The sequence below is a fragment of the Tamandua tetradactyla genome, chromosome 15, assembly GCF_023851605.1.
Source record: "Tamandua tetradactyla isolate mTamTet1 chromosome 15, mTamTet1.pri, whole genome shotgun sequence".
In the NCBI taxonomy this organism is placed as follows: Eukaryota; Metazoa; Chordata; class Mammalia; order Pilosa; family Myrmecophagidae; genus Tamandua; species Tamandua tetradactyla.
Window position 1 is genome coordinate 44,932,493 of NC_135341.1, and position 243,793 is coordinate 45,176,285.

At 43.9% G+C, this 243,793-nt stretch overlaps 2 protein-coding genes and 1 pseudogene across 9 annotated transcripts; 1 reads left to right on the forward strand and 2 right to left on the reverse strand.

Moving 5' to 3' along the window:
- Positions 1 to 96,427: 96,427 nt before the first annotated feature.
- Positions 96,428 to 101,864, forward strand: CCK (cholecystokinin). The gene is made up of 3 exons (XM_077130397.1): positions 96,428 to 96,471; positions 97,475 to 97,690; positions 101,462 to 101,864. The coding sequence occupies exons 2-3, from the start codon at positions 97,477 to 97,479 to the stop codon at positions 101,593 to 101,595; spliced, it is 348 nt and encodes a 115-aa protein (XP_076986512.1). The 5' UTR covers positions 96,428 to 96,471; positions 97,475 to 97,476; the 3' UTR covers positions 101,596 to 101,864.
- A 15,772-nt stretch (positions 101,865 to 117,636) lies between these two features.
- TRAK1 (trafficking kinesin protein 1) lies at positions 117,637 to 243,520 on the reverse strand. 8 transcript variants are annotated; one of them, XM_077129699.1, is made up of 16 exons: positions 241,948 to 243,520; positions 200,683 to 200,877; positions 158,207 to 158,283; positions 151,983 to 152,099; positions 149,409 to 149,509; positions 148,422 to 148,530; positions 146,549 to 146,627; positions 145,349 to 145,479; positions 144,630 to 144,704; positions 143,839 to 143,976; positions 139,945 to 140,021; positions 138,484 to 138,720; positions 137,232 to 137,548; positions 130,295 to 130,513; positions 123,165 to 123,267; positions 117,641 to 120,486 (listed from the first exon to the last, which is right to left on the reverse strand). In XM_077129699.1, the coding sequence occupies exons 1-16, from the start codon at positions 242,036 to 242,038 to the stop codon at positions 119,709 to 119,711; spliced, it is 2,844 nt and encodes a 947-aa protein (XP_076985814.1). In that variant the 5' UTR covers positions 242,039 to 243,520; the 3' UTR covers positions 117,641 to 119,708. The 8 variants fall into 8 exon arrangements, with proteins under 8 accessions (XP_076985819.1, XP_076985818.1, XP_076985816.1 ...); XM_077129698.1 differs by having other exon boundaries at positions 117,643 to 120,486; positions 130,157 to 130,513; positions 241,948 to 243,519; XM_077129705.1 differs by lacking the exon at positions 117,641 to 120,486 and adding an exon at positions 122,310 to 122,397 and having other exon boundaries at positions 241,948 to 243,505.
- On the reverse strand, positions 158,207 to 175,037 carry LOC143657377 (tripartite motif-containing protein 59-like; annotated as a pseudogene).
- Positions 243,521 to 243,793: the final 273 nt, after the last annotated feature.

Below are 243,793 nucleotides of genomic sequence, written 5' to 3' on the forward strand. Positions count from 1 at the left end.
CATGTAAGCTCAGACAGTAAACCCCTTAACTCCCCAAAATTTTTGGAACCTTGAGTAAGGAGTCAGTGTGGGACCTGATTGCAAGTCAGAAGGAAAGTTCACTAATTTCAAGCTACTTGAAAATTTACATGGGTAGGGCTGTTCTGAGTAGTAGGAATAATGAGAGTTCCTGTTTCTGGAGAGCTGTGCTATGGCCCTCATGAGCATTAGCTCATTTAATCCTCCCAGCGATCCTATGAGCAAAGTGCTGGTGTATTTCCCAATTGGCTGAGTGGCAAATTCGATAAGTCTACGTGTTCTGCTTAATTATTTAGTTTTAATTGACCAGTTTTCATCTTGTCTTTATAACAGCATTTTGAAAGAACACTCAACATGTTTTGCTCCCGTTTTCTTCTGCTGGAACCTAAGGGTGGAGAGAAGGGAGACTGAGGGAAAGCTTACTGTAATATATTCTTTAATAAGGAGAATTCTTATGAGCATATTATTCATGCATGTTTTCTTATTCATAAGAATTTATAAGAATCTTCATATTAAAGAACATATTCTCATAACTGTATTCTCCTTATGCCCTAATCCGGCCTGCTCCTCTTTGGTCCCCTGTTCCCCCAACTCCTCCCCTCTGCCTCCCCCTCTCTTTGCCCTTCCATAGCAAATTGCAGTAGCACAGACCCGAACAGGTCCATGATAGGACTCCATAAAATCCTATCATGGAGGTAAAATGAAACCTGGTCAATGAAAACAGAATACTTAAAAGCATCACTTTATTTGGTGACTTGCTCACTTGACAGACTGTCTCTCATTGTTTTAGGGGAACTGGCTATTTGGCTTGACCTTGGGCAACTTGTCTTTAGGTAAAGTGACATGAAGTCATTTTCCAGATGAAGAACGGAGGCTAGAGAAGGTGGGAGAGTTACCTGAGGTCACAATAGCCAAGGTTGGATCCATGATTTAAAAAATTGAAGTCAGCCTGAAATTGAGTTGGTCTTTCTGTGTCATTGGGCAGTATAAGAGCACAAGAGAGAGGATAGACTAAAATCCAGGATTTTGGTGGTAGTATCTGAACTGTATACACTATATGTAGTATATACATGTATGCTGCCATATTTAAAAGACTAATCAGGAGAAGTTGATTTTCAAGCATCAAAAACTCAAATACCTGCAGAGGCCAGGAAGAGATAAAAATAATTGACAGAGTAAAAGACTTAGAACAATCTAATTTACCTTAAGAAAAATAGTGCAAAATGTGATGCTACATGGCTCCTGTCACTTGGCATCAGTGACAGGGAGACAATAGAGGCGGGTGGGGATTGTGGTGAACTGAAGGGGAAGTTGTCAAACAGTGTTGGCGATCCTGATTTTTCAAAAAGAGCTGGAAATCTTGATTTTGATATCAAATCTTCTAATTGTTAATGGAGCTTCAAATTAATTTTACACGGGTGGGCCACAGTGGCTCAGCAGGCAAGAATTCTTGCCTGCCATGCCAGAGGACCCGGGTTCCATTCCAGGTGCCTGCCCATGTAAAAAAAAAAAGAAAAAAAAATTAATTTTACACACTGTGTAATCCTATCTAAGCAAATCTACATGCTGGACCAGATCTATAAATTTTCAACCCTGGCAATTGGCTAGCTTGAAACCATCACCAAATCCAAAAGTTGAGTCAAAAGCATGGGGGTTCCATGACAGTGGGGGTGAGGTCTGGTAAATTCTAGCTATGATGAAGATAGATAAATCATGAAATGGCCTCAATAATTAAAAGTACAACATTTTATCACCAAGAATAAATCAATTTCAAATATATCACCCAGCACGTGGCCCTTTTATACAGGGTCACAAAGTGAGGCATTTCAACTGTAGGCTTTAGAAAGAAAGAAACTGAGAAATCTGGTGCTGAATTTCAGCTCCATCACTTACCTCTTGTGTAACCTTGCAAATCAGTTAATCTCTTGGTGCCTTTGTTTCCTCATCAGCAAGTTATTAAAAAATAATAATTCCCATCACAGTGAATTATTGTGATGTTTCAATATAATAAAACATGAAAAGCAAGATGACCAGCAGATGGGAGGTGCTCAAGAAGTGGTATTTGCTAAAATTGCAGTAATGATCATTTCAGTACATCCATTTATAAACACACACACACACCCTCCTCCACTCCCACATTAGGATTGAAGCTACACTGCTGGTACTAAGTGCTAGGTATGGGTAAGACATGTGGTAGAGGGGCCCTTGTATTCAGAAAAGAGTGAGAAGGTCTCTCAACAGAGTCCCAAGTTGCTCTAATGATGCCCACACCGAGAAAGTCGCCAGAGGTGCCCACACTCCTACTTGTCTGAGGGCTCCAACAAACTGCTTAGGTTGGTACACCTCCACCTCTTAACCCAAGCTGACCTGCTACATACTGTGTTTGGGGATTCCAGAACAAATCATGACAGGTATTCAGGATCTGTCATGTTATTCTAGAATCACCCACCAACTCCTTACTTTTGGGTTCTGTGTCCTTATTTCAGCCCAATCTCACCCTTTGGACCTGATATGGCAGATCTGGCTTCTCCAGATGAGCTTCAGTCCTTCATAGCAGATGCTGTGGTGGCCCTACCTAACCATTCCTGTGCACATGGGCTCCATGATATTCAATTCCCTGTCACTGCGACCTGCTGCCCCAAGGCTTTCTCTGGCTGCCCAAGCCCGCTGAATTGGTGCAAGGAGCAGGCAGTATTGGGACGTTAAGTCTCGTCCCCCATCAACCAATAACAGGTGGGTGTTGGTTGATAAATACCCACTCTTCCTTACCTTCTGGTGGGGGGAAACTCTGAGGTGTGCTCCACTTGATCTACCAGAGATCCCGAATGAGACTGAGCTCCAGTTTCCCACAGGAGCAACCTGTATATTAAATCACCTTGAATTGTTTGGCTGCCTTCCCTTCCCCACTCTCATACTGGTGTTCCTACAATCACCTCCCGAATAAACTTGTATCTGATACCTTGTCCCAGGGTCTGCTTCTGGGGGATCCCATTCTGGGATGGTTCACTTTCTTATTGTATGTGGAAATTGATCATCTTCACTAACCTCTTTTATGTGTCAAGCCCAGTATTCACCCAACATCGACTATTTGAGATGGGTGCTGTCATTACACTCACTTTACAAATATGAAAACAGAGGCAACAGAGCCAGCAAGTGGCAGAGCCATGGTTTGAACTCAAATCTTTTTGGCCCCAAAAGTCCTGCCTGCCCCATCACATAACACTCCATCCTGGGCTTCTCCCCTGTCTGGTCAATCTCTGGCTACCAGGACAGAAGTAGATGCAGCTGACCGGTTACAGTGAAATCAATTATCAGCACAAGTAAAGAGCAGAAAATTGCAATTCAGGAACCGAGTGTACTGAGACAGCTTGCTCCAGCCCACAGAGACAGCCAGGGCTATTATTTTGAGAATCTTCATGGGCATGGAATAGCAGCCTTTGTGGCTGTGGAGGTTGGCACAGGCCTGGTGATGCCCTCCCTATCAACATTGTGTGGGAAAACCCAGTGGGAAAACCTGGCTTGGAGGATCTCTGGTCTGCTTTTCCTTGAAACTTTCAACTCCTTGCAATCTGGAGGCCTGGCTTTTAATCCCCATTCTTCCCTCTATTATCTGTGTGAATTTGGACTTCTCTGTACTGGGTCTCAGTTTCATGGATTGCATGTACCAAACCTGTGGATGGAGGCCAACATAGCCCCATCGACTGCTGCAAGAAGGGCCAAGTGAATTTTAATGGCTGGGTGCTTCCTTGGGGGGTTTCAAATAATGTTTGGCCTATGACTGACCCCAGACCCAATCTCATCCTTGGATAGGTTAAGCAGTATGATAGCCATGTCCCATCTCAGGATCAAAAAAACACATCATTGACCAGAAATATATTTCTACTATGTCTTATTCTGACCCAAGGTTCTAGAAGAGATAGCCATGTGTTCATTCCTGCATTGAATTAGCTAGCAACCCTTTATGGTACACCTGATGGAGATAGTTCACTATGGATCATTTACATCTACAGAAGTAGATAATACAGGGCCCTTGATCCCAAGGGTCTGGGAATGCTCCTGGAAAGTTCTTAAGAGGGATGTGTGACTGAAAAGGACTTGGACTCTCTGTCTCCTTAAAATAATGGCCTCACTGAGCTCCATTCAACTATAGGAATAAACCATAAGTGGCTCTTTAGAGGAAGGTAAGCACCATCAGAGGAGGGGTGATTGCTTCCAGTATTGCAGAGAGAGGAGAACCCCAGGGGAGAATCAGGAAAGGCTTCATAGAGGAGGTAACATTTGAGAGGAACCTTGAAGGGTGCACAGGACTTCAGCAGCTGGAGATGGGGAAAGGACGTTTTAGGCAAAACAAATGTGTGCAAAATCTCCCAGGCAGGGACAGGGGAAACCTGTTTGGGAGACCAGTTTTTTTCAATTGGGTAGAGCAGAGTCTACCTGAAGAGAAATGAAGAGAGGGGAAAAAGGCTGGAAATGAGTGCTCTGATTATGTGAGGAGACTCCTGAATTCAAGGGGTAGTTATTCTATTTTAGGGGGTTGGTAGACAAGCTCTACCTGTTAGGATTCTGAATTGTAAACAACAGAAATGAATTATGACCCATTTTAGCAAAGAGAGGGATTGATTAGAAGTATATGATAAAGCACACAGAATTGAAAGAAAAAACTACCAACCAGGCCTCAGAAAACACAGGAACCAGGACATCCAAAGGGAAATAGTTGTGGGGAGTAATGAACAGTGTATTAGTCAGGTGTTGCTGCAATCAAACTGCTTAATGAACATTCCCCAAATCTCAATGACTTGAGATTTCATTTTTCTTGTTCATGGATCTGGGGGTTGGCTACTCCAGGCTAAACTAAGTTCAGATCTGCAGTACCTGTCTCCTCATGCTCCTTGGATCGCTGGCTACATGGGGTTTATCTTCTTGTAGCGGAGAGCTGAAGAGCAAGAGAACAAGAGGAAAACATTGAAGGCCTCTGTTTCTCATGTCCGGTAACCTCCCATTGTCTAGGGCAAGTCCCATGGAGAAAGAGAAGGAATGATAGAAAAGAAGGGGGGAATCCGTGAGAATGGAGGAGGGGCTATTTCAAAGAAAGATGCCTGACTTACTAAATAGGGCAAGTTTTGACAGTGGAATTACAATATTTGAAACCTGCCAGCCAGGGCTCCCCACTCCATGTCAGTGTTACCCCAGCTTTTCCCTGTTGCTGGCTACGCAGCACTCCCCTCCGATGGAAGCAAAAGCCCCTGGGTGGGTCCTCACAGGGTGGGAACCCTTCAAATGGTTTTACAAATCCTTCCTCAGACCCAGACTTCAAAGCTGATCTCCCAGAGAGCAGTCTTCTTGGGTGAGGACTTTCGTACCGAGCCACTCCCCTTCATTACTGACCACCAGGATCCAGGAGAGTGAACCGCCCATCTCAGATCACCCCTGGGTTGAGGAGCCAGGGATTTAGAACCTCCTTTCCAGGTGCATGTTTAAAGCACACTGCTTCTCATCACCTCTCAGGATGAGGAGCCAAGATTCCAAAGGTTGACTTTGATGCCCACTTCCCCCAGCCATGCATCTGGGGTTCTGCGAGCTTGGGCTCCCCCTGGGAGGACAGACTGCCTATTGCATCGCATCAGGTTTTGTTCCTTTGGCTGCTCTCTAGTTCAAAGCTAAAACTTTTCATTCCAACTGGTGATTTTCCTCTCCTGGCCTGGGCTGAGACTTGTTTCTATTAGCAGAGCCCTGGTTGCTAGGTGACACCCTCACTCCTGGTTCTGGAGACAGCCAAGGCAGAACTGAACCAAAGAGATCTGAAGCTTCCTCTTTAAAGATAAAATATGAAAACTAAAACAGGAAATAAAACCCCAAACTAATTGGCGAGTTATATAACAACCAGACACAGTTCTAATGTCCTCCCCACCACTCTGCCTAGCCCAATGAGATAAATTTGAATGTATTTTTCAAAACAGGAGGAAAAAAAAAGAAGGAAGTGGAATTGGTAAATATAGTTGGCTCTCTTTTGATTAGGAGAGGAAACTTCTAATTACATCGCTTTTCTAAGCCCCATCAATCAGATCTACACCTTCATTAGCCTCTGAGTCATTAGCCAAACTTAAAACAATTAGATCAGCAGAGAACTGCAGCCATCAGCATTTCTGACAGCTGCATGGGGGATCTAAACTTTTCATTGAAATTGGATGGAGACTCTTGCAAATCAATTAGAAATAGACAAACATTCCAAGTGAAAAATGACCGAAGAATGTGAATAGGTAATTCACAAAAGAACCACAAATAGCCAATGAAAAAAATTCCAAACCCATTAGCATCTGAGGAAATATGTTAAAACAATAACAAGAAAGAATTTTTTTTTTTTTTTTTTTTTTACATGGGCAGGCACCGGTAATCGAACCCGGGTCCTCAGGCTTGGCAGGCGAGCATTCTTACCTGCTGAACCACCGTGGCCCGCCCAGAAAGAATTTTTTATAAATGATAATACACAGGATGGGGGAAATATACAGTGAATCTGCTATTTTGATATGCTGTTGGTTGGTGAGCAGTTAAAGAGTTTTTCTGGAAAGTAATTTGGCCACATATTGAGTCTTAAAAATAGACACACCTTTTGGCCCAGCAATGTGTTACCATTATTTATGAAGAGATTCATTCAGGATTATTTTTAAAAAGAGATACATTTTTAAAACTGCCTATCCAGCAGTAGGATATTAAGTTTAAAAATTATTTGATTTCTATGCAAAAGTATTCTCAAGATTGTGAAAGGAAAAAAGTAGGTTACAAAATTGCACATACATTAAGAGGACATTTTTATTAAACAAAAAAAAGGAAAAATTGAGCAGCTGTGTATCCCAGGACCTGAGTTGCAGAACTGGTTGGGCACTCCAGAAGGCATTCAAAGGTACCCCCATTCTGCAGACAAGCTTAATTATGCATCAAAAAAAAAAAAAGCCCTTGGTATACTGCCTTGGGAAAGCTGGACTTCCTGTGGCCATCTTGTTCTTTAGAAATACAAGGTGGCTTAGCTGCCTCCTCCCCAACCTACCTGCTTTCCCTCCTCCCCAACACAGGTGCCCCAGTCTTTGCTCAGGCTGTCACCTCTGTCGGGAGCTCCCCTCCCCATCTTTTTTTTTTTTTTTAAACTTTTTTTGTTGTTGTTGAAAACTGTTTTTTTTTTTAAAACATGGGTAGGCACTGGGAATTGAACCCGGGTCTCTGGCATGGCAGGCAAGAACTCTGCCACTGAGCCACCGTTGCCCACCCGAAAAATGATTTTTTTTTTAGTTCTTTGTTAGCATGGAACAACACATTTTTGTTACCTTAATAATTTTCTTTTGTATGTCTTAGATTTTTCTTGGTTAGAGAGAATATTAGACTTTACTTAGAAGAATAGTAAGGTTTCTTTAAATTGTATTGATCAAAATTTCCAAAAATATGGGCGGGCCACGGTGGCTCAGCAGGCAAGAATGCTTGCCTGCCATGCCAGAGGACCTGGGTTCTGTTCCCGGTGCCTGCCCATGTAAAAAAAAAAGAAAAAAAAAAAAGATTTCCAAAAATAAAAAAAGGTATTTATATAATAGGTAGAGGGGTAAGAGTCTCTTTCATCTAATACTGTTGCCTTCAGAGGTGGCACTGGTAGCTCAGATGAAGGAAGTAGTTCTATAAGAGGAAGTTTCTTATTGTATCAGAAGTTCACAGTTTTGCCCGTTTTGAGTATCAGGGGCCCAGGAAGTAGAAAGCGTACTCAGAATTGGAAAGTCGCAGATTGTTATGGATCCCAATACATTTCAGTGGGAAAATCCTTAAGATAGAATATCCACAGTACCAGTAGCGATAGAAAATGGAGTCTTAGTGTCAAAGTGATACAGCTGGAGAACCGGCCCCACGGGCAGTGCTGTGTGACTCGGCAGCATTCTGCGAAGACTGATGCACCAGCAGTGAGTGAACCAGGCTGTGCTGCGGTTTTCCCTCCCCGCCTTCTGCCTGGCTATTCTCCTGCCCCATTCCACACTTCCTGTGCCCCCTCCCAAATCTAGCTTGGAGTAGGGGGCTGCCTCTGTGTTCCCATCCTCCCCACCCTGTAATAGTTTCCTATTGCTGCTGTGACAAATTACCACAAACTTAGTAGCTTAAAAAGCACAAGTTTATTATTTCACATTCCTATATATGCCAGAAATCTGAACTGAATTTCCCTGGGTTAGCCTGAAGGTGTCAGCCGGGCTGTGCCTCTTCTGGAGGCTCAGGGGGAATATCTGTCTTCTGGCTCTTTCAGCCTCCAGAGGCTGCCTGCATTTCTGGGCCGGTGGCTCACGTCCCTTCAGAAAGGTCGAAAGTAAAAGAACATATTGAGATGCACTGCCTCGAAACTAAGTGAAAGAAAGCTGTGCTGCTATAGTGATCACAAGCGAAGTATACTTTAAGGTAAAGAGTATTACTAGAGTTAAAGAGAGAGAATTTGTAATGATAGAATTAATTGGCTTCAAAGCCAACAATGGCCATCCAAGTCTTTCTCACATTGCATCACTGATATTGTCTGTCCTGCCTCCCTCTTTCTTTATAAAGACCCTTTTGATTACACTAGGTTCGCCTGGATAATCAGGAAGCTCTCCCTATTTTAAAGTCAGCTGCCTAGCAACTTTAATTCCCCTTTGCCGCATACCATAATGTGTTCACAGGTTCTGAGGATGGGGATGTGGACACCTATGGTGGCCACTGTTCTGTCTACCACACCCCTATGATAACCTGTGCTTTCCTATACTGAAATGCTCCAGTTTTGCCCCCTCCCCAGCCCGCACACCCAGACTGTGTGCTTCCTGGGGGCAAAAGCGGTGTGAATTTCATCCTGCTTTCCTTAGTCCCTTACATTCAGTGGGTGCTTAAATGCTTGCTGATCTGAACATCTGCTTCATGGGACTGGGGACATGTGCCACATCAGAGTTTTAACATTTGGTTTTATTACATTCCTTGGGAAGACAGTTGAACCCTCAGCTTACCCAACCCTAGTCAGAGGGTTAGGGGCTCTGGAAGGGGTTCAGGTGGGCAGCTGGCTGTCCCCTCAGAGTCTGCAGAGGGCAACTTTTAGGGTTACTGAGGCAATCGGGGCTTCAGCCCTCAGCTGAGTGAAGAAATGTCTACTACTCTGAGAGTGAACAGCTAAATAGAAATAGAAACCCACGACACAGTGAGTTGAGGCCAGGAGGCCGTTATATACACACTCAAGCCGTGTACAACATGCCATTGTCCATTCGCTTGTTGACTCAGCAAATGATGATTAAGCACCTGCTGTAAACATAGCCCTGCACTGGGACCTAGAAACAAGATCGGTGGGGGATGTCTGAGTCCCACAGGAGGGACAGACTCATGCACAGTCCCTGTGGCTGCTGGGATGGAAGCATGAACGATGCCCTCAGGGCACCATGGCTGGGGGAGCAGGGAGAGACCAGAAGGAGGAAGTGGTCAGCTTGGCTGATGGGTATTGGAGAGTGACATTTGATTCGAGCTGCCACGAAGGAGGAAGCAGAGAAGGGTCCCGGCGGTGGGAACAGCATGAGCAAAGTCATGGAGTGTGCGGCGTATTGAGGAGAGAGAGACCCAGAGCAGCAATGGCAGAGCTTCTGCCTGGGGTTCGCCATTCACCCCCTACTCACGAGGTGTGTCCAGGTGAGAGAGACTGTCCCAGGCCTGCTTAGCGCTCACTGCTCTGCTCGCCAAGTCAGGGCAATCTCCAGCATCCAAGGCTGGAGTCTTACAAGGTGGATTTGAAAAGGACTAGACACACATAGACACACATGAGGGCCCCCAGTTCAGCAGCACTTCCTCAGGTCCTGAGGCAAGCCTCCGGGGAAGCTGCCAGGGCTCTGGCATTCTTCCTTTTCACTGTCCCTCCCAGTGTGGACAAGCAGGGCCCTTGACCAAGGGGCTTGGGAATGGAGTAGGCTGCTAAATCTCCTTCCCTAATCCCTCTGTTCAACTTTCCCACAACACAGCCCTCCCCCAGGTGCACGGCACAGAACAGCCTCCGAAAGAGTGGATTTTTAAAAAACATAAGTGGAATGAAATCTTTCTAGCTGATATGGGTGAGGAGTGGGGTGGGTAGATGGGAAGAGTAGGGTGAGATTTCTATTTCTTAGTTTGCTTATTAGTTTTTAAAGTAACTTTTTCATTATTTCAACCCATAGATCATATAGATTGTAAAAAATCAGAAGCTATCAACAAGTAGAAATAGAAAACCTAAAACATTGCATTTCTATCACTTAAAGATTACTATTGTAACTCTGGTCTAGAGCACACTCTTTGTGATGGATTAAATTATTGGTCCTCTGTAGTAGTAGTGTATATTCACACCTGTCATGATCTCATCGTGGTTGGACTAAACCACCCTGCTCTTTGATTTCAGGTTTGTTTATATGACTTGCTTTGGCCAATGGGAGGTTGGCAGATGCAATGCAAGTAGAGGCTTGAATTGTGCTCACATGGTTGGTCTCATCCACTTGCACTCTCCCCTTTGGCCAAGAGGAGGACATGCCCCAGTTAAGTGCTGGTTCCAAGGAGGATGGGAGACCCATGAAGTAAACCTGGGCTCAACCTGCAGCCCAGACAAGCCCAGGCTACCCACCTGGAACTCTAGCTCATCTACAGATGAGAGAACAAGAACTAGATTATTATTATTGCTTGCCATTGAAATTTTGGAATTATGTCATCACACAGTATTATTGTGTCAATAGATGGCTGATATATGCTTCAAGAAAGTTTCCTATACATGTTTTTTTAAGAAAATTAAAATCATACCATATGATTTTGTAAGCCTATTTATTTATTAAACATACTCACATACAAATACAAACATTCTTAACATATGATCATTCCATTCTTGATATATAATCAATAATTCATTGTATATTCATCATGCTGATCATTTCTTAGAACATTTACATTAATTCAGAAAAGGAAATAAAAAGAAAACAGAAAAAAATATCATACATACTATATCCCTTACCCCTTCCTTTCGTTGATCACTAGCATTTCAATCTACTAAATTTATTTTAACATTTGCTCCTCCATCATTTATTTATTTATTTTTAATCCATATGTTTTACTCATCTGTCGATAAGGTAGATAAAAGGAGCATCAGACACAAGGTTTTCACAATCCCACAGTCACATTGTGGAAGCTTTATCATTATACAATCATCTTCAAGAAACATGGTTACAGGAACACAGCTCTACATTTTCAGGCAGTTCCCTCCAGCCTCTTCATTACATCTTAACTAAAAAGGTGATATCTATTTAATGCATAAGAATAACCTCCAGGATAACCTCTTGACTCTGTTTGGAATCTCTCAGCCATTGACACTTTATTTTGTCTCATTTAGCTCTTCCCTCTTTTTGGTCAGAAGGTTTTCTCAATCCCTTGATGTTGAGTCCCAGCTCATTCTAGGATTTCTGTCCCAACGTTGCCAGGAAGGTCCGCACCCATGGGAGTCATGTTCCATGTAGAGAGGGGGAGGGCAGTGAGTTTGCTTCTGTTGACTGAGAGAGAGAGAGGCCACATCTGAGCAACAACAGAGATTCACTTGGGGGGGACTCTAAGGCCTAATTTTAAGTAGGCTTAGGTTATCCTTTGCAGGGTTAAGTTTCATATGAACAAAGCACAAGATTGGGGTCTCAGCCTATTGCTTTGGTTGTCCCCACTGCTTGTGAGAATATCAAGAATTCTCCACTTGGGGAAGTTGAATTTTCCCCCTTTCTCGCCATTCCCTCAAGGGGACTTTGCAAATACTTTTTTATTCACTGTGCAAATCACTCCGGGATTTATCAAGGCATTGCTCTGGACAAACCTACAAAATCTCATGCCCTATTCAAGGTTCCATTTACTGTGGTGTTCAATTAAGCTGTCCACATAAGTTATATTAGGAAATGCATTAGTCAAAATGTAAATTTTGTACCAAATAAACATTTTTTGGTAAGCTGCTTTTTACATGTGTGTGATTTTGCAGTCTTACAGAAATTGACTGCAAAATATTCTTGACAGCTGATTTGTCCAACTTAGTTTCCAACCAAGGATTTTACATTGTCTGGTTATAACCTTAAATCTCTTTTAGTCTAGCACTGTCCCCTTTTGTATGACTTTGGCATGTTAAAATTTATTATTTTTGGTTATAGCCCATCAGGATTGATGCTATATGCTTCATAGTGCACCACTTTGGAAGACTAACATCTGGATGACCCTCTATCAAACTTTCACATAGATGCCAAGGCAAGGCCAAGGCAAGGCCTGGCTGATTTTACCAGTGAGGATACAATGAACCACTTTTAGATTTAGGTAGTTCATTACTTACCTAAACAGTGAAAAGAAGAAGTCAAAGTTGCTGGTTCTCATGATAGTTGCCCACATGCCAAAAAGGATGACTCCAAAACAGGACAGGCCGAATGACTATGCTGCAAGTTGTGAAATGCTTCATTCATAAAGATCCCTACACAGGCTGCAGCTAAGTGGTGTATAGTCTGCAACTCTATTCTGAGGCGGGAATGGGGATGTGGAATGGAGCACAAAGTCCTATCCTTTGTCCAAATCCGGGAGGCCATGAGAAACTCTTTCATGACAGGCTCCCAGGGGAGGTAGGCAGGTGAGTGGGTGCTGGCCTGAGGGCAGCTCCTTGTACACATCCCATCCTCTTATGTACTGGGAGGACCCCTAGGCTGTCTGCTGAGGGTCAGGTTAGCTGTGGTTCAAGTCTTTGGCTGTGTGGGCGCAGGCAGGGTGCCCATGGCACCATGCTGGGGCTGTCCCCTTATGCTTTTCAAATGGTCCTTGTTTGACTGTTGGGTGAGGATGATGATGGTCTGAAGCCTCCACTGAAATGATGTGCAAGATGGTCCTGGGGCACTTATGAATGTCCCATTTCCTATCAACCATTCACTCGGTGACTGAAACAGCAATAAGGCTTGCCTAAATCAGTCATGTTAATAGAATTGGCAAAGTGATGTGTTTCCATCTGTCATTCCTGCTACATCTGCTAGCTCATATTCTCCTGTGATGTAGAGCTTTCCCCCGGCAACCAGGGCTATTTGGTTCTTCTGAAATAAAGTTCCTAGTAAAAATGTGGGATAAGTGCTAGATTTTTCACAACTGCATTTTTCAACTTTTTTTATAACGATTTCCAAATGTACAGAAAATTTGAAAGAATGGTACTAGCAATATTCCTATGATTGCCACTTAGATTTAACAACTGTCCACTTTGACTATATTTGCTTTGTCTCTAGGTGAATTTATTTTATTTTTGCTGAAAGTAAATTGCAGATATGATGCCACTTCACATCACTCAACTACTTCAGATTTTTCCTTCTTGCTACTCCAAAACACTGGAGGCTAGAGGAAATACCCATATAGTGATTCAGCAGTTATACTTTTTGTTAAATCCTATTTTCTCAGTTATAACTCCTCCTTCTCCTTTTAAAAAAAAATATTTTTATTGAAAAATATCCACACACATACAGACCAACCATATTACACAATGGTTCATAATATCATCACATAGTTGTGTATTTATCACCATGATCATTTTTAGAACATTTGCATCACTCCAGAAAAAGAAATAAAAATAAAAAAAAGAACTCATACATCCCATACCCTTTACCCCTCCTTCTCATTGACCCACAATATGTAAATCTACTCAATTTTTACCCTTTGTCTCCCCCCTATTATTTATTTATTTATTGTATCCTCTTTCTTCCTATCTGTCCGTACCCTGGATATAAGAAGCATCAGACACAAGGTTTTCACAATCACACAGTTACACTGTAAAAGCTACATAGTTTTTCAGTCTTCTTCAAGAATCAAGGCTACTGGAGCACAGTTTAACAGTTTCAGGTACTTCCCTGAGCCACTGCAATACACCATAAACTAAAAAGGTTTATCTACATAATGCATAAGAATAACCTCCAGGAAAACCTCTCAACTCTATTTGAAATCTTTCAGCCACTGAGTCTTTATTTTGTCTCATTTCTCTCTTTCTCATTTTGGTCAAGAAGGCTTTCTCAATCCCATGATGCTGGGTCCTGGCTCATCCTTGGGAGTCAAGTCCCACTTTCCAGGAAGATTTACACCCTGGGAGTCATGTCCCACATAGTGGGGAAGGCAGTGAGTTCACCTGCTGAGTTGGCTTAGAGAGAGAGGCCACATCTGAACAACAAAGAGGGTCTCTGGGGGTGACTTTTAGGCATAATTATAAGTAGGCTTAGCCTATCCTTATGGCATTGATTTTTGAAGAGATTAGGGTAGTTGTCTGGGAGAATGTTTCACATCCTGGATTAGTCTGATTGCTTCTTTGTGGCTCATTTGTTCTTCTATGTCCCTGGATGTCCTGTAGATTCAAATTATGTTCAAATGCTTGATTGCATTCAAGCTAAACATTTTTGGCCTTCATGGGTAATGCCCTATCCTTTATTTTGCATCTTTTGGGGTGACATATAACGTCAGGTTGCCCCAATGTAAGAAATGTTACATTTCATCACTCAGTGAAGTTCCTGATTATCAGATCTCCCGTGGTACAAGTACATTTTTCCTCTGTGAATAGTAAGTAATTTGTGGAGCGATTCTTTGGCGCTGTGTGAATATGTATTCTCCAGCAGTCTTATATCTAACAGTTTAAGCATCCAAGTATAATTGTTGCCTGAACTGATTATTACATTGGGAATTGAGAAATGGTCTATCAGCCCTTCTGTTTCTATTGGCTGAGCTTTTCCAGTAGGGAAGAACTTTCCCTCACCAATTGAGGCTGAACTATAGTTTCATATATATATAAAACAGGTTGAATATCTTTCTTGATGTTTAAATATCAACTTTTAGAATAAGGACTTGATATAATAGTTATCTCCAAGGGTGGCAATTAACCATTTTCCTCTCTCTTTTAAAAGTCATTACTATGGACTCATGAGTTTTTAAAATTTATTCAATGTTTTGTAATGAATTGCAGTCATTCTTTTTGCTAGTCAAATTGTTCCAAATTTGACCAGCGGGAGTCCCTTCCAATTGGCTTCTGTGTCATTTTGACATGCCCCTAGCACCCATCATGATCCTCATTGCTTAAAATTCTTTTAATCTATTCCTATTACAAAGCATTTAACAATGCACAATTATGCAGAATAAAATATGAAATCCTTTACCCCTGCTTGACTCTCTCTATGCCTCCCTCCCAACCCCTTTCCAGAATTAATCACTGGAAACAGCAGGGGACATATCAGTACATTCCCCCATGGAGGCTGAGCAGGTGCAAAAATGAAAAGAGAAATCTCTATGTGCTAATATGAGGTGATTACCAAGACATACTGTTAAATGGGAAAACGTCAAGATGCAGAACAGGGAATGCAAGGTGTTAGTTTTTGTAAGAGGAATTTGGAGAAGAATGGATATGCCTACATATGTATATCACAAACAAATATACATTTGCTTTTTTTTTAAAAAGGAAACATTGGAAAGATAAACTAAAAATTAATAAAATGGTTGCCCACAGTGGGTGGGGTGGGGAATGTGATGGAGGAATAGGAATAGAAATAAGCTGTATATAGTTTCTCAATATAATTTTATATAATTTTGACTTTAGCTACATAAAACTTTTACATATTCACAAAATCACATTAAACGAAAAAGAAAAAAGGCAAATCTTAAAATGGAAAACAAATTAGGCCAAAGGAACCTAAAGTGCACATCACATTACCTAGTCATACAGAGAAAGAACTTTTTGTTCATTGTATTTGATGTGGTTCTCTTGCTGTACATCCTTTGTGGGTTACATTGCAAAAGCAAAAAGAAACACAAGGAAATATTCAACTTTTATTTATTAGTAATAATAATATTGGTGTTTTAATTTTGAAACAATTTAAGTATGTTGTAGGATAAAGCAAGTAAGTAAATATTTGAAACTATTTTATGCATATTATAGAATAAAGCAAAGAAATAAATATATTCTAAAATTATTGAGAACCAAAAATTGGAGGCAAAGAGAAAAGAGATTTAAATACCAAATAAGACAGATTTAAAAGAAAACTGGTATGTTAAATTTGAATTGGAATTCTGCCCACTGAAAAGGTCTGGAAGCAATAATATTCCGGTAGCAAGGAGCATATCAAGAGCTTAGGTCTTGACTTTTAAATACCATTCTCCTCTGTGCTGGTGTGAAAGGATTAGGCAAAAGGCCTTGAAAGGAACAGAGAAGGTCTCATGGAGGAGACAGGGGGGTTCTAAGGAATGAGGGTCTGGAATGTGGAAGTGGAGAAGGCATAAGGATGGCTGGTAGAGACATAGAGCGAGGTGGGTACCGGTGGCTTACGGGAAGGGCATATGGGCCTAGAGGGTAAACTAGGACCAGATTAGGCTGGACTTTGATTTTTCAGGGAAATAGGTTTGGTTTTCCCCATTCCTCCCAAGCAAGTAGGCTACCGGGAAGGGCATATGGGCCTAGAGGGTAAGCTGGGACCAGATTAGGCTGGACTTTGATTTTTCAGGGAAATAGGTTTGGTTTTCCCCATTCCTCCCAAGCAAGTAGGCTACCGGGAAGGGCATATGGGCCTAGAGGGTAAGCTGGGACCAGATTAGGCTGGACTTTGATTTTTCAGGGAAATAGGTTTGGTTTTCCCCATTCCTCCCAAGCGAGTAGGCTACTGCCTAGAAGAGGTATGGTTTCCCAGGCAGGGCTGGGCCCCATAGACTGGGAATGAGTCTGGTCCACCGGCTGTTGGGAGATGGGCCAAGGCAGAGACTTCTCTGCCATTCTCTGCCTACAAAAGCCAGCTCCAGGTGCCACATTCCTGAAAGTGGGAGGAGGGCAGGCAGGCACAGATTATAGCTGAGCTATAAGCAACTGTTGGGCACACGGCTTAGGGCCTGGAATGAAACTAGAAGACCATCAACTTACATAATCTATTAAAAAGCTAATTGTCCGACTGACACTTTTTTTGTGTGTAGTCATCAAAAAGAAGCATAATGAGCATAAAAACAAAGGAATCTTTTATTTTTCATTCACGCCTTAATCATCATTCCAATTCCTTGGCCAGCTCATGTAATTACGGGCCCTTGGCACAGAACTGAAGTTGGCTTCCCAGAAGACATTGAGTTCACATCTCTGTTCTGCCAGAAAGTCATCCCAGTTCCTATTAGGAGCTTCTGGAATTAAGAATGCTTCTTCTTTCTGTGATGCCTTTTGAGCACACAGAATGGATATTTTAGAACCCCAAGAAACAAAGACTCAGGAAAGGGCTCCCTCTCCCTCTCCTTACACAATAGTAGGGGTTGGGGGAGAAATAATTTTTTTTTTTTTAAGTGCATGGCCCAGGAATCGAACCTCGGTCTCCAGCATGAAAGGTGAGCATTCTACCACTGAACCACCTGTATATGCATAAAGTAATTTTGTGGTGGAAAAAATGTGATGCTGTAGTGAAGTCCATGGGTCTTAGGCAACCAAAAATGGCAACTGTCCCTGCAGGTCTGCAGAGCAGTGCAAGATGCTCTTACAATAAAGCTGGAGTACTCTGGGGCCTTGCTAAGAGGTCCACTCATGAGCGGAGATGGAGAAATGGGCAGAAAGGAGATTTTGGCAGTCCCCAGAGCCACTGATAAAACCACCTCTAGGCAGAGCTGTCAGTGTTTGCTCAAATTCCCTTGGACAGCCTTGCCATTTCTGGACACCATGTTAGCTTGACTCCCAACAGCATCTTTGTTGAATAATGACCCTTTCAAAATGCACTTTGCCCGCAGAGGGTGGAAATGGTGGTTGAGAAGAACCAGGGAATTAAAATCTCTCCAGATGAGTGCTTACAATGACTGACAGGTGCTGGGTCCTATTTCCCAGAGTATATGCTCAGGCTTAAGCTCCAAATGTCCACTGTCAAAGCTGGCTTAATAGTGCATTCTTATTTATTTATTTCCCTTGCCTTCATCTATCCATGCTCCTGCTACCTCCCAAATAAACTACTTGTACTCAATCACTTGTCCCAGGGTCTGCTTCCAGAGGGGCTCAAACTAAGACCTATTGTACAAGACTTGCTGTGAGCAGCTCCACCCATAAACCATCATTCATTTGATTCATCCACGCCCCTCTGTGTCCTTGCTCACTGGGCAGCCTTTTGAACCTGGCTGCAGGTTTTCCAACTGTGTTCTGCCTTGGTGCCTCAAGTTGGAGATTGGAGGTGCCTCCAGGTGCCAATCTATGAGGAAGGGAGTAAGTGGTTCTGGGAACCCCACACTCTACAACAAACTGTCTGGTTCTGATATAATCTGTTTTATAGATGGATTTAATTTGAAGAAAAAGTTCTGTTTCTACTGCTGAAGAAAAAAAGATGACAACCACTAAATTAGGAAAAGAGAGGCCAACACTCACCCCAAAGTGGGAATCTGCACTTGAAGAGCTGGTGTCCTCAGGACTTGAGCTTACAAGGATATACCTTGCCAGTTCACCCAGGCTGTTGGGTGTCCCCATGTAGGGCCTTATGGGAGATGTCTGTGGCCTCACCCCTCAGCTGCCACCCTGGCATACAATACCTGCCTTCCCTTCCTGCTGCCTGAGGAAAGAATGTGGTCCATTGTCATGTATACCCTCAGAAGAGAACCCTGATAAAACTTGTCTTCCTTCTTGTAACTCCAGTCTAAGCTTGCTGCTCCCACATCTTCCCGCATACGTTCCTTCCAATCCAATTAAATGGAACTATTCACTTTTCCTGATTTGCAGTGACACTTTCCTTATATAGTAATAGCCCCCCAAAGATATCCAAATCCTGATCCCTGGAACCTTGGAATATGTTACCTGACATGGCAAAAGGAACTTCTCGGGTGTGATTGTGTTAAGGATCTTAAAATGGTGAGAGCATCCTGGTTATCCAGGTGGACCCAGTAAATGAAAGAGGGAGGATGCAGGAGGGTCAGAGTCTGAGGCATGTGATGTGAAAAAAACTTGACAGCCATTGCTGGCTTTGAAGATGGAAGGGACATATGAGCCATTAGCTTCTGACTACAGCAGCTGTCAGAAACTAATACAGTATTTTTGCTTTATGCTGTTCCCTCTGCCTAGGATACCCTCCCTGTCCCTACCCGATCTTCACATGTCCTCCTAATTTCTCAGTGCCCAGCTCAAACACCATGTCTTGCCATGAAATGTCACTTGTTCCTGCCTCTCCTCTAGTTGTCACCTACTCCTTGGGAATTTCTCAACATAATTCCTAGCTCTTATCATCCCAGACTCCAAGGCTGCACTACTGTCTTTCAAACACTCTAATTGATAGGAACAGGTTTTTTCCTTTAGCAGAATTGGTGCAAACAGATATTTTCAAGAATTTTATTAAAAATGAAGGTGCAAATGGAATCATCTTCCAAAACACAAACATGAGAAAAATTAGTCATGTTCCAAGGTACAGTCTTTTGATCCTAAACATCAATAGAAATAGCAAAATACTGCCTTGGTGCTGGGATTTCCAGCTTGAAACAGCCCTGTAGGCACTGTCCTGGCTTCCTGCCTGACTCTATCAGTGACTTCTAGACAATAGCTTGCTGGTCTTGGAGCCACCTTATCCTTTCTAAGGGCTCCCCCACTTGTGGGGTCCCAACTCCTAGACTCCATTCATTCACTTAATACCAGTCTGCTGCCTTGGGAAGGGCACTCATGATATTTTCAATGGATTCATTCTCAGTGGAGAATGAAAATGGTTATTTTTAATTATGCTTAGGAAACTGGTGTAAACCAGGATTGCCCTGGGTAAACCAGGACCTCTGGTCACCCTGGCAACTCTGAGAAGTCTGCCTCTTCCTGGTTCAGGTATTTTGAGGATCCACCTGAATGCAGTCAAAGCTGGAATCCTCCTCTCCTCCTGTCCATGTCCTAAGGTTGACAAAGGGAGCAACTCCCTAACTTCAGGGTAATCACCCCAGATGCTAATAAAAGGGTCAAATTAAGTGGAGGACCAAGAAGTGCTCTATGAAAAAAATGTAAGTCTGAAGGAGCTGGTTTACATAAAAGTCAGCAACTTTGGATCTTTAGGACAGAACTTTTCAGGATCTTTAACATTCTAATATGGATTATGATGCTCCAAGAAGAACATATCATTTGCCATGTGTGCTGGTTTGAAAGGATTATGCACTCTAGAAAAGCCATGTTTTAATCTTGATCCATCTTGTGGAGGCAGCCATTTCTTTTACTCCCTATTCAGCACTGTAGGTTGGAAGCTTGATTAGATTACCTCCATGGAGATGTGACTCACCCAATTGTGTGTGTTAATCTCTGATTAGATGTGACTCGACCCATTCCGCGTGGGTCTTGATTAGTTTATTGGGATCCTTTAAGAGAGGAAACATTTTGGAGAGAGCCACAGAGCCACAAGAATCACAAGAGCCCACACAGCCAGAGACCTTTGGAGATGAAGAAGGACAATGCCTCGGGGAGCTTCGTGAAACAAGAAGCCTGGAGAAAAACCTAGAAGACATCGCCATGTTCACCATGTGCATTTCCAGTTGAGAGAGAAACCCTGAACTTCATCAGCCTTTCTTGGGTGAAAGTAACCTCTTGTTGGTGCCTTAATTTGGACATTTTTATAGACTTGCTTTAATTGGGACATTTTCACAGCCTTAGAACAGTAAACTTGCAACTTAGTAAATCCCCCTTTTTAAAACCCATTCTGTTTCTGGTATATCACATTCCAGTAGCTAGCAAACTAGAACACCATGTTTCCCAACTTTATTTTCCTGTTCAGTCCCACTTAGAACATGTGTGGCTGCCTTCCAGGAATCACATATAGTTCCTTGAAGTATAGTTTGAAGCAGATCTGAAGTGTCAGAGTGGCTGGCATGCTCCAATTGGTAAAATTCCAGTTCCCCTTCATTCTGGAAGGTTCCAGGGATAGGTGAGAAGTCCTTGGTATCCAGCAAGCCATCCTTCTCTAGACCTGATAGGAAAGCAAGGGAAAAGGAGGCCTGGGACATCTGCAGGAGAGGAAGCAGGGAGGGTGTTCTCAGGCATAAGTTGAGCACCATATTTGAACCAGGGACACTCTAAGCAGAGTTGGGCAGGGTTCTTTGCCTCCTGCCCTGAGTGATGGTTGCTTTAGAAGGTGCTTTATCTTTTGCTGATAAACCCACGGGATTGTAGACAATGAGGCAATAACATTGGTAGGGGTTATTCCTGCCTTCAGCTTCACCTTTGCACTTGAGGTCCTAAAGATAAGCCTGGCTCTTATCACAGATTTATTTTTATGGTTTTCTAAGCCCAGGACAACAGCTGTTTATAGGTAGCGGTCGATCTGAGTGTTGATTTTACTTTGGAGGAGCCAAAGTCCCTGCTTTCAGCGCATATACAATCTTCATTCATAATGCATGAAACTGGAGACACATAACAAAGCATACAACAATGGCCTGTGGGAGTTGATTATCCATCCAGGAAAAATGAAGAACATTTTCTCTTGCTAGAGTTAGCATTTATCATCACCCTGTTTCTGTCATCATCTTGGGCTTTCATTCCTATGCAATTTTATGTCTTTCAACACTTCATGATTAGAAATGAATCAACCTCATATCACCGGTGAAGAGTCCACACCCAAGGAGCCAGCGGATGGGGCACCTGGGGTGGTGGGGAGAGAACCGGCCAGGAACTCAGAAGGTCCATGCCTGATTCCAGTTTTCTGCCCTTTAATACCTCTGGGTCTCAGGTTTTATTTATTTATTTTAAAATTTGCAATGTAAGATATTTGGATAGATCATAATAATCAAATGTCTAGTACATCATTTGTGTCAAATGTAGTGGTATCAAAGTTTACCAACCAAGATTCAATATGCATAAAATGTAATTTTCCTTGTGTGATATATATCTCAAATTATATGAATATAATTAGACCACATCTTGCTTTGGAGCCATTTCCCTCTAAGGGCAGAGACTCATTCACCAATTAAATGTAGCTCTGCCTTTTCTAACTTGGAAATACTCAGTTATTTCCAAGCTCAACTTCCTATCTGGGATGGTGATGCTCACCTCTCAAGGAGTCTCCCCACCCTTCGTCCTACCCAAGGAAACTCTGAATGCAGGAGAAAGCACGTTAATTTTTTTGACAGAGAGGAAGGTCTCTGTCAAAGGTCTTCTGAATCCCTGCCAACTTCCCCACCCCTGCTGCTGTCACTGGTTTCCCCTGCACATGTGTCTAATAAAGTAGGGCTGCTCATTCCTGGTCTTTGGGCACAGACCAGGGTTTGATGCTGATGGCCATGATCCTTGCCCTTGGCCCCTGGTCAGGAGGTCCCAACATAAAGAGGCTTCTTTGGTCCAGCTCCAGGCCTCTCTGCACATAATGTACTCTCTTGGTGGCACCCATGGCATGAGAACAGCCAAGAGCTCTATGCTAGGTCCGTCTAGCAGGGCACGTCCCTCCACCACTGTTGCTCGAACTCTGTGTTGGATCCCAACATCTGGACTTCCTATTTTCTTGCCTCCCCCTAACCCTGAGTCAATACCTAAGGAGGTGGGAGATCCTAGATCCTGTTTTAGAGCCCCAGGTAGTATCTGAACTTCCATCTCATCACCTTCAAATCTCCCTCTGTCAGCGTCCTCTCCTCAGCTCCACAATCATCTCTTGACACTTTTATGCTGAGAATAAAACTTGATGTGCATAGACCTCCAAGCCTCAATACATAAAGGCATTTAGTCCAGAGAGGTATTCTAGGTCCAGAGTCCCTTTATAAAATGGAAATAAATTATGCAACAGGTGAGGAGGTGGGCAAGAGGGAAAAGAGACAGAAAATACAACCCTTTGGATTCTGACTTCTTGGGTATAGGCTCAGACATGGTCAGAAGGACTAAGGAAGAAAGAACTAGCAATGGGACAGAATATACTATATGTAGCTGTAGAGATCATATTCCCTACCTGTCTGCTTTGTCCACCTAATAGGCTGACCCAAACCCAAGGTCAGAGAGCCATCCTTCCAGTCTCCAGAGGCCATTGCTAGCATACTGCAGAACCAGACCTGCCTCCTCTCTCCAGCCCATCCTCCTAGCCTACCTTCCTTATAAACAGATTGGATTGTATGGAACATTTCAAAACAGAAAAGTAAGAGCCATAAATTCACAACTGGATGGGGTTAGAGGGGCTAGAAGTCAGCTTTAGAAGCACACTAGACAAGTCCCATAAGATGCTTGAAGAAAGTAGAACTGGGCAGGTTTAAACCTACTTAGCCTAGAAAGCAGGAACTAACTTTGAAAATGTAGAGTAAATGACAAGACCCCTAAAACAAGACTTTTCCAATTGAGCGATGCTAAGTTAAAAGCAAAGCTCTATGAGGCAGATTCCATGTGCTGAAGCAGTGATCTAACAGCTGGTGACAGGGGGTAGATGGAATTCTGGTAGGGCTGAGGCTTCCTTTCGATCCTCATAAACATCTTCTCCACTGATACAAATTGTCATGTCTTACCAATGCTGCTGCCCCAAATTGTGTGAGCTAACCCACCAGAACCTCCATTATTAGCTATTGACACTGCTGGCTCAGTTTTCCAGATCTTTCAAAATGCAACATTTTAGACATAAACTGAATTAAATTTTGTACCCAGAAAGGCTAATCCTTAGAAAGAATTAAAATATGTCATTAATTGGGGAGGTAAAAGGAACCACCAAGAGGAGAGAAGTGGAAGTGAGACAATGAAGGAAAGGCATCTGCTGCAGTTTGAAACTGTTATGTACCCCAGAAAAGACCATGTTCTTTTAATTCATTCCTGTGGGTACAGACCTGTTGCAGGTGGGACCTTTTGATTAGGTTATTTCTACTGAGATGTAACCTGCCTCATTCAGGATGGGTGTGGATCCTCTTTGCTGGAGTTCTTTACAAGATGATAAAATACATAAAAAAGTAAAAAAGACACAAAATCAAGAGACACTCATAGAGAAGAGGGCCACAGAAACTGAGAGACTGAGCCACTGAGTCAGAAGCTGAAAGCAACAAAACCCAGGAGAGAAGAACCAGCAGACATCGCCATGTGCCTTGCCATGTGACAGATGAGCCCCAGATGCCAGCCGCCTTTCTTCAGAGCCCAGGTACTATCCTCTTGATGCCTTAATTTTGACATTTTCACAGTCTTAGAACTGTAAATTTGTAAAATTATAAATACTCATTGTAAAAGCCAAACCACTCTGGTATATTGCATTCTGGCAGCTTTAGCAAACCAAAACAGTAGCCATATAAGTAACTGGAGCTTATGTGCCATTTTTGTAGATGCAGGTGTTTTGTCTTCTCTACACCCAGGCCTTCTTTGGCCAGTTGCTTACTAATACGCATTCTTCCTTACTGGGGATGGCCATATGCCCAGGGTAAAAACTATAGTTGCCAAGCTCCTTTGTAATGACAGACACCATGTGACACAGTTTTGGCCAATGAGACCTAAGTAGAAGTCTGCTAGGGACTTCCGGGAAAGTGGTGCTTTCCATATATAGGTGCCATCTTTCTCCTTCTGGACTAGAAAGGAGAGAGGCAGCCATTTTGTGGTTGAGGGAGAAAGGCCTACAGAATTACAAATATTTTATTTCTGATAACCTTGAGATGTAAACACTACCACCACATTACTTGAGAGAAGTGAGTTCCAATCTTGTCTATGCTATTTTCATTTTGGCTTTCTGCCACCTGAGGCCAAGCCTACTTTATTTCTAGGACACTTTTCTTCTGGACAACAGCCGATTTTTCTTTGGAAAGCCATCCCTTCCCATTTTCAGTAATGGAGGTCAGGTAAATGTGATCCCAACTTAAGGTTGCAGGAGTAGACACATGAGCAGGCCTTTCCAGTTAGGAAACAGGGATTAACTCAGGTGTATGACACAACCTGGGCTAGTAGATGTCCTCCATGGGTCTGTTGTAGGAATTATTAAGAAAAACAGTCCTTCCAACCATTAAGAAAATAACTGAAAAGAATGGTTAAAATTTTTAAAGAAATTAAAATGTTACTCTAAAAAATATTCACTTAATGCAAAAGAAAGCAATAAAGGAAGGACAGAAGGATACAAACATGAGACATAGAAATTGAAAGCTAAAATGGCAGAGATAACACCAATGGTATCAATAATAACATTAAGTAATCCAATCAAAAGGCAGAGATTATCGGGCTGGAAAATAAAACAAGATCCAACTCTATGCTCTCTATAGGAGACACAGTTTGGATTCAAAGATACAAACATATTAAAATTTAAAGGATGGAAAAGGTTTATTATGCAAACAGCAAACAGCAACCACAACATAGCTGGACTATACTGACCTCAGACAAAAAGTCAGACAGCACCATCATACAAAATCAGTAAAAAAAAAAAAAAAGATAAATGGGACATTTTATAACAATAAAAGGGCCAATACATCAGAAAAATACAACAATTATAAACATATATGTACCTAACAACAGAACCCCAAAATACATGAAATAAAAACTAAAAATTTAAGGAAGAAATAGACAAGTCAGCAGTAGTAGTTGGAGATTTCAATACCCACTTTCAATAATGGATAGAATAATTAGATTGAAGCCCAACAAGGAAATACAAAACTTGAACTACATTATAAACCCATTAGATCTAACACATATCTATAGAACACTCCAACCAAACAGCAGAATATACATTCTTCTCAAGTGCACAGGAACATTCTCCAGGATAGACCATATATTAGGCTATTAAAAAGTCTCAATGTTTTTAAAATGATTGCTATAATACAAAATACATTATCCAACCACAATGGAATGAAATTAGAAATTGATAAAAGAAGGAAATTGGGGAAATTCACAAATTGTGAAAACTAAACCACACACTCCTAAAGAGCAAAGGTCAAATAAAAAATCACAAGGGAAACTACAAAACATAGAAATTATAAAATATTAGCTAGTAGAAATTTTGAAATGAATGAAAATGATGGTATATTGTTCTAAAACTGGGATGCAGCTAAAGCACTACTTAGAGAGAAATTTATAAGTTGTAGCTGCCTATACTAAAAGAGAAGGCAGGGCAGTGCAATGGTGGCTTACTGGCAGAATTCTCACCTGCCATGCTGGAGACCCGGGTTCGATTCCCAGAGCCTTCCCATGCCAAAAAGAGATAGAGAGAGAGAGAGAGAGAGACGGCAAATCTCAAACTAATAATCTAATGGTCCACTTAAAGAAATTAGGAAGAATAAGAGCAAAACAAACTCAAAGCAAGCAGAACTAAGGAAGTAATGAAGAATAGAGTGGAAATAAATGAAATAGAGAATGGAAAAGCAATGGAGAAAATCAATAAAACAAAAAACCTGGTTCTTTGAGAAATCAACAAAATTGATAAACTTTTCTAGAATGACCAAAAAGAAGAAGACTAAAATTAGTAAAATCAGGAATGAAATAGGGTACATGACTACTGAACTTTTTCTAGCAATAAAAAGGGTTATAGGGAAATACTATGAGCAATTGAATGTGAACAAATTATATAACCTAGACGAAATGAAAAATTCTTTAAAAAACACAAAGAAGTAATAGATTCAAGAAGAAACAGAAAATCTAAATAGAACAATATCATGTAAAGAGTTTGAATTAGTAATCAAAAGATGACCCACAAAGAAAAGCCCACACTAGATGGCTTTCCTGATGAATTCTTCCAAATGTTTAAAGAAGAATTAATACCAACTCTTCATAAAGTCTTCAGAAAATACGAGGAAGGGAACACTTCCCCACATATTCTATGAAGCTATTATTACCTTGATACCAAAGTCAGACAAAGACATCATGTGTATGCACGCATACATACACAACCAAAGACCAATATTCCTTATGAATATAGATGCAAAAGCTCAATAAAATACTATCAAACTGAATCCAGCAACACATAAGAAGAGTTATAAAGTATGATTAAGTGGTACTTATCCCAGGAATGAAAGGTTGGTTCAAGATATCAAAATCAACCAATATAATATACCATATCAATAGAATAAAGAATAAAACCATATGACCATTTCAAGAGATGCAGAAAAAGCACTTTACAAAATCCAGCATCCTTGAATAATAGGAACACTTGGCAAACTAGATGTGTCGGTTTAAAAAGGTTTATGTACGATAGAAAAGCCATGTTTTAATCCTAATCAGCCTTGTGGGAGCAACAATTTCTTCTAATCCCTGTTCAGTACTGTATATTGGAAATTTTAATTAGCTTGTCTCCATGGAGATGTGACGCAATCCGTGTGGGTATTAAACTTGATAGATGGAGACATGTCTCCACCCATTCTGGGTGGGTCTTGACTGGTTTTACTGGAATCCTTTAAAAGAAGAAGCACTTTGGAAAAAGCAAGAGAACAACAAGAGAGAAAGCCACAAAGCAGAGAGTCCACCAGCCAGTGACTTTTGGAGATGAAGAAGGAAAACACCTCCCGACAAGCTGGAGAGGAAGCTAGCAGATGACACCGTGTTTACCATGTGTCCTTCCAGCTGAGAGAGAAACCCTGACCACGTTCCCCATGTGTCTTTCCACTTGAGAGAGAAACCCTGAACTTCATTGGCCTTCTTGAATCAAGGTCTCTCCCTGGATGCCTTAGATTGGACATTTCTATAGACTTGCTTTAATTGGGACATTTCCACAGACTAAAAACTATTAATTTGCAATTTATTTAATTCCCCTTTTAAAAAGCCATTCCGTTTTTGGTATATTGCATTCCGGTAGTTAGCAAACTAGAACACCAAGAATAGATAAGAATGTATTCTATTAAATGGTATCCACAATATACAACAAACATACTTAATGGTGAAAGACTGAAAGTTTTTCCCTGCAGAGCAGGAACAAGACAAGGCTGTCACTGTCACCACTTCTATTAGCACTGTACTGAAGGCCCTAGCCAGGGCAATTAGGCAAGAAGAAGAAATAAAAGGCATCCAGATTAGGGCGGGCCGCGGTGGCTCAGCGGGCAGGGTGCTTGCCTGCTATGCCGGGGGGCCTCGGTTCGATTCCCGGCCCCAGCCCATGTAACAAAAACGGAGAAACAGAATACAATAAAACAAGAAAATGTTTAAGGATGTTTCCCTTTCTTCTATCCTTCCTTCCTTCTCTCTGTCTTTCCTTTAAAAAAAAAAAAAAAAAAAAAAAGGCATCCAGATTGGAAAATATGTAAGCCAGGGTTCTCCAGAGAAACAGAACAGATTAGACATTATATATATATATATATATGGAAATATTAAGAGATTTATTATAGGAGTCAAACATAGAACCTTGGGGCCATATTTAACTACTTATAAATGAAGCCAACATGAAAGAAAACAAAATAAATGAGGTGGAGAAAGGTTCCTGCAGATATTATTTGAACACCTAGATTCAGCCATGTCTGAAGCCATATCCTCCTGGAATTTTTGGTTATGCAGAGCAATTAATTTTCTTGTTTTGTTTAAATGATTTTGTGTTGGGTTGTGTCTTAGTTTGCTAAAGCTGCCAGAATACAACACATCAGAGATGGATCAGCTTTTAATAAGGGGATTTATTTAGTTAAATATTTATAGTTTTTCAGAGGAAAGGCAGTTAACTTTCATCTGAGGCTCTCTGTTACAGGGAAGGCACAGGGCAATGTCTGCTGGCCTTCTCATCTGGCTTCTGGTTTCTGACAACCTTCCCAGGGGCACTTTCTTTCTACATCTCCAAATGTCTGGGCTGAGCTGCGGTACTGAGATGAGGTGTGCTGAGCTGCTGAGCTCTCTTCTGACCTCTCTCTTTAAGCCTCCAGCTAATTAAGTTAAACATCACTCATTGTGCAAGGAAGGCACTCCCCTTAGCTGACTGCAGATGGAATCAGCCATAGATGAGTTTCACATGCTAATGATCGAAGACCATAGCGACAGAATGGTCGCTGGCCATCACCTGGCCAAGTTGACGCCTCAACCTATCACAGCGTTGCTATCACTTTTACAACTGAAAATATCCCTTACTTGTATAGTAACATGGGAAGACCTGGTTTTGCAGGGCTTAATTTACCTTGGTTCCAAATCCAACTCTACTTCCAGAAATTTCTCATTAGCTACATAAGCCCCGTATGGGTAAGGAGTCCCCATTCTGACAAGCTGTTCTATCCTGAGAAAATTCTCTATTGAGGCGGCTCCTCACCCAGGGCTGAGCAGGGCTGGAAGCCCAGTGTCCTGGGACTCAGAGCCACAGACTGCCCTGTGATACAGGCTGTTGCATAGTGTGGGTGGCTACTCTCATTTTCATCTCTTCTTACTTGAAAATGTCTCAGACACTCATATAAAAAGTGTAAAGTGAGTGAATTCATTAAAGCCACAAAACATTTGTTATGCAACACCCAGTTAGTTTCTGAAAAAGCAATGCGAAATTTATTCAAGTTCTTCAATTTAGCAAAAGCAAGCTAACGAATATAAATTACTAAAATGGAATATACATAAGACATTATCTGGTTCACGGGCTTTTATTTCACAAACCGAGTTAATTTAAAAAGGAATATATTTTCCTCGCTGTTCATTTGAAGTTTTTCTTTGTGGGACAGCCATCTGATTGGCTGTCAGGGGTCATGGATTGGCCACACAATGACCCTCAGCAATCGCATTTTCTTAGTCAAGCCCTAATACCCTTGCCTTTTTAAAACATACTTTTAAGAAGATTTGAAGTTGTAATTTTAAACTTTCCAGTTTGGGCTTATCAGGAAATGAGGATCTGAGGTGAATGTAGGGCTGCAGATGGTCAGGCAGCAGGGAAGCTCAGAAAGGAGGACAAAACAGAGAGAAAGGGAGAGATGTCCCAGGTCTAGGGGCAAGAAGAGGAGTTAAGGGGGTGGAGGTGGGGGACACTAAATCAGTTAGGCCCGGCATCCCGCCATTAGCCAAAAAGCTTGGATGAAGAACAAAAAGCCAGAGACCTGGATATAGGAACAGGCCAGCAGAGGTCAGCAAGGGGACCAGAGGGCCTTGGAACCAAGTAGAGCTCAAGTACAGCAGGAAGTTACTCAGCAATCTCCACCCTTTGGCTAATGGCCTCTTATCACATGCCTTCCTGGCTAGGTGGAGAGTAAGGGGGCAGTTCCTACCTGTACTCTCTTTGCCTCTTGTAGGTCTCTCTTCCCACCTGGACCGGGCCTCAGACCTAGCCCTTGTGTACCCTCATATTAGGCTCTGCATGTCCTCTGGCTTCAGACTTAGTGCTGGAACTCGGAAGGTGGACCCTCCAGTTCCGCCATGCTGCCGGACAGAGCTCCGCCCTCCGCCAAAACTCTGCCCAGTGCTAGGATCCTGAAACCCACTGCTTCTCCCAGCCTTGCCGGCCCCTGCCCACTCCTCCACTCCATGCCACCTTTGCTTCTGCCAGATGGACCTGCTCATTCTCTCAAGCCCACCTGGCATTTGTTCCACCTGGGTCCTCTCTATCTGCCAGAGCTGGTCCCAGTCTCCAGGCACAATTCCCAATGACCTCCTCCAAGCCCGCCCCAGCTAGAGGGAGCGCTCACACTCTGCACCGACCTCCTCCTTTAGCCCCTGATTGCCCATGAGTGTTAGTCATCTGAAGTCAAAAGTGTCTTGCCTCTTGTCTAGAGTGCAACGTCCCTGGAATCACATCCCTTACATTTGCTTCCTCCACAGTCTTTACACAGTACCGGGTGCCCATGTTGCTAATGCCCAATAAAATGTTTCTATTGAGTGAATGAGGCCACTGGGTAGGTTTACTTTTCAACTTGTTTCCCAGGCTGATGGCAGGAGGTTTTTACTAACAAGCAAATCTAAATAGTGTTGGTTTTATACTTCAGTGTTTAGGATTGCTTTTTGGGCTGTTAGTAAAAACAAAACCCAAGGGTGCCTTTTAAGCAAAGGATGTTTAAAGTCCACAACACAAAAATAATGAATACCCTGGAGGGATCTTGAAGTCAGGGCTGGAATTTCAAATTTGTTGTAATTACTTTCCTTCCAGCTTCAGAGTTATGAAAGCAGCTCAGAATTTCCTTAAATGTAATAAACAAACTCATGGAAGAGACTAAGGGACTGTCCCTGGGCTACAGTAGAATGGGAGGGCATATATAAATGAGGACGTGACCCCTAGCTGGGGAGTTGGGGCATGGGGAGTTACTTAGCAGCAAAGGGCTTCTTCTGGACCAGGAAAAAAAAGAGAATATAGAAGGAAATACAATACTTGTATGTGTAGAAAAACATCAATTATTAGAGTAAACATAAGCAATATTTGATATTAGATAATTATTGAGAATTTTTAGGTGTTAGATTAGTTTTCTAAGGCTGCTGTACAGTTTACCCCAACCTGGGCGGCTTAAGAGAACAGAAATTTATTGTCTCACAGTTTTGGAGTTGAGGCGGTATCGGCAGGGCCACGTGCCTTCCCTAGACTCCAGGGGGGGATTCATTCCTCGCCTTTTCCTTGTCCTGTGGCAGCATCACTCCAATATCCACCTCATCTTTACCTGGCCATCTTCTCCCTGCATCGCTGTCTCTGTGTCCACGTTTCCCTTTTGTAAGGACACCAGTCATGTTGGGTTTGGGGTCCACCCTAGTCCAGTACGACCTCATCTTATCGTGACTTTATCTGCAAAGATCCATTTCCAAATAAGGTCTCATTCACAGGCACCTGCAGTTAGGCTCTGAACTTATCTTTACGGGGGGTACAATTCTATCCACAATAGGCATGACAAAGAGCCTGTGGTTATGCTTCTAATAAAAGAGTCCTTACACCACCGGCAAATGAAATCAAGAATTCTTTGGTGCTGACCTCTACTCTTATTCTCTACAGGGCCAGGAACCAGGAAGAGAGAAGCCACAGTGGTGGGAATGGATGTCCACTGCTCCTTCTTAGAGGAGCTGGGGAAGGCAGGACCGTACAGCATTCTTAGAACATCTACTACTCTTCGTGTGCAATTCTGCTGCTTCACGCAGCTCCCTATCGGTTTGCATATAAATTCAGCCTCTTTCCACTAAAGCAAAAATGTGTCATTTTCAAGCTCCTACCCGCAATGCATTTAACCTTCTTATTAAAGCTTGTTTAAAGATGTCTTCCTCTGATAAAGTGGCAATTATAAAGTATATGTGTTTTTCCTCAAGGATCATTCAACATCTTCCAATCTTGGGATTGATTTAGTTTCTGAGGACTATGGACTTGAATTTTTTCCAAATGGTGACAAGTCATTGTTATTACAATTGATTATAGACAAAGTAAGAGGAATGGGATACAAGTATCCCATGATTCCCTAGGATCCTTCTTTTCAGTCTTAGGATTATTAATGAGAAATAGTCCAGATCCTAGTTTTGCAGCTTCCTTATCTCTGGTCTGGAAACCCAAAGGACATCCTGGACACATCTTATCAATGTTGCCTGATTGCTTGATTATATTAAAAAATACATTTCATTTTTTGTTTTTGTTTTTTTTTTGCATGGGCAGGCACCAGGAATTGAACCCAGGTCTCTGGCATGGCAGGTGAGAATTCTGCCACTGAGCCATCATTGCACTACCCCAAAATACATCTCTTTGATGAAGAAAACCATATGCATCATCTGAAGTCTCCTCCAAATCCCCAGTCTTTTCATTTATTATATGTTTCTGAGTTATTTTCTAAGTGGTTGCCTTGGGGATTACAATTAACATTTTAATTTATAACAACCATGTTCAGATTAATGCCAATTTAATTTCAATATTTTACAAAGAGTTTGTCTCCTTATGACTCCATTTTTCTCCTTTCTTTGTGCCATTATTTTCATACATCTTTATACATTGTATGCCCACCTACGGATTTATGATTATTGCCTTATGCAGTTGTCTTTTAAACTGAATGGAAGAAAAAGATAGTTATAGGCAAAAGGTACATTTATTCTCCTTTTAGAGTTACCTATTATATTAGCTAGGGTTCTCTAGAGAAACAGAATCAGAAGGAGATATCCGTAGATAAGAAATTTATAGAAGTGTCTCACATAACTACGGGAGTATAAAGTCCAAGGTCTGTAGGGAGGCCACAAGCTGGTAACTCCAATGAGGTCCACAACAAATTTCAGGAGAGGCTGGCTGGAAACCACGGGAATAGAAGGGTCCAAATCTGTAGGGCAGGCTGTGAAGCTGGCGACTCCAAGATGGGTCTGGACAGACTCCGCAGGAGAGGCTCACCGGCTGAAGCAGGAAGAGTGACTGTCTCTTCTGAGTCCTCCTTAAAAGCCTTCCACCGATCAGATTGTGTCACTCATTGCAGAAGACACTCCCCTTAGTTGATTACAAACACAATCGGCTGTGGATAATGTTAGGTTGGGGGAACGGGGAAGGGCACTGCAACTGGAGCTGTGGAGGCTGTGTCGCCCCTCCCAACCTGACTTCTGGAACTAATGAACGACCCCTTCTGACGTCACCTAACCTCCATCCTTAAAAGTTGCCCTGCCAAAGCCTGCGTGCGCACTCACCTCCCTCCATCTTGGGTTTGGTGAGTTCTGCCCAGGAGCGCAGAAATAACCCCCCCCCCACTTTAAATTACCTGGTCTACCTTTCTTCTTTCTCACCCTTTCTCCTCCTAAACCTTTCATCTGGTGCCGAAACCCAGGAGAGGAGCGCGGGTGTTGCCTGCCTGGCCAGAGGCGCCCCGGCTTCCTCTCTCCTCCTTCCTCCACATAGCCAGTGACAAGGGATTCCTCGGTCCATTGCTGCATCCACCACAGATTAGGTAAATCCCTTCCCTCCTAGCCCTGCTGTCGGGTCTCACCGTTCCAAGAGCCTGTCCGTTAAATACTCTCTGAAAATTGTGAATTCACGTCAGGTTCTCTTTTGAGGGCTGAGGTGAATGGGGATGCCTGCAAGCCTCACTCCCTTCCCGGGACTTGAAAATTTGTGGGGATGCCCTGCTTCTCGTTTCCCTCCCAAATTCAGGTCCAGGACCTGAAAGGGCCTCAAACCAGAGTGAGACGTCCCCTGGGGACACGAGCCCCTGCTCATAAGAGGTCCGAGGACTCTCTCAGGGCATTGGGACTCCGACACCCCCTGGGCCAGTCCTTTCTCCTTTGAGACCCATCAGTATGGGCAATAGGTCCTTTCTCATTGGCCTGAGGATGGGACTTTCAATTTTAATATCCTTACGAACCTCCGCAACTTTTGCCAGAGGAACGACAAATGGGCCAAAATTCCTTATGTCCAGGCTTTTTTCCTTCTGAGCTCCCACCCATCCCTTTGTATCCCTCTCCTCCCTCCAGTGGCACCACAATCACCATCTTGCCTTTCCCTCCCCATTTCTGCTTCGGCGACATCTCAGTCACCATCTTCTCCTTCTCTTCCTCCTTCTGTTCTGGTGACGTCCCAGCCGCCATCTTGCCTTTCCCTCCCCTCTTCTGGTTTGGTGGCATCTCAGTCACCATCTTATCCTTCTCTTCCTCCTGTTCCGATGACGTCCCAGCCGCCGTCTTGCCCTCCTCTCTCCCCGTCCGTGCCAGCAGCACTCCCGCTGCCATCTTGCCTTTCTCTTCCTCCTTCTCCAACTATCCAACTACCTATACTAAAGAATTCCAGTATCTAGCTAACGCTTAGGACCTCACCTGGCATGACATTCATGTGATCTGCTCTTCTTCCCTAACTGCAGATGAAATGGACCACATTTTCAATGCAGCCAGGGCTCATGCTAACCAGGTGCATATAACCGACCACACCATGCTGGTAGGGGCCGAGGCTGTGCCAGACCAAGAGCCAGGGTGGGAATATCAGGTTGATACTTCAGCAAGGAGGAACGGGAGGACTAAACGGGACAAAATGCTTACATGCCTCATAGTAGGCATGTGGAAAGCTTCACATAAAGTAGTAAACTTCCATAAGCTAAGGGAAATTGCCCAGGGTCCTGATGAAAACCCGGCCGCTTTTCTACACCGGCTCACAGAAGCCCTCTCCCAATATACCCGCCTAGATCCTGACTCGGAGGCTGGTAAAACTGTTTTAGCCACACACTTTATATCCCAATTGGCTCCAGATATAAGGCGTAAACTTAGAAAAATTGAGGATGGTCCTCAGACGCCTATCCGTGACCTGGTAAACACAGCCTTTAAAATTTTTAATACTCATGATGAACTAGAGAGGGCAGAAAAGGAATCCCGGGACTGCCAAAAGGCAAATTTACAAACCCAATCCCTGATTGCGGCTCTGCAGCTCACTTCAATGGAGAAGAAGCTGGCTACGACTAATCCACCACCAGGAAAGTGCTTCAAATGTGGCCTCAATGGACACTGGTCCTGCCAGTGCCCCAATCCTCGACTGCCCAAGGGACCATGCCTTCTCTGTGGTACAAAGGGACATTGGAAAAGTGACTGCCCCTCAGTGCCTGGCTGTGGAGGGGCCGTCCTTCCAACCCCTAACCCAGAGCTAGCAGTCCTGGGCCTGGCCACTGACAACTGACGATGCCCGGCCTAGTGACCCCAATCACCCTCGTCGAGCCCAGGGTAACAATCAAGGTAACAGGTAAGTCCACCTCCTTTTTAGTGGACACAGGGGCTACCTTTTCTGTCCTCCCCTCTAACTCAGGTCAACTCCTTCCTTCCCAGGTCAGGGTTATAGGCACAGATGGCCGTCCTTCGTGCCCCTTAACTACTGGACCGCTTACATGTTTAATAGAAGGGTGCCCCATTATACATTCTTTCTTAGTAATGCCTTCTTGCCCCAGACCGCTAATGGGGTGAGATCTTCTTGCCAAATTAGGAGCCTCACAACACTGGATAAAAAACCCGAAAACAAAACTGCACAGCAAGTGCCGGACTAACGTCACTATCCACAACCCCACCCACGCCCCCAAAGGACAATATTTCTGCTGTAATGGAACTCTTACCAAGTGCCTTAACTCCACTGCCCCAGGACCATGCTTCCTGGTAACTATTGTTCCTCAATTGACCCTCCATGGGGAGTCTGAACTAACTTGGCTACTGCCCTCTCCTCGCTCAAAAAGGGCTGCCTTTCTTCCTATCCTAGTAGGCATCAGCCTAACCGCTTCAGTCGCAGCCTCCGCCACAGCAGGAGGGGCGCTGGGACACAATATTTTAACCTCTCAAAACTTTGAAACGCGACTACAGGTAGCCCTGGGATCGACATCAGAATCCCTCTCCTCTCTACAATGCCAACTCACCTCACTAGCCCAGGTAACTCTTCAAAATGGACGGGCCTTAGACCTGCTGACAGCCGAAAAAGGAGGAATGTGTATATTCCTACAAGAGGAATGCTGCTATTACGTCAACAAGTCAGGTCTGGTGGAACAAAATATTCAAACCCTAAACAAACTAAGAGATGATCTCTACCACAGAAAACAAGGAACCAACTCTGCCTTAAGCTGGTTTTCTTCTCCTCTGGTGACATGGCTCCTCCTGCCACTAGGACCAGTTATCCTAATCTGTCTCTTTTCTCCCTGCCTCCTCAGCTTCCTTCAGGAACGCATGAAGGAACTATCCCGGGTAGCAGTCAACCAAATGCCCCTGAATCATTATCATCACCTGCCTTCCTCACCAGATTCCTACAGCCAGCCTCCCTACTCCCCTGGCCATGACAGTTCCGGCCTATAGCCCCACACCATCCCATTACAGCAGGAAGTAGCCAGAAAGATCTCGGCGCCCTATTATCACAAAAGGCTGGTATGTTAGGTCGGGAGAACAGGGAAGGGCACTGCAACTGGACCTGCAGAGGCTGTGTCACCCCTCCCAACCTGACTTCTGGAACTAATGCACTGCCCCTTCCGGACGTCACCTGACCTCCATCCTTAAAAGCTGCCCATGCCAAAGCCCGCGTGCGTGCTCACCTCCCTCAATCTTGGGTTTGGTGAGTTCTGCCCAGGAGTGCAGAAATAACCCCCTCCCCCCCACTTTAAATTTCCTGGTGTACTTTCTTCTTTCTCACCCTTTCATCTCCTAAATCTTTCAGATAAAGCTGACAGAATCATGATTTAAGTCCATGAAATGTCCTCATAGCAACAAACAGGCCAGCTCTTGCCCAACCAAACGACCAGGCATCACCTGGCCAAGTTGACACATGAACCTGACCATGACACTATGTAGTTACCTTTTCTGATACTCTTCATTTCTTCATGTGAATTTGAGTTTCTGGCTGATGTCCATTCATTACATATCAAAGGGCTCCCTTTAATATTTTTTGTAAGCCAGATCTACTAGCAACGAATTTTCTCAGGTCTTTTATTTTTTAATTTGGGATTGTCAGCCTAATTTTTTAAAGGATAGTTTTGCTGGTTGATGTTTATTTTTTCTTTCAGCGCTTTGAATATGCCATCCCATTGCCTTTGGATGTATATGGATTGCGATGAGAAGTCAGCTGTTAATTTGATTGAGGATCTTGTAGTAGGTGATAGGTGTCTTCTCTCTTCTCTTCCTGCTTCAAGATTCTTTGTTTTTGTCTTTTGACAGTTTGATTATGATGTATTTCTCCATGGATCTCTTTGAGTTTATCTTACTAGTTGTTCATTGATCTTCTTAGATGTGTGGATCAATGTTTTCTCATCAAATTTGGAAAGTTTTCCACTATTTTTCTTTCAAGTACTCTTTCTGTCCCTTTCATGTTTTCTTCTCCTTCTGGGACTCCTATTATGCATATATTGGTATGCTTGGTGGTGTCCAATGGGTCTATGAAGCTTTGCTCATTTTTCTCTATTCTTTTTTCTTTCTGTTTTTAGACTGGATACTTTAAATTGACCTCTATTTGAGTAGGCTGACTTTTTTTAAACCTACCCAAATCTGCAGTAAGGCCCTGCAATAAAACTTTCCTTTCCGTTGTTGTGTTTTCAACTCCAGAATTTTTCTTTGATTCCTTTTTATACTTTTTATTTCTTTAGTGATATTATCTATTTAGTGAGACATCCTTTTTTATACTTTTCTTTAGCTTTTTCAATGTAGTTTTCTCTAGTTCTTCAAACATTTAAAATAGCTGATTTAAGTTCTTTGTGACTTTTTAAAAATTCCAGTGACTTTTCTGAACTAATTCTTTATATACAGTCTGTATTCTTTGTTATGTGTGGCCTTGGAAGGCTCTGCATGCTTAGTTTATGGGCAGAGATGATTGGATAGAAACCCCCTTAGACGCCTGGAACCAGTAACTGTTCTGGTCTTTGCTGAGGAGCTCTGTGTGCATATTGGGGTACACCCTCACTGTTCAGTCAAGCTGTTTGCGTCTTTGCCTTAGCCTTCACTTCCCACTTGTGCAGAGCTTCAGTGCTAGCCAGTGAGAACTTAGGGCCATCACAGGTCTTTCCTGATGATGTGCACAGCCCTGGGCACACCGTGATCTTCTACATTCCCAGGAATATGTCAGAGTTTTTAAAAGCCCCCTACAGACATCTCATGTTCCAGCTTTTTTTTTTTTTAAGCTTTTGGGTTAACCTATTGTGTGTTATCTACTGCTCAGGCAACTCTACAACAATTGTTTCTGGCTGTTTATGACAGATGCTCCTAGGGAAAAGGCTATTCACACTGAGTGAGCTCTGAGTCAGGTAAAATAAAGACAGCCTAGTGTGTGTGGTCTCCCACAAAGCCACCAGAGAGGTCACATACAGACAATTCTCTGGGAATGGGGATTTGAAGGAGCTGCTTCCTCCACAGGCTTCCCTGCTACACGTTTTCACAGTGATTGCGGAGTGGTGGTTTTCAAGACTACTGGTCAGGTGACACTCTCCCTAAAAGGCCTCCCAGCCCCGTGGCAGCAACCTGGGGCACCCTGAGATCAAGCCCCCCAAATCTCTTCCAGCCAATGAAGTTGTGACTCTCTTTCTTCTCACCTTTTCCCTATTTTCCTTAGAGGAGTGGCTGGAAGCAGTCAGGCACAGAGCCCAGCACAGTGAGCAAAGAAAATGTTTGTGTTCATGATAAATTCAAGCCTAATTATACCTCTTGGAGCCAGTAGAAGTCATGAGATAGTGACATCAAGATAGAATTTATTCATCCTGATGCTAGCCATGGGGTACTTATTTTCTATACCTCTATAAGGCTTTTGATAGACAGCAGCTGCTTGCATCACTCCATAAAATTATAAAATATAAAGGATATTGTGATAATTCTTTGGGCTGATTTTTAAGTAGTATCTGGTCTAGGAGAATGCTTTTCCCCTAGTTAGTGCAATATCCAGCAAATGCAATGGTCAGCTTAGCAGAAATTCTCAAAGTATGTTTATCTACTCAGACATCAGGGATAGTATATTTTGCTACCATTTAAAGGTAATTATTTGTAATGTGTTTATTAAGGAAATGGCTTTAAAATTTCTGACCCAATTTAGGAGTGATAACTCCTAAGTTTCAGCCACATTGACTGACTGGGATATAGAAAGAAGTTCATGATTTCTTGGCCCACATGAAATGGGGAAAACTCAAAGTAAGTTTTCCAATCATCAAGGCAGAACCCAGATACATCTTTTCCAACACAAGAGCCAGCTTTCTAAGGGCAAGTGAGTAGTCAGATGAGATGAACACAGAAAATTGAAAAGTAGAAACTAGCTAGTCCTTTTGTTTAAAGGACAGAGAATAAGTAATTGAGGTTCTCTGGCCTGAAAGCAAGTTCAGAAGGTCAATTTCAGTGACTTTCAACCCTGTTCTTTTAGGTTAAACCATGTGAAACTCCTGATATTTGATAGTTTTGACCTAAAAAATTAATCTATTTCATACTTTAGGACCAATATCATAGCCACACCTAGAACTTGGCATTACCTGCAACTGTTTTAACTCTAAAGCCTTAAACTCCCTGATTTCAGCCTCTTACCCTAAACCTCTCACTTCCTCGATTCTATCACAAATCGATATCTGAAGTCCAGACTGATTTGCAGATCTTCAGACCCACAGAGCACAAAGCCTGCAGGGCATCTCCACAAAGAACTCCCATAACTACCTCAGGCGGATTACACAAACATGTTCACAAGTTCTTTGAAACTTCTTCCTTTAAGAGATGGAGTCTAATTTCCCTCCCTGGAGGATGACGGAACTTAATGGCTCCCTTCCAATGAACAGAATAAAACAGAAGTAGCAGTATACAACTTTGGAGACTAGGTCATTAAAAATATATTGAAGCTTCTGTATTGGTCTCTCTCTTCTCCCCCTAACTCTCTTTTCCTTTTCCCCTCCATCTCTCTCATCACTCACTCTGGAGGAATCCAGCTTCTCTATGGAGAAGCCCAAGGACTGAACCAACCACCATGAGACCAGCCATCTTGGAAGGGCTTCTCCAGCTCCAGTCTAGCCTTCAGAACCTCCCTGGCTGACATTCTGACTGCAGCTTCATGAGAGACCCTGAGACTGAATCACTGAGCTAAGCATCTTCCAAATTCCTGGCCCACAGGAAATGTGAGATGACACATATTTGTTACTTTAAGCCAGTACTTTTTGAGGTAATTCATCCTGCTGCAGTGTAACTAATACATCCAGAAACAAGAAGTGCAAAGCTTAATTCACCATTGTATTAGTTTCCTAAGGCTGCTGTAACAAAATATCAGAAACCTGATGGCTTAAAACAACAGAAGTTTATTCTCTCGTAGTTCTACATACTGGAAGGCTGAAATCAAGGTGTCAGCAGGGATATGCTCCCTCCTAAGACTCTAGAGGAGGAACCTTCCTTGCCTAATCCAGATTCTGGTGACTCCGGGGGTCCCTTGGCTTATGAAGGCATAACTTCAATCTCATGACCTTCTTCCCTGTGTCTCCGTATATCTGTGTCCCTTTCTCATAAGGACACCAGTCACTGGATTTAGGCCCCACCCTAAATCCGGGATGACTTCATCATGGCATACTTAACTAATTACACCTGTAGAGACCCAATTTCCAAATAAGGTCACATTTTGAATTTAGTAGGGACACTGTTCAATCCACCATAAACATCTTCTGCCTCAAACTTGCTCTGTCTCCTGTGTCCCACACCTCAATCAATGGCTTCCATTTCAACCCAATCAGCCATTCATGATTCCAGAGATTTTTTAGACCCTTCCCTTTTATTCATCCTACATATTTGGCAGCCACTGAGTTTTATAGACTCTACCTCTTAACCATAGGCAGACTGAAGTGAACAGATAAGGCTATGCCCACACAGCCTTCCTCACATCTAAAGAAGGCTGACATCTTTAAAGGGATTAAAAAAAAAGAATCGACAAAATGGAAGCCTACACTCATAGAAATGAAGTTAATGGAACTAACAGAATAGACTCTGGGATAATTCATATCCTCAGAGGGGTGAAAGGATATTACATCCATAAAAAGGATCAGGCACACATCTGAGAAATTATTAATTTTACTCTCTGCATGTTTAAAACCTAGCGGATGTATACTTATGAATGAAGTTTACGCTGTTACAAAAAGAAGCAAAGTCGTGAGGCATGCAACGATGTGAATGAACGTGTGGGACATTTGGTGAGACAAAATAAGCCAGAAACAAAAGAACAAGAATGGTATGGTCACCTTTTAGAAAATGCTCATAAGAAAACAGAGGCCTATATTGTAAGCTTTTAGAGCAGACACATTAATCACAGAGTGGTGATTATTATCTCTGGATTTTGAGAGGCTGTTTTATATATATAACCTGATAATAGAGATAAGAATAAAGCTGCAAAGGTGGTGTTAAAGTAATTCAGAACATAGGGATAAGGAAGACAGTGTCTATATTTTAGAACCACACATACTCTTTGAGGTCAATTGAAGAAAAGTTTATTTGGGCTGGAGCTGAAATTTTCTGTAGTGCATAATCTAATTCAGCCTATCTGCATATTCATTTGAATAACTGAAACACAGGAAGCACAGAATAAGAAAGAGGTCTTTTAATCTTGTATAGATTATTGTAATGCCTGGATACATCCTAAAGTATATTAAGCAGATAATCAAAAAGTATTGGCAAAGTCCCCTGAGGGAGGGGAGAAAGAATATGGAATGATTAAACCTTACCATCAGGGAATCCCCTGATACTATGTCAAACTTTAGGGACACCCAAATCAATAGGCCATGCCCTCAATCATGAGGCTCACTCTTGTGAAGCTTATGTAGGTAGTGGAGAAGCTTAAACTACTTATAGGAATGCCTAACAGTTACTTCTAGAGGACCTCTTTTGATGCTCAGATGTGGCCTCAGTCTCTCTAAGCCCAACTCTGCAAGTGAAATCATTGCCCTTTTTCCTACCAGGGACATGACATCCAGGGGTGAAAGTCTCCCTGGTGACATGGGAGATGGCTCACAGGGATAAATCCAGACCTGGCACTGTGAGATCAACAATTCCAACATGACCAAAAGTGGGGAAAGAAGTGTAATTAATAAAGTAGCAGTGGCAGAGAGAGTTCAAATAGAGTCAAGAGGCTACTCTGGGGGTTGCTCTTATACAAGCTTCAGTTCGACCTTGCTACCTATCATAACCTGCCAACCCCCAACCAGGACCATTCCAGCCAATCCTAAAGAATACCTAGGGCAATTTATAAGAGTCCACAAGGGCTCCATGCACTAGAGTAACTTTCCAGAAATCTACAACCACCAGATGGGTCCCTGGTCCAGACAATTTGAGAAACCTAACCCAACCTCTCCAGAACATCAGATAGTTCCATTTCCCTACCCCATATTAGTGACAGACCCTTCCATTATCAAAAATTTAGAATGGCCATAGCCCAAACACCCCTAAAGAGAGGTATGGAAAGCTCAAAGGTGATGGAGGAGTTATATACAGAAGATAGGATTTAACAAATGAATATGAATGTTGAATCATTAAATTGATATCTCTTTTAGTGTCCGGTATTTTAGAGCAGCTAGAAGGGAAAACCTAAAATTGTGAAATTGTAACCCACGTCAAACAATGAAATGTGTTCTACAACTAATTGTGGTGTTGTACTTTGAAATTTATAGCTTTTTTTAATATAAGCTATTTTTTCACAAAGAAAAGAAGGAAAAAGTTGATTGCGATGATAAAGAAATATTTAAGCCCTCTAGCCTCCTATATTCTTGAGCAGCTAGAAGGAAAAATAGGAGAGGATCACATGGTAGCCCACGACAAACTCTGGGATCTGTCCTGTAACCACTTGTTGAATAGTGCTTTGAAAGCTATTGGTTTTTTATTTCTTTGCTTTGTATATATGTTATACTATACAAAAAAAAAAAAGTTAAAAGAAAAGCAAAAAAAAAAAAAAATACATTGTAGACGGACTGAGTAGCAGAATGTACCCAGTTGAACAGTAAAGTAGAAAGTTGTAAGATCAAGAAAAGGAATTCTTTGAGATCTCAAAAATTAAAAAAAAATTATTAAAAACATGAAGGAAAATTTCCAAGACAAGGTTCTAACCTTACTTCATCGAAGTTTAAAAGAGAGAACAGAAATAAAAGAGGAGAAATACTCAAAATAATAATGGAAGAAAATCTCTAAGTCCTGAATCCTCAATCTGGAAAACACCTCACTCAGATAGCGAAATTTTAGAACATCAAGGATAAAGAAAAAAATGCTTAAAAGCTTCCAGGAAGAGGGGATAGGAAACAGATTATCTATAAGAAAATGAGGATAATTCTTTGTTGGGGACTGTCCGTGCATTGCAGATGTTTAACAGCATCTGGGTCTCTACCCACCAGATGCCCAGAGCACTCTCCCAGTGGAGAAAATCAGAAATATCCCCAAACATTACTAAAAGTCTCCTGGCCATATACCTCCCCTGAAGCAATGAGTATCAAGCTGACTTAAATGGGAAGAAGAGAATGCAAATAGAAGAGAGAGCACATGCATGCTAATGCATCATTTTGGGAATCCTTTGTTTTCTTCCTGCCTGCCTGTGGCTGCTCCCTGCTGAGGCTGGCAGCCTGGGGGATGGAATTTGTTGATTGATTAAAGTTCCCTGGAGCTGAGAATAAGGGTAATCCCTTCCCATCGATTTGAATAAGAAGGAAAGAGGTGTGGTTTTCCAAAGTGAGTGTTAAGGAAAGGGAGAGAAGAGGATTAGGGCAGCAGCAACCACGGGCAATCTTCCATGACCTCTCTCCATCCTATGATGATTGGGTGTTTCTCCTCTCTGCTTTCCTCTATTGCTACAGACCACATTCTACTGCAATGTCTGGCTTAATTCTTCCCTTCCTTTTGAGACAGGGAGCTCCTGAGCTGTATTTGTTCTTTTGCACATCCTAAGCCTCTGAAAGATGGTTAGTAAAGGTTGAATGAGTAATTCTTTGGAACACTGTGGGCCACTTGTACCTGCTTCTAGTGTCTGGTATGCCATGGGCCTGGATTGTGGATGGCACCGAACTGTGCTGTTTGACAAAATTAGAATCAATGGATTAGAAGTTATGAGTCAAATCAAGCAATATGAAGTTAAATGTTCATAAATATAAAGAAATGCTCTTGGATTGCAAACTTCAGCTGGAATAGAAGTGATGTGACTAAACTGCAACACAAATAAGGAAGACGTAAGGATTTTAGTTGTTTCCAAACTCAATATAAGTCAATAATATGTTAAGTAATCTGATATAAGGCTGCTTTAGGAGAAATTTTCCATACAGAAAAAAGGAAGTGACAGACTTCCATTGCGCACTGAGCCCAGGCCATACCTTTCCTGGAGTGTGCTGTCCAGCTCCATGTATCATAACCCCTGAGACACAATGACCAAACAGAACAACTTCAGACAAAATTACTCAGGAAGGTGGTTGCACCTCACAACCTTATCTTGTCTTTGCAACAAAAGATGCTGGGTCTAGTGGATATTAGTGCAGAAAAGATGAACATACATAAAATTAACTCACATCATACACAAAAAATTAACTAAAATGGTTCATAGACCTAGATGTAAAATCTTGTGGAGAGCCGCCACCCGGGTCAGGCCTAGTGGACGCGCTGCAGCCTGCTCTAGAGCTCCCCCCGCCCATCGAGTGAGCCAAGATGGCGCCCACATCCTGCTTCCGCGTATGACACACACGCCCACCAACCCGATCTACCAATCACCCTCTTAGACGCGGCAACAATCTATTGGGCTTGAATTATGTATATAAGGTATTGCCCGGACGAGGCGGGGGCGACGACCCACAAGGAGCCGTGCCTGACGGCCGCACAGAGGTCGCTCCCCCGCGGGATGTATTCACCCGGTCGGGGAAAGTTATAGATAATGCAAGCTTGGACCCAGTAAAGATTTGTGCTTACAACTGCTGCGTATTCTGGACTCGTTTTCTACCGCCATGACCGGTTTGTCTGCGTCTCTTTCTCTCTCCCCCTTTTCTTGTCGTACCCTCCGCCGGCCGGGGGCCCGACGTTGAGCGAGGAGACACGGACAAGTGGTGGCCCGTACGGGGAACCTCCCTTTGCATCCGCGAGCTGATGAGGACGTGCCTCCGGAGTCTGTGGTTGTCTTTCCGCGCCTGATCATCGCGGAGAGGTAAGTACTTTTTCTTTACGTGGAAACTAAGGGCCGCGGGTTTTCAGGCAGCCCCGGTGACTCGGGAGAGCTCCCCGAGTGGTTAAGAGACAGCGCCGACTGCAATCATGGGGCAGTCCGAAAGCTCACCCCTGTTAGCTCCGCTAATGACCCTCTTGAAACAGCGGGGCCTCTCAGTTAAGAAAAGTTCTCTCCTAAGGTTCCTTGATGATGTTACAGTTTTTGCCCCCTGGTTCGCCCAGACTGGGAGCCTTAGTTTGCCCTCCTGGATAAAGCTTGGCCACGACATAGACCGAGCGCGCCGGACGGGCCTATGTCTGGACCCAATCCTAGTTCCCGTTTGGGAAACTGTTCGCGCTTGTCTTGAGGCAGAGGCTGCCACGGGCCTCGGCCCGTCCCTCGTCCTGCAGCAGGCACGGGGCGCGCTTCGGGAAACTCAATCAGTTTTGTCTGCGGATGGCTCCTGTAAAGGGGAGCCGCCAATCCGTGAACGGCCAGAGTCCAGCGATAGTTCGGACACCTCTGACTCTGAGTCGGATGATGATCAGAATGAGGGTGTGGACGAACCTCCGCTGATCGATTGGGAGAGGCCCCCTGCCTCACCCACGCAGCCCTCTGCCCCGCCAATGAGTACGCGGCGGTTTTCGGCGAGTGGTCACGGCGATCCCGCCAAAAAACCTCACCGAGGGCTCCCCCTGGTGGCCGAATCAGGCTGCACTGGCCCGCCCTTGCACAGCCCAGAGTTCCCTGGAAGCTGGGTAGGGGAGGGGCAGCCACAGCTGTATCCCCCACCTGCGTACGCAGGCCCTCAGGACTCCATCTCATTAAGCAGTGGTAAAAGGCATTTCTGGAAATGGACCCCTTCATTTACCTTTAGACCTTTCGAAGTTCTAGGCGGATACCAGCCGCTTAAATCAGAACCAGACTCAGAAATGTATCCGGTTATTATCAATCCCCAAGGTGGTAATCAGCATGAATCCTATGATTATAAAGTTCTGAGGGAATTGAGGCAAGCCGTCCATCAATATGGCCCCAATGCTCCTTTTACGTTAAATTTAGTTGAAAATCTTGCCACCCTAAACCACACGCCCGCAGATATATACCAGCTAGCCCGTGCTTGTTTGCCACCGGGTCGGTATATAGACTGGAAGGCCTGGTTTGAAGAGCTAGCTGAAGAGCAGGCCGCGAAAAACGCCGCGGTTAGACGTGGCGCCTGGAATGCGGACATGCTCCTAGGGAAAGGGCCCCACTCCCAAAATCAAACAGGGTTCCCTATAGAAGTCTATGGGCAGATCTTCCGCTGCTTCATAGGCGCCTGGAAGAAATTAACGAGCCAGGGAGAAGCTCAAGCATCTCTCAGTAACATACACCAGGGCCCCACTGAACCATTTGTCGAGTTCGTAGCTAGGATGCAAAACACAGCAGAAAGGATTTTCACCGACCCAGGGATAGCAGAAACTGTAGTCAAACAAATGATATTTGAACAATGCAACAAAGACTGCAAGGTAATCCTAGTGCAGAACAAGGGTAAAAGCCTAACCGATTGGGTTCGTTTATGCAGGGACGCTGGCAGCCCACTAACTAGTACAACTCTAGCTGCCATGTTGGCTAGCTCACTGCGAGTAAATGCAGAACAAGCTAAGAACGCAGGAGCGAGGCAGAAAGGATGTTTCCAATGTGGAAAACCAGGACACATTAAAAGAAATTGTCCTAATATGAGCCAGCTAACCCACACTCAACAGGTGGCCAAGCTCTGTGGCCGTTGCCGTAAGGGACCCCATCGCGCGGAGGACTGTAGATCAGCCTTCGATGCAAACGGCAAGCGCCTCTCTGGCCGCCCGGAGCAGGCGCCAAAAAACGGGCAGAGGGGGTCCGCCTTTCCGGTGGACCCCCTTGCTGGCAATACAATGATGCAACACCAGTCCAAGTCCGTGCCTCCCATGAGTCAGCAGGACTGGACCTCTGTGCCACCTCCACACTCATACTGACCCCATCTGAAGGAGTTCGGTTGGTAGAAACCTCCTTTAAAGGACCTCTGCCACCAGGCACTGTGGGGCTCCTGTTAGGAAGAGCGTCCACAACCCTGAAAGGATTGGCAGTTGTGCCAGGTGTTATCAACCCTAACTCCACAAACACTGTCCAGATCATGGTTCAATCTATGCGAGGCACCCTGGTTATTGAAGAGGGTGATAAAATAGCACAACTTTTACTCCTTCCCAGCTTACACGCGCTCCTTCCGAGCAAAAACAGGAGGAAAACGGAAAAGGAACAAAAATCTACCGAGGGGATTTTTGAAGGCCTTCATATGTCTTTAGAGCACCGACCCATGCTGACTATTAAAGTGCAAGGCAGGCCCCTTTTGGGCCTGCTAGATACCGGGGCTGATAGGTCAATCATAAGACAGCAAGAATGGCCCTCTGCCTGGCCAACGTGCAGGGCAGAAGAAACCCTTAACGGCATAGGTCAAGTCTCGACACCCATGTTGAGCGCAACTGCCCTTCATTGGGCTGATGATGAAGGACACCAAGGCAGTTTCCAACCATATGTATTACCCCTGCCCGTATCCTTATGGGGGAGAGACGTCCTTACCCAAATGGACGTCACCTTAACTAGTAACTGCTCCCCAACCTCAAAACATCTGTTGAAAGGGATGGGATACGTCCCTGGCAAGGGTTTAGGAGCCTCACTACAAGGGCGCACAGTGCCTGTACAAACTGTGTCCAACCCCGACAAACGAGGTCTGGGTTTTTCCTAGGGGCCACTGAGGGGAATTTCCCACTCACGCCTATACGATTGCGGTGGAAAACCGAAACTCCAGTTTGGGTGCCTCAGTGGCCCCTACCAAAGGAAAAACTCTCAGCACTACACCATCTCGTCACAGAGCAATTAGAAAAAGGTCACATTATCCCTTCCACATCACCTTGGAACACCCCTGTGTTTGTTATAAAGAAGAAATCGGGCAAATGGAGATTGTTACAAGATTTGAGAGCCATCAACAACTGCATAGAGTCCTTAGGGCCTGTTCAAATGGGGTTGCCCCTTCTTTCAGCCCTGCCAAAACACTGGCCCATTTTTATACTAGATCTCAAAGACTGTTTCTTTTCCATTCCCCTTCACCCCGAAGACACTAAAAGGTTTGCCTTTACCGTGCCCTCTATTAACCAAGAGGAGCCCTGTCTACGTTTCGAGTGGACAGTTTTACCTCAAGGCATGATTAATAGCCCCACTATGTGCCAGCTGTACGTTACCACAACGCTGGCTAGCACTCGACAGCAGTTCCCACAAGTAAAAATTATCCATTATATGGACGACATTCTACTAGCCTATAAAGACATGGAACTTCTTAAAACAGCTCTCTCACACCTAGTCCTGACGCTTAAAAAGGCATGCCTAGAAGTAGCCCCGGAGAAGATTCAAATAGCAGAAGTCAGCACATTCCTGGGAGCAAAGATTATGCCTAGTCAAGTCTCCCCCCAAAAAATGACCCTCAGACTAGATGGCATACGCACCCTCAATGATCTACAGAAACTTGTGGGAGACATCAATTGGGTTCGTCCGTATCTAAAAATACCCAACGCGAGCCTGATGCCTCTATTCGATTTACTAAAAGGAAATCCAGACATAAATTCATCCCGGTGCCTCTCTCCGGAGGCGAGACAAGCACTCGGTCAGGTAGAACAAGCGCTCAGTAGCACTGCTTTAACAAGAATAGACCCCCAAAAACCTCTTGAAGCTTGTCTGCTGCCAACCATACTACAGCCCACAGCAGTGTTATGGCAACAAGGGCCATTACTTTGGATCCATCCTGGAATCTCCCCAAAGAAAAGTTTAGAGCATTACCCTACGGCACTCGCAGATTTAGCATTGGAAGCAATCAAAAGGGCTGTGCAGCATTTTGGCCAACAACCTAAAGATCTCAGGGTACCTTACACCGCCCAACAACTTGAGGTGCTTACTGGGTGCATAGATCAATGGGCCATTCTTCGATGTACCTTCCAAGGAAATATTAACAACCAGTTCCCAAAAGATCCCCTCTTACAATTTATCACCCGGCACCCGGTAATTTTTCCCAAAGTAACCTCGCCCAAGCCCCTGGTAGGCGCAATCACCGTGTATACGGATGGTTCTAGCACTGGTGCAGGAGCATACTGGGTAGAAGGGCGTACCCCAAAAACAGTACTCTTTCAGCCACAGAGGCCTCAATGGGTTGAATTACAAGTCGTCATCGCAATCCTAAAAGAGTTTGACGACCCCCTGAATATTATATCCGACTCCAATTATGTCGTGAATTCTGTGGCGGTCTTAGAAACGGTAGGCATGATAAAATATTCCTCCCCAGTAAGACCGTTCTTTATCGAGCTTCAGGAAACTATACATGCCCGACAGTGTCCCTTTTACATAACCCACATTAGAGCTCATACAGGCTTGCCAGGCCCTATGGCACAGGGAAATAACATAGTAGATATGGCCACGCGACAGCCACACATTTTCCCAGCGCTGACACCCCATCAGCAAGCTCAAGAGTTTCACGCTAAGTTTCACATCAATGCAGGCACTCTAGCCAAGCGATTCAACATACCGCGCGCAGCTGCTAGAGATATAGTCAGAGCCTGCCAAAATTGCACAGAGTCAAGAGTGCTTCCTTCAATCGGAGTCAACCCTAGAGGCCTCATTCCGGGAGACATCTGGCAAATGGATGTCACTCACCATTCAGAGTATGGTAAGGCCAAATATCTACATGTGTCAATAGACACATGCTCTCAAGTTATGTTTGCCTCCGCTGAAACAGGAGAAAAGGTCCATCAAGTTATTGCTCACTGCCTTGCCGCCTGGGCGGCATGGGGCAAGCCAAAAATATTGAAAACAGATAACGGACCTGCTTATACCAGTAAAACCTTTCAAAAATTTTGTGAAACTATGGAAGTGCAGTTAAAGCATGGTATCCCTTACAATCCCCAAGGGCAAGGTATCATAGAGAGAGCACACAGATCTCTCAAAGAATTGCTTAAAAAACAAAAGGAAGGAATAGGCCACGGCCTATCCCCAAAAGCCCAACTGTCAGTAGCCTTGTTTACATATAATTTCTTAAATGAAAACTCACAAGGAATGACACCTGCCCTCCAGCATACCACTCCAAACCCATCACATAGAGGTTTGGTCCGATGGAAAGATGTCCTGTCAGGACTGTGGCAAGGCCCTGACCCGGTGCTCAGCTGGGCCAGAGGCTCTGTTTGTGTCTTTCCCCAGGAACCAGGACGCCAGCCGGTGTGGATTCCGGAGAGACTGGTGAGAACCGTGACACCGCCCGGGGGCGCCGAGAAACTGCTGCCCGACAAGTCAGCAAGTTTTCGACCTGAACCATCAGGCCCGGTCTCCAGCCCTACTGATGATGGCGACGACCGAAAAGATGACAACAACAGTGCAAGTGACCCTCCGACCGAGTAGAAGAGAAACTAGCTTTAACCCCACTTTTCCCACTACGAGCTTCCTTCTAACTTACCTTTGCCTTCTCAGTCCATTTTCCGCTGGGTCTCCCGCCTCTCCTCAACTCTTCACTCGTGCTCCCTCCTTAAGCCTCCATTATCTGCCTTTAACTAACAACATTTCATGTATGTCCTTTAATGAGTCTTTCCCCCTTACCGACGACACGTTGATCCTCTCGTTTGCCAATCGCGCTACGCGTCACCACTATGTTGGCTATGTCACTTGCCCCTGATGCCCCTGGCGACACCCGCACCGTAGCCCTGTCCTCCCCCCCACTGCGTGGCCCGTCACGGCCACTCAAGGCGGGACGCTCGAAAGTAAGGTCTGCCGCAAAGCCCATGACTGTATCCCGGGTATAAGTGGCGGCACCAGAAGTCATAATTTTGGTCGAAAGAGGGTCTCTAGGCAAAGTCGCGGTCCTGGCCAGACTAGACTTAAGCCATTGCACAGAGACACCTACGACACTCTCGACTCTGGTTGCCGCTCTCCTGCCCCCCTCATAACCCAGTTGCGAGGCGAAGCACTGCAGGGAGGGTCACGTGGTTTCCGGTTCACGGGCCCTCCGGTCTCTATATGAGGAGGCATTCTGGTTGGTGCCTAGCAAGCCTAGTCCAGACTTCCCAAAGCACCAAAACATGTAGTGGGCCGTTCCGGCCCACGGGAGCTCACTCATCAATGGAGACACCGGGTCAAAATAAGTAAAAAAGGGGGAGATGTGGAGAGCCGCCACCCGGGTCAGGCCTAGTGGACGCGCTGCAGCCTGCTCTAGAGCTCCCCCCGCCCATCGAGTGAGCCAAGATGGCGCCCACATCCTGCTTCCGCGTATGACACACACGCCCACCAACCCGATCTACCAATCACCCTCTTAGACGCGGCAACAACCTATTGGGCTTGAATTATGTATATAAGGTATTGCCCGGACGAGGCGGGGGCGACGACCCACAAGGAGCCGTGCCTGACGGCCGCACAGAGATCGCTCCCCCGCGGGATGTATTCACCCGGTCGGGGAAAGTTATAGATAATGCAAGCTTGGACCCAGTAAAGATTTGTGCTTACAACTGCTGCGTATTCTGGACTCGTTTTCTACCGCCAGGACCGGTTTGTCTGCGTCTCTTTCTCTCTCCCCCTTTTCTTGTCGTACCCTCCGCCGGCCGGGGGCCCGACGTTGAGCGAGGAGACACGGACAAAATCTAAAACATAAACTTCTAGAAGAAAGAATAAGAGAAAATTTCTGTAATCTTAAGGTTAGTTTCAAAGTTTTCTTAGACAGAACATGAAAAAAAAACATGAACAAAAAGAAAATAAATAAGCAGTATTTCAATAAAATAGAAAACTTTTGCTCATTGAAAGTCACCATTAATAAAACAAAAATGTAAGCCACAGACTGGGAAGAAATATTTGCAGAAAATATATAAGATAAAGGATTTGTATCCAGAATATAAAAAGAACTCTTCAACTCAATAATAAGAAATCAAGCAGCACAATAAAAAAAAAAAAGGATTTGAACAGATACCTCATGAGAAAAGAAATGAAGGGCCAATAAACCCATAAATACATGTTCAACATCATTAGTCATTAGGGAAATGCAAATTGAAACCACAATGCAATATTACTATACACTTACTAGAATGACAAAAATGAAAAAGACTGACCATACCAAGTACTAGCAAGCATTTGGAGGAACTGGAACTCTCATGCACTGCTGGTGGGAATGCTAAATGATATAATCACTTTGGGAAACAGTATGGCAGTTCCTTTAAACATTTAATATACACTGGCCATATCACCTAGCCATTCTATTACTCAATTTTCACTCAGAGAAACGAAAACATATGTCCATAAAAAAATTTGTACGCAAATATTAGTAACTTTTTTGTAATGGGAAAAATAAAAACAACAAAATCCTGGAAACAACCTAAATGCCCATCATGAACTGAAAGGACAAATAATTATGATACATTCATACAGCAGAAAACTACTCAGCAAAAAAAAGGGACAAACTGTGGTCCCGTGCAATAATGCAAATGAATCTCAAAATCATGCTACTTGAAAGAAGCCAAACCAAAAAAATTGTGCCGTATCATTCCATTTTTATACAATTTTTATTTTATATATAAAAATTACATACATTTGCATACACATCTACATTCTAGAAAATGCAAACTAATCCATAGTGTCAGAAATCAGAACAGTGGCTGGCTGGGGAAAGGGATATCGGGGGGCTAGATTACAAGTGGACACACTGAAACTTTCAGCAGTGATGGAAATATCTTCAGCATGGTTGTAAACTGATCAGATTGTTTTCTTAGATGCCATTTAGTGTACTTCAATCATATCTCAGTGAAATGGGCAGAGGGAGGAATCTTTTCTTGAGGAACATAAACCAACCTTAGATGTTGCTGGAACTGGTATTGAAAAGTTCTAGGGTCGTTGAGCCAAAAGATTAGAAGACTCAAGGCAAACAGAGGAAAAGCTGAAGTAAGGCAATAGCTGGAAGGCCTGGTGGCTACACTGTGTATTGAAGTTCTTGGATAGAAGAAAGGTAGGGCCGGGAGAGTACTGCCCTGCTGCAAAAGGGGTGTTTTCTTACGTAGGAGAAGATCCTGAGATGAAGCACCATCTGCTGTACTATCACCAAATGCAGGAGAGAAATTCAAGGAAGGCTCCCCATGTGGATTCTGGTCCAGGAAGAACCAACTGGAATTTGTTTTCTGAGCTTCATCTTACAGTGCTACATTTTCAGCCACCAGAGTAGGATTTTCTCAGCCAATTTCATGGTTGGGAGGACATACGAGTGGAGAGGGTTGGCCAAACCAAATGTTAAAGTCTGACACGTGAAAAAAAAATTTTTTTTAAAGGGCAGTGCAATGGTGGTTCAGGAGGCAGAATTCTCGCCTGCCGTGCCGGAGACCCAGGTTCAATTTCCAGTGCCTGCCATGCAAAAAAAAAATTGAAGTGTGACACATACTGTGGCAGGGCCACTTGACCTTCTTGAAATGGCAGAGCCCAGGAGGGTTCCTTCATCAGCCTTCAGCTGAGCACTCACCTTCTCAGCTTCCCCTTCCTGAGTTCACATACCAGGACATTGTGCTGCTGTCTCCTTCTCTAACAAATCTAAGGCACAGTTTTAAGAATTAGAACTGCAACATGATTATTGTCATCTCTGGTGACTAACAACCATGGTATTTATTGAATAGCTTACTATGAATAAGATGGGAAAATTAGACACAAAACTATTTCATGTCCCCTAGGGCACTAAAACCGTAACCTTTGGGCTGAACATTTCTACCAGACATAAAGCATTGGCAACTTCTCAGTCTTCCAGAAATTAACAACTCATTAACTTGTTGAGGCACTCCTGACTATTTACTTTATACTTTAAATGTAATAACTCTTTCTATCTTCAAAAGCACCTATGAGAAAAGAAGTAATATTATTATCCTTATTTTCACAGGAGGGAATGAGGCACCCAAAACCTGGAGATAAGGCAAACAAGCAAACAAAAAAACATGACCATTATAACATAGCCTTTCAATGTCATACTAAGAACAAGCCTCTTAAGTGTCACAGAATTCTCTAGAGCTCTCTTTAATTATTTAGTATAAGTATTTGTATTAGTTTGCTAATGTTGCTAGGAAGCAATATACTAAAATTGGGATGACTTTTAAAAAGGGAATTTAATATGTTACAAGTTTACAGTTTTAAGGCTATGAAAATGTCAAAATTAAGGCACCAACAACAGGTTACCTTTACTTAAGAAAGGCTGATGCTGTTCGGAATACCTGTCAGCTGAGAAGGCACATGGATGGCATCTGCTGGTCCTTTAAGAGGGGAAAGAGAGAGAGAGAAAGAAAGAGAGACAGAGATTAGAAAGAAAATGCCTGGGAGAAGCTAAGAGAGAAAGCAAACACCTCAGGAGAAGCCAGAAGGACCCACAGGAGCTAAGAGAGCCATTTTGAAACCCAAATCCAAGACAGGAGAACCAGTGAATGTTTCCATGTGCCTTTCCATTTGACAGAGGAACCCCAGATGGCACCAGTCTTTCCTCAGAGAAGGTATCTTCCTCTTGATACCTTAATTTGGATATTTTCATGGTCTTAGAACTATAAATTGTAACCTAATAAATCTCCTTTGTAAAAGCCAATACATCTGTGGCATATTGCATTCCAGCAGCTTTAGCAAACTCCAATGCCATGCTAATTAGATTTAATAGCAATTAGGTTTTTTTAATGGAGTGTCAAGAAGAGAGGTGTTGGACATGAGAAGCTAATTGATTCATCTTTATTAATTTCTATATCATGCAGGTTAGCAGAATGTTAGACAAATGTAGGAAACATTATTGGTCAAAGCAAACATATTAGAACCAAACCAAAGGTGTAGGTGATTGGTTAAATGAATTTTTGATGGAATTCCTTGAGTGCCCTGGGAAGGTATTCAAGGTTCTTTGTGCCTGCCACAGAGGCAGCCCCCAAATAATTACTGAATAAGTGAATACATTGCTAAGTGAGAAAAAAGGAGTGAACAATACTTGGAACATAGTTCCACTTACTGTTTTTAAAAATAATATATGTGTACAAAGGTCTGTATTTTTCATATCTGTATAAGGACAAAATATCTGGAAGACTATGTACCTAACTCTACCGTGATTCCTTCTGGAACCTGGGATTGGGAAAAACAAATCCAGTTCTAGAAGGGTAAGTGCTCAAGGGATATGAAATGAAAAAAGCAAGATATGAAACTTCCCATCAACATAATCAGACTTTTATAAAGTTGATTCATTTTTAAAGGTAAAAAGAATATGCAAAAAATTTAGAGCAGTCAACTTTTTGTTGGTAGAGGTTATCACTGACTGTTGTTTCCTTCTTTAAGCTTTTCCGTATTTTCCAAAATGTCTACAATAAAGAGTTATTATTTTCAGTGCCCGGCTGTTTCTTTTCTGTTGCTTCTCCTTCACCATGACAAGAAAATGCCCTTCCTGTGCCATGTACCCACCCCACAGCTCATAGGGAACCTCTACACATGAGCACCCCACAAACCAATCATTGGGGAACACTCTTCAGACCTTAATGACTAAGTCCCAAAAAGCAACCAAAGGCCATTGGAATTGCTAGTGTACTGCCGAATCTCTAAACCTTACATCAGACGACTTGGGTCCTGGCCTGTGTCCAGGAAAAGCTGTAACCTTCTCCCGAGCAAGGGCCACTGTGTCAACGGCAGCCACACCCCTCTGCCAGGAGCCTTCCACCTAGGACCTAGAGTCACCTCTTTTGGTCCCTGGACACCAGATGGGCCCTGATTTCTGCATTTTTTAAAGACTCCCAGATGAGGCGGGCCACTGTGGCTCAGCAGGCCGAATTCTCGCCTACCATGCTGGAGACGCGGGTTCAATCCCCGGTGCCTGCCCATGCCAAAAAAAGAAAAGAAAAGAAAAAGACTCCCAGATGATTCTCGTCTATGCTGGATTTTGAGAAACACTCTTCTAAACCCTGTTATTTTCCAAATTCAATTGGAATGATCAAAAAATATATTAAAACATATACTATGGCACCACCAGAAGCTGACGAAGAGGACTGCTCATTGCCAGATACATTCAGGAATAGTGTCAGGATGTAGTGAAATGAGCCTGAGCCACGTGGTGGGTTGATGTACATCCGTCACAAGCGAGAGCAGTGCCCTTGGGCAGACAACCATGGGGACCCAGTGCCCAGCTGGACCCACCGGCAGGCCTTGCTTTCCAAGCCTGGGGAGTGGAGGAAGAGTGCACAGGCCATGGGAGCACTTGGTTGGCAGCCACTTTCAAGAAATAGAAGGGACTTTCTAAAAATGAAATTACTGTCTATTCCTAGTTCAAGAGTTTTTACTTTTCTTTCTGGAATGAGTGTTGAATTTGATAAAATATTTTTCCCCTCACCTACTGAAATGTTCATATGCTTTTCTTCTCCAATGTGTTAAAGTGATATATCATAAACTTCCTAAATTATGAACATATGAGTGATTTTTGCATAGCTGGTATGAAACTTGTTTTAAATATGTTGCTGGATTTTATTTGCCTTTTGTTATTTGCACAGTTTTCATCTTTGTAAGTACAGAGTTAGACCCACAGTTTTCTTTCTTTCCTTCTTCCATCCTCCCTCTCTACCTCTCTCTCTCTCTCCCTTTCATTTCTTTAGTACTTTTTGACTTTTCCTAACTTTGGCGTCAGGGATATGCTAAACGTGCAGAATATATTGGAAAGCTTTCCACATTTTCCCATATTAAGTAGTGTGGGAATTTTCAGTTCCTTAACAATCTGGGAGAACTTTGCAGAAGAATTTACTGGGCCTGGTGATATTTTGGTGCTGATTTTAGATCATCTTTTCAATTTCCTCTATGTTTATTGGTTTCTTTAAATTTCCTACCTTTTTTGTCAACTTTGGTCATTCAATTCCTAGAAAAATCATGTTTTGTCCTTTGACTTTCAAATTTATTATTATAAAGTTTTTCAATATTTCTAAACTATACAGTATTTAAATTTACAGTACCTTTTTTCATTTCTAATATTGTTAGTGTCTTTTCTCATTTTATCATGATAAACTTGTTTCAAGTTTGTCAATTTTATTGGCGTCTCCCTCCAAAAAAAAATAGTGAACCTCATAAAAACCTCTTATGGGTTTTATTTTTGTTTCATTAGTTTCTGTTTTTGTATTTATTATTTACTTACTTTGGGGGATTATTTTAATGTTATTTTCTTGGCTTTTGAGTTGAAAACTTTATTTATTTTTTAAATGTCTCATTTTCTAATAAATGCATTAAAGCCATAATTTTTTTTAGTGTGGTTTTGGCTGCCTCTCACAGATTTTTTTTTTTCACGTGGGCAGGCGCCAGGAATCGAACCCAGGTCTCCAGCATGGCAGGCAAGAATTCTGCCACTGAGCCACTGTCACACTGCCCTCCCACAGATTTTTATATATAGTCTCTCTTGTTATTCATTATTCATTTCTAATTAATCTATAGCTTCCGTTTGATTTTTTTCCTGTAACTCAAGAAACTTGGAGGACAATTTCTATTCCATTGGAATTAATTGGTTGTGGGGATTTTAGATTTAGTATTTCTTTTTTTGCTGTCATTTGCTGATTACTAAATTTGTTAATGGAGTTGTTGTTACTTTATATAATGAGTTGAAATTTGCTTTTCAGACCTGACGTGTTTGTTTTTCATGTGAGTGTTCCACATTTGTTTAGAGAGAATGTGTCTTCTCTGATGTTGGTTGCAGAGTTCTTTATATAGCTGTTAGATCAAGCCTGATTACTGTGCTATTCAAATCCTTTAAAGCCTTACTTATTATTTGTCTATTTCTGAGAGGTGTGTTAGTGTCTGTATCCCTTAGTTATTGCTGCAAAGCAAACCACCTCGAAAATCACAGGCTAAAAACATCAGCCCTGTATTATCACTTATGTTTCCTGTGGTCAACTAGGGTTTGTCCTGGGCTCAGCTGGGTGCCTCCGCTCCAGGCTGGGCCTGCTGGAGAGGCTGGGTGGCCCTGCTCCTAACCGCAGGTCGGTGGGTCCACTGCAGTGCTATGGCTCCGGCCATGATTGTTGGGTTGACTTTGCTCTTCACTGCAAGTCCATGGATTGGCTCCCCTGTAAATAACACAGCATTGCTAGCTGCCTTGCTCCTCCAGCATTCATGAGAACGTGCACCCGTGTCAAAAATTCTGCTCTGAGCCTCTCAGAGGCTCAGGTCTAATCCTCTCCAGGTCTGTGTAGTAGGTTGAATAGTGGCCCCAAAAGACATGTCCAAGTCCTAACCCCTGGTACCTATGAAGGTAATATTTGGAAATAGTGTCTTTGCAGGTGTGATTAAGTGACGGAACTTGAGGTGAGATCATCCTAGACTTGAGCTGGGCCCTACATCCATTTATAAGAGACAGAAAAGCAGAAGACACAAAGACACACAGAGGAGGGGCCCATGTTAAGACAGAGGCAGGGACTCGAGTGATGCATCTAAAATCCATGGAGCACCAAGAATTGCCTACAGCCACCAAAAGCCAGAGAGAGGCATGGAATGGAGTCTCCCTCAGAACCTCCTGAAGGAACCTGCCCTGCTGACACCTTGATTCTGAAATGCTAGCCTCCAGATCGGTGAGGGAATAAACTTTTGTTGTTTTTAAGTTTGGTAATTTGTTGTAGCAGCACTTAGACGCTAAGACAGTCTGCTCTCACACATGGTCCATAGGTCTTGCTGACACATAGTAAGCAAGTTCCAGAAATTCACTTGAGATGCAGGCAGTCTTCCTCATCCAGGCTCTGCTGGGATCTGACTTGAAGTATTGGCTGCAGGCAATGAGGAGTGGTGGGAGCAAGCCTTGAAGGGAATTAGTGTGTTTTTGTGAGGTACATTTTCAGGTGAGGCTAGCACATGGCCTCCAGGCTAGGAAAGACTGCTCTTCTCCAGCAGAGAAGGGTAGAGACCACTTTTGCCAGACAGAAGGATTCAGGGGTGTTTGGGGGTTTAAGGTCATTGGGTTCAGCTACCAAGTTGTCCCCAACCCAAGTCTCAAGACCTCACCCTTTCACTGTTAGCCACCTCATTTAGTCTCTTCTGCAGCTCTGCCACCCTAATCAGATTCTGGATCTTAAATTCATCACGATATGACCTGTGAATGCACTACTTAGGGGCCTCTTAAAAGCTGCCAAATAGATGCTAGAAGTCAAGATAATGATTACTTTGGGGAAAAACAGAGAGACAGTGATTGGGAGCAAGCACAAAAGGGCTTTGGGGATGCTGGTAGTTTTGTATCTATTGATCTGAGGGAGTGGTTAGGGTTGGTTTACTTTGTAAAAATTCATTAAGCTCTATACTTATGCTTTGTGTACCTTCTCATGGGTAAAGTGCAATTCAGTAAAAATTTTACTTGTAAAGTGTTTAAAGATATAAAATAAACATTGACCAAAAAAAAAAAAAAAAAAAACAAAAAGAAAAAGAACAAAAAAACCCAAAAAAGTTGGCATGGAGACCCTTGGGCTCCAAGGATATCTTAAGTTGGGAGTTGGTTGCCTTGAGCCAGTCATTCTCTTTTATTTAGTATCTGGAGCTATCATTAACAGCCAGGCCACTCCAAATTCATTTTAATTAGTGCTATTTCCATGGCAACAAAGTGAAACTACTACCCAGTCTCCCAGGACATTTCCCTCAAATAGCACCTCCTCCAGGGTAACCACAGATGAAAATGAAGTGACTACGGTGCTGCCGCCTTCCGAGGGTGTTACCTTCTCACTTCCAGCAGCTGCGGGGGTCTCCACGGTTTTCAGCCAGGCGAGCAACCCAGCTCCCATCCTGAGGTTCTCTTGTTTCCTACCAATTGTCTTACCCTGAAGGCTTTCAAAATCACCCTGAGGCAGGGATTAAAGTTCTAGCCCTTTATTAGGGAGAGGCAAACCCGGAAGAGCGGAGAAGAAAATGGGAGGAGCGAATCGAGGGAGAAGGAGGAGGCGATGCGGTGCGAGGCAATGCCTTCCTACTCAGGCCACGGCTTCACAACACGCTGCAAAGAGCCGGAGCAGGTCTGTAGCTGACAACTTTTACAAACCACTTCAGTTCTTCTTGGCCTCATTTCTTACTCCAGCAAGTTCTATAACAACAGTTCTATGCATAGCCCAGCCAGTTTCACACAGGTGTCACCTAGCAGAGTCTTTCCTTGGACCTGCACCATGTCTCTCTCACCTCCTGCCTCAGGGCTACTCAGACACCCAGGAACCAACTCAGCACTCGTGCATGTGCAGCCTGGAAATGCCCAGGGGATAAATGTGCTGCGTTATTACCCAGATGGGCAATTCAGAGATATGTCTCCATAGAAGTCCTTAGAAGCCCCACATCATGGAGCACCAGTCTTCCAGAGTGGTGCCATCTTGACAACACATCTTTGCATCAGTTCTGTTTCTTTCCTCCTCCTCTGTTTTTCTGTCTCTCTCTTCCACTCCTGCTCTGGCATCGCTTACCCTCATCTCTGGTCCTGCATTAGGGGAAAGCAACTAAACAAAACTGCTCAGAAAGTATGTTTGCCCAGCATGCATGACTTTTCTAGAAGGGATGCAAGGAGGAACTACACCATAAAGTAGTCCAGAGGAGAGAGAAAGGAGCATTTATTTGCCATTTCTCACTGGTCACACTTTACCCTGCAAGGAAATAATTCCCCTGGACTTCAGGGTTGTGTCATCAGGCCCTTTGGTCAACCATGCAGGAAATTTGATCCCATGTCCCGTGGGGTGGGGTGCTGATGGAAAGAGAGAGAAAAAGGAAGTCATAGAGAGGGAGAGAGAGAGAAGGGGGTGGCTTGAGGCAATCTAGTAAGGCACAGTTATTTAGGGTCCCAGATGAGGGAGAGAAAGTCAGCAAGGTGGATTTGGGAATAGTCAGAATACAGGAGGCCCTGGGAGCCATGGGTGAGGATGAGGTCACAGAGAGAGGGAGCAGAAAAGAATCCAGCAGGTCCAATATCCTTGGACCCAAAAAGAGAAGTCAAGAGGGGAGACTAGGAATGACAATCTAGAAGGATATTCTGTGACAGAAGCCAAAGGGGAGAGGGTCTTAAGGATGAGGGGAAGAGTGGGTAAAATATTATGAAGAGGCCAAGCAGAATGAAGACTGAGGAAAAGTCTTTCCTGCATGGCAATTAGGAAGTCCATCTGTGGCTCCTGTGAAAAATCAGCTCCAGGACTGTGGGCACGTAAGGTAGGCTGCAGTGGGTGGAGGAGTAAATGGGAAGTGTGAAAGTGGTGCCGGCTTCCACGGATACTCTTAGAGGAATTTAGGAAAGTTGGCAAGAAGGGAAGAGTAAAGGAGCTAGCGTTTACTAGTGGAGCACTGGGCACGGGGCCAGGGGCTTCCACGCTTGTCCCCGCTGATGGGGCCCACGGCGGCGAGAAAGGGGTCAGTCATCCATGAGTGGAGAGAAGAGGAAACAGGCTCAGCAAAGACGCAAGACGGGTGAAGACTGAGGCTGGAATTTGCACCCAGAACTGCCTGCCTCTGGTTCTCCTGCTATACCATCAGCTGGAGAGAGAAGCAAAGTAGGGGAAGGGCGTTTTAGGCTGGAGTTTGTGTGCAGTCGGAGGAGAAGGAACCAGTAGAGCAGAAGGGCTGGAAGGCACGAGAGGGAAGAGAAATGGACGGAGGCTGCCCCGGAGAGGTGGGAGCTGGTGGGGTCATGCCACAGCTGAGTCATCTCATGAAAAATTCAACAAATAAGGAAACCCATGCAAACATTTTTATGTCTGTCTTGGGCTTCCCTTTATTTTCACATCTCTAAGTTAACAGCTAAGCATTAGACTCCCAGAAATTAGGTCACATTTTTCACTAAAATAGCATGGGGCCTGGGGAAGTGCAGGCAGGTGGGTGCAGGAAGCCTGTTATTCACAGGCCTCAGGCCTAAAATATTTCTCTCCAGGGATGCAAATGTTACATAATGAGCAAGAAGTGCCTGCACTGCTATGCACTTGACAAAAAAAAAAGAAAAGGAAAGGAAAGAAAAAGAAAAGTAAAAGAAACATTTTTTTCCTAAATTTTTTAGTTTTTTACATTGAAATAATTACTGATTCATAGGAAGTAAAATAAAAATTTTTAAACGGGATTATTTTGTTTGTCTGGCCAATTGGCAAAAATTTTAAATATTATTGATATCTAATGTTTGCAAGGATGCAGGGACAATTTGGGGAGGACAGTTGGTTTGTATCCTTAAAATTAAATACCCACATGTGCTTTGACCCAGTCATTCCAAGTACAGGAAAGCTATTCACACATCTGCACAAAGAGGCTAAATATGATTTCTATTTTGCTGTACCAAATTTTTCATTTTTATGGAGTCCCATATATGACTCTTTCCTCCTGCAGCATCAATATTTTGGGTTCTGTTTAAGAAAGGTCTCCCTCACTCTAACATTTATGAATAAATATTGTTCTGATTTCATTTTTACATTTACATTCTGTGTCATCTGGAATTTTTTTTGGTGTAAAGTATGAGGTTTTCCTTTTCTATACACTTAGACAATTGTCTTACGATATTCGTTAGATGGTCCCTTTTCCCTCCGTGCTTTAGAAGGCTACACATCCGACCCAGGAGGCAGAGAAGCTGAAGGGGGAGATCTGGTGGGAGCTGGAGGAACTGTGGGCCCCGCTGCGGCCCTGCGCCCACCCAGTGAGCCGGCGGATCATATGTCATCTATCCCAGCAGATCCATGACAACACGTGTGAGCCACAGCCCTGCCCCTGCCCTGCATCGGCCTCCCCAGTGAAAAGGGGCATGGCTGTCCCTTCACTTCCACCCTCCACATTTTGGGCAAAATGTCTCTCGTTTTGGCTCATGTTAACCTGCAATTATGCAGAAAAGGGTTTGAGCAGGAGACGGGTGAGGTCTGGCACGGTTTTGAAGGCTCATCGTGCTGCTATGGCATAGCAATCCAAGTGAGACATAATTGTGTCTCGGGTCAGGGAGCAGTGGGAAGTGGACATGTGTCTAAAGTACAAATCAAAGCACTTGTTGATGCACTGCATGCAGTTAGTGAGGAGAAGAGAGGTGAAGGGTGACGCCAAGGTTTTTGGCTTAAGCAATCAGGACAGGTCACCATTAGCTGAAATGGGGACACTGAAGGACAGCCTAGTTTCAAGGGAGTCAAGAATTGGGTTTTGGTTCTGAGGTGCCTACCATGGCCCCAGGCAGCAATGTCATAATTCCAGACTTGGAGATAAATGCAGTTATCCATGATTATTGGGCCTGGGGATGCAGCGTGTGTCTCATGCGTGGGTAGAAGGATGCACACAGACATTTGGGTGGTCTGAAAGGGGGGCTGTAACAGACAATGCTATTGACCACCAAGACCCGGCCTCCTCCTCTTCCTCTAATAAGGGAGCACTCAGTTTTAGTTGGGCTCGGGGTTTCTCAACTGGAGCTGATAATTTCCAGTCTTCCTTGCAGCTTTCTGCAAACGGATGACAGAACTTTTAGCTAATGTGATGATGACAAAATATAAGTCATCTGAGGTCATACCCTTAAAAGGGATGGGTGGCATTTCCTTGGCCCATTACGCCTTTGAACTCTTTGGGAGGCAGATGTGACGGTAAGAGCTGGAGTAGCCATCTCATCATAAAAATGGAAGCCACATGTTGACAATAATGAACAACTTAAAACATACCAGAAATGAGAGAGAATACCACAATAACCCCTCATACATCCATCAGTTAGATTTAGCATTTGTTAACATTTTGCCATATTTTTCTCATCTTTTTTTTTGGCTGAAGTATTTTCAGAAAAATGGCATTTTATCCCTAAATTCTTCAGTATGCATCTCTAAAAAATAGTGTATTTTCCTATGTGATCAAAATACCATTGTCACAATTAACAAAATTTTAACAATTTCTCATCTGTTATCTAATACTCATTCCATATTCAGATTTCCCCAACTATCCTCCAAATGCCTTTTAGTTAGTTTTTGGAACAGGATCCAATCAAGGTCCACCCATTGCATTTATTTTTATGTCTTTTAAATTTCTTTTAATCTAGAATAGCGCCCCTCTCCCGTTTTTTGCTCTTTCATGACAATGACCTATTGAAAGGGCTTGACCAGTTGTTATATAGAATGTCTCATCTTCTGGAGGCCGAAAGTTATTTCTAAGACTTCCTTAGATTCCAGCTAAAATTTTGGGCAAAAGTATGTTTTTGATAACTTCAAATTGCATAAGAAGGCACATAAAGTCTGCCCCATATTAGAGATGCTAAGATTGTACATTGATTTTAAAAACCACTTTAATAGGCAACATAAAATATATAAGAAGGGTAATAAAGATGTTGATATTCTTTAATACAATATTCTAATTCTTGGAATTATGCTTTCAGAAAATAATGTATCCAAAGGAAAGAAATATTATTCATGAAGGTTTTAGGCACTCACCTCTTTTAAGAAAAATCTGGAGACAATATGAATATTGAACAGTAGCAATTCTGGCTCATTCATTCCTTTCTTCAGTAAACATATACTCAGCCCTTACATTGGGCTAAGTATTAGGGACACAAGGACAAATATGACATGGCCGTGCCTTAAGGATTTGCTGGTGGGAACAAGCAAGCACATACACAATTATCTTAATAGTTGAGAAGGACTCCGTGGGGGAGATTTCCCATCTTTAATGATTTCAGTGCACTTTCCCCTGTGCCTCCCTACCACCCCAGATGAGGAAGCACTCAAGAATTGATTTCCAGCTCATTTGATATTAATTTCTAATGTAATTGCAAGGTGGTTTTATAAAAGATAAACAAAATGATTTTTCAGGTAGTGCATATTGATCACCTGCAGCCCTGAAATATTGAAGAGAACGAAGATATGGGAGAGGATATTCATTCACCAATAGAATTGCATCTGCCAACTTTTAATTGCCTAAGGGAGAGGAGGATGTATGGAGGGAAATTGAGCATGATTTATTCGTAGATGTAAATTGGACTGGTTTTTAATGATGCTTCTTACTATCTCTGAGTCTAAAATTACATCCCAAAGTTAGCTTACGTGATGGCAATAGCAGGTCATATTTGCACCACTGCCAGACCCAGATCATCAGCAGAAGAGTGAGCACACGGGAAGCAGGTGTGTGGAGCAGACCTGTGTCCTGCATTGGAGAACCTGCTCACTGCTGACCCTTCTCCATGCAGGCTCACCTCCCACAGCCTCAAAGTCGAATCTGTCAAGTGAGGCTTAGGTATTTTTAAATGTTCACTTGTTAAGCTCCTCTTCAAATTTCATTTCTATAAAACCCTTCACATATTTCTTTATTATTGAGTGAGACCTGGATGAGAATTTAGGCTGTCTTTGGGCTGTCCCTCTGCCTTTAGACTGGATTACAGCTACTTCAACTCACAAAAATAAGAATTCACCTTTTTGAAAATGAAATGCTCCCAGAAGCAATTTCACCATGGCTGCCATGAATCCACTCCATTGTTTGGAAGCACTGGTCTTTTAAAGACAATCCTTCAAAGTTCCTTGGGCTTCAGTTTTAAATCTAGTTCCTTTGGTTCTAACCTTGGCCAAGATGAAGGGTCTGGGACCCATCGGTGTCCAATCCACTCTCGATTCCCACCATCTCCTGCCTGTGCTCTCCACTCATTTCCCCAGTACACTTGGCTCTGTCTGGTTAATGACTATTGCAACGTTTTCAAATCTTGCCATCACCCTCGCTAGAACACGGCTCATTTCACAAGAAGCAGGGGGAGGAAAACTTCCAGGAATTACACACTGGTAAGGAGGCTGCCAAAGAGCTTCCGCTGCCAATAACTCGACCAGTGCGGTGGAGCATTCCTGAGGAGGCGGCACCATCCTATCTAGACACTGTGTTCAATTCACATTAAAATTCTTTTTAGCAATTCTAGAAAATGGATGCTAATCTATAGTGACCCAAAACAGGTGAGTGGTTTCCTGAGGATGGAGAAAAGGAAGGGGCCCTGGGAAAATTTTGGAGGAGATGAAAATGTACTTTATCTTGGTTATGGTGATGTTTATACATGGCCGGACTGATCAAATTATACACTTGAAATATGTGCAGTTTATTGTATTTTAATTATACTTCAACAAATTTGTTTTAAAAAATCTTATTAGCTCTTAGTTCAACTTCTTTCAGGCTTGGCCTAATTTCAGTAGACCTTGCTAATTTGCAAAGCTGGATCTGTATCTGGTTTAGCTCATCTCCCCGGTCCCTGGAGCTGAAAACCACTGGGGAACATCCTCACACAAGCCCTGCTTTGTCAATCGACTTTAGTTTCCTGTAATCATGTAACCACTTCACTGTCAATGGACACGCAGAGAAATTAAGTAGATTGCAATTTGTTCTTACCAGAGAGTACCACTCAGTTCAGCTATGTGGGGCCATTCTGTGACACTGGAGAGGCAGATCTTGCTCAGTACAGTGGATATTTCGTAGATGAGCATTCTGAAAAGGACATTCAACTTTATGTACATAGACCACCCACGCCACCAAGACCTCATCAGGGCCATGATGAAATCTTATTCCTTCTGAACCTGTTTGTTGAGCTGAATTGGGGTCCACCCAGTGTCTCCAACCCAGCAGTGTCCCAGCTGGGTTTTAAAGGGGGAAAATAACTAAGGCTCCCTCTTCCAAATCAGCCCCCTTCATCATTTTCCCTCCATTCTCACCATGTGGGAGTAGTGGAAGAGATTGTGAGAGCACAGAGGATCTAGAGCAACTCCAGAGCTTTCTACAGTAAAGGCTCAAATTTCATTTAGCACCATGATAGAGAGATGAGAACACATACACATCTGAGCTCCCCTTTCGAAGGAGGGGTGCAGGTCTTATATTCTAATTAAAAAGGTAAAGCTTCCCATCCCAAGAAAAAATATTTATTCATCAATTCACCTGGATAAGCAAGCCAGGACAAAGTTTATAGAAGTCAGGGTTAAAATGAGATCAAACGTGATATAAACCTGGCCCAAATGAGCTTATGTAAAATTGGAATTTACTGACTACTAAAACTAGGAAATCCAATCAGTAGGCTGGATTGAGCATAGATGGCCCCAGGTGTTAAAGGATGCTGTCTTTCTCTCCCTGCAGTCCTCCGTGCTGGCTGTGTTCTCAGGCAGACTCTTGCATTTTGGTGGGGAAAATGACCACCCTCAGCCCCTGATTTACAAACAGATAAATTTTACAAAGATTTGCAAAAATTTTCTTTTTCCCGATCCAAGATGAAGACAGAGGCCAGCTCCCTTGTCAATAATATAACAAATCCTGTAGAGGAACTCTTATTGGTCTGCTTGGGTGAAGTGCCAATCTGTGAGCCAGTAGCTGCAATCAGGAGAATGGGGTTCTCTAATTGGCCAGACCTAGGTGGCTGGGGCAGAGGGGTAGGTGAGAAGGGCAATTGTAGGTACATCCAAAACCCAAGAATTGGTTTTCCCAGAGTAAAGTTAGCAGAACAGGGGAAGGCGATAGCAGGCTGGGCAGCTGTCACGGTCCACTGGGAAGATCAAGAGAAAAAGCTGGCATCCCAACCAGAAAGGCAGTTATCTGAAAACTGTTCTCTCCTACCGTGCTCTGAAGGGTCACAGAGCTTGTCTTCTCTCCTGTGAACCTCTGCGGTGTAAAGGACTTGAATCTCACTCATCTAGAGGGCAAGGAGGTTCTTTAACTCTGGTGGACAGGTTACCATCTGGCCTCTGCTTCTGCTATCTTGCCTCTGCAGCAGGAGGAAAGGCCACTGGATGCCCTCCCCATTCACAGGAAAATAACAATGCCAACTTTTAATTTATTCAAAGCAGAGAGAAATTTGACCTTCACAGAGAGGAAAATAACTCTGAGAATGGGGGTAGTATTGGAGAATGAAATGTCAGCATTCTTGCCTTGACCTATGTATGACTTGGGCACTGAGTGATAGAAATTCATGGAGAAAAAGGGGCACCTAAGATCACCTTCTATTGTGTGTTTGAGGTTTATGTTCTCAAAAAGTCCATGATTTGAGATTCTTTCTCCTCCTCCCTTATCCAGTGTAATGCCACCTGAGAAAAAGGAAATTTTAGCTGGTATCTCTGATATTCAAAAGCAAGTCTTAAAGCCTATGCTTTTATAATTGAACCTCCCACTTCTTTGGTCCTTGCTCTGCCATTCATTAACTATGTGGCCTTGGGTAATTTTTAAAAATTTTTTAAATTAATTTTAAATTAAAAAAAATATGACAACAAAGAAACACAAACATTCTTAACATATAATCATTCCGTTCTACATATATAATCAGTAATTCACAATATCATCACATAGTTGCATATTCATCATCGTGATCATTTCTTAGAACATTTGCATCAATTCAGAAAAAGAAATAAAAAGACAACAGAAAAATAAAAACAAAAACAGAAAAAAAAATTATACATATCATACCCCTTACCCCTTCCTTTCATTGATCACTAGCATTTCAAACTAAATTTATTTTAACATTTGGTCCCCCTATTATTTATTTTTATTCCATATGTTCTACTCATCTGTTGACAAGGTAGATAAAAGGAGCATCAGACACAAGGTTTTCACAATCACACAGTCACACTTGGGTAAGTATTTTGATCTCTCCAAGCCTATTCTCTCAAAGGCAAATGGAAATAATCAGACTTATTTTTGTGAGGAACACGCTAGAAAATGTTCCTCAAATTTCTTTTGCAAAGTTATACAATCTGGGTCAGTTTTTTAGAACCTCATTTTTTTTTTATTAATTAAAGAAAAAAAAGAAATTAACACAACATTTAGAAATCATTCCATTCTACATATGCAATCAGTAATTCTTAACATCATCACATAGATGCATGGTCATCATTTCTCAGTACATTTGCATCGATTTAGGAAAAGAACTAGCAAAACAACAGAAAAAGATATAGAATGTTAATATAGAGAAAAAAATAAAAATAATAATAATAGTAAAAAAAAAAGAAAAAAGACACCTCATTTTTAACAGACTGCACTAGCATTATGAAACACATGCTATATACCAATGAATATTAATATTCAAAACCTTAAATATTAATTTATTTATCTCCCTATGGTAGGCAAAGAATTATATTTTATCAAATACTTTTCTTAAATCCATATACAATTTTTTTCTGGTTCTGATGCATGATCAGCCTAATTCCTCAACAACACTACTGGAGCAACAATGGAAGAAAGGAAAAAGAAAGAACAGGTGGGGAGGTATGGCAAGCTATGTACACAAATAATCTGGTGAGTTGGTCCCATGATTGTCTTGCCTGTGTATTCCTGTCCAGGAAGGAAGTATGCTGAGTCTCCCATCAGGGCTTCACTCCCATGAGAACCCTCCCTGGAGTGAGTGGACATTCAACCAGCCCAAACCTCATGCCTAAGGTATACTCCACCAGTCCAAACCTCATGCCTAAGGGAGGGGCATGTCCTTCTGAAGGCATTTATTCCACTAATAAAAGACCAGAGAAGGACAGCTGTATTCTGGCTTTCTCTCTGCCCTGGTCTGTATTCTGATTGCCAAGTAGAGAAAAAAATAGCTTAGGTTTGGTAGGAGCAGGGTATAGAACACAGATTTAAGGATCATTTCAGGAAACCATTTTTGAGTAGCTCATGGGGAACTCATGGGAAGTGAAGTGGCTTCCTGGGGTGAGAAGTGACTGGTATAGTCACCAGAGGGCATTTTTTTAACTCAGTGTCCTGAATGGAGCCAGCAAAGGGAAGATCCAGCTGCTGTGGACTGGGTAGGTAGACTAGTTGGTGTCATTTGTTCACCATCCTTTGCCATCATTGTCATCATTTCATTGTGGACCGTGCACACTTTTTTGCTCCAATTCCTTTAGCTAGGTCATGTGACTTGAGAGTAAATGTACTATATACCCATTTGACTGGGGGTATTAAATCTGTTTATATGGTTTCAGTTACCCTTTGGACTCTGTGCTGGTTTGAAGGGAAGTATGCCCCCTAAGAAAAGCCATGTTTTAATATGGATCCCATTTCTTAAAGGTAGAATAGTCTCTATTCAATGCTGTGTATTTGGGACTGTGATGGGATCATCTCCCTGGTTGATGAGATTTAGTTAAGAACGGTTGTTAAACTGGATTAGGGGATGACATGTCTCCACCCATCTGAGTGGGTCTTGATTAGTTTCTGAAGTCCTATAAAAGAGGAAACATTTTGGAGAATGAGAGATTCAGAGAGAGCAGAGAATGCTGCAACACTACGAAGCAGAGAGTCCACCAGCCAGCGACCTTTGAAGATGAAGAAGGGAAATGCCTCCCGGGGAGCTTCATGAAACCAGAAGCCAGGAGAGTAAGCTAGCAGATGACGCCATGTCTGCCATGTGCCCTTCCAGCCGAGAGAGAAGCCCTGACTGCGTTCGCCATGTGCCTTTCCAGATGAGAGAGAAACCCTGAACTTCATCAGCCTTCTTGAACCAAGGTATCTTTCCCTAGATGCCTTTGATTGGACATTACTATAGCCTTGTTGTAATTGGGACATTTTCTCGGCCTTAGAACTGTAAACTTGCAACTCATTAAATTCTCCCCTTTAAAAGCCATCCCATTTCTGGTGTATTGCATTCCGGCAGCTAGCAAACCAGAACAGATTTTGGTACCGGAGAGTGGGGTGCTACTGCTGCAGTTTGCAAATACCAAACATGTTGGAACGGTTTTTTAATTGGATAAGGGGAAGATTCTGGAGGAGTTGTGAGAAGCTTGATGGAGAAGGCCTAGAATGCTTTGGAGAGACTGTTGGGAGAAATGTGGACTCTAAAGATACCTCTGATGAGGCCTTAGACAGAAATGAGGTCCGTGTTATTGTAGACTGGAAGGAAGGTGATCCTTGTTTTAAAATGGCAGATAATCTGGCAAAATTGGCTGGTAGTTTTGGCTGGAAGGCAGATTTTAAAAGCCATGAACTTGGATATTTAGCAGAAGAGATCTCCAAATTAAATGTCGAAAGTGCAGTCTGGTTTCTCCTTGCAGCTTATAGTGAAATGCGACAGGAAAGAGATAAACTGAAAACTGAACTCTTGAGTAAAAAGAAACCAGAAATTGAGGTCCTGGAAAATTCTGGGCCTACAGAAAGGGAGACTACAGAGTATAGTGTGGATTTAACCAAATGTGGAACCAGCCAGCCATTTCAGAGAAAGTCAGGATCGGACATGGAGTTATCCAGGAAAGATTTGTGGAAACTCCTTATGTCTGATGGGCATGATCCAAGGCTACTGCATAGAAAGCCAACGAGAGTGCTGTGGGACCTGTATAAACAGAGCCGCTGCCAGTCTGGACTGAGGGGTTCAGAGAAGGGACACATTGGAGGAAAAATAACTTCAGAGGCAAAACCGTGGAGGCTGAGGTCTGAAGTCAGGAAGCCTCGGGCCAGGAGAGTGGACCCACCCAAGCCCGTGGAGAGGGTGAGTTTGCCCCAAAGGCAGAGAATGGGCCTTCCACCTCATTGCAGTGGAAGAGTCATGCCGCCTCAGGCCTTGGAGAAGGTGAAGCACATTCCTTGGGGTTTGGGGGGAGCCTGGCTGCCACCACATGGAGGGGTTAAGCGTGTGCCCCGGAGATGGCAGAGAGCCCGGGTGCGGCCCCAATGCTTGGAGAGGGTGGAGCCGAGAAAAAGGTGGTCTCCCCAATATCCCCCAAGGTTGCATTCAGAGAGAGGCAGGCGTAGGCATTTGGAAAGGGTGGGACTGCCACTTTCTAAAGCCCTGAGGATAAATGACTCTCAGACTGTGAACTCTAATGGACTTTGCCCTGCGGGTTTTCAAAACTGTATGGGTCCGGTGACCCCTGTGTTCCTTCCTCCCTATGGAAATGTGTCTATGTATCCTATGAATGTTCCTCCTTTGTATGTTGGCAGCAAATAACTTGTTGTGAGTTTTCAAAGGTCCAGAGCAAATGGAGAGAATTTTGCCTTAGGACAGACCATGCCTGTAACTGACTTGATGAGATTTTATACTGTCTCTAATTTTGTACTTCATTGTATTGCTACTGAAAGGTTTAAGGTTTCTGATATTGTTATGAAGTTAATATATTTGTATATGGGAAAAACATGTCTTTTTTAGGGGCCAGAGGGTGGAATGTGCTGGTTTGAAGGGAAGTATGCCCCCTAAGAAAAGCCATGTTTTAATATGGATCCCATTTCTTAAAGGTAGAATAGTCTCTATTCAATGCTGTGTATTTGGGACTGTGATGGGATCATCTCCCTGGTTGATGAGATTTAGTTAAGAACGGTTGTTAAACTGGATTAGGGGATGACATGTCTCCACCCATCTGAGTGGGTCTTGATTAGTTTCTGAAGTCCTATAAAAGAGGAAACATTTTGGAGAATGAGAGATTCAGAGAGAGCAGAGAATGCTGCAACACTACGAAGCAGAGAGTCCACCAGCCAGCGACCTTTGAAGATGAAGAAGGGAAATGCCTCCCGGGGAGCTTCATGAAACCAGAAGCCAGGAGAGTAAGCTAGCAGATGACGCCATGTCTGCCATGTGCCCTTCCAGCCGAGAGAGAAGCCCTGACTGCGTTCGCCATGTGCCTTTCCAGATGAGAGAGAAACCCTGAACTTCATCAGCCTTCTTGAACCAAGGTATCTTTCCCTAGATGCCTTTGATTGGACATTACTATAGCCTTGTTGTAATTGGGACATTTTCTCGGCCTTAGAACTGTAAACTTGCAACTCATTAAATTCTCCCCTTTAAAAGCCATCCCATTTCTGGTGTATTGCATTCCGGCAGCTAGCAAACCAGAACAGATTTTGGTACCGGAGAGTGGGGTGCTACTGCTGCAGTTTGCAAATACCAAACATGTTGGAACGGTTTTTTAATTGGATAAGGGGAAGATTCTGGAGGAGTTGTGAGAAGCTTGATGGAGAAGGCCTAGAATGCTTTGGAGAGACTGTTGGGAGAAATGTGGACTCTAAAGATACCTCTGATGAGGCCTTAGACAGAAATGAGGTCCGTGTTATTGTAGACTGGAAGGAAGGTGATCCTTGTTTTAAAATGGCAGATAATCTGGCAAAATTGGCTGGTAGTTTTGGCTGGAAGGCAGATTTTAAAAGCCATGAACTTGGATATTTAGCAGAAGAGATCTCCAAATTAAATGTCGAAAGTGCAGTCTGGTTTCTCCTTGCAGCTTATAGTGAAATGCGACAGGAAAGAGATAAACTGAAAACTGAACTCTTGAGTAAAAAGAAACCAGAAATTGAGGTCCTGGAAAATTCTGGGCCTACAGAAAGGGAGACTACAGAGTATAGTGTGGATTTAACCAAATGTGGAACCAGCCAGCCATTTCAGAGAAAGTCAGGATCGGACATGGAGTTATCCAGGAAAGATTTGTGGAAACTCCTTATGTCTGATGGGCATGATCCAAGGCTACTGCATAGAAAGCCAACGAGAGTGCTGTGGGACCTGTATAAACAGAGCCGCTGCCAGTCTGGACTGAGGGGTTCAGAGAAGGGACACATTGGAGGAAAAATAACTTCAGAGGCAAAACCGTGGAGGCTGAGGTCTGAAGTCAGGAAGCCTCGGGCCAGGAGAGTGGACCCACCCAAGCCCGTGGAGAGGGTGAGTTTGCCCCAAAGGCAGAGAATGGGCCTTCCACCTCATTGCAGTGGAAGAGTCATGCCGCCTCAGGCCTTGGAGAAGGTGAAGCACATTCCTTGGGGTTTGGGGGGAGCCTGGCTGCCACCACATGGAGGGGTTAAGCGTGTGCCCCGGAGATGGCAGAGAGCCCGGGTGCGGCCCCAATGCTTGGAGAGGGTGGAGCCGAGAAAAAGGTGGTCTCCCCAATATCCCCCAAGGTTGCATTCAGAGAGAGGCAGGCGTAGGCATTTGGAAAGGGTGGGACTGCCACTTTCTAAAGCCCTGAGGATAAATGACTCTCAGACTGTGAACTCTAATGGACTTTGCCCTGCGGGTTTTCAAAACTGTATGGGTCCGGTGACCCCTGTGTTCCTTCCTCCCTATGGAAATGTGTCTATGTATCCTATGAATGTTCCTCCTTTGTATGTTGGCAGCAAATAACTTGTTGTGAGTTTTCAAAGGTCCAGAGCAAATGGAGAGAATTTTGCCTTAGGACAGACCATGCCTGTAACTGACTTGATGAGATTTTATACTGTCTCTAATTTTGTACTTCATTGTATTGCTACTGAAAGGTTTAAGGTTTCTGATATTGTTATGAAGTTAATATATTTGTATATGGGAAAAACATGTCTTTTTTAGGGGCCAGAGGGTGGAATGTGCTGGTTTGAAGGGAAGTATGCCCCCTAAGAAAAGCCATGTTTTAATATGGATCCCATTTCTTAAAGGTAGAATAGTCTCTATTCAATGCTGTGTATTTGGGACTGTGATGGGATCATCTCCCTGGTTGATGAGATTTAGTTAAGAACGGTTGTTAAACTGGATTAGGGGATGACATGTCTCCACCCATCTGAGTGGGTCTTGATTAGTTTCTGAAGTCCTATAAAAGAGGAAACATTTTGGAGAATGAGAGATTCAGAGAGAGCAGAGAATGCTGCAACACTACGAAGCAGAGAGTCCACCAGCCAGCGACCTTTGAAGATGAAGAAAGGAAATGCCTCCCGGGGAGCTTCATGAAACCAGAAGCCAGGAGAGTAAGCTAGCAGATGACGCCATGTCTGCCATGTGCCCTTCCAGCCGAGAGAGAAGCCCTGACTGCGTTCGCCATGTGCCTTTCCAGATGAGAGAGAAACCCTGAACTTCATCAGCCTTCTTGAACCAAGGTATCTTTCCCTAGATGCCTTTGATTGGACATTACTATAGCCTTGTTGTAATTGGGACATTTTCTCGGCCTTAGAACTGTAAACTTGCAACTCATTAAATTCTCCCCTTTAAAAGCCATCCCATTTCTGGTGTATTGCATTCCGGCAGCTAGCAAACCAGAACAGACTCCTACCACCTCCCCTGAGAAAAGCATGTCCCAGGAAGTGGCTGATCATTCAATCTGGGTCCCAGAAAAAGAGACACATGGAGAAAACTAAACTCAACCTACAACCTGAAGCAGAGTTGCACAATTTTTATGCAGACCAGAAATCATGAAATCTTTATTTGTTGCAATCCACTGATATTTTTGGGTTGTTTGATATGCAGCATTATTGTAACAATGCTGAGTAATACAACAAGAGCTACAAGTAGTCAGTGATAGCCCCCAGTGGTCCACTCTACCAGAAAGATGATAAGTCCATGAATAAACTTAAGTTTATCTGCTTAGAAATAGTAGGACTTAATATCTAAATAATGGGGCAGTGTGCTAGTTTGTATCTGTGGTAGACCTCAGAAAAGCCATGTCTTTTAATCCTCATTTAATATGGCTGGCTGGGAGCTTTTTGATTGTTCCCATGGAGATGTGACTCACCCGATTATGAGTATTAATCTTGAATTAGAAGGTGATGTGACTCCACCCATTGCAGGCTTGATTAGTTTGCTGAAATCCTTTAAAAAGAAGAAACACTTTGGAAAAGTTTGAGATGGAGCCACGAAACTGAGAGCCTATACAGCCAGAGACCTTTGCAGATGCAGAAGGAAAGCAGCCCCAGGGGTGCTTCATGAAACAAGAAGCCTAGAGAGAAAGAGAGCAGACATCGCCATGTTCACCATGTGCCTTTCCAGTTGCGAGAGAAACCAGGAATTTCATTGGCCTTTCTTGAGTGACGGTAACCTCTTGTTGGTGCCTTAATTTGGACATTTTTATAGATTTGCTTTAATTCGGACATTGTCATGGCCTCAGAACTGTAAACTTGCAACTTAATAAATTCCCCCTTTTAAAAGCCATTCCATTTCTGGTATATCACATTCCAGCAGCTGGCAAACTAGAGAAGCACCAACTAAATTTATGAAAGTTTTGCTCAGAACAGAACTCTGAGGAGGCAGGTATGATGCCTAGGAAAGAATAGCCAATGGAGCCCTACAGCCTGGATGAACTGATGTGTCATTCCTGAGGATAGCCGAAGGAAATGCAAATGCAGGAATTTTGAGAAAACCAGTCTGTTCTTTGGCTGGCTCCCAAATGCCTTCGTTGTATATACCTTTCAGGTTGCAGGTAGTCTTTACAAGAGATGAAATTATTCAGGCTGATGATTCAGAATACATTATCTGTTTGCATCACTGCCTGGGGGATGCTTTTCACCCCAGTTTCACTTCATCACCAGTTTCACTTCCTTTCTGTGTCATAGCCCGCTTGTAGGTATAGACTTTTAAGCAGCCATATCCACCATTTTGTATAAACTTTCTAGAGAGAGTCTAGGGGTTGATACTGATTTAATAAACAATCCCTCACTCTGATTGTTCCAAGTGGCCTCTGCCCAGTGTTTGGCTAGTCAGAGGCCAGAGCTTTGCTGTGGCCTGAATCTGCCAGTTCTGCTCAAGGGCAGATCCAGTTATGAGACGAGGCTTGGGGAAGTGCCTAGAGGGCCAGCAGGAAGGGGGCCAGCTGGGAGCCAGCAGACTGGCAGAGAGTGGAAGGTTGGAGTGTGCCGAAGTCCTGCAGTACAAGACCCAGGATGGAAGCAGAGAGTGAAGGTCAAGGTGAGGTTGTGGACTGGGTGGAGTTGGTCCAGGAAAGATGTCCTAGTGACCTGACCCCCTCAAAGTCACCTGCGTCAAGAGCAGTGGAGGTCAGTCCAGAGGTCCCTCTTGTCATACATCTGACCATCCCCACAGCCACTCCTGGTCTTTCCTGGTGCTCCATGTGGACAGAGTCACAGCACTGTGACAAGTGGACTCCCCTCAAGAGGATGCATGCCAGTCTCAGCTGATCCCTCTGCAATACCCCCACTGACACTTTCCACCTCCCTTGATTCATTTAGCTGCTATTTCAGACCTCAACTCAACCTTTTCTTCCTTCCCCTCAGAAGATGGACATGGCACTTACTAGATCAAAAAAATGGAAGACTTCTGTACCTGATGAAGGTTCTATCAAGAGCAGATCTGAGTCAAGGACTTAGAGTGAGGAGGTTTATTTGTGGGGAGATCCCAGGGAGCAGAAGTGAGAAAGTAGGGAAAATGAGACCGGTCAGGGAGACAAGCTAACGATTGGAATTAGCAAGTCTGTGGGCAACTGGGGCTCAGTCCTGCTGGGTACCTTCAGAGGAGCAATATAGAATATCCCTCTGATTTTTCCCAAAAGTGGTCAAGCGGCAGCATCCTGCCAACTCCCCATCCTCAATTGGCTGAGGCCCGGGGATTGAGTGCGGGAAGGGTGTTGATTCCTCTGTCCTTCTGAGCTAGGCCCGTACCTGGCTAAGGAGGAGAAAGCCCTGAGTGTGGAAAAAGCCTTGTGTGGAAGCCGGTCACGTGCAGGGATCTGTCCTGCACAGCGGTGCTGAAAACAAGTGGATGGAGGGGGGCTCTCAGAAGTTTTAAAATGCTCTGCTTCTGTGCTCTACTTGTCCATGTGTCTCTAACAAGAAACAGGTCTAGAGTGGGAAGTTAGAGGCAGAGACAGAGACAGAACAGAGGCCAGGTAGTATCCAAGCTCCTACTTCCAGTCGTTCCTGCAGTCAGGCAGCACTTCCACCTCTCCCTCGGTTTGGGGAAGAATCAGCCAGGTCCCAGAAAGAAGCAGGCGGTAGTCTCAAGGAGTTTAACTGGGGAAAGTTAATTATCCTATTATCCTACTATTACTCCTACAGACAAGCAATACCAGGGATCAAAATTTGAAAAAAAAAATTCGTATGTGTATAACTTGAAGTGGAGAAAGTCCTGTAAAGATTTTGTTTTTCCAATTCTAAGGGAGTAGACTCACAGGTGTTATGGATTTTTCTATTTTTCTCCACCTCTTGCTTATCATCCTCATCCCTACATCCTCAGTTTGTGCCAGGCATTGAGAAAGGCATTTAACACATATCTCATTTAATCCTCACTTAACCCCTACCCCCATGTCTCCCTGTTTCAGTTTGCTAAAGCTGCTGGAACCAGAAATGGGTTGGCTTTTACAATGGGGATTTATTAGCTTATAAATTTACAGTTCTAAAGCCATGAAAATGTCCAAATTAAGGCATCAAGAGGAAGATACCTTCTCTGAAGAAAGGCCACAGACAACCAGGGTTCCTCTGTTATATAGCAAGGCACATGGCCGGCATCTCCTGGCCCTCTGCTCCTGGGTTTCAATGTTTTCAACTTCTGGTTCCAGTGGCCTCTTCTCTAAGCTTATATGTGTCCTCTCTTAGCTTCTCCGGGGCTTTTCTCTCTAAGCTTTCTTGACTTTTTCTGTCCTTTATCCTCTCATAAAGGACTTCACTTAAAGGATTGAATGGGGTGGGTCACATCTCAGTTGATATAAATTAACCAAAAGGTCGCACCCACAATAGATCTGCACCCACAGGAATGAATTAAAAGACCCTGGCCTTTTCTGGAGTACTTAGCAGCTTCAAACTAGCATACTCCCCATAGAGGAAAATGGGATGTTGAACAAATTCAAAATCTCTGGAGAATTTTTCTGGAGGTGTTTGGCCATTCCTTTTTCTTTTTCTAGTTCAATTGATTAGTTAAGGTACCTAAATCAACTGTCAACATATTGCCTAAGACTACTAGTGAGCTGCGAAGGTCCTTCTGAAAAGCACAAACTGATCCCAATTTATAACTCCTTTCTTCTATTCTCAAGAGAGGATGCATACTGGAGTTCCAAGGTGAACCTTTGAAAATGTGAAAAGATAAGAAAATAGTCCTCAGTTTGTGCCAGGCATTGAGAAAGGCATTTAACACATATCTCATTTAATCCTCACAAAGCCTTAAGTTTAATTTCTTAGCGGGTACAAGGCAATCCTTTTGCAAGTACCTCATTACAACCTCAGCACAGTTTCATCTATTTAAGGGGAGCTTCCTTTTTATGACTCATGTAGAGAATCTGATTACTGTTTGGCGAGAAGATATGAAATCTCAGTCATTCCTCCAACAATGAATATCTGCTTCACTGACATCATCTCCAGGTTTTATGCTGTTCCTGTGGCTTTCTATGCACACAACCACCTTTCAGTTCAATGCCGAATTGTAGTATCACTTTCTGAAGACATTTGAATCCGGATTTGAAGTCAACAGGTATAATATCAACAATGTGCATTACCCAATCAATGTGATACCAATATGAATAACCAGGGCAAGTTTGTGCATCTGCAGACAGTGACAACCATGGGTCACCCAGCCTCCAGCAATTGTAAATTGCCACCGATTGTGACACATCCTGATTTCAAAAATGTGAAAATGTAAAATATGGTAAACACAAATATTATATGGATAAGTAGAGAGAGAGAGAGACCTAGATGACTTAAAAATCATATCAACAAGGAATCTTTTGTTCACAAAAGGCTTCGTAATTGCTGTACCCATTTTGACAACTTCAAGTGCACTCCAGTTGTATCACTGTAGACTTGTGAGTTCATCTAGTTTTGAATACTGGGCAGCAATTTAAGTGCACTTCTCATAAATGAAATAATTATAGCATGGGCATTCTGAAGGACATCCCTTGCTCTCAACAGATACACCCAACTGGGAGAGTGTGACTCATACTACATGCTCTTTGCTGCGGGAATTGTCTCTAGCTGAGGATTCCTTCTCAGGCTCAGTGATTACTGTGAATGTCTCTGTCCCAAGGCTGAGGGGGAAAGGTGCTGCCTTTGAACTTATAGCCTATCTTGGAAGCAGGATGAAGGTAGTTTTCAGACTCTAGGCTGACCCGGCAGGAGAGATGCTGCCGATGACCACATGCCACATCCTCTCCCCCACACTTAACCCTGGAAACATGAGCAATCCAGGCACCATCAAACTGACTTCCAATGCCTTTAACTTTCTGAAATTGGAAACTACTTAGTCAAGGTGAGAGTTTACTTCCTTGAGCCAACCCTAAGAGCTTTTTTGATATTTATTGATTTTTCAAATGTCTAGGAAATTCCGTCTGTGCTGGTTTGAATCCGTGGTGTACCCCCAGAAAAGCCATGTCCTTTAATCCTCATTCAGTATTGCTGGGTGGGAGCTTTTTGGTTATCCACGGAGATGTGACCCACCCAATTGTGGTTGGTACCTTTTTTTTTTTTTTTTTTAACATGGGCATTCACGAGGAATCGAACCTGGGTCCTCTGGCATGGCAGGCGAGCATTCTTGCCTGCTGAGTGGTTGGTACCTTTTGATTCGATGGTTTCCATGGAAGTGTGTCTCCACCCATTCTAGGTGGGGTTGCTTACTGGAGCCCTTTAAGAGCAAAGCATTTCGGAAGAAGCTTCAGAGTCGCAAGAGCCACAAGAGCCATCAGAGTCCACACAGCCAGAGATCTTGGAGATGAAGAATAAAAATGCTCCCAGGGGAGCTTCAAGAAACAAGAAGCCTGGAGAGAAAGCTAGCAGGCATCTCAACTTTCCAGTTGAGAGAGAAATCCTGAATATCATCTGCCTTCTTGAACTAAAGTATCTTTCCCTGGATGCCTTAGATTGGACATTTCTATAGCTTTGCTTTCATTTGGACATTTTCTTGGCCTTAGAACTGTAAACTTGCAACATTAAAGTCCCCCTTTTAAAAGCCTTTCTGTTTCTGGTATATCACATCCTGGCAGCTTTCAAACTAGAACACTCCCCCAAAGCAAAACATGTGTCTTACTTTTCAGCAATGACGGCGATAGTGAGCATGGATGCTGTGAAGGTTAACACTGAGAGCAGCCAAGAGAAGTAAGTGCCATTATTATGCTAATTTTGCAGGTGAGAAGACTAAGAGTCAGAGAGACAGAGTAACGTGGCAAGGCCACATGGCCAATGGGAGCAAAGCGGAAATTTAAACTTGAAATTGTCTGACCACAAAATCCATACTCTTATTAAAAGAATGCCCTCCTCTAATGCCCCAGTCTTTCCCCCCAAAACTGTGCCAGATCTATCCTGTGATTTCAATTAAAAATAGTGCTCCGCCTGAAAGGACTGTCTGAGAAGATGGGGAATAAACACTAAGCTCGCACCTCAGCGTGCAGCGTGAACCCACAATTGGCTGCATGTGCCCTACCCAAGGGGAGTGGAGAGAAGGTCAGCTGACACCGCATTTTTCCAAAGCACCAGGCTTGGTACATGCTTGATTCACCAACATCCCGCAAAGTCTGTAGTTTCCCAGCTTTCCAGCACTGACTCAATTTCTTAAACTAACATTTGCTTTAAAAAGTAATAATGAGAATTTGTCTCCCAGGTGCTCATGTGACACATTTGGCCCCAAGCGTGAAAGGCAAAATTGGAAAACTGAGTTAACTGCAAGGAAGGAGAAGGAGAGGCTCCAGGGTTGAAAGGGAGGGCACCTGGGCAGGGAAATCTTTCTTCCTTGGGCACTCTTACTTTGGCTTGGCTCCAGAGCTGAGCTCCAGAGAGAAGACAGATGCAGGTTGCAGGAACTGTGAGGTTCAGGGGGATGTGGGGGTTGCTACCAGCAAGAACTCCTGAACAGGCCAGTGTGGAGTAGTTTGTTTTGCAGCAAAGGAAAGAATGGAGAAGGGAGGGAGGGAGGTTAGGACAGATGGACGGATTCAGCAGGCTATGATTATAGCTCAAGTTAAGAGCTCATGAGGACTTGAAATACAAGAATTGAGAGGAAAAATGAATTCATTTTGATCCAGAAAGTCAGAGCCCCTAAGCCCTGACAAACACACAAATAATTCAGCAGCCAGAATTTCATTGTTGGAGGCTTCAAAATTGGACAATTAGCCATCAGTAATTTTGAGAGCAGTCCCAGATAAAAGTCTGATATTTATAACTTTTCCTTGAAAGGCAGAGCACGTTTTCATTTACATGGTGATCAGGTTCTAGCCACACAGAGACTTCACTGATCTCATTGATAAGTCCTTCAAATGGGTGCTTCTGAGAGGCGGCTGCTGTGGGTACAAACGAAAACATGCGAGGGGAGATGTGTAAAAAGGCTTAGTAGCTCCTTGCATTGCCTTCTTCCCTCTCCTGAATGGATCCACTTTCCTTTCCTTTTCATAAATGATTCAGCAATTCATTTATTTTATTGGGACATGGTCCCCCCTACACACACACACACACACACACACACACACACACTAAATAAAAAATAAAAATAAGCCTGGATTTCCCAGGATAATCCTAGTTCTTCACACCAAGGCAGCTGCTTATGAAGTGTCTCACTGCCATTATTCAAATAATTACAACCTGCTCTCCATTTGGAAACCTGCAAGGGATTGGGAGTGTCATTTGTAGTTAGTATCTGTGAAGAGGAGAGGAATTTGACAAAAATCCTGGGGCTCCTCCTCCTCTTCTAACAGAGAGAGGCTTTGAAGGTTTCTTCCAGTCATACTTATTCTAACATGTGTGTGTGTTTGTGTGTGTGTGTGTGTGTCACTCTACAAGACAACTAGGATCATACTTATTCTAACGTGTGTGTGTTTGCGTGTGTGTGTGTCACTCTACAAGACAACTAGGAAGAATGACGAGGCATATCTGTGTATCTCAGTGGTGGGAACATCTCAAAAGAAGCTCGCTTGGAGAGCCAAGCCCATCTGGAGTTGTTCAACCAAAGCCTGCCTCACCCCCACACCATCAGTATCCTGATTTTGCATAAGAATCACCTATTGTAGTGGGCTTCCCACTCTCTGCCCATACCCCCTTGTTTCCTTTTGTTGCTTCTGTGCTTCCCTCCCCCAGCTTCTAACGGCTTCCACTTGTGACTAGAGGGCTGTGCTCAGGCTACCGGAGTCTTTTTGCCTGAACCTACATAGAACCAGATGTGCCAGTAAATTGATTAGCCTCAGGCAGCCCTTAGCCAAAGGCTGATAGGCCCTGGAGTATGAAAGCTCAGCCCCCTTGCCTCGAGCAGGAATATCTCTGAAATGAACACAGACCCCTGAGGGGTCAGGCTAAGACCACCCTCTGTAGGACTTGGGTCACACCCTCCCTTGGTGTGCTGGTTTGAGGCTATTGTATACCCCAGAAAAGCCACGCCCTTTAATCCTCATTCAATATTGCTGGGTGGAATCTTTTTTATTATTTCCATGGAAATGCAATCCACCCAATTGTGGGTGGTAACTTTTGATTAGGGTGTTTCCATGGAGATGTGTCTCCACCCATTTAAGGTGGGGTTGCTTACTGGAACCCATTAAGAGGGAACCATTTTGGAAAAAGCTTTAGAGATACAAGAGCCATGAAAGCCACCAGAACTGACAGAATGGACAGAGCCCCAGGAAAGCAATCGAAGAGGAAGCTAGCAGATGTCGCCATGTACCTCTCCAACTGAGAGAGAAACCTTGAACTTCATTGGCCTTCTTGAACCAAGGTATCTTACCCTGGATGCCTTAGATTGGATATTTTCATAGACTGGCCTTAATTTAGACATTTTCACAGCCTTAGAACTATAAACTTGCAACTTAATAAATTCTCCCTTTTAAAAGCTGTTCTGTTTCTGGTATATTGCGTTCCGGTTTTTGCAAACTAAAACACTTGGCTTCTTCCAGTCTCTGTCCTGCTCCCCCCACTCTCTTGCCTGTCTCCCCTGGGAGCACTTCCTTGACACATCACTCAGGTCGGCTCCTGGGGAGACCAGCCCAAGATACTCCAGGAGCATGTTAAAAAGCGATCCCCAGTCCTATTCCCTGATGCAGTGGGCCTGAGATGAGGTCCCCAACCTGCCTTTTTAATAAACATCTCTGGTGATTCCTAAGCAAGGAAATGGTGCACTCCTCCTTGAGAATGACTGGTCCAAAATAAGTGAATCTGACCGAGGAAATGTACCCATGGGGCTTATGTGGTTTCGTGATCCCACACAAAGATGAGGGTCAGGAGGCTGGGAAGCTCACCCCTTTGGGAACACTAGGGGCCACAGAATATTCTTCAAATGCTTTGCCAACTTGTACCAAGGGAAACCTGTTCCACCTGCCAAACTAAGCCTAGTGTTCACAGCCGCATATCAGCCTCTGGGCCTGGGGGGAAGTAGACTCTTCAAAGCCAAACAGCGTGCCCCCTTTAGTAAAGTACCCAAGGACTGGGCAGGCCTCTCAGCTCATGGCCAGCAGGGTGCCTATTGCCTGTGGACATGGGTAATAGGGATGGGGAATATTTTTCCACCCTCTGGAATCTGACTCAGTTAGATGAGAGCTGAAAACTCAACCATCATAGTTTGGGCTTTCCTAGAAGTATATCCTGAGCAAAGAATTCAAGTGCCAATGGTTTATTTGGGAGATGATCCCAGGAAGCAAAGGTATGGAAGTGAGGAGGTGAAAGAGGCAGAGAAGGCAGCCAAGAGAGGGCATATTATTGGAGAGGGTGAGGGGGCGGGACATTTGCCCACCAGTTCCCGCTGGTCCCTGGCTGAGGGCTGCTCCTGGGGGCACCCTGCCCCAGCACTTCACAAGCAGACCCCCGTGTGGCGGAGCAGGCTCCCCCAGCCAGAGGGGACTCTCCAACAAAGAGAGCAGGGGTGGGAGATGCTATTTGGACAGCATGCAGGAATGGTAGGCACAAAGCAGCTAAATTAATATATGAGGACCTGCTCCGTGCAAGGGAAGCTCTTTTCAATCACACCACTTATTCTGTGGTCCTGCTTAAAGCAAGAAAGCAAACAGTTACAGGTGGAAGTAAAAGAAACGCAGCCACCACCATGAAACCAGCAGCATCTTTGCAGATGAATCCTTTAGGCCCCATCTGTATCTTCCCAAAGAAAGCGGATTGCTTTGTGAGTTCTGGGACTTTGGCTGGTAACAAATCCAGCCTCTTGCCTCTAATTTCCCCAGCTGTGTGTACAGTACACGCGAATGCCTTTAGCAGCCTGGCAAGTCTTACCGCAATCAGGATTGCCAAGAAATAGCTGCACTTTCACTTCTGCTCTCTGCATCCATAATTCCTCTTTAGAATTAGCATCTTGTAATACAAAAGTTCATCCCAGAAAGCCCAGAATAAATCCTCTAAGGCTCAAAGGTTTTAGTGGACTTGAGCTTTTAATGTTGCTTTTCCTCCACTTAAAGTTCCCCCCACTTTTGCAGTTTGTCCAACGGGGACAATCCTGAGATGCTTTTTATTTCTACTCCATCCCAACCATGTGTTGTTTCTTCCTCAGTGTCTCATGCTGAGACCAGTTCTTTCTGTTTCAAGATGGTTTGAGTATGGAGAAGGATTGAAAACGCAAGTTTCCTTGTCCCTAGTGCCTCATCTCAAGTGGCCTTGGTTCATCTCATCAACGTGTTGCCAGGTCTGGGAAGTGAATCCTACCAGTGTCGTTCTACAGCTGTGCAAGTGCAGGCTCAAGAAACCAACATGGCTTGTCCTGGACCACACAGACAGCGTGGGAGACCTAGGACTCAAACCCAGTATGGCTTTCACTGTGAAATTCCCAGGGTGGGAGAAGGAAGCTAACAGTGCCAGGCTGGAGAAAGAGAACAAGTCTCTTGAACATTTCTCCAGGGCAATATATTTACACGTGCCCCCATAGGACAAGAACAAAAGAGGATTTTTAAAGTTTGTGAACGTAAGGGACAGTTGGTGCTGCACCCCAAATCCCCTCAACCCACCTAAGCTCACATGCAGTTGTGGGGGACAGTTTCTGTACAGGCTGATGGCTTCCCGCCTCCAGTATGTGCATCTCTCTTCTCTGCCTGCCTTACCCCTTTCCCATCAGATAATTCTTAAGCAACAGGAGACAGAAATCGGGGCTAAATGCCCCAGCTTCTCTGTCTACCAGTGTCATCATTTTGGGGTGTTTTCTACACAGCTTCTTAAAGGGTCCCCAGGAGGACTGCGCCTCAATTGCCCCCAGCACTTCATTGACTTTTCTGTGCAAAAACCCCACACTTTATTGACTTTTCTCCCTTCTCTGCCTCACCCCACCCCCACCCCCTCAATTCAACTTTCTGGCTTGCCCTGTCCAAATATGCACCCACATCCAAGCTTTTGTCTCACATCTGCTTGTGGGGGGTATCCAAATTAAAATAGGGACCCCAAATATAAACCAATATTCGTGATTGTAAGTCTCTTTTTCCTCCCAACTCCAAGCTCCAGGAACTTACATAAGAAATGCAATCTTGGGTGGGCCATGGTGGCTCAGCAGGTAGAGTTCTTGCCTGCCATGCCGGAGACCTGGGTTCGATTCCCGGTGCCTGCCCTTTCCACCCCCCCCTCAAAAAAAGAAATGCAAGCTGGCAGGTAAAATCATATTCTCGCTCCTCTGCCAGTCCTCGGCAGCCCCCAGGCACAGGATCCAGAAGCTCCCCACTCTCCTGGAGGTCCTTCTCTTGCCCGCTGTCTTCCGGGAAGTCGCGGAAGCTGGTAAACAAACTCTTCCCTTCACTCATCATCTTGGGTACTAGAAAAACATATGCACAGGCCCCTCATTTCCAGGCTGCCGATTTTTAGCATTTCATTGCACATGCTGCAGGTTTGTGCTATTCCTTAAGGAACGGGTATTGCAAAAATCTAAAGAGAACTTTTACTTCCATGGGGAGATTCCTGCTGTCCAAATACCACTGCTTTTCAGCCTGAAATGTTTTATTTACTCTTTTTCTTTTGGCTACCTTCCCCTACCAACATGCCCTTTGGCCATTGCTCAGCATAGAAATCTATGGAAAGAAGCTCCAAAGTTACTTTCCCCTAAAGTCTGGAATCTCCAGCGATCCCCGAGGGCTGGCACTGTTATCTTCAGCTGAGCATGGGCTGAGTGGGGCCGTCAGGCTCGAGGTCTGGGACGTGGCAAGGAGAAAGGTGTAGTCAATGCTCTTTCTGCATCAGCTTCTCTCTTTTCCTAACACATCCCAAACCCTGACTCCACCCCATCTTTCTGCAGTCCCTGCATTCAGCTCCTGCTCCAATTTTTGCCTTCCTATTTTCCTCGAGCTGAGTTGATATAGCAAGAAACAGCTAGAAAGCTATTAGGCTTTAAACATCTGTACTCTAAGGTCCCATCTGACTCAATCCCCTCCCCCTTTTTAATTAAAGTAGTTACAGATTTACAGAAAACTCATGCGTAAAATGCAGGGTTCTCATATAGCATGGCATTATTAACATCATGATGAATGCACTACATTCGTTACAATTGATAAATGAACATTTTTATAATTGTACCATTTATTCACTAGAGTCCATTGTTTACAATAGGGCTCAGTGTGTTGTACTCTCCTATGTTGTTGTTTTTTTAACTTTTTATTCCATTAACATATATTCAATCTAAAATTTCCCCTTTTAATCACATTCAAGTGCATAATTCAGTGCTGTTAATTACTTTCACAATTCGATATCCCCTTTGACTCAAATTTTTAAACTCTCTTTACTGTCCTGACATGACATTTGTAACTACTATAATATACCTACAAGCATATTTTTTAAAAATCTATAGAATGCTCCAACTGTAATGTAAATGAAAAATAAAAGAAATCCATTTATAATACAATAATATGTACCTCAATATGTAAACAGTCAGGCATGCTAACAAGAAGATCCAATGGAGTTGTTAGATATCTGTAATCTACTTAGAATGAATAAGTTTAGATATAAGATGAATAACACAATTTGTGATGGGAATGTTTTAGAAAATTTTTCTTTACATTTGATCATTTGAAATAAAGGCTAAAGAAGAGAAACACAGGATTTTGTGAACAGGACAGGAGCTACACAGGCTGACAGAGGGAACTTGTATAGGGAACTCAAACCCTGCAAACAGGTTTGCAACTGGTGATGAGTGGTGTGATTTCTCCGGATGGCCACTGTTTCTTGTTAAAGCCCCCGAAAAAAACAACTTAAATCTTCCCTTGATTTAATAGTCCTCACATTCTTGGAAAGTTCAGTGTCTTAATTTGGTAGGCTGCTATGACAAATACCACACAACGGGTTGGTTTAAAAAGCAAGAATTTATCGGCTCATGGTTTTAGAGGCCAGAAGTCTCAGATTGAGACATCGGCAAGGTCATGCTTTCTCCTCGTAATGGCACGTCCCTGTCCCATGGCAATCGCGCTCTCTCTCTCCTTCTCTGCTCTTCCAGCTTCCCCTGACTTCTGGCTCCTCTGACTGTGTTGGAATTATATATTACTCTCTTAATAAGGCTCCAGGCATACGGATTAAGGCCCACCCTGACTCAGGAGGGTCACACTTAAATAGGAATTTAGAAGATCCTATTCACAAATGATTCCCCACCTGAACTGATTACACATCTTCAAAGGGCCCTATTTACAAATAATCTATAAGATTGTAGATTAAGATTAAGAACATTCCTTTTGGTGGGGCACATAATTCAGTCTACCACATTCAGTTATGTTAAGCCACATTCAGTTATGTTAAAACTGTACAAAAAAAAACCTTAGTGTTTTTATGTTACATGAAGTTAGCTGCTACGCTTGATTTTTCAGCTATAGGCATGTCCCGTGGCTCTTTCTGTAGTGACGTGCTTGGCCATCCAGCATCTTGGCCCTTTCCTACCAAGTGCTAGTTGCATCCCTCTCACCCTCTTTATTTGTCAACCCAAAATGTCCCCACAAATTTCCAAAAGTTCAAGGCTGAGAAGCATTGCCCACCCTCTGCCCCTCTACTCACTCAGGCTGCAAGAAGGCAAACAGGACCGAGAGCCAAAGATGGAACCCCAGCTGCTCAGCGGGTCAGCCCCCACTCCACCAACCGGCCAAGTAGTTGGAGCTGAAGCCTGAAAAACCAAGAAAAGAAAACCAGGCTGTCCTTGACAGTTGGGAACAGTTGTCACAGAGGACAACTTGGCAATATCTAACTCAAATTTCAATGTGCATACACTTTTTTTTTTTAACATGGGCAAGCACCGGGAACTGAACTCGGGTCTCCAGCACGGCAGGCGAGAACTCTGCCACTGAGCCACCATCGTACCACCCGATGCGCATACCCTTTAACTCAGCAATTCCACTTGTAGGAATTCATCCCACAGGTAAGCCTGTGCATGTGCAGGATGGTTTCCATTCAAGGAGCATTGGTTATAATTGGAAAATATTGGAAACAATTTAAATTTTTATGTATGGGGTACTGGTTAAATGAATGAAGGCAATCCATACAACAGAATATTCTGAAGCAAAGTAGAGAATATTATGCCTCCAATATGTCATGTATTTGATTTGCTTCTGTATTCATGGACTATCTGTGGAAGAATTCACTAAAAACTAGAAACATTGCTTGCCTCTGGGGAGGAGAAACTGAGTGGTGGAAGCACAGGGATAATGAGGATAATATATTCCAGTTCGTTTTTTTTGGCATGGGCAAGCATCAGGAATTGAACCCGGGTCTCTGGCATGGCAGGCAAGAACTCTAGCTGCTGAGCCACCGTGGCCTGACCTGTATTTCAATTTGTACCTTTTAAATTTTGAATTATGTGCATTTAATACCCATTCAAAAATTTTAAGTTAGGTTTTAAAATGTTAGCATGTCACCAAAAAGGTTACTTCTGGGATAGCTGTAGCCTGATACCTGAGCTTAAAAGAGAGGGACTGACTGTCATTTGGGTGCCAGGCAGGCTGGAGAGGTGGGCGGTGTCTCTTTCAGAGGCTGGGCCCATTGCAGGGTATGCAAATGATCCTCTGCTGCCAGGAGACCCCCACATGAGAAGGAGCTGGCAGGATCAACAGGACACAAACGCTCCCCCAGTAATTTGAATCTTGCTGTTCGTTAACCTTTCCCAAGTAGAACCATAGTGGGTGCTTCTACATCTACTATAAAAGAGAAGGATCCTGAGGAACCAGGCCTGAGGATACTGGCTGCTGGCTTCCCTGGCAACTACCGCTCCTCTAGACTTTTCGGGATTAATTTCAAAAGCAAAAGGTGTGTTCTGTATGGAGCCGACCTCTGCTCATCCCTGCCATCCACTACAAAATGACCTCCTGCTTCGGGTGGCTTTTATGTCCCTAGCAGAAAGAAATGATGCTAAAAACAATTCCTGTGGCTATTTGGGAGTCCATGGCCCAGCCAAGTGTGGAAAGATGATTGTTCATTCATTCACCAGGGGATGCTTTGAAGATTCAGTCAACTACACAGACTACAGCTGTTTACCCAGCAAACATTAGCTGATCACGAGACCTGTGTGCACCACAGTACTTGCACCGGGTAAGGCACAGTCTCTGACCACTGGCATTCAGCAGATGAGATGTTCCCATAGATGACAAGTCCATTTAACAAATATTTATTGAGGAACTGCTATGTCGCTGTCGTAAGAAATTAAGATAAAACCTGGTAAGTACTAATACTGAATACAGGCAAAGTGTCATCCAGGAGCAGCTTCTACATCCCTTTACCTGAAGGCTTCCATTGGAGGCTGGAAAGCCGCTTGTCCCACATCTCCAGCAGGCAGAAGTGCCAGGGAATTAATGTCCCCAGGGGGGGCTCTCAATCAATGACTGAGGAATTGAAGTGGAAATGACTCCAGCTCCCTCACCCCTGCGTAAGACAACCAGGCCCGTGTCTACACTGGCTCTCGCAGTTCTCCCATGGGATTAACCTCCACTCGCACACGGTACCTGTCATATATCACCGTGCTTCCGCCGTTGCCTGCACACAGCCCGCGTCGCTCCATTTGGTGGTGTTCGAATTTGTGACCCCTGGATGAGAGGGTCATCAAGGTCCTGCCCAGATTTAGGATTCCTTGATTCAACCAACCTGATAGAAATGCTAGTGAAAGAAATAGATATTTTCAAAATACAAGTGTGTTCCAGTAGCTGCTGCTGTCTCACAGCAGAGCCCTCGGCTCCTATAGCTGCACCCAGCGGCCATCTCCTTCTCTTCTCTCTGCCCAATGGTTTTCTCTGGCACTGCAAGCAGGGAAGCCCATTTGGAGGTGAAGGGAAAGCTGAGGCTGCCTGGGGAATGGGAGTTGGTGGGAAATGATCAGGCTCTGCTTCTGGCTTCCCATGGGCCAGCTCTGAAGCATGTTCCCTGAGGTATCTCCCAGTCCCCAGGGGGACAAGTCCCGTGGTCCACAGCAGTAACCCACTCTCACTGCCACTTCCTTGGGGTTTCCTCCCGATAGTCCTTGGATTACCTCCTGGACATGTATGTACCCCAGATATACATGTTCTTAAATTTAACCCATTACTGTGGGGATGGACCCATTGTAAATTGGAGCTTTTAATGAGGTTCCTTCAGTTAAGGTGTGCCCAGCCCAATCAGGGTGGATCTTAATCTGTTTACTGGAGGGAGTCCTTTATAAAAGGGATGGAATTCAGGCAAGGACAGAAAAAGCAACAGAAGCAGGAAGCAGAAATTCCAGCAGAATCCAGAAGAGAATGGATAGGCCAGAAGAGGCCCCCATGTGCCTTGCCGGGTGACAAAGTAAGGACCAAGCACCACCAGCAGCCAGCCCCAGAGCACCACGGCCTTCGAGGAGAAAGTGGCACCTTGATGACGCCTTGATTTGGACTTTTTTCCCAGCTTCAAACTGTGAGAGAAGAAATTCCCAATTGTTTAAACCCAACCCATTTGCTGCATTTGCTTAAGCAGCCTAAGAAACTAACGTATCTCCCAAGTAAACCCCCTCACCTTGGTCTCAGGCCCTGCTTTTGTGGAAACCTTACTTAAGACAAGATATTCTAAGGAAACACTTTACTAGGAAAAGAAAACACTCATGGGTCATAATGACCACACCTATCTCTTTCTTTTTTGTCAAATCACTCCAGTTAATGGCAAGTGACACTGATCATGTGGGCTTTTAAAAAGTTCCAGTACAATTAATGGCATTTCCAATATGTGGGGGTCAGGAGAAAGAATGCAAGACCCCAAACAGAAGCTGGACCAAGCGTTCTTGCCAACACAGCAGACAGCCTCCTGACCTCTTTTGAATTGGGGTTATGATAACAAGTGTCAATTCTATGAATAATAAAGTAAGATGCGCCTGAAAATTCCCCTAAGTTTTCTACAAATTCAAAATAGTCACCTGTCTGTGAGCTGCTTCCATGGCTGAAAAATCCGACATTGAAAGCATCACATCTGTTTCAGGACCTGCTTTGGGGGGATGCCTCCCTGACTTTGGCCCTAACCTCACTTAAATTCGTTTCACCAGACACAGATGGAAATTACTAGATTCCAAAACCAGAAAACAGTCCAAGGATGCCTCTTACCACCATTCCCTCTCAAATGCAATATCTGCATACTGTTCACTCTGCTTCTAGCCCTCTGCTGAAGGCAGGGGACTTCCACACCACAAGCTCTGGGCCCCAGCTGGTGAGTCCCCCTCAGTGACGGGACGGGGCAGGGAGCACAGAGAGGGCACGGTCCTTTTCTAGTCTTTTTCTGGGACAAGCCAATGGGTTTAGGGTAAAATTTAATTACCCCATCACACTTGATGAAATACAAGAACAACCTCCATTCATGGTGAAACCACATTACACCTTCCTTTTGCTTTATTTGGATTGCAAATCAAAACCATATCTCTTTAATATTCACAGCAAGGTCTTCATGTCAAAGAGTCTAACAGAGGAGCCTCAAGCAGAGGTTTGCAGGTGCTCAGCCCTCCCCATAACTTTCACTGGGCTATGTTAGCATTTGTGTCCATCCATGACGTCTTACACATTGCCTGTCTCTCTCACTGGAATGAGAGGGCCACGATGGCAGGGATTACGTCTGTTTCACTTGCTGCCATTTCCCAACAGTGTCTGATAGACATGAGATCAGAGGAGGACTTAGGGGAAGGTGGTTTATTTGGGAGATGACCCCAGGGAGCAGCCGTGAGGAAGTGAGAAGAGTGAGACAGGGAAGGAAGAAAAGTCAATTAAAGTGATGTTAAGGTCACTGCTTCAGGCTAAGGGGGCTGGACACTGCAAGAGCTTTGGGAAGCATCCAGAAGCATCCAGAGTGGGCTCAGAAGGAGCAGGTTTCCTGCTTGGGGATTCTCTTCAGGGGAGTTAACACTCAAGTACCTCCAGGCTGAACTTTTGCAGAGAAGTGGAGAGGGGCATTTTGGAAGTCCAGCTGCAGCCAGAGGTGGAGCCAGAGGTGGGACGTGGGGCACAAAAGCACTCGCCTCAGAAAGCAATATGCAAATATTTGTTAGTGAACAAATAGATTTCCTTTAGTGCAATGCATATGCATTTACAGGAAAAGCGCCATATCCCAGGTCCATCTTGGTCAGAATTCTTAGTCCCCCTGGCCATTAAGTAAAATCATTACTGTGGCTAAGAAGTTCAGATCTGTTTTGTTTCTTTTATTTCCCCACAGGATTTTATAACACATCCCTGCCCAGAATTCCCATTCCTGGAGGGAAGGTGGCTACACCTTTATGGTAAATGAAACAGGCTCATTACAAAGGCTCTTCTTCCGCCTCTGATAGTCCTTGTCACCTATGGCCTTTCCTCTGTGGCCTCCTGACCACTCCTCTGGTTCTTTATCAGCTCCCCTTCTTCTACTCACTCCATCCTGTCCTCCTCAGGGGTCTGAATAGAGCTGTCTCCATGGTACCCAGCACTCCATACTTCCCCCGGGGTTGACCTCCATGTTCACATCAAAGGCTGGGGGTTCACATCGCCAGTGCCCCCCCTGTCCTGAGCTCAAGGCTCATGTTTTCAACCTCCTCCTGGACTATCCATGCAAAAATAATGAGCTCAATCTCATATGTAGCTCATCCCCTACCCACTCTCATACCCCACATCTGTTTTTCCTCCTGAATTCTCTGTCTTGGGTAATACTCTACCACTCAGGTTGCCTTCCAACCTGGGACCCAAGGTCAGCCTCAGTTACCAAGCCCCATTGCTATTTCCAGTTTCTTAATAGTGGTTGCCCTTGGGTGGTTGAACTTTTCCTTTTTCTTAACTTTCATTTATTGTCTGGAGGTTTTCTTATGAGCACTTGTTACTTTTATAATGTAAAAACTGGTTGATTATTTTAATTATAAAACTATCTTGATTCCAGGTGCCCTTCTAACCAGTCCCTACTGTCCAATTTCTCTCCCCTTGAAATACCCTCCCCATCACAACCAGACTGATCTTTCCAGAACCTGAACTTCATTCCTTCACTCCCTCATCAAAACATTTCTCTGGGGTCATTTCCCATCTCCAACCCCATATCCCTCTTCCCAATTCATCAGAAGCATCTGATGTTCAGTTCTGCTGCCTCCCCTCCATTTGCCCCATTATACCATCAGCCTGTGTCAGCATGTCAGCACTGCATCCCAGGCACCTGGCACAAAGTAGGGTATTCAGTTAAATATTAATCAAATGGATGAAGAGAAGGGAGTTAAGTAACTGGCTAAGGTAAGAAATGTCCGAGAGCAGCAGTGCTCAAAGTGTGATTCCCAGAACAGGACCATCCAGCATCACCTGGGAACTTTTTAAAAAAAGTGCTCACTTTTTAAATGTGGGTTTTTTCCCCATAGTTAGAAAAGGTGTGAATCTACAGAATAATCATTCCTGAAATACAAAATTCCCATATACCACCCTATTATTAACTCCTTGCCTTGGTGTGGTACATTTGTTACAACTGATGACAACACACGTTTATAATTTTACTATTAATTATAGCCCATGGTTTAACTTAAGTCCTTAAGTGAACTTGTGGTTCACTGTGTTGTCCATGGATTGGGAGCGTTTTAGGAAATCCTTCAGGTGATTCCCATGCAGCTAAAGTTTGAGACCAATAACAAGTTTATAGTTGTCGGCATGCCTTGGCGACGGTCACAAAGAAAACTGGTTTCCCCAACTGCCTCCTGGGAAAGCCACTGGGAAACATTTCATCAGCTGCTCTGTTTTTAAGAAGCTAATACCAGCTTCAGGTTGTAGAAACAGTCGCTTTTCTGATTTAGAAAGGGAAGCGGGGTCAACCAAAGTGGTCCCCGCGCCAAGCTTCCCGTCCGCCGCGATGCCCACGCAGGCGCCCCCCACAGCCCGGCTCATCCCGGAGTCCCGTCCCAAGTGAGTTCGGATTCCGATTCTGAAGGAGTCTCTTCCAGATCCTCGACCCCGCGTCGGAGACTTAGGAGAGCAAGCGAGGGGGAGGAGTTGAGGGCGCGAGGGAGTGGGGGTCAAGGCGCGCTGTGGACCTCGGCTACGTGCTGCTCTTCCGCGCGCCTCGGTTTGCGGTCTGTGAAATGGGAGCGGTCATCCCTGTGCGGGGACAAGGCGACCTCGGACACCAGCTAAATGGCTTCGGGGCAAGAAGGATAAAGTCCACCACCGCGCGCGGGCTCGGGGTCGCCGTAGGAAGCGCGCCCAGCAGCCTTAGAGCCTCCCTTGCCTCTTCCCCAAGGGTGGGTGATGCGGGAGCGGGATCCTAATTCGACTCTCAGAATTACACTTTGCTGACACCCAGCACTGCCTCGTGTCCCCCAAGTGTTCTTTCCGGCCCATCTTGTCCCCAAAGGAGGGGCGGACGCCGGAGCGAGCGGGAACGCGGCGTGGCGGGGAGGGGGTCGGTCTCCCTGGGACACTCGCTGGCGCCACTTGGCGGCTACGAGGGGCAGCGGCAGGTGGTGACTGCCCGGAAGAAGACAGCCCGTTTCCAAACCCAGACGGTGTCACTCCCATTTTACAGCTGCGTACAGCGAGGCCTGGGGTGCCAGCAGGCACCTCTGGCCCGAGCCTTTTCACTGACCCGGGACACTTGCTCCCGGAATCTTGAAGAACTTCGAGGGCTTTTAATGGGCTGAGAAGAAAGGACCCCGACTCCCTCTGCCCACCCCTGAAGGAGTTCACTCGTTGGCTGAAAGAGCAGAGCTGCCTCGGATTCTGGGAGAGGGGCCGACAACCCCTCCTCTCAGAATTACACTTGCTGACACTCAGCACTGCCTCGTGTCCCCCAAGTGTCCTTTCTGGCCCATCCGATCCCCGAAGGAGATTAAAGGCGGGCAGCTTCTCCGTCCGGGGGGAGACTGCCGACCCCCAGGTCTGTCCTGCCGACCCCCAGGTCTGTCCTTCCGACCCCCAGGTCTGTCCTGAAGCACGCCACGCTGGCGCTGGGCGGGGGAGACGGCGGTGCGCCGGGTAGGGGAAGGAAGTACTGGGGGCTGAGCGGAGGGTCCCGGGCACCCCTCTGGGGAGGGGTTAACCCGGCTCCAGTGGGCCATTTCGCCTCTCCCCCAGGAGCCACCTCAATCGGTCGTCGCCCCAGTGGCCGCCACCTGAGCACGTGTTGCTCCGGGTCTGCGTCAGCACTGGGTAAATACGGGACTGGACGGCAGCGCCGGGCGGGGCTATTTAAGAGCCTGCCTCCCGCCCACCCTGAACTTGGCTCGGCCGCCGGGCTGCTCTGGTGGAAGCGCACTGCCAGCTGCGTCCTGCTTACTCCAAAGGTAGGTGTCCCGGCTCGCTGGCGAGGGATCCAAGTGTCATTTGTCCTAGGAATGCTGTCTTCAGTTTTGTACTCCTTTCCATTTTGTTTTTCTCTTTTCTATGCCTTCTCTACGACAGCTTGAATGACATAAAGTCAGAAATAGCCGTGCTGTATCTAATATTGGGAGCCGGGTGGGTAAAGCTGCATGACAGACTTTCACACGCTCCCATCTTTCTTCTCTTATGCTAACAATGCTTTAATGTCCATTTGCAAGGATTAGCATTCAAATTGGGTTTTGCTGGATTTTACATAGAGGTGCTGTGTACTTTGGGGATCTCTTCTAATAAAACACCAAGAGGTTTTAAGCTTTAAATCCATTTTCTAAATACTGCAGAAAAAATGTAGGGCTTTGGGGATTGAAATGTGCAGGTGTGTTTTAGATGCTGGCCAGGCATTGCCAAAGACTGAAGGCTGATTTTAAAAATCCTACTTGTGTTTTGTGCAGTGGTTTGATAATGATTCCCATATACACCTGCAAGAAACTTTATAAATCTGACTTTTGTTTATTGCTCCCATTATTTTAACTGTGCTTTTCTTTCCTCACCATTTGTTTCTCCACTGAAAGCCTCTTGGGTATCTGGAAAAAGAGCTACTTTCTTCAAGTGGCATGGAGCCTTTCCCTAAAGATATTTTTTACACTTTAATCTTTTGCTTCTCCAGTTAGGAGACCAGAAATGCTCTACGAATATTTTCCTCAAACTAAAGGATAGTTGAAAATATTCCTTCTGCTAAACATCATAGAGGACAGAAGTACCTTCCCGTTCCGGGCACCGGGTGTGATGTACCCAAAAAACAAGCCTGGGCGCATCGGGGCACACGTGCTGTGGCCACTCGGCTCGGGTCTGCTTGGCGAACCCTGGTGCCTGCGCCGGCCTGGCCTATCCCGAGCGCCCAGACCCTTCGCTAGAGCCCGCGGGTGCCCCGCCCTTTCATTAACGCCTTCTCCCCTCTGCTCTCGGCAGCCATGAACAGCGGCGTGTGCCTGTGCGTGCTGATGGTCATACTGGCGGTGGGCGCCCTAGCGCAGCCCGCGCCCCGGGCTGACCCCGTGGGTCCCGGGGCGCCGCCCGCGGAGGAAGTACTGCGGAGGCCGCTGAAGGCGGTGCAAAGGACCGACGGCGAGCCGCGGGCACACCTGAACACACTGCTGGCGAGATACATCCAGCAGGCCCGGAAAGGTAGGGAGAGACCCCTTCCCGTCCCTCACTTCTGCCCCTGAGCAGAGCTCGCATTCCAGACGCTCTTCTCTAGCGCCCACTGATGGAGGTAGGTGACCCCGCGGGAGGAAAAGCACGAAGCACGTTAAGCTGAAAGTTTTTTTCATGTTCGATTCCCCACTTACACAGCAAGGGTCAGTGCAGTTTTCTGGACGTCCTTTTTGGCAAACTGAGAGGGACGTACGAAGGGACTTAATTTATTAGTATGGGAAACATTTATAAAAAGCTTTCTTTGAACTAATTTTTGGCATAGCGTTGCTGTTTAAGTTCACCACCGCTTTATGAAGACATTTGAAGAATGTTTGGGGAACCCTCAAAAAGGGCCCCCTGATGCACTAAATACCCTCCCTGGTAAATGCGAAGGAACTGAGAGCCACCCAGGTACTGAGTCTGAAAATCCTCTAGCAGGAAGATATCAGTGCTGCAGAATGCTTCAGATCTGACAACAGCATTTTTAAAAAAGTGACCAAGGGTCAGTGTTTACCGAAGTATCTAACAGGAGGGAAGAATCAGCAGCTCACCTTGGCAAAGACTTAAAAAAAATGATTACTCAACAATATATATTTTTACTTTGCAATTGGAGAGATTATCTCAATTGCAGAAAGCTGAACAAACCACAGATTTATCAGCATCAAACCTTTCTCCAGGATAAGGTGAGTCAGCAGCTCACCCACATGTGGACAGTCCTGTCCCTTTCCTGGGTCTGCCTTTCTCACCTTTTAAGTAGGGATGAGGCTAGATTTCCCCTACGCCCCTTCCAGCTCTTTCTGTGATTCAGAGGGAGGCTTATCCATCCATCTCTTGTGGTCCTCGGGCATCGTGAGTTGGACTGGGGGCACGCCCTTCTACCAACTTTGCCCGCAGTGAGTCCCCTAGCTGTGGGACAGTGTGTGCAGCTGGACTAGCACAGCTGGGATGTAAAACCATTCAGCTAGGGTAGTGGGAGGTGGGCTCCCTTACTGAAACTCTCGTATTGCTGCATGCTAGGGCCTGGGTTTGAACCTTCACTCTTGGCTTGACTAGAGGGGGAAAAAATAGAGGTCATGGCTTTGCAGTCACCTATGATTTCATATGAACTGGAACCTTTTTGACTAGGGGATTTCAGAAGGAAAGAGCAGAGGGTGATTTGTTATATTTCTTCCTCTCTTTGGAAAATTGTTCCTGCTACCACCTTCTGTTTTGTCTTCCTGCTAATTAGATGTGGAAAAGATGGACATGCTCGTTAAATGACAGAGAAAGTCTGAAAACTTTTTGGGTTCCCATTGATTGTCTGTCTAAAGGTTATGTAATTTACACCCCCTGCATTGAATTTCAGCCATATCATCTGAAGTATCCTAGGCTTTTCATTGAGCCATAAATCTGGAAGAAAATTTGAGAATTAACTCCATACCTGCTTCCCCACCTTCAGGAAAGATCACAGAGAAATAATTATAGAAAAATCCAGTTACTACATTATTTCCCATAACATACACTTGATAGTGACTCCTATAGTCCACGTCTTAGCTGGAAAGTTCTTCCTAGCATCACGTCTCAGCCCCCTCTTCCTTCACTTTCAGGCTTTTGTGCCAAACAAACCTGGTGGATATGACCATCACTTGGAACTTTAGCTGCCAGCATCCATGATTAGAGGCAGCTAGAAAATAATCATAATCATCTATTTGGCCGATATAAACTAGAAATAAATACTGTTCAGTTTTTTCAATGTTTTACATATCTTAAGATCATGCCAGATTTTTACTCAACTATAGTGTATTTTATGCTTAAAGGTCTTAAGATGTAATGCACAAAAAGGTAGTGCTCAAGAGTATATCATTAGGAATTGTCCAGAGCTTCCAGGAGAAGCAGTTCTATTTGGGGCATGGGGTAGGGAATCTAACCTTTAGTGCGCACCTGCCCTATACCCAGCAAACCCCTGATGCTGTATCTGTGTTGACTCTTTCTTAGCCCTCGCAACAGCCCTGCACAGCAAGTGTTATTTTCCCCGTGTTGTCAGTGCAGAAGCTGGGGGCCTAGGTGGGTGAGTGGCATCCAGACTGAGAGTCTATGCACGTCCTGCCCTCCCCAGAGAGTCTAGAAGCCACTCAGATTCCCAGCTGCACTGCCTATTCCAGGTTTTAATATTTACAGGAGCCAGGCCCTTCAATTCAATCCCAGGAATAGATTGTAAGGCACTGCTCGGTGTCAGGCACTGGGAAAGTGAGTGAGGCCCCTGGTGAATACATGCAAAGTAAAGACGGAACTGGGTGCAGGGTGGGGGAACGGCGGGGTGTGACAAGCACAGCTCCCATGGCTGAACATGGTGCCCATGCCCAAGTCAAGGCTGCCTGCTCGTGTCAGAGCTGTCACCTTGGTTCTGTAAACCGGAAATTCAGACTGTGCCTATCCTTGGAGTGGGCATCCATCCTTACTACAGGCAGGAAGTTGGGTCAAGTTTCAGTGTGTCTGCGTTTCATACAGGTAACTGGGTTTGCAGGTTTTAGTGAGGGTTATTATCTCACCTGAAAGGTACTGGACAATTAAACAGCAGGGACTTTTTTTTTTTTCCTTCTGCATAGGCTGGAAATATCTCCCAAAGGGGCTAAAATGTGCTGGGTTGACTGTTAATTCCAAAACTGGGAATGAGGGAGGGGACAGTGGGGACAGTACCCTGTGAGATTCCTGTTTTTAATTTAGTTTATTTAATTTGAGTACCCAGTGAGACCTGATAACTGCCTCTGCCTGTTTTTGTTCAATCAATGAGCCGAAGTATGGCTCTACTCAGCCTGCGGGCAGGGCTTGATAAGAGCAGCCTCATGGGGAAGGAAGGGCTGTAGCCCAGTGTCATGGGGCTGCAGACACCACGGGGCTTTGTACACGGAGTTTCCTGAGTGCCCTTTCTTGACCCTCGGTGTATACAGAAGGCGCAGTGACAGATTTCCATCCCTCAGAGGCCCCTGTCTGAGAGCCGTGGGTTAGGACTGCGGCACATGCCTCCAGAGAAACCACCTCTTCACGGCGCTCAGTTTGATTTGTACAGGAGACTCACCCAGTCCCCAAGGACTCGACTCCCAGCCCAAAGGTCCATTTCAGGTTCCGTTACTGCATTTCCATCAAAATGACTGATTTACATGGCCTCTGCCCACCCTTCGTGAGTGTTTCTGAAGTGCTGTGGATTTTAATCTGACAGTACATCATTTTCCCCATAGCATTTTAAAAAAGAAGTTAGCTTTGAAATTAATCATTTTTAAATGTTACTTATCTTGCAATGAGGCTCCATTGCATAAAAAATAAGTAAATAAATAAAGCTATTGCCAACATCAAAATACTGTAAGGGCATTCATTGCCTTAACAGGAGCTCTCCAGATGAGTCAGGCAGGTTCAGTGATTTTAAGGGGTGAAAGTTAGAAATGGGTAAGTACTGGGGAAATTCTTGGCTTCTGATGAGGGCCTTCTCCCTAAGGCTACTACCTTAGGGGTGGGGAGACAAAGGGAAACCCAGGCATTCCTGGTCTGTGAAAGGCGGAAAGAAATGAAGCCACCTACATACTTCTAGAACCCAGGGAACAGCAGGACGAGTAAACCTTCCCTCTAGTTACACAGAGCCAGCACGATCACCATCTCAAAAACTCTGATGCCTTTAAGAAGGTCTGCTTGCTCTTTTGTCTGTCTGTTTTCCATTGTTCTCATTTACAAACTGAACTAGTGCTGGTTTTTGATTTGGTGTTCCTGTTTACTTCCCCCTGGACCTTGCAGCTCCTTCCAGCCGCATGTCCGTCATCAAGAGTCTGCAGGGCCTGGACCCCAGCCACAGGATAAGTGACCGGGACTACATGGGCTGGATGGATTTTGGCCGGCGCAGCGTCGAGGATTACGAGTACCCCTCCTAGGGGGACACGGCCTTCGTCAGCCCCACAGGAAGCAATTTCCTGTCTCCGAGAAGGCAGAATAAGAAAATAATTGCAGTCATAACTCATTGTCTCTAAAGATTGACGTTTTAAGTATCTATTTATTATGTTCTCAATGTGAAAACTCTTGTCCGTAAGATTGTCCAGTGCAACTACACACCTCAGCAGAATTGTGCAAGAGGAAGACAAAATGTTTCCTTCATCTGTACGCCTGGTCCTAAAGTGTTACTATGCTATTAAAGTGATTTCATTCTGCTCCTCATTCCCTGTTTCTACCAAGGGCAAATGGCTCCATTTGGTCCCTAGAGCCTTCCCAGAGAGAAGCCCGATAGAGGGTTCCAGGCCTGAATCCCTACAGTCGGTGGCCCCAGAAAGAGCCTGGGAAATGAGGGTCAGGCACGGAGCAGACTTCCCAGATGCAGGCAAGGTGGGCCACCTTCTCCAGGACCCACCACTAGCCACCCTGATCCCTGGGCCACAGCTGGGCTTTACTGCAATTAAAGAACCTGCCCTGCTTGCAGCAAGCACTCGTTTGGATGGAGCCCACAGAGGCAGCTTGGGATGGAGCCTTCCATCTGCCCATCCCCATAGGATGTTCTCATCTGCCAACCCTACCCCATACCAAGTTTTGCCCTCAAAACAAATCGTAGGGCAAGATGGAGCAGTGATTTTGCATAATTTGACCCTAAGGCCCTGCGACACAGAGGTTAATGTCCTTCTTTTATAGATAAGGAAACAGGCTCTGAGAAAGGAAAGGGATTGGTGCACGGTTACCTAGCTAAACATTCACAGAACCCAGAGCTCAGTGTTCCTAGGTTAATCTGACTTCTAGTCCTTCTTAAACTGTACAGTGCACATAAATCACCCAGCACCTTGTTAAGTCAGGTTCTGGTTCAGCAGCTCTGGGTGAGGCCTGAGCAGGCTCCCAGGTGATGTTACTGCTATTGGTCCTGGGCTGCACTTGAACCTGTACTTACGTTCCCCAGAGCCCCATCATACTCAGAGGCAGTGGGTGTGCTGGGGTCATCCAGAGCACAACCTCTCCTATCACACAGTGCCTCTGTTGGGTCTCTGCGGGCATCAGTGAAAGGAGCCTGTTTTAGTCTGCCAACGCTGCCAGAATGCAGCACACCAGAGATGGATAGGCTTTTAATAAAAGGGGATTTATTTAGTTAAAAACGTATAGCTCTTCAGAGGAAAGACTGCTAACTTTTATCTGTGGTTCTCTCTTACACTGGAAGGCCACAAGGCGATCTCTGTTGGCCTTCTCTCCAGCCTTCTGGGTTCCAACAGCTTTCCCTGGGGTGATTCCTTTCTGCATCTCCAAAGGCCTGGGTTGATCTGAGATGAGATATGCTGAGCTGCTTGGGCTGTGCTACCTTGAGCTCTCTCTTTTAAGCTTCCCATGAATTAAATTAAACATCACTGATTGAGGAAGGCACTCCCCTAGGAAACTGCAGATGTAATCAGTCTCTATTGTGAAATAGATGACTTTCACATGCTAATGGCTCAAGTCCACAGCAACAGAACTAGGCCCCATCACCTGGCCATGCTGACACCTGAACCTAACTACCACAGGGCCAGAACAAAGGGATACCCAGAGATGAGCTAATGCCCACCACCCACGCTATAGCCCTTCCACGCCACCCTCCTGAGGCCTCTGGGAACCTCTGATTCTCAGCCAGCGAAGGCCCCAGCTGGTCTGGCGTGGTGGGACATGACAGCCCAAAAGGGAACAGGCGCTAAAAACGATGCTGGCAAATCCATCACTGGTCTTGGAGGGGCCGCCCCCAGCCCGTGGCTGCCCACCCCTGGCATTCAGCGCCATCTTCCTCAGCGGTGGGAAGGAGGGCGCTGGGAGAGTCCTCGGAGGGAGCCCCAGGAAGTTCTTTAGCTTTCTCTGAAGTGTGAAGTTTAGACTCCAAGGAGATGACAAATTGTGTTATCCCCAACTGTGGTGCTTGGTCAGGCACTGTAATTTGGTTCCCAAGGTTGCCTCGTATACTTACGCACCCAATCCCCATTCAGTCCAGAATGTCCAGGTGCCTGTGTTTTTAGTCCCCTTCACCACTAAAAATTATTTTTCTGGGTATGTAAGGGACATTGGGTGTGCGTGAGGATCAGAGAGGGCCAGTGCGTATGTGTGTGTTTCTGCTTGTGTATTGTTTGTGCATTGGGGTGGGGTGGTGGTGATGAGGGATTTTGAATTTAATATAAAATCAGCAACGAGGAATGGTGACGATCTGATCTGAACTACAGACATAAATCATCAGGGAAGTGGATACAAAAATAAAATTTTCTAAGGTAAAGTCATGATTCATACAAATATAGAATGAACACATTTCAAAAATGTCATGTAACTCATTCATTAGTGAAGGAAACAGTAAGAGGCAGCAATCTGTTCAAAAGAGAATCTGAGGAGGGACACATACAGGCAGTCAGCGATGCTGAAATGAATTTGCTAATAGATGCAAAACTGGTTCATACCTCAGGGTAATGAAATGTAATGTTTGGCATCATCTGTTATCCAAGATGGAAATTAGTTGTATCGTTAGGGGCAATGCTCACTTATATTTCTATGGACCAGAACGCCTTGCCCATAGTTTAGAGAGCGTGAACAGCCCTGTCAGAGACTCGGACCCCAGTGGCTTCAGATAAATGCCCAGCGTTCCACTGAAAAGACACCTAGTACCCCCCTTTGCCGTCTCAAGGTCTTTCACCACTTTCCCTGATGTGGGAAAGGGAAAGGAAAGAACAATTCCTGTCTCTCTCCAGGGTGCAGGAACCCTTACAAGGAGCTTCATGAACTGTCCAAATCCTGCAAGGTAATTATGATCCCACATTTTGAAAAGTGCCTGGACCTCAGAGAGGTCCAGGGACTTGCCCAGGCACATCCTACCCACAAGGGACAGGGCTGGGATTTAGGCAGCTGGCTCTGGAACTTTTATATGAGGGGTCTTAGGGCCTCAGGCAGAAGAGAAACTGGGAGACTTGTCTTGAAGCTGTGTCTGCACAACAAGGGCACTGAATTAGCATTCGTGAGGGGGTCTGACTGGAGCTCCCAGGTGCGGATAGGAGGGAGACTTCCCCCCAACCCCCTGTACTCAGGCCTGACCCCTTCTCACTGCTATGTCCCGCTCTCATCTCTATACCTTATGCTGTCCCAGGCGCCCAGGGACTAGGACACGCCACCCCACCTACCTCAGCCCTTCCCCAGGGGATCAGGTCAGGATTCTGCAGACAAGCCGAGCAACTCTTAAAGAAGAAGCCAGCAGCACCTCAAGCACTGCCTTAAAGATGTCTAGGGAGCTCAGACACAATCAGAAAGGGGTGCCCTTTTCCCCTTCCCTCCCTCCTCCTCCTCCACCTCTCCTCTGCCTGCCTCCCACTCACTCTTCTCACCACTTCTCTCTATCCCTACCCCTCCTCACCTCCCTCACCTCTTCTCTGCTTTCTTGCCCCTTTCTCCCTGCCAGCCGCCCCTCTTAAGTCCCTTCAGCTTGCAGGAATGCCACCCTAGGCCAGGTCCCCCGCTGGCTATACCTGCTGTATGCACCATCAGCTCTATTAATTAAGGTTTCTTTTTGTAGATCTGCTGTAATTAGGAAGCTGGAAAGGACATTCTAGCCAAACACATACCTTACCCTACCCCCCTCCTATTTTAAAATAATAAACTTGCCCAAGATCACACAATAAATTAGGGATGGAACCTGCAGCTCTCCCTGGAATTAACCTCCTGCTGGTTGAGACATAAAGAACTTGCCATTGGTACCTGCATTTGCTGAAGTCTCTGGTCTGGCTTAAGAGGCTTGGCCTTCCCGACCTGGGAAACCCAAGTCCCGATATGACCAGAAACCAAAGTGTGGACAGGATTCACTTTCCCAAGATTTGCTTTAGCAAAACTTGACTGCAACATGTCTTTCCTATAATCAAGAGAAGTTTTACATAATGTGCCCCTAACTATGGAATCCAAATAGCATCTTTGCTGTCTCCGACTCAGATGATTAACTGCGATTAAAAGGAAAGAGAGGATAGGAGAAAGGTAGTCTGTATTCATACCTTTAAAACAACAACAACACAAACACCAAAAATCTTTCTACTCATTTCAGGTTTGACGAGCCAAAGGAAAGAATCCTGGCCGCTTAGCTGGTCCTCCATACCTTCAAATTTGTGTTAGACCCAAAGGGAAATAGAGCAGAAGTCAAGCAAAGCGAGAAAAAACAACATTGCCTTGTAAATTCCCCGGGACTCTGGGCTGTGAAAGGCACCTATCACCAGATATTAGAATGATCTGTTTGTGTGTTTCTTATGCTATGAGCTGTATCATCACAGAGAACCAGGATCAGGAGGTCAGATGCAGGGGCACTGCCCCCCGGCCCTCCACCATCCCTGAGGCCCCCACTAGACAGACCTCCCACTCAGACAGCCTCATCATCACCCCCAAATCTGACCTCACCACTTACCACCCTCCGGCTCACTCATTACTCTGCAGCCTCACTGTCTTCCTTGCTGTTCCGTGAAACTACTAAACTCCCTCCTGCCTCAGGGCTTTTGCACCTGCTGTTCCCAATGCCTGGCTCACATGTCCCCTGAATGGGTGTGGCTGGCCCTCTCAGGAACTTCAGCTCCAAAGCCACCACATGATCAGAAAAGCTGTCCCTAACCCTTCTTTCTAAATAGACTCTTCCATTGCTCTCTGTCCCCTTCCCTGCATCACTTTTCTTTTCATGTTTATCATTACCTGGATTTACATGATCTAATTAAGCATTGGCTCTGTCTCATCCATTAGGATGTCCTTTCCATGAAGGCAGGAAGTTTTGTCTGTTTTATTGCCGTATTCCCATCACCTGGACAAGTGTATGACACAGTAGATGTTCAGGAATAATTTGCTTAATTAATTAATAAGGGAAGAATCCCTCTGCAGAGCTACCACATCTTTGTATTACTCGGGTTACAGATTAGTTTTAAAAGCAGCTTCCTCAGAGCATCTGCTTTAAAAATCAGAGAGGTGAAGCGGGCTCAGTGGCACGGCCTTACACTCCAAGACATGCAAGATAATGGAAGCTGGAAAATAGGCCATTCAAAAAGAAAGTGCCAACAGCATGGGTGGCAGGTAACATGCAGGGCCTGGAGGAGAAGAGAGCAGCAGAGTTGGCTGAACTAAGGGGCAGGCTGCCCAGGCAACTGCTCCGGGGTGCCAGCCTCTCAGGACTGCCAGAAATTGGATTTGGGTGTCAGTGAAGTTTTTCACATTTACATAATCGGAGAAATGGACTTTTGTTCCACCCCTACAGGAGACAACAGCGCCCTCAAGTGGACAGTTAAGACACTTCTCAGGGTGCCAACTCTCCCAGGGTTTTTAGCTGTGCACTTGTGGAAATCTGCAAGATTCAGGCCCAGATCTCCTGGCCAACCTGCTGGTCACCCCACTTGGTCAGTTGAAAATATTAAACCAGGTAACTCACGGCATGGGGACAGTTTTCTAAAAATGGGAAACTGGTTTTCTTATTTTAATTTTCAACTTTTAATATAGCTCTCAAAAGACTCTTGGGAAGACAAAAACTGTAATTTGTATCCTTTTCAACTCTGTTGTATTTAATTGGTACAGATTTTTTTGAGTGTTTTAAAATATAAACTGTTTAATTAAAAGAAAAAAAAAGGCTCCTGGGTTGGGAAAATCATCCAGTAAAACTGAAAGGAGAACAAGAATGGTTGACAAGTAAAATGCTTTGATAAGACTAAAACTGAGAAAAAGAACTGTGAGATGTAATTTGAAGACATCTTGGTAACTATGGTTACCTCTAATTAGTGAGCACCTACCTTATGCTTTCCAGATTTGAGTGAAGAAAAACTGAAAGGAGAAAAACAATTCCAAATAAGTTAAAAAAAAAAAAGTTCCATTGAGTGCATGTAATCTTTTGTTTTGAACATAAAGACCAAGTTATAGAAGTTTGTTAATAGCAAAGTTTCTCCCCACCTTCATAAATAGTGAGTGCACAGCAAGAACACACATCCAAAGCTGGGAATTGAGAAGGAAGTTACCATGGCTGAATTCAGGAGGAAATATAAATTACTCAGATCCCCCTGTTCTGTGCTGGACACCACAGAGGGGATTAATCTGGCTGTGGTTCCAGGCAGGGGAACCCAGAAGGAACTCCATAATTACCTACATGTGAACTTAAGCAGAGAGAGAAGCTCCGAAAGAAATTGTTCTGGGGTCCACACAGGTTTCCTATGAGAAGGAGCCCAAGGAAAATGTCCTCACACACAAAGAGAGAGGAGAGGGGAGGAGTCACCCATTGTATGTACCTCAGTCCCCTCAGCCTCACCCAGAGCTAAGACCAGGGGTCAAAGCCCTGTCTTCAATCTGAACCATTCTCCAGCTGAACCTGGGCTGGGACAGGCTTAGAACAGGAGAGGAGATGACTCCTGCCACTCGGAGGGATCTCTCCTCTCCGAGGGGGAAAGATTTCACTCACGACTGATGAACTAACAAGAGGGTCTCCAATGAACACCAGCTGCAGTCTGCAGAATAAAACGTTTGTTCTCTTTTATCTGTTGGGAATAATTGTGGGGTCGGAACCTGTATAAGACCAACTTTGGCCAACATGGGAAACTCCTGAAGTTGTTCATTTATTTTATCATCCATTCATTCAAAAGCTATTTGCTGAGCTGGCTACGTTCCAGGCGCTGGGCTGAGCCCCAGAGATGCTGAAATACGAGCCACAAGCACCAATTTCAGGGCTTTCAAGATTCTAGTGGGAGGTGACAAATCTGGTCCAAATGCAAAGAATAAGAGTCATTCTCACTTGCACGCGTAACAGACATCTCAAACCCAACATATCCAAACTTCAGCCCATGCTCTTCCCTCTCAAACTTCTTCCACCTAAGGCCCTATTCAGTTGATGGCAGCTCCATCCCTCCAGTTGCTCAGGCCAAAATCCCTGGAGCAAATTTTGATTCCTCTCTTTCTTTCACCACCTTTTATCTAATCTGTCAACAAATCCTGTTAACTTCAAAATGTACTTAGAATCTTCCCACTTTTCACCACTTCCCCTGTCCCCTACCTTGGTCCGAGCCACCATTCTCCCTTAGCTAGGTAAATGGAATCTCCCCCTAACCAATCTGCCAGGTTCTACCCAACAGTTGATATACATATCACAGCACTGTGGGTTGATACTCTAGTCCTTGTTTCCAAACAGGTCTTGAGGCCGTGGTTGGTAATCATGGCTTCCTTCCTTTGCTACTTACTCAATGTTCCCTGCAAGCTCCGCTCAGAGCTTTCTGAAATGAAAATTTGCATTCTCCCACTCAATAAATAATTCTGACCAGCTGAAGACAAACAGAACATGAAACAGGTATGAATAAATAAGTCCTTTATTGAGGAATAAAGTCACAATCACAACCATAGACAAGGACTATAGTATCTAACCATCTTGCTGTATTGTGTATGTATTTATTTTTTTACCAATTTACCTATCACAGTCTCATCAGGAAAATGGAAAACACACTGGATTTTTCAACAGAGAGAATATATTGGTTGAACAGGTGTTCAAAGACTGGAAAGGCAAACGGACACAGTGAGGTAACATATCGATAATAACAGCAAGAAGCAAAGACCCCACCTCTGTAGTGCCGGGGGAACAATGGAAGAGGTTGAGTTTAGTAAAATTTAGAAGCTTGGAAGAGCAGTGCTGAGGACGTGGAACCCAGACCTCTGAGGTGGGACTGCTGCCTGTTGTATCTCTGAGGGGGGATGATGAGGCTGGTCTTGGGAATGTGGGCCAATACTGCCAACTGAAACCAGCCACTGCTTCTAAGGTGAAGCACTGCTGCTGGGATGACACCAATAACAGCCGCTCACAGACAGGAAGGCTTGAGTTTCTTCTCTCTCCTCCTGCTTCCCAGCAGTGTCCCTGTTGGCAATACCTGGTGTGGATCCAGCTGGAAAAGAAGAAATGCGTTTGGCAGAGTCCCAGCCCCAGCAGGTTATAAAGTGGTGAATTCAGAGCTGAGAGACAATGGCTTAATAATCAGCACAATTAACTTTCCTTTTCTTAGACCTCTTTTTGTCCACCTCCTCTTTCACGCAGTACGACCAGGTACAATGCATCCATAGGGTACAGAACATCAAGAGAGGATCCTGATGGAACAAGATGAAGACTGGATATTGCCTATTGATCCTGGACTTCGCTTTGGAGGCAAGTGGACATTTATTTTTTGTTTGTATGAAGAATAGCGACATCATGCTAAATGGAAGTGTTTTGTGGCTGCCATCGATGTTGACGTTTGGAAGATAAATAAGAAAGAAGGGTGTAATTAGGTGTTGGGCCACCAAGGCGTGGACTGTAGTGGGCATTCAACATTTTCTTTTTGTCAGGTCAGCACCGTTGAACACCCTTCCTCTGTTTGGGAGTTCTGCACACCCCCAGGGTAGAAACCAGAAACTGTCTGCCAGCCCCTCTTGCAGCTGGAGCATATGCTTGGAAAATACACTCCACTGCTCTCCCACAGCGTGAGCGCCAGAGGCACTCCTGGAGTGGGTTAGTGGCGTGATTTAGGCCTGTTCTTACCTCCATGGTTTCTAGGCCTGGCTCTCTGCTGTTAGAGAGATTCTGTAATCTGTCTACTATCCTTTACCAAACCCCTTTTCTCCTTAAACTATCTGTAGTAGGTTTCTGTTGTTTGTAACTAAGAGGCCTAACTGAGGCAGATGGTGAAAAATATGCTGCTTGTTATATAACGTTTATCTCTAAGTTAAAAATTCTTCATAAAAAATGTTTTAAAAATGAGGCCCCAGGAAAAGAGAGAAGGGCTGGGACCCATTGAGCTGGTGGGGAACTACGCAAACACAGGAATGAGAATCCACTCCCATTACTGCAGACAGGACTGAGGAACCAGCGAGCATGCCTGCAGCAAGTGTACTGGACTGGTCACGGAAGGCTGAGAGCTCCTATGTCGTGTTTCTATTTTCTCAGTGAAAGAGGGAAAAGGCCTTTTGCTGAGAGTGAGGGGTGAGATGGAATAGAACGTCTGAGAAGTATTGAAGTCATGAAACAGTGCCTACAGGGAACAAGAAAGAATTGACCAGGGAAACACAGGATTGTCTGGCTACCCTGAAAGCCTAGCTGAGCTGGGAAACAATAAACTTGACACCCGTGGTTTATTTTCTCTATTAGTGGTTAGCAGTCCTGGTAAGGTCAGGTGAAAAGAAGGTGATCCAAAATTGGGGTTCTCACAGATGGGTGCAATATTATCTATGTTCGGGAAGTAAAAATTTGCACTGCTTATTTTTTTAGCCATAAATTTTTTAATTGCCAAATAAATCCCACTAGACTTTTTTTGTCAAGAAATTTCTTGAAAATCTCATCTTCCGTTGCTGTTGACATCCTTCGGAGGCTGGTTTATGAATTTTAGGAGCTTAGGCCATTGAGATGGTTATGCACAGTCTAGGAGATAGGAAAAAGGTGAGAAGAGGGGGCAGGCGGCAAAATAAAGAAGCAAAGGAGTCAGGAGACAAGATGTTTCTATGATGCTTCACAGGTAGAGTCAGTGACTGAGTGCGAAAGCTGTCCACCAAGACATCGTGGTCTAAGAGGGAGGATTGAATTTCACATTTCAAAAGTTGAGCAAGTCCAGATGTTAACAAGATTAAGGACATGGCTTGGGGGAGCTTGGCGGAACTGGAGTGCAGGGAGAGGCCGGTGGGGATGAGGAGACAGAGGAACTGGGAGTCCAGCCAAAAGGGTCATCTTCATGGTGTCATCTTGCCTGACAGCAAGACTTACAGAGGAGAAGAAAACCATGAGCTTTGAGTGAACATCTTCAAAGGATGAGGGGGATGTCCAGGAGGTTGGCCAGGACAACCACCAGGGGGCGGGTTGCAGGTAGGAGTCAGGAAGCGTGGACTTGAACATGGCAGTGGTTTTGAACAAGGACACTGGAAGAGGAATGACCCAAAGGCAGCAGTGGAGAGCACAGGGCCATGACCCTCAGGAACAGAGCGTGAGAATCTCCCTCAGGGAGGCTGTGGGGAGGCAGCGTTAGGACCTGTGAGGTTTGGTCGGCATGAGTGGAGGGCCGTCGACCATGGATGTCACGGGTGTGAGGAAGCCTGTTCACCAGGAACTGGGGTTCCAGTGGGAAACGGCTGTGAGAAGATGGCTCTGGGGAAGAGGAGAGCCCAGGGAACCCATTCTAAGACACCAGCTTTCTCCAAGTTCTGGCCAGAGGGTCCAAAAGGCACTGGGCGTGGTGTTGGCCTTCCTTTCATCCCTCTGTGTCGTGAGGGTTGATTTGCTAAAAGAAAAAAATAGCAATCCTGTTTACTTAAAAAAGCCTCCTCACTTAAGAAGCAAATATGTATTACTTTCCTGAAAAGAACGCCTTCTACTACAGAAATCCTCCACAGTAGCAGTGGAGACAAAATAAGAATAGAGACAGAGAAAATGGTTAGAAACATTTAGAGCCATTGGGGACGTTGCCCCGTCATCCAGGCATGTGACCAACAGGGATGGACCTGTTCTGGCGTCACTGAACGTCTCACATGAGCCGCAGGTGGCACGAGCTGCAAACTGCTCACACAAAGTAGGACCCCATTACAACATGTGACATTTTGAGGTTTGCCAACTGTAAATCAAAAGGGCATAAAAATCTGAGCAAATACAAGTTTTTTGTTCTTAAAATTTTTTTTTAACTATCATTTCATTTTTTAGCCAAACTTTTTTATATCTATAGTTCCACATTATCTATGTTGGGGAAGCAAAATTTGTACCGTTAATTTTTTTTTAGCCATAATTTTATAGATTACAAAACAATTCCCACTAGGCTTTTTTTTGTCAAGGAACTTCTTGAAAATCTCATCTTCTGTTGCTGCCGACATCCTTTGGAGGCTAGTTTCTCTACCGTGATGCTATTAAAGGAAAACAGAGAAACCCTGTCGTTACACATCCTCCCCTGCAAGTTGTGCTATTGTCAATCTGAATTATTGAGATAAATTACAAGAAGCCACTCGTCTGTCACCTTAAACTTTACATAAATTACAAGAAGCCACTCGTCTGTCACTTTAAACTTTACATTTTCAAAGTGAGCATATAGGTGCTTAATATGGAAAATCACTACTTCACAACCTTTTGCTGAGTTACAACTGCAGAATGTTATAAGTTTAATAGTGAGTCTATACTAATGCTCTGGGCATATTTTCAAATGAACATGTAGAGTTTTTATAATTCTTTAATATTTTCCTTACATTGTTCTCACTATATTTTTGAAATGTAGTTTAATATCTGTCGAACCTCATAATTAAAAATTTGGGCTTGTATTTCTTTGTTTTTCATTTCAATTTGCCTGTAATCCATTCTTACGTCATTTTACACAAATATCAGCCTATGATGGATTGAGGAACAAACAAGAAAGCAGTCCTTCACTGCAGAGTTGAGAACTACCACCCTGAGTGTCACTAAAGTGCCAGGGGCTTGGTTGACACTCCCTGTTCATCCTGTGTCCAGCCTGAGGGGAGCATGATGGGGCCGGGGGTGGGGGTGCTGCATACCTAGTTCTTGAGCCAGGCAACTCGTTTCTTTGGCGGGTCAGTTCCATACTTTCTGCAGAACTTCCATCAGCCACTCAGAAGGGATTGCTTCTCCAGTCCCAGCGAGTGCCCCAGGGGCAGCAAAGGTCACTTTGCTGGCCAGACCTCAGACACCTGGAAACCTGGGGTCAGATGCTGCCACTGCTTCCCTGAGCCTTAGTGTCAACACGCGATGAACAGAGGCCCTTGGAGAACTAAATGTTTATGTATCGGGAATTTGAAAGAAGTAATCCATCTCTCATTTCTCAGCTGAAAAGATATCCGTAAACCCTGGTCTACTACTTGGGAATCTCCTCCACCAATGGCCCCACTGCTGCCTGCCCTGGCTCACCCTGCTGAAGTGTCCCCTGCCCTGCTCAGCGTGGGCTCTGGTTCCTCTCTTGTTTCGTTTTTTTTTTCCATGTGAGTATCCTGTTATTGCAGCACCACTTGTTCAATTTTTGTTTTGCTTGTTTTTTTGTAAAGTGCATGGGCCAGGAATCGAACCCGGGTCTCCTGCACGGCAGGTGGGAATTCTACCACTGAACTATCCTTCCATCCTCTCTTGTTCCACTTTCAATATGTATATTTGTTCTTATTGTATTTTTGAAATGTGACTAAATATCAGTTGAATCCAATAATTTAAAAATTGGGTTTGTTTCTGGACCTGTCACATCAGAGGGGCACTGCTGAGTCTTGGGGACCAGCAGCACCCCAAGACTCAGGGTTGTGCTGGGCTGTGCTATGGGCCTGGCTCTCTACCACTGGCTTCAAGTTCTTTGGGACTGCACAGCAGGCTGAGCAGAAGCCTGGGCATCTGGCATAGTGAGGGCCCAGGCACCATGGACAAGCATTTTGTCCACCCGGGCTCAGTGAACTGACCGTGCTGTGCCGAGCTGAAGCATCAGAAAGGGGCTTGATGTCTGCAGCTCACTGTCAAATGTTTCTAGAAAAAGCAAAGATAAAGAAATTTTTTAAAAAAGAAGATGCATTAAAAGGGGTGGATTAATTTCAAAAGGTGAAAGCACCGTAGTAATATAGAACATGTTTTGTAAACTATTTATTAAAAATGCTTTCCTCTGTGGCCGGAAGTGGTTTGGGTTTTCCTCTCCATGCTTTGATGAGTTTCTTTGCTCACCCCCAGGACTGAAGAGATGCTGTCCCCTTGGCCCAAAACTACCCTTCAGTTCACCTGGAGAGCTCAGACCATGTTAGGTGTCTCCTGACCCCCAACCAGAGGAGCTCACCCAGTCATGACCCTGACCACTTCTGCTGCCTCCTTGGACCAGCCCCTCAGGATCTGCCTCTGAGACTGGTTCTTCTCTGGATCCCCAAAGCAGCACAGGTCCAAGGCCTGTGCAGCCGAGCATCTGGGAAATAACGAAAGCGAGGGTGGGAAGGAGGGACTCGGGCCCACATCCCTGTAACCTAAGGGGTCCTCAGGGGTCTGCTGCGCCCCTAGAGAACCCAGTGATGCTCAGAAGGGATGCCAGGCTCCTGGTCCCTGCAGAAGGTCTCTGGAGTGTAAGGTGCCAGCCTTCTTCTCAGGCATTGTCCAACCTCCCCTGTACTCCTCCCACCAACACTCTTTTAATAGGCGACAATGAAATTGTCCTGAACTGCTTTCCAAGGACAAGCAAACCGGCCTGATCTTACAATTCCTATTACGAAGTTTCCTCTCTGGTATTCTGCTGTCTCCACATGCCCTCTACTGGCTACAGAACGTAAGCTCTCCCTGAGGTCTCACATGGTCAGAAATTTCTGCTGTTAAAAGAAACAAAAATAATGGATATGATGGATATGATGGTTTTGAGTCACAAGCTCAGATGGGCAAAACAATTCATTAATTTATTTTCTAAATCTTGACTTAATCCTTATCATGAGCTACCAATGCAAAATAATTTTGCATCTCCACCAATTTCTCCCCAGGAAGCATCTCAATTCTGGGTACTGGCACGCATTAGAACTGTGGAGGAGGCTGTCTTAGTCTGCCAGTGCTGCTAGGACAACTACCTCAGAGTGGGTGGGCTAAAATCACAATTACCTTCCCATGGTTTGGAAAGCTAGGAGCCCAAAATGAAGATGTTGGCAAGGCATTTCCTCCAGGGGCTGATGGCGTTCTGATGATGGCAGTCATCCATCACATGAAGACGCCCTCGGTCTCCTCTTGCAGCTTTCTCCAACTTCTGGCTTCTTTTCACAAAGCCTCCAGTAATACAGGTTAAGGCCACGCTGATTTGGTTGGGCCACACCTTAACTAACAACACCTTTAAAAAGTCCTGTTAAAAAATGGGCTCACACCCGTAGGGTGGCAGGCTGTCTTGCGTGGGGGGAACTAGGGCCACGTGTCCACGTTCTTCTTTGTCCTATTGGCAAGGCCCTCTATCGCACACTTGCCTTCCTGCTCCCTCCCAGGCAAGTGTGGAGGCAAGTCCCTTTGGCCCAGGCACATCAGCCTCTCCTAGGGATGCTCTGACTCCCGGAACACCCCGCCCCTGTCCCCAGCCCCCCAGAAGACTTAGCTCGTCTGTCCTTGGAGCTCCTGACTCCCTGGGGCTTCCCCCTTCTCCTTGGCTTGGGCCACAGATAGGGAAAGGTGAAGGCTCCCACACGAACACCCTCCCTTTTCATACTTAGAAAGCTTTTATCAGCCTTGGTGTGTGTGTGGAACAGAAGGGGTACAGGGAGGTTAAGCAGTAAAAAGAAAACCTGGCTCAGTAGATTTCATTCCAAACCATTTAGTCTACCAAAAGACTCAGCTTTTTCATCACTCAAAATGAAGTGCCAAGAATTTGCCAACTTTGTTATCCCAGTCCCACCTGCTGCCTCTTTGCCAGCTTCCTCTTGGGCCACGGTATCAAGCCAATGAACTTCAATATCTCCCTGTCACACGCCCCAGGAGACATAGTAGTACATTTGTGTTTAATAGTTTACAAAGCATTTTATATTAGGGTGCTTCCCAACCTTTTGAGAATAAACTTATATTTCTTGCATCTTCCCTTTGAAAAAAAAATTGCTTTTTTCAGAAACATCTGAAAATGACTTGAAGACATTATACCCCTTTATCTTAATACTTTAGTATATGACTCCTAGGAAGAAAGATATGCTCTTGCATAACCACGGTATAGTTATTGAAATCAGGAAATTGAATACTGATACATTTTTAAATAAGCACACTGTATCCAAATTTCTCTAACTGTGCCGACACTGTTTGACAATATTTTTTCCAGGCCAGTATCCAACTCAGAATCTGTACTGCATTGTCCCTTTAGTCTCCTTTAATCCAGAACAGTTCCTCAGTCTGTCTTTGATGACATTGACGTTTTTAAGGGAATAGGTACAGCGTTCTTTAAAACGTTACTCCATTTGGGTTTGTCAACTTGTCAAATACTGGCTGGGAGTGAGAAAAGCTCCCTAGGATCACAACTGCCTGTGGGCCCTTCTGCTTGTGGGCTCACACAGCACCTTTGGTTTAGCGCAACACCTGTGCAGGTCCCTGGAGACTGGAAGTTGAAGCCCCGTGGTTCCCACAACATGGACAGCTAACCTGCACTGCGTAAGCAGCTGGCACACTTTGAGAAAGGGAGAAGTATTGTGGGGGGTGGCAGCAGGTGAGCAGGTCCCCATAATGGGAGGCCAGGAAGCTGGGAAGGAATATCGGCTGGCCAAAAACTGCCCACAGAACAGAACTTGCTCATGAGTTCAAGGTTGCATCCTCCATATTTAGGACAATGCCTGGCACACAACGGTACTCAACGTAGAGTTACTCATTAACCCTAAGGTTATCACTGTCCCCATTTTATAGGTAACAAATGGAGGGTCCGAAGAGATAGGTGGCTTGCCCAAGGTCACACAACTACCAAATGGTAGCACCCAATTTAAACTCCACAATGGCACTGCCCACCATATTGCTTCCTGCATGAACTCACTATTCCCAAATATTGGGGTGGCAGAGTAAGCTATAGTTTATACTATCGTTTTTTTCCTCACCATTCCCCCCCTACCCCCCACCCCAGTGGCCCTCCACTGACTGAGGTTTTTAAAAGTCTCCTGCCATAACTCTTCGGAGAGCAATTTGATAATATATATGTAGGAATTCATCCCACAGATGTGGAAAATTACACATACACAAGGTTTTTTCATTATAGCACTGTGATAGCAAAAGGTGAGAATTAATTTCAATGTCCATCTGTATGGAACTGGTTTCACAGGGGTCTATGCACACAGTGGTACACAGCCATGGGAAGTGAGGAAGTTCTTTGGTTTGGATTGGAAAGTTCTCCAAAGTATATCATATTAAAAGAAATGGGGCAGGCCATAGTGTCTCAGCAGAGTTCTCACTGCCATGCCAGAGACCTGGGTTCAACTCCTGATGCCTGAAAAAAAAATGAAATCGGGGATATAACAGTATTTAAAGTATATGCCTTTCTCTTAACTTCTCCAAAGAACTGAATGTCTTACATAAAGAGATCACTTCTTTGATGAAGATTAAAAAAATGCAAATCAGAATACCAGTGTGGTTCCATCATTTAAACTTCTTTTATTGATACTCATTAGTGGATAAAATTTTGTGGATTTTTTTAATGCGTTACAACACACTTTTTGGTAGTGGTTGCACAATGTTTATAATTTATTTGTTTACTATACTAAATACTGCAACCTCCAAATTGCCAATGTTTACACCATAATTTCCTTTGTGATGGTGGGTGGCTCCTTTTTCTGAATTCATAAAGTGGTCCATTCAGTCCAGGTTTTTCATGATCCTTTACTATTCTACCTATGCTTTAAAATACATTCAAATAAAAAATATAAGTTACTTGCAGTGAGCACACACATACAACAGCGAGGAGAGGTAAGAACATAATTAACCAACACCCTCGCATTCAGAGAATAAATAGTCTGAAATGTGGGACTGAAGCTTGCTGCTGGGAACCCTCTCAGAGCGTCCTCAGTGGACAGACAGTGGCCCTCACTCATTTGAAGGATGCATCTTTTGCCGGGAGTGGGGTGGCAGGATGCCAATTTTGCTCACATATGATGCTACCCTCCCATAAATGTTTGGGACCAATGGCCATGGAACACCATGATGTACAAGGCCGTCCTCAGATTATAATAAATAAGTTATCTGCTTGGATTAGAAAGCCAGAGACACTGTGGCTGGAGCTGGAAAGGAGGGAGGATGTTTGTTTAAAAAACAGACCACACAAATAATAAATAAAAGTTCAAAACTGAGGCGGCAACAGTAACAGGCCCGGCGCCCTTGCTCATTCACGTTCTCTTCATAAAGCATCTCCGTCTTTCCTGAGGATAAAGTTGGGGGGGGGGCTGTGACCATCCTGTTCTGGAACAAGAAGGCAAAACGGGCAGCATCGAAGAGCTGCGACAAAAGGCTACACAAGTAAAAGCACATTTATTTCCCAGTCTTGTTTTTCCGAGTAAGGACAGGGAAATTCCAAAGCCTTCTTTCTTTCCTGAACCAGTCTGCTATTCCATTTGCTTGTGGTCCTTCCACCTTGCCTGTCTGCTAACTTCTTTTACCACCTTTCCCCCCACCCCATTTCCTGTCAGCCCGACTGTTAAAATTGTCTTGGGTCTGGTCTTGGAGAACTTGGTTGTGATACTGGGTCCCAGAAATCAGCTGCTAGCTCCTAAGCTGCTTGGTGTGTTTGAAATTTATATTTCGGTGCCATAGAACCACACTGAGAACATTCAGTGCTACTTCCCAGCCGGTACCATTACTTCCCTGCATATAAAAAAAAAAAATGGAAACATAAAAACAAGTCACGTGGGGTGCTGCCGAATTTGTGCAGCGGGAGTGTAAAATACATTCTCTTTCAGATCAGCCATGCGGTCTGACCACTGATTACAAAACACAGGACTTCAAGTTGAAGGCATGGAAGGAAAATTCACACCTCAGAACCGACCGTCCAGCAAGGCAGAGCAGTGAAGGTCTCTGAAGAAACTGGGCCACCCATACAAGGGAGAAAAGCTCTCCAATGGTCACTGCGACGTCAGCGCCTCGGCGCCGCCCTGGCCGAGGACGGAGGCTCCCTGTACCCACGCGGGACGGGGAGTGGGACAACACCCAGGGAGCGGGGGCACCATGACCCACGCCAGGGGGCGGCTGGCGTTGTACGGTGTGGGCCTGCCCTCTGACAGCCAGGGAATTCACTGGTTTCCTATCCATGGGATAAGAACACACTTGGTAGTTTCAGTGCTTCTTAAAGGAAAGAAGAAAAGGGAGGACACGGACCCTTCCCCAGGTCAGCCCGTGGGTCGTCTTCATGAGAACGATGGTGGAGCCAGGGTGCTCCCCGCGTCACCCGGGGAAGCTCAGAGCCGTGCTGTGTACACGTTTCACACAGTTTATACTCTTCCCCGTTAGGCACACGGTTGATTTTGTCTAGCTGGGGGGTCGGGGAAGCGGACAGAGAAGGGGGAGGGAGAGCGCGCAGTGTGTGGGAGAAGAGAGGGAGGTGGGGAGCAAGCGGGAGAGGCAGCTCTCCCCGGGGACCCCCTCCTGCCCTCACCGCAGGCTGGTTTGTTTGGGAAGCTTAGCACCCATCAAGATGCCCGAGGTGAGAGTCCCGGGGGCTTTCATCTGCATGCTGGACCCCACCATGGTGGGGAAGCTCCGATTCCTCCGGATGCCGCTGTTGACCTGCAGCCCCCCGATGGCACTGGTGACGGTGGGGCATCCCAGAGGCAGGCCCTCAGGGACCAGGGCTGGCCCTGGGGTCCCACAGAGGAGAGGCCCCGGCTCCTCAGTCAAGGCGGGGGCATGGGCTCGCCCTGAGTTCACCACTTTGGCCACGCCAAACCTCCTGACTTTGTCCACGAGGTTGAGGTTGGAGACGGACACGTCGGTCTGGCTCTCGCTGCTCCGAACGTTCTTCTTCTCCCGCACCTCCCTGAGGATGGAGCTGGCCGGCTTGGATGCCAGGAAGTTGTCATAGGGGGGGCTCGTGCACTTGAACTCGAAGGAGGGCAGGGGAGACGTGGGCATCTGCACGGGTGAGTTGGGTGGGGTGGAGGGGATGGCGGCCATCCTGGGGGCGTACGAGTGCAGGAGGGAGCCCCGGCCGGCCCGGTCCCAGCTCTGTGGGTCGTACACGGCTGCGGAAATGCCCCGCTCCTTCAGCAGCCACACCAGCCCCAGGGACGTGCTCATGGTGGTCGTGGACTCACGGATGTTGGTGAAGGACTCAGCCAGGCTCAGTCTCCGGGGAGTGCACGGCGTGGCCACGGGTGTGGACTTCAAGTGGCTGGCGCTGCTACAAGCTGGAGTTGGGGCTGAGTTAAGGCTGAAAGGAAAAGGCAATAGGTCATCAATGACAAACACCCATGAGTGCCGTGAACAGGTCCAGTGGGCAGTCTCCTGCAGGGGGACACAAGGCTGTCAAATCACCTCTCCTTTCAGAGAAGAGAGGAGGAAGCCCTTCAGCAAATTCACTCAAATTCCAGCGTTCCTTCCTAATACCCACTTAACTGAGGAGAGATGTTAATATGGACCAGCGGATACAGCGCAGTGGTCAAGGCATGTGGGAAAAGCCCAGGGGGAGACCTCAGGTGACGGGGAGACCTCAGGTGACGGGGCGTCTGAGGCTTTAAGACGCACGTCAAGTCCGTGGCAGACCCCGGGATCCTGGCTCCTCGCACAGGGTTTTTTCCTGCTGCACACCTAATCCTTCACATTTGGTTGGCCAAACCCATTTTTAGGGGTGTGTGGGGTAAGAGGGGGCCATTGTCATGTCTGATAAGACCTACATCTCCAGAGATGCTTAGAAATGGGCCCAATGAGTGTTTGAAACCCGATCTTGTTCACACGTGTCATGCTGACAGAGGGTCCTACACTCGAGAACCTGAAGTTCAGCAGTGAAGGGAGTGAGGACAGAAAAGTATAACAGGGGCAGTGGGGATGGGGTGGGGTGTTTACACTGATGGTTGTCAGCGTCAAAAATAGGAAGAACTCAATTTTAACAGCTGCTAGGGGGATAGGGCGAGCTCCTATAGGCAGGAAAGCCCTGCACTGTTCTGAAAGTTAAAAAAGCACCTCTTGCCAACATTATTGTGGAACTTGCTCTGGCACTGTCTTGAGGATTTGGCCAGGAATGCAGGTGCCTGCTTAGACTGGTGAGAGACCTCTCTCTCTGCCCAGTCTGGCGGGGGGAGAACCAGGCACCCTAGATGAAGCACCAATGGGGAAAAGGGAAGTAAGAGGACCCACCCCGGAAAGCAGAGGAGGTCTTTGGAATGGCCACTTGGGTAGGGGAAGAATGACTCTTCCTACTGAAGGGACATGCCAAAAGCAAATTCAAGCCAGACGCATCCCGTGGCTCCCACGGGCCAGTCAGCACAGGGTGGTGACCACAGAACAGGCCCATTTCACACAAGTTCAGGGGTGGGAATGCTGGCATTTCAGGCGCTCAGAGAAACACAGATTAGAAACCACAGCAGATTCCTAAGGTTAAGATGTGCGTTTTCAGAAAGGCACAGGCGGAGTCCCACAAACATTGAACTACAAGCAACAGAGGGCAAAAATGGTTCTGGACTCAAAACTCTTATTTAAATGGCCATTCCTGGGAAGATTTTCAATTTTATTTCAAACTGCCTCTTTTTCAAACTCAGGCCAAAATGCCCCCTGTTGCTACTGACTCCCAAGGCCTTCTTCATTCTCAGCATGGCCAGACAGATTTCAGGGTCAAGACATGTGTGCAGCGTTGAATCAGATGTCAGAAGAGAACATCTGCTTTCCAAGGACACTGGCACCTTCCTCAAGGGACGAAGGCTGTCCCCATGTTTGTAAAAACAATGCTTTCCAAACATAAAGCTACAGGATTGGGAAGCCAGGTGTTCACAGACGAGGAATGCAGACAAAAAGGACGAAGCTAGTTTAGAAGTCCCTGTCTGGAGAGAACGCCATGTTAGGTCACATTAGTGCTGGCACTTGGCTTGACCGGGGGCATTTAGATGGGTTAGGGGGAGTCAACTGTCAAGGGCAAGTTAACCAGGCACAACCACAGAGAGACACAGCCCGCTTAAGTCCCCGTTAGTGGCGGCCACGCGTGCACACACGGCTGCTCCTGCGTGGCCCCGTGGGGGGGCTCTGTGGTGGCGTGCTCACCCCGCCCCGCCTGTGGGCTCAGACTGTCTGCTCTACACCGCCTGTCAGCACAACGGGGCATATGGCTGCTTCGTCCGCCTCCTCACATGACCTGCGGAGAATCATTCATAGTTTAAGGTGCTCCCTCCAAGCGGGCCCTTCTCGCCTCCCCCCCTTTCTGCTCTACCTTCCATGAATTCCAGAGCCTTCTTGACTGCGCCATAAAGAACACGACTGGGCAGGTCACGCTGCCGTGTGGGGGATGGGGGAGAGCCTATTGCTGTTGCATGGGAAGCTGTGCAGGCTCTGAAATCAAGCCAGGCTGACCACCCCAGGCCAGATAATTCTTCTCGCCAGATGGCACCAGTCTCACCCACTTCCTGGAGGCACCAGGGGGACGCTGGTCACAGTTGGAGTGTGGCTCAGTCTCTGAGTTACCATTTTGGACAATATAGTCTGGCTGTGGTGCACAGTATCTAGGGTCAATTCCAGAGGCACAAGGACTTAGTAACTGCATCTCGTGAGAGAATGCCAGACTCTGCTTACAAACATGGGCAAAAATCCAACAGATTTGCCCTTAGCACCTTTGACAGCATCAGCTTCAATCTGTTTTGGAAAAGTCTAAAAATCGACTCCACTGCCAACCATAAGAGGGACTAAAGGTGAGCTCGAGTCTCTCTATCTGAGCTGGATATGAAATCAGTAGGGTCCTTGCTTCCAAAGGAGAAAAACAAGTGACTTCAAATGCTTACAAGATGCTTAGGTTGGAGGCGGCTTTTGGATGAGCCTCTAGTTTGATTTTCTCCCACATTAAGCCTTACAGGGAGGACCCTGACTTCACCCTACCCACTTGGCGTCCAGCCCTGGGGGACCCCTTACCTTGGCGTGACCCGTGTGAGCTCGTCTGAAGGATGCAGGATGCGGCAGGTAGTGAAGGTGAAGGTGGAGTTGGTCTGTGACATGCACTTCCCAGGGTGATGTGCTAAATTGGGGGAGGGGGGGAACAAAACATATTCCTTGCATCCAATTATAACACGATGAAAGTAAAAATCTATGTCAGCCCTCAACAGATGCAAGAAGCAATGAGCTACCTTGTTAGCTGGATCTGGGCGAGGAAGGTGAAACACAAATGTTCTGGATCGAAGGTGATCTCTCAAAAACAACCATAATTTTGAGCACTGGACTGCAGAGCATCAAATTCCAGCTTCCGTCCCAATCCAGACAGGGTCCCCATCTGCATTCTTTGGCCAGTAGTGGATCCAGCTCGGGGGGTGGGGAGGTGGGGCTGGGCCCTTGTGGGTAAATTTGTTTTCCCTCCTCAGAGGTCAGAATTTTGCTTTCTTCTTTTGTTGCTTTATGTTTCTTTTCATTGGCAAACAGTGGCAAAACTCTGCCCAGGGAAAGGGGAGTGGTGCTGGGCAGGGACAGTCATTTGGCAGCCTGGAAACAGGGCAAGGCTCACAGGGCTCCCTTTTCTGTTTATACAAAAAAAGGGGCTTGGGGAAGCTGGTTCCACTACTGTTTATCTGTGATCATTACCGGGGGAGAAGGGACCTCAGCTGCCTCAACAACAACGTGAAGACAGTCCCAGAGCTGGGGGCTCCAAGATCCAGCCTGCTTCAAAACAGCAGCGCAGGTACACCAATCCCCCTGCTGCTTTACTGCCATCTCTCGGTTGTCTGATTTCTAAGAGATGGCAACATGTTGTCCTTGTTTTATTTCCTTTTAAAGCTTTAAAGAGTTGTTGTTAAGGCTGCTGATGATCACGATCTAGAGCAAAATAAATCATAGACTTGTAAGCAGCATGCACTGGAAAGCTGGCAAGAGAACAGTAATAGTTACAGGATACATCATGATTGCAGAGGTCATCTTCATTCATAACTCAAGCATCAAAAAGAAAAAAAAAAAAAAAAAGATGCTGCTCCAAATAGCATGCACAATGAAATACTCGGATAACCACCCCACCGCACCCCACTGCCCCTCCCTGCCCCGGCCCCAGCTCAACCCTCAGAGACCTCCTGGGAGAAAACTGATAATGAGCACTCTGAAGACCCAAAGGGCTTGCAAACTAGAATCTTCTAGCCCTTATGGAAAGTTTTCGCTTTGAATTTGAAAAAAATGAAAACCAAACAGAACATACTGGTACCCCAAATCTACAGATCCACACACAGTTGACCGTGTCTTCAAAGAAAACCGGGAACCGGGTGGAACAAAAAATGCTGGAGATACACAAATCGGAGGCAGGCAGCACAAAGTGAGAACACAAAAATGGTGATGGCAGCTGGAGGAGCAGCGTGAGACAGGTTTGCCCCAAAGATTATGGTCAGACCCATCTCTGTGTGTCAAAGGAGTCTCCCGTGGTGCTGGGTTGGCAGCCAGCATCACTGCCGAGGGGGCATGCTCTCAACCATGGAAAGCTTCAGGTAAGGTGGGAGGGTGAAAATAAAAAATAAAAAAAAGTAGCTTTTATGCATCTGTGTCAACCAATAAATGTAATGGTTTAGGAACTCAGATAACTAAGAAACTGCCGCAAGTAAAACAAAAATGGAATAAAAGCTATGAAGAGAAGGCAACCAAACAATCACGATTCTCTTACTTCAATAAAGTCTAGAAACAAAAGCAACAAGAAGTCTGAGAAAAGCATCCCAGATAAGCAATTATTTGGGAGGGAAGGAAAAAAAAAACAACAAAAATGTAGAAAACAGAAATAACACAGTAGAAAGAGAGAGAAAAACGAAGATCAAACACAGCAAGGCTGGATTAAAAATTAGAAGTATACCTTAATTACAAACACATGGCCAAAATATCAAGTCACCCCAAAAGATCACAGATGGTAACTTCCTCCTCCACCCCATCATATATTAGATCTTAAACTGCGATAGTATAAGATGGACATTTTAAAGACAGTTTATTAGCAGAAGTAAAACCCATCTTGTAGAAATGGGTTTTAGGGATAGGAAAAGGCTGCTAAAAATTCAGAAGTCATCATTCCCCAGAAGCACTGGATAATTTTAGAAGACAAAGGAAGATCAACAAGTGTCAGAGCCAGAGATCTGGCACCTCCCAAATACCACTGGACGCCTGGACCCGCAAGCTCTCGATGTGTCAACACAGACTTCTGGGGTGCTGCAGCTTCTCCCTTCCTTGAGACACAACATAGAGACAGTGAATGGATTGAGGCTGGGCCCATCCGAGGCTCCTTGTGCCCATCAAAGAGTAGCAATGTGCTTATTCCTAAAACCCTAGGTGCAGGAAGGTAGCAACTTCTAAAAAAAGAGGTACATAAAACATTTTTCTTGGCAAGGGTGAGGGAAGGGCATTCACTACTGAAGCTTCCCAAGAACACATCCCACGTTGAAGCCTGCCTTATCTGAGCCACAGGTTCGTTCCAGAAGATGGCATTAGGTGTTCATCTCATGCTGACCATGTTGGGGGCTCGACAACAGGGTTTCTTGGATTGAATGGTCCAACTTCCTGTTAAATTCTTATTTTTTTCAACCCGACTGGAGGGCTTAGGAACTTTGAGAGGAAATGGGAAGATATTAAAGGTATAGAGCATTACCAAGGGCAAGTGCTTTCATCAAGTATTTTATTCAGGAATCAATTTCCATTAAAAAAAAAAAAACCAAACGTCTAACCCTTTAATATTTGTAATTGTTCTTCTTCTCCCAGGTTCTTATGCTGGCACAAAAAACCCTAATCCATTAAAGATAACATTTAAAATCAGTTAATCCATGACTGTTCATGTGGGAGCACGCTACGTGGGAAGCATGCCCGTCTGCGGTCCTCCTGAAGACACAGCTTGTGTGAGAACGCACCCTTTGGCTGGTTGCATGTGGGCACATCAGAGGGCTTCCTAAAAGGCAAGAGCTGCCCTGCTCACTTGATCTCTCAACAGACCCTGGTATAGAACAGGTCTTCTACCGGGAGCAGATGCGCCAGGGAAAAGACACAGACAGGCTATGTTCCTCTAGGGGCCCTGGTGACTAGAATTGACTAGAAAAGTTGGATAGCTGGGTGCCTGCTGCTGTGCCAGTGATGGGGCAGCCTTGACATGGTCCCCAGGCCCCAGCAAAGCTGGGGTTTCCTCCCTGGACAGCCCTGTAGACGGCACTGTGGATTCCCCGCAAGTGTGCCACAGACCAGGTGGTGTGTCCTCAGCCAGACACTCAGGTCTCCCAGGGTAGTCAAGCAGGAAGTCCAGTGCTTTCCCCACAGTCCAATGCAAGGAAAGGTGCATGGACAAGGCTATGACTCTGCTGAAGCCCAGAGGTTACATGGGGGTCTTGTCACACGATTGGGACAGTCAGTGTGGCCACGTACACATCAGCTCATATACTTCATTCAGTCCGAAGGTGCGTTCCTTACCCCAACCACGGGAAGGGCAGATTCGTAATGTGCTGGGAGAACATCACCAAATGCAGGTCCTTAAAAGAGCCCTCCTATGAAGCCACACAGAGACGTCAAACTGTGTAACTCACTTGGTGTGTTTCTACAGGAAAATACAACATCCATCTCTATAAGGATTCTTTGAAGGGAATCTTTGAGGACACAAAAAAGTTGGCCATGCCACTTACCCAAGCTATTATTTTAGTCACGTAAAAAACTTAAAATATCAAAAAAAAAATTAATGACTACATCTCAAGATCTTGGAAAAAGAAACCCTGACTTTGCATCCCATGGAGAATCTTCCTTATTCTTTCCTCACTTTTGACAGGAAGTTGCCAACTTTAGACCCATTTGTAAAATAAATGAATATCCCTTACATTTTCTTCCCTTTTTTCTTAACTTGAACCTGTAGTGTTAAAGCCGTAGTCACATGATCTGGTTCAGCTCTGCAATGTCTCTAAATTTATTAACACACACACACACACACACACACACACACACACACACACACACACACACAGGGCCTCTCTCTCCTCCCTATAATACTAAGAGCTGCCAACAGATCAACAGTGGGATCCATGGACCAGCCTTGTCTACCAAAGCAAAAGCAAACCTACTGAAAATAGGCACTATTGTCAATCCAGCTTAAAAGGCGTGCATTGAGGTAAGACCTAAGAACGTGAGTATTAAAATAAGCAGGGCTTTGATTTCTTCCATCTTTGTTGCTTTAATCCCACCTCTTGTTCACTAATAAGGATTAAGACATCCAGGACAATTCAACTGAACTGACCGTCCAACCAGCCATCTACTGTGTGACTTTAAAACTCTCATCTCAATCCTTCTCACGTGCAGACTCTTTACTACACACATCTAAGATACAGAATGCTGACAGTACAAGCTAATGACTATGTCTGATAAAGTGAATTTTCTATAATATGTGAATTAAAATATAAAATAAACAAAACAAAACTATAATCTAAAAGTTGTTTTAAACAATCTATTTTAATCATCTAAATTATTTACAACATGTAGTACGGAATCATTCTTTTTAAGACATAGGATTTTTAAAATCAGCAAACAATGCTTAAAATAACACATTAACCACATTAAAATATACTAATAATTTTTTTTCAGTGCTCAAAACCTCTCCATGAGAGTCAGCAGGTTCCAGACCAAAGCGCCTAAGATATAGGTCTTTCTAATTTCCTCCCATCACACCAGCTGCAAAAAAAAAAAGGGTAATCACTTTCTGCCTTCAAAGTTTCTTCCTCCTGGGTCTTTCCAGGCTGATGGCAGCTCCTGGGGCCATGCTGCTTGGCAACAAAAAGTCCAAGCAAGAGAGGGACCAGACCAGCCGGAATACAAATCCCAAAGCAAAGGATGCCTTAGGCCTTCCCACTGAAGCTTATCTGTATGCCTATGACTCCAAGACTATCCACAGAGCCACTGGGGACCTCCAGAGCGATTCATTTAGAGAGTGATATGCTTCTCACATTCCAAGCACCAAAACAGTTCTATCATTCCCAACATAGAAAAACAGCCAAATCACTGCCCACCTCTCTTTACCTCAGCAATGAATTTTAAAAGATGAGTCTTACCCAGAAAACAAGCTCAAGAAAACTTTTCATCTGAACTGTTGAGACCTTTCCTAAATTATCTTCTGCAACATATGTAATCATTTTTTAATCCCACACCTCCAACCTGACCCCTCAATTGTAAATCTATCGCCTCTCCTCAAATAAAATTACTGGGATGAATATGCCACAGGTTTGAGAAAGGAGGGAAGGGAGGGAGGAAACAATAAACGTGTCTCTGTTAATGGTAAGAACCACGGTCAAGACTAAATTTAATCCTCTTAACTGGTCCTCTCATTCCCTCTTAACTCCAAGAGGAGTTCTCTGCTACCTTGATTAGCTTTGCTCCTTCTGCACAACATCACAAAGATAAACCTAAGGGTCCTTCTTTAAACTTGCAGGATTCACCTCCTATTCCACCTGTAAGGCTACAGGGAGGGTCACCATACTTGACGTGATGCCTAACAGCAGAACACAGCCAGACACTGCCTTTCCAGGACCACTGCCCGCCTGCCGGATAGGTACCAGTGTTGGTAACAAAAGGATGTAACAATACCACAGCTAGTTTAACCTCAAGTGAAAAGACACTAAACTATAAACGCTTTCATTTCTTCACAAGCTCAATTTAGTAACCTAATTGTTTAAAAAAGAAAAAAAGAAATTAAACCACAAATAAATCACATGCTAGACAAATCCTTTTAACCTGACTCCTTCTCCAAAGTTCATCTCAAAGAAAAGAAAATCTGGTCCTGAGTTAAGCCCCGAGACCAGAGCTTTCTGAACTTGGCCGGGGGTGGGGGTACGATCAAAAGCCTCAGCCTCTCCTGCCTTCTGCGTTTTATGGGGAGAGTGTTGCCCTTCATTAGAAACATGCTCTCTTCAAAGCTGGTGACTCCTGGTGACTCAGGAATGTCATGAAGGTGCCAACACTGGGCTAATTCATCCTCTTCTGGGTCTCTCCCCTTATCTTACAGGAGCTTCTTGTAAGATAAGGGAAGAGACCCAGAAGAGGTCTAGAAGTTTGGAAAAAAGTATTGGGGCAGAGAGTAACCATGTGACTCTGTGACCCCAGGAGCCCTGAGCACAAAGCTTTCATCCCTAGTGGGATGTAAGTAACTTGGCCAACTCACACTCTAATGCCTTCTGGGGGCAGGGGTCAATCTCTTCGAGATTCACCTAGAATACTCTCTTCTCTGGTACTGCAAGAGTTTAATGACATTCTTGCAGGGTTTGATTAAAAACTACTGCCCAAAGACTTTTCTTTAAGAAAAAAAAAAAACTACTTTGAGCACTTGTTTAGTTTGGGAAGAAAAAATATATATACATATATATTTAAATATATAGCTTAACTGAAGTTATGAAAGTAAAAAAGCTGATGTTCAAATGGTGTCTGAAACCCTTAACACTTTCTGAACTTGCTAATTTCAAATGCAGTATGTAGGTAATAGATTCTCTCACTCACCTTCTGAATGACCAAGAACTCCTAATTCCCCTAAAACTGCCCAACTCAACTCAGCCCAGTTTGGAACTCACGAGTGGACTTGAGAATCTACCCCTTAGACGTGGGTAGAAATCCATAACAGGAAAATTGGGTGCTGACGTTCTCCAGGGAATGAATATGCTTCTTTTTAGCAGCCTTTCCTGTCCCTACTTCAAGAGCTCAGTTGGGTCATGCACCTCCGAGATGGGCAGGGTATACACCCATTCATTACAAAAAAGGAGGTATGCGACTCTGCATTGAAAACAGAACCACACAACGGGAATGCTTTAATCATCACCCACAAAGACGAGTGGAAGGTACAGACAGAGCGCTACTATGAATGGTGCCCGGAACAGGGGTGAGAATGGCCCAGAACTCTGCCTCTGGTACAGGTGCCAGGTTTACAGGACTTATCACAGTGCCCTCACCAGACCCCTCCTCCTCCTCCTCCTCCTCCTCCTCCTCCGTGGCCGCCGGCAGTTTCTGCATCTCTTCTGGGAAAGCCTGAGGCTGGCTTGGGAAACTTCTGCTGCCTGAGACAGTCACGTGTGCTTGGGACCTCTCACCTGAGGTCTCTGGGTGCTGAGCTGGCATAGAGGTAGCTAGGCCCGGGAGGGAAATGTGGCCACCTGTGTCGTCTTCTTCAAAGTCGTTCAGGCAGTACACTTCATCCAGGTCAACATCCAGGGTCCGGAAACCCTTGGTGACCACACCGGGCCGGGGGTCCAGGATGCCCCCGAGGTGAGGCTGGGCCAACTGCTGCCAGTGGTGAAGGGTGGCAGAACCTTGCAGGAGAAAGGGCAGAAGGGAGGAGAGAGGGTTAGAATGGACTTCTAAGATGACAGCTGTTTACCACCCTCAGGGTGCTTAATGCAAACCCAGCAGTGAGAGTCTCCCTAGGTGGACTCTGCGGGGACATCAGTGGAGCTGACTGGCCCCACTATGTGATGACAGCCAGGACCCTCCAGGCCCTGGGGGGGCACCAATGTAAGGAATCAAAAGTTAATCTTTTTGCCTAAATTAAGCCATGGACAATTATAAAAATGTTCTTTCATCAGTTGTAACAAAGGTATATGGGAATTCTGTATTTTATGCATGGTTGTTCTGTAAAGCCACAACTTCTCTAATTAAAAAAAATTAATCTTTTTGAAAAATATAATTAGTATCACACCATGTGCCAAAGCTGTTTGGTGACAAAATTTTTATTTAAACCAAGCAATTTCAACCCCCCAAATCCAACACAGACCATTTTAGAAACAGAAGAGGAAAAAACACAGAAAGACAAGCACAAAAGGGGACCCCTGTGTACTGATTCTATGCCAAATACACACTGCTGGGAATGGTGAGAGCAGAAGCAGAGGCAGGATAAGGCAGGGTCAAACCAATTTAGGACTCACAAGAGAAAAGCAAAGAGAAATTAAAGCAGCTCATAGAGGTAAGCGGTAGGTGTGAAGTCACCTCCTCTATTCAACCAGTGACCTTGGAAAGCTTCAGGTTTAGGGAGAGGGAATCTGGCTGAAGAGGTGTGATTTGAGAACATGACAAGTCCACCTGGAGGAGCAGATCACAGTGACACTGAACCGTGGGACTCAGATGACACAATGTAAGGTCTGTAATAACACCAGGGCAGAGCTGACCTGACCAGCACCCCATGTCCCCCGAGGACCCTGTGGGTGTCACGATGCAACAAAGAGCAGCAGTTCAAGGTCAAGCACCCTTAGGAAATCTGGGTTAAGAAACGTACTATTGAAGGACTTCTCAGGACCTCCAGGGTGCAGCTATGTACCGGGACTCTGCCAACTCTTCTAAGAAAGCAACCCTCTTGCTCCCTTGGAACACTTATTAACACTTCATCTGATGCTGGTACTCCTGGTGCATGGCCTGGGGGCTGGGAATTCCAGCATATTCCACAGATGAGCCCAAACTCACACAGACGCACAAGTAAATGTTCTATATTCCAAAAGGAGGTGATGGGCTTTTAGAAGGGGGGCTCGGTCATCGGAAAGCAGGAGATAAATGGCCTCCCACACTAGTTTACCATGGACAGAGACTAGGGGTTGTGTGGACAAGAATTCCTCCAGCTACCACACTGTCCCTGGGAGGGTCAGAAAGGGGAACCTAGGATGATGGGAGCAGTCAGCTCAGGAGCTGAACTTTCATCAGTGAAAGTAAAGGAGGGGAAAAGAGGCAGGTGCAGGGTCAGGGGGTGGTCCAGGAACGCGAGCGAGATGCAGAGGATGTGTGTCACTGCAGCCCCTGCCTCCGGTGTGCCCAGCAAGTTCACCCAAACCGTGGCTGGGGAAGAACTTCTCTTGGGACACTGCTCAACCAGGGAGTCTGGAGAGGATTTTGAAAAATAGATAATTTCAAATGTACTTAAAGGAAAACAAATGAAACTAAAACTAAAACCCTTCTACCCACTGCCAATACAAGTTTAAAAGAGCTCCTAGTCACCCACTTTGAGGCCTATGCCAATTTGAAGTGTATACACTGATCCTATTTAACCTGAATCTACAGAATGTAAACAGAAAATTCAAAATACAGAAAATAAATATGATCAAGAGGAATACAGGATGAAAGAGAGCATCAAATGCCTCTCTGCCATACACCTGTTCCCCACTAGGTGGTAAGACACACAAGCACAGTGGCTCTGAACTAGGGACATTTGGCAATGTCTGGAAACATTTATGTGTGTCACACTCTGGGGGTAGGGGGAGGATTTCTGGCATCTAGAGGCCAGAGGTGCTGCTCAACATTCTATAATGCACAGGGCAGATCCCCCTACAACAAAGAACTACCTGGCCCAAAATGTCAACAGGGCCGAGACTGAGAAAACCTGCTCTAGAGCTGTGGTCCTTAACTCTTCAGATCCTTTGAGAATCTGGTCGCAGCCCCTCTCCCCAAAGAGGACTCCGCGGGGGCCTTGTAGACATGCTGAAACCATGGGATCCTGAATCCGACGTGTCACCGCATCATTTCTTTTTTAAAGCTACCTTAAATTGGGGCATGTCTGGATAGAAATTTGCTCAAACCATCCTATGAAGTTAAATTATCATTACCTGCATTACTGAGGCTCCCTCAAGTTAGATAACTTCCCAAAGTCACCAGGTAGTTGGGAGCATGGCCAGGGTTCACATTTATATGAAAAAGCCAGTTTTCTTCAGTGAGCCCACACTTCCCATCTCCCCCCACAAATACACACAAACCCAAAGGTCTGAGTCCAGAGGACCTAAGTGTTCCAAGCTGGGAAGCAGGCTACCTGCGAGGCGGTGGCTGGCCCCAGCTGCACATGTGGCCACACCAACCCTGCCAGGTGGTGCTCGGGGTCCACCAGGAGACACCCACAGCCCTGCTGAGCCCCCCAAGCACGCGTTTGCTGGCTGGGCAGGTACATTCCTGGCAACCCAACTGCACTGGGAAGAAACCTGAAGCCACCACGATGCTCAGCATGGGACCACAACGTGCGTCTCAGAAGAATAAGAAATCCCTGAGAAAGTGTGGCTGTATCACTCCTACTTTTGGAAGGGGAAGAAACAGAAAGACAACCGATGTGGTAAAGTGAAGATGAACATCAAGGAAATGGTAAATCTCCTAGATGTTCTGAAAGGGGCTTGAGATGCTTACGACTCACCAGGGAAGAACCCAGGGAGCTGGAAGCTCAGCTCTTACAAGAGTCCCGTGGGCACGGAGCCTCCATCTCCTCAGTGGGTCGCCCCATCTCTCCCTACCACAGGGAGGGGTTCTGCCGTGTGGTGTTAAGGAGGTTACAGATATGCACAGAGCTACCTGCAGCCTCTGAAATACATAACTGAGGAAATCTAGCGGTTATAATGAAAAGATCAGGCTGAGGATGTTGTGTGAGTATAGCGCAGTAAGACTGCTTTAAAAAAAAAAAAGATTAGGCTGAAAGGTCATCCTACTTGAATTTTTATCCCACACCTTGGGCCTTGGGAAGCTTTACTCACCTATGACCAGCCAATCATTAGTGAGCACTCACCAACTAATCTCCAAAGAGGTCTACCTCTACGAACCCTTTTAATCATCACAACAACCCTACTAGTCCCATTTTACAGATGAGAAAACTGAGCACAGGTCTGCATAGCTGGTAAGTGGTTGATCTGGAACTCAAACCCAGGCTGGTTCCAGTGTCCATCCTCCTCCCGCTATACACCAACTACTTCTCAGCAGGAATAAGGCCTCAGAGATCAGACTGGGAACAGGCCTGAAAGGTTGTTCTGATCCCCACACAGGTGTGTTCTATCGTTCAGAGGGGCGCACTGCAGGAGAAAGCCACCTCACACCCGACTAGGTTATCTGGATTATTCGAGTCACTTCACAATGTGGGGTTCACAGGCTGTCTCCGATCCTGGCTAGATCTCAGGACGTGGGAGGGTCTGGCCAGCCCAGCACCTGGGCAGAGCACCTCATACTGCACCTTACTCCCACTGCTACTGCCTCAACTTCCATGTAGAAATTCTAGCAATCACAGGCTGCCCCAAGTTCTTCCTTTCACACAAGAGGGCATACACATTAAAAATTAAAGATGAATCACTTCTTACTCAGAGCCCTGGTTACTCTTTTCTGATCTGCTGCCCTCTCCCATTTCCCTAACACGGGGGATACCACTTGGCTTCCTTTACTTTTCAAGCACAAAGCGGGAGAACCTCCTTAGTATCAGCCACCTCCAGTTACTACTGACCCAGCATAAACTGACCCACTCCTCCCACCCATATAAAAACAGTGCTGGGGTCAGGCAACAGGGCAGGGTGGAAGAGGGACCTTTGTCTTCCTAACTGGCACCCAGATAAAGTTCTGTGGAATGAGGGTGTGGACAGTAAGGAAATGGTAATTGCAGCCTCAGCCCCTCTGCCTTTGTTTGCTGTCCTTCCACTCCCCACTGTTTCAACTAAAGTTTCACGTCAACAGAGGAGGAGAAAAACACATCCATTCAAGTCAGAGGAGCACCCAGGGTCTAAAAGTTAGAACTCAGCCTGCTGTATAATGAACAGTTTACAAGTGTATGTTTCTTTCTAATTATATATTAACTTGCTTATATTGAAATTCTACCTTGGTTGTAATTCACCAGAATGGAAGAGTAGGCTATGTGAACAGAAATGTTACCTGTCTCAGTTTTTCTAATGCAGATAACAAATGTTTCTTGTTTGAATGTTTTGTTTATTCTTTACCTTGATGGAGAGATAAGAGTGCCAGCATTCTCAAACACCTAATCCAGCTATTTTGGCTGACACCAGTAAGCAGATGGCAAGATTAATTAAACAGGTAAGAGAATCAGAGATGGAAAACACAGATTGGCTATCTGACCCTCACCCAGGGCCCTCACCCAGGTCCATTTCTCTGGGTCACTGGTGAGCACAGGAACCAACTTGGCTTCTTGGTGGGCCAATCGACAGGATGATGTAAGAACAGGGCCCCAGGACAGGGCTGGCCCAGGAGCCCATGCTGGACGGCAGCCCTTTAGACCTGAGCTGCTGAAACAGGGGCAAGCTTGGAAGCCTAACTTTTAATAAGCACCTATTAGGTGTCAGCCATGATAGAAATCACATTAATACATTTATTTCTCATCACAGGCTCATATGACAGATATAAGCCCTATTTTACAAATAAGGAACATAGGGTTCAAAAAGGCAAGGCAACTTAACCAATGCCACATGTAGAACAGGTACTGAACTTGGAGTCGAGCAGACTATGTCAGCATCCCAACTTTTCAAATTAAACACAGTAAAGCAAAAAACAATTGTGGACAGGAGAAAGAGAGGAAACAAGCATTTTGAGAAAGGTAAAAAGTCAGAGAACGATTAAATGGAGCCAAAGGGATCTATATCATGAGGATTCGTTATAGGCCACAGTGATAAGACATGACATTTTAATGGTAGTAATTTATCCTCCTGGGAACAACGTACTATAGATGAAATTCATCTTGCGAATCTAATGGAATTTCCTCTTATTCTGTTAACTTATAATAACACTGTTATCACAAGATTAAGAGATAAAAGTGAACTGGCAAAAAAGCATTTTCTGCAATGTGTTTGGAAAATGAATAAAAAAACACATTCTTAGATGATCTAATGAAACAGAGTCAAATACAGAGAGCAGACAAGATAGAGATGATAAATTCCAATCATCGTTGAGAAACAAAGGAAAAAAAGAAAAGAAAAGCAGAAAGTAAAATTGCAGAAATGGAAGATTTTATTGAAAGAAAAACAGACATAATTGAGATCGGAAAACAACCGCAAAGCTTACAACTGAATAAAGAAATTAAAAGTGAGCCATCCCTTTTCTGAAATCTAGCAAGGACCTAAATTATACAATTTTAAAAATCATGAAAACAGAATGATAACCCCATCCTCTCCCTTCCCCTGGAGAACATGGTACCCAGCAATGTCGTGGGGCTTTACACAAACACAACCTCGCTGTACAGCATGCATCCTCACAGTGGTGAAATCACTCCGGGGGGCGGGGGGAACTGGCCCTTTGGGGGAGAAACTAATTGTACTCTTTTTATGGATGAAGCACAGATATTCACATCGTACATGGACAGTATAATATCGGCAGTATTAAAATTTCATGGGGGAAGGCAATTAGGAAAACCTCTAAAAAGGCTCCTTAGAGGGGACAATAATGAAAAAAAAGTTGAAAAATACTGATGGTTCTGATGTAGCTTTGCAACAGAGATATAATATAGTTGTCTAAAAATACCTTCACATAAACACACATGGGTTTCGAAACTAAAGGATTAAGAAAATGAAAAACAAAGAGGTGTGGCTTTCCAGAGGATGGGGTAATGGTAGGAAAAGAGAAGACATTTTATACCGTCTAAAGCAGTGCTGAAAACAAATATATATTTGAATTCTTCCATGAATTTAGTTTTTTGGGGTGCCGCTGGAAAGGGTAGAAGATCGAAAACTCACTTGCCTCCAGAGACAGCCCCTTCCTGACCCGTAAACGGCAGAACACTGCATGTGAAGAGAGCCACACCCTCTTTATATACAAGAAGGTCAAACCAGAATATATGAGCGGACACACTGCTTTCACATGGTCTTTGAGAAAACGGCGTATAGCAATTGCTCTACCTTCCAACCTTGGCACCAAAATTTCTGAGAAGTCAAAGCATGAATTCTCTACACTTCTCAGTTGCTCAGGCATGACCTAATTAATTTCTGAGCATCTTAGCAGTGCCTCTGACTCTATAGAAGATTTTTATTCTTAAGGTTCTAAAAGCAAAAGAAAGAAATCTAGAAAACGGACACCAACATTCTTTCATTTTCTTGGGCTTAGTTTGGCTGAGGTTCGTCTTTGGGGTCTGAGAGACGGAAGCCTAGGGCAAGGGCTACCCTCAGAGGAATTCAAACCAGCAGCGCGGGTGGCTGTCTCGGAAGAAAAAGGAGTAGGCATTACAGAGGTTCCCCGCTTTTCGGTGGTGGATCAGGGACCACAGGGAGTCGCTGAGGAGGACAGAGAGAGGCCGGGGCCCCTTGTGATCACCTTCCAGTGGCTTCACAATCTGGAGTTTTTCAGGCAAGTAGGAGCGACTGCTGAAGGACATGCCGGAGAAGCCGGTGAGCTCGGAGAAGCGGGAGTGTGTGCCGAGGGACATGACGCTCTCTGTGGGCGTGAGGGAGCCGCTGAGCAGCTCGCCCTTCTCTGCCAGCTCCCGGAGCTTCCGTTCCTGCTCCTCCTCGAAGAACCTCCTCTCCGAGAGGTAATTCTCCCGCCGGAGCGACAGTCGCCTCAGCGCTGTCTCCAGGTCGTGGGAGCCAGGAGTGCCAGGAGTCCCCGGCTTCTTATTCCGGTCATCATTTCTGGAAGAAGGGAAAATGGGGGGTGAGGGGCACCAATAAGTACAATGGTGGAAATTTCCTGATGGCTGCAGGATTCTCTAAGGAAAGCAGGTGAAATTTAGGCCAAGATGGGAAAGCAGCAATGCCAGCCCAGAAAAACTACCTTCTTCTGTATGTAGAATTTTTGAGGTAGGGGAAAGCACTAAGCGGAATGAAAATGCAGACATACTAAACAAAATTCAGTCCCTATAACATCTCCTTTAGGAAACTTTGGGAAAAACCCTTCTGCAGGTTGCAATTCCTGGTTATCAAAAGAACAGTTGGTCCAAGGGACACTCATCTTCCTCTGGAATTAAAGGAGCTGAGGCCTCAACACACAGAACAGAAACAGAGGATCAGGGGTTCAAGGAGTTTCCCGTCTGTCTGTCTCGATCCGTCCAGAAGTACCTATTCTATTAACTCAGGAGAAAAGGGTGCACAAAGTAGACAATGAGGGAAGGGTAGCAGGTTTTGCAGGACCCTGGGATGAAGCTGAGGAAGCTCGCTGGGTACCCTGGCTCCCTATACCCCATTTCTGAAACAAACCAGATTCTGGTCATGAGACCAGAGCCTAAATCCTTCTCAGCCTTCCTAACCTCCAAGCTACAAAGGAGTTCACCAAACAGGAGTTCTCTTCTGCAGCACACCAGTGACAATTCACATAAAAGAAGCTCATAGCCCTCCTAGCCAGCATCTTACAAAAAAGCAGTCTTTTCTGGTGCCCCTCGCCATGCCTCTAAACTGCCTGAAATATCAAGAACAAGCATAAGCTCAAGTCGGTAAAACCAATGAGAGGACTGTGAGGTCTAGTTCAGATGATTCTTACCAACCTCCCACTTGAAATAACTGAACCTGCATCCAATCTGTGCTACATCCCCCTCCCCAAACAGGAAAGTAAGAACTCCTGGCTCTCGCACCCGGGATCAGAAGACTCCGTCTCCAGAATGAGGCTGTTGGTCTTGTTGTCGAGCACGACGTTGCTGACATCGCTCCCGTAGAAGCTGGACCTGGGGGTGCTGACACAGCTGGAGAAGAGGGAGTTCACGGCTGAGGACTGGTTGGAGCCAGGGATGTTCATGGGGGAAGGGGTCAGAGACCTCTGCTTGACCACTTGGTTGATGTTTCTCACAGTCTCAAAGACACGCTTCTGGTGACTAGAAAGAATGCACAACATCATCCATGAATAAGCACATGTAGGAAGGCCCTGGGAGTGAATCCCTCCAGAAATCATCAACAGAGGACCCAAACAGGCACCTGGCTCACATCAACCCCCCAAGCAATCTGCTAGCTGGTTCCTTCCACATGTATCTTAGTGGGGTAATTGTCTCCTTCACAGTGTGAAATTCAAGAGACACACTACCACTGAATTCAGGCTCTAACGTATGGTTGGGTCCTAACGGTGATACTAGCCAGAGTGATACTGCTTTTCATTTCCTTAAAGCTTGATTGACAAATAACAATACTTATATACTGCTCTGTGTCCCATTCTTTGATATGCACTAGAATGTAAGCTCCAGGAGGGCAGTGTTTGCTGTTTGGTCCATAGTAGGTGCTTTATAAAGATATTTACAGAATGAATGTCTGTTGATTATTCATATACATATATAAAAACAAGACTTAAAATTCATCATAAACATCTACAACAAGATAAGCACCAGAGTAGTCTATTTTAAGAAACTGCTATTTCCAAGGGGAGATCCAGACTTGATGCTAACTGGCTCTTTTGAGAGAAAGAGGTAGGCTCGTTTCTACAGTGGCTGCTTCTTTCAGGGATGTGGAAATGTATCGAGGCTCAGGAAAACTCACTTTCAGGATTCTGTTTAATTCTGTCTAGGGGATTTGGGTACAGAGAAAACATAATGAAACCGGGTCCACAGGTTCCTTATAAACTTCAAGGAAAGGAGTTTGGCCTCCAAAGGCCAAGCACAAGATGTGAAGTTAGGAAGAGATGGTAGAAACCAATATCCCTAGGTTTACCCAGAAAGGAAATGGAAGCCTTGCTCATACCCCTGAAAAGCTCTTGGAATGTCATACTACATTGCTCTTTTTCCTTTCCTGATATTAAAAAATAAAAAGTAATGCTTTTCAACTAAAAGGAAAGATAAAAATGAGTGGCTGTGTCAAGATGGAGCATGAGTTGAGAGAGAAAGAAAATGCATCTCTCTTCTTTACCAACTCTCTAGAACTTCAAAACCTATCATTAAAACCTAAGACAAGTTGGGGGATTTGTAGGCTGCAGTATTTCCCTTAATCCTAACTGGGGAGGACCACAGTTATCCACGTGGGTGTCCGAGGCCCAAACATTGCTAGCTTTTGATCACAAACAGGTCATAAATTAGTCTCTGAAAAGCTTAGAACTGAAAGCTGTCAGGCCGTACATGACATCTGGAGACTCAGGCTCTTCCAGCTGCAGCTCCTTGCGCATCGTCCCCTCGATCTCTGCTGCCAAGGAGTCCTGGTAAAAGCCAGAAGAAACAAACCAAGTGAGTGGTGATTCAAATTTTCTGTCTCAAAAACTGGTATGCAGCCAGGTTAGCCGAAACCAGAGGCATCCAAAGCCCAGGGATTTCCCACAGCACAAGGCTAACAGTATGCTCTGGGAATGGGCTGAATGGGCAATCCCTGGGGCAGGTTCTAAATGGCACCACGGGAAAAGCCCCTAGCTCAATGCAGCCAAGGTCTGAAAGCAAACCCTATGTTTCCTTGGACAAACAATGGAGTTGCAGCAGTGGCCACAACGAGGTGAGAACTTATTGGGGAGGGGAAAGAAAGCTGTTCAGAATGACACAGATGGGTAAATCTGCCACCCTGTCCACGGCCTACACAGAGCCTCAATAAGTTGTCCTTTTCCCAGTCCCCAAGGTCAGCCACCTCGCCCTCAAGTCACCCATGGTTCCAGCACAGAGGCAGTCAGCTCATAGGCTAGACTCCAACTCTCTAATGCTGCCTCCTGGGTAAGTGCTCCCAACCTTCAGAGGGCACACTGGTTCTGCACTGGAGACACAGTTTCCATATTCTCCACCAGATTCACCTCTGGGCCTCTGCTCTCAAGCTCCACAGGCTTCACAAAGGATACTCCTCTCCCCACCAATGACCCACAGCCCACCCACCTGGTCATGACCTGCTCACCTACCCCATTTCCACTTTTCCTACCCAAGAAGACACCAAACATAATCAGTCTTTGCCAGTTTTCTGAACATTTCACTTCCTGCTCTCTCTAGCCAGGTCACGACCTTTGGGGGTCAGGCAAGGGTGGGCACCAAGTTCTACTTACTTCCACGATGGGCCTGTCAGTGCCAGGCTCTGAGCCGAGACTCAACAAAACAGGCTGCCTGAGGACTGTATCCCCTCCCTGTACGACCCTGAGACCTCACCGTAGGAGGTAGAGCCTAAAACAGACAATCCTGCACGTTAATGCAGGTACATGTCCAAAGGCCCAGGTGTGTGCAGGGAAGTACCCGCTGCAGCATCAGAGGACGACACCCGGGTCTCCCACATGGAAGGCAAACATACTACCACTGAATCACCTATACTGAATTTTAATTAATTTAAATTTAATAGCCACATGTGGCTGGTGGCTATCCTAAGAGGTAACACCTCCACCTCCATATGGTATCCACCTCCACGGCCCACAGAACTCCAGAGACACTCTAGTCTGGAAGCTGGGATCAAGTGGCATAACTCTACGAAGCCAGCAGGGAGCTTGGTCAAATAAAGGTCAGCACAGTCTTTTTAATTCCTATTCATAAATATACAGTTTTACTAATTGTAACCTATGGATTGCCATTAAACGGTATTCCCTAGGTAAGGCTGGCAATTTAAAAGCCAGCTTATTTATCATAATATTGTCATGTACTATATATTTTATATTGAGTTCTGCATTATCAAAACAGGGAAGAGGAGGTCTTCATACAACTCAAGAGAAATCAAATATCAAATAGCAATTACAAAACCACACAGGGATAAAATTGCAAGCAGAGATCTGTGACTTTTTCTGAGCCATCTCCGCCTCTTTGTGAAGCCCAGGAACACCTTCTCAGAATATAATTAAATGAATATAATTTAAAAATTAGGATTGTAAAGAGAGGCAGTTATACTAGATGAGTTTCCAGAATATTAATGACATTTATGATATAGGAATATATACATGTTTCTGGCTTCAAGTCTGCTCATCGCTGTAATTCAGAAGTAGAGATCAGCATCTGCAACTACTGTAATATGCTTTAAAGTGCCTGCTCTTTCTAGTGGGGACACAGTCACAGTGGCACATATCATTACCATGGATTGTTGCCTACATTCATCATGGAAAGTAATACTGAATTTCAGCTAGACGTTAAGGAAGATAAAGATATAATTTTCCCTCAAAATTCACAGATCCCCGAACTCTGTAGAACCCAGTGCCCAAAAGCAAAAGAACTGGGAACATATTTGAACAAACACTGCTACTCACTGATTTATTCAGTAGTCAGAATGGCTGGGAGCAAAACACGCAGATCTGGTGTTTTGCTCCAGAAACACAGGCGTCGTACAATCTTTAGATTACTTTAAATACTTTTACTGCATAATGCACTTTAAAAATAATCTTCTTCAAAAATTGGGCCAGGCCAACAGCTACAGAAAAAGGCAAAGAAAAGCTTTACCTCAGCAAATATCATAGCTGAGAATTTCTCCAGGAGAAACAGAAATGCAGATCTCAAGTGCAACTTTTCTTAGGTAATGGTTTAGTTTTAAAAGGCAGCTTTTGTCCTTGACAGCAGTGAGTGAAGAGGAGTGAATACGAGGCGCACAGGAATCTAGATGGCCCCAGGAGACCACTCCCTCAAGATGAGAACCCAGGAAGGAAGGAAAGCAAAGCAAGGGACATTCAATTCTGTGAGCAGAATGTAGCTGGCTCCAGATCAGGGAATTTGGGGCATAGGATATTCTTTGTTACTTTTATGGGGATTTCAGGTGTCACTGAATCATAAATCCGTACCTTGGAAACCTGACTACATTATTATACATTATGTATCTTTTCAGTTTCCCTTAGATTTCAATCAAGTTTCTTTAAAAAAAAATAATAATAATAATAAAGAGTTCTAGTTTTGATGTGCAAAAGCAAAGGAGAAAAAGAAATTACGATTTTAGGAAAATTAAAGCAGCAAGAAGTAGGGGGACACTGTCTACCTTGTACTGTCAGGAACGGGGACAGCAATGGGAGGTCAGAGAAAAAGTCCTAAGAAAAGGCCAAACTCAGAGGGAGCTGAGTTTCACAAACATTTATACAACCATCTTCTCCTCTCTCACTTAGGAGAGCTCTCTCGAAAGCTCTTCTCTCCTCAGACAGAATTTGATATTTCATCAAAAGATGGAAATAGAATCTTAATGTAAGGGAGTCCTCAGGAGCTCATTCTTCAGTCTGTTCATTTGCTCATCTGCCTATCTGTCCATCCGTCTGTCAGTCTGTCCTCCATCCATCCAAATATAACTTCTACTAAATGTCTATAATATACAAAGTATCATGCCTAGTTACAGGGTATTAAAGAGGGGGAGAAAAGAAATTTACTAATTTTCCTTCCAGGGGGCTTTTGTCTGATAGAAGATAAAATAAGTGGAAAGTTCAGTGAAGCAGTACAGGAAAATGGTCAGCTGAGGGGCCTACCCCTGTGCTGCCCAACTCTTCACTGGGAGATGTTAACTTCCTGGGAAATCCCCTTCTCAACCATGTCCCCTCAAAGCCCAAACATGAAGCAAATCAGGCCAGGGCAGAAGAAATAAAACACTGGGGGAATAATATGAGAAAAACAAAAATAGCACCCACAGTACAGACAGATATTTTTTTCAGGTCACAGATTCTGATGCCACCAGGAGAATGAATGATTAATACAAAGAACCAGCAGCACTCTACGGGCAATTTAAAAACTCTGAAATGCACCCGTGAGGCCACAAAAACGGGTATTCTAATAAGATCAGAAAAAATAATAATGTGAAAGTAGAAGTAACAGCTTTCAAAGACCTGGGAGTTTCAAGTTTCTACTAAATTACGCTTTTAAAGACAGAGTCAGAGGGATGTTAATTCGTCTCATATAGTTAAGAAGCTACCAGCTGGGCTCACATGCCCCTGACCCGGATTCGAATCCAAGCTGCAGAGTGAGAAGCTGACTTTATAAGGCCAGCGGTTGATGCCAGGCCCCACCCTCCTGCCGAGCAGAGACTTCGCTGCGATCTGGGGGTGGGGGGAGAGGGGTCTCAGGAAGACAGCACAGAAGTGGGGAGGCCGTCGCCCAGCTCACCATGGGGAACAGGCCCAGAGAGTGGTAGCGCCGGGACGTGGTGCTGGGCACGGTTTTGTTCCGGAGGTTCTTCAGCTCCTCCTGCGCCTCATGAAGCATCTCCATGCACTCCGCATACTTGTCTTCCAGCTCGCGCAGCTAGGGGAGACCAGGAAGGACACGTTGGCCGGGATCCTGCAAGCACCCAGGCGATCACCCACCAGCTCACCCCATGAGCTGGGGCAGCCCCAGCAATCCATCACAGACCCCCACACCTGCGGGCCTGAGGCCATAATAACGAAATAAAAGTGGGTGACTGAGATAAAAACTTAGTAAGAGAGAAAAACCACATTATTATGAGACCATATGAGGAGCCTCGTTTCAAGCCAGGGGATGGAAAGGGGCTCCTTACACGTGGTCTGTTATGTTCTGCACAGCTTCAATTACTGAATGTTTATGGGGTGCCCGAGCACGCCCGACTTTGGGCTGGGGTGGAACCTGGCCTTCGAGGGACTCACAACCAAGGAGGGTGTCAGTGGGCATAGAACCTAAGTGCAACTGGGAATTAACTCACGGGTTAAAAATCCAACTTAACAGAAAAACCTTGAGCCATGGTGGCTTAGCATGCAGAGTTCTCACCTGCCATGCCAGAGACCCGGGTTCAATTCCGGGTGCTCGCCCATGTTAAAAATAAATAAATAAATAATAAAATAAAACCCCTGCCCAGTGGTTAAGAGGAACATGACCTTTGAGGAGGCCAACCAAAATGCACTGGAATGAAACCCTGAGGAAAGGAGGGGGGCCACACTCACCTCGGCCGTGAGCTGCCGCTGGGCATCCTTGGCAGCCCCCAGGTGTTGGACGAGCTCTTCATTCTCCACCGTGCACTAAAATGTGCCAAAGATAAATTATCTTCTCTTTCAAGATTCTTAAAGTCGAACCTTTCCCCCTTATGTATGATCTTACCACATTTCCACATTAAGGTTTTTATCTCATATTAAAGTAAGATTTCATTTTCTATATAATTTTGAAGGCAAAGCTTTTACCTATTATGAAGATACTATTCCCCAGTCTTCCGCTCCGCCCTCCAAAGAAACAGCTGCTCTCTGGACACATTTCATTTCAAGCTTATAGTAAAGGCCTAATACGGGAAACTGTTTTTTGTTGTTGTTGCTTCATCTTAAGTCTAAAGGGCTACTGTTTTAATGCAGAATGGCTACCGTGTAAGACAGAATACTTCACCAGATGATCCATACATTATATTCCCAAACACCAGCTCTACAGCCCCTTTTCTCAATAACCTCTACTAATTTTCAGATTATCGTTATGAAACATGGTGATAAATATGGACCCTCACCAATTTGGGGCATCATGTTTTGTACTATTGAATCCATTAGGCTTTTTCTTCAAAGGGTAGCACAAACCTCTAAAATATGAAACTAAAGGGCACTGTTTTGTGGCTAAATGTCCCTTCCCAAGCCCCAGGACAAGCACTGTCATATCAGCCAGAGAAATACAACAGAAATCTTACAGCTTTTGCCTTCTTTTGCAAATCAACTATTTGTGACAGCAAGTGTGTGATCTCCTCCTGCTGGCGAGCGGCATCTTCAGTCTTCTTGGCCAATTCCTCTGAGATACTGGCAATCTGGACGTTGGCATCCCCTTTGCCCAAGCAATGAAAATGATGAGTTGGCATCCCCTTTGCCCAAGCAATGAAAATGATGAGACTAAGTCAGAAAACCACATGTGCAGACTCAGAGAGAATGGTTTCTTTGTGGTTTGCATGACAAAGCCCATCTTTATGACAAGGTGGGGGTGAAAGTGGTGGAGAGCACACAGAGAAGGAACTTATGGTGCCCATTTTGCTATGCTACAAAGCCATGTGGCTTCTTCAGCACTCAATCTGCCATCAGAAGGCGTGTGGTCCCCCAGCTGTCACTTCCAGGCCTGGTGTGGGGGCCTGACCCCACTGACCAAGGCTGCCTCTCCAGAGCAAATCAGTAAGGCTCCGGAAGGTGCCACACCTAACAAAGATGCGTCCCGTTAAATCCCCACATTTCTACATGGACAGATCCCACATTTCACACACAGACATATCTGACATCGGCAGGAACTTCTGTTGCACCCTGTTCCAGAAAGGAGCCACTGTCTGCACACAACATAATCCTCTAGGGCATTTTCAACCCATATTCAGAGATATAACTGATTTTATTAGATTTGAGCATGAGATGTGTTTCATTTACTTAAGATTTTGCTGAAATTCTGTTTGTCCTTTTGGCTTAACCTATACTTGTAAACTTATAATGGAGAGGGTGGGGAGGAAGTTCACATTTGCAAAGCTGAAAAGTCTAGAATCAACTTTTACAAATCAAATTACTAGAAAGCAGTTTTTCTGCATCTTTTGTGCACGTTGCCATAACTGGGCAAAATTTAGGTATTAAATAATTCCAATATTCCAGCAGAAAAGCAAAACTAAATTCAATACCCATCTCAGAGGGCAATGCAGACAATCTATAACGGATAGCCTAGTACTTAATTTCACAATTCAGGGCAGATGGTTCCACGTAAGAATAGGAGAGGCCTCTAGTGTTAAGAAAAATAGGACTGAGCCATAGGCTGGCAGGGAGATTGGGTTCATCCAGGTAATGTAAACGTGTCTGACTGCAATGATGGCAGAAGCAAGAAAGGAATAAGTGGGAGTAGGGGTGGGGAGCGAAGGCCAGTGACGTACTCAGCTCCTTCACGCAGTCGTTGACCAGCTGCTGTTCCTTCTCTTCATAGGTGATGGTCTCTGTCTTCAGCTGGCAGGCCTGTGAACAAGGCTTGGGTCAGAGGCCCCCATTCACACCTGGACTGTTGGGGCAGGCAAAGCCTGGCGCATGCGTCAAGGGCTTGGGAAGACGCCCTTCAGCATCCCCCCTACCTGTCACCCACTGCACCCTCAAACGTGGAAGGTCAATCTGAATTTTTGGTTAGTGGATGGAACTTGGATTCTGGAATCTGAACAGCTGAAAAACTGTGTACCACTAAAAACTGTGTACCACTAGAGGGTGCCACATAAAACAACGTGCACGAAAGCCAAACTAACTGCACTGTTAAAACTGTCATTGACATTGATAATCATCTTCTATCTGCCTGTTCTGGCTCACAGACAAGGCCTCCTTTGTGATTCTAGCAGTGCCCACCCACCAAAGGCATTCTAAGCATAACCACAACAAGCATGACTGACATTTATTATGTACATATCACGTGCCAGGTTCTTACCTGGAGCTAAGTCTGTCGTATTCAGCTTAATAAGAACAAGGTACAATTGTAAAGCACGACAATTCAGATTCAAGAGCTATCTCTGGGCTCCAGATTGCTTGCTTGGGGCACATAAGGTGGTAAGAAAAGAGTTTAAGGCCCACAGAAGATGTTCTGTGTGAGAGAAGGTATCCAGCAGCCGGGATCAGATTCCTCAGCTCGCTTCAGCTGAAGATTCTGAGAAAGGATGAACTGCTGTGTGCCCAGAACTGGAATGTTTACCTGTGGCAGGCGGGCATGCTGGGCTCTAAGTCATCTTGGTTCAGCCACTGACTGACACAGAAAACTCAGCAAACCTCCTGGTTGCTCTGGGTTTATGTTTCTTATCATTAAACGAAGGACTGGAAAGATGAGGTCTAAGGGAATCTGACCCTGTCCTTACACAGTATAAAGGGTCTTGTTGAGCACATCCAGAAGTGAGGCTCTGTCCAGAGGGTAGGCTCAAGGTAACACGCTCTGCCCTACTGGAGGGGGCTTCTGGAGCCCTGGGTTGGCTCACGTGGGCACGTGGCCCAAACATGCCTGAAATCCAAACAGCAAGGGCCTGATAAACGCAGCGTACCACACATCCACCCATCATATATAAACTCACTGATAAGCAGGATGAATAGTACTAAACGCACACATTCAGAGGCAGTGGGTGAAGAAAAAACAAACGTGCAAATCCTGGCTTTGTCACCTACTAACTAGCAGGGCCTTAGGAAACTGAAACAATCATCAGCCTGGGTCCCAGCTTTCTCACCATAAATGAGAACCAAAGTGACTAGCTTTCAGCTTTGTTGTGAAGATTAAAAAAAGAAAACAAAACACTATAAGCCATGCGTCTGGCAGAAAGCCTAGCTGAGATGAAATACCAAAAGCATAGGCTCCCAAGTTGTCTCAGCTCAATCTTTTTTTAATTATTTAAGAAACATGTCTCCAAGGTGTCAGTTACATGTCCTTAGAACCTCTGATGTGACTTGCAGTAACATGAAAATGAGGCTTTCTCTTTGGTGCTCAGTCAGAGCTGGAGACCAGCACAGAGGACCTCACTTTGGGAGCTTCTGCCTGGACTCGGCAGGAGGAGCAGTTTACAGCTCTGCCCTGGCTGCACCCTATGTAATTTCACTGGGTTCGTCTCACCCAGCCCTGAATGGAGCAGCACCCAGCACATAAATGAGAGGTGTCTGCTGGGCACCAGGCACAGCTGTAAACTAAGGTTCACCTTGGAAAATGGCACTGCAGCCACAGCTGCTCCTGCCTGATAAGGTAAATGGAGCCACCGCCCTCCCAGAGAGACACAAGAAGGGAGTGCACTGCACCTCTGATCGAAGTACGACATTCTCCTCTTCGAGGTCCTTCAGTTTCTTTTGAAGAGAATCCAAATGAAAGTAATTCTGGACTGAGGAGGACGACTCATTCCTCTTCAACCTGGAGGAGGAAGGACAATTGAAATCTAGGGAGACATTTCCTCCCACCACCTGGCTAGCCATGTGGGAGGCAAAAAGAAGGGCCCACTCCAAGGAAAGTTCAAGAAACTCGCAGGTGTGACAATGACGAGACAGCTTCCTCACCTCCAGGAAAACAACACCTACCACTGCACAGCCTCACCACCACTTTGGACCCAAACTATCCCACAGTTTGCAGTGGTTATATCATCTCAGAATTCAGGGGAATCAATTGTATTTGAAGCCTACACCATTCCAGGATGCCTGGGAGCTTGATATTTTATAATGTGCTTCCATGTGCCAAGAACTGTTTTAAGTACTTTACATGCATTAATTCAATGTTCAAAACCCTATAATGAAGGAAAGTACTATTATTGTTCCCATTTTAAGAATGAAGAAACAAGAAAAGACAGGTTGAGTAACCGGCCAAGGGCATACAGCTAGTAAGCTGCAGAGCCTCATGAGACTCAGGTGACTCTCAGAGAAGCCCCCATTCCTTCTGTCCCAAGGACCCACCCTTGGCGCATCAGTCTGGCTGCAGAACCGTACATTTCCTCCAGCAGCAGAGCCTGTCCTGTTATCCTGAAAGATGCCCAATCAAACACTGTGAGATCCACACTTTCAAACCTAACCTGACAAATAAGATGACCCAGGACAAGGAAAACTAAACACCTGCCCTTCCATTTCCCACTAAAATAGTAAAATCGATCAGTGAGTACTCAGAGAAGCTTGGTCTGGAGAAAGCTGAAAGAGGCTGGCCTGCATTGCTGGTGAAGGTGACCTTGCTTCAGTGATACCAAGGACATCCACAATATCCAGCCAGTGCCTGGCTTCTAGAGACGTGGCCTCCTGGTGACTTACGGGGTTGAGCAAACAGACTCGGGCTCGCTCTCCTCTGCGGCGCTGGTATAGAACTGAAGCAGCTCGTCCTTCATGGACAGCTCATGTCGGAGCTGAGACACCTGAACAGACAGAGTAGCAGATCCATTGTTTGCTTCTTACCTGGTGACAGCATCTCCAATTATGCTCAAATACTTACTGCTTAATGACAAATTTGTTTAAATCCTTCCAATAAAAGTGAAGACATTTAACTGATTTTCTGCTATTCAAAGAAAATAAAGTGTTGACTTTGAAACCATTTAAGGAGAAAAAAACACTTTTGACAGAAATCCCCTCTGCCCACATTGATAATTTTTATTTCAGTAAGGGGAGAGGTGAGAAGGGACTAAAGGCTCTAGAATGATGGCTGCAGGGATTAGACAGCTATGGGCTTTAGAAATAGCTAGATGACCAGGCTGGGAAATGGCCGGTGAAAACGTCATGTTACCAAATGAAGGAAGAGGACACTCACTTCTGCCAAAACCAAATCCTACCTCTCAGCAGGATCTTGGCAATGCCAGCTCTGGGTGGGCAAATACAACCAGCTCACCACCCCATGGTCTGACACTTGGAAAACCTGGTAGCTCCACCCTCTACTGATGAACCCTCATGGGACTCCCAGCCAAGTATGGGCTGACCCTGTTCTGTACTCAATGATCACTAGATAGGAATTCCAGATAGAGGATGAAAAGAGGCAAGTATCAGGAACTGGTCAAAAGGATCACTGCTAGGATGGTACTGTAAATCACACTGATTTATACTTCAGTTTGAAAATAAACTTAAGCTGTACACTTTTTCAGTTGCCCTGTCACTTTTTGGTACTGATTAATATGGGATCAGTCTAGTAAGGGAGAATTTCAATTTCTATTTTGATTCTGTGTTTCTCACTTAATTTGGGGTCTATGGTTTATTCCAACTTTCCTACACAACACAATGCCTTACAACTTCCACGGAAGTGTAAATTTTATGTGCATAAAGGATTTAGATTCAATACCTAGACAAATAATTTAATGATATGTCAAGGGAGAAAACAGTATAGATTTCAATTCAAAGCTTTTCCAAGGAAAACAGGGCATTTCTACTCCCAACGGGTAGAATATTTTTTGTGGGGGCAAGGAAGCCCCAAGCAAGGGCAATAATATGGAAAAGCAGCATCAGAAGGCTGACAGATGATGAGTGACCACTTGCTGGTTTGCAGGAGGCATGTGTCTCTGTTAAGAAAGGGTGGCAAAGCAAGCCAGGCAGACCTGGCATGCTTTAATGTCAGGTGCCCAAGGAGAAGAAGATTCAGGTTATAAAGCTGAGTTTATAATGCTGAAAGCAGGAATCAACATTATTTCTCCTAGAATGCAACAGCATTCTACCTCATTACTTTTTTCCTTCCCCACTCACGTGTTTATTGATGTGCTGGGTCAATAACTGCACATGCATGTGCCCCTGCCAGTGACAGGTAAACGGGCAAGCTCTGCCACTCCTGGGCTGCCCTGTCCAAGCACAAGGTCAAGGCTCCAAAACAAGGAATCAGGAAAGTCATGGGCCAAACAACAACAGCAACATGGGCTGGGGACAGGCTCTTGGTGTCCACAGGGTAAGGCCCAGTCCCAGTGAGAGCCAAGGAGCCCATGACGTGGCTCACTGCCACCTGCAAACAGGAGGGAGTCCCGCCTCATCATTTTTTAAAGCAAGCCCAGGAGTAACACTTTTCTTACATGGTGACAACTGTGTTTCATCCCATTAAAACTACTGTTAAACCCAGACAACAACGTATGAGGAATAGCTTTAACAAGGAAAGAATTTTGATACATCTTAGGGACACAAGTAAGGTCATCCCCTCCTATAAGAAAGCTTTTCTTGGAAAATAAGGGAGAAGAAATGAGATGTGATGAAAGCCCCTTCAGTTAAAATTCGCTGTTAAAAGGACACAGGATAGTAAAGGCGTTACAAATCATGCCCCGTTTACCAATGAAGTCTTGTCAGCCAATATTTGCATGATGAAAATAATAGGGTTTCTATCATGAAAACAAAGAGGCTAGTTTTTGTCTTATAAATGCAAAATTATATCCAAATGATGAATATGCCACTGCAGCATGAGCCTGTCTCCTAGCAGGGCTCCTTGTCCAGCCTGCCCTTCCCCACCCGACCCTGACTCACAAACCCCTTCTCATTGTTAAAGTGTCCTGCCTGCACTCTGGTCAAGTGCTGAGTGTCTTTATCAGCCGGCACAATTAGATTGTGGCTGGCCCAGCAGACCCAGGCCTGCATGTGCCTGGTCATTATGAGCCTTCTAAGTGAGTACTGTTCCCCACCTGTGCAATCCAATCCCCGCCACCTGAAGGGGAGGAAGGAGGTATATTAAGCAGAAGGAAATGCAGGAAGGCAGCTTTCAATCCAGAATGGCCCCCAGAAAACAAGCAGCTCTGGACTCAGGACTCAAACATTCCCTCGGATAGGGCTGATGACCCACTGGGACCCCATCAAATCTAATTCTTCAACTATGCCCACGGGTCCCAAGCCCACCACAGGGCTCCCCAGGAGTCTATGCCACCAGTTCCTTACCTCCTCCCTGATGTGTTCCACCTGCTCCTCCAGCAGCTCATTCCTCTCTGTTAGCGTTTTGTTCTTCTTCAACAACGACTGGCCAATCCGAGCAGCCAATTCTAAATCCCGTTCTTTCTATGAAAAGCAAGAGGGCGAGTAGGAATTAACACACACACACAAATGTGTTTCGTGAAGGAGTCAAGCAGCACCCAATGTCAAATGTGGAAAATAAAACAAGGACATTTAGAAATAAAGGAATCAATAATTCATTATCCATGTCAGCATCTGATACCCGTTAAAAGAGGGTAAGCCCAGCCCACACGATGTGGAAGAGCTGTACAGGCCTCAAACAATGAAAGGGAAGCCTTACAATCCAATGAAAACAAACATTTGTTCCTATTGGGAAAATAAGTTTCCAAAAACATTTCTTTGCAACAGCTTTTGGAATCTGGGTAACCATTTTTAATGTGTGTCTCTACCTGAGGCCTGGGCCAGTGTACTGCCAGAGCCCAGCACACCGAGACACTCAGGAACTATTTATTGAACGAAGGAATTCTGAAATACTCTAACAATAAGCCAAGAGCTGACATGGAGATGTAGCCTATTCAGCACTTGAAAGTAAAAGTACTGGGTGTCCTTATTTTGCCTCGAATGAAAAAAAAAGAAAGAATGTTTAAAATTACTCTGAAATGTATGTTATTTTTACTTATGGGAGGCTACTAAGGCTTTTTTTTTTATTTTTCCAAAATGAAGAGACAGTGCACAAAATTGCCACATTTCAGCAACAAAATGTTAAGAGACTTTTAGCTGACATCATGCAGGGCAGAACAGCTCACAGAGGAAGAGCCTTAGCAGCTTATGAAGGGACAGGTGCCTTTGCAGGAGGAAAGGAGCTTCCCCATAGCAGACCGAGGCACTCACCGGGCACCCAAGGCAGGCGTCGATCCTGCTGGGGAGCCTGACTGCCACTCTGGTTAGGTTCAATTTGTTCACTCTTAGGTGTGGGGTGGCAAGGGGAGAATTCTGCAGAACTCAATTATTAGAAGTCGATGTTAATTATTTCATTCATCTGGAGTAAAAAGCAGAAGCTGGAGAGGAGTCCTAGGCTGTGAGCCACACCAGTCATTAATCACCTCTGCGGCCCTGGGCAAACAGCTTCAGCTTACCAAGGATGAGGGATACTCCAGGTGAGTTTTTTTCAAACTGCAGATTCTAACCCATTAGAGGTGGAGCAATCATCTTAGTAATGGCAATGGACATGCTGTTTTAAATAAAATACAACAGCACAGATTTGAAAACCCCAAAATGCATCTAGATAATAAGGGTTTAATAAGTATTGTTTCATGTTTTAATTCTTGTTTGTCATTCGCTTCCATACTCACTTAAGTGAGTGCTGGGTCATGATCTGAGATGTGTTTCTTATAGTGGGTCATGGCCATAAAGTTAAACAGCTCCAGGTGAATCATCCTACTCTATAACTGTGAGAGTCTGGGGTTCTGTTTGAACATCTGTTAAAAGGAGTAGGGTGGAGGGGTAGGCTAGCTGAAATACCTTTGAAAAAAAAGTTCTAGCTTTATGATTCATTGAGTTGTAAGCTAAAAAGAATAAAAGCAGCTTTCATTTCTATCTCACAATTTGTGTTTCTCCATCATGCTCTCACTGCCATTAACACAGCCCATGTGGAGAGGGGCCTCCCTGGAGCCCTGGGAACAAAGGGGATGATGCAGTGACTCTGTAAAGCAAACCAGAATGCTCATCTATATTTACCCACAATGGCGATAGCATCTACTGAGATGGGTCCTTATCTCATTGACCCTTTATCACTTCTCACACTCAACAGTTAAGATTATTTGGTCCTGGAGAAAAGTGATCCAAAGGAACTGCGTGAGGGAATGGGCATATCTGCCTCTCCAGGGGCCCAACTCAAAATTAGCATCTAGACCAAGGGGTTTCAGTTGGTCAACACTCAGGTAAAACTTCAGTATCAATGTTCATTTCTCTGTGTTCTCCATAAATCTAACTCAAGTGTCTGAAATGTCTCTACTAGAACAAGTTCTCAGATGGACTCCCCAGCAGTGCTTTATGCTCATGGGCTCATTGCCTCACTGTCTGTTCTGCTCCACAGTGTAACTAAGCATTTGCTATCCCACATTCAAGTTGCTAAGTTCCAAAAGGCACAGCCGTTTTGAATGTCATACATAGCCACATGACATATGCATGTTTCACTGCAAACAAATCAAGCAAAAATTATAATAATGTATACCCAGTTGGGCAGGGCACTGCTAGGACTCCTGGAGGATGCTAAAAGCTTCCCTTTCCCAAGAAGAAAGGGAAGCAGGCAGGGGAAGAAAAGCAAGTGGAACAGTGAGCTCAAAGCCATGAAGCCCTTCGCTCTTACCCATTAACATTTCAAACCCCAGACCCAGAGTCAGTCTCCTTGCCTCTTCTGACCTACTGAGGACAGAATGAGTTCTCATGTGGTCTACACCAAGCATTTAACCAAAAATCAAGTCTTTATAGAAATTATAAAGAAAGCAGTCTACTGGAAGAAAGCAAGAAGGTTTAATAGAAGCATTTATGGATGAAATGAAAACTTTAAACAAAAGAGTTATAGTAGTGTCTCTGATTTTTCTCTCTAATGTTTCTCTAAGGCAAGAGCTGGTTGAATTTCTTTTTGAGAATTACAAGGAGGAAAAAATGTTCCCATTTCTTACAATCAGCCAACATATGACAAATGTTTACTTCTAAGAACAGAAAACAACTAGGAAATGACAACTGGGATAAACTACAGTGAGACTAAGAGACTACAAATAAATAATTTAGGCCTTTGGAAATTTTATGAAAAGAAATAGTTCTTTTATTCCCTGGGAAATGTGGCAAAGTGGAGTTCGTTCTAACTGCTCACTTTCTTCTCGGCTATGCCTTGCTTAAAAGAGGCTAACCTGAGTCTCAGCCAGATTTTACCAATGAAGGTTTGCACTGATTGACACACCCATTAGAGAGTGAGAGAAGAGCCTGCCTCCCACACTTAGCAGCTGATGCATCTCATTCACCAATTTCAGGACAAAAAGCATGATTAAGGGGTCAGGGAGATAACCTTCTCAGTAACCAAGGAGGAAGTAAGTTTTGCCCAAAGGTAAATAATTGAACAGAGTAAGCCAGCAGAAGCCACAGAATTCTCTTGCCTTTAGAACCAGAAGCAAACTTTCCCCACTGGTAAAGGACTGTGTTTTGGAATCCTGTGCAAATTTTTCATGTGCAGCAGGCATGCAAACCAAAGTAAATGAGCAGAGGAAGCACAGCCAAGGCCAACGAAAAGCGGGGTACACAAGTTGTCACGTGACTGGCGTGGCCACAATCTGGGGTAGACTCTACCCAGCCCAGTTCCTAAGAAAGGCAGGAAAACCTGAAAGTGATTCTTATCGGGATAAGGAGAAGAATGGTATTCTATATAAAACACAGTACACACACTGGCCACTCCTCTGAGGAGCTTCTAAAAATATAATCAGGTTCAACCGAAAAGCCACCTGAAGAAACTGCCCCAACAATATTCTTTCCAGCAATTAAAATTCTTTAAAAAGACAAGTACATGTTTTTTATTTAAAGACACATATTTAGGAAATCAATTGGGGGGAAGTGCATTATCGATAACAGGTATTTGTACAAAAGGTTCATGACCTCTGTCTCTCTGGAAGCAGACCTCACACATCCAAGTGGAAAACCAACTTGCTCCGCTGGGGCACACCCAGCACTGCCAGCTTAAAACCTACTAGATCCAAGAACTACAGGCAGTGGACACTCAAAAACCAATATCCCAAGGGAAACATTACCAGGTTTGTGTTTTTAAAGTAGAAATGTCCCTCTGACAATCAACTAACCATACTGGCAAAGACTGAACAGAGCAGTAAACACTATAACCAAATGCATCAGAGCTCCCTAGTGAAGGGGCAGGATTGGGAAGATTCCAGGCAGTCCTGGACAAGTCTTCTGTCCTCTCAAACTCGGGTTCTTTCACTGGAAAATGAGGGAAAATAGTGGTATATGCTCCTGAGAGCTACTCTGAGAATTAACAAGATAGCGTGTGTACAACACTTAGCCGCCAGTCAACTTTTACCCTTAATAAGCATAACAGTACAAGCAGACATTTATTGAAGACCTATTATTACCAAGGTTAAAAGGGTGCGGAAAAACATCCAATGAGATCTCCACCTTGGAAATGTTTCTATGATATCTACCTGGACATAACACAAATGGAACTGTAGGACAGACAACTCCTGCACTCAGGGGTCTGTGGGGACAGAGACTACTTGGGGCCATGGGGTTTAGGGGCGATTTCAAAGGGCAGCCCCAGTGAGGTCTGCAGCACGAGACAAAGATGCCAGAAATGGACAGAGGTGACCAGGTGGTGCAAAGGGTCAGGAGTGGGGAGCAGGAGGCAGCCCCCAGAAAGGAGTCAGAGGAGGACTCAGAGCATGAACAAGTGTGTGGCTGTGAATGCCACGCCAAGTGTTCTGAGCATCAGGGCCTGGACGGTGAGCTCCTTGATGAGGGCTTTGGGATGGGGCTGCTGTAAGGAAGATGAGCTCAGAGAGAACATAAAATCTCACTGTGGAGGTGGCAGGAGCTTGAGTGGTGGCACTGGAGCTAAAATAAAGGTTCAGATGTAGGTTACTTCTCATTAAAACTTGATGACTAACTGGATATGGGTGAAAAGCAGATGCTGGAAACAGCCTGTGTGCAAGATCTGAAGTGGTGGCACTGCTGGTGGAAATAGGTAGTCAGGAAAGGGTTGACCATATTTTTAAAGGCTGGTGGTGCTGACCAAGCTAGTTAACACACGGATCACACCAGTCACCATTGCCCTGTGCCCTGAACTGCCTCCTGCCCAGCAGCCCTGTCCCACAGACACACCCTAACATCACCATTTGGGACTGAGGGAACAGTGACTGCCACATACGCAGGTGGTTAAGCCAGTCCCAGGTCCTGCCCCTATTCAACTCAACTGGCTCTATACCCCATTCTCCAGAGAATGTGGGGTGGGGAGGGCAAGTCAGCCTTTAGGAACTCAGAGGGAATTCGAAGGGTCTAGCCCTTACAGCAGGGACGAGAATGCAGCATGTGCAGAAGGGAAAAACTCAGGAAGAGAGAGAGAGAGATGAAAAATGGGGTGAAAAGATACCCCCTAAAAAACCCTGGGTACCATCATTCCTGCCCAGTTCCTGCCCATTTCAATCTTTTCCTACCACTGGATGAAAATGGTAGCTGATTTCTGTGCCTCCCACATCATTCTACTAATTTCCTGGGGGAGGTGTGGTGAAGAGTCATGACTCAAGTCATTCTAGACTCCAGAGCAGAAACAAGGATCTAGAAGTTAGCATCTGTCTACCTAAGGCCTACCTGGCTGGGGGGTGGGGAGTGGTGTTTAAAGATGGGCACTTATTCAAAAAATAATTACTAAGAAGCTGTCTTGTTCTAACCTATTCTAGGCATAGGATGGGGATACACATATTATACTCATCTGTTTCTAGAGGCCTTTATAGTACCTTAATTCTCAACTGCCAGCAGAAGGCTGAGAAGAAACTGAGAAACCCATAGTGTCTCAAATATCAGCAGTTCATCTAAGCAACTAAATGTTTCTTTATTTGGTTACTACCATGCTAATACTGTGTAATAATATTTACTAACCTAGTATAAGTAAAAACTTAAAATACATTAGGAAGGCATGGATAATTATATATTTTTCTGACAATTTGCATACATTTAAAATGTACTATTAGTATATATTTGAAGTTTTGTGATTTCTTAAAATTTTAAATTGGATGTTCTAGCAAATATTTAAATGCACCATTTTTTTAGTTTATGATTTTTAATTAATTTTTAAATTAAAAAAATGACAATAAAACACAAACATTCTTAACATATGATCATTCCGTTCTACATACATAATCAGTAATTCACAATATCATCACATAGTTGCATATTCATCATCATGATCATCTCTTAGAACTAAATGCACCATATTTTATGTCATTAATACATTTCTCTCCAAACCTGAATACTTTTTACAAAGCTACTGCTACAAAGCCTCACAATAGCTATTAGTTAAAAAATAAAGCCATTAAACTGTACCCTAAGAGGATCCAATTTCTGAGACTTTTCACTGAGATAGAAAATAATGTATGTTTTAATCAATATGAATCAATCAATTATAATTGATTCTCATCTTTCCCCGAAACACTTACCTCCTCAAGAAGACGAGTAACAGCATCTATGTCATTATATGTTTTAGTCATCTGGCCAACTCTTTCAGCACATAAAACTGGAAGACATAAAAATGACAGTGAATGCCACAGTTCTGCCAAGCAAATGATGACCTATAACAGTGGCCTTAAAGCTGTGCCTGCATGTTGCTAGTTTTTCCAAGTTCAACCTACTCTGTACTCAGCACTATCAGTTTTCATTTCCCAATTACAGTGAGGAGCTCCTAGTTCCTGAGGGAAAGAGTGCCTCCTAATTCCTATGAAGCCTTGATAGTGTGTGTGCCTGTGTGCATGTATGCGTGCTTTCATGCGCACATATTTAGAGGTGATGCTAAAGGTTCTGGTCTCATATCAACTTAGCACACTGAAATGGGGACAGTGGGGGGTGGGAGGCACAGCTACCAACTGGAGAATTACCAGAAGAGGCCTGCAGGTCCAAGCAACTGTACAGACCCAAACACACACAGGTCCTCATGAAACTCTTGGTACAACTAATAAATAACAGTTGTGAGCTGGTAATTTCATAAGGGCAGGGTAATAGTTTTTTTAAATTCACACCAAAAAAACTGCTGCTGCTGCATGCACAACATAAACACATACACAGAGCGCGATATTTTATTATATGAATAATTTACTGTGGTCATAGAGGCTGCATGGAAACCACTTTACCATGCTTCTGCTCTCCTTCCATTGGAGAAGAGTTGGGCTACTAAAGAAGACTTTAATCTGCTGAAAAATATCAGGGTTTTAAAATTTTCTATCAGTGGCAAGGAACTGACTTACAGCTCAACACCAACAAAACAGCATGGCTTTGTTCTATGGGAGAAGGAGTAAATATAAATGGATTTAGTGACAAAGTGTAAACTTTTTTGAAATCAACGACTCTGGGGCTGATATTAACTTCATAATAATTTTTTATAACTAAGACTCTAGAGAATAATGCCATAAGAGCCGAGGACTCAGACCACTTTTTGTGATGACTCACTTTCAGCTACAGCCCATGCAACATATTGGGCAATCGAAGTGCGTAAGTCCAACCCAGCAGTGTTACAAAGGGCACACTACAAATGGAATTCAATAGGGTTCTAAATATTTTATTAAATGCAAGTAGAGATCATCCCAGTGAATGACCTCATAGAAATCTGATCTGTTGGAATGATTTTCTAGCTGAAGGAGACTTAAAATCTGGTTCCGAATCTGAAACTCTGGGGCTATTTCCAACCATCTCAGAGCCACCGAAGCCAGAAGGGACTCCTCTTTCCAGCCTCTGACACCTTCTCACTGCAGGACCCCTTCTGCTTACCCAGGGGCTGCCAGCTCACCAGGTTAAATAGGTCTGAAGCCCACTACCTCAGGCACTTTCCTTCCTTCACTCTAGACAGAGCTACCAAGCTAAGCAGGGGAGATTTATAAGGTTGGTTTAAACCAGAATTTAATTTGATGTCGATGGAGTCCAGCTCAAATTGAGTTAATCAGCTCAAGGTCATAAGAAATCCTGCAAGCCTCCTGATAAGAAGCTTTCCTTGCCATTGACAGGAATTCATTTTCATCCCGTACAGCTGGGATGCTCAGCAATCGTACAGGAAAAGATACCGTGCCCCTCCAGCCAACACAGCTCAATGGAAAACATCAACATCCCCATTTCATAAACCAAGAAACAGCCTATGGCATGAACAAATGGGTTTTGTGCTCAAACTTGTATTTCTGCTCAAGTGTCTGCTAATGCTGACCTTACTCTCTTCAAAGGACCAAGTCCTCTGCTTTCCTGGAAGAGAAAACCAGGCTACATTTGAACTTATCTGGTTCTGTTTCACCCTAAAATTCAAGAGAACAAATTTCAGAGCTGCTTTTTCTGTATTAATCATACATTTACACGTGAATTTCTAAGCTAATTTTAAAAACTGAGACAACTGGAGTCATTCATGTCATTAATCATGTGGAGATAATCCATGCAAGTTGACAGAAATAACAGGGAGATGCTGTATACCCTTCACCCAGTTCCCCAAATGGTAACATTTTGCAAAACTGTAGTATAATAGCACAATCATGATAGTGAAATTAGTACAAGCCACATATCTTAGTCAGACTTCCTCAGTTTTACTTGTACTCGTTTGTGTGTAACATGACTGTACACATTTATATAAAGTTCTACACAATTTTATTACCTGTGTAGGCTTGTTTATACACCACAAGGATCCCTCACATTGCCCTTTTGTAGAGCTAATTTCAAAAGGCTTTAAAATACTTTAAACTCCACAAAATGCACACCTGTGCCGGTGGTTTTTCCAGCATTATCCTTTCAGGTATACATCATCACTGACCACAGAGCAGCAGAGGGGTGCCTGGGGCCTCCAGGAAATCCAGGTAAAAAGCCTAACTACAGAGGTCATATGCATAAATGAAAAACTACTGCTTATTACAAGCTATGGAAGTATGTGCATTATTATTCCAGCTTTGTTTTAAAAATACATATAATCCCCATTTTTTTTTTAAAAAGAGAGACATACAGATTTATACTACACAGAAAAAAATCAGGTTAGCCATGATAATATCAACAATTGGACAGTATTACAAGTTTTTATTTTCTTTTTTGTGCTTCTTTTAAAAATCGCATGTATTAACTCATTCATTCATTTCATGTACTAATGGGAAAAACTTGCTCAAAACATTTTTCAGAAAAAATATAGATGAGTACAACATGGGGCCCTGGGATCCTCCCTGAGCTTACTTTTAAGAGAACTTAGTGACAACAGCCGCTGAACTTTATTGGTTCCTTCTAAGTCCAGGCCCTGCTCCCAGCACACTATACGGGTCAACTCACTCGATTCTCAGAGCAATACCACAGGGTAGGCACTGATATTAACCCCATTTTCTAAATGGGAAACTGAGGTCCAGAGAAGTTAATCCACCCAATGTCATATTGCAAGCAAGAGGCAAATTTCTAAGAAAGGACTCCCGGCAGAGGCAGCAGCCACCCTTTATGGAGCCCCTGCTCTGTCAGGGGAATGGACATGTTTTCTCATTCAATCCTCACCACGACCTTACAGGGTAGGGGATGCTATGATGGTCAGTTCAAAGATGACAAAACTGAGGCTTTGAGATGTTAGGACTTGCTGCACTAAGGCTACAGTGAGACTGCATCGGAGGGGTCGGTCTGGCTGTCCTACACTAGGGAGCCGTCCCAGCGAGGGCAAAGGGACACAAGGGCAAGGCGAGCACAAGCCTGTGAAATTTGGGAAACGTGAACAGAACAAGAAACATGTAGGGGAATGGGGCTCAGAAGCCCTGGACAAGCCCCCCGACTTGGGCTTCCTCTTCTCAGAGGTGAAGGGGTTGGAGAGGTACCAACAAAGGTGAGAAAATCATAAACTATACTTTTAAACAGTACGACAAGCACATGCTGTACTACTATTCAAGCAACACAGTTCTAGAACTAAACCAAACCACTGTAGTTTTCTCTCTCCATGGGAATAGTATTTCAAATGGAGGTTCCAATTCTGACCAAGAGAGTTCTACCAAATAAATTCACGTTCACCAAAAAATATGCAAAAAGTAAATGAATAAATAAATTAAAAGTAAAGTGCATATACTAATTTAATATGGTAACATCATGGTCCAAATCCGAGAAAAAGAGGTTAAAGCACTTTACAACTATTATGCATACACGCATCTCTAGCATGATCAAACTAACAGTAAACAGCATCCCTCATCATATACCAGGCTCTGCCCCATGTGTCCCGTCAGGGCCACCCTGGGGGAGACTTTAGGGCATGAGGGGCCTGGCAAGTCCCTTTACAGAGCCTTGACTTTTATCACGGGACAAAGGGGAGCCAGTGCAGGGGTATAAAAGGGCAGTGTTCACAAGGGATTTGTATCTCAGAAAATGTTCTGACTGCAGTGGGGAGAAATGGGCAGGGGGCCAGGCAGGTGGGAGTGACCAGTGTCAGGGGTTGGATTAACCCAAGGAGGTAGTGGGTGGCAGTGGGGATAGAGAGTAACAGCTAATTTTCTTGAGAGAATTAGGAGATGAGGCTGGGTGGGAACTAAAAAGGTGAGGCCCAGGTTTCTCGCTGGGACAAAGGAGACAAAAACAGTCCATCTCTTGGGTCTAGCTACCCTGCACACTGGCAAGTAAGACCAAAGCACTTATGAGAGAAATCACTGGCACTGGGGCCATCACTGAGGTGACCATGGAACATGTGCCAGACAGAAGGCTGGCCACAAGCCAGATGCAGTGGGCTCACCTGACAGAAAGGCCACAAGATCCAGGTTTGGAAGAGTTCACTTTGAGAAGAGAAGGGAGTAAGGGCTCTTCTTGGGACAGCAGGTAGAAAAAGGAATTATGGCACTAAATTCCAAGGAGGAGCCCTGGTCTGTTGACCAGAGGGAGGTAGTCCTGTGATTGGGCTGCAACAGCTAATAGCAGGTGAGAGGACTGGGATGCATGCCACAAGGTTCTTTAGCCTGAAAACCAGTAATGCAACTTTTATGCTAATTAAACCATGCCCCAAACAATTTTAATAAATACATTCTGGCATCTGTTTTCCAGTTCCTGTTCACAGAAACGTAGATGCCAACCAAGGAACCATGTGCTAGGTCCTGAATAGAAGCACATCTCTGTCGAATGTCAAGGAAAACCGGCCTAGGGGACGCTCAGGAGGGACTGGAATGAAGGGCCCTGACAGAACCCCCACAAGGGAAGAAGGCTGTGGGAGGGGTGGGGCAGGGTCAGGCACGAGGGTCTGATTTTGGCACGGTCAGACTTGAGCTTCAGAAGGAGCCCTCTGGCAGGTGGGAAAAGCAGGCAGAGGTGCAGCCAGCATGGCCAAGCAGAGGCTGCTGCAGCATTCAGGCAGTGGTGGGCTGGGGCAGAGACCACCTGAGAGCTGCTCAGGATGGCATGGATGGCAGAGGAGACACGGATAATTTCACTGCTCCATATCAGTTTCCTGCTCTCTCTGAAGAACCTGTGTCTTCATGTTAACAGGCTTGATAAGGCCTCCTTGACATTTTGGCCTTATCAGTTTTCTCCAAGAAGTTACAGTGAAGACCTCATTTCTCATTCATATTATATTTTGGTGGAAATATTCTCAAAAAGGTTATTATCCATTCTTGACAAAACTAATTTTGACAACATTTCTCCCATTAATATCATTTACCTATGCTTGGAGTACATTAAAGAATGAATGACTATTTGACACACACGAGTGTAGGTATGAATGTATGTATATCACTCCAAACCTTAAAGAGGTCACTGTTTCCTCAGAACACAAAACCAAGCAGTCAATATACATACATGAATGGAGAGAAGATATTCTTGACTGCACGTAATGTCTGCATTTTAGGCTGTTTGGTTAACGTGTTCTGCCTTACTTATAAGTCATTTCTTTATCTTTTTTTAATTTTTACTATCTTTATGTGTCTTATAATATGGACACATCTCTCCCCACACCCATTACACCCTTCAAATGCCCTCTGACCCCACAATAGTTAAATGTGCTAGATTTAGTCTGATTCTAGTCCCAAATGGAATTAGTAGTCTTCTGAAATCAAATTTCTGTTTGATTTGTTCTCAGATAAGCCACAGGGGTGTTTTTGGTACCAGTGCCCTGAATACAGCCATTTGGATAATTTATTTGTATATAATATGTAGGGCCAGAAGCCCTAATCTAGTATGGAAAATCTTTAAATTAGGTAAGATTTAGAAATGTACCTCTGAGCAAAAGCTCATCAGGATTTCTGGAAAGCAACTGAGCTTGTATTTGCATGGCCAACAGCTCAAAAGTCCTACCACAGGCATCACAGCTCCAGCCACTGTTAAAGCACTGATTTAACTACTGACAAGACTATATAAAACACTACACAGTCACATACAATCTCAAAATAAACTTACACAGATCACAGATTTATATTAGAAAATACCATTGTACCCTAATACTTAGATTATCCAACAGCAATAGCTTTATCTGGAATGAATGAATGATTCCAAGTCACTCATGGAATGAATAATTGTTTGGAAGGAACAATTTTAGACCTTTTAAATCTAACACACATTAAATGTGTGGATCAGGGCTGTCTGATCAAACAGATCCTTAATATAAGCAATCAATCTCATATCAGTTATACTTTGCAAAACCTCACTGTATCACCATTATTCACCCATTCAGAAGCTTCAAGCTACACCAAAATAAAGGCATGTGCACTTTCTGGATTTTGCCATCTTATGATCTAAAAGCTACATATTCTTTATACAATATATAAAGAATTGCAAAGCCAACCACTGCAGTGTATAATTATGGTAAAGACAATATTGGCAGAGGAATGTTTAATTGACAGTGTGGTCATCAACTTCTTTTGAATCAATCAAAATGGGATAACGTATTTTTAATAAATACTCAAATCATGTAATTACTAGATTTTATTCTACTTTCTAATAATCACTTGATTTGAATCATGTTTCAGATATTCTGCCTCATTTCTAACTCTGACACATTATTTTATCCAACAGAAGCATGAAAGATACAATATTTCTATATATTTGTTGCAGGCAAATAAAGTTTAATGTGCTACCTGTTTTATTTATCCATGCTAGTTAACCCCGTTCTTCATTTGGCAATGGTTAGTCTCTCCTGCACAAAATAAACCTATTTAAACTATTGAGATTTCAATTTTCAATGAGAAACTTGTTTTCCACATGAATTCCTTTCGCAAATATAAAGTGTGACACAGTATATCCTTTAAATTATGCAAATTGTTAGCTAAACTTTGGTAAACAGAGACACTTCAGAAAAACACAGGTGATTTCATTTAGAAAAGCTATTATATGTTGATTTAAAAAGATAGTATCAACATCCACATCACTGAAATTACTATAACTATAGCGTTCAAAATTTTTAAAAATTCAACTTGTTTTTTCATCCTTATCAGGACAGGAACATGACATCCGTTTTGAAGAAATTTTCATTTCAGAAATCAGAACTTAATTAGTCCAATGTCTGTTCTGCACCCTTCTTCTTTCAATATTTGGCTTACAAGATGATAAATTTCAACTCCTGGATCTAAGGAAATGGCTTTTGCTTCAAGCTCTGCACACGCTAACAGACATCATCAACTTACTCAAGAAATTTATGTGGAGATTCTTCTTGCAAAGATGCGGTCAATGTCATTAATTCAAGCTGTTGCTCTCATTATTTTTATTCTTTCAATTTGTGGAGCATATTCTTGATTAATCAGATTTCCAACATCATATAGGGCATTTCGGTATTTTTTCTTCTGTTCTAATTATCACTTCGCTCCTTAAAATAGTGGAGAAATGCCTCATTACCTTGGACCATCTTCTCAGAATGAGAATTCTGTTCTTCCAGTTTTCCAATAAGACCACGAAGATCTGCCAAGTGTATGTTGTTGAACTGTTCAAGCAATTTTTGAAGTGTGTCCTTTAGTAGACAATAAACATTTAATGGTTGCATATAATGTTCAGGGCAGGTGACTCTATCTGAATGATCTTCTTGCTGATACTTTTTCAATAATAGCCCTTAATAGAAAATTAACAGGTAAAGATTTTATAAACTCAATAGTACTTCTGCAATTTGGGCACTTCAGTGGAATTTGTAAAGATCTTCATATATAAAAGTTATCAGATGTCTGAAAAACATTTTCCAAACAATTTCTACAAAATACATGAGTGCATAGAAGTACATGAGGATCTTCAAAAATATTGTAACAAATGGGACATGTTAACTCATCCTCAAAATTGTGCATTTCCTACTTTATCGATCTCCTGATTTAGGGAATGAATATACTTTATCTCCTCCAATGTTTTCAGATTCTTTTATTCTTATCTGTGGAGAGCAGGGCAGGCAGCTCCAAAGGCCAAGAACAGAGAGTTCCATAGACTCCTGGCAGATGCTGGGAGCTAAAACAATATCCCTACCCTCCTCCCTCATTTCTTAAATACAGCAATGTTTCTCAACTTTCAAAAAAAAACTTGAGTTTTAAAAAAAAGAACCTGAGCTTTAGCCATCCCTTCCTTCCTATTTTAGTTTACGAGGCTGCTTAAAGTAGATAACCATGAAATGCGTTGGTTTCAATAACAGAATTTATTAGCTTGCAATTTGAAGCCATGAAAATGTCCAAATCAAGGCATCATCAAAGCGACGCTTTCTTTCCCAGGACTGGCTGCTGGTGATCCCTGGCTCCTCTGCCACATGGCAAGGGACATGACAGAGTCTGCTGGTCTCTCCCTTCTCTTCTATGCTTCATTAATTTCAGCTTCTAGATTCTGTGGCTTTCTCTCTGTGTATTCATTCCATTTATAAAATACTCCAGTAATCAGATTAAGACCCATCCTGAATGAGATAGGCCACACCTTTACTGAAGTAGCTGCATGAAAAGGTCCTACTTACAATGAGTTAACACCCATAGGAATTGGCTAGACTTAAAAATATGTTTTTCTGGGATAGATACAGCCTCAAACCACCACACATACACCAGTAATGTATCCTATCTTCTACACTGTACCATCCATTTTTTTTTTCATGGGCAGGCACCGAGAATCGAACCTGGGTCCTCTGGCATGGCAGGCAAGCATCCTTGCCTGCAGAGCCACCGTGGCCTGCCCTGTATCATCCATTTTATAAATTCAAGTTTGGTTTTCTGTATTTCTTATTATGAAAACTACAGCAACATTGAATAAATTTTCAAGAAACATGAACCCTGTGTTAGTTAGATTCAGTTGTCAACTTGGCCAGGTGAGCATACCTAATCTTGTTGCTGCGGATATAAGCCAACGGTACGTGAACCTCATCTGTTGCCAGTTACATCTGCAGTCGGCTAGGAGGTGTGTCTACTGCAATGAGCGACGTTTGTCTTAATTGGCTGGTGCTTAAATGAGAGATTGCTACGTAGCACTGCTAAGCAGCTTGGCATTCCTCATCTCAGCACTTGCAGCTCAGCCCAGGCCCTTGTAGATAGAGAAAGAAATCACCCCGGGGAAAGTTGTTGGAACCCAGGGGCCTGGAGAGACCAGCAGAGACCATCCTGTGCCTTCCACGTAAGAAAGAACCTCAGTGGAAAGTTAGCTGCCTTTCCTCTGAAGAACCAACAAAATAAATCCCCTTTTATTAAAAGCCAATCCATCTCTGGTGTGTTGCATTCCGGCAGCTAGCAAACTAGAACAAACCCCCTATAAATTCTGATATGACCCACCCAAAGGCAGGAGCTGGAAAAAGAATGGTCAATGAAACAGTGGGTTATTCCTCTCTTCATTCTGCCCAGTAGCAGCAGTTTCTCAGAGTGGAAAAGCTCTATCACATCAGTTCCCTGATCTTCCAGGAAGTAAATCTGAAATATTTACATCGCCTGTCCTATTCATAAGGGCAGGTGATAGAGGGTCATAATCTGAAAGACAAAGCAAAAAGGCTTCCATAAAATTCTAAATGAGTCACTGTTGATGCCAAGTTTATATGCCTTACAAAACAGACAACTTTTAAAGCTTTGTCCACAAACTTTTGAATTTCATTTGTCATTGCTCTGTTTAAAAACCTTCGCCAGCTATGCCACTTCCTATAAGCAGCAGCGTCCGTGCACATACAGCAGATCCTTTTCTGGTCAGGCCGGCAGCCTCCTCACGCCACCCCAGGCCTGCTCCCCACCACGGCTCATCCACACCCAATAACACCACTCTGAGGTGAATGGCCTGGCACCCTGGGTATCTTCTAGTTTCTTCTGTGAAGAATGCCTTTCTGTGTCTGGGAATTTCCAGCTCTTCTCCCACCTATTATGAATTCCACTTCCTCTGAGAAGGAGGGTACCCCATGTAGCAGATGCCCTGTCCAGGTTTCAGTAACTCGGCCCACTATGACTCTTTATTACATTATAGGGTAGTCTTGCGGTCTGTTTTTTTTTTTTTTTTGAAAGCTAGATATCTAGACTAGGCTGATTTGTCAAAGCACTTTTGCTGAGGGGGATATCCTTAAATAATTGTTTTGACTCATCTGTACAGCAGCAATCTTGCTCACTAAGAGTTTATCTTGGCCAGACACATATACCCCCATACTTTAAGACAGGAAAACTGAGGTACAGAGTGTTAGATGAACTCAGCTCACAAACACTTTAAAAAGTCTCCTAGAGATATAAAAATATATCCACATTAAGACTTGTAAGCAAATGTTTATAACATAACAGTATTACTCATAATAGCCAAAAATAGTACAAACAACCCAAATGGCCATCAAGAGATTAACGGATAAACAAAATATGGTATATCCACACAATGGAATATTAGTTGGCCATATAAAAGGAATGACATAACACATGCTACAAAATGGATGAAAAAGAAATTTTGCTAAGTGAAAATTACCAGTAACAAAAGATCATATAGGGTATAATTCCACTTATATGAAATATCCAGAAAAGACAAATTATAAAAACAGAAAGTAGATTAGTGCTTGCCTAGGATTGGGAATACGAACAAAGATTAACTGCAAACAAGCCCAAGGCATCTTACTGGTGGTGGCGTGGAAGTGATATGTGTACTGAAAACATTCTAAAACTGAATTAGGTGATGGTTGCACAACTCAGTAAATTTACTAAAAAAATTTATCTACTTAAAATGGGTAAGTTTTATGGTAAGTAAATTATACCTCAATAAAGTTGCTTTAAAGAGTAACTTTTTAAAAGTTACTCTTTGAATGTTTGCAAACCAGTATCCCAGAACCACCCTGTATTTGGACACCTCCCCTGTTACATCATAAGGCAAAACATCCTTTTATCGTCTTGACCCTTGCCTGAGCCTTTCTCAGGCCTCAATATTGTTCTCTGCAGCAAAACTGTTTAGGAATAAAGCCATACCAATGAAAGGCATATAAATGTACTCATCTGCCCCACACGGAATGGATGATTTTTGTTAGACCACTGTCAATAAAATTGATCAGATGGCAAAAAGAATGAAACATCCATAAGAAAACCAACAGCCATCACTCTTCAGTGTTGGAGAAGAGTTACCTTTTGAATTCCGCCTGTGCACAAAGCTTTTGCAAGTGTCAGTCACTTCCTTGGAGGTTCATCCAAGTTCCTTGATTGTCTCTTGCTCAAAATAATGACTGAGTAGTCTAAGTGAATTAACTAAGACCCACAAGGCACACAGTACGTGGTTTAAAAACAAAAACAAAAATAACTTTTTCTGATGAAGTCCTGGAAGTGGGTACAGGAGCAGAGGAAGGGCCCACAGCACTTGGTAATAAAATATACTGTTCATTTCTCAGTAACTAAAACAAAATGAAAGAAGCTGAAGAATTAATTTCTTTCTATTCTTGTTTAAATGTTCTGATGTTGAAAAAAAAAAAGCTACAGAAGGGCATCTGGCACTAATTCTAATAAATGTTCATGGTCTCTTCCACCTGGATTGTGCAAGTCACATAAAAGCAGCCAATTTTTATTCATTTGGGGCCTGACCAGAGTTGATATGCAAAAAATGGAAGAGTTACTCTTATTCCCGTTCTGGTGTTTGCAAAGAACTTCTCGTTTCTAAACAAGCCCCCAGAGAGAAGGTGAAAACATAAAAGTCCCGGTGTATACTTTATCACCCCAAGAGAAGCAGATGTCCTGGTCTCCCTCCTGCAAAAAAACAAGCCATCTAGAATGGGGTAACCAAGCTCGAGTCCAATGTGACAGAAACAGATGACGGGGGAGGTTGCTAAGAAAGAAGCTATAGGAACAGAAAGGCATCAGCTACGCAACTGTGGTCTTCAACCAGAAGCAAATGGGCAGACAATGTCCTTGTTACTGCCAGCTACCGCTCCCCCAGGTGAAAGGCACTGGGCTATCACGCAGCCTCAGGCCTGCCCGGATTTCTGAGGAACACATGCTGGAAGGTCTCAGGGACAGGGATGGCAGTGGTCAGCCCAGAGTTCAGCCAACAGCGGTCTGTTTGTACAGCCATAGGGGCGTCTCTGTGTCCCTGGACTGTACAATGGGAGTACAGAGTGAGGCATCACTTGCCAAGAGCAGAGACCCATCAGCGCATCTCTGGCTGTACTTTATGTGCCCATCAATTTCATTAACTGAAGTTTTAGTGTGACTATTTAATTGGCTTACTTTTCCTTGCCAAAAGTAAGCAAGTAAGTAAATAAGGCTGACAACAGGGCACCAAGGCCAGATACTTATTTTAAGAAGCAGAGAAGAAAAAATAAAATGACTATTAAATATCTACAGTGTGCCAACTGTACTTTGGGCATTTTACAAATATTATTCCACTTAAAATCCAGAAAGGCCCCATGGTGTAAACATGATCTCCATTCAACAAATCCTAGTAGAGAGGGTTCAAGTGGTGTTGCAAAGACTTGAACCAGGTCTGCTGGATGCCACCGTCATTCACATTGCCCCATTGGGGCAGCTGGCACTGCTTATTTATCAAGCCAGCCATTTATCACCAGGACATTTAGTGAGGGCTTTCTCAGTGATAATCCACATACCTGGCACTCTGATAAGCACTTTAGATATATTATCTCATTTAATATTTATATCCATTTTATGGAGAAAGTCTTACTATTATAACCCCATTTTAGACACGAAAGGACCTGATTGGTTTGACCCCCAAATTGAAGTTCTTAACCACCATCCATTGGCTGAACAAATAAACCCCACCCAAAAGGAACTGGTGGTCTAGTTGAGGAGACATTCATAATTGAGCAATAATACAGAGGAGTAAGCAGGAAATGCCAGGTGAGAGACACAGGTAAGCCTCTGGGAAGTTCAGATGCAAGAAGGCTGGAGATGGGCCAAGGGAGCAGCAAGAGGACTGCAGAACAGACACATCACAGGTGAGTTTCATCTGTGATGCTGGTATCCCCACCCACCCCAGGAGGAGAACCTCCCCAGAGCACCTGATACCACAGGAGGTCTGCGTGGGGCAGCCATGGATACCAAGAACCAAACACCAAGCCAGATACCAAGATAACAAAAACCTTGAGCAGAGAGACCTTTGCAACAGTGCTGCCACTGGCGGTGATAAGCCAGGTCAGCTCCTTCCTCAGACATGACTCTGCTGGAGAAAGTCATGCTCAGCTGCCCTCACATGCTGCTGATCACACAGAGTCAAAAGAGACACCTGGTGGTCCTTCTTTGGGGCTGCCTGTTTCTAGCCTACAGGGGTCTGGGACATCACCACCTTCAGAACTCAGCCCACCTGGACCCAGCTATTTTCCCTGGGGTACAGCTCTCTGGAGGCCCCTCCTCCACTGAGGGTGGGTTAGCCCGTGTTTTCCCGTTTCCTTCTATACAGAAGGAGCGCCCACAGCACAGGAATTCCCCCACAAACTAGAGGAACGTGCTCTAATTGTACTGCCTCACCTTGGAACCAAATGAGGACTTGGCTGGCAGCAGGATGCAGCCACTGGACAAAGGCACTGGAGGCTGGCCCAAGCCACTCTGTCAGGTTCTGGTTCCCATGGCTCAATGGCCTTTTCTTTTCTTTAAATCCCTGTTTTCCCAGATCATAATTTCTGGTTAATGCTTAACACCTGAAAAAAAAACAATGCTGCTCACTCACATATTGACAGTCGGCTGTTGCCCCTAAGAACAGAACACATTCTCTAGCAGGGAACCTAAACCTGCTAATGAGAGCAGACAGCAGACCCCAGACCATTTTGTAAGTTCTTTCCAAATATTGCCGTCTTGAGAGCAGTCCTGAATGAGGAACGGACACTGCAAGGAACTTAGGGACTAATCTTGCAATTAATCTTACAGCACTGGGAAGTGCCCAGTGAGGAAAAATCAGACAGCTGGGCTTCTTGAGGTATTTCTTGAGTCTTTGGTGGGAACCTGTCAGGCAACAAATCATTAGGAACTAATGCTGAAACCTTTTTTTTTTTCTAACCACCAGCGTTTTCCATGCCAATGCTCAGCTCAGGCACAGAGAGAGGCCATGACCCACAGCTTCAGGGTGAACATTTCAGCTTTTGAATTCCACCCTGCTTGACCCCTCCTGGGGAGAGGGGCAGCCAGACAAAGCTCTCCTCCAAAAATGCTGCTCACATGAAATTGCTCAAGATCAATCTGGTTTTCTGTGCTATGCATACCTTTCCTGAGTAGAGGATTTGCACTTACTAGAAGATAACAGAGCCCAAATATTCTCTCTCCCTTGAGAGAGATAAGTTGCTTGATCTGAGCATGCTGTTTCTCACCTTCTGGTCTGCCTGTGTGCCCCCACCTCATGGGTTATGAGGACTGAGGGAGAATACAAATGAAAGGCCTGGAACCCCATTAGCTTAGAGAGGCTCTGTGAGGGCAGGAGGGAAAGCCCAGAGTTTTGTACTTCCCAAGGTGATCAGGTGGACAACAGACACCTCCTGTATCCGTGGCTATCAGAGTAACCCACAGACTAATTTTGTCCTTCAGTTTTCAACCAAAAGTGCCCCTTTTGGACAAGTGGACAGTGTAGAAAATCACCTCAGAATCCAAGGAGCACGTTTCTATCCACATCCTTACACAGTTTTTCACGGTTTACAGACCACTGCCCTTCTACACGTGGGACTCGCTTCCTGTCACCTCAAGACAAGGGTAGTGTGATATGAGAAATGGGGTCCTGCCAGGTAAAGCGCTGACTCAGGAACAAACAGCATGTTTACAGCAAAATCTACTCTCCTGATATCCTCAAACCTCCTTCAGGCCAGGAGAAAGCCTTGGGAGTGGGTTTTATTTTTCAAAGAAAACCAAACAGGTTGGCAATAAAGTGGTTTTCTTTTGAGGTTACAGTCCTGAAAATATTGTTAATCAGTATTACCTAAACAACAACTAAAAACGTTTTGTTAGAAAAGGGGGGAATGGGATAGGAACAAAGACAAGAGAGGAAAATTGTCTATGCTAAGGTGGCAAATGTAGAGCAGGGTCTCTACCCCCCACCCCCACCAGAAGATCACAGAGCAGCTATGTGGATATCTGATAGAGCTGAGCTAGAGCAGGGCAGTGGGCACAGGAATCGGGGGGGCTTGTTAAAACCCAGATGGCTGGGCCTGTCCCAGAGCTTCTGATTCAGCGGGTCTGAGGTGGTACCTGGGAATCTGCATTTCTACCAAGTTCCCAGCGATACTGACTTGCTGGCCTGGCACCCCAGCCAGTCCGTCTACCTTGCTTGGAACCACTTACGTAAAGTCACATAGCTAGTGAATTATGTAACAAATTTCCTCACCTCTAAAAGGGGGATTATAACAGCACTTAACCTCATATGGTGGTTTTAAAGATTAGACGCACAAATCCCCTTAAAGTACTTAGAAGGCTGCCTGGCATATAGTAAGTGTACAATAAACATTCGCTATCATCATCCTTATCATCTGGCTCCCATTTATTAAAAAAATTTATATATGAAATATGTGACAATTTTATTCTCAATTAGGATATATGACACTGATAGAGAACCTCATATAGCCTTTTAATTGAGAATCATCATGGTTCAGTGATTGGTTTTAAAAACCTTGAACAGAAAATTTTAAGTTGTTTAAAAGTTAATAGAATTTTTAAAAATCATCCTGCTATGCTTGAAAGCAGCAGCAAATCTTATACTTTAATGCATATGTGAACTCCCTGGAGATCTTGTTAAAATGCAGATGCTGATTCAGTGGGCCTGGGCAGGGCCTGTGAGTCTGCATTTCTAACAAGCTCCCAGGTGCTGCTGGTCCACAGGCTTGAAGGACTGCAAGGTTGATCCACTTAAATCTGGGCTGGTCCTCGCTCTACAAGAGCAGATGGACGCCTTGAGAATTTCTCTTGATCACTTCCAGGAACTCAACAAATGCCCTGTGGGGCATCAGTCCTTTCACCAGGGCCAGCTGCAGGACCCAGCATCTAGCCATCTACTGCTGCTTTGCCCCCTTTTGCCCCTCTCCTGGCTTTTCACACTACAATATTCAGTATGCAGCCAGTAATAAACTAAAGTTATGCTAATATGAAAACTGACCATTCATTTTAAAAAAGGTATTAGGATGGTGATTACTGGAGAGACCTAAAGAACATCCACATGGTCACTGTTCACTCCAAAAGCCCCTTTTGTCTGGATGGGTGCAATGTCTGAGAAGCTGGACCAGGAAACTCACAGCACAACCCACCCTCCCAAAATTTAGTATATCTTTTCTTAACACCACCCCCTCCCCAAGAAGTCCCCTCTGATAGAGCCCGGTGCTGGTTCACAGGTGATTTCAATGTCAGCCCTTCTCTGTCTGAAATATTTCTAAGTTAAAAAAACAAAACTCCTATTTCAAGTCAGTCATTAGCACATTTGAAAAGAATAAACACTGACAAAGCACAAAAACATGCTTCATTTAATGACTCAGTCTCCTGCCCATTAACTTGCACTTTCAATCACAAGAAAACAACTAAAACTCTTAAAACAAAGGGCTGGAATAACACATAGGAAAAAAAAAAAAAAGAAAACTGCTGATGCCTGCAGGAACAAGAATGAATTTCAAAGACCTTAGTTAAGCAACAAGAAGCCAGACACAAGCAAATACAGACTGTTTGATTCCATTCATGTAAAGATCAAGAACAAGCAAAACAAATCTAAGGTGACAGCCGTTACAACAATGGTTTCCTGGGAGGGGGTGTGTACTGGAAAGCGGTGCAAGGGGACTTTCTGGGGTGCTGGAAATACTGTTTCTCTCCACGGTGGTTTTACATGGGTGTCACTAAACTATGCTCTTAAGATCTGTGTACTTTAAGTCGCACCTTAATAGACAGAAACATAAAAAAAAGTTTTGTGAAATCAGTAAAACAACAATGTAGACACTCACAGGGGAAGGATCAAATTTGAGCAAAGGACAGAATTTACCCTCTTCCAAGAGGTCCAGGATCTCATGCTGCTGCTCCTCAGCGGGCCTCCTCTCTTCATTCTGGCAGTCATACTCAAAACATTCTTCTTCCCCTCCGGTGTCTCTCAGGGACATTGCTCAACTCACCCCAAAACAGAAACATCACCCTAGGGGGCTGCCCCTGGGAGAGCTCCCAGCTGCCTGCCAGGAGGGGCCATTGGGGCCCAGGCCCACAGGGCACATGCCCTACCTTGGCTCAGCTCGGGTGAAGTATGTACAGGGCCATTCGCCCAGCATCACCCAGGGAGGACCCGGAAGGGGCTGGGTCCCGAGCGCCTGGAGGTGGAGCGGGAAGGCAGGGAGCACCTGATGGAACGCCCTGCCCAGCACCTGTGCAGCCCTGCCAGGTGCTGTGAATTCACGGAGAAGACAGGCAGGCAGGCAGGCAGGTACCGGACTCTGAGCAAGCTCTCGGCCTCAGGATTCTGCTCCCCACTTCTCCTTCCCTCAGAAGCAACAGGGAATGGTAGCATCCTGGAAGTTTCACAGCAACTGCACAGGGAAATACCAACCACGCCTTAAGCAGGGACACCTGTCTGAAGGTGGGGATCTAGTGGAGGAGTCGTCTGGGCGGATGATTGCCCAAAGTCCTTAGATGAACGATTTCCTGTGGGCGTGCTTAAGAAGCAGAGACAAATCTGACTGGGACAGCCTGATGACAGCACCCAACAGGGGAAGGAAGTGATTAGAGTGACTTCTAGTGAAGGGGGGGAAATCGCCATAACCATTACCTGCGTTCTCTTATTTCATCCCAGTCTTTCTTCAGTAATCCGCATTTTACAAATCCCACTCATGCAAAATCTGTTTCACATCCTAATTTATAAAGATCTCTTCTAATTGCCAGGACAGAGCAAGAAAAATCTAAAGTGTAATGGCTTGCCAAAAAAAAAAAAACCCCACAGTTTAACTGCATATCTCCATACCAATTTCTCTGTACTGTTTGATTTTTGCCTGTAACAGTGAAAATGGCAGGTTCTTTCATCAAATCCACTAAAAGGTAGCCCTAAGTGCTAGAGTCTTGGAAAACCACTGCACCTTCTGCAATCTCGGTGCTTCGTCCATCTCCCAGCCACACCATGGCAGGTCTCCCAGTTTCTAAAAGCTACAGTAGGAGGCCTCTTTCACCTCTTCTGCCGATTCACCTCCCCCAAATAACCAAGAGTGAGAGGCTGTAACAAAAGAATTCTGTGCAGAATTTCAGCAACTACAGCTTACTCATCTTTGAATTCTTAGGGTGGACAGTCCTGCTTAGGTAGTTAAAAATGTCTTCTATATCGGATTTATAATGATTGCTAGTTCCATAAAAGCTTTCATAAGACCATGCACAAGTTACCTCTAAAGAGAAAACAAGAATAAAATAAAGATCTCACTAAAAAGCATTAAAACCTAGAGATCCATGCAGTCTCTGGTTAATTTTTTGGAATCTAAAAAGGATTGCTACATTTCATAATTTTGAAGATGTATTCTTTGCACAAAAGAAGATTTAGTAAATTCAATGGCAGGGGGTTTGAAATCACGTTTTGGAAAACTGGCTAAGCTTTAAATATGTTTATAAAAACATTCAAAATAATCTTTGTTTAATATAAAGAAACTTATCAAATTTGGCTTTCTAATTAAATTCAAACATACATCTGAATTTAGACATAGAGTGAGAATCGGTTAAAATGAAAATTGGTGATTCTGAACCCTTCAGAAAGGAGGGAGTGAGGGAGAATCTCTAACTTACCCATTATCCGTTCAGAAAGTATCTGACTATGATGTGAACGATACGTGCTAGGTGCTATTTTACATAAATGAAAACAAAAGCTGATTTCATACTGTAGAAAATATTTCCGCCAGTAGTTTTTTTAATCAATAACCAAATTGTTTATACTTATTTTACAACTCAAATCCAGGCTATCCTTAACAAATAAAGAACACAAGTACATATCTTATACAATAAACGCTGAAGACAAGGCATTTGTAAACACAGATCACCCTCGACCCCTTGTGTCATCCCATTTCTTGGGGTTCAGTCACTCATCAGGATATTTCCCTCTCTCTTTTTTTTTCCTTTTCTTCCATCCCTCCCTTGCTCCATGGGGATGGGAGGGAATTTGCAAAACTAATCCACATGACTCCAAAGAGCATCTTCCCTGATAGGGCAGTTTCGCCAAAAAAAAAAAAAAAAGGACGACAGAGCTTGGGAATCCTGTGCCCAAATGGGAGATGGAGAGATCTAGGATGGTCCTGCCCTCGAGAAGCTGCTCAGCCTCTGAAGATAGTCAACTAGCAAAGATGTGTGTGCTGTACCAGAGGCGTGGGCAAAACACTGAGGCTGAAAGCCGGAAGGCAGGGAGTGAGCTCCCCACATGCGTCTGGGAACACTGGATAGGAGGCCACAGAAGGAGGGTGCCCAACCCCTCCTGCAGGGCAGAAGACCTCCCTCCAGATCCACTTAACACACGCCCATAGCTGTCACCTTCCCAAAGCTAACCCTAGACTGTCCACTGGTGTCCACAAGCCACTGAGGCGATTTATGCTTAAATTCATATGGAATAAAATAAAACAAAATAGAAAACTCAGTTCCTCAGTCAGACTAGCCATATTTCAAGTGCTCTACAGTCACATGTGGCTAGTGGAGACCACACTGGACATTGCAGAAGAAAACATTTCCATCATCAAGAAAAGTCTGAATGGCACAGTTCTAAAGGGTACCCCTTGTTTCCAAGGCAGGGGTTGTGCTCCTTACTTGGCCTCCACCCCGCGTCACCCCTGCAGCCCCACCGCCACCCTTCTTCCTCGGACACCCTCAACCAGACAATATAAGCTGCTCACTTCTGCCCACAAGGCTCTCCTTCCTTGGCTCACCTGCAACATCTCCCCACCTCCATATGTTTAAATCCTCCCAATCTTTCACAGTCTGGATCAAATAAAGACCCCAACTCCTTCTGCCATAAGTCACTGTCCTCTTCCCTTCGTCATACCAGCTGTTCCATGCTCCTTTCTCAGTACTCCATGCTGGGCCCGTGATTCTTCCCCAAGGACCTCACTTTACCATTACAAATAATAATAATACAGCTCTCCAGGATTATTAATTAATTACATCCCCCTCTCTTTTAGTGTGGATACCCCTCCTCAACATGAAAAAGAAGAGGCAATGCCCAAAGATCCTTACAGACTGGGAGAAGGATTAAAGGAGAAGGAGGAGATAAAACAGAGAAAATGGGATTTAACAAATGAGTACGGCTGCTGAATCACTTCATTAATATTCCTTCTAGCCTCTAGTGTTTTAGAGCAGCTAGAAGGAAAAATCTGAGGTGAAGGAATGGTAGCCCATGACCAATCTGGGGATCTGTTCTGTAATTACTTGTCGAAGTGTGCTTTGAAAATTATTGCTATTTTCTTTCTTTGTTTTGTATATATGTTATACAATTTTAAAATGTTAAATTAAAAAAAAAAATACACCTAGGGCTTGCACTGAGACTCTATAAAGGTTTCATGCACTAACTGCTCTCCTGGAAGCAGATTTCCAGAGAGGTTCTAGGCCAGATAAATCCTGAAACCTGGACGTACTAGCCTCTTTAAGATTATCAACTAATTACATCTCCTTATCCTTTAGTGTCCACACCCCTCCTCAACATGAAAAAGTCAGACAGGCATTGTCCAAAAATCTCTATAGACTGGGAGAAGGATCAAAGGAGAAGGAGGAGTTATAACAGAGAAAATAGGATTTAACAAATGAGTATGACTCCTGAACCACTATATTGATTGTCTAGTCTCCAGTGTTTTGGAGCAGCTAGAAGGAAAACTCTTAAGTAATACAATGGTAACCCATAACAAACTCGGAAATTTGTTCTGTAACTACTTGTTGAAGGGTCCTTTGAAAATTATTGCTTTTTCTTTGTATATATATTAAATTTCACAACAAAAATTGTTTAAAATAATAATAACAATAAAAGAACCACAAAGCTCCAAAAACCTGGGCTCGGAGCTTGCTCTGGTTTTCTTGTCAACTCTCCCCTGTCTGAAGAAGGATATTATCTCTACTTCACTAAAGCTTATGATAAAACATTTTTCTGCAACACGATAAGACTACATCTGCATTTACTTCCTCTTTCTTCTTCCTTTTAAGTCACCTTAGCCAATCAGAGGAGTGCTGTCTGGAAAGGGAAAGTCAATCCCTACCTCCAACAGCATATCACAGGATAAAGAGAAGATGAGAAAACAGGGCTTGTTTATACTGTCACTGACAGAAGCAAAGTGCAAGAAAACTAGAAAATCATCTCAAAAATCTAGTAAAGGCTTTTCATTAATATTAAAACAAAATTAAAAAAAAAAAATTTTAACAAAACTGCATTTACAAACCGGCCACCCCTGTCTCTCCCATTTGTTACACAGCAACATTTTAGAGGTCACTGTAACTGAGTAAGAGCCCATGTGACTGCCCCGTGTGTACTGCCACAGATTTTCCTAGTGGGGTAAGACGTCATATGAACAACTTCTGCTCCAATCTACCTGAGCGTCCCCTTCTTCATTTATTAAACCAATATGAACTAGACCATTGCCTGTACCAACATTCAAATCCCTAACACTGTAAAAGGGAGAGGTGAGGATAGCTAGAGAACAAGACCCATTATAAAAGAAAATGCAGCAAGAAACAGGTTGTCAAAATATTGTACACTGTTCAAAATACCATTCGCCATTTTAAAAAGGAACTGTTAAAAAGAATTTAATAATCTGCCCTATGTTATAGCAAAACTAAATCTGAGAAAATAAAAATAAATACTAGCCTGGCTCTTCCTTTATTACACTCTTCATGGCAGTTCAAATGACCATTTTCCAAGCGGTGAGCCTGGGTTTACAGGGCCTCACAGGCATCCTAGGATGTGCCCAAACCAGAGAGAGGCTTTAAACACTTATTCCCAGCCAGTGCTCTTTCTGCCATCCTAGCTACCTCGAGAATAATTACCAAAACACACTCTGCTTCTTTAACTTAAGGACTTAAGGACATACACTTGAACCCAAGCCTTTTTGAAAGTCAAAAATGTCACACACTCTTTACAAGCACCCTTTTTTTTAAGTGACCCGTATTGCCAAGACGTGATCTAAGATTCCAAGATTGACCTAAAGAATTACTTTCTTGAGCCCTGTTTAGGGCTGGTCTCCATGCTCATTATCACCGAGTTTCCCAAACATACCTGGTAGAAACTATTCCCTGAGCATGTGGTCTGCGGTAAGTCTGAAACTGAGAACCCTAAGTAATTTTGAAATATCTGCCAGGTCTTAGACATTCTGCACCAGAAATGGGACTCACACAATAATCTATAATTTCTTATTATATCAAACCCATCCATACCCCATGCCCTTTAGCCTCTGGAGTATTTCCATTTTTTGTTAGGAGAAAGGACAGTGTATAAGACCACCACAACTAAAACTGCCAAGGGGGAGAGTTCTTCATTCAACAGTGCATGACTCAGTGTTCATTCTGCTCATCTTATCTTTAAGGCTCTTTCTGTTAAAGAAAAAAAAGCTATTGCTTAATTCCAATTTTTAAAGAGTTGTCCTGATTGTCCTGCCACCCAAATACATTATTTTCAGTACTAATACTGCAGTTTAAGTGTGAATCAGTAATTCTGGCATAAATGAAGATTTTGCATCTTTTTCAGAAACATTTTGCTCATCTTTTGTTATTGGTATGGAAAGTTCCCCAACAGTTTCCCTTATTAAAGATTCAAATACTAAATGATAAGAGAGACAAAGCAATGCTGTGTGCTTACTCCCAACTGTAACCTCACCAGGGAGGTGAGGATAGGAAAATGAAAGGGCTATTCCAAAAACTGATTCGCAGTTTACCAAGTTAAAGATGCATATAAACAGGGGTAAATTTCATTTCCAGACCAACCTGCATGAGACCAGGAAAAGAGACCAAGTATTTAGAAATGTGTAAATAAATGAAACTACAAAATTACCATAAACTTGTAATCCCCGTTGGATGGGTTTTCTAAACCCGATTTTTTCTGGGCTTCAGTTCCTTTTATTCTGTGTTTCTAAGTACCCTGAAAAGAACTATGAAACTACCAGCCTTCCCAAGAAACTCAATCTCAACAACCTCTCCCCTTTATCCAAAATAGGGATCAAGTGTTTTGATCAACACACATTGAGACAGTAATAATAATCAACATTATAACAAAAATCAACATTATTTACCCCTGGGCAGGTGAGCCCTCTGCTCTTCCATTTCCTGTTTCTCTCGGAGGAAGAAAGACATCAGGGTGCCCCAGGGCCAAGAGACTCTACCGAGGAACTGCGGGTAAGAAAATCCTTTGCAAAGACAGCCAGATAACAGCAAATCTCCTCTCACCCCTCAGACTGTCCATGGTGAGTGACTGGCTTTAATTCCCTGGACAAGGGTGTGAAGAGAGCCAGACTGTGTAGCAACTAGGTCAAGACGGTAAGGAAACCTTCCTCCCCCATGCCTTAGATGACATCCATCTGAGCCATGGGCCATACCCAACTGGTCCACAGGCTGTGGGACTAACAAAGGCTCCCTAGTCCAATGATATGTGGCAGATGTTTTTAATGACTTACTTTAAAAAGTTATGAAAGGTTCAGTGAGTCACAAATCACCAAGCAGGTTGTAAGAGGTCAATGATGGTTTCCAAAAAGAAGAATCCCTGAAATTGCTTCTTGGATTTGAGATGGGAACATGCTTCAAGAATGAATATATTAAAAATAAGAAAAAGAACAAAAGAACGTATGCATTCATTCTCCTCAAGACCCTGGGAGCTGCGAACCACCATCATCACACAAGATACTTAAAGACTTACACAGACCTGACATGACACTGTCTTAATACTGGGGGAGTAGGGGGTGTTGCACTCCCTGGGAAAGTTTCTCAGCACATTTAAATACAGCCCTTGCAAAAGCCTCTTGGGCCTCTCTCTGTCTGCGGATAAGAGGAGACGATTATGTGGTTCCCAGCTTACTAACTAGGCCAGCTCTCAGCCTGTTACATCATTCAGGTTAATCAAGTGTAGTCATGGTTAAAGCAATTTGGGACTCCAGATTCAATTAAAAAGCAGTTACCTTACCCATTAATAGTTCATGTGAAGCTAGGAACATACCACCACCAGGAAAAGACTCTCGAAGTATATATAATAAGTGTGCTTTTTTCTGTAAAGGCATGTGATTTGAGGACCATTTTAAAGAAGAAATCAAGATGACAGATGAACTGTGTACTGTGCAATTCTGATACTCAACACCCCCACTAGTCTGAGACGCCCACCCCAGCTACCTCTCTCAGAATGCACCTCAGTGCCTGAAACCTCCAGAGACCAGTCCAGTCACATAAACTTGGGCTCCACCCATCTCCTCTGGAATGTGCCACACCCTCCCTTCACAAACAGATACATTACTGCAAGGGTACATTCTTTCCTTGCCCCTCCCAGCATACCCCCTCACCATAATCTCTGTTGGATCCAATAAGCAAAATTCTTTTGAAGCACCTGCTAAGTGGACGGCTTCTTTTGGCCTCTCTCTTGCCTCCCGTATATCCCCCATGCCCAGCCCAGGAAAGGGCAGCTCCCTTCAGGTCTGCTGCTGACAGCCCAGGAGGCCACCCCTGAAGTAGTGAAGACACTACTCCAGTCTCTACTTTCCTAAACCCTGTCTCAGCACACAGGACCGATAAACCGTTTCCACCCACACATGCACACATCAACAACACATCACGTCTCGCACCAGAGAGAATCCAATCCAAAGGAATTATAATGCTTGCAAGTCCAGTACACCAAAAACCACTTTCCCCTTTGGGGGACATGACCGTACAAACCTCAAAAGAGCCTCCCACTGGAGAGAGCGCACACTGCCCACCTGCCACGTCCTCCACCACGCCTTGGAAATCAGCAGAACCACGCGTCTCTGCTGGCTGTGCCACGTCCAGTACCCCCTCCCTCACACCAGTCTCCCAGGGAAGGGTTCAGGAATCCTCCCCTTCTCTGAGAGACAATGCCCCTACACATCCCCGGTCTGCTCTGCAGGGGCGATAATTACCATCCGAGCATTCTTCATAATACCAGTCTAGTTCATAGTAATCCGCTTCGATAAATTTCTGCATAGTCAGTATTCTTGCAGAGGAAGGAATGGACTTCACAGCACTGTCGACGTCAAGTGAAACGCAGCCATGCCTCCCTGCCCTTCCAGAACACCGGGCAAAAGAGCATCCCGAAAAACACCAGATTGGAGCTGTGCATTCTTAATGACAATCTGGAGCCAAAACAGAAAAGGGGCAGCGAAGAGAAAAATTCTAAGGGGGTAGGAGGAGCAGAAAGGGAAGCAATTTGCAGAGCTATCAGAGCCCCTGGCAGCCCTGCTAATAAAGCGGCCTTGGACAGCAGCCCTGAATGGGAGTAGCCAGAATCATCCTATCCAGACGCCAGGAGGGTGACGTCAGGGACACACACCACCACCAGGCATCTCACTCCAGCCTCTTGCCTCCAGCTCGCTCATCTTTCAATCTAACAGTTGCCATAGAAACTGGCTGGCTCTGAAAAATGATGCAGAGATGGAGGAAATGTCTTTTGAGGATGCTGAGAGCAGGGGCTGAGAGATGCCATGCAGAAAAGAGGAGGGTGCAAGCAGGTGGGGGGGGCGGGGGCGGGGGCTGCTGGGTTCACCACTATCCTCCCCACTGAGTGTAAGGAAAAGCGTATTTGCTTCATTCTGAGCCACTCCCAAAAGCAGAGGCTCCATTTGAAAAACGCTACCTTTCAAAATATGCAAAGCCTCACATTTGGTTTTCTTTCCTCAATCTGATTTAAAACATTAAACTGCTTTTCTTAACATTTTTAGACCACACAAAAAGAAACGTAAATTACTTGGAAAGTGGAGATATTTCCATTTAGAACCAGTACGATTTTCTACTCATGCCTTTGCTCAAAGTTCTGGAAAAACAGCCTGCAACATACAAAAAGGTGAGAATGCTATTACAAAGCAGCTCATGCAATATGATATACTGTTTCATGGGCACTTACACATATAATCAAAACACAAAAACATGTTCCAGAAGGAAACAGCCTACCTTCTAGAAGGAAACGGTCTCTGGGGAAGGAATGAGGGAATCGGGCTTTGAAACTGCCCTGTAAATACACCTGTCATGTTTTATTTTTTTTTTTAAGAGAAAGTAAAAAAAAAAAAAAGAGGAATTAACATTTATTAGTTCTAGATGGTGGGTACATAAATGTTTGGTATGTCTGAAATATTTCATAATAAAAACGAGGTACTGGATAATTATATAGATTTTAGATTTTCTATAAGTGAAACTTCATCCCCTAAACCATGATTTCTCAACCTCAGCATCACTAGGATTCAGGACTGGATAATTCTTTGTGTAGGGGCTGTCCTGTGCATTGCAGGAAGTTTAGCAGTATCCCTGGCTTCTACCTACTGGATGCCAGCAGTTCCCGCCTAACACTTACTCAAGTTGTAACAATAAAAAATGTCTCCAGACATTGCCAGATGTACCCTGGGGGAGACAAAATCTTTTGGGCTGAGGACCACTGCTCTAAAGCAAACCTACTCACAGAACCTACTGGCCAGGAACAATAAGTATCTTGCATGGCCTTGGTTCAGTTTTCCTCTCAGTTTTCTACTCAAGACTGTATAATTTGCACATGAGAATAGTAAAAGGATTCCTGGGAGGGCATGCTTCTTTCCTTCCACAGTGACCAAAGACAGATAATTTACCTTTATTCTTTCAAAGGGCATATCACTGTACCTCAATTAATAAATAATAAACTCCTGGGCAGTGCTCCCTGGCCTTAATGTGCCCAAGAATCACCTGGAGCTCCGTTAAAATGCAGTTTCTGATTCATCAGGTCTGAGGGAAGGAAGACCTGAGATCTTGCATTTCTAGCAAGCTCTCATGTGATGTGTAAATCTCTGGAAACTGAGGAGCCAACAATGTTGTCTTGTGAGACCTCAGAAGCTGGCTTCCTACTGTCTCTGCTCCAGAAGCCTCTCCTTTCTCTGGAGTATGTCTCCTCGCTTTGGTGTCCTGCCTTAACCTCTTCTCCTGGGCCTGGCTTGCACACAGGTTCAGGGTGCTACAATGACATTCCCACGGGCCAGGTGGCTAACCACCCCACTTGCCCAGACTTTACACTGTGGGGGCAGGCCTCTCCTTCTCTGGTACCATCAAATGGCAGAGCTGGAAGAATACTCCCTAATCCCCGCCCTCTTGCCTCCTTAGGTCACAGAAGTAGAAAGGGAAGTTGAAGGCAGTGGCTCCAATGATAAGCTGGCAGGGAAACCATCTGTGGGGTAGAGGGACTGCTGACATGGGTGATGAACCTTGGCTCAGAAAATGGAGAAGATGAGGGAATGGCCCTGTCCCTGGCCATTGTCTGCTATATCCTGGAGGGTCTGGGTTCCTCTGGTCTCATGGTATATAATAAATATTTTGGCTGGCCTCTGTCTCTAGTTCCTGGGAGATACTCTCTGAGACACTGGAATTATCCCTGACAGTGTTTGCATTATTCTTGGGGCATCCTCCCCTCCAAACCACACCTGAGAGTTGATGCTACTGAGACTCAGGGTGGGGCCAGCCACACCTGTAGTTTTAGGGTTCTGTGGAGGCGGGTGGGGTTAGGGGCAGCCACAACAGAGAGATCAACCATGTGATTACAGGGTTGGGGTTTTGGGCCCCATCACCCAGGGAGGAGAGGGAGGCTGAGGATGGAGTTCAACTGTGGGTATTGGTTCAATCAATTATGCCCATGTAATGAGACTTTTTCAGTAAAATAAAACAGCTGCCTGTAATGGGCACGGTCAGGAGGCCATCAACCTATGGGATCTGCAGTAACTTTGGTTAGTTAGGGTCAGAATTGTATAGCACCTCCCTTCTTCCTCTAAGATATCCCCAGATTTTCCTAAAGAGGAAATTCAAGCCCATCTCTCCCCTGCTTTAATTTAATCCTGGCCCTTCCCTCTCCCTGACCCCATCTTGAATACAAATTATCTAGGACCTCTGACTACTTAAAGTCAGCAGACAATGACTTCAGTTCCTCCTAAACTGTCCTCATTATCTGAACACAACCCACTGGCCCCCTTTGCTCCTTTCTCATGTTCCTCTCTGGCATGATGATGCGGCTGGCAACAGCCCTACAGTAACCAAGCAAATCCTCGGTGCATTCCTCAGACAGATGTGTGGAGGTGGGCCTCCCAAGAGTTTTCAGGGTTTTGTTTAAAGTTCCTTAAGATATTTCTAAAAAAAGGACTGAAGGCTTCATAAATATGCAATTCAACAGTTAACAGTTGAGTCCTAAAAAATTAGAAAATTCAACAGGTTCAATTTAGGAAGGGGAGGATCCTATATGCATTTGCAAAATGAAGATTAAAAGGGAAAGGAAATGCAAATTTCTCAAAGAACATGAAAGTCAGATGAGGTTAAAAAGGTTTGGCACATGCATCTTACAGGGCAATGAATTTTAAAAGTAGTTTGTTTATACTTCATCACCATAAAAATAAAGAAAAATAATGGCTATATAGACAGATGAGCGGATAGACAGATGGACAAATGCCAAGTAATACAATTTAGTAGTTAAAAGGATGGGTTTTTGAACCCTTCACTCCCCATCTTGGTGGCCTTCTTAGATACATCAGTCTCCTTATCTACTAAACAAAGGTCATTACAATCACCTACTGCATACACTGGACAAGGTTTAAATTAATTAATGTATAGCTGAGAACTTAGCACAGTGCCTGGGAATCACTAATTCTTTCAAAACGGAAATAAACCAGCATGAGCAATTTTTTTAAAAGGCTATAGTTTTCTAGGCTTTATTTAGGAGAATGGTGTAGAAATGTCATTTATAAGCTTACCCCAGCATAATTAATTCCAAAGGCACTGGGTTCATGGCAATGAGCAGGAATGACAGGCCAAGGGTTGGGGAAGGTGGAAGAGGGAACATTTCTAAATAGTAACACATTGCTAAATACAACTTCCATCAAAAGTCTAAAGACTGCATATAACCAACTTACTTTTTAAAACACCAGGAAGGACAGAAAAGAAACAAAACAAAGCACCAAAGGAACAGCACCACTTGTGCATGGATTTTATGGGGTTCAAGCAGTTCTGAAGTAGACTTGTACACCTAAACTCCCATTTTGATAGGTTCAGAGGTAAACGTAAATTTTCCCAGAGATGGGTCCAAGATTGAAATTCAGGTGTCTCTGGCTTTAAATTCACGAGGAGCTCCCAGTCTCTTACTCTCACAACACCTCTGAGGGTTACAACCCCTTTTCTCACCCAGTACAGTCTAGAGGCAGTTGAAAAAGCAAGCTTCCCACCCCATTCTGTTAAAATGATCAGGAAAGTAAGAGGTAAATAATTAAACTGAAAATATCAATGTGACTTCATGATTGAGAAAGAAATACTATTTCCAGCTGTGTCCCAAAATTGGCCCAACAAGGAAGGATGCCACTTGACCCATCACCAGCATAACTGCAACCCTCTAGTGCTCAGAAATGGGTTAAAAGTTAACAGGGCTCCTTGGAGAGCAGCTGATGCCATATCTCGGGGAAAAGTCAAAGTGGGCCTGCAACAGGGTAAAGCAAATACCTCTCCAAAACGTCTGAGGTAGAACTAATAAGGCATAGGAGATAAAGGGGCTACCACAGGCCAAGCTGCATCAACCTGAACTTCAAAAAGAGCATACCATTAATAACAGCTAAAGGAAGCAAGTTGAGTCTCTAAATGCCACGAATTCACAGTAAATATGAAAAGGAAAAGGGCAATCAAGTGAACAAGGCAGTTGAGATATAAAGGAAAGGAGACTATAATATAATGTTATTTTTAATCCATTTTAAGAAGTAGAGGAGGGTGGGTGTGCATGACTCTTCTGTTCTGCCACTATATTATACAGTATTATATGAATAGTTCTCTAAGGGTGTCATGAACAAGCAAGCAGGATATGGAATGAGGAGGAAGCTAACAAGAATAGAAAGAACTCTCTGGTCACAAACTACACCCAGGTAGGAGGAGAAGCGAACTCGGTGTTGCAAGAAGACAGATTAGCCAGAAGGCTTCAGGAGAGAGCTGATGTGGATGCAGGACCCAATTCTTGGGAGGTAAAAGCCCCAGATGACCCTGCTAATTAAATTTTTTTTTAAAACTTTTTTATTGTATAGTAAAACATGTATACAAATAATAAAAAACTGATAGTTTTCAAAGCACTCTTCAACAAGCAGTTACAGGACAGATCCCAGAGTTTGTCATGGGCTACCATATGATACTCTCATATTTCTCCTTCTAGCTGCTCCAGAATATAGGAGGCTAGAGGGTTTAAATATTTTTTATCATCACAATCGACTTTTTTTCCTTTTTTTGTGAAAAATAACATATATACAAAAAAAGCTATAAATTTCAAGCACAGCACCACAATTAGCTGTAGAATATATTTCAGACTTTGACATGGGCTACAATTCCACAATTTAAGGTTTTTACTTCTAGCTGCTCTAAAATACCAGAGACTAAAAGAGATATCAATTTAATGATTCTGCATTCATATTCATTTCTTAAATCCTATCTTCTCTGTATAACTCCACCATCATCTTTGATCTTTTCATCCTTCTCTTTAGGGGTGTTTGGGCTATGTCATATTCATTTCTTAAATCCTATCTTCTCTGTATAACTCCACCATCATCTTTGATCTTTTCATCCTTCTCTTTAGGGGTGTTTGGGCTATGGCCATTCTAACTTTTTCATGATGGAAGGATCTGTCACTAATATGGGGTAGGAAGATGGCACTATCTGATGTTTTGGAGAGGCTGGGCTAGGACTTATCTGGGCCAGGGACCCGTTTAAAGGTTGTAGGTTTTTGTAAAGTTACTCTAGTACCTGGAATCCTTGTGGAATCTTATATATTGCCCTAGGTGTTCTTTAGGATTGGCTGGAATGGTCCTGCTTGGGGTTTCGCAGGTTATGATAGGTAGCAAGGTCTACCTGAAGCATGCGTAAGTAAGTAAGAGCAACCTCCAGAGTAGCCTCTCGACTCTATTTGAACTCTCTCTGCCACTGATACTTTATTAATTACACTTCTTTTTCCCCTTCTGATCAGGATGGAATTGTTGATAACACAGTGCCAGGTCTGGATTCATCCCTAAGAGTCATCTCCCTGCTAATTTAATTTTAATAGCAAGACGTGACTAAACCTCATATGTGTTTTCAAACATGCTAATATACCAGGTAATGTGTCCTTAGAATGGGACAATAGGTTATGTCACAGCAACCAAATGCAAAACAAACAAACAAACAAACAAACAAAAAAACCGGTTGTTTTAGGAAAAGATACCAGATAAGAAACTAGTGCCCTTCAGAGCCGGCAAATCAACTGATAATCACCTTGGAAGTAGTTACAGGACAGGTCCTGTAACTACTTGTTGAAGAGTGCTTTGAAAACTATCAGTTTTTTATTTATTTGTATACATGTTAAACTAAACAATAAAAAGCTTTAAGAAAATTAAATTAGCAGGATCATCTCGGGCTTTTATCTCCCAAGAACTGGGTCCTGCATGCACATCAGCTCTCGCCTAAAGCCTTCTAGCTAATCAGTCTTCTTGCAACACAGAGTTTGCTTCTCCTTCTACCTGGGTGTAGTTTGTGACCAGAGAGTTCTTTCTATTCTTGATAGCTTCCTCCTCATTCCATAATTCTGCTGGCTTATTCATGACCATACTTAGAGAATTATTCATATAATTTTTATAATATAGTGGCAGAACAGAACAGTCATCCCAATCTGGCAATAACCAGTAGTTTTTGCTACTCTGAAACAGTACTTTCTTTTATGTCTGTTCAAACAATTAAGACCATGGAAAAAAATTAAAAATAGGTTCAGAATTCACAAAGAAATGAATTAAACCCACAGTACCAATGCTAAGTATTAGAAGTTTTGCCATCACTACCGTAAGTCCTATTTGGTCTAATTGTAAGCATTCAAGAGAATCTAAATAGATTTAGTGTGACGTTAAGGAGAATCTAATTAAAACATGTTTGTAACCAATTCTGAACATTTAAAAGAATTAAATAAAACTCCTAAGTTTCTAATTATTAGTTGAGTGAGGACAAGAATATTTAAAAGTATGTAATACATTCAAAATCTGAATGAACACTAACAATTGAGAATTAAAGTACAAATAGCACAGTTATCAGAAAGCCCCAAGGTGTTATCACCTGCCATCTTCCTCCATGAGCCCCAGGTGATCAGGCACAGACCTGCGCGGTCCCTTGTGACGTCATCTGAACAAGTAGGTCAATTTTCCAGGTGCCCCCCGTGGTCCCCAGAACTCTCCTCCCTCCAGAAAGTTCAGCCGCCCATCTACCAGTGTCTGAGGACATTCAGGAAGTCAAAGATAGAAGCAAGATGACCCAAAGGGGCTCTGCAACCCTCTGTTCTTTAGGGGTTCAGTGGGATTAGTGTGAAATACATTCTTATAAACAGGCCTTCGCTTCACTTGCTACAAAAAATTAACTGAACAGGACGCTTCTGCAGAGTTTTCTTTCTGATCTTTATCTTTAAACACTTTGTCACTGCCAGTCAATCAGCACCAAAGCAGAAGGCAGGCTGACGAACAGCTTGCCATCAACTATCCCCCCCCCCAACCACTTTCACCTCATTTCAAACACAGGAGAACTAGGCATTCATCCCACCTGGTATGTGGGGGATAGGGTCGGGCCGGGGGGCTTTTAAAGCTTTTAAAGCTTGGCTTTTAAAGAATACATTCAAAAGCAGGGAGGTGGCAGGCAACAGAGCACTGCAGAGCCCAAATGCGTCCCAGCCTCGATGCAGGTCTCATGAAAATCAACCGTAGATCTGAGGAAGCATAGAAAGAAAGAGTCCATATGTGCTGTTGAATCAGTACACAGCTTGCACAGTTCTGAGTTTGCCTCCTGTCAGCCTGGGAGGGCTGCATGGGACCTCTCACTCCTGGGACCAGTGTGTCACTCAGCAGATGTTGCAGGACTCACAACACAAATAAACCAGAGGCTCAAGTGGTCCCTGATTCCACTCCTACTGTAACCTCGGCTGAACCTCAGTGGCCTGAGCCCATCCCCAAGGGAGGGGCGGATGGTCTGTGAGCTGAACCGTCATGTCAGTTTTCCACCTGAGTTCCTTCCAGCTTTGTCTTAGATATGCTGAATTAACATGAAAAGGAAAACAGTCAATCTGTACAGAATTGCTTGCCAAGGATTTTACTTTTTTCTCCTTCAAAAAAAAGACAGAGTTGGAGTTCGGTTTGATAAAGAAAGAACGAAGGCTGTGGGCTGGGCCATGTGGCAAGGGACCAGGTAAGTCCAGGGGCCACGTGGGTGGATCTGCCCACTTGGCTGAGTACCTGGCCACCCTGCTCACAGCCACTGCACACTCAGGCACCCTGGCATGAGGCTCCTTTTCATGGCCTTCCTGAGATATCAACCTCACAAGGTACCTTCGATTCTTCCCAGCACCTGGTGCCCAGGCCCACACCAGGGTGGTGGGCGCCATGACTGCATACAGCCAATCTGTGGGCAGTGAGTGTACAGCCAGGGCTTCTATCTCCCTCCTCTAATCCTGCAGACATTTGTGGGAGCTGGAAATGGGGAGACATGGGCCCAAGTGAGAGTCCACTCATGTGAGAAGCAAGAGATGGGAGAATGTACAGCACCAGGGATGGGTTTGCTCCTCACCTGTGAGCAAAATGGCCTCGGGTCTGAGGAATGGCAGAAGGCACTTGGGCACTGCCATGAGGGAAAGGCATGGCAAATACTTATATATGCATTACAACCTATACATTCTGGTATTATTTTTGTTAGCAAATAGCTATGAAAAGTTTTCTATCCATCACAAACTTCCACCCCACACCCATAATCTATCTGTTCCTTCCTCCATTCAAAGCCTCCCCTAGCACCCACAAGACCTAGCTGAGAACAGCCTCTTCTACAAAACACACACATGTAACCTAGGCTTTCTCTGAGGTCACTACCTTATAAAGCTGCTGACCCTCTAATAGAATCAGTACTCCATGTTACTTATCAATTTAATTTGAACAGGCTTCATGCATTTTTCAGTGCTTCTGTTTTTGTTTCACATGGGATTTCCCCCCCCAATTTTTAAATAAAATTTTTTACTGTAAAACAAAAAATCAGTTAAAAGGTCAACTTCCTTGTAGCTCCACACAGGTCAACAAATAAAACTTTGCCAGTCACCTCAAAATCCCTCCATGTACCCAACCCAATCACAGGTCCCTTCCCCTGAAAACTGTTTTTATAGTAACCACTTCCTGGAGATTCTTTATAGTTTTATTTCCTAAATGTGTGTATCCCTTCACTTAGGATTTTAACTAGGAGGAAGGATGGATATATATACACATATATCTTTGCATTTTCTCTTATTCATTTAAGAAACATTTATTAAGCACTTATTTAATACAAGCCCTGGGTTCAGTCCATTCAAACATGAAGCAGAAATGGCCTCTGCCCTTGTGGGATTTACTTGATGAATATGGAAGTTATTTTTAATAATTTGCAATGTTTTAGAATTTTAACTTGGCACCCATCTAAATCTTAATAAGAAAAGTCCTAGGTGATGTAAAACATGCTTAGACAGTTCAGTGAATATTCCTCTGGTGTCCTGCTGGAGAATTCTTTAGCATTTCCTCTAGAATTACCACTGGAAAGCAATTTCTTTTAATAGTACTTTCATTTGAAAAAGCAAACAACACTGCAATTTTTAAAAGCCAAAAATAAAGTTTACAAGTCCCTTAACTTCTGTTATATGATACAGAAAAACCGAAATGTACAAAGAAGGCAAATTAAGATATTGCTACTTAAAAACAAAAACACCTCACTATGCAACACCTTTGAGAGTGAACAGTGAAGAGTTCTCAAGGATACATTTCAGAGAGAATCACAGAATGTTTAATTCTGATTAATTTCCAGATAATAAAATGAGTCCCAAAGAGGTTAGAAGTGATTTGCCCAAGGTCACACATACAGCTGGTGGATGATAGAGACAGGGGCCTGTCATACAGAATTCCTGGGTTACCAGCCTATTTTATTCCCTAAGAACCAACCAGGAGAAAAGCTCCTTAAAGAGAAGTTACCCAAACCCCAAAGAGTCATCACCCAGCACACAATGATTATCTGTATCTCTCAATTCTAGTTAAACATCTACAGATAACATGCATTACTGTTCTCTCCCTTCATAAAAATTTTACGAAGTTGGTCCCTTGCTATTACTTGAATTAAAAAATACATATTTCTTGAAATGATTTGCCATACTCACACAAACTAAGAAAAAGGTAAGATACTTTCCCCTCAGGTGTCCTATAAGAAAATACTTATGATATGTCCATACTTCTTAAGGACCAAAATTAAGGTTTTCAGGCAAACTGCCTCAAAGTTCTGCATGGTCTGGTATCTGGAAGTAACAGGATTTGATTAAGGATGGTAAAAGGATTTGGGTTAACAAATTTGGTGACAAATTACTTTCTCTGATCAGAAAGCAATAAGAAAAGTTCTGGGTTGCATTTGAGGATATCATATAGTGAAACAGAATGGTCCCAGTTTGGTACAGGTGGGCTCAGACCGCACTTCTGTCCTTTCTGTGTGGCATTATTCTGAACCTCAGCTTCCTCGTTTTTCAAATGGGGAAAAGAAAAGTGTCTGCCTCTAAGCACTGTTGGGAGGCCTGGAAGTGCCTGGAATGCAATAAAGGGTCAATGGATGTTCTTTTCCTTCATCACTGACCACTGTCACGCACACATCATCAACTGAATCTAGAAATAAAACTCAAAAAGGGAATCCAGAATCTAAAGAGTGAGGCATCCAACAATACCCAACCTTCCACTAAACACTCCTAGGGGAGGAAAACAAAGAAATTTATAAAATCTTACCACCTCATGGATGGTAGCCTATTCATTCATTCATTCAGCATTTATTCTTTCATTTCTCCTATTAACTATATGACTCAAATAAATTAACCAAGAGTAAGTAGTTCTCATTGTCTTAATTTAAGGAAATATTTAACCCAAGAGATAAAAACAAGGTAGCTTAAACAGCTTTAAATCTAGTATGTGGGTCCTCACAAAGGTAAAGCACTTGGCACAACCTAGGCAAACAGTTAAGCACTCAATAAACGTGAATTACTATTACTGATTTATTATTACTATGTTAACAAATAATTATAAAGAGTGATAAGAGCTATAAAAGCAGAAAAAAGAAAAGTAAAAGTGGAGGGGATACCCTAAGTGGAGTAGTGCAGGAAGGCTTCTCTGAGGAAGGGGCACTGGTCTTGAGAACCAAAAATTAGAGAAAAGGGGGAGCCCCTCTCTATGTGGGACATGACTCCCAGGAGTGTGGACCTTCCTGGAAAAGTGAGACAGAAATCCTAGAATGAGCTGGGACTCAGCATCAAGGGCTTGAGAAAACCTTCTGGACCAAAAGGGGGAAGAGCGAAATGAAACAAGATAAAGTGTCAATGGCTGAGAGATTCCAAACAGAGTTGAGAGGTTATCCTGGAGGTTATTCTTACTCATTATATAGATATCACCTTTTTAGTCAAGGTTTAATGGAGAGGCTGGAGGGAACCACCTGAAAATGTAGAGCTGTGTCCAGTAGCCATATTTCTTGAAGATGATTGTATAATGATAAAGCTTTCACAATGTGACTGTTTGATTGTGAAAACCTTGTGTCTGATGCTCCTTTTATCTACCTTTTTGACAGACGAGTAAAATACACAGATTAAAAATAAATAATAGGGGAAACAAATGTTAAAATAAATTTAGTAGACTGAAATGCTAGTGATCAATGAAAGGGAGGGGTAAGGGGTATGGTATGTATGAATTTTTTTGTTTTCTTTTTATTTTGTTTTCTGAATTGATTCAAATGTTCTAAGAAATTAACATGATGATGAATATACAACTATGTGATGATACTGTGAATTATTGATTATATATGTAGAATGGAATGATTATATGGTAAGAATGTTTGCATTTGTTATGTTTAAAAAATTTTTTTAATTAATAAAAATTAATTTCGAAGCATACAAAAAAAAAAGAAAGAAAGAAAAAGGGGAGCAGGCACAGACTGAGCAACATCTGACTTGGTCATGCAAGTCTGGTGCATGGAAGAACCCAGCGTGGCCAGCACAGTGGTAAGGCAACGATGCAAGGAGGCTAGCCGGAAAGAGAGCTGAGAGCCAGGTATTGGGCTCCCTGAACACCCTGCGTTATATCCAAACAGCAATAGGAAGCAAAGGAGCAATATAGCCCAACTGACTTCCCAAAAAAGACCAGCCAGGCTAACAAATCAAAAGCAGACAGTAGAGAAGCAAGAGTGGAAACAGGGAGAGCAGTTAGGACACTGTGAGAGCAGGCCAGGGAAGAGGTGATGGTCCAGGAAAGAAACGACAATGGCTCTGTCAAAGGTGGTGGCCACAAGGTCAAAGAAGGGATCTGAATCTTACCTGGAGGAAAAAATACCAGGATAAGCTGATGGCCAGGATATGGAAATGGGGTAAGCATGCCACATTTATCAAGACAAATGAGTACAGAGAAAATAAATCTGCTTTTGGTGGTGGACATGGTAAATTAATGATTGGGTTATATGAGTCTGGAGCTGGGGGGCGGACTCAAGAGGTGAACATAAATTTGGGAGTCACCAGCGTACGGCTGGTATTTAAAGCTTTGAGAAGACAGTACACAGAGAGAAGCAGGTTGCAGAGCTTGAATAGCACATCACCATCACCTGGGGACTAGAATGACAAGCTTAAAGTTACTATTTCTGAGGGTGGGGCTTGGGGAGAGTATCTCTTTAAAAGCTCCAGGTGCATCAGCGTTAAGTGTCACTGATTCAGAAGCTCAGTGGAAGAGGAGAAAGATCTGATGAAAGAGGCTGAGAAGGACTGGCCAGAGAGATAGGAGGGAAACCTGGGAGTCATCTTTTCCAGGTGTCTTGGAAGCCAAGCAAGGGCAGTGTTCAGAAGGGAGCAGTCACTTGTGTCAACCCTGCTCAAGGGTCAATTAGGATGAGGAGAGAAATAAAGCTTCAGGTATACAGCGTGGATGGAGCAGGCAGAGTACAAACCACACTTTTGCCTGTTTTTAAGCTTCCATGCCAGATGCTCTGGTTCTCGTGCCTTACCCAGGGCAGATTCTCACTCCCCTGGAACAAGCAAGCTGTACTACACACATCACAATGGTCAAACACACCCTAAAACTGATCGCGTAAACACTTGTTATGCTTGTGGCTATGTGCATACAAGTGAATGGACAACGGAGGCAGTGAGGGTAGAATAACTACTGAGGGTTGCACTTTATGGGAACAGCTCTACAGTGGTGAAGGCTGGGGACACCCACACATAGTTTCTGTTCCTGTGCAAGCCAGCTGTGCAAGCTTACCAACCACTTTGCCCGAAGCCTTGGGTGCCCATTAATGGTCCTTAAAATTTTTTTAATTTAAATTTAATTTTTTAAAGCTTTAAAATCATAGGAAGAGCTCATTTAAAATGCAGGTTCCCAGACATACCCTTTACCCCCCGCCCCCACCCATTCACCCACACAAGCAAAGTGAGTAACTCAATACACGGTGCCAGCCCAAGGCCTTGAGAGCTCCCTGCACTGGTCCAGCCCAGTACAAAGTCCCTGGGCTGGGTAACAGAAGAGCATTAATAACTGGGGAGATGTTCCCATTTCCCTAGCCAGACAACCTCAGCTAGAACCCTAAAGGATTACAGGTGCATATCAGGTACTCAATAAATATTTGTTGGCTGGTTCATTAATTTTGTACAGTAAAAGCAAACAATGGAACAGTATCTTGAAGCTCTTATCTGTTTCATAACCTTCTCTTCTCCTCTGGAAAAAAAAAATTGTTCCAGGTAAACTTAGGGGTGGTATGGACAACATCATATACTCAACACATAAAATGGTTTCTTCTCTCAACCAATGTTCCTTAACCAAAAAGTTACATAGAGCGGTGGCCCCTGGAATGGAGGCAACAAAAGGATTTGCAGCCACGGAATCACGGACCCAGCACCTCCACGCCTGGCGCCTGCTGAACACTCCAAGACCAGAAAGGCCTGCGGCACACGACAGGCATCCCCACCCGAGGTCAGGGAAGTGTGACCTGCAGACAACAGGGTGGAGGCAAGGAACTGCAGGGTGGAAGGAAACCTCAGCTTAAAAACCTCAACAGGCTAAGTTTCACTTGGAAAGATGACCTTGAGCCATGAAAAAAATGAATTTTGATTGTGTTGGACACAAGTATTTTATAAACTGCTGACATATCCTGATTCAGAGCCTTTTTTATTTTGGTGTTCTACCATATTAGCTTTATTGTCAAACTATGACTTTTCCCCTTTTGGCTACTGTGAGAGAAAATGGTTTCAGATGCTGGAGCCAGACCAGGCAGCCTGGCTCTGAATTTTGGCTACCCTGTACCTTGCTGGCTGGATGATTTGGGGCAAGTTTCTTAAGTTCCCTGATCCTCAAACTCATCATCTGTTGAATGGGGTCAGCAAGAGTACTTAATTCACAAAGACTAAATGAGATCCATTTACAGTGCCAGGCATGCAGTAAATGCTAAGTGTTGACTATTCATTTTAATTTTCTGTGTTCTCAGACTCATAAGGAGTCAGAAATCTACTTGCCTGGGGAAATACAGAAACGTTCCTGAAAAATTCCTTCTACCACTTGGTAAAACTAAAGCAGAATCAGATGTCCAAAGCTTTCTCACCTCTGCTTTAGCAAGCACTAGGTAAGGGCCAGATTTAAAAGGCAAAGCACGGTTTCTTCCCTCAGAGAAATGACACTGGATTTTATACCATGTCCTGACACCCAAGCCGTGTCTGTGCTGAGCTGTGTAAAAGTGAGGCAGACGACCCTCTCATTCAGTGGTTCTTTTAGGGGACAGCACCAGATCCCCACTTCCATGCACAACAGTGCAGGAAAACAACGATATGAAACGATGAGTTATGTTCTTATCGCACACCTCACAACTGATTTAATACTGGTGAGTCATGGCCACTCCCAGGTTACACTTGTAAACAAAGGAAACCCCAACAGGACTTCATAAACAGGACTCCTGACCTGCTCATTTCACCACAACCCTCTTGCAGTCAGGCAGGGCCCACAGATGATTTTAAGGCATAAAATAAAACTAAGGGTATATTTCACAATAAAAAAAAAAGTTTAAGGCAGGGCACAGTGGCTCAGTAGGCAGAGTTTCTGCCTGCCATACCGGAGACCCGGGTTTGAATCCTGATGCCTGCCCATGTTTAAAAAAAAAAGGTTTAAATAAATCAAAAGATCACAAGAGAAACCAATTATATTATAATATAGTTATCAAAGCTTAAAAAGTCTATGCTACAATAAATGCTTCTTTATTAGTACAGTAAATAACAGGATCTGTCCGCACATCTAATAACAAATGTAATTTCAAAGCGGTGGTGAGTATAGGCAATAGTTTAAAGAACTGCTTCTACCCTAATGTGATAGGCAAACAGCTGTGATTTCTACTGGTGACAAAGCCACAGGTCATGCTAATAGCGCTGTGCTTTTTGCTTACATTCACAAGGGAAGGAAATGCTACATTTCATTTAGAAGTTAGTGAAAATGAAGCTGCATTTTTCCCCCTTTCTAAGTTCGTGAGCCCCTAGGCCTCCGTTTAAGGTCCCCTGCTCCAAGCTAAGAGTTAATACCTGATTGTTCAATTCTAAATATTAAGCAAATACCTATTTTGCTCTAAGCACAGGTACCAGAGAAGAAATTACACACTGAGGGCAAGACTTAAATGCAACACGCCCTAACAACGTTCAAAATCTCTGCTCAATATTTATTTTGGCTCTTCCAGTTTCACCACAATTCGTGTTATCTATTGCCAATCCACCAGGAATTCTTTCTCTTTAAAAAAAAAAAATGAAAGGACACAATCTCTGACTGTTAAGTAGATTTTAGAATAACATGCTTCTAATTCCTTGCTAATAAAACCAGTTCTACCCAACCTGCAGACATTTTGGAGGAAAGAAATGAGGCAAGTCACATGCAAGTTTCTGTGAAGACTGTGACGTGTAATCCACGGATGGTGTCCCAACACACTGTCAATGTAAGCAATCAATCATTTGTGGGAGGGGATCCAGGAGCCCCCTTGGCCATGAGGGGCCCTCCAGAATCCCAGGAGGGTCCCTTAAGGAGGAATAAGTTAACACACAGGAGCATACAGAATAATAATTTCTTGTTAATTCTACTGTAAACCTGTCTGAACACAGCAAACATGGAACCTGCCAAGAAGATTACTCTGGATACAGTTTTCCAGACACATCTCCTTGGTGGTGCAGATACCATGAGTAAGCAACAGTGACTTGCAAAGAGCTCTCCATACATTGCAAGACACACCAAGGAGTTCCAACACATAAACTTTAACGTCGGTATGAGTCTAACATGCTTCATATCTGCCCTGATGTGTATTATTCTGTTTTTACTCCTATTGCAACTGGTTATCTGCAATGCCCACAAACAGACTGATGATTTGCATCAGGCATAAAACACCAGTCACTTTAAACAAAATACCTTTCTTATCAAAAGTAAATAGAGAACATGTGAAAATGGCCCCACAAGTTTCCTGAAGGAGAAACTTGTAGTTCTGATGTGTTTATTGTAAATGATTTCACAAATTCAAGAAAATGGGAAAGATTAGTCTGTATCAGTGAAAACAACTACTTTAAAGATGTGCTTTATAAGCTAGTTGTGAGCCCAGCTGTCTCTAAGTAGAAGCAGGATCACTGTATGTTCTGTTAAAGTTGACAGGACACATAACATGCAGATGTGTCACTCTGAAAGTGAATGAAAGCTCCTTAAATTGTTGGTTTAGACCAGGCTCAAGTTAACCTGAATTTTAAGTCAGCAGTGCCAGCAGGAATGAGCACCTGGCTCTGTCCTACTAATCTCAAAGCGCCCTGCATTTTTGAAGAGTGAAAGTGCTTCTCCAAAAGCACCCCTTGAATGAATTTCAGAATCATCATTAGTATCAGTTTTTAAAATTACACTTTTTTTCAAGTCTGTGATGTCACATTTCGGGCCCTGTCATCATGGCCTCAATGGAAAGAAAAACCTAGCATACTGCTCACCCTCCCAGGCACTAGTCATACAGCACAACTGGAACTGCGGCTACAGCGACATTTTGCAATCTCCAAATAACCATCTAGTGGACTTCCACACACGCGCCATCAGCCTCGTAGTCATACTCTGTTATATCATATGAACTCCGTGCCGCCTGGATGTCACCAATACCTCTGGTTTGAAAGGCAGACTACCTTCTTCTCAGATAAAGAGTCTCTAAGCTCTCACATGGTGCTGGTAAGAAGGGGAAATGGGAGCATTTAAAGTTCTCCTTCAACAGTCAGAAGAAAGTTGATTCAAATGAAATTATACTTGGTCCCTACTACTCTGAAATTTCTGTTCAGAGCACTTACAATTTAGGCCCTTTATGTGGCTAAACCCTAAGGTCACAAAATGTGGTAACCAATATAAGATCTTCTTTGCTGCCATGGCCAGGGTGCCATACCCACACGAAGGGTAACTACTTACGGAAGTACTTCAGCGTTTCTTCAATTTGCTCCGTTGTGAGGTCTATGTTGGCATCTGGAGAAATGAGAGGTGTATGGAGCCAGTCGTCGTGGTCATAACCGTAGATGGTGTCAGCTCTTAACTTATAATGAGGCAGCTGCTCCTCCAGCAGGCTAATGATCTCCACCTCTGGAAGGTCGGTGCTATTGCACACGTCTGGAGAGAAAAGGACAAGAAGTGAGAGACCATAACTGGGTAAGGCCTTGCTGCTGCCAGTTCACTAATCTATGGCTAAAGTAGACATCTCCAGCCACTTATCTACAACATGGAGAGACCAGACAAGACCATGTCAGAGGTCTTTTTCCCCTATTTCAATCCTACTATCAGAACTCAGAATTATTCATGCTTACCACCAAGCCCTGGGCGAGAATTCCTTCTCTTTAGTGGTCCTCTATCTGCAAAGTCAAGCCAAAGTTCCCTGGGAATATGTCAGTCTTCCCAATCCCATCTCCAGCCATTCTCTCTCAAGCACTTTACACTTGAGCCAAACCAGTAGGTCTGAGAATAATTCTACCAATCTGCGTAACTCCCTCCTGCCATTCTTTTACCTTTCAAGCTATCCCTCTCACCTAGAATTTTGCTTTCATTTAATTCACTCATTCATCTCTCCATCCATCCATCCATCCATCTACCCATCGTCCATCCATCCGTCCATCCAAATATATCCCAAGTACCAGAGGCCCAGGAAACATAATGAGGAACACAGCAATCATGCACCTGTTCTTGAAACACTTATATTTTCATGGGGCTTCCAAGCATTAGACCAACAGGGGCCCACCCTTCAAGTCACAGCTCGAATACCACCTCTTCCATGACATGCTGTTGCTTTGAGCACTCCAAGCCGAATGAACTCGCTTCCCTCTACTGTATTCACATAGCATTTTATCAGAACTTCTAATGCTGGACTTATTACATCCTGTCTCCTGAGTATCCAACTCATCTCCCTGTGAGATGATAAACTTCCGCACACGGTTGTCCTTGATCTCCTGCCTTCACCCCTCACAGCTAGCTGGCCAGGGGTGCACAGTCATGTCTATGAAGGTGAACTGATTCAGACAAAGACATTAATGCAGTCCTTTTAATTAAATTGTAAACACACAATACAGGACAAAGATGAGTCTTCCACAATTTCTATATCCCCAGTATTTATCATCAAAGGAGAACTACAGAGAACAGATTCAATAAATACTGATAGATAATTTTTAATCAGTTATCAGCTAATTCTGACACCATCTGCTACATCACTCCATTTCACAGAAGGCATTCGGGACCTATGATGGTAGCAGCTCTCAGGTCTTATCAGTCCAAAAACAAACAAACAAAAAAACCAAGGTGTGTCTGTGGAGCACATACAACTGGATAGGATAAGAGAGGAGAGTCAACCTGTTATTTGGCTCCAGGGCTGAGCCATCAACTGAGAAAACCAGTCACAAGATAAGAATACCCTTGAGTCTATTCCTAACAGGTTGCTGCAACAAGCTTCTGAAGTAGAAAGGAGGAGGCAAAGGTGGGGCCTGATCTGGGGATTGGCCCCCATTCCCCTCCAAAGAGTTAAAAAGGACTGGGGGTGGAGGGTAGGGGGAGTAACAAACCCTCAAGATAAATACAACACATATGCACAGCAAAATTAGCAGGAAGTACCAAAGATGGATCAAAATTTAAAGAATTCCTAAAATGTGGAAAGTAGGATCAAATTCAAGGAGAAAAGCTCAGCTGTAAACACACACAAGAAAATGACTGGTGCCAACAGTGGGAGGAGATGACAGGGCTCCCCAAGCCGGAAGGCGCTGTCAGAGGCAGCAGGAAGGACCTGGGGCAGCCCCTGGGAAATTCCTCAGAGAATCAAAGCAGGACCAGCCAAGAGGACCAGTCCCTCCACTCCTCCCTTCCTGAGCCAAGGAAGAGGAAGAGGGCAGCAGAACAGTGACCTCAGAATGCAAAATCTCTTTCACATCTATTAAGAAGGCCACACAGTAGGTGAAAAAAATATGGAGTTACAGAAAAAAAGGGCATTCAGTGACAAATCCTTGTCCTTTGCGCAGGAGCAGACTGCAAGCACCTGTGGGTTCCCTTTCCTCACCCCACCCCTTCTCACTTAATTTAAGATGCAAAACTTCATTACAGAACATTTCCTTTCATATAGTCAGCATGGTTTTTTAAAGTGAAGACATTGGGGCTTTTACTTGGAGTTTTAGGGAAGCATTTCAATCCTGCCTTGGGGGAAAACTACATCTGAATGCTGAGGCTTCTCTGCCCAATGTGAGAAACCTGGCATTTTAGCTGCTCTGTATTGTCAAATGAAGAATGCATTCCCACAGTGCTCATCCTCAGCTATAAAATGACCACCTACTTAAAGGATGGTGGTGACAGGAATGTAATTAATAGCACAGGGCTGTATACTTCAAAGTGGTTCAAATGCAAAATTTTATAATAAACCACAGAACTATACAATACAAAGAGTGAACCCTAATGCAAACTATGGACTTTAGCTAATAATATAATTATTATGACATTGGTTCCTCAATTGTATCACATGTACCATACTCATGCAAAAGGTTAAAAATAGGGAAAACTTGGGGTGGGTGGGGTAGGTATGGGAACTCAGTACTTGACATATGTTTCTATAATCCTACAACTGATATAAAAAATAACATCAGCCACCTTCTGGCTGAGGGGATGTGAGGCCAAGAAGAGAGACGCCCAACAGTCAGCATTTCTTGGCTAAGCAGTGATCTGTTCGAACCATCATTCCCACAGCAGCTCCACAAAAGGCAGTGCCAGCCTGTCCCTCGGGGACCAGGCAGGGTGGTAACACATTCCCATATGATGCACCCACACAGCAGGCTGGAGCCTTCTGGTGGCACCTCTATTTAGTGGCAGAGAAGGCAAAGGACTACCAGAAGAAAAAATAAAATCCCTTCTAAGAATAATGTGTCCCTTGTGAGCATGTTGGCAGCTGCTCAAATGCTGAGACTTGACTTGTCCTTCCATGTTTCCACGCTGAAGGTCAACCTATTTACAGTGTGGGTTCCTGGTGTCCAGGAGATATTGTTTTCCTTAAACCATGTGATGTCCAGTGAGATAAAGCAGCAAAAGGTTGAGGCTATGCCAAATGCTTTCTTAAAAAAACTCCGTATATTTGACTTTTTTGTAATACGACAAGCCATATAAATATGAGCAACTTTCCAGGTGCTTAGAAAGCACCTAGGAGGGGATTATAGAAGTGGCTCAGGGAGCTGTGCTTGACTTCGGTTACAGAGACCTCAGGTAGGGACAAACACAAGGTTCGCCTCTTGGAGAAGACATATCCCAGGCCTGAGGTCAGGTAGATGTAATATGAGGGCCTGCAAGAACTCCCCCAAGAATGCCTTCACCAACTGCCCCCTGGATACCAAACACCATGCTAGGTGCTCACGAAGAATTCTCTAACCCTCTCAGCAAACAGCGACAGAGATATTATTTGCTCTGCTTCATAGATGAGGCCTGTGAAATACATTGTCGGCCAGATTCACACACAGCTAAAAACGTGGCATATCCGGTATGAGAAGCCCCAGTTGCCTGATTTGAAAGGCGTGCTTTTCCTGCTGCCCCTGCTGCCCATCTCCCAGGTGGGTGCTCCTGAAATGGTAGGAAATTCCAGAATATTATCATCAGGAAGTTCTAGCTCTAAACAGGTAGAAGACTTTATAAATAGGGAGGTGTCAGAATGACCTTTCCCATTTGAAGCCCAAGAGACAGGGCTAAAAAGTCACTCGTCTGCAGAACCATGAAGCCAGTAACCTGAGCAGGCCAGGCCCAGCCCTCCTGACTCTAGGTGCTCATTCAAGCTCACTGTGCAAGTGGACCCTGCTGGCCCTACCTGGAGGAAAGGAATTCCTGACACTTTCAGGTAGGGTCATCATCTCCCCACAGTCCCAATTCACATCATTACAAATGAAGGACAACAACCTCCTGACCACATTTAGACCCCAAAAGGTCCACGTTTTCCACCAGATCTGCAGGAACAACAGGCCAGAAGCACACTTACCGCCAGCCTGTAGAGCCAGCGGAAAGCCAGGGCCACTCCAGCACTTGGGAGCTCTGCCCCCAAGCATCTCCTCCTTCCCAAGTCACTATACAGCTTCATGGCCTTCGGGTCTCCTGTGGTCACACTGCTGCTGGCACTACTTTTTAAGTCACAGTATTGCCCTGCTTTAAAAATCTCCCAGCTCCCTATAAAGCACTTCATAATTTGGCCGGCGCCTTCCTAGGGCAGAGGATGCTTACTGTTTCCTGATATCCAAACTCTGCATCTTCCTTTTGGTATCACTGACCCCAAGGTGTGACTGGGTACATGGCCACCCAGCTAAAAACGATCTTTTCCCAACTTTCCTTGCAGTAAGTGTATTTGTGTGCCTAGTTAATTGGATATAACCAGGACTTTCAAGTCATGCCCTTTCCACCTGGTCAAACCACAGGATGGAGCCATCCTTCCATCAAAGATGTGAAAGCAGGGTGGGCCGCGGTGGCTCAGCGGGCAAAGTGCTTGCCTGCTATGCCGGAGGACCTCGGTTCGATTCCCGGCCCCAGCCCATGTAACGAAAACGGAGAAACAAAATACAATAAAAAACAAGAAAATGTTTAAAAGATGTTTCCCTTTCTTCCTCTCTTCCTTCCTTCTATCCTTCCTTCCTTCTCTCTGTCTTTCCTTTAAAAAAAAAAAAAAAAGATGTGAAAGCAACAGCTGAAAATAGCCAGAGCAACCCTGGGAGCCTGGGCCAACCTGGTGGAGCACAGCTCTCCTGGGCCATCTTCCACTTGGGTTCTTAAGAGAGAAAGAAAGAAACTTCTACCTTATTTAAGCGGTTATTATTTTAGTCTCTGTTAGAGCAGCCACATCAATACCCAAATACCTTTCTTATCAAGTTCAGCCTCTGCTATTTTCTCCAGTATGTCTTCATGAAGCCACACCAACTCCTTACCATTCTCAAAACCCTTTTTTCTTTTTCCCACAAATCTGGGGTTTTATACCCGCTGTTTTAGCTACCTAGAATCCTCTCCAATGCCCAGTAAACTTCATCCCAAAATACCATCAAATGTCACCTATAATTTCCAAGTCCACCTGGGCCCCTCTCCTCTGACCACCACAATTGGCATGTAAATTGCTTCATTACAGTGTTAAAACTGCTTTCTATATGTCTCTTCCCCACTAAATGTGGTTCCCTCCAGGAGAAGAGGCTCTAAATTATACATCTTTACATCCAACGCAGCCCTTAGCACCACCAAGCCGAGCAACAGTAAGTGCTGGATGACCGGAACAAAAGGAAGGAAGAAGCGGCAACAGGTGTTAGGTCGAGTCTGCCAAACCCCTGCCCACTGAGGACGGACCAGCACCCAGCCTCCAGAATGGGGAAGGTGGTGCCATCTAGTGTCCATGTTTTTCAAGTCCCTCCCAGTATCACCTTAGCTCTTTGTCCAGCGTAGAGGAAAGTCCCACCAAGGAAGTATCACACCTCACACAGCAAACGCTGATCCAAGGTCTCTCAACTGAATATAACAGGTCTCTTCACTCTGTCACAGCTATAACACTTCCCAGGTTTTTTCTAACGCACCCTGGCACCTCGGAAGGAGCCAGCACATTGGGGCTTGCAGGCCACCAGGGCACAGTCAGGTGCTGGCAGTGCACGGCACCCCTGGTGCGTGCACCTGGGCTCTGGTCAGAACATTTAGGGTGGAAAGAGAGCTCTTTTGCAACCTCACACCTTCATTCTACAGATGAAGAAAAAAAGTCCCAGAGAGGTGACAACATGATTTACCCAGGCAGCCAGGCAAGATTGGGGGCAGCGCTCTGGCCAAGATCCCATTCTCCAAACTCTTGAACAGTCCTCTTGGTGTGGCGCCAAGCATATCTTCCCCCGAGGATGCAGACCCTCCTCCTTAGGATGAAAGCTTCATTTAGAATTGGCTGGGAGGAGGAAAAGGATTCTGGAGACTGCTCAGCATCAAGAATGTCTGCAGCTGTATGAGCAGCTATGTCCACTGCACATGTGACTTGGGCTAGAACCTCACCCCCAGGGAGGGGCTAGGGGTCAAAAGGTCCCTCCTTAGGGATTTGCGCTGAGACAAACTGGGCCCCTCAGACCACAGGTGAAATGCCAGCTCTGTAAAACCTGCCAGGCACCTGGGACAATGCTTACATTTTTCAGCAGAGGGGTACAGCTCCAATTAGCGTCTGACATTTAAAAATCTAGGAATCTCATGTGAAAACACAGATATCTGGACTGTTGGGAGAAGTCAATGTATCTACAACCACAGAGCTGGCCTCCTAAACAAAGCAGTTAGATGCTCTGAGAGGTGGACAGACCATCCAGACAGAGGTAATGCCATCAAGGTTTCTGAGCCTTTGGCCTGCAGATCAGAGCTGGAGGGCTCTGTGCCCAGGAGAACAGAGCTGCATGGCTGCAAAGGAGGCAGTGAGCAAAAGAGCAGTCCAGGAAAAACCTTCCCTAAATACTCACCTAGTCTTCAGAAGATCCCAGGAAAAACGACAGGGGCAGAGGGGAGGATAAAGGGAGGTAAGAGAGAAACAGTGCTGGGCAAAGAAGAGAAGCTTAGTAGGAGGAAGAAAGTGGAGCAGGACACAGAGGAAAGAGGGAAAGAGGAAAGCTTGGGACAGAGAATGTGAGGCAAGCCAGGACCACGACTGCCACCTGCTGGAAGATGGTTCTGGAAGGTGTGCCAAGTGGACTGTTGAAGAATTTGGAGAATGGGATCTTGGCCGGAGCGCTGCCCCCAATCTCGCCTGGCTGCCTGGGCAAATCACGGGGTCACCTCTCTGGGACATTTTTTCTTCATCTGTAGGATGAAGATGTGAGGTTGCGAAAGAGCTCTCTTCCCACTCTAAATGTTCTGAGCAGAGCCCAGATGCACACACCAAGGGTGCTGTGGCTGGACGGGCTGTGTCTGGGAGTGGCTACTGCCCCCAGCACCTGACTGCACCCAGTGGCCTGCAGGCCCCAATGAGCTGGCTCCTTCCAAGGTACCAGAGAGCTATACAGTTACATGGGCTTCCCCGATGTTTAAGCGTAGGATGCTAATTTAGGGATCTGCGAACATGTGAGAGTCTAGTAAACATACCTGCTTCCAGCCGACATATTGGGATTTCCATCCTGGTGTCTCACTTTGGGACTCAGGAAAACATTGCTGACTGCATCACAGGTGACAATCAAAGAACAAGAAAAGGAACCTTAACTCATCACATTACAAAGCGCTTCTTTGCCCCATTCCTTTACTCACTATGTTTCTACTTACTGAGTAGCGAGCTCCCAGGTCTGTGCTTGAGAAAGTCCCAACTGGAGGAAGTTCCCCCACCCATGGCACACTTCCTTACTCATGAAGAATCTACAACCCTCGGCAGTGACTGCAGCAGTAAGACAGGATTCCCCACCTACTCAGCCACCTGCAAACCTCTCTGTACATAATGCCTTTTTGCTGAAATGATTAAGACTGAAGAATACAGATTCAAAGACTCATACCCAGGCCATCATGGCATTAGAGACATACAATACTTCATAACAGGTGTGTAAGAGATATCCTTCTAGAAAATTCTTCCCTATCATGGGATCCTACAGTTTGTAGCCTTACTCTACACATCTTCAGGGAACTCAGTAATTACTTTCTACACCACAAAAGTTCTGATTTGACAAATTACAAAGGAACCATTAGAGCTAAAAATTAGCAACTGTCCGCATTTAATGGAAGAGGACAATGTACTTAGAGAGGCTGAGGAACTTACCAAATGTCACACAGGAAATCAGCAACTGATCTGAGGCTGGTGTGCAGCCCACAGGACATCCCACCACTCAAGGGGCCTCAGGAAGTAGCAACATCATAACACTGCATGGCATGCAGTAAATGCTCAATGATATTTGCTGGATGGTACAAAGCGCTTGCATCTATTACTGCAGTTCATTTACTCTCACAAATCAGCATGCAGGACAAAGGATTAGGAATACATGTTACAAACAAAAAAGCCAATGTCCAGAAGATTGCACAAGGAGCCTTTGACCCCACCTGTGGTCTACTTTATTCCAACCCTAATTTAAATGTGAGTCACTCCCACCATGTATGGCCCCTTCCAAGGAAACCGCTAGGGAAAGAAGCTGCAAGAAAACCTTTCTACTCCATTCACTAAGCTGTAGGCATTTTAACAGGACCAAGGCCCTTCCAAGGTCTGGAGAACAGTGTGCAAAGTGCCACCAGGCAGGCGCTGGCATGCTGCAAACCCTGGGTTTCCCTAAGATAGGACAACAGATAACTTCTGAGGCTCCAGCCTAGATCTCTGAACCAGAATCTGTATGGATGGGGTCCAGAAACTGACTTTTTACTTCAAGTCCTCCAAGGGTTTCTTGCACACCAATGTTTGAAAGTTGACAGGTAGCCCCCTGCCATAATTTTAAATTTCCTTTAAAAAAAAAAAAACAGATAAATAAAGCATGGGTTTGACATTTAAAATACTGAGGTCCCTACTCCAATCAATATGGTTGGAGGCTCTGTCTCCCCACAGAGGCTTTGAACAACCAGTAAGAACTTGCAGAAACATCTTTCTCAAAGCTCCAGAAAACAGTTGAAGGACTGCAGTAAGAAGGCAAGTACCGCATCGAGAAAAGGGTTACTTACAAGTGGTGGGATCTCCTGGAGCCCTGGCTGGCCCTCCCTAGCTCTCACTGGTTGTGTGCAGAACTGGTCTGCTCTCCCAGAACAGAGGAACCCTCAGGCACATATGGGAATATGTATAGGCCTGAGGGACCTATCATCCTAGAGCTTGCCCTGCATGTAGAAGGCAACACAGAGAACATTCCTAGAGACAGCTGTGGGAGAGCTGTCAAATCACGCTGCCTGGGGAAAGAGGATTTCTGGCTGTAGGACATGCACTGCAGTGTCCAGGAATGTGAGGAAACTTTCCTAGGGAAGAGGGGACATTTGAAACCATGTATAAGGAGGAATTCCTAAAGCCAAGCACACACGCCCAAGATAAGACATATGTAAAGAAATGATCAGGGAGGTCCCTACACTTTGGCCTGGGGCTATTCTCTAAATGACATTAAGGATAAGCCCTGATGGGGAGCCAGATCAATCTGCAAAGACTTGGAAAGGTGTTTTTTTTCTTTTCTTCTTTTTTTTTTGTTAGCTCCTTGCATTCAAGGAGCTGGATACAAGTTTAAGGAACAGAGTCTAAATTCAGTGATAACACATTAAAACATCAAAATGTCCAGGTATCAACAAACGATCACAAAAATACAAAGATACAATAAACGATGGCCCAGGCAAAGGAGAAGACTAAAGTATTAGAAACCATCAGTGAGGAAAATGAGACCTAGGACATACTAGATGTTCTAGTTTGTTAGCTGCTGGAATGCAGTATACTAGAAATGGAATGGCTATTAAAAGGGGGAATTTAATGAGTTGCTAGTTTACAGTTCTAAGGCCGAGAAAATGTCCCAATTAAAACAAGTCTATAGAAATGTCCAATCAAAGGCATCCAGGGAAAGATACCTTGCGTCAAGAAGGCCGATGAAGTTCAGGGTTTCTCTCTCAAGTGAGAAGGCACATGGCAAACACAGTGTCATCTGCTAGCTTTCTCTCCTGGCTTCCGGTTTCATGAACCTCCCCGGGAGGCATTTCCCTTCTTCATCTTCAAAGGTCACTGGCTGGTGGACTCTCTGCTTCATGGTGCTGCAGCATTCTCTGCTCTCTCTGAATCTCTTTCTCCAAAACGTTTCCCCTTTTACAGGACTCCAATAAACCAATCAAGACCCATCCAAATGGGTGGAGACATGCCGTCACCTAATCCAGTTTAACAACCACTCTTGACTAAATCACATCATCCAGGGAGATGATCCAATCACAGTTTCAAACATATAGTATTGAACAGGGATTATTCTACCTTTACGAAATGATATTTTGATTAAAACAGGGCTTTTCTAGGGGGTATACTTCCTTTCAAACCAGCACATGCGAGTTTTTTAAAATAGTTTTAAATATGCTCAAAGGGCTAAAGGAAAACATGAACAAAGAACTAAAGAAAATCAGGGAAAAGACAGACGATGCAAAGAATGTATCAATAGTGAGTTGGAAATTATGAAAAGGAACCAAACAGAACCAAAGACCACAGTAACAGAAATTAAAAATTCCCTAGAGGGGTTCAGCAGCAGAATAGAGCTGGCAGAAGAAAGAATCAGTGAACCTGAAGATAAGACAATTGATATCATTCACTCTGAGGAGAAAGAAGAAAGAATGAAATGAAGAGAGCCCAAGAATCTGTGGGACACTGTCAAGTGTAACCACATAACCATTGTAGGAATCCCAGAAGGAGAAGAAAATGAGAAAGGGGAAGAGAAACTATTCAAAGAAATAATGTATGAAAACATCCCAAATTTAACAAAAGATATTTCAAGATGCTCAAAGAACTCCGAACAGTATAAACCCAAATAGAGCCATGCCACAGCATATTATAATCAAACTGGTGAATGCCAAAGATAAAAGGATAATTCTGAAATCTGCAAGACAGAAGTAATGTGTTACACACAAGGAAGCTTGATAAGATGAAGTTCAAACTTCTCATTGAAAACCATGGAGGAAAGAAGGCAGTGGGATGATACATTTAAAGTGCTGAAAGCAAAAAATTGACAACTAATTGCAAAACTGTCTTTCAAAAATGAGACAGACAGACAGTATAGATAGATAGTATGGTAAAGCAAATGTGGCAAAATGTTAAAATTGGTGGATCTGGGTAAGGAGGTGGGGGGTAGGTAGAATTCTCTGTATGGGTATGTATTATTTTTGTAACTGTCCTGTAATTTTAAAAGAGTTCCAAAATAAAAAGTTCAAAAAAAAAAAATTAGGAAGAGATTAAGACATTCCTAGATCAACAAAAGCTGAGGAAGTTCATTATAACTACAGCAGCCCTACGAGAGATGCTAAAAAGAGCTCTGCAGGTTGAAAGGAAAGACAGACAATACATTGAAGCTGCATGAAGGAATAAAGATGTTTCTGTTGAGGGTAACAACATGGGTAAATATAAACACCAATACTACTGTTATTTTTTTATTTGTAACTCCACTTTTGACTTCCTCCAAGATCTCACACGTGAATGCATGAAATGTAATGATAAATCACTGGTTTGAGACTCGATGTACAAACACATAATTTGTGACAAGAACTTACACAAAGGTGGAAGGATGAGTGAAACATAATTTTATATACTACTGAAGTCAGGTTGGTACCAAATCAAATGAGATTGTTACAGATTCAGGGTGTTAAATTTAAGTCTCATCGTAACTACAAAGATAATATTGGAGAATACGCAAGTTTACAGAGACACAAATTAGAGTACACGTTGCTAGGGACAGGGAGTAGGGGATGTGGAATTAATACAAAATGGGTATAGAGCAACTGTTCGGAGAGAAAGAACAATTTTAGTAATGAAAGGTGGTGAGGGTACTGTAGTACTGTGAATCTGATTAGTCCCACTGAATTATATGCTTGGGAGTAGCTGAGATGGGAAAGTTTATGTTGTATATATGTCCCCACAATTTAAAACAAAGAAGGAATAACTAAGGAAACAATGACAATTAAATGCAATGCATAGTCCTGGATGGGATCTCGCAAGGGAGGAGGGAACAGAATTGAACAAGGGAAAGGCAATCTCACTGCCAGCTCTGTCCCACCCACGCATCTGTCCTCTGCCTACCTTCTGAGACTTCCTGTTCAGGGACAGGGGCCTCGTCTCAAGGCTCAGCGGTGGCAGGACTAGAGGCCGGAACCTCCAACTAGCCCCCTCACTCCTCCTCCCTGCCTGGGCTCACGACCACCCCTCAAGAAGAGAAGTCTTTCTTTTCTGGAACTCCCATGAGGCACAGTTCATGTGCCTTGAGAAGCAAAGAGGGTCTCCAGGAGAGAGGGAAGAACAAAACAGAGCAGCCAGCAAGAAACTGGAAAGAAAAGGCCTGAGAAACGGTGTGTCTGAGACAGAAACAGAAAGCAACCCTACAGAGTTCTCAAGAAGGTTTTGGCCTTCGTTACCACCACAAGCAATTCTTTCTTAGAAAACAGGATAGCACCTACACTGCCTCAATTCCATGCTGCCTGGGTGTCAGGAATCGAGCTATCACTTAATCACAAAGACACAGCAGGCCAAAGGACACATACCTGGATAGGAGCACCAGGTGGAGACGGCCAACCCCCACCTGCTCTGCCGCGCATGTAGGAACAGGATCTCCAACACAAAGCGAACATGCAATCGTGTGCACGGTTCACCAGACGTGCCAGTCTGCTGCACAACAACAGAGGGTAGGAGGGGGCAGGGCAAAGCCAAGAAAGGAGAGCGCGCTGAGGAAGGCCTGGGGCAGGGCAAAGCCAAGAAGGGAGAGCACGCTGAGGAAGGCCTAAAACATCGAGACCAAAGGCAGGGGGTCTCCTGAGTGGGGACTCCAACTGCCTTCACGCAGAAACCTAAAAACACAGATGGTGCTTCACTAATATTCTAATATTAAGATATTCTACTACAACTGTGGAGAAAATCATTTTACTTTAAAAGGGAAAATTAATGTGCAGAATCTAGCCCAGACTGAAACTTCCTGGAGAATACTCAAACAATGGGGAGTGTTGGTGTTAATTTGAATTTCTCTTTTACTATGAAAAACAAATTGAAAACAATACTTTAGATTTCTAAATTTTCTGATAATTTATCTTTAAACTGCGTATGTTTTATCTTGTACTTATAAAATTAAGAGAGGGAATATTTTTACGTGAAACTGTCCAACGTCAGTATGATTGCAATTAAAATGCTTGCACTTGAGCTAGTGTTTAGACAGATGGGACTGGTGTAAACTGGAACACCACTCACAGAAAACAGTTTGACAGCATGTTTGGAGAGCTAAAAAACTGTTTCTGAACCTTAAAGCTATAATCTCATACCTGGGATTAAATGTACGAAAGGAATCCAAAGAAAGCACTGTTAAGAATAGCTTCCAAAAGGGAAGCTAAAAGTCTCTCTTTAGAGGAGTAGATAAATAAACTATGATTTATTCAGAACAGAATAGTATTTGGGTATTAAAATGAATAAACTAGATCTGCATATATCAACATCAAAAATATTACCAGCATAATGTTGAGTAGAAAGAAGTTGCTAAAGAAGCATTCAGTATGAGACCACTTATGGAAAACTTTAAAAATGCAAAATAACAATACACACTGTGCACAGATACATGTGGAATAAAAGTTAAAGGATATTCAAAGGAATCAAACATACCACCAGGAAAGGAGAAAAGGAAGCAGAGGAGCTGGAAGAGCCAAAGCTGCGCATTTGTCTTGGTTTGCCCAAGACAGTCCCAGCTTACGCCTATGGTTCCACTGTCATTATTAATATCACCCTCTGTCACTCTCAAAAGTGTCCCTGCTTAAAAACTGCATTGGGATACCACGACACACACACTAGAATGGCTACAGTCCAAAGGATAGACAATACTAAGTATAAGAAAGGAAGTGGAGAAACTGCAACCCTTATACATTGCTGGTCAGAGTTCAAATGATACAGCCTCTTTGATGGCAACACAGTTTCGTAAACTTACAGAGAAATCATTATATTGCGACATTATCACTGTGTCATTAGATTGCCTCAATGGGTGAATTTTTACATCTGTAAATTAAACCTCCATAAAGCTGTTTTTAAAAAACTGTCCTCACTCAGACAATACTCACCTTAGTTTTGGCCAATTATTTCAATCTGACATAAAAACAACAAAATGATATTAAATATAAATGAGGGCACAAAAGTATCTGCAAATTACTTCTGTATATCACTGTACATTTTAACTGTCAAACCTTGAACACATTTTTAAAAAGCTGTTCCAGTATCACCAAGTACAGCTGACATAATTAGCAAAAGGGCAGGGTCTAAGCAAAGCTCATAAATTCAATGAAACATTATAAAGCCATGCAAATCAATTATTTGTTCATTTCTAGGGACGGGCCATTTGGGTAAAAACTGAAATGAAGATCTTGGGGAACAGACAGTATCCCAAACAGCAAACATAAAAAAATGACCAGCTCTTGACCTCTGCGCCATGAGGGCCAAGTGGAGGAAGAAGCCAATACAGGCTGAAGCGCTGAGGTCGGGACCTGGTTCAAGTTAACGACTGCATGCTGCCAACTACAACTTCTCTCTCGGTCCAGCTAAAGCTTCTAGCACCATGAGTCTCTATGAACTCCTCTGAGAGACCCACCCTGCCCACAGCAGAGTCGTCCCTTCTGGTCCTTTGTCCTGGGTATTCTCGATTAGGAAGGAGGAGGATGCGACTGAAGATGAGGTAGGAGAGGCTGGGACAGAACCAGAGAACTAGAGGTTTATCTTTTTAAAATTATACTGTTGGGTGTTACAACTATTACATAAAAATTCAATTCAACCAAATCTTATCCATTCAAACAAAAGTTGTGCCCTTCAGATATTCCATGTTTAATAGCAGCACAAATCTATAAATTCACTAGCAATCATTACATTGTACTGTGGTCACTTTATTATTAAATTGACACCATGAGTGAATTTTTGGTACGTAAATTTACCTCAATAAACCTTAAATATAACTAAGATGACAACTTTACCAAAACGATTTGCAGATTCAACACAATCCCAATCAAAATCCCAACAGCCATCTTACAGAAATGAAAAGCCAATCACCAAATTTATACGGAAGGGTAAGGGGCTCCAAACAGCCAAAACCATCTTGAAAAGAAAAGAAGAGGATTCACACTTCCTGATTTGAAAACTTACTACCAAGCTACAGTAATCAAATTAGCATGGCACTGGGCGGGCCACAGTGGCTCAGCAGGCAGAGCTCTCGTCTGCCATGCCGGAGACCTAGGTTTGATTCCCAGTGCCTGCCCATGCCAAAAAAAAAAAAAAAAAATAGTACAGCACTGACACAGGACAGATGCAGACCAAGGAAAGAAGAGAACTGAGAGTTCAGAAATAAATCAACTGATTTTTAACAAGAGGATCAAGTCCACTCAATGGGGAAACAACAGCCTCTCCAAAAAACTCATGATGGAAGAAATGAACAGTCATATGTGAAAGGATGAAGACCTTCCCATCTCATGCCATATACAAAACTTAACTCAAAATGGATCAAAGACCTAAGTACAAGAACTGAAAATCATAATACTCCTAGAAGAAAACAGGGAATCATCCAGTTAGGCAATGGTTTCTTAGACTTTACACCAAAAGCATGAGCAACAAAAGAAAAAACAGACAAGTGGCTGTCATTGAAATTAAAAACTTTTGAGCGGTTTTTTTTTTTTTTAAGTTTATCATGAAAGTAAAAAGACAGCCTACAGAATGGGAGAAAATGCTTAGAAACCACATATCTGATAAGGGTTTAATATCCAGAATATATAAAGAAATCCTAAAACTCAACAAAAAGACAGCCCAATTTTAAAATGGGCAAAAAACTTGAATAGACAGTTCTCCACAGAAATAATACAAATGGCCAATAAGCACAAGGAAAGATGCTCAACATCATTAGTCATTATCAGGATGCCCAAAACCTCAATGAGGTACAATTTCACACCCACTAGAAGGGCTACTATTAAAAAAATGGAAAATAACACATGTTGGAGATGATGCAGAGAAATAGGAGTCCTCATACATTGATAGCACAGATATAAAAATCATTTTTCAGGTGGGCCACGGTGGCTCAGCAGGCAGAGTTCTCGCCTGCCATGCCGGAGACCTGGGTTTGATTCCGGGCACCTGCCCATTGAAAAAAAAAGGAAAAAAAAAATAATGAAAAACCATTTTTTCATATAGCTGGAAAACAGTTTGGTGGTTCCTCAAAAAGTTAAGTATAGAATTGCCATATGACCCAGCAATCCCTCTGAAAGGAGGGACTTGAACAGATATTTGCATAACAATATTCACAGCAGTACTGTTCACAATTGACAATAGATAGAAGCAACCCAAGTGCTTATCAAAAATGAACGGATAAACAAAATGCGGTACAGACATAGAACGGAGTACTACTTAGACATAAAAAGGAATGAAGCTCTGATACATGCAACAACATGCATGAACCTTCAAGATATCAGGTTGATTCTGGATTTTGTGACTTTTTGATAAATGCAATTTTTTTCTCAACTCTAATTCTAAACAAATATTCATTTTTGCTCATTAAAAAAGAAAAAAGACATTTTGTTGAGTGAAATAAGTCAAACACAAAAGGACACTCTGTGTAATTTCACTGATATGAAATTATTAAAATAAGGAACTCATGGAGTCAAAAACTATAACAAAAATTCCTGGGGTGGGGGTAGGGAATGGGGACATGATGCTAAATTGATAACAGAGTTCTGTTTCGGGTAATGGAAAAGTTCTGGTAAGAGATGGTGGTGATAACACAACATTGTGAATATAATTAGCCTTCATTAAGTTATATATTTGAATATAGTTAAAAGGGAGAAATTTTAGGTTATATATACATGTTACGAGAATTTTAAAAATTTAAACCATAGGACTATCAACATGAACAGTGAACTCTAATGTAAACTGTGCTGGTTTGAAAGGCTTTACGTACCCTAGAAAAGCCAGGTTTTAATCCTAATCAATCTTGTGGGGGCAAAGGTTTCTTCTAATCCCTATTCCCTACCATAGGCTGGAAACTTGAGTAGGTTATGTTCACGGAGATGTGACTCAATTGTAGGTATTAAACTTGATTAGATGCAGATGTGTCCCCATCTATTCTATATGGGTCTTGATTAGTTTACTGGAATTCTATAAAAGAGGAGACGTTTCAGGGAGAGTTCCTTTTCAGAATGAGGAGAGAGCCGCAGAACCATGACAGGAGGATGAGAGAACCAAGAGTGCACCAGCCAGTGACCTCTGGAGATGAAGAAGGAAAACGCCTCCTGGGGAGCTTCATGAAGCAAGAGGCCTGGAGAGAACTCTAGCAGATGCTGCCATGTTCGCCATGTGCCTTTCCATTTGAGAAAGAAATGGTGAATGTCATAGTCCTTCCTGAACCAAGGTATCATTCCCTGGATGCCTTAAATTGGACGTTTCTGTAGACTTGTTTTAATTTCGACAATTTCACGGCCTTAGAACTGTAAACTAACAACTCATTAAATTCCCTTTTTAAAAGTTATTCCATTTCTGGTATACTGCATTCTGGTAGCTAGCAAACTAGAACGTAATCAATGAACTATAGTTAATAGTATAACTAAGGGTAAGGGACAAGAGTTAAGAGGAGGTTTAGATTTCCTATTTGGTGAAGGTGTATTTATTGGTTTTCTGTCTCTTGAAAACAATGAAATTATCAAAAATTGAGAACGTTGATGGACTGTGGACTTTGGGCCCTCTACATGATGCCCAATGAATGCAGGTGGCTGAAGGATGCACTGACAGAGAAGTAGACTGGTGAATGATGGTGTATATTTATGAATGAAGGTTGTGCTGCTACAAAAAGGAACAATGTTGTGAGGCACGCAACAATGTGAATGAACATGTGGGACATTTGGTGAGACAAAATCAGCCAGAAACAAAAAAACAACAATGGTATGGTCACCTTTGGAAAATGCTTATAAGAAAACAGGGGGGCCTAGATTGCAAGCTTTTAGAGCAGAAACATTAAGTCTGGAGGGGTGATTATTATTTCTGGATTTTGACAGGTTGTTTATATATATAACCTGATATTTAGAGATAACAACGAAGCCGAACAGGTTGGGATTAAAGTAATTCAGAAAATAAGGGTAAGGATGACAGTGTCTATATTTTAGAACCACACATACTCTTTGAGACCAATGGAAGAAAGGTTTATTTGATTTGGAACTGAAACTTTCTGTAGTGCATAATCTAATTCAACCTATCTGTACAGCTCATTTGAACAACTGAAACACAGGGAGCACAGAATAAGAAAGAGCTCCTTTAATCCTGTATAGATTATTGTAATGCCTGGAAACATCCTAGAGTACATTAACCAGATAAAAGTATTGGCAAAATCCCCTGAGGGATGGGAGAAAGACTATGGAAATATTAAACCTTACCATCAGGGAATCCCCTAAAACTGTGTCAAACTCTAGGGATACCCAAATCAATAGGCCATGCCCTTGATCATGAGGCTTACTCTTGTGAAGCTTATGTAGGTAGCGGAGAAGCTTAGACTACTTATAGGCATGCCTAAGAGTTACTTCTGGAGGACCTCTGTTGTTACTCAGATGTGACCTCAGTCCCTCTAAGACCAACTCGTCAAGTGAAATCATTGCCCTCCCCCCTATGTGGGACATGACATCCAGGGGTGAAAGTCTCCCTGGTGACGTGGGAGAGGACTCCCAGGGATGAATTCAGGCCTGGCACCGTGGGATCAACAATTCCATCCTGACCAAACAGGAAAAGAACTGTTACTGATAAAGTATCAGGGGCAGAGAGAATTCAAATAAAGTCGAGAGGTTACTCTGAAGGTTGCTCTTATGCAATCTTCAGAAAGACCTTGCTACCTATCATAACCTGCCAACCCCCAACCAGGACCGTTCCAGTCAATCCTAAAGAACATCTAGGTCAATTTATAAGATTCCACAAGGTTTCCAAGCACTAGAGTAACTTGCTAGAAGCCTACAACCTCCAGATGGGTCCCTGGTTCAGATAAGTCCTGAAACCTAGCCCAGCCTCTCCAGAACATCAGATAGTTCCATCTCCCTACCCCATATTAGTGACAGACCCTTCTAATATAAAAAATTTAGAATTGCCATAGCACAAACAACCCCAATGAGACATATGGAAAGATCTTACTCACAGAAGACAGGACTTAACAAATGAATATGAATGCTGAATCATAAAATTGATATCTCTTTTAGTCTCCAGTATTTCAGAGCAGGTAGAAGTAAAAACTTAAAACTGTGAAATTGTAACCCCTGCCAAAGTCTGAAATATGTTCTACAACTAATTGTGGTGCTTAGAAATTTATAGTTTTTTTGTATATATGTTACTATTCACAAAAAAAGAAGGAAAAAAAGTTTATTGTGATGATAAAAAAGAATAAGCCCTCTAGTCTCCTATATTCTGTAGCAGCTAGAAGGAAAAATCTGAGAGGACCGTGTGGTAGCCCATGACAAACTGTGGGATCTGTCCTGTAATGACTTATTGAAGAGTGCTTTGAAAACTATTGCTTATTTATTTCTTTGCTTTGTACGTATGTTATACTATGCAATAATAAAAATTAAAAAAAATAGCATAATTAAGTAACTAATTGTAACAAAGGTACCACACTAATGCAAAGTATTAATAAAAGGGAAAACTGTGTGCATGAAGGGGTGGTATATGGGAACTCTAAAAAAAGAGTTGTGTCCTTCAAAGTTACGGCCCAGGGAAAGGTTAATCTGCCCTCGGACTACCATTAGATTCATGGAATTCAGGCCAGGAAAAAAGGAAGCGGTTCACAGGATGGGTAAACACTTTACTAGGTAAACACACACCAAAGTGACAGTGGCAAGATAGTCTAATTTTTGTTTTGCCTTGTTTACCTTTTTGCATTGGGTTTGCAACATCCAATAGCCTAAGGAGTTACAAAAGCATGCCAGCCACCATAACGCCATCCCTAAGCACCCAATTCCTGGGGGCGAGTCTTCCTGAAGTGGTGTCACCCAGCCTGCTGAACCTGTTTCCAATTTTCTCCCAGCTCAGCTCTGACGGAGCACCTTTCATAAAGAATTACTGGCTTTTTTTTTTTTAATGGTAGTGATACAGGTGAGGGATTAAATTGCAAATTTTTACACAGTATTTTTTGACAACTAGATTTATTCCCAACCATTCATTGTCTATTTTTCCAGTCTTCATTCTCCTGCATGAGGCAGAGACTAAAGAAAGAAAGATGTACCCCAAACTCCAGCACCAATTCCAGCACCTTCAGTGATTCACCAGAGTCTGCCTCCTGCTATTTCCAAAGAAGGCTCGAGCTGCATCCCTCCTCCCAAATGTCAATCGTGCTAAAGTTGAAAAACCTTGCAATAAAGGACATTAATGGGCCAATTAATAAAATATGAATAAGAGCTGTAGATTAGCTAAAAGTATAGTATCAATTTAATTTTCTGATTATGATAATTACGTTCCGGTCATGTAAGAGAATGCCCATGTTTTCAGAAAATATCCACTGAGTATTTAAAGATAGCAGGCCATCATGTCTGCAACTTACACTCAAAAGGTAGGGGCAAAGAGAGAGAGAAAGGATGAATCAAACGTGACAAAATGTTACCATTTAGGAAATTTGAATTTTACTAGATTTCAACATATCTCTAAGTCTAAAATTACTTCAAAAATTAAAAGAATTAAAAATACTTAGAAACAAAAAAAGGAGCTGGTGCAAACCAACCTTTGAACTTGCATTACTATTATTTCAGACATCCTTAGGGAATTTCACAGGTAAGCCTACCATGGATTTAGAAGGTAGAGGGGAAGAAAAAAAGGTCCAAGAGCACCTGGCACTAATTCTAAAACCATTCTGAAAATCTCTTCACTACTTTCCTCACCTTTATTTCTCTCCCCTCCATTTGTCTTGGAAAATTTACTGATGGCATTATCAGAATGTTGTGGACATCTCTTCATGACAATAAAGTTGGATTCACTTCCTTTTACAAGGCTGTATAGTATTCCATTTTCAGTATGTTGCACAACTCAGCAAACCAGAGCCAATCCTCTACTTATGAACATCCTACATTTTTGTAATTAAAGAGCACTGCAATCAAAAGCTTCTGTACCAGATCTTCTCACACTTCTCCAGTTATTTCCTTAAGATAAATTCCTGGAACTGAAACTGCTGGGACACACAGGTTGCTGATACATGTCCTTTTTCTCTAGGGATATTCAACTTTTTACCATTGATATACAAAGGGGCTTGTTATTAACCCTTTGCTTATCTACTATACTGCAATTACTTTTTCTAGCTTGTCATCTGTCTTGCAACCATACTCATATTTATTATTTCTCCTCACACAGCTTTGCTCTGCTTCCGCACGACTTTCTATATGGAGCTCACATGATGTGAAAGGAAAACAATGCCACTGTGATGCAGAGGTGTGTGGGTTCAAATGCAATTTTTCCAACCAAAAAGAGAATAGGGAGAGTAATTACAACCTTCAATGGGAAAGGAAAAAGCCCTTCACCTTTTGTGCTGGGAAGGCAAGTGTTCCTTCAACCCTATTTTAAAGAAATTAAAGATAAGCTCCACTCCCTGGGCTGGGTCCCCAGGGAGGTTCCCCTCAGCCCTGCAAAGGCTGCACTTTCTGCTGTGCCGAGCTGAGAGCAGCTCAGAGCCCCTGCCCAGCTGCATGCCTCACAGCTACTTCCCCTCTACTGTTCCTGGGAGATTTTAATATCCCCTGAGCCCCAATCACACTGCCTGGGTTAGTCATGTTGGCTCACTATGTACAGTTTGTCCTCGTTTTTTTTTTTTTGCTAGTGTTCTAATTACAAAGTCACACAACTCCTGCTATTTTTAGTGTCCAGTTTTGCAAACATGCAAATTTTTCAAGAACAAATAAACGCTTTATATTAAGAATGCCTGTGTAAAGTTTAATCTTTTTATAGTTAAATGTATTACTCATTTCATTTATAGTCTCTATCCTTCATGCCACCCTTAGAATGGCCTTCCCTGTGTCAGACTACAAAAATACTCAGTGATGTTTTCTTCTGGAGCTTTGGTGGTTTCATTTTTATCATGAATATATCTGAATGATTTGGATTTTGGATTTTATCGGGTCTGAAGAAGTTATGTAGGAATCCAACTGTATTTTGTAGGATGATGACAGCAGCACCAGCGGCAAACGTCTATGGAGTGCTACCGTCAAGCAAACATTCACATGTGAACTCCTTAATCCTCCAAACAGCCTGGCTGTGGAGATGCGTCTCATCTCCATTCTACAGGAGGAGAAACTAAGGCACCAAGATCACACAGCTAGTGAACAGTGAACAGTGAACCCGGTGTGGGAACAGAGTCCAGACCCAGAGGCCACATCACCAACCACGACACCCACTCTGTGCCTGGCCCCAACAACTCAAAACCTCACCGACCCAGTAATTCCTCCTAACTCCTTTCTCTGCATGTTCCTCCTATTCCCAACTCTCACTCTCTTGAGCACTTTGCTTCTGAGTCCCTCCAGAAGTCGCATACCTAAAATTTCACTTTTTCACCCACTCTAAGACTTTTCCTTCAAGGAGGAGCATTACGGTCAAACTGAATGGGACTGATCTTCCTGTTCTCATGCCTCCTTGTGGCTCCACTTTCTGGAGGTTTCATTTCCTTGCCATCTTCCACAATGGCACCACTTTGCCATCTTCTGCTCGGTAGAACATGTGGTTTCAGATTCCTTTCCCCTCTCGTGACTTTGAATAGAGCTTCCCAAACAGTGATGGGAACTGATGTCCAGGGGGCCTCCAGATGTGAGGGTCCCTCCATTTACCCATCGTTTCTCAAGGATTATTGGTGTGAAAGATAAGGAAACACTGTTTTTTGTTTGTTTGTTTTTTTGGCTTGGGCAGGCACCAGGAATCAAAGCTGGGTCTCCAGCATGGGAGACGAGAACTCTGCCTGCTGAGCCATGGTGGCCCGCTCAAGGGAAGACTGATTTTGAAGACGCACATCACATTTTTAATTCTAGTCAAGGAGTGTGCTGGTTTGAAAGGAAGTATGCCCCCTAAGAAAAGCCATGTTTTAATATAAATCCCATTTCATAAAGGTAGAATAATCCCTACTCAATACTGTATATTTGAAACTGTAATGAGATCATCTCCCTGGTTGATGTGATTTAGTCAAGAATGGTTGTTAAACTGGATTAGGGGATGACATGTCTCCACCCATTTGGGTGGATCTTGATTGCTGAACCTCATCGGCCTTCTTGAACCAATGTATCTTTCCCTGGATGCCTTTGATTGGACATTTCTATAGACTTGTTTTAATTGGGACATTTTCTTGGCCTTAGAACTGCAAACTAGCAACTCATTAAATTCTCCCTTTTAAAAGCCATTCCATTTCTGGTGTATTGCATTCCAGCAGCTAGCAAACTAGAACAAGGAGGCACTGTATTACCAGTACTATCACTTCTAGTGGCTGGCCTTCTACTCTACAATCTCCCCCATTTTTCTTAGTGTCAAAGTTCTGAGCCCAATGGGAAGACGACATTTCTCAGCTTCCCTCCAAAATGTGGCGAGATGTGCCCTTAAGGGTTAAGTTCTGACCAGTGAGATGTAATCATTGATCTGAGAGGCTTCCCTGAGGGCTTCTTAAAAGGAGCTGTCTCATCTTGAAGGTGTGCTCCTTCTGCCCTCTTACAGCCTAGAACTTGGACATGAGAGCTGGCACTTCTGCAGCCTTTTTAGATCACTTCTTAGGTTATCTTTATTAAGGATGGAAATCACAGCTATTAGGGTGAAAACAGGAAAGGAGGGACCTGGACCCTGTGGACAGCAGGGCTGCGCCAGCAGACAGAGCCTCCCTCTGAACTTCTTTCATGGTAGAAAAAAAATTCTCTCAGATGAAGCCACTGCTCTTTATAGCCAAACCTAATTCTTACTGGTCTAGGGAGTTACTTTCAAATTCCAAGAAAATAATTTACTTCATCTTGTCAATCTCCCTCCCACCTCTTGGTTTTTGTTACTCTAATCTGGGAATTCAAACCCAGTTCGTTGTTTTCATGTTAGCTTTCTGTTTTCCAAAAACATTTCTATACAGTTCAGGCTCTCTAATCTTCAAGGAGGCCAAGCAGCCATAAGAATTTAAGGCGCTGCAGTATTCTACCATGTGACCTTTCCCCTTACCAGGGGATAACGGAGGTTAGTTAGCTTCAAGGGATAAAAGGGGTAAACTCTTGGATAAAGAATTCAGTGGCAAACAGGGAAACCTTATTTTATCAGTAGCACAAAATTTTGTGAAACAACAATACCTCATAGGTGCTTCCACCATTCAACGCATTCAACTGTTTCATTGTTAACCTAAATGATTTCCTGAACAGGAAATTCTGTTTATAAATGAACAATGGTTACTTTTTCAAACATCAACTGAAATCACTGGCTATTAAAAGATTACAAATACATCCAGAAAAAAATATTATTATAGGCCTGACAATACAGTTAAAAAAAAAAAACAAAACAGAAATGGCACACAAAATGAATAAAACCTGAGAGTGAAATGATTCCAAATTACTTGAACCACATCTCAAATCAACAAAACACAAATTCCAAATGTAGAAAACCACGAAGGATAGCTTACGACAAAGCAGAATACAAAGGAAGAAATATAAAATTGCAATAAAAAATTATTTTTAAGGTAGCTCATCAGATGATGTTATTATAATGCAGACTCCCAAGTGTCGGGAACAATTAAAGTGTCCTTCTCAGTGTAGACGTGAACAGCACAGATGACCTTGAAGAGGACCCTCCCTGAGCCCCCCAAGGCCAGGAGTGAGCCCGTTAAGAAAAGAGTCAAGAACAGCAGCAGCAGCAGAAACCAGGAGGTGACTTTTTGAAATCTGATTAAAAGGCAGCCCCACTGGGGAGAACGGAGGGATGGAATGACAGTGAAAGGCTCTGGAACTTCTTTCTGTGGTGACGAAAATGATCTAAAAGATTATGGTGATGGCTGCACAATCCTTTGAATATACTAAAAAATACTGAACTGTACATTTCCAAGGGACTAGTTATATAGTATATGCATTTCATCTCAATGAAGCTGTTACCAAAAAGCAACAACAACTACAAGGAATTTGAAAGTAGGAGCTCTTAAGCAGATGGCCAAATCTTTGGGTAGCAGAATTACTCTTCATGAAAGATAAATCTGAATTCACTAGAAAGGTTAATAAACTGCCTTCCACATCAGCTGTTTGGGAAGCCCAAGTTGCTGTTAATATCTTTTTACAGGCATTTCTACTGAGATTTTCTTACTTAGAAACAATAAGCTTTGGTTGTCTGGAGAATTTAATTACATGAAACAACTATATACAGTTTAATGATGATGTATTACTGGACTCACCAACAGCCATTTGAATCTTATTTGGTTTCCCAATAAAAAGGGAATTTCTCTCTTACTGTTAAGTCACTGTCCTGATACAGATTGGTCCTTGAAGGTCTAAGACAGGTGTCTGCACTGTATAGTTAGCAGGGCAATCTGGCCCCTGGACCATTTTTATAAACTGAAGTCTTACTGGCACACGCCACACCATTTCTTTACATGGAGGTTATAGCTGCTTAAGTGCCTTTATAGCAGAGTTGAGAACCTGTACCAGAGACAATCTAACCTCCAAGTCTAGAATATTTACTCGCTGGCCTTTTATAGAAAAGTGTGCCAACCCCTGCTCTAGGCCATATGAGCCCAGTCCTTCCCCATCCCAAGTCTCAGCCCAGCAGGACCAAGAGAATAAGCAAAAGGCTTAGAGGCTCTCAACGCCCTGAGGCCTTTCCTGAATGGAACCTTTGTTACCTGAGAACCTTCTATAAAACAGGCTGTTTATATGGCTGACAACTCTCCCTTCCCTCCCCACCTTGCCGTGGCTCATGATGGATGATATATGATTTCCCAACTCTGTAACTTTTAGCCAGACCACTTCTTTTGACCATATGAGTAGACATAACAAATTCCAAGCCCAACCAGAGGCTTTGAAATGTATTTGTGTGGTTTGGTTTGTCCCCTTGCACTCCTGACCTCTATCAAGAGAAGACTGAGCCCCTAGGAAGCGGCTGCCCCTAAGGAGCTACTAGCCCTTAAGCCTGAAACCCTAAATGAGAGACAAGTGGAACATACTTGAACACAAGCCCAGCCAACCCTCAAGCAACCTACACATCCATGCACAAGAAATAAATGTTGTTGTAGCTACTAAAATTTTGGAGGTCTTTGTTACATAGCATTATTGCCACAAAACCTGACTAATACATGCCCAATTTAAAATCACATATAGCACAAAAACTGATAGCTAAAAGAATGAAGTTTACACGTGGGACTGAAATTATACTGCCATCAGAATCTCCTTACAAGCAATCTAAGTAGAAATATTTGGTCACACTTGGCTTCAAGAACACCCTTCCTACTAAAACTAATTCTGGATATCACTCCAGCAAACAGAGCAGATGGGGACAGAGAAAAGAGGGGGGAAGAAGGGATGAGGGGGAAATGTTCCTTTTGTTCCTATACCGTACCTGTTGGACTCTCTTGGCCATTAACTTCCCTTTCCTTCAACCCCTTTCAAAAACTGCAAGCCCAGGGAGAAGCAGGTATCAGGGTCGCAAGGTTAAAGCTCCCGATTTTTGGTGCTAGTGCCTCCCTGGTCCACTAGGTGGTGCTGCATCCACACCTGGACAGGCCCCTCATTCCCTCCTGCTTCCAGGTAGCATGAATTCAAATCAAAGGCCAAGGAAGAGTGGACACCAGTAGATTCCAGATCCTTTCACAAACTCAGATTGCCCCTTTCCATCTCAACTCACAAATGAACCCCACATAAACAGAGAGAGTTCAAATCACATTACTATTAGAGTTCAAACCTAGTTATAACAATCTGAACTGTGTATTGGAAGTTTCTTTAGTATTGAAAACAATATATATTATTGTATTTATCAGGTAAGTTGAAAACCTAGCATGCTGGGTAGGGGATGGGAATAGAGAGCTCTTACCAAAAGAGAAACAATGTCAGGACCCCTCACTAGGGGGCTGGAGGAGGGCAAGGGACCTTCCTCAAGGAGGAGTTCCATGATCACAGGCTTAGCTCTCCATCATCTTTCCAAGCACTGAAGAAGTATGTCCCTCCTTCTCTTCCATTAAGAAGGCTCAGTTTGTCCCACGCACATGTTCTACGTCTTCCACACTGAGATCAAACTAGGTTTAAAAGCTGCTGGAAGGTGAAGATTCTGGGTCTTGCTCTGAGCGTTCATTCCCTTCAGCCCATGGTCTCAGGGTCTGGAGTTCCTCCAGCACCTCCGGCCACTTCCAGTGCATTTTCTTCCATCCTCCTTTTAAAATCCTTGCTCACTTGAGGCTCACACTGTCCAGCTGTATCACCACCCTTTTCTTACCTTATGCTCACCTGCCCACATCCCAGGCCCTCTGCCTTTGGCATCAGATCACAGCCATCTTCTCCACACCAAGTCCAGCTATTCAACCCAGGCTGTTATCCCCACCCCCAGGCACGGCACAGTCCAACTCCCCAACCCCTCAATTCCCGGACCTCTTTACCTTCAATGGCCTTCACATCCCTTCCACGTCTGCAAGCCACACCTGGGCCACCTCTGAAATCTGAAATTCACATACCCCCTCCCACTACGACTACCACAGCCCCAGCCCCAGCCCCAGCCCCTCCACTTTGCCTCTATTAGCACCTTCCCACCCAACTTGAATCCCACGCCCTTCGCTTCAACTACGATCTAAGACTCATCATGGTCTCTTGTTCCATGGTCCTTTCCTGCTCTTCACCAGACATATACCAATTCTGGGTGAAACCTACCATCTACCTTACTCTGCGGCTCCCCAGGGTACTAGGAAAAAAATCACAAAGCACAACAGCACTCAGAGCCTTAGATATCACAGACTCCCAAGCTGCTGAGCACTCTTTCTCCTGCTCCCACACGGTGATGGAGGGTGGCAGGGTGGGGAATGAGACAGATCTGGATACCATCTCAAACAGCCTCTCACCAAGGCCCCAAGAGTGAGGTGGCTGCCTCTAAGCGTTCTCCTTCCCCATGCTCCCTCCCAGCCAGGCGGCTCCTGCCTCACAGCCCTCAGGTTCCTCACTTCTCTTCCCACTTAATTCTATCTAATAATTCAAATGGTTTATTGCACACTAAGTGCCAAGTGAGTACTAACACACTGTTCATTTTCTGCATTCACTGATTCACCTGCAAACTCAACTTTGATAGCTGGGTAACACCTTTACCAATCTTTCTACTTCCAACATGATGTGGGATACTTTTAGTGAGAATTGTCTGCTTAGTGTATTGCTAAGACATTCTATCTTATTTTCCTTTGTTAGCATAAGAAACAACCTTTGTAAGCATAAGAAATCCCACAGAACAACTTCAAACCCATAGTAAATCACTGGGTAGAGACCACCTGGCACCAGAAGGCCTTAGAAACTAAGATAAAGATGTTGACCACCAGCAGGAGTTCACTGGGAACTTGGGTCTCTCTGTAACTCCTTGGGGGAGCTGGCCTTTCCCCTGCGATCTGTGTGGCACCCTTGAAGGGTGCTGTTTGTTCACTCCTTGGGAGAAATGGCCCCTTTCCTAAGAACTGAAGTAAAGCACTTGGCATTTTAAAACCATGTGTGCATGCACATAGCCTATTTACTGTGACTTTCACTTTTGTGAAAAAAATCACAAAAGCTCATTAACCCAACCTTGTCTGTAACATTTTATCTTCATCCAAGAAGCTCTGACTAAATGATGCAAAGCATCCAAAGACTTTAATAAGTAAAATTTTAATTTTACTTATTAGATCCACTAATAAGTAAATCCAACCTTTAGATCCACTTTGGTTGTTCTGCTGGTTTAAAAGTATTATGTACCCCAGAAAAGCCATGTTTTAATCCTGATCCACTCTTGCTGGAGAAGTCATTTCTTTTAATACCGACTCAATACAGTAGGTTGGAAACTTTTGTTTAGATTATAGCCACAGAGATACGATGTGCCCGATAGTAGGTGTGACCTCTGATTAGATGGAGATGTGATTCCACTCATTCCAGGTGGGTCTTGATTAGTTTACTGGAATCCTTTAAAAGAGGAAACATTTTGGAGAGAGCAGAAATGACAGAAGCCTCAGAGCTGACAGAGAGCAGATATAGAAACTTGGAGAACAGTCAGAGACACAGGTATTTGGAGATGCTTGGAGCCTAGCAGACAGCACCATGAGATGTTAAGCTAGCCAGAACCTGGAGAGAGCCAAGGGAAGCCAGGAGATGAAAGACAGCCCCGGAGAAGCAAAGTGAGGAACCCCCACAGGAACAGAGGCTGAAGGCAACAGAGCCCAGGACAAGGGATCAGCAGATGCCAGCCACATGACTTCCCAGCTGACAGAGGTGTTCCTGACCCATTGGCTTTCTTGGGTGAAGGTAACCTCTTGTTGGCCCTTAATTTGGACACTTTCACTTCCTTAGAAACGTATGCGAACCTGTAACTTATTAAATTCTCCTTTAGAAAAGTCATTCCAGTTCTGGTATATCGCATTCCAGCAGCCTGCAAACTAACACAGTTGTTTGTTGTTTTTTTTTTTAATTTATTTTTTTAATTTTATTTTATTATTTATTTATTATTATTTATTTTACTTATTCAGGGATGAGGTTCTGAGAAGGGGGGCAGGGAAAAGAAGAGAGAGGGAAAGGGGAGGATGAAGGGAGAGTGGGGAACAGAAGAAGAAGAAAGAACTGGGAAAGGAAGAGGAAGGAGAAGAGAGAAAGAAGAGGTGGAGGAGGAAGAGGGAGGAAGAAGAGAAGGGAAACAAAAGGAGAGAGAGAGGAAAGCAGAAAGGAAAACTAAAAATAAAGGTTCTCAGAGATAATCCTTTAGAAATGGAACTGGGACTGAGGCAGTCCCCTGTAAAGAGCAAAATCATGGAATATTTGGCAATCCCTGCCACACTTATATAAGGCAACGTGTAAGCCAAGTGGGTGACACAAAGAATGGGGCTTCACTTCAGGAATTTCAAATCCCAAAGTAAGGAAGACAAGGGTGGGACAATGAAGTGCTCAATAAGGCGTGCCGGCACGGTACTAGGGAATTTCAGAGTAGGGTGGGGGAGGCAGCTTTACAGAGACTGGGAATCACGCTTAGCCGTAAGTAAAAATAACTACTGCTATTTATTGAGCACCCACCATGCCCCACTCCACTAGGCATCTAGTAGGAATTATCACACCGAATCCCAACAACCCTGACGCTGTTACTATCACCACAATCTTAGAGATGGAGAAAGAGGTTCAAAGACAACTTGCCCCAGATCTCACTGTAAGTGCTGTACCTGAGAGCTGCACGGAGATCTCTGACCCAAAGCCAGCATGCAAGTCCCAAACTGCAGGAGGTACTGATCCTGCTCTAAGGAAGACAAGTAGGTATGCACAGGCTGAAATATGGTGGCAGGTGGACTTCCCAGAGGAGCAAGTTCACAGCACCTTGAGGGCGTATACAGGGCAAACATTCATTAATTTCCTCTTAAACCCCACATATGTCCAATATGTGGACTCACCAGAAGGATTAGAATAAGCACACAAAAAAGAACAATCTATTTTCTTTATTAAAGGGAGAGAGGTGAGAGTAGACAAAGGAAGTATTTTACCAGAAAAGCCACTGATTGAACACCTAAGGCAACAGTGCTTCCTAGACGCCAAGGCAAAAAAACAGAAACAAACAAAAACCGATTATTTAATAAAGAGAAGTATATATGAGCAGGTAAGAGAACAGTTTTAGCATGAACATCAAGAGTTCATCAAGGGATTTTTGACATGGACACTGAATGATATAAAGTATCTTTAAAATTATTTTGTAAGAATGATGCAGAGATGGAATTTTTTATATTTTTATGTACATTTTTGACGTCATTTTTAATATACTTCTTTATTTTTATTTTTGAATCCAGTCATTTTAAAAATCAACTAACTGATCAAAAAAAAAAAAAAAACAGAGGTCATAATTAATGGTCTATGAAGACCTGCAGTGAGAGATAGGCTTTTCTGTACTTGTAAAAACCCATACAAAAAAAAAAAAACCAAAACCCATACAGCTGTGTTGTCCCAATACAATGATCTTAAGACACTTTTAAATTTAAATTAAAATTAAACAAAACTTAAAAGTTAATCTTCAGTCACAGTAACTACATTTCCAGTGCTCAATAAGCCTGATGCGGCTAGCGTACAAACAGAACCTTTGCCTCACTGCAGAAAATTCTCTTGGCTATCACTCTATAGAGCTTCAGATTCTTCTAAGCAAGTTCACAAAACTATGCCACTTGGTCTTCCCAATAATTCCATTATTTCCATTTGATAGATTGAGAAATAAATTCTGTCTCCCCAACATCTTTAGAACTCTCCACTAATCTTCGTTTTCTGCCACTCTCTTTTAGCCACCCGCCCCACACCCCCCACTATACTCCGGCAAAATCCTCCTGCCAAAAAGGTGAGCTTCTGGGGCTGCCACCTTCACTGCCAACGCTACCTGCAGGTGCAAGCACCTGGCCATTCACTCTGCATACTAATGAGGCCATGCGCATGCAGTTACAGGCTAAAATACATATACATCACATCATTTAACTTTAGCTTCTCCTTTATGTAACAGTTACTCCTTTATATCGATTCTTTTTAAATTATGTGTTTAGGAGGGTTTTGTGCTGGTTTGAAAGTATTATGTATCCCAGAAAAGCCCTGTTTTATCCTGATCCAATCTTGTGGGGGCAGCCATTTCTTTTAATCCTGATTCAATACCACAGCCTGAAAACCTGTGATTAGATTATCACCACAGAGCTGTGGTGTGCCCAAATGTGGGTGTGACCTTTTGATTGTATGGAGATGTGACTGCGCCCACGCAAGGTGGGTCTTGATTAGTTTACTTGAACCCTTTAAAAGGGAAAACATTTTGGAGAAACAACAGAGCTGATAGGGAGGAAGCCCACAGAAACTTCAGAGCAGAGCTGACGGGCAGAAAATAGAGACACAGATGATTGGAGATGCTTGGAGCCCAGCAGACATCGCCATGTTAATCAAGCCAGAACTTGGAGAGACGGCCAAGGGAAGCCAAGAGATGAAAGTCAGCCCTGGAGAAGCAAAGTGAGGAACCCCCAAAGGAACTAAAAGCAAGAGAGCCCAGGAGCAAGGGACAAGCAGATACCAACCTGTGCCTTACCAGATGACAGAGGTGTCCAGACCCTCTGGCCTTTCTTAAATGGGTATCTTTGCCTTTCTTTAATGGATATCTTAGTTTGGACATTTTCATAGGCTTAGAACTGTAAACTTATACTTATTAAATTCCCCTTTTAAAAGCTGTCCCAATTCTGGTATAGTACACTCTGGCAACATTTAACAAATTAATCCATCTACTAATATAATATCAGGTTAGGAAAGGAGGAATTACAAAATATTTGCTATAAAAAGGGACATTAGGTCTTCTAGGGTTGAGAACCACTGATTTAAATAAATGACAACAATGACACAGCCAAACAATGGAATACTATATAGCTATTGAAAAGAACAAGGGAATACATACATACATATATATATATATATATATATACTATAATGAAACAATACCAACTAACATTGTTAATTTTTTTTTAACGCAGGCCAGGATATATAGTTTTGTGAAGGTCAATTTTACATGTCAACTTGACTATGTCATGCTGTCTAGTTTTTTGGTCAAACATTAGCCTAGTTCTTAACCGTGGAGGTATTTCATAGATGGGATTAACATGTATGATCAGTTGACCTCAAGTAAAGGAGATGACCTTCCATAATATGGATAGCCTTTATCTAATCAGATGGTGGTCTTTAAAGGAGGAGCTGAGGGTTCCAGAAATCAGAAGGAATTCTGCCTCAAGACTACACTCTTCACTTCTTTCTGAGTTTCCAAACAAAGGAATTTGGACTCAAGAATTCAACAGATTTACCTTAGTCCTATCCAGATCAGCTTCATTCATATTTCTGGTTGAAGCCTGATCACTTTTTCAACTTCATTTAACAGTTGCTTCATGGGGTACTGCTGGCTTTCATAGCTTCAGAGCTCTAACTCTTAGCCTCATGAGTCACACAAATACCCGAAGTTCCAGGGAACAACCAGGTTATACACAAATAGCTCAACATCTCAGAATTTAGAAATAATAGTTACATCTCCAGAATAGATGTGACTGCTGTAAGGGCTTACAATGTAGGAATCTTTATAATAGGCCTTAACCTGACAACCTATGCTCTCAATTTCAATTCTTCAAGTTTGTACATTATAGTTACTTCATGAGTGAGACATGATAACATTTGTCTTTCTGTTTCTAACATTGCATTCAACATACTGTCCTCAAGGTTAATTCACCTAGCTGCATGCTTCACAACTTCATTCCTTCTTGTAGCAGCTCAGTAGTCTATTGTACACACACCACAGTTCTCCCTTCCACTCCTCAGTTAATGTACACTTAGGCTATCTCCATCCATTGCAAATCATAAACACTGCTGCCATAAACACCAGTGCAAACGTCCATTCGTGTACCTACTCTTGGGTCCTCCAAGTATATATCTAGCAATGGGGTTGCAGAATCATGTATTTTAAAACTTCAACATCTGTGTGAGACCAAAGGACTCACATCAGTAATATTATTACCGATATTCTCATATGCATTGGGGGCAACCAATTTAATAGGCTAACTCCTCAATCTTGGCCGCAACCCTATGAAACTTACTCCTGCAAAGGAGAGGCTAAGCCTGCTTATAACTATGCCTAACAGTCACCCCCAGACAACCTCTTTTGTTGCTCAGATATGGTCTCTCTCACTAAGTCAACTCCGCAGGTGAACTCACTGCCCTTCCCCACTACGTGGGACATGACTCCCAGGGATAAGCCAGGATGTGATATCATGGGATTGAGAAAGTCTTCTTGACCAAAAGGGGGAAGTGAGAAATTAGACAAAATAAAGTTTCAGTGGCTGAGCAATTTCAAATAGAGTCGAAAGGTCATTCTGGAGGTTATTCTTATGCATTATATAGATATACCTTTTTAGTTTATGGTGTATTGGAGTGGCTAGAAGGAAGTACCTGAAACTGCTGAACTGTATTCCAGTAGTTTTGATTCATGAAGATGACTGTATAACTGTATAGCTTTTACAATGTGACCATGTGATTGTAAAAAGTGAAAAAGTGGATGACACTCCCCTTATCCAGGTTATGGGCAGATGTGTTTAAAAAAAAAAAGGACAAAAAATAAATAAATAATGGGGGGAGGGGATACAGGGTAAAAAAATTAGATAGATTGACTACTAGAAGTCAATGCAAGGATAAGGGGTATGGGATTTACGGGTTTTTTTCTTTTTCTTTTTCTTTTTCTGGAGCAATGCAAATGTTCTAAAAATGATCATGGTGATGAATGTACACCTATTTGGATGGACTGCATGGTACATGAAGATATCTCTGTAAAAAAAAATGTTTTTAAATTATTTGACCGTAAGCATAACGGTTTATTTCTGGATTCTCAAATCTGTTCCATTGATTTGTATGTCTATCCTCATGCCAGGACCATCTTTATTACTGTCCTTGTTTTTTTTAATTCTGTTTCTTCATACACTTATCTCTAATTAACTGGGAAATAGGACAGGCCATCCCCTTTCTCTTTCTCCAAATTGAAATTAGCTCTTAGCAAGAATGTAATTGAGGCTTCCTAAAGTCGAACTGTCAAAACCTCTCTTATGAAAATCAGGGAGAGATCACTAAAAGAGCTATGTCCATGTTTTTATTCAAACCAGCCCAGACGGGATCAAGAAAGGAGCAGACAAGTATTCTTGCCACAATAATCAGATTTACTGATTCCCAGAGAAAGGGGAAGATACACTGCTCATTATGAGACAGGTAAGAAATTATTTCATATCTCAATATGGCTTTAAAATGTACTAGACCTAAGAAGTAATGTCTGTCTTTGGGATACAGACATGTGCTTAATTTAGATGATTCGCTATTTAAAGAAACCAGTAGGAATATGGAATACTGAAAAGAAAGCCCTACTTGGAGGGCTTTTGCCCACCTTGAAGAATGGGACAACCTTCCCTACAAGAATGACCTTCGGGGAGAGGGTGCCAATTCAAGCATTACTGACCAATGTGATGAGGTCTGAAGACATGTCTCCAAAAGTGCTATTTCAATGCAGGGACTGAACAAGGAAAGGGAAGTATATTAGCTCCCCAGGGATGCCTTAACAAAACACTACAAACCAGGTGGCTGAAAACAACAAAAATTTATCATCACACATTTCTGAAGGCTAGAAGTCTAAAATCAAGGTGTCATACCATGCTCCCACTGAAGTCTCTAGGCAAGAATGTTTCACGCTTCTCTGCTGGTTCCTGGCAGTGGCCAGCAATCCTTGACATTCCTAGACCAGTGGCAGCATAACCCTAATCTCTGTCTTCACACGGCTATCTTCTCTGTGTGCATGTGTCTGAATTTCCCTCTGCTTCTAAAGACACCAGCCATAGTGCATTTGGCCCCACCATAATCCAATTTGGCCTCATTTTAACTAAACTTATTCCCTCTGTCATCACTCTGTTTCTAAATAAGGTCACAAGATTTGAAATGCCTTTTTAGGGCACACAATGCAACCCACAACAGCAAGTGATCCAAGAAGTTAAATCTCACCCTGATGAGTAAGGAAGGGATATCCTGAAAGCACGGTTGCATGGGGGGATTCTATGAGGGATGCAGTCCAGAGAGAGGCTATAAAATGGAGGACAGGAGAGTGAAGTTACATCTGATTCTTGAGGTACTTTCTCTTTTATATATGGGAAAATCATAGTTACCATCCAGCTATAATATTGTCTTTCTGCATCATAATTTCTCTTTTAAGTTGTCCTACCCTTCCTTACAGCAAGTCACATATGGCAATCCAGCATCATATGATAGTCTTGGGGAGAGTAAAGGGACATCGTGATAAAGGGGAGGCAGCCTGCTCCACCCTCCCCTCTTCATGGGGGCCCACAGGGAGGGAGCAGAGTCTTCTGAGGCAGTTGTACCCCAAGCTCCAGATGAAGAGCACTGTAATGAGACATGATTTTAGAAGACCATTTAAAGTCATGGACCAGTTCCCAATTAAACAACTTAAGAGAGATTTAAGACCAAACCTTCTATTCCCCTGCTTATGTTAGATGAAAACCCTCTTTGAAGGGGGGAATGGGGAGAGGTGAACATCTATGGATGTTTTAAATGTATTCATCTATTCACAAATATTTATAGAGCCCTACTTAGGTACCAGGACTCTTATATCATATGTTCTTTTTTTTAATAAGACACTTAAATCCTTTCTGAAGGGAGGATGATAGAGAAAGAGAGAGGAAAAGGCACTCAGTGAACTTGGTTGAATGACTGAATTGCAATACCTGATGGCATGAGCCTTAAATGAGCAGAGATTTTTCTAGGAGTCTAAAGGAATAATGACTTGGGTGTAACTTTGGCACTGCATTTCCGAAAGGGCTGTGGGTTTGGGGAAGGCTATGTGAGAAGGTTGGGGGGGACCGTCCCTCACTGGAGGAAGCAGTGAGATCAGGGGAGTGGAAGAGCAGGAAAAAGGCTGAGTTTAAAGGAGGGGGTGGGCGATGAAATGGGCTCTTATTCAGAAAATGCTGAGGATTACTGGGGATAGGGCCAGGGCACGCACTTTTAAATGGTTCTCCAAAGCCGTGCTGCTAGAGGCTTGATTGTGTTAATTCCAACAATCATCAAATAACTTCTTTATTCAAGAATCTATGATGTGCCTGCTGTGCTGGAGACCCGGGTTCGATTCCCTTGAGAAAGGGGGAAAAAAAAAAAGAACCTATGACATTCAGAGAAATAGGAACAATGCAGAACAATGCTAATAGAAAGTAAAATGGTGTAGCCACTGTGGAAAATAGTTTGGTAGATCCTCAGAAAGTTAAACAGAATTATAAATGATACACCAATTATACCTCTAGGATTATACCTAAAAGAATTGAAAGCAGGACATCGGACAGATATTTGTACACCAGTGTTCACAGCAGCATATTGACAATAGCCAAAAGGTAGAAGCAACCCAAGGGTCCATCAACCGATGAATGGATAAACAAAATGTGGTGTGTGTGTATATATGTGTATATACACACATACACACATATACACACATACACACACATATATATACACACATACAATACATGCACGTACATATACATACATTTTAGTTTCCTAGCTGCTAAAACAAATATCATACAAAGGGGTGACTTAGCCACAGGAATTTATGGACTCACTGTTTCAGAGGCTAAAAGACTTGCTTTATCCCAGGGTCAATATCATCTGACTGGCTGGCAATCTTTGGGGCTCCTTGGTCTTTCTATAATAGAGCAATGCACATAGCAGTGCCTTTTCCTTCCTCTTTCTGTTTCTGCCTGCTCTCCGTGGCTTCTCTCTTTGACTTTCATTCTGTTTATAAAGGACCCTGCTAATCCAACCTAAGGCCACACCTTAACTAAAGTAATAACTAAAAGATCTTATTTACAATAGCCCATACCCACAAGAATGCCGACCAAATGCAGACCAAGAGCAATAACTTGTTCAAACTAGGGTACAGAATTCAATCCACATCAACATGTAATGGAATATTTAGCTACAAAGAGGAATGGAGTTCTGACGCATGCTACAACATGGAGGAACCTCAAAGACATCATGTTGAGTAAATAAGTCAGAAACAAAAGGATAAATATTCTATGATTCCACTTATATGAAGTAACTAGTACATACAATTCATAAAGACAGAAAGTAGAGGACAGGTTACCGGGGCAGGGGAAATAAGGCAAGGTTTCTGTTTGAAGTGAGGGAAAAGTTTTGTAATGGATGATGGTGATAGTAGCACATATTGTGAATGTGCCTAATGCACTGAGCTGTATGCTTGGGAGTGATTGAGATGGAAAATTCTGTTGTATATATGTTACCAAAATTTAAGAAAAAAAAGGAGTCTAAAGAGACATGACAATTAAACACAATATATGATCCTGAATTGGATCTAATAATGGAAGAGAAAATGTCCAAGAGGACATTATTGGGACAGCTGAAAAAGATGGACCATAGACTGTACGCTTTGCCTTGATGTTAAATTTCTTGAACTTGATAACTGTACTTACTGTGGTTACATAAGCAAATACCCTGTCCTTAGGAAACACACACAGAAGTACTTAGGGAGCAGGACATGTTTGAGATCTACTCTCAATGTTTAGGAAACAGTTGATCAGATAGAGACAAAGAGAGACAGACGGATGACTGAATGATACAGCAAAAGTGGTAAAATGTCAAAAGTTGGTTAATCTGGGTATTCTGGTAGGGGGTTCTATGTATTGGAGTTCTATGTATGTTTTTGCAACTTTCCTGTAAGTCTGAAATTATTTCAAAATTAAAAGTCTAAAAAAAATTATTTTAATTAAAAAAAAAAGAATTCAACAGAATACTCACCGAAATTTTCAGCCTCTGGGCTGCCCCACAGAATCCTTACTTGCCAGCCCCCACAACTGTGAAAGCCAATTCCTTACAATAAATCTTTTTATATATGCGTGTAGGTGTGTGTGTGTCTGTGTGTATATATTATGTATGGATTAATGTACATGTACATATATATATCCTATTGCCTCTTTTTCTCTGGAGAATCCTGACTAATACAAGTATGGGCCCATTTCTGTTGTGGGTGTCTGCTTTTTGAAGAATATGCTCATAAACATTTTCCAGACTGATTTATTGAAAAAAAAAAGTTGTTAAACTGGAATGATGTGGAGTGAGAATTACTCTGTACTGTCTACACTTTGGTACGGTTTCAAGTTTTATCCCATGCATGTGTTACTTTTATCATTTAAAACTCTATTTCAATGAAATTATTAACAACAACAAAAAAGCCCACAATGAAGGAAGTGAACTTAAGTGAGGGTAGAAAGTGATAATGCTGGGTATAAAACCCCAAGGGCCCCTTGGAGTTTAAGAGGATCTACCCCTCTGCACCTCGGTTTTCTCCTCCTTAAAGATGGGGGTGAAAACAGTCCCCACTTTGCAGGGATTTACTAAGGACAGAAAGACTTGCCCGAGCAGCGCTCAGAGACTGCCAGGCACAGAGGAACTACTCAAGAAGTGTCAGCAGCCACGGTTAAGATTTAGGAAACTAGATTAGTTTCTGGTCTAATTGCGTTTCTTGATAGTTTCCACTGATCAGGTCTAAGAACAGATGAGATTCTGACTCCTTGTGAGTCCCGGAGTCACAAGTGACCCTGTGGCGGGGACACATCCCAACCCACCCGTGGGTGCACACCTGCGCCCTGTCGGGCACCCCAAGCAGTACCTACAGCAGCTGGGAGGTGGCCCCTCAGCCCAGCGAGGGGAGGAGGGTGCTGAGGGCAGGAGGCCCACACCCATCCCCTCTGCCAGCAACTGCCCTGACCCAGGTCTCCTGCACAAGAGGGAGCCTGACAAAGCAGGTGTGCTTCTGAAATGGCTCATGCCCCCAAACAAGATCGCACTTGCAAACCGAACCATTTCAGACCTATTATGAAAACCTGGCACTTACAGGAGCGCTGCTAGGAATGCCATTTGCACCTGGGATCAATGTTCTGCAACACCTACAAAGCATTCCTGGTGAAGATCAAACCTTCATTTTTCTACTATAATTTATTTATTTGCTGGTTCCTAAAATGCTTTGAGGTGGATGAAGACTATAACACTCATTCACATCATATATTACATACAGTTAAAGTTTGTTGCAAACCCAAAATTAGAACCAATTAGGAGCAGGGTAAAAATACATCAAATACCTGGGAACCATGGTGCTCAAATCACAGGCCAAGAATCTTATCAACTAAATTTTACAATTTATATCCAAAATCCTGTGTGATAAACATTTTACCCACTCATCTACTGATGAGGAACTGAGGAAAGCACGATCAGCTGGTGATCCCCCAAATCACTTATCACCTTTGTTTCTTCCCTAAGACTAAATGTTAGCTCTAGAAATCAGTATAAGAAAGCCCTGCTCCCTCGTTATATATGCAAAACAAATCAACTGTGAAATGGGAGAGACTCTGCTGGGGTACAGGAACAGAAAAACAAGGACAGTGTTAGGAAAAAAAGCGTGATCCTTAGATTCTAATTCACAATTTCTCACTCCATCAAACACATGGATATTTCAATGTCCATTTCTTTTCTGTTTCATTCATTAATACAGTCAAGCAAGTACCATGCCGATTACAAATTTTCAGTGGAGAACACATTAAAAAATTACGCTGGGTAGGAGCTGACAGGCCAGAACTTAACTTTAATAAAGTGAGCAGGAAGTTCATATTTTCTTATTTGAGCAGATTTTCATGGACTAGAACATGAAGTTCAATGACTTTATATTAATGATAGAAAAGGGATGAGGACAGATTATGGCCCTCTGATGAAGACTACTCCCAAACAGGACAATCCTGCGAAGAGACTTTTCCAGAGCAATCTTCGTTGGCTTTAAAGCTATCATTTACACTTCTGCCCGCCCCACCTACCTCCACTCACCTCCACCTACCTCCACCCACCTCTGGGCTCTGAGGGCAGGACCAGTTCTCGTTAGGAAAGACTCTGCAATTCATTTACAAAACCCCAGCAAAAAGCTCACCTACAATACACACTAGTTGAATGGAATTGTTGAATATGCCTGAAGACACTTAAAACTCAAACACAAAATACACACATTCACAGAGTCAGCATAATCTCTTTTCAAATGTCTAGAAAGTTTCAAATGTCTAGAAACCTAAAGATCACTGCCAGCTATACTGGAACAGATGAGGTTACCCCTCTCAGGAAATCACTGTTTGGTTCAGACGACTCTCAGGTAACAACGTGCAGACAAGACAGAAACCAGATGGCTCATCAGTCGTCAGAGCCCAATCAGCTTAGAGGAGGTGAGAAGAAAACACTGGCCCCAATGCTGGAGACAAGCCACAGCAGAACATCAGCAAGCTCTGTCTGCATCAGTGGGGTGTGGAGCGGACGAAAGGGCCAAGCACAGTTAAGTCAAGAAAAAGAGAACAAGGGAGGGAGGGTGGGAGGGACAGAGGAAAGAAGGGAAGGACGGAAATACATTGTAGATCTGTTCTTCATCTTTTAAAAAATTTCCTGCTGACCCAAGACAGTTGGCTAGACTCTAAGAAACCAAGATGAAAACAGGATCTGAAAAAACTGCAGAACTGGAGAGGCCAGAGAAGTTCTCGGAGACCCTGATCAGCCACCACAGAGAACTGCAGAATGAAAGAGGGTGGGAATCTAGACAGGCTACTGGTTCACAGCCCCCCAACCATCCTTGCCTCCTGAGTCTGGACAACAAAACACCCTGCCCCTCAAGGATTCAATATTGCGACTTTTCGACCACAGGGTCACGGAAGAGGTGCCAACAAAGCAGAGCAAGGGAGAAACCACTTCTCCTGTGGTACTCTCTCCTCGCCAGCCACACAGCAAAGTAAACAAATAGTACACAGATTCAGCAATCACACTTACCACATGCGTCTGCCTGAATAAGTTTGTCTTGGCAGAGTCCAGGCGGAGGCTGGGCCCTTACGGGCTGCCCGAATTGAAAAACCAATGCCATGTGCAAAAAGAAACTCCAAAAGCAATTCAGAGAGAAAAGAGATCCTCCATGAAGGTCCAGCCCTGGCGAGTGCCTCGCACAGCCACGTTCCCGCACCTTCCTCAGCAGTTTTCTGAGTCGACTTGTTAGGGCAAATCCTAAGATTGTGAGCTGCCCTGGAATCACAATGTGTTACGTAACCCCAGGCAGCCTGGGCTCGTCTTGCTAAACAGCCCCAAACTGAAAATGAGGCACCTAACAATAAGATACCCCTAGATTGGGGGCAGGGGAGCAGGGCTTTGTGATGGGCACTTGGTTCTGCCTACCCTTTCAAGTCAAACAGAGGTTTGCTGTTCATCTCGGGGGCTCACTGGGGGTGGCTGAGTGTCAGGTGGTCTCCCAAGACTGCACTTCTCAAAGCCTTGGGAGCCCACACAGGCATTCTTGGGGACACTTACGTTCTCTCTGGGACTTCTTTTTTTTTCAATGTTTCCCTTTCAATGGCCATCTAACAGGACTTCAGGCTAAGCATTCTCTGGAGCCTCTGGTGACCCAGCACCTTACACCCACAATAGTGTTTGCATTCCTGTTTACCAAGCTACTGACAAATGTGACAGTATGGAGCTGTTCCTCACCTGTCCTGCAGTGTTTTCTACAGATATCCCAGCACGGAACCTTGAGTTACTGCATTCTATAGGGTTTGAAGTTTCAGCATTGCATTCTGCCAGTTTTTTGCCCTCTGTTGTCACGCTTAGAAAAAGTGAAACTATTTTCACAGGCTGGGTGGCTGCTGGAGTACACTGGCACAGAAACCAGCCAAAATCCCAGGAGTTAGTTCATTATGTGGACAAATGAAGAACACAGTTGAAACATCATCCTTCTACATGAAGCCCTCCTGATCCTCAACTATATTTTGGCCAAGCACACTACTTGGTACTCTCCCTGCCAGAGTTTATCACTACACCATTTCCACCTGCTCGTCAGTCTCCATAACTAGATAGTATTCCTGGGTGGCAGAGAAGGCATGCCCTGGGGTCCCACAGGGGATCATCACTTAGAGCTCAGGGTTCTTAAGCACGATGCTGAACTTTGTGTGAGTTAGTTTCTTCGTCTGTAAAAAATGGGATGACAAAAGCTACTTCCATGGGAATGTGGTAATAATTAAATGACACAATTTAATCACTCCACAAATGCTTACTGAGCACTGGCCCCATGCCAGTGCTATTTTAGTCACTGGGATCTCACTGGTGCACAAGGCAGACCCAGTCCTTGCCCTAGAGGGGTTTGCGTTCTACTGCAGGTTTGTCAAGTGAAATACAAATACAGTAGCTCAGAGGAAGGTAAGTCTATGGAGAAAAATAAAGCAAGAAAGGGAGCTGGGGTAAAATGCGATGGATCAGTCTTTCTTTATATGGGGTGATCCCCAGAGGCCTCTAATGAGACATCATTAGGAGAAAGAGAAGAAGGAGTTATGAAGACATCTGGCAGGAAGGAGATTCAGGAGTGGGAGCAGCAAGTACGAAGGCCTGGGGGGCTGGGTGTCCCTGGTGTGTTCGAGGATTAGCGGGGAGGCCAGTGTGCCTGGAGTGGGGGCTGGGAGGCAGGGAATGGTAGGGGACAGTGGAGCGGTGAGGCTCTGCCACTTAGACCCATGTGGGCCTTGGTAAGATGAGAGCCCAGCAGAGTTTGGAGCAGAGGAGTAAAAGGACCTGACTTTGTATTTAAAGCAACTCTCATGGCTGAGTGGAAAATGGATTGTACAAGAACAAGGGCAGA

What these genes read in the sequence shown, in the direction of transcription:
- CCK (XM_077130397.1), top strand. Translation starts at nt 97,477, where the DNA reads ATGAACAGCGGCGTGTGCCTGTGCGTGCTGATGGTCATACTGGCGGTG. An exon ending in CATCCAGCAGGCCCGGAAAG is followed by an intron (nt 97,691 to 101,461) that starts GTAGGGAGAGAC and finishes TGGACCTTGCAG; the next exon opens with CTCCTTCCAGCCGCATGTCC.
- TRAK1 (XM_077129698.1), bottom strand. Translation starts at nt 242,038, where the DNA reads ATGGCATTGGTTTTTCAATTCGGGCAGCCCGTAAGGGCCCAGCCTCCG. An exon ending in TATTCAGGCAGACGCATGTG is followed by an intron (nt 200,878 to 241,947) that starts GTAAGTGTGATT and finishes TTTTCTCTCCAG; the next exon opens with ACGTGTGCAATAGCACCGAC. An exon ending in ATGTCGTACTTCGATCAGAG is followed by an intron (nt 146,628 to 148,421) that starts GTGCAGTGCACT and finishes CCTTGTTCACAG; the next exon opens with GCCTGCCAGCTGAAGACAGA.